Source organism: Paroedura picta, chromosome 7 (genome assembly GCF_049243985.1).
Source record: "Paroedura picta isolate Pp20150507F chromosome 7, Ppicta_v3.0, whole genome shotgun sequence".
Classification (NCBI taxonomy): Eukaryota; Metazoa; Chordata; class Lepidosauria; order Squamata; family Gekkonidae; genus Paroedura; species Paroedura picta.
In genome coordinates, this window is record NC_135375.1 from 35,039,380 (window position 1) to 35,327,737 (window position 288,358).

The following is a 288,358-nucleotide window of genomic DNA, read 5'->3' on the forward strand; positions in this document are numbered from 1 at the left end:
AAGAAAGATCAACAATAACTCCCGTGACCACACAGACCCAGCTCTTCATGACCCAGCCTGACATAACAGGCCTTTCTACCCAGTTTGTTGAGGTTAGACTTCCTTCTCCCAATCTACCAGGGTTCCTTTCCTTCTCAGCATCAAATTATTAATTTCTTAAAAAACAACAGCATACAGGCAGGCAGCAGCAGGGGGAGCTGGAAGTAAATTTTCTTGGATGGAGGATAGATTTGAAGAGCAGCAGGCAAACAGGGAGTGCCCACTGCAGGGCAGGCATCAGGAAGAGAGAGGAAGCCAAAGGCTCACGCCCTCTCTCTCTCTCTCTCAGGACTGGAAGGCCTCACACGTACTGACTATCGCTTGCAGTCAGTGAAAAAGCACCCAGAGTCCATCTTCCTCCTCCCCCTTAAGGACCACTGTGCTCTCTTTGTGCTCCTCTTTGGAAAATGCTGTCTGACTAGTAGAGGTGAAACCTATAAAGGCAGAGGCTGCCAGAACAAAAGGAACTAGAACAAAACAGAATTGTAGATTTTGACATTTTAGGCTGTTTATATGGTTCCCCCCATGTTCATATTAATTATTATAATTATAAAACACTCAATTTTCTTGTAATAATTCTTTGTAATGAATAATGGGGGTGGGGGGGCTGCCATGTAGTTTTTCCTGTTTCTTGAAGGGGGGGGGATTGGCCTACTCCTCCCCGCCATCCCTGCTCCCAGACTCCCCACGGTCTCTGCAAAGGAAGCCAGAGGAGCCTGCTCACAGGCTGGTCATCAGTTCCACTGCAGAGTGATTGTGGCATGAACATATGTGTTGTTACACATTGCAATGGACTCACAAGTGGCCTGCTTTATTTAACGCAATCACAGCGCCCGGTTTTCAGCATATACATTCAGGGAGGGAGAGCTTAAACTCACATTCCCATGGTGGTACAAGCGCATATCTGTGAATGGAGAGGGAAGGAGAGCTCTTAGGGTGGCGGCTTTGAAGTTTGAGCTGAAACACGGCTCTGACACCTCTTTCCTGACAACTCATTTGAACAGGCTTGTGTCTGATGGCTTATTTATAATTTCATCAGAACAGCATTTCCCTGGACAGAGTATGTTTTTGCTCAGGCTTGCTCCTTCCTTGCCCCAACAGCACTGCAAAACAATTTATCAGGAAGATGTCTCGTAGGAAATTAGACGAGCCGTTTGACTTTCGGGGAAGGAAATGATGAGTTACAGCTCTCTTTCCCCACGAATTGCCCCAAGCTTCGACTGAGCTAAAGTTTGCCATAACTTTCATGAAAATGACTTGGGTTTTCCAACCATTTAAACCCTGTTTTAAATCCCCATAGATCAAGCTCTGCCGAAACAGTTAGTTATAGAATTATCAGTACAACAATATGCACAGGGAAGGTTGCGTGATGGAAAACAAAAGGCCTGAACCGCAAGGTCTGCCGGTATAGTTCTATGAGGTTTGATTCGCATTGAATCACAGAAACCGAGAACTGGAAGGATGAAAAACTACACCTTTGCTACGTGTTGTGAAGACTTCATTGCAGTACAAACAATGGCATTCTACCCTGTAACCAAGGGTATGTTGTAGCCTTGTAGCTACAGTAGCATCTTGTTGGAACCGCAGGTCAAGTCTTCAGATAGGTTTGTGCTGGTGTGGCAGGCTCTGTGAGGGCCAAAAAACCTCTGGGTGAGGAATCTCCAGTTCCACCCCTATGACGCATAGTAATTCTGCCTGCCCTTCGTGTGCTGCACCTGGCCAGGATGTCCATCGTGCCCAGATGTCACAAGTTGTCATGTTGCTCTGGCACAACCACCCTGCCACTCTCAGTTGTCTTCACATCAGCTGATAAAATGGGGACCTCCAACGACAGCAAAACAATTTAGATGGTGTATTTAGCTCCTCAGTAGTCAAACAGTACAAACTGGCTCCAATTATTGTGGGGCCTCAGCCTAGGAATCCCTTTACCTATTTTGACCTGAGACAGGCTTATGAGGCTTGTAAGATAAAGGGATATCTGGATTAGATCCCTGCACAGATATAATAATAATAGTAATAATAATAATAATAATAACAACAACAACAACAACAACAACAACAACAACAACAATAATATCCTACCCTTCCAACACTCAGGGAAGGTAACAACATTAAAACAAACACAAAAGTTAATTATTTAAAAAATGGGAGATGCTTTAGAGAAAAAAGGAGAGGATCAAGGGAGCACTGTCCAAATGGCAACTTGTGGCACTGCTGTGCAAAGATGAGTGTGTTGTGTTGTGCTTGGAGAAGGTGGAAGAGTATTCTCAGTTGTCCCTAAAGGAAGGGGAAGAAACCCAAAGGAAAGATTTTCTTGTGCATGGTCTGGTTTTCTTGTGCATGCATTAAGACTTTATTAAGACTGTGTGTTCAGGACACTGGAAACCATTACTAGGGATGTGAGCTCATACACATGTCATCTGGATATGTACTCCCCAAATGCCTTATGGGTATTTCAGAGGTATACTTGGAATTTCTAAAGTCCTGACAAATAGGGCCTCCCCAAAACCGAGAAATATTCAGATATATCCAGGAACATTTGTAGCCAGGCTATTTTTCATGTGTTTCTCCTGAAGTTTACATGACTCCTGGAAAATGGGAGGGAGGTGAGGAGGGAGGCAGCTCTCCCAGGTGATAGGAGCAGACTTTAGGGGGAGAATAAGCTGTCTGCCCAGTCGAAATAGTTCTTCCATCACTCCCTCGTCCTCTGAGAGGCAGGCTGATAGAACACGGCTAGATCATCTGGAGCATTGCTTGTTCCGGCCAGTGCCTTGGAAGGCTGCCTGCCTGGGAAGAATATCTTCTTCTGTACCTGCCCATTGGGCAACTTTAGGACTGTTTTTAAAAAATCTCACAGAAAATATATTTTAAAGTTTTTCTGTGGGTTTTGTTCTGGTGGGTTGTAGTTGGGGGGGGGAGCTTTTTCTTCCTTCTGTGTCCCCCCCCCCAATATTCTGATATCTGTTTCCTGCTGTTTTTAAAAGGGTTGGACTCTCATGCTTAGCTTTTTAACTGCTTTTGAATTTTCTCTGTTTCTAAAGCATTTTTAAAAGTTTATTGTTTTAAACTTTATCTTTGACCATTTAGCCCTGGTTTTATAGCTGTAATTAAGATCTTTCCGTGTTTTGGGGAGGGGTGGTCTCATGGAGTTTTTGGGAGTATTCCTGTTAGCTTTTTAAATTGTAATTGTTTCAGTAGGTAGTGAAGAACATTTCTGGTTAGGCTTGAATCACAGTTAAATCTACATGAGATTTTAGATATTAAAACAACAACAACATTGGTTTGGCTGGGATTCTCTGGTTTGTTGATGTTTCTGTTGGCATTGCTATGTTGGCCTCTGTTCTGCCTGGGATTTTTCTGGTTTGACACTGGTTCTGTTGGGCTTGTTGGTTCTGTTTACATTTGGAGGCTTTGGGGCAGTGGTTGCTGTTGCATGTTTCACTATTGGCTCCTTTGAATCCCCCCCCAAAAAAAGGAAAAAAATGAGATAAGTAGCATGAAGGTTATGGCCCTGATCCAATTCTTCTTGGCTTTGTTATGTTACCCTCAGACTGTCCGTTCATGGAACTGAGAAGTACAAGTATGGAAAACAGGAAATGTTCCTTCTTTGTGTAGGTCAGTGTCCCTGCTCTGCTATAGAAGCTTACAGGGTGAGTTCTTGGAGGAGAACCTTGGATGCATCACCTTGGATGCATCACTTCTCTCCTCAAAGAATAACTAGAAAGGTAATAGGCAAGTACCTCCAGGAAGACACTTGAATGGGAAGATCTCATACTTGCTGGGATATCATTTGCAGGCCAAGGGAAGGAAAGGAATGCTCCATGGTAAGAAAAGCATGACTCAGGGCCATTCTGCACAACTTTAATGTAGCAGAAGGCTTGCAAATTGTAAACGCTATTAATTTGCAGTTCCGCAAGACGTCACACACAATCTGCCACACTCCTGAAACAGTCCCGCAAAAAGCGATTCGTTGTAGCGCTTAAAGGGAAATTGGGAAAAGTTGATGCACCCTCCGAAAAGTGCTACACTCTTGCAAACAATCTGCAACGCTAGCGAAAAAGACCTGTGCGTTCCCATTGTTGAGGTTCCAACAAAGTCCCTCCCCCTGGCTCTCTCCTCTGAACTTCTGGCAAAGCGATCGCCATTTTTTTTTTCTCAGAGTGAGCAGAAAGCAATTAACCAGTGAGCATTCACCCAGTGAGGCTTCTCCGGCTGCAGAAGTGCTTTAAAGCTCCCCTAAGTCCCCAAGCACAACACGGCCCCATTTGCCAGTTCCCTTAATTTTCGGCCAAAAATCGCGCCCGTTCAGGGGGGGGGATTTTTCTTTTCCCTCGTGGGAGCGTGGTAATGATGGATCACCAGCTCACACGCAGCTGCCAGCTAGATGGGTCTCTCCGTTGCAACGAATCAAGGCATATTCGTTGCAACGTATGTGTTTTTTTTAAAAAACTGTTCTTGAGGGGAAAGGGGCTTTCCCGGGGCATGATAACAACCGCCCATTGGCTGTACATTTGATTGACGGCCAGGGGTGGGACAAAGCACAGAAAAAATCGCTTCCTGTCTAGCGATTTTTGCGAGACCGGAAACCTGTGGGAAACGAATGAAACGCTACTGGATTCCACTAAAAAAGCAGGTATGCGTAATGCCGAGATTGAACTTTTAAAAATAGCGTTTCCGCTTTGTGGGACCAATTGGCAACATTGGTCCTTGTGCAGAAATACCCTAATTCTTTTGAGTCATGCTTTTGCAGAACTCAGAGTGTGCTGGTCTGTTGTACTCGGTAATTCATCAGATCTGCACTGTGAAAAGGACACCCCAAAAAGCAGAGCCCTGCTGGATCGGAAAACTGGTCTATCTAGTCCAGCATCTTTTTTTACAAAGCAGCTAACCTCTGGATGGCCAACAACAGGGCATAGAGGCTGAGGTCTTCGTCTGATAAGAAGAGTCCTGCTAGATCCCCTTACAGCAGCTTGGGGGCTGATGTTGAGAGATTCTGACTTTATGGGTGCAAGATGGGGGTGCAATTACAACCAGAAAGCTGAAATTGTCTTTAAGCATGGTGCTCTATTTTTGAATTTTGATTAGTGTCCATGTAGATGAGGGAATAGAAGGGACTGAAGACATGAAGCTGCATTAAGTTGAACCAGACCCTTGGCTCATCAAGCTGAGAACTACCTACTCAGAATAGAAGAGTGGTTTTTCAGTGTCTCAAGGACTGTTTCTGCAGTTGTTATTTACTGGTGCGTTCTCTCCTTATTGACTTCTGGATGCTGACCCTGATTTTGCACATGGCAGTTCTACATTTGTGGGTTTCTCTGGCACCATCCAGGAGTATGTTCACGGCTTGCATTTTACACTTCAGTTGGGAGAGTCATCATTTCTTGCTCCTGCCTCACCTCCCTCCCCTTAAAAAAAAAATCCAAGTATGCACAATAATGTCATCCTCATCACCATCATCCCTCCCCCTCCCTTCCTCCCCATCTCACAGGAAAGGTGATCAAGTGCTCCCCTTTTACATATGCTGTGTGGCTCATCCCATCCTCACCTCCCAGCTTTCTCAAGAGCAATGCAAATTCAAAGACAGCTAGGGGGAAATGGTGCCTGTTTGCACCTTTGTTTTATGTATGCCATTTTAGTCAATTACCTTCCCCCTTCCTCCCTTGAATACAGTGCATGTTATTTTTTTTAAAGAACACCCTCAGTGATTACATTAGAATGCTCCTGCACTGTAACACAAAAACAGCTCCATTTTGTGCCAGGGGAGGCTGCTAGTTGAAAGTAACAATGTTCCTAGTCTCCCTGCATGAAACTGATCAAGGCTTCGTTTCCCTGTGTAAAATTGTCAAAGAGTGTTCTGTTGAATGTTCAATCTTGTTGGAGGGGGAGACAGGTAGGTGGTGTGTATGTTGTGTTTGTGCTACTTTGGAACTGTGTTGTAACACAATCATGTTCAATTTTTAAAAAATACAGCAGGGAGAGAGGAGGTCAGGCAGAGACACAGCATGGGTCAGATCTCAAATGTCATCATTTTGAGGTGGGAAACAGTGGAGGAAGCCAATGCAACTTTTGAGCTTCCACTTTAGGTTAATGCAAATTCCCTCCCAGGGGAGGTGGGGAAATCATGTTTTCTCAACATTCAAAAAATGTGTAGCAAGCAAGAAGAGCATTCAGTGTTGCACCTGAATCATGAGATTTTATTGTGACAGTAATGAAATTCTGTGGAGCTTTATGTGCTGCTGTGAAGTTTTTTGTGACTGCCGATATGGTCAGGCACAGGTCATTCACATTCCCTGACCTGTTCCTTAAATGAAAATGCTGGGGGTTGACCTGGAATCTGCTGAATGTCAAGCAGAAGTTACACCACTGAGCCACAGGGACACTGCAAATTAGCATTCTTGACAACATGGGTTCTGTCCAACAGGAACCATTTTTAGTCTTCCATGAAAAATGTTTGCAGGGGTTTTCTGTGCTAGGTTTTTGCTCCAAGTTGTCTTCTTAACTGCATTGTTTTTCACCCTTGTGCACACATTGGATAATGCAATTCCAATGCATTTTAGAATCAGATTTCCCTGTTTCACACAGGAAAATCTAGCTGCAAATGCACACTATCCAATGAGTGTGGAATGGTTCATGTGCAGAATTGTTTACCGCCCACTGCCTTCCTGGTTCCCCTCCCCCAAGTTCCCCCCATTTTTTCCAGGCCACCACAGAAGTTTTTGGGGGAGAGGGGGGAGCCCCAAGGCTCCCAAGGAAAACTTGGAGACCATGGACCAGCAAATGATACTTTGCATGGGGGTGGGGGTGGGGGAGAATGCAGTGAAAAAAATAGCTGGATCACAAACCCAGAATGGAAAAGCCATTTGCTCTCAATATTTACTTAATGCTAGGTGGGAGAGGCACAGAATTGTGAACAAGATGAGCTCCTTAATGCAAGGCAATGAGGGGGGGGGGAATCTCTTGAAGATGGACAAACTTTTCTACCTCCACAGACCTTGTTAAAACACAGAGGCACGCTTCTGTAAGGCCCAGGACTGAGACTTGCAACAAGAAAGATAAAAGGGGAGTGGGGGAAAGGACTTTTTGATATTCGGTTTCCTTCTGGAAATCAAAACAAGACATTAAGCAATGGGGGGTTTCTGCACTGGGTTGACTTCGAACAGCTGCTTGCCAGTTTTTCTAGTGCTGGGAAGAAAAGCCGATCGCTGCCTTGGGTCTGAGCAGCTTTTCAGAAGCAATCCAAGTCAAACTTCCAGGCGATGACTTCATTCAAAGCTGGTTTACATCACAAAGAGAAACTCCGTTTATTTATTTGTAATAACTTCAGGATTTTTTATGGACCCGCAAGAGGATGTAATTTAAGGAAACATCAGCAAACTTTCCCAAATACTGGGGTTTCTAAATGAACTGTGCCAACAAAAACCTTGTCAATGGAAAACGCCAGTGATTAAGTATCAAAAATGGCGACAAGAGGCTTTTGCAAGGGCCACTGCAGTGAAGGGCTCTAAAAAAGGTATCCCCATGCACAATAAACATGCCTTTATATGGACAAAAGGCAAGGCCAGGTAAATGGCTGTGTCTCTGGTTCTAGATGTGCACTTTGGACATTTCCAGCCTGCTTAGATAAACAACTTTGTAGTCTACTGCTTAATGGTTTGTTTCCTTTGCTAGCTGGTACTTCCCTCAGCAGTGTGAAGGAATACACACACATATACACACACACACACCCTTAAAGAATCCTTTACAATTCAATCAGTGGCCTTAATTGTTATGTTTTTTTAGTTTAGGAACAAGCTCAGTACCGGCTCTTTAAATGACGATGGGCACCAGAGAATTGTAGCAGCAAGCCTCTTTCAACAGGTATTTTACCTATTCAGTGTTATTTTGCCTGTGGTTAAGCTTTCCTTTCTGTCACATTCATAAATATATTGACAAGCCCTCGGAACTGAGCTCTCTAGGCAAGAGAAGGAAGCTTCTGGGTCTGCTGCTGTGGCTTGAGCATAAAAGTACTTTCAAGCAGAACAGAACTGATCTCAGCTTGGTGTTCCAAACATATTTTAAATTTGGGATGAGCCAGGCATATTTTTCTCTCGGAAAGCCTCAGGCCAGACTTGTGGATTTCAGACTTTTTGCGAGGCTTTGATGTGACATTTCACTGGCCAACATCCTCGGATGTACCCGTGAGCCAATGTTAGAATGCACTTCCTTCCCAAGGCCGTCTCCTGCTGGTCTGAGATCGAGTGTACAACTTTCCCACCAGTATCAGTAAGGAAACGGCCTCGCTTGGATTCCCTGGCCGAATTGTTTTCCCAACCAAGCCTGGGCTTTGGCTTAAGGAGGCCAGGGCCTTCCTGATTCTTCCAAGCCCCCCCTCCCCCAGCAACTCAGAGAACACACTGCCCAGTGTCTGTAAGCCTTCTGCTTCTTGTTTGACATCCCTTATTTACAAAGTAAGCAGAATGTTCCTTTTAACACACATCATGCTAACTTTATTAATGAAGAAAACAATCCCAGGGGGTCAACCCAGGAGACCCTTGGAACCTGCCAGCAAAAACTCTTCAAACACTCAACGCGTCAGATCCTCCAAAATGATATTTCACACAATGAAGTAAAAATAATATTTTCCTTTCAGCCTTTCCAGCCGCTTTTGTGGACAGCAGACAGAAATTATTTTCTTACTCTGCTCCCAGAGCAGAGATCTGTATGGAGCTGCGTTTATTTGTTTAACATGATGATTTCATCCTAAACGTCTCGACAGCAAATAGTTGGGGGTTTAATAAAGGCTCTTTGAAAGGAGGGTTTGAGCGGTTATTTGTAGAAGGAAAATGCAAAGTATGCAGCTCTCAGGAGGAGAGCCCAAAATGGCTGTTGTGATTGGGGGGGGGGGCGAGTGTGAGGAGGACCCTGATCAGTGCTGGGCCTGCCAAGAGAAAGCAGGAATTCCTGGGGTGCTATTTCCTCCCACCGATCAAACTGATCCGCTGCATCAGATCGTGGCAACGGGAAGAGGGCTGACCTTTGCGTTAACAAGTGACTGATAGTCTCTCCCCACCCTGGAGAAAAAGCCGCAAAAGAAGACAAAAGGCCCTTTATTTGGGCTCCACTGCCACATTGTGAGAGCGATCAACATAGCTTGCACCTGACTAGCAGCAGGCTGGCAGTAGTCAATGAGATTACACTTATTGGTCCTTTATTTACCAAAGATCCTTTTGGTGCCAGTTCATCCGTAGGCAGCCTTCCAAATGACATGTGCACCTGTTTCATTTGTGTACTACTACTAATTTCTCCACAGTCCTCGTTGGAGCAAAATGGCCATAAAGAGCTCTGGTTTGGAAATACCTGGAGAAGGGCGGGGTTTGGGGAGAGAAGGTACCTCAGCCAGCTATTATGCCACAGCCCTCGAGGTAGCCATTTTCTCCTAGTGAAGCGATCTCTGTGATCTGGAGATCACTTCACTTCACTGAAGTGATCCCTGTGATCTGGAGATCATCATAATCCCAGGAGATAGCCAAGCCACCACCTGGAGATTGTCAACCCTACATAAAAATTAAGAAACAGTATCCTTGATTTACAGCCCCACTGACTGAAAATAACCTTCATACCCAACACAAAGGGCAGGCCTAAGAGTTCTGCACACAAATGTATGGCAGTTTTATTGGTAAATACAGACAAATGGGACAGTATGTAGTGTCTACAATCAAAGACAGAAAAAAACCTATCCTTTATACTTTTCTTTATTCTGTACTATCTTGAATATATTGTTAGTAGCCTAGGGATAGGTTTTTTCTTTCTCTGATTGCAGCTTTATTGGTGGCAGTAGCCTGCCTGGCAATGCAGAGCATGCTGACAGAATGGACAGAGGCCCATCTTTCCTCGTTCCTGTTAGAGTACTTGGGCAGTGTTCTCTTGATCAGCAGAGTGCTCTGGGCTTAGCCACAGAGGCAGCTCCAGTGTGACTGCAGGGAAGCAAAAGCAACAAGCAAATCAGCAAGCTGCGAGGGCTTCTTCAGTCTAGTAGAATCACTTTGCTATAGAACGACATCTGGGATAGTGCAGGAGAGAGATCTATTTTAACTAACTGGGATGGATGCAGGTGTAGGAATCATGCCTGCCTCCACAATGCCAAAGATGGAGAGACATCAAGACACTTTCTTACCAAGGGCCACTGCTTGTGTTTTCCTCCCCCTCCTCCCCTCCCCATCTATGGGACATGCCCTGGTTTGCCAGCTGGTTTGCCAAGTGCCAGCAATTTCTTGCTCTCCTCCACTGATTAAAAAAAACCAGCATAATGGTGTTTGTTGAAAACATATAAAACCAAAATTTTCCCACTAAATGTTGACCCTTCATATTATTATTGTTGTTGTTGTTTAGATCTTTAGCCCACCACTCTCTAAAGACTTTGGGGTTACAATATAAAATCACCATAAAACATATAAAACCCCCTCTAGTCCCATAATAATGCCAACAGGACATTAAAAATAAGCAACCTGAAGCAAAATTGGCAGCATAACCCCCCTGCCCCCATTTCCTGCTGCCATCCACCCCTGGGCGGAGTACAGTAGATGTCACACACAGCCTGAGGAGGGGCCTCGTTGTTCCTGGTGGAAGAGTTTTATTTAGTCCTGCAGAATGCTGGTATTAATATTGTTATATTACTATTATTATAATACTTATAGACTGTCCTCTCCAAGTATAGAATGGCAGGCCATGACTGCATGGTGCCCCAGTGTTCATGGGCATGCATTTCAGGCACACTCTGTGTCCAGACACTTAACTCTGAAAAAGCCTGAAAGGGAGTTGAACACTGAAGAGTGAAAATTTTAGCAAATCACACCAAAAGGCAAAAATTAGATTTGGAATATGCATAAGTGATACATGAGAAGCAAGTACAAAAATAAAGAAAAAAAACAAATAGGACTAGTCACTGTTTTCTACCACTCACAAATACAGAACAAAGGAGGAGAATCAGTTTAATTCTGAGCATGAAAACTTTTTTGCCTTGGTGCTTCTCAGTAGGGACCCAGAGGGATGGAGGCAGGCTGATGACCTTCCATTGAGGCATTGAGGCACTCTAGGCACCGAGGCCAACTCACCGTGGCAACCGGCCTTCCTGCTCACTGCTCAGTGCTGAAGAAAACCGTTGTTTTAAAAAGTTTATATAGAGAGAGATTGTTTTTGTAGATGTCCTCTGCTACATGAGAATTTTCTTCTTTTTGTGATTATACATTTGTAGAGTAAATATCTAAACAGTACAAACAGAATACTATTTTTCCACGTGCATGGAGACATGTACACTTATGTTGTTGTTGTTAGTAGAGAAGTTGTGTTCGACCCATCGCGACCCCATGGACAATGATCCTCCAGGCCTTCCTGTCCTCTACCATTCCCCGGAGTCCATTTAAGTTTGCACCGACTGCTTTGGTGACTCCATCTAGCCACCTCATTCTCTGTTGTCCCCTTCTTCTTTTGCCCTCAATCGCTCCCAGCATTAGGCTCTTCTCCAGGGAGTCCTTCCTTCTCATGAGGTGGCCAAAGTATTTGAGTTTCATCTTCAGGATCTGGCCTTCTAAAGAGCAGTCAGGGCTGATCTCCTCTAGGACTGCACATATTTAAATATGTATATATGTATATTTCATGTTTGGTTTCATATAAAATAATTTCATATGAATTATTTCACAATATAAAATGTGTTTCACAGACACACACACAAACAAACACATATACAGTTATAAAGAACCCTGATATTTGTTTTGTAAGATGCACAAAGTTAACAAAAAATGAAATATTTTCTTTCAAGGGTTTTTGAAAGCAAGCACTTAAAAATAAAAAGTAAATTACTGTATTGCAGAAGAAAACCTCGAGGAAAATTCTTTGTTTTAATTATTATTTGTAGATGGTCAAACAAATACATCCAATCAATTGCACACTCGTGCAATAATTTCTTCTGGAAATTAAATATGGATCTATGTGCATGGACAGCTTGCTAAGACTGAAAGTAAACCCACCAGCATGTTTCTACTTCTGAAGCTTATAGAGGGTCCTTTAATTCTATGTCTTTAATATTGGCTTCAAATAGATGGCCGACTTGAGTAACAGCTTCAGAACAAGAAAATCCACCTTCAGCCTCAGGGAAGAAAGCAGGAGACAAATAGAATGAGGAGGTAAAGAGCAAGAGCAATATAGTGGGCCTGGGAGAGAGCAGGAACAATTCTGACTGATTCAACTGGCTGAATAACTTGCAGCAATTATTGAGCAAATGATCATTTATTCCATACATCAAAAAAATAAATTATTTGCAAATCTATAGGAATATCTTCAACCCTCACTATGCTTTATGCATATTTATCATAGATATTTTTATTTATTTTATTTATTTATATTTGCATTTATTATTTGCCATTCCCTGGCCCTGTCGGCTCATGGTGATTTACAATAAAATCCATAAAACCACAAAAAACAACAGTATTGTTGGCAAAATCTAATCAATGTCGTTGCCCACCAGTCTATCCACAACCAATGACAATGCTCCACCACCACCTTTGGGAGAGCTCACCCACGGCCAGATCTCCAGCACCATGTGATGTGTGTCTTCATTGCACTTAGTTGTGTGCCTCCAGATGTTCTTCTTGTAGCACTGCTCACAGTGGACCACACAGCTACCGTTCACTCCACAGCATTGCCAGGCTGTTGCCGTGTCCCACAAGCTGCTGTCTGGCTTCCCATCACGCTCCCACCAGGCCCACCAGACCCTTGCCTAGCCTGAACAGAGGAAAACACCCGTAAGTCTGGATAATGGGGGTATTTGTTTTTGTTTGTTTGTGTTTAACTTTAATGCTAATACACGGAGGAAGCCAGGCATCCCTCACAAAAATATATGGTATCTCAGTTATTGCTGTGGGGAAATTGCTCAGAGAATGGCATTGGCCATTCACAAATGCTAATGTTTGCACATTTCCTATGAAAAAGTCCTATATTCTGGACTGCCACCTACTGGCACATTTTCTATTGCTGTAAGCAACCTGGACGGGGGGGGGGGGGATCCATTTGTGTCTGGGCTTCTACTGCAGATATCTGCAGCTGAGGTAAATTACCGCTTACATTGTCTTGTTTAAGTATCGATACCAGGGGTGAAGAGGAAGGCCAGCTGTTAATCTGAAATGAAAATACCTACGAGTCCTTCCAGTGCAGGATTATATGGATGGAGGGCTTCATCTGCATTGTATTTGTGAGACATGATGTGTACAGTTTGGTCTATGAGTGGTAATTTCCCCCCTAAATCATATACATCTCAGATTTGTTAACTTTGTCTTAAGTAGCATATTCATTCATTCATTCATCCATTATTTGATTTATTACCTGCTGCGCTCATAAAACTTCTCTCAGCAGGTTACAGAATAAACACCCCCATCACATAAAAACATTAAAAACATTAACATTACAAATAGTAACTCTAGAAAAAACAAACTCATCCTACCTCCCCCCTTCCCCTCCCCCCCCTCAGTCAGCCTCCACTCTTTCAATGCCTCAGGGCTCTGTCCAGGAAGGGGCCCAGTGGATCTTCCGTGCCCTGGCCTGACAGAAGAGCTCCGTTTTACGGGCCCTGCAGAACCATGAAAGCTAGCTGTGAGGATACAAACAAAGATGATGAGAATGATGTAAGCCCTTTTGGGCCCTCGCTGTGAAGAAAGGCAGGGTATAAAGGAAGAAACTGAATACATATATAAATAATGTGGGGTGGATATTCTGGACTATACTTGTGAAGTTGTCTTATGCGTTTGACCTTCCAGAGACTGAACCTGGACCCTGTGGTATGCAGAAGATGTGCTCTACCACTGAGCCACCGCCAGTAGTACTTAGGATAGGAGTTCTCAAACTGGTATGGATCCCAAAGCCAATCCCGATTCTCTTGCAAATATAGAAGTTGGGTTTTTTGGGGGGAGGGGTCTAACAATTGGGGAAAAGAGGCACTGGAAGGATTAACAGCTCTTTTTAGCATTGATTGGCTTGATAATTTAGCATTATTATTACCTACTTGCCCAATGACACCCCAAAGCAACTTATTGCCTCCTCCTGTTCTCCAACTGATCTTCACAAGGTTGGTTAGGCTGAGAAAGCATGACTAGCCCAAGGTCACACAGCAAGCTTGCATGGCAGAGTGGGGATTTGAACCTGCATCTCACCAATCCTAGCCCAGTGCTTCAACCACTACACCAGGGAGGACTTGCTTCTGCAGAATGTGTGAAAAGAGCATGGAGTACAGCCTGTTGCTCAGTAATGGTATATTTTAAAAATGACAAATTTGTGCAGCGTTCCTGCATTTTCTGTTGCAGGGGGGCTATAAAGAGTGGTTCTTTTGATTATTTCAGTTCTCAAACTGTCTCAGACCAGAAACCTCTTGCTCCCTTCATTTCGGGCACATTCCTCAGCACCCATTCGTGGAAGCCAGGTCTACTTCCCAAGAAGCAGCCACCGCAAGGAGTCTGCTTGAAATGGTGCCCAGCTGTTTCATGTGGCGGCCATTTCAGTCGGCAGCCCCAGTGCTATGCAGCATGTGTTTTCAAGGAGCCTCAACTTTGGGCATGGCAGGCCTGGCTTCCAATCATGCCGATAAAGTTACAGCCCCACAGTGAGAAAAATTGCTTTGCTGATAGTTCAAGGGGAAAGGGACCATCAGAACCCAGTGAGCCAAAGTATGTTTCAGGAACCACAAAAAACAAACCTATAAAGTGAAACAATTAAGTACATGGAGCATTGAATAGGAACCAGGTTATACGATGGCTTGTATCAGGGCATTTTTAATGTGGTATAATCAACCTGATTGTAAAAAATCTTTGGACCAAACACTGCACTGAATGAAAACACTGTATATTAACTGAGACTTTTAAAGAACCAATAGTTGTTCTATGTACTACCTGTCAATGACTGATACATGATCACTTGGTGAGCTAATCTTCATGGGCCTCTCTGATTCTCATTGTAGATTTGCCAGACCGCACTGACTTACTGTTTGTTCTATACATGTAGGATGAGTCCCCTTAATCAAGAAATGGACACATGCTAGCCTGGATCTCCCAAGGTAGGTCAGCGATCTGCTTCTGATCCCCTTGGCAACAGGCATTCCTGGCTCTAGACTCACAATAGCTAAAGGCCATTTCGCCAATGGGGTGACCGACATACTCTTTTACCTCTCTGGTTGTAGGATTGACCTTAGGGGCTTTGCAGAATATTTAACTGATGGCATACAATTTTGAGTATGCACTACTCAAAAATTGTGTTTATGCAGTCCCAATAAGGACTGAAATGTAATGTAGTTTTCTGTTGCTGAGAGTTAAAGGATTTTGGCTGTATGGTTCTGGGAATAATTAGCCTCTCGCAGACTCACTCTATAGCTCACGAGAACTTTTCCTGGGAAAACACACGACAATTTGTCATAACCCTTATATTATAATAATATGAAATAACACCACCTTAAAGAACATCAGTCAATTTAGAAGAGTGGCTGGTATCTTTTTGACTTTTTCATACTCTTAGCTGTGTAGACCCCTCTGTAGAACTGCATAGCTATGTCAAAAAAAAAAAAACCCACAGAACAATAAATACTTGCAGCATAATCCAATAACTCTATTTACAATAATTGACTCTTTTAATTAGACACAGAGAGCGGCAGTGAAGTAATGGTTTCAGGAGCATGGAAGCTGTTAAAGGCTGAAAATGGTTTCCAGAGCATTAAAAAAATGTACATTTTGCTGAAGAACATAATGTGACAATCTAATTAAAGGGTTACATTTCCCTCAACGAGAAAAGCATGGGTGCAAGCTGCAACCTCACACAGCCCTGCTCTTACTTCTCCACTTCTTACTTTCACAAAATAGCTTTAAAAAATAGGACTCCCTTCATGCTGTGTGTGTGCATGCATGTGTGGACTCATGTGCTTTGTCTTCAAAATGCTATCAGTACCCTAAGATATAGTGAGGAATTAACAGTTTAAATCCCTAAGCATGTACAGCAAAAATAAAAATATTAATTTCATAGATGCATTGATTTGAATATAATGCCCCCTACAAGTACTTCTGTGCTTCCCCCGGGTTCTTGCCCCCCCCCTGCCGGTGTTCTTCCTTTATAGGTGTAAATAAATCAAAAGGCACATAAATGTAAGTGTCCAGTGATCTATCTTCCAAAGGGAACCAGCCCAGCTAAGTGCTACCCCTGGGACTTCTCACTGCTCAGAAAAGTGGAGTGGGCATCCCAGGATGCCAGAAATGCTGGACCTTCAGTAAGGCTTTTGATAAGGTTCAGCGTGATATTCTTATTGGCAAGTTGGTAAAACGCAATAGGGATCCTAATATTGTTAGGTGGATCAAGAACTGGCTGACAGATTATACCCAAGGGGTGCTTGTAAATGGTTTGTCATCTTCTTGGAGAGGAGTGGAGTGCCTCAGGGATCTCTCCTGGGCCCTGTGTTGTTTAACATATTCATAAATGATTTGCAGATGATACTAACCTGGGAGGGGTAGCAAGAGCACCAGAAGACAGAATCAGGATACAGGATGAACTTGACAGGCTGGAAAACTAAAATGGGCTAAAATGAATAAAATGAATTTTAATAGTGAAAAATGTAAAGGTCTGTATTTAGGTAGGAAAAATCAAATGCATCACTATAGGATGGGTGAGACTTGTCTTGGTAGTAGGAGGTGTTAAAAGGATCAGGGAATCATAGTAGACCAAACACTGAACATGAGTCAGCAGTGTGACTTGGGAGCTAAAAAGGCAAACGGAATTTTGGGCTGTATTAAAGAATAGTGTCCAGATCAAGGAAGGTGATGTTACCACTTTGCTCCATTCTGGTTGGACCTCACTTGGAGTCCTGTGTTCAGTTTCGGGCAGCACAACTGAAGAAAGATGTAGAGAAACTGGAGCGTTTCCAGAGGAGGGCCACGAAGATGGTGAGGGGTTTGGAGAATGAGTTGTATGAGGAAAGGTTGAGGGAACTTGTCTGTTTAGCCTGGAGAGAAGGTGACTAAGAGGTGATACCTACCTACTCCTGACCCTATAAGAGAAGCTTACAAGGTAATGTTATTTACTTCCATGACATGGAAACATCAGCCGCACATTTCCACAAATTAAGCCGGGGACAGGATATTTTTCTCCAGTCCTGATAGCAACACACACACAAATCCAACTACACTTTAAGCCTTTTATTCCACTGATTTCCACTGGAAGAGTTTTTAAAAATGTTTCAGGTTGCCGTTTTAAAGACACTTTTGTAGGAACGAGCTGTATTAACTACGATAACATTTATTGTGTTTAGCCAAAGGCCATTACAAAACAATTTAAAACATAATTTAAAACAATTTTAAAAAATACGGATAAAACAATATTACTCCAATATTGCATACATAAAATTGTAGATGAGGGCTACTGAGTTACAATTTAAAAGAAACACAGTGTATCAAGGTGGGGACACCTTAAGGAGCTGTATTAAATAATATGGGATTTAATTCTGAGTAGACTTAATTAATTAAGATTATTCCCTCAGTCATCCAGTGTCCATTTATGGCCATTGCTTCGCTGTAGTTCAGGAAAAAACATACATGTCCTTGCAGACAAGTTTGTCATACATGAGATCCAGGCATACTCACAGACAAATCTTGTTAAGGCTACACACTTCTCTAAGATTTTTAAGGATTTGGTTAGTCAAAATTTGGGTAAAAATTGGGCATATCAAATTGTTTGTAACAAAACTGAGTTGGTTGAGACAGGATAGAAGTCCAAATAAAAAAACAAACAAATAAGTCTCTGGACTATCAGTTACAAATTCGACTTGCATGTTGTATTGACCCCAGCATTTTAAAACTTGAATCTGAAAATAATCTAAGGTCCTAATAAGAGCAATGAATCTCACATTCCCTCAAGTGTCCTTATAGAGCAATCCTGTGCAGAGTTACTCCGGTCTAACCCTGTTTATTCTAGTGGGTTTAGACTGTAGAAACTCTGCATAGGATTGTACTGTAAGACGCGTAATTATACACCTAATTCTAAACACATTGTGCAGGATTCAAAGCTTTCCTTTGGTGGGTGAGGAGTCTTGCTCTTTGAGAATACAGTGGAAAGGATTCATGGGAGCCATCCTGTTTACTTCTAAATATCTTCCACTCATTCCAGTGGAACCTACTTCAAAGTAAAATGCACTTAGAATTGCAGCCCTGAAAATAACTTTTATTGAAACCAAAAGGGCTTCCATCTAAGCAAATGTGTTTGGAATAAGTGTGACAAGGATAAAATGATAGCAACATGAATGTTCCTATGCCTGACGACGTGGGGGTGGTCACATCTTTGAGGCAAAATGGAGACATTGGTGTTTATTATCCGTACTCTTTACATAAAACAAAATAAGTTGGAAAGTGAGACGGTCAAAGGGGAACATGAACTTAATCCAGCCAAAAGCAAACCTAAGATCATTCAGCAAATGCTTTGTCATTCTTTTTTTCCCAGAGACGACGTAATCCTCCATTCTCTGTCACCACTTTGGACCGACTCCTTCCTCCCCACCCCTCTCCAGGAAGAGAGAGTTGACGTGAGACCCGTAATAAACATATACTACCCCCTGGCTCCAGTGAGCACCATGTCTGTTTATGCCAGGGTTGAATCTAGCTCCCACAGGGTTTGTAAAAAAAATATTTCCACTCCAATACTGTAATATTCTGCTTCATTTAAATCAATTAGTCTGTTCATTGGCTTCAATGGAATTAAACGATTTTTTTTAATCTACAGAGGAGCAGACTGGCCCCACAACAAGGCCTCTTGGCTCAGCAGAACAGGGCAAGGTTCTAATTTTTCTTTCTTTTTGCTGAGGATTTTCAACATGTAGATCCACATTTGTGCTCTTCACCCCATTAACAGGTTACTTACTAGTTCTAGTAAATCATGATCATCTTCTCCTTCCAGGGCACTTCTCAAATGCATATTATTTCTTTTATTATCTATATATTTACTACTTTCCCAAGTGTGTCACCTACCTAAATCTGCACATCAGGGGAACATGTATACTAAACAGATTTCTTTGCAAACTTGGGGGACTCCCTACGTTTTTGGAAAAATATGACATTTTAAAAATAGGATGTTAATTCCCCCCCCCAAAAAAATAGTAGTGTTCACAAGTGCAGAAAAGACACCTACCTGAGTCAGTGCTGCCACAATCAAAGGCCACATTCCATATTACACTGAGGCAACCCTATACCAGGAGGCAGGGAGGCTGGGCTGTTAAACCCACTGCTTTGGCAAGGCCCCTCCTTCCCCCCTGGTGGAGGCGCCTGGTAGCTGCCCTACTGTATTCCGTGGACCAGCCAGCCAAGCCAATAGGAGCTCACCATAGGCATGCAGGACCAGAGCTCTATGCAGCAACAGCAGCAGATGGAGCTGTTTCAGTTCAAAGCACTTTTCATGGGATCAGGAAGTGTCTTTTGGATGGCTACAGAATGCACCTCAGGGGCATCCCCTGGCAAATGGAGCTCCCATGGGAGTTGAAGCACAGACCCTGCTGGGGCCCTACTGGCATGGCTGTGGCCAAAATCGTGTCTATGCAGTTTGCTATTGTTGTGCATAATTCCCTTTAAGCATCTAGGCAGGAGTTGACCAGTGCAGTCCCTGCCACTCTGCTCAGTCGCCAGCCTCATTCTTGCTCCTGGTGGATCCCATCCCTGGACAGCCTTTGGATCAGTGGGTTCACCTTACTCAGATGCATGCTGTGCTAGGGACAGCTCAGCCTGCCTCCCCGTGGGCCCTGGAAGCAGCTCATAAAAGCATAGTACCAAAACCGGCAGAGAGATTGGGCAACCTCATAGCATGGGACAAAGTTCTACCACTCTGCTTCAGCTTCGAGGGTTTTGTTGCTGTGCTCCCCCACTGAGCTGCACCTGTCTGTGCCACGGTCTCCTCCTGAGACCACCAGGCTAGTGGTGACATCAGAGCAGCAGGAGAGTGCCAAATGCCTGCAGGCAAGCCTGGCTAGTTGGTTGGTTGTGGGATTTATATTCCATCCATCCTATCTTTGGAAATTCAGGGCAGATTAAAGGTAAAGGTAAAGGTATCCCCTGTGCAAGCACCGAGTCATGTCTGACCCTTGGGGTGACGCCCTCTAGCGTTTTCATGGCAGACTCAATACGGGGTGGTTTGCCAGTGCCTTCCCCAGTCATTACCGTTTACCCCCCAGCAGCAAGCTGGGTACTCATTTTACCGACCTCGGAAGGATGGAAGGCTGAGTCAACCTTGAGCCGGCTGCTGGGATCGAACTCCCAGCCTCATGGGCAAAGCTTTCAGACGGCTGCCAGTCATATAAAATACATATGAGCTTCAAAATTACAAAGTAAGCTTTAAGTTAAACATTAAACCACCAAATTGTTATATATTAAAATGCTAAAATTGTCCATAATATCTTAACCCTCACATGGGGTGTGCGGGGGGGCCCTCCGTCAAGGTTTCAGCCTGGTGGGGTCGGGCAGGAAGCCAGAGGTTCAGATGTTGCTTCTGGCCTCTGCCTTGCAAGCCCTACGGACCTGTTGGGGGCTCCTGCAGGGCTCTGATTCCACTCGGCAGGGCTGGGGCTGGGGCCAGGACGGATCTCCTTGGCGCTGGGGACCCTGATCAAATTTTGCTTATTGGGCCTCAGTGTCCTATGGGGGACACTGTGAACTTACCCTTGGGATCCAGTGGCTGGGGTGCTGGTCTTGGGTTGGGGGTGTCGGTTCAAGTGTGGTCTCTGTCTCTTTTTGTCTTTCATTCCCCCTGGCTTGGAGCATGAATAGTTGCCTATGGGCAGTACTTTTGATGCCAACCAGGGGATGGAGTGGATATCCTGGCCCCTGCATGTGTCCCCTTCCCTTATTGGTGGTGGGGGGGGCCACGGACGGACCACTTGGGCCTCTTGCCTCTGTTGGCATTGCACTTTTGCTGGTCTTTCCTCCTTGTCTGCTGGGGGGGCTTGAGGGGAAGGGGCCAGAGCAGTGGGCAGTGATTGGCTACACTGTGGTGTGCCTCCCACAGGGGCATCATCCGCTGCTGTTGTTTGATTTGTGGACGTTGCTGGGGCTGCCGTGGCCTCTGGCGTGCTTGCTATGCTGCCTGTGCCAAGGGTGCAGGTTGTTATTTCCCCCTGCCTGAAAGCACCGTCATCCCAAATGCAATTTTAAAAAATGCTCATGTGTAGCTTGACCTTTCTGAACATTTGAATTGGCTCAAAGTTTTGGCTGCATGAGGAAGGAAAGACTGGGAGAGGCCCTTTCGTCCTTCATTTTTTGCAGGGTTACTGTGGCTGCTCATCTCTTGAGGCTCTTAAATGTTTGTAACGAAAATAAGCCCTTGCAGTTACAATAGTTATTTTATGGGAGTAGTTATTTTTCTCTGTGGGCCTCCTGTTAGGGAACTATGTGGGGCCCCTTAAGTTTGGAAACTTCTGCTCACATTTTATACTATACTAAAGGTTTGTCTGTCTAGCTATGGTTTCCCTGGGCTTACAAGTTTGCACAAATCCATGTTTAAGGATTTAAAGAATCTTTATTCAAACGCACCATCCTCCCTTAGCATGTCCTGGTCTTCGGGCCGTGAAGACAGCAAGCGGTACCATCTACCCAAAGAGAGGTTGCTTTTCTTGCCCCAACTTCTGTTAGTGGGGGGAAAAGGCGTCTGGAGAGCCACAAGCTACATTTAGCTGTTGTTAGTATGACCTTATACTCTGTCAAGAGATTCCTTTATAAAGTTGAAGTTGGTCCTAATATATGAAAAAGCTGTAAGGCGAAACGCATCAGGACTTGTGTGAAATTATAAAGAATAAAGAATTACTGAAGACAGAAGACTCTATATAAGTCAATTTTGGGGTCCATTCCGCACGACTTCTATGTTGCAAAAGGCTTGCAAATTGTAAACGCTACTAATTTGCAGTTACACACGACGTCGCACACAATCTGACACACTCCTGAAACAGTCCCGCAAAAAGCAATTCATTGTAGCGCTTAAATAATAATAATAATAATAATAATAATAATAATAATAATAATAATAATAATAATAATAATAATAATAATAATAATAATAATAGGAGGAGGAGGGGGAGGGGTTGGTTCTTATATGCCGCTTTTCTCTACACAAAGGAGTCTCAAAGTAGCTTACAATCTCCTTCCCTTTCCTCTCGCCACAACAGACACCCTGTGAGGTGGGTGGGCTGAGAGATCCCTGATATTACTGCTTGGTGAGAACAGCTTTATCAGTGCTGTGGCAACCCCAAGATCACCCAACTGGCTGTATGTGGGGGAGGAGCAGGGAATCAAACCCAGCTCTCCAGATTAGAAGTCTGTGCTCCTAACTACACCACCATCGCCACCATCACCACCAACGACAATAAAAATATATGGTATTTGGGTTCAGGTTAAGATGGTTTGCCTCCCTGAAGCATGGGTTCTTGCTGTATTGGTTAATATCTCAGTGCCATGTGGTTGGTCTTGTTATGCTTCAAAGATGTTTATGCTGGTTTCAGCTGGGAACACACTGGTGTCTGTAACTTAAAAAAAAATCTCTTCCAAGGAATTGGGATGGAGTTGCCAGGCATGTACCTCCCTCGCAAAGGAGCTCCCTTCTAGCTTTCTGAAAAGAAGGGAAGGGTCTCCTCATTCCAGAAGCAATTCTGGAATGAGTTTTTGAGGAGGGGGAATTGGGGAGTAAGATGAGTTGGTGAAGGGAGGAAGAGGGCTTGCCTCCCTTGCCTGTGAGCTCTGCTTTCAGTAGAAAACCAACCACACTTTTCCTCTTTATGGAAATGGCTGGATTTGTCACAAAAGGCCCCTCAGTCAGGAGCTACCAGGGAGCATGAGGGGCTTCGCATCCATGGAATTTGCATGTGCCCCCCAAGGTAGGGGGATCATTAAGCAGTGGCTTATCAGTGGTTCAAATAGAGGGAGAAGAGAAGAAGGCAGCTTTAAAATAAATTGAATGTATAAAAATCACAGATAAAGAAAGCCAGGAGAATAACTTGACTTAAGAAGTAAGGCTGACTGTTGAAGACCTCACTTGGTAAATGCTCTCTCAAAGAGGCAAGGGAAGAATCTGGTCAGGAATTTCCCAATCTCAGTGAAATGGTGGAGATAACCTCCTGGGGGGTGGGACCTCCTTCTAGCTGGTGACACCAAAACCACCTGCAGTGGACACTGACTCTATTTTGTTGGCTGCAGGTGTGTGTTCCCTTCTTACCCTTTTTTTAATCTGGACATGTATGGGGCTGTAATGTTTCCCTCCCCAGGATCTAGCCACAACCATCCCTGGAGGGAGTTTGCTTTGCAGTGGGGGACCCAGCCTTCCCTGTAGAGATGCCCTGCCTACTGTCCCTCTCAAGAGCTTTCCCTTTGGCTGCTGTCTCTGTCAGTTTGGTCAAAACAAAAAAGAGGGGAGTGTACAACAGAAAGTCTACATCAAAAAAGGAAACTGGAATATCTGGGATCCCATGTACACTATAAACCAAGGCACCATGATTTTACAAAGCCATTCCTTTCTATTGTTTATCATTCAAAATATTTCTACAAACAAGATTTATATACAGAAATTAAATGTGCATTGCAAGGTGAATCACCAAAGTCCCTTAATTTCAATGGTTCTCCAAAAATTGTTTTGATTACAGCGGATGAGCGATTGTGAGTATCCTGCATAGCGCAGGGGGTTGGACTAGATCAGGGGCAGGTTGGACTAGATCAGCAAACACTGGCAGGGGCTCATGGGAATTGTAGTCCATGAACATCTGGAGGACCACAGGTTGACTACCCATGGACTAGATGACCCAGGAGGTCCCTTCCAACTCTATGATTCTATGATTGAAGAAGTCAAGAAAGGCTGTTGTTGAAGAAGGTGGCTGTTGAGGATTATTGAGGATGGTGGCACATCCCGTTTCCACTCAACAGGAGGAGCAAACCTCCCTGAATCCCATTCAAAATGCCACTCTGGTTCCTAATGATAACATATATGAATGGTTACATGCCTTTTCCTAAACAAAACACACATGTATATATCCATCTATTATAAAAACACACATGTATATATCAACTATAAAAACTCTTAGTTATCCAATTCACCAACTGGCGGAATAAACTTCCCTTTTTACAGTGAAAAACTACCCAAGGCTCATATAACAAAGAAAAAGATAACTTGCCCTCTCTTTGCCCCTGTGTATTTATCATTCGTGCATGGGTGGTTCTCCCTCCTCTACTGCATCCTCAGGACCACCCTACGGGGTAGGTCAGGCAGAGAGAGACAGAGAGAGTGGGCTTCATGGCTGGGTGCAGAGGTGAACCCTGACTGCTACCCTGCACTGCCCCTTCCCTTGCAAAGTCCAGCAGGTGGTCACATTGCAGTGCTGAACCTGGGGCCTTCTTCCCATCCACAGCCCCTGATCTACCTTCTCTGGGCTTGCCCGACGGCAGTTTGCAGCACCTGAGCTCTAGGACTGATGTGAGCAAAGATTCCAAGCATCCACACTGCCCAAAGGGCACTTAGAGAAATTCAAGATCCACCAGAATTAATCAAGCTAAGGCAGAAGTCGAGTCGACATGGAGAAGAGTTGCGGGGGGGGGGGGCAACGGGCGCCAGACGAAGCTTCGCAGCTCACGTTGCAGCCTCGGATCTTGGCCCTAGGCAGAGTTCTGACTTCCCAGAGCCCGGCCCGGGCTGCAGGGGACGTCGGGGGGGGGGGGCGGGGGTCCTCTGCTCAGGTCTGCCCGGTCCCTGCCCGCAACCACTCCCGGGGGGCCTGGGCTCGGGCCATTCCATCAGGCGGGACCGGGGACAGGCTGGCCGCGAATAGTAGTCAGGAAAGGCACTCTGCACGCGCCCGTTGTGTTATTTGGTCTGATCCTGGGCGCAAATCCGCCCCGGAGCCTCTCTTAACGCGGCTTCAGGCAGGGCCGAGGCTGGATTTCTCCCTCTGCGCGCCCTGGAAGTCAGCCGCCCCCGCCCACCCGAACCCAGGGAGGGAGGCAGGGAGGGAGCTGGGGCAGCCTCCCTTGGGCGCCTGGATCGCGCGCCGCTTGGCCGGGGCCTCCGGTGGGCAGTCGGGCGCGGGAAAGCAGGAGCGGGAGCCGGGCTCTGCGGGCAGCCGCTTTGCGGGCCTGGCCCTCGGGAGACGCCGCCGCCTCCGCCCGCTCTGCGCGGAAGGCGCTGCGGGCGGTGGCGGAAGAGGCCCCGCTCCTTGGCAGGGAAGGCGCGTCTCTCCGCCGGAGCCCCGCAGGCCGACTTCCCCGGGCCCCTTGGGCCTGCGCACCGGAGAGTAGCGGCGGCAGAGGGGCGGTCTGCGCCCTCCGTCCTCAGCAGGCGCTGGGCCAGTCTTCCTCCGCGCCCCTCGCCTTAAGGTCCCCGGCCCTGGGCCGCCCCGTCCCACCCGCCCCTTCCTTCCGGCGCCCCTCGCTTCGGGGTGCTGCGCCAGACCCCCCACAACAGCGAAGCCGGTGGCCGGGAGCACCAGGGAAGCCGCGGGTGCCCCGTCCAGGCTGGGGGGCCACCTCCCACCCGGGGCCTGAGCAGAGGGAGTTTCTGTGGGGCCACGCGGAGAGTATGTGGGGGTGGGGGCAGCCCCTGCGGCCTTTGGCGTCGGTGGCCACGGGCTCCGGCCCACTGGAGCAGGCGGCGGGCGGCGGGGGTGGCTCGAGGGGCCCTGGCCTTCGTGGGGCCGAACCCCGGCCCGGGGGAGTCTGCCTGATGCGGCTCGCTCGGAGTTCAGGCCCAGGCTTTCCCCGCCAGAGGACGCGAGGGGGGGGGGGGTCAGGGGAACCGTCTGTCTGCCTGTCGGTCTGCATCAGCCAGGAGCAGAGTCCAGCAGCACCTGCCAGACGAGCCTCATTGGGGGCCATGGAGGAGCCGTCGGAGCCCCTCACGGATCCTTTCTTCAGCGGCGGGAGCGGGAATGCCGCGGTCCTTTCCACGGGCGAGGAGGGCTGCCCGGTGCTGGAGGACAACAGCTGGGAAATGGGGCACCTGACAGCCCTCCCCCCTGGCCCATCCCCTCTCACAGGCTCCCTCAAGACTCAGGAAGGCTCCTCCGCAGCCCGGCGACAGGCCGTGGCCTTTCCGCACACACAGGATAATGCACTTTCAATGTGCTTTGGCGGCTGGATTTTCCTGTGCAGAACAGGAAAATCTACTTCTAAAGTGCATTGAAAGTGCATTATCTATTATGTGCAGAATAGGCCCGGGAGTCTCCGGTCATTCTGTGCCAGCGCTGTGCTTTTTCGCACTGAGCCCAGCCCTCCGGCCTTGTGGGCCGCCCTTCACCGGTCTGCAGACTCGCCGGTCTCCGGGGATGTTGTGGAAGGTTCGTTGGCTTCCTGGGTCGCCTCGGTGGCCGTGGCCAGCTGCCTGGAGCTCCGGAGAGACCGAGAGGCGGCCCACAAGAGAGGCCTGGCCGGGCGGTCCCTGCCCTGAGGACGCGGCCACTTAAGCGTCCTGGGTGAGAAGCAATTTTGACTGTGGTGAAAACCCATGAGAAAAAAACCCTCACGTGCGTTGGAGAGCACGGAGGCGCCGCCTGCCTGCGCGGGCCAAGGCCGGGCCGGGAGCGGGTCGCGGGATTCCCGTGCCGGGGGCGATCCCTTGCCGTGGGTGGCGTTGGCCGGCGCTTGGGGTCGAGGGCGGCGCGGCTAATGGGGCGCAGGCCCGGCGAGCTCTGTTTACATAGGCGCTGGCTTCACACGAGTCGGCCGGGCCTTTGCTGTCTGCGGTGGTTCTCTGATCCCGCTGACCCCGGCCATGTGGTTTCACTTTTTCGTCTGATCTCAATTCCAGGACCAGCGGGGAATAAAATACAAATTGAATAGTAACCATTCACAGACCGCTCTTCGCCCACGCCTCTTAAGCCCTCTTTGTCTTGCCGGCAATTGAGAGATAAATGGCTCCTTTTGCTTGCCCCCGCCTGCCTTCTAGGTGCGGGGGGGGGAGAGAAGAAAGCCCGGCACCCCCGAGGGACCCACGCCCACCCCCCTCGCGCTCCTCGCAGCGCAAGGAAGCGAGAACAGAGACCCCGCCGGTTGGATGCCGCAGCGTTGCCCCGGGGCGCCAGGCCAGGCGAGAGGGGGCTCTGCTCTGCCCCGGGGGCCACCGCTTCGGAGGCGGCGCTCACACGGCTCCTTTCTGCCGGGAGGGGGAGGGGAGGGGAGGGGAGGGGGGGTGGAGCGGCGACCTGGCAGCGGGGAAATCGGCCCCGTTTCCTCGCGCGCGGCAGATGCGCGCCTGTCGGGGGAGCAGCAAGCCGCCTTCGGGGCGCTCGGGGCGGCCGGGCAACAGGAAGGAGGCCTCGAGGGCTCCCGCCTCCCGCCCCCGCTCGCCTCCTGCTGCTCCCGGGGCCCATAACTAGCCCGGCGGGAGAGACGCGGGGCGGCCGGTCTGGTCCGGAGGAGCCGAGGCCAGGCGGAGGCCGACGGGCCCGCGGGGAAGGAGTCACGCTTGGCGGGCCTTCGAGGTGCCGCTCTCGGCGGCTTCATTCCCGCCTCCTCCCAGGCACGGGGTGCCGCTGCGGCTGCTCAGTCCCCGGGTGACGTCCGAGGGGCCCTGATCCTGGCCAGCCTCCCCCGGCCCGGCTCTGCTGACGGGCGGGGACTGCGCCCGAGAGGGCGGCCGGGGGAAAGGGCCGAGCTTTCGTCTCCTGGCCAGCCGCGAGATTTCACATGGACTACAATTCCCATGAGCCCCTGCCAGCGCATGGGAATTGCAGTCCATGGACAGCTGGAGAGCCCCAGTGTGGCCACCCCTGCCTAAACAGTGCGCTTTCCAGGCCCTTTGCGGCTGGATTTTACTGCGCGGGAGGGCAAAACCCCCTTGCAAAGGGCGGCGGAAGCGGGGCCTGGTGGAGCGCTTTTCCCTGCTCCTGGGAATGTGCCCTGCGGGAGTCAGCCGGCTTCTTTGGGGCCATTTACGCACTGGAGATTTCATCCCGGGCTGCAGGCTGGAGTTTTAGTTGTGGCAGGTTGCCCCACCTCTTCCTGCACCCACACGGGGGAGCATTTGGCCTAGTGCACCTCATCCACCCCCAATTTGTGCTCGTTCATGGGAGCTGGGGCAGTGACGTTCCCAGTGCGTAAACGGTATGGCCCGAGATTTGGAAACGCGGCCAGTGCCAAAGCTTCAGCGAGGCTTCCCTTTGGGGGAGGGGCCTGCTTCCTCCGCCCCTCCAGAGAGACGCACGAAGGGTTTGTTGTCCCCTTCTGGGACGCAATACAGACGCGCTCAAGCCCAGAGTTAGGCTCGCCTAAAGCGCACCTTTGGGTCGCACCAAAGAGGCTGAGGCCCCTCCCAGCTTCGCTGGGGTCCCTTTCCCCTGGGTGTGATGGTCATGCCACGGGAATGGCCAGAGGGCGCCGTTGAACTGCAGAATCCCCCCTGGCTCTCTCGGGGACCCCTGCGGGCAAGCGCGTTTTTCTCTCCCATGCACTGGGAACTTCAGTGCCCCAGCTCCCATGCAGGAGCACAAATCAGGGGGGGATGAGGTGCACCGGGCCAAATACTTCCCTGTGTGGGTGCAGGAAGAGGTGGGGCAACCTGCCAGGACTGAAACTCCAGCCTGCAGCCTGGTATGAAACCTCCAGTGCATAAACGGCCCCAGAGATTCCCGGGGGTTTAGGGAAGGAAACCAGCCGCATCGGTCTGTAGAGTTGAATTCGTTTATAACATTTTCTAATTGCCATTTTAACCAAATGTATCCAGAATTTTCCCCATGAAAGGCCCCTTCTCATTCAATCTTTTGATACTCTCATTCAATCCTCGGGCGCTGGCACCGGCACACCAACACGCATCCAGGCCCCTTTGCAACTGGAGTCGACCGTGTGAAACGGCAAAATCCAAATGAAAACGGTCCCCCAAGCGGAGCCCGGGCGGTAGCAGATCTTGGTCTGCCATGCGTGGCTGGGCCTTCTCTCAGGAGCTTCCCGTGAGGACACCTTTCTGCTCACCTCCCTAACAGGAGCTCTCCCTCTCCCCGGATCCCAGGCGACTTCGGAAGCCTCCCAGCTGCCAGAGGGCAGCGTGGCATGGTCGTGGTTAAAGAGCGACGGCCTCCAATCCGGAGAGCCAGGTTTGATTCCCCATTCCTCCACCTGCAGCCAGCAGAGTGACCTTGGACCAGTCACAGGTCTGTTCTCACAGAGCAGTTCTCTCTGGGCTCTCCGTTGTGGGAAGTGGAAGAGAATTGTAAGCCAAGACCAACCTGTCGCATGAAAGGTGTACATACAGATTTGCGTTTGGTAAAGACCACAGCTTTTATTAACCTCTAACACACAGGAGAGAAGGCAAACAAACACCTGGGGTGGATCCAATGGCCCGCTCCCCTCCCAACTAGCCACCTGATGGCTACATAATATGGGAGGAGAAAACCCCTCCGGCAGGCCCACGCCTCTTGAGCTCCCCCTACCCCTCAGGCCTGCCGGACCACCGGGAAGGTGAACCCTAGGAGAAGCCCACAGGTGGCAGCCTCCGTTGGGGTCCTTCCCGTTCACCTTCTCACATGCGGCAGCTGCCTCCCCATCCCGGAAGATGCTGCTGCTTGGGCACCTGCACAGTCTTCTTGTAAGGAGGCTCCGGTGAGTAGGCAAAGCCAGCCCTAAAGTGCTAAAGCCCGCCACAGAGCGGAGGTCGGTCTCACAATCACCCTCTACTTTTGCTTCTCTTCCCCCCCCCCCCAAGGTGTCCAAAGCCCGCCTTTCCTGCCACAGGTAAATATGGCCAGGTGCTCCTGACAAAACCTGCCCACAAGCCGAATTCAGGCCAATGGCCTTTGGAGCCCCCTCCCCCGCCCACTGGGGAGGAAGTCCCTCCTTGGCAGCATCTGATTCCCCGCCTGCCGTCCATGAAGCCAGGGCGCCGTCGGGGCTTCGTCGGGCTGCAACGCATTGGTCCCCCAACGGTCTCCAGAGGGAAACCCGGGCCAGGCGGGTCTATGGCAAAGCGCCTGGAAGCCCACGTGGTGGAAAGGCGGGGCAGGGGGCTTTCCGACGGCGTGCTCCGGCCTCCTCTTCCAACCCAGAACCCAGAGGGATGAGGAAGGCGTGGTCGTGGCCATCCAAAAGATCTCTGCCCCGCCTCTCCACCACCTGGGCGCCTTCCCGCTCCGGTTCGGACAACCCTGACGATCAGGATGCCCTACAGTTTTAACCCCCTAAGCAGGCAGGGTCCGAGTCGGGATGAAGACAGACAGCCCTGCCCGACGGCCCCTTGTCCCGGAGCCCAGATCGACACACGTGGTGGCCTGGAAAGCCAAAGACCCCGGGCGGAACGCGGGCGGCGGTCTCCGTAGCAGCGATTTGGCCCGGCCCGGCCTCCTGCTTCATTCCCGCCTCTAAGAGGACTTACGCCCCCCCCCCAAAAAAAAACACCCATCCCAGTCGGCTTCCTTCCCAGTCGGCTCCAGCCTTCGAGGGACGTCTTGGGCAGGGGAAGGGAGAACCGCGGGGGGAACGAGCCCCTCCATCGGCCGGCCAGCCAGCAGCTCCGCCGAAGCGTCCCGTCTGGCCGCGGTGGGGAGGGGCAGGGGCTCTCCGTGGACGGGGCCGGGTTCGGAGGGGCTCCCGCGGACGGAGGGGGCGGGAGGGGGGCCAGGCCTACCTGAGCCGGCGGCTCACCTGCTTCCCATTAAGGGGGCCGGCCCGCCTGCCTGCCTGCCTGCCTGCCGCGCGGTGCGGCGCTCCTCGGCCTTGCGCCGGCCTCTTATAAACTTCCCGTCGTTTATTCAGCCTGGTTTCCATTGCGGCCGTTTGGCAGGGGCAGCCGCTCTGTTTGGTTTATTAACCCGCAGGGTTACTCTAACTAAATATTTGGGCGGAATACTTCGGGCTCGGATTGCAACGTTTGCTAACCAAATTACCCCCCGTTTGCTGAAGCCGAACAGGCAGCGCTCTGTGGGTTGGCCGGCGCGGGCCGGGGAGCAGGCGGGCGGGAGGGGCGTTCAGGGGTGACCCCCCTCGGCCCCGGGAACGGACCCCGCGGGAGGACAGCGGGCCTAGCGCCGCCTCCGCAGGGGTCCTCGGGGGCAACGCTCTGCGGGAGAGGGAGGGGGGGGCCTTCAGCGCCTGGGAGGCAGCCCGGGGCAGGGAGCAGCGCCGCCCTTCCCCCACTGAGCACGTCCCCACCAGCCCCCCAAGCTCCAAGAAGGGCGGGCCGGAGGCCGCGGCGCCCTTCCTCTCCCCCTCGCGGCCATCTAGACGATCCCTCCCGAGCGCTTCGGAGGCAGCCAGAGGCGGCCTGGGCGCTCCGGCCAGCGTTCCTCTCGGGGGGACGCCCCTTGCTTGGGGGGGGCGTGTTCTCCTGACTGGTTTCAGCCCCGAGCCCCCCGTCTCTGCACTATAGCAAGGGGGAGGGCGTGGGGGGGCACAATGTGGTGCTTGGGCGGCCCTCGAAGGCGGAGCGGAGAGCAACGCCGAGCCGGGCGAGAAGGGCGTCCACCGGGACCGCGCCGCGGGGGGCGGGGGGTGGGAGGGATTCCTTCCGTTCAGACGGCGGGTGCCCCTTCGGTGGCCGGGCCTTAAACCGGAGCGCCTCCGAGGAGCTCTGCGCCTTCTCTCGAGCGAGTCCCTGGCGAAGCCGCCGCCGATGGGCTGGAGGCGCCGGCTCTTGTTGGCCCAAGGCCGCCACCCGCTCAAGCCTCCCGCACTGGAAGCCTGCTGGCGACGGCTCCCCGCGGCCGGCCCTGCCTTCGCGAGCCCCTCCGCCGGACGGAGCCGGCCCCAGGCCCTGAAGCGCCCTGCTTCCGCCGGGAAACCTGGGTGGTCGCCACCGGGGCTCGCCCCCTCCATCTAAGCCCATCTGTGTGTGTGGGGGGGGGGGTCTAGGGACGAACAGAATCCCGGGCAGCCCCCGAGCTCTGAGGGGCGCCGCAGGGCCTGAGCCCACCCTTCAGGGACAAGGAGGGGAGGGGCCACTCCCACCCGTGGACCGGGGCTCTGGCTGTGGGGGTGGGGGTGGGGGTGGGGGTGGGGTGGGGGTTAAATTCAAGAGGGAAGCAGAAAACCAGAAAAACAATAAGCCTTACAGTTCTTAGCAATCTGGGATGAGGAGGAAGGAATGGCTTTGTTCTGCTTTGAGACAGCATCTGCAGAGCAACCAGGGCCTGGGGTGGACTTTCAGCCCTGAGAGGCAGAAAGGAGGCCTTCAAGGGGTCGGGCTGGGGGAATGCAGGGCTGCGCGAGGGATGTCTGGTGGACAGGAATGTCCATGGGCTGGGCTCAGTTCCAGGGAGGCGTGCAGAAGTCTGTCCATGCAGGAGATCATGAAGGCAGATGATTAGGCTTGAATTCCATCTCCTGACATCTCACCCTGTGCCTCCTGCATTTCTCTTGGGCCATGCTGTACTTCTGGTGTTGTCATGGGAGGGGGGAGGTGGGCTGTCCAAAACAGACCTTGTGCAGCTACTTAGCAATCCCCGTTGCGCAAGACATGCTAGCAGAAACCAAATGTCATTGGGCTTTCAGAACGGCCATGTGAAAAGCAGCTTCAAACCAGGTTTTGGAATCAGCTGCTGGCCATGTGGGCAGGCTGATTTACGATTTCATTTCAACCTTCCTGCTTTTTACAATCCGTATGTGATTTGGGTCTCCATCCACTGGATTCTCTGGGCTGGAATGGCTCTAACAGGCTAGCTGAGCCAGCCAAGCCTGCAGTGTGCACATTCCTGGAGTCACGCTGTTTGTACTCCGTGCGGTTCTGGTTGGTCTAATTCAGACTTTATAGGAAACGAACACACCTCTGGCAGTCTGTGTCCCTCCCGCCCAGCCCACTCCAGAGACCCCAACCCTTTCACTCATGTCCTCTTCTGTCTTGGAGGTTTTTCAACATTATGTGCCCTACTTAGAAGGTTTGAAAAATAAAACAAAATACAGCAACTTTACAGCAAGCGTTCACATTTCATTAAGCATTTGCTTCCCCCCCCCCTCCAATCCACTTTGCAAGGAGATACAGGCTACTAGTAAAACTGGCACAGCAACACTGGGGGATTTCTGCAACCTTTAAAAATAGTGAAAGTAGCCATATTAAGTAGTCGTTATATTCCACCCCCTCCATATGACGTCGCCAACATTCAGCGTGTGAGCAGTAACCATCTGGCTACATCCTCCATTTTAAAGCTCCCATTGGTGAATCCCAAAAGTGGATACAGCAATATATGTAGCACCACCTAATGTCATGGCCTTGCATCTGCCTCCTTCTCCCTTCTCCCAGTGATGGGATTTTTTTTAGTGAACTGCCTGGAGTAATTAATAGGCATACAAGCGTGCAGGCAAAGCCAAAAAAATTCCCCAGAGTTGTTGCACAAAGCATGCCTCTCTAAGCTTCCCCCTCCCAAAGTCAGAATGAGTTTCATTTTTAAAAGAAGCAAGAAGCAAGCATAAGGGGTGGCAATAAAGGAGCACTATGCATAGGCATTTCAATGTAGAATTATTGAATTAAAAATTAGAGAGCATTGTGGGACCTTTAAAGCATGGAGAAAGGGGATTGGCTGTCTGGCTTGATTGACAAGTGGAAGAGAGTCACATATAAACCCCATTGCTCACTTCTGCCATTTGAAGCAGGCATGTGGAGGGGGAGAAGCACAAAATGGTGGCAGAGAAGAGCAAGACATCAAAAAGGTGTGGAGGGAGGCATGGTTATATTTAGCATTAAGCCACTCAGCTGGCGTAATGCTATTTTTACCAATGTGCAGAAATGCACTGAGATTTCTGCCACTACATAATATTGAATTAAACTAGAAGAAAACAAAATCCAACTTTATCATGACATCTGGAGTTTCTCCTAATTAATTGGGGGAAACAAGAGGTTCCTTTGTGGCATGCAAATAGCAAAGCTCAGATAACCCATTCATAATGGCACAGAAGATTATTTAAAATGTTTATATTTATTTCTGCTTGCGGACAATTGGAGCAAAACTGGACCATCTGTGAGGCCTTCTACAAAAGGAATGGGGGGGGAGCAAGGCTGTCTCCCCCAACATTCCTCAGGTTATGAGAGGAAAAGAAGTCCCGGGGTGAAATGCTGTTAGGCAATTCCTAACTGGGGGGGGGGGCTATACATTTTATATATGTGAGTTTTAATGAAACATTATTGAAAAGAATATAGTTTCAGAGGAGAGCTGTATTGGTAGAATACAGAGATTGGTAGAATAGCTAGAGATTAGTCCAGTGGGGGTCTCTAAGGTAACACTGGACTCAAAGTGTTAAAGAAAGCTCATTGTCTGGCAGAAACTTTATTTCCAAAAGCACAAACAAAGCAGAGCTGAAGATCTCTTGCTGTCCCCTGTGTGTCAGAAGGGATGACCTCTGCTTTCATGGGGTCATGCATATGGCATCCAATAGTCTCTGATGAATCTTGCAGCCAACCCAGTCCTTGTCCACTCAGAACTAACGCTCACTAGATAGACTGCAGAAATACCCAACTGGGATGTGATCTACAGCATCCCATTTCCCATGGTGGCCCACCTGGTGTCCCCCAGAAGGTCTAGTACGCCCAGCAAGGACCAATGTTTCTCCCGGCAAGCAGCAGCCGGCTTCTCTGAACAGGACTGCATTACTTTGCCAAAGTGACTAGAGTTTGGCCCGTAGGTTGATAGCTAGCGATTCACCCTTCCTCAATAATGTCCTCCTAAGAACGTCCCCTAAGAGCTCCCAACTGAGTAGGACACAGTACTGACTCCCGAGGGGTGGAGGCCAGGGTCCTGCATCCAGTTAGAGTGTTGGTCATGACTGGTGGTGGTGGGCCTCTACAAGCAACCGGATTCCGGCTGTTGCCAATCAAGGCTAAATTAGTTGCATAAAGTAGACTTTCCTTGATGTCTAACTGAGAAAAATCTCAGAACTGCAAGTGATGCCACATTTAATAATTTCAGCAGAAAATGAAAAGGGAAGAAAGAACCCAAGCTTGTTCCTTCCCTCCTGCAGCCCCCCCCCCCATCCCCTGTGCTTGTCCACTCCAGCTGCTAAGTCCTCCAGCTTTTTCCTTGGCATTGTCTGGGATGCAGCTGGGCAATTTTCCACAAGGCTTAAAAAACAGATCATGAAATATATTTAAATTCCAAAGCAAACAGTACAAAGCTACTAGGCTGACTGTATCATTCGTTTGTTCGTTTGTTCGTTCGTTTGTTCACTCATACATACTTACATACATATGTACATGCATACACAGATAAGACCTTTATTGGCATTATACAAGGAAGTCCAATTGATTGATAATAATACCTAAAACTGATAAAATTCCAGTTAAAACGTTAACTCTGGTGAGTAAATGGAACACTGTAAAAAACTGGCTACTGTCTCAAGACCATATCAAAAAGAAGACTATGAAGTTTCATTGAATCAGGAGGATCCATGTTCTTGACTAACAAATTATCCATGTAAAATTTACATTGGGGCTCATAAAAAGCGCAGGGAAAGACTCACTATCACCGGCACTGTGTTTTCAAGGGGTATCCCTCGGAAGCTACCTTCCAGAGTGTAGTCTGCACGGGGCTTTTTACCCACTGCCAGCTTGAATAAATCCCTGCGGTCTACACTGAATTCAATTTCCACTTTGATTCTGGGTGCTTTAAATTTTCCCTCTGCAACATGCATGATTGATCTGGAGTGATCCTACCATTCCCCTGTAATATCCATAAGTGGATATAACCCTTGATATTTCAAAAATTGGCATCAGCAAATGTGTAGATCTCTGCTTTTAGTGAATTATGTAACTTCCTGCCTCCTGCCTCCAATGCTGTAGCAAAGCAGTCTTTCCTGATTGGCCAGGGTGTCAGTTCAGAGACTTCCTGGTTCTGGGTTGCAAAGCTTGTCTTAAAGTGACTGCGCTCCAGAAGCCCTATCTTCTCTCAGCAGAGATTTGCCTCTTGGGTTTATTCCCCCCCCCCCGCTGTCTCCAATCCTCTCTCCTCCCCTTCCCGTTAAAGAAAAGAAAGAGACCCCTGCTGTGCTTGGCTCCCCTTCCCGCTCTGAGCTTTCCCAATTGAGTGCAAAACACTTTCTGTTTCAATTGGGGGGGGGGGGACTGGGAAGGCCCCAGTTCAAATCAATCTGAATTCGGCAGGATCCCCAACAGAGAAAATGAAGTAAATACAGTATCAGCCCAGGACTGCTGATGGCATTACACTGAGGGCCATTTCGCACGGCTTCAAAGTAGCACAATGGTTGCTATTTGGAAACGCTACTAATTTGCCATAACCCACGACGTCGTAGACAATCTGCAACAATCCTGAAACCAATCAGCAAAAAGCGCTTCGTTGTGGCGCTTTCAGGGGAATCCAGAAAAGTGGATTCACCCTCCGGATAGCGATACACTCCTGCAACCAATCTGCAACAGTAGCGCTAAAGACCTGTGCGTTACCATTGTTGCTGGTTCTTCAAAGTCCCTCCCCCTGGCTCTCTCCTCCAAACTTCCGGCGAAGCGATCGCCATTTTTTTTTCTCCGAGCGAGCGGGGATAAACGCACCGGCGAGCCTCTTTCTGTTTAGAGGCTTCCCTGGCTTCAGTCCTTCACCTTTAGTCACTAAGCACAAACCACTGAAAAGCCCGTTTGCTGAAATAAAGTCCCTTTATTTTTTACAAATAAATTCAGCCGAAAATCGGGACCGTGAGAGGGGGGGGGGGGGGTTTATCACTCGAGGCAGCGTGCAAACGATCATACAATCAAACAACAGCTCACATTAGGCAGCTGGATGGGTCTCTCCGTAGCAACGAATCTACCTAGATTCGTTGCTATGGGTCGTTTTTTTTTTTAAAAAAACCTTTCTTAAAGGGAAAGGGGCTGTTTGGGAGCATGCTAACGGCTGCCCATTGGCTGCTTGACGGCCAGGGGCGGGACGAGCTTGGCAATAGCGCTTCCTTTCTAGCGATTTCTGCCGAGACCGGAAGCCTGTGGGAAACGCTAAAAAACGCAACTGATTCCACTACAAAGGCAGGTATGCATAACGACGAATTCCACTATTTTAAATGGCGATTTTTCATTCCGCAAACAATTTGCAACAAAGATCCCTGTGCGAAAAGGCCCTGAGTTTTGCCTGTGAGATGGCTGTGTGCAGATTTGGACTAATTAAAATGCCAATATATGGGGTCATTTGGCCCAGATGGGGGAGGACACCGAAGGGCAAGGAAAAGCATATATTATAAGCATCAACAAATTATTTTTGGTATTCTAGCTCAAATATTTATTTTTTTTAAATGCAGGAGAAGATCTCCCTCTGTGGCTGAGACAGTAAAAGGTCGTAATGAAGTCTGAGTCCTTTGAGTTTGAATCCAACTAGAAATTTCAGATTCTTTCAGCATATAGGGCTGACTGTGTCACTCAAGTCTACATTTGTTCCAGAACACATTTCTACAACTGATAAGTGAAGGCACCTCTGTGGCACTGCTTGGTGGTCCCCAGAATAGGGACCGCTCCTGCCAATGTTGTCATACAGAGCTCACAGAGCAAGCCCTTTGCCGTAGTTCAGAAAGAGCCCAGAGAACAGTGAAAGAGCTAAGCTTACCTTGACCTGAAGAAATGCAAACCACATTAAACTGGGCTGTCACTTGGGAAGTCTCTCTTTACCAGCAATGGCTACCCTATGGTCATTCTCTCCCAGACAGCCACCTCAGGAATGAAGGTATATACTCAGCATTAAGACATGTTTGCTTCATGCAATGTGTGATCCAATAACCAGGAGCCGTGAAATCATTGTGTGGCACTGTTAGCCATGTCTTGGAGGCTGTATGGGCATTCTTGCACGATAAACAGAGAGAGGACATCCCTTGGAGACTTTACTGGTTGCAATTGGATTGGCCAAGGCTGCAATCCTCAGAATACTTGCTTGGGAGTAGCCGTCATTGGATAAAATGAGAGTGACTTCTGAGTAAACGTGCTTAGGCTTGCTCTTGAGAGTCTGTTGACCAAAAGTATACTTTGTGTTCTCTGTTGGGGAGCAGTAATATTTAGCACCACCAAGTCTGCAGAGAAGTCCAAAATTATCCTCACTCTCCAGCCCCCCTGAAATCTGGGGAAATGGAAGAGTTGCAGTGCTGGTGTTAGCCATGTGGCTTGAGCTTCTTGCCTCCTTCCCAGGTGATTTCAGTCCAATCTGAACTGTACTTTCACTCAGTTCCTTCTGCATCCTGATTCTGGCTGGCCTTTCCTGGAAACTAAACCTCCCTGCTTCAATATATCCGGGAAAGAGTGCCGGCCCACAAGAGCCGATGCTCCGAATCAAACTTTAAAGGTGCCTCTGAACTCTTACATCATCCATCCCCTAGTGACACTTCCAATTACAAACATTCCCTCTCTGAACTGCTAAGCAAAGCTGGCCTTCAGCTTGTCCATCTAGCCAAGCCATGAAACCTTGTCTGCCGATCAGTCTAGGGGGTTTCTTTTTAAGAGAGTTTTACCAACCTCATCTGAAATTGTAGCAGTAAATGGGTGGGGGGGGGGAGGACCTGGGGAAACAATCAGTGCCTGGACTCTAATGTGAAGGGTTGGGAACTTCCCTTCATCCCCTGAATTGTGCTTCAGGGACTTGCTTGCTTTGCACGAGGCTGTTGTCCCACGCTCTGTGACTGTTGCCTTGTGGCCACCTAGACCGAGGCGCCATTTGTGCGATGGCATTTCCTCGGCAGAAGGAAAGCCCGAAGGAGCAGAAGGTTTTCTCCAGGCATATGGATTCTCCCTCCTTCCCACTTTCGTGTCATTGGCTCACTTAATTAAAATTGCAGTAATAAGGGTGGCTGAACAGTTTAGCTGATTGGTAATAGGATATATAGCCTTTCACCTCCAGGTCACTGGTTTGATTGCAGCACAAGTGGGTAGTGACTAAACAATTATTACCATCCAATTGCTTTTCAGTGACCTCTATGAAATCAGTTGGAGATGTTCAGTTCTCTTCCTCACTGGGAAGGTGTCTGCACTGGAAAAGCTCCTCCTGCAATTGGCACTAATTGGCACCTTGGCTGGCAGACGGAGCGGAGGACACGGCATGGCTTACACCTTCCCCGAGTGGCCTCCTCTTTGGAAGGGTGGAGGGACACAGCAGGAGGGAGGGAACCACAGCTTGCAGAGGAGAAAACAGTGGCCAGCGGTCATCATGAGGAAACGTTTACAATTATTTTTAAAAGCCAGCCAAAATAACTCTACACTTGCCAAATAAGTCACTGGTAACGGAATTATTGGTGCTTCCTGTACTGTTTCCCCACCCCCTCCCAAAAATCCCAAACTTTGCCAATTAAATTAATTTCATTCTTACCCACAGATTGTTGATATTTCCTTGGTAAAATGGAAAACTCATCCTTTAAAGTCGAAATCCTGTGATTTTTGCAGGAGTGTTGCAGATTTGTACGACATCGTGCATAACATTAAAAAAATAGTGTCACACAATAGTAAGACTTCAGCAACATTAACACCGTGCGGAATGGCTCTGTATATTGATACAGCTAGGAATTTCTGGGAGGAGTAGTAGAAAGGAATCTGCATTGAGAAACCAAGAATCATATAAAACGCTCACACAACCAGTCTGTGCCTGTGTGGGCAATGGTAGGTAAGGGTTTTTTGAAACAGATGCAAGAGAGGAAACAGCAAGAGGGAGTGCCAGGCTGCCCCATGCCCAGTTTCACGCAGTGCAGGTTTGCTGGGAATGTCTGGGTTGGTAACTCAACTGAAATGTGATGCTGCCCACCTGTGACCCTCCAGCTGGGAAAGGAGTTCTCTCTTTTTCACATCGCCAGTGTTTCTGGGGAACTGGCCCTTAAACTGATATGCTTGTTAAAATTAGTTTCCAAAAAATACACAGAGCTGAGAGGGGAGCCAGTCCGGGTTCTGTTTTTTCAACTTTTCATGCTCTGCGTAAATTTAATCCAAAATTTTCCATAATGAAAAGATTTCCTTTATTAGCCCAAGTTTTGGATCTGTTTCCATTTCAGCTTTGGGGTTTCAAATATTTATTTTCCACCCATCAGTTTGGCTTTTCAGACATCCCTTTTTATTAGCTATTGTTCTAATTTGCTAGCTTTCCCCTCTCTTGTGCTTCCCTTTTTAAAGCTCTTCCATGTGAATTTGAGGGATTCTTTCTAGTTTAATTGCAAACATTTCCTTCTTCCCAATGTTTTGGCAAGAGGTTTAAAAATGCTGGAAGTTTTGGAGGGTGAAGCCAGTGGCTGCCACATCACTGACATGCCTCTTTGGCACGCTGGCTGCTTTCCCTTTTAGTTGCCCTGATGATTATTTTTCTCCTTCCCTTGGTTTCATGGTGCCATTTCAAGTCATGTGCCTCGTGGCCTTCTGGAAAGGTTGTCTAAGGTTTTGTTTTGATTCCGTGGATATTGGCTGGGTCTTCTTCTGAACATTTCCTCCCAATTCTCGAATAATCTTTGTCTATCCCCCCCCAGAACAACCTGCCTGCTCTTTAAGAACAAGGTTTGAATAATCTACTCGTGGATGACTACCAGTTTAATTCAGCTGGTGTCCAGAGCTCCTAGTTGTTTCCATCAACTATGGAAGCAGAAAAACAAACAGCAGGAAGGCTAGTTTGCAAATTTCCATGTGCTGTTATTGTTGGGTTTTGCTTCTCAGCCTTCCTCTGAGGAGGCCAGAGCAGTACTGGGGGCAGCAGTCCTTGTTATGCCTTCCTGAGAGTAAGCCCTGCTAAATTCCTCCTCAGATGTGCCCAGGCCCCTGACTCAGCACGGTGGCTCTGCATGCAGCCTCTGCACGCAGCTAGCTGGGTGTCTCTGGGACAGTTGAAGTTCTCTTAGGGCTGTCCTTACAGAGCAGTTTGCATAGAGCTCTCTCAGCCCCACCTACCCCACAGGGTGTCTGTTGTGGGGCAAGGAAGGGAAAAGTGGTTGTAAGCCGCTTAGGGTAGTAAAAAGTGGGGTATAAAAACCAGTTCTCTTCTATGATTTTGAGTAGAGGGTCAGTGGGGTGGGGGGGGGTCTGTGCTTAGAGGCCAGAATCTTTGTGCCACCCTAGTTTGAGTCATGGTGCTTTGATGTCAACCCAAAACAGCAAGTGAGAGAACAGAGGCACCCCCTCGAGGGCAGGCAGCAGAAGTGCTGTGGCGTGAACCAATGAGCACCCTACATTCAGATCAGGTTAAGCAACAGGTTGATCAGCTGAAGCTTCAGCTGGGTTTGCCGACCTCCAGAGCAGCCATGCATGATGAGAATGAAGGGCACCTGTGCTGATCACACACAGGCCCTTCTGTTTGGCTGCAAAAAAGGTGGTTGCCTGGCTTATTTAATGGTAACTGTTCCCTCCCTCCCTCCAATGTCTCAGAAATAGGCTTGAGTACAAACTTAGGTAAAATGAGGCAGACGATGAAAACTAATTGGCTTGTTAACCCTAACTGAGATGCATCCTGAATGCAATATGCCCACTTCCTTCTCTTTCAATAGTATGCCAAGAAGTTCTTGTAACTGGGCAGGTGTGATTCATACCAGAATTTATACACACTATTACACATTAAGTCTATACAGACTGTGGTGAACAGTTCTGGGGAATCACAAGACTAAGTTTCAAGTATGTTGGCCGATTTTTTAAAAAGGGGATGTGGTACCAGGCAACTGGATCTCCCCCCCCCCCCCGTGGATCCACATAGTTACCTAGGATCTGGCAAAATATCTGAGCAGTCCTTACGATATCCTTGTCGGCTCCTAGGCACACCCCCACACTACACCAGCTCTTGAGAAGCTGTTCTTTTATTTGGAACAATTTAATTAAGTGCTAAGAATCTGTCATTCGGGATTGATGTAGATGGATTCTCCACTGATGGTTCTCAGCTTTTAAAATATCAGATTCTTTGCCTGGCATGTTTCCAGAAGACTCCCCCTCAGGCATGCCATACAGTCCCTCTCTTTTTCTTCCAATGATACCTCTATGGATTGACAAACTGGGGAGTAAGTCAGGCATTATTAGCCAGTCTGTACGGCTTGTCTCACACTCCTCCTGCGGTTGATTTAGAGCGTCTGGGCCTTTTGCTCTATAATATAAATTACTCAGGGGGAAGGTTGATGCACCTCTCTGCACCTCGTCTGAGAACCGGAAAGCTTCAAAACCTTGGTCGGGAGGTTCCAGAATGGAGCCTTCCTTGTATCTTTCCAAAGCATTAGAGGGAGGCCTGAAATCCTTCTCAGACATTCCAAGAAGGTGAACAGAAATAGCGTGGGGCAGGATCATGGGAGAAACTTCTATCCTTAATACAGGCACATTCAGTCTTTCGGGCCCATTTGGGTACACGTGATTGTATGCAGGACTCTCCCAGTCTTGCAAAGCCACAGGTGAGTGCACCTGTTGCCCTTCCACACAGAAGAAAGGAGAGGACTGAGCCTTTACAGCAGGGGTGGTCAAACTGTGGCCCTCCAGATGTCCATGGACTACAATTCCCATGAGCCCCTGCCAACGAATGCTAGGGGAGGGCCACCCCTAGTCTAAAGGCTAGAGCCACAGGGCAATCTTCTCAGTTGCTGAAGTCACTTAGAAGCGAAATGCATTGTGCCGCTGTCCCTCTAGGCCTGCATCCAAAGACGGACAGGAGGTCTGGTTTCCCTTTCTAGGTGCAGGTCCTTCCACAAAGCAGCAAGGCCATGGCTTTATAAGGGGACTCCCGCAACCCACCTGAGGGCCTCAGCCCATGGACTGAAGGTCACTGCACTACTGGATTGCCTCTACCGGTCATAAAGCGCCCCCTCCCCCCGTCTGTATGGTACTTAAGAGAAGAGGACAGGTCACTGCTCCATGGAAATAACACCACAATCCTCTCCAGTTGTAGCTGTGCCCTGCAGCAGCCGAAATGGGGCAGAAGCAGGAGCACCAGGAGACCTGAAGCAGCATCTGCCCTGGGTCCTTGTCGCTACAGGATGAATAGCACAGAAGACTTAATTGGTGACATGGCCCTTACGCCAGATGCTGAGCTGCTGCCAAAGGAACATTTGAACACATCTAATGCTGTACATGATGGGTCCGTATCCCCAATGAAGTACTGGCTTGGTGTAGTGGTTTAAGTGTGGTGGCATCTAATCTGGAGAACTGGGGTTGATTCCCCACTCCTCCACATGACCATGGCCTGGTCACAGTCCTGTTAGAGCTGCTCTTGCAGAGCAGTTCTGTCAGAATTCTCTCAGCCTCACCTATATCACAGGGAATCTGTTGTGAGGAGAGGTAGGGATGATGATTGTAAGCTGCTTTGAACCTCCTTCAGGTAGTGAAAAGCGAGGAAGAAAAAACAACTCTTCTTCTACCATATATAGAAAGAATTTGGGATTCTTCTCCCCCATTTACATTGAGCTCCTACAAGATTATTTTGCTTTCACTTGGTATACAAGGTGAATATAAAACTATGGTGACCAGAATGCTCATTCCTATTGCAAATGTCTCTGCTTTCTTTTCTATGTTAGCATATGAGAGAGCCAGCTTGGTATAGTGGTTAGGAGTGTGGACTTCCAGTCTGGTGAGCCATGTATGATTCCTGCTTCCCCACAAGCAACCAGCTAGGTGACCTTGGGCTCCTCACAGCTCTGATAAAGCTGTTCTGACTTAGCAGTAATTTCAGGACTCTCTCAGCCTCACCCACCTCACAGGGTGTCTGTTGTGGGCAGATGAAAGGGAAGGAGAATGTAAGCCACTCTGAGACTCCTTCAGGTAGAGAAAAGCAGCATATAAGAACCAACTCTTCTTCTTCTTCTTCTTCTTCTTCTTCTTCTTCATCATCATCATCATCATCATAAGAACAGGCTTAGACTGTACCAGCGTTCTTTTTCCACCTCTGAAGTGCCCACATTGGTAGACACCAATTAAACAAACTGATCCACCGTGGGAGTGTAGAAACCAATAATGACAGTTTATAAATCTGAGCCATACAGCGCCTTCTTAAACCCATTTACTTCAGTGGACTCAGAAAAGCATCGTTCTGTTAGCCTTGCCCTAAAAGGCATCTCCTGTGTAAATCCATAACAATGACATTGGCAGATATTTCATTACAGGTATTTCTCTTATTTTACAAATACATATTCCATTGTTATTTCAGTTTCTCCCAAGCACTGTATCAGAAATATAAGACATGACATGTGTTTTGTTAACTAACAAGATACCTGAAATGTCAGCAGGCAGAATGCAGAGTTCTAACCCTTAGAAGGACACATGAAGGTGCCCTACAGAGAGTCAGAGATCACCTATCATTGCGTGCTCTGACTGGCAGCAGCTCCCCAGGGGCTGAGGAAGAGGTTTTTCACATCACTTCTTACCTAATTCATTGGACTGCAGATGCTGGGGTCTGAACTTGGGACCTTTGGCAAGCAAAGCAGATGCTTTACAACTGATTCTCCTCCCGGGAGTCCTTGGGCATCTGGTAGTGATTTTGGATCGTAAGGGATATAAAGAAATGGTAGATCTGGATAATGAACCTTCTATTGGATATACAGGAAAAGATCCCAAGAAGCACAAAGCTAGTTCCATGAACCCGTATAAGCTTTAGATTTGCTTTCTGTGCCCCCTTTAAAATGGAAGAAAGATTTTGTGGTATGGTATGTAGACAACTATTTTGAACAACGTTCCATGTGCTGGAACAAGTTCCTTGCATGAACAATGGTAGGATGCCCACCAGGCAAGGCAGCAGGGTTTCCCCCCTGCCAGAGAGCTATACTAGAAGAGTGGTGATTTTTACTGACTTTTGCTGCCCATTGTTTCTATCCTCCTCGTTCTCCTCCCCAGCTGCTACCTCGGGGGCTGCCCTGCCATCCTGCCACCGGCTCACCTTTGGTGCTCTCCAGCGGCTGCTATTGCTGGACCTCCCCCTTGGCGTGGCACTGTGCAGCTGCTGCTGGCAGGGCCCCCCAGCAGATGGCAGGAAGTCAGGGGCACTGGCAGGAGGCAGCATCCCTCAGCAAAAGACTACCCCCCCGGGTCTCAGTAAAATTGTCAACCATCGACCGGTCCCCGATGATAAAAAGGTTGGGGGCCACTGCTTTAGACAACCAGAAATTGTTCTGGGCTTCAGAAAGGTCACTACTGCTTATCATAGTTGCCACCTCTAGGTTTGGATTTTAAGGTGGAGGCTGGGAGGATGAGCTTTAAAAAGGGGAGGGACCTTAGCTGGGGATAATGCCATATACCTTCCAAAGCAGCCATATTCTTCAGGAGCAGTGGAATAAACATTTATTTAAATAAATAAACCACAGTCAAACTATCTATGTAGTCTGGAAATTAGCTATAATTCCAGAAAATGTCCATCTCCCACCTGGAGGCTGGCAGCCCATGTCTATCACAAGGGTAAGGAATATTGTTTTATTGTATTGTATTTTACTTTTGCATGGTAGGAAATGCACCATGGCAGTATTTGGAACCTTAGTGAGATGGCTCTTTATACTGGAATCTCGTTGGGAGGAAGGTGAGATTCAGGACTTCGATATAGACACTAGTTTGATCAAATGTATTTGCTTTATGTGATTGTAATATGGAGGTTTGCAGCAATAATGGGCCCACAAATCTTTATTACTCTGCTGTGTGAGAGCCCCAAATAGCTCTTCAGATCCAGGTCTAAACTGTGAACAAGCTGATTTAAGACAAAGGAACCTGCCTCTTAATGCCTTCTGGAACTAAAGACCAAATCCCTTAATTTTATTTTGACCTGTTCATACTCAGAGAAGTGGGTGGAAAACGTTTGTTGCTGCTCTCCTCTAATAAATTATTTCAGACCTCGATGACTATTCACACACTGTTCAGGAAACTTTGCTAGTTGTTTGTTTGTTTTTATATAGATACATCCTGCTGAGAGCTGTCGCTAACTGGAAATTCCTTGTAGAGTCTATTTCGGAGTGTTTGGGGGGCATAAAATTGGGTTTTGCATGTTCAGTGCAGGTACACATTGATGTAATATAAAATTTGGCCTTACAAACGAGAGATGGGGATGGCGGTGGAATCCCCTGATATCCACAGATCACCTTGGGCAGGGATGATTAACTAGGGACTGGAGGAGGCAGCAGATAAACTGCATCCTCAGCACATAAATCAACTTTCCTTTTCAGCTCAGGAGCAGAATTTTGATAAAGCGCACCTGGAAGTTCTCATGGGGGTTCCCTCCAGCATTGGTACAAAGAAGGTTTATGCTGTCTGCCTTTTATTTCTTTTCTACACTTGTTAAAGTAGACCAGTGAATGACAAATGTTGCCAGATTCTTAGAGTATAACCTCCCACTGTAAAACCGGTTCAGCTTGAAGGTCTTAAAATAATGATCGTTTACCATGTGTTGGGTATAACTTGAGGTTACAAAATGTGTCTTTGATTAAGCGTACAAATATATTCCACGACACACTGCATGGGAGTTGTTCCACTGAAGAAAAACAGCTTCACTTCGGTTACTGCTGTTACAGCAGAGTGGGGCTTTCCCTTTGGGCTCGATCAGACAGCAGATCAGGGGTGGGCTTCCCGTGTGGTCTTTTCTGAACAGAAGGTGCTCCTTCTCAAAGCAGGAAGGCTTTTCCCACCAGAGAGGTGTAATGAGGTCAGTCAGAAGGCCTGGAAAGACTGACGTCACTGTAAAAGGCTTCTGCTGCAATGTGTGGAGGGTCTAATATGTGGAAAATGAGACTGTCTGTGCCCTTTATATTCTTGATGTCTCTGAAAACAATGGGCTGTAGCTAACTGACCACAAATGGAATTCTGCTTGCAGAAAAGAACTTTCCACGTCCCCACTGCAAGCTCACTGGACTCCCCCAAACACTGTCCTCTGGGGCTGAGAAGGCCCCCAGTAAAAGCACTGGACACACTGTGGGGAGAGGGGGAAATTGATGATAATGAACCCCTCCACCAGAGAAGGCCACTGCTGGAGTCAACACATTGGCTCTCAAGTAAATATGTTTAATTGATTCCTATCTAGCTAATTAATGTTTTTAAATAACTTTGCATATTGCCAGACTTTCAGCAAAAACATTTTCAAGAAGATCCCTGTATTTCATATTAATTTTCTTATCTGGAAATCAATGTTGATTTCAATAAAATGTGCATCTCAATAAGTTTGTTTTAGACTGCAGCCTTAATTCAAATTAGGAGCTTGTTTGATTAGCTGTATCCCATATTCTAATTGGCAGCATCTGTCTGTGATCTCACTCAGTCCTACTATCTGAAAGTCTCTGGGCAATGCTACATGGGACATTTAGTTCTGTGACATTTTGAAATACCTCTCTTTAAAAAATTATTTTCCTAGTGTGGCCTCTGGGCTTCCATTGTAAAACGTGTGTGTGTCTGTGTCTCTCTGTGTGTACGCCTTCCATCAGTGTAACTGGCTCCATTGTCATTTGCTTCCTTCTTACCCAGAACTCTCACTCAATCTTGAAGAGGCCTTGGTGTAATGACTGGCCAGGTGCAGAAGCAGAGCTGCAGCATCTTTATCAGGCCAACAAGTGAACAGAGCCAGAGCAGTTTTCATTTCAAACCTATAGGTCAGAAGTCCAGAGATCAGCCAAAATGCAGGCCCAGTCCGAAAGGCCAGAATTGCAAGGCATGGGAGTACCAGCATCTGAATGCATTTGCTTCTACACTTCCCGTGGCTATCAAGCTGCTACCAACCACCTGCATGGCTTTAATCCTGTAAGGACTTGGCATCACTTTCAGCCAACAGCTGCCGTCAAGCTGTGAGGTGAGTGTTTTCCCTTCTAATCTGGAGTTCTGCTCTCAACCTATGCCTATGCTTCTCTGTTAGCACAGGTGAACCCAGGGAGCTGAGAGTGGGTGGATGTTCTTCATCAGAGCTGGAGGGGGGAGAGGTGATTCTGTGCAAACTCTCAGTTGTACATTTTGGCTTGCCTGCATCTCCTCTCCCACCTATCAGATACTGCTGCCCCTGGGTTAACCCTACTGACCCTTTCCTCCTCTCTATTGCTGCAGCCTGACTGACCCATGACACATGGTGACTAAAGGGAACTTCCATATTCAGAGGGCCTTAGCTTCTATGTCCTTGTGAGGATGCTGGACTAAATGCACCTCTGGTCTGATCCAGAAAGACTGCTCTTATATTTAAAAGAACCTAAGAACCTAAATTGGGGGACTGGGGAGTTTTAGCAAAGTTGGGAGCCTCACTTATGGTACAGCAAGTTTGTGTCAATTACTCATAACCAGGGCACGAGGAAGCTCTAGAGCAGCGGTCCCCAACCTTCTAGTAGTCGGGGACCGCCTCCAAGGGTTGGAGAGAGCCGGCAGCCCGGCCGCCGCCGCCGCTGCTCGCAAACGCGCACGTACAGTTGTCACGCATGCGCGTTTTCGCCACTAGGTGGCGCTAACGTGCATGCGCAGAGCTGCTGCGTGTGCGCGTTTTCACCAGCAGGGGGCGCAAACACGCGCGCGGCAGCTCCACGCATGCGCGTTTGCATCGCTGGCGTGCCGGTGGCTGTGCCTGCTTCTTCCCCCCTTCTCGCTGCGGGGGGGGGGAGGCGCGGCTACTGGCAGCCCAGTAACATGGCCTTTGCGGCCCGGTACCAGGCCACGGACCGGGGGTTGAGGACCCCTGCTCTAGAGCAGGGGTAGTCAAACTGCGGCCCTCCAGATGTCCATGGACTACAATTCCCAGGAGCCCCTGCCAGAGGCTGAGACAAAAGGCCTTTTTGTCAGTCTACTCCTCAGAGCCTTCCACCTGCTGGGCTCACTGGAATTCCTGCCACTTTCAGAGGTCCCCAGTTTAATATCAAAGTAGATCTCCAGTGGAAGAGAATTCTGTCAGGAAACAGTGTGGTGGTGGTGGTGGAAAATGAGCCAAACTGTTCCCACACCCGTCTCTGACACAATTCCCCAACCCCTCCCACCTTCTAAGCTTAAATACACATCAGGTGATCTGATAACAGATCCCTAACATAAGACATGGTTTGGCCTTTAGTCTCATGGCCTCAGATCTTAATCTCTAGCATACAGCTGACTGGCAACCAGCTAAACTACAACATTTGGATTTAAGTCTTAAATCCGGATAGTCCCATTGAACTGCTTTCTGGGTTGTGGGCCACCAGCAAGAAAGAGCAATTCAGCAAGGTTTGCTTATTGTGATCCAGTTTCATATGTATTTCTGCACCATTGGCCAGCTGAGCTATCCTTCCCTGGTTATTCAGAATAACAATATTGCAATCTGCTGGAAAGAACAGGATGGATCCAATTCAGATTCAGAGTTCTTCTGGGGAAAAGACCCGGACATCATGACAACTGTCGTGGTAGCAAGAAGAGACAAAAGGAAAAAGTGTTTCCTACAAGATATCCAGGAACTGAGAGGAGGTAATAGAGCTTGTGTGCTCCAGCAACCAGCAGCTGAGGTGATCCCATGTTGATAGGACTCAGGCAACTCAAGAGCTGACAGGCTATATAAAAATTACGTGTTGGGTGCATTAGTATACTGTGTGTAATGGCCCAGGCAACATCAGAGGTCATTCGCGGAGCATGGAAACAGGCTCATGGAACACTGAACATTTAGGTCTTCATTTTTAAGACAGTTCTGAAGGCACAAAGGGCACTGCTCAGTGTACAGAATATGTGCGGCCAAAGGTTGGCATGGAGCGAAAAGAAAGTGTTACAATGAAATCCACCCAGAAAACACTAATTTCTGTTGTCTACACATGGTCTAATCAGGGAGGACTTAAGATCAGCGTATGCCGATTTTGAGGGCATGCAATTGCTACACCTAATTGCTGTTTTTTTCTGAAAACATAGCCCCATGCGGTTTCAAATCAAGCTAAAGTAGGGGAAAATGTTTTTTTTTGGGGGGGGGGAGTGAAACTATTAGCCTTCCCATCTGAAAAGAGCTCCATGGCTTACATTATGATGAAATGCAGAGCATGATTTCATTTCTTTAAAAGCCTCCTAGCATTTGAGGCTATCTGAGGATAACTCACATCTCATCATGTGATGTTAAAGGAGCTGACATGCGAGATGCCCTCATCACACCACAGCAAAAGCTTAAGGGCAAACCCACTCTTAGGAGGGGGAGAAAAGACGAGGGCCTCCACTGAGGCAAAGTGGAACTGGGCCTCTCTGTAGATCGCGCCCCTCCCCCACCATGGACCCAGCGTGTTTCTTTAGCAATGAAGCATGCAGGTAGGAAGTTTCCGGCAGTATCAGCAGCTGGTGCATAGAGGATTAAGAAAGATTTCTATGTGAATTTCAGCTAAAACCTGCCCCAAAAAATGACTCTTCTAGAAGAGCACAGATGTAGGGTGCATCTTGCCTGGCTTTTCCAAAACAAAACGATGGGCTGACAGGCAGCTGCGTCATGAGGCAATGCAAGACTGTCACCTCAGCGGTCAGAGTGAGAGACAGACCTGAGCCAGGGGCCCTGACCTCTTCTTGCATGGAATGGAGTAGAAGAAGAAGAAAAGGAAGAGTTGGTACTTATATGCCACTTTTCTCTACCCAAAGGAGTCTCAAAGCAGCTTACAGTCACCTTCCCATTCCTCTCCCCACAACAGACACCCTGTGAGGTGGGTGAGGCTGAGACAGCCCTGATATTACTGCTCGGTCAGAACAGCTTTATCAGTGCTGAGGTGAGCCCAAGGTCACCCAGCTGGCTGCATGTGAGGGGTGGGGAATCAAACCCAGCTCACCGGATTAGAAGGCCTTGCTCCTAACCACTACACCAAGATGGCTCTCTAGCTTTCTAGTGGGTTTTACACAGAAGTTCCAATGGATTGGGTCCCATACTAATTACTCGGGCAGGCATGGGGTTTTCATGGAGATTTGCCACCCAAATGTCTTAGGGCAAGGGGTATGAATCCTGATTCTTATAAGTTTCTGGATTGTGCATTCTCACCATTCTAAACATCTAGATCAGGGGTAGTCAAACTGGCAGGGGCTCATGGGAATTGTAGTCCATGGACATCTGGGGGTCCACAGACTACCCCTGATCTAGATAAAGACTTGCTCTTCTAGGTTTATTTACATATTTCCTTTGCAGGAACCAAGATTGACACTTCTACGTAAAGATGCAATGTTTACATTGAGCCCAAGAGGAAGCCAGTAAAAATAGTTGGCGAGCTGTGCAGATTCATAACTGTACACACACACCAGACTCATACCAAGGTAGTGCTATCACCTTTGCCAAATGCAGACTTACTCTGAGCTCTTTCACAGTTTGCAAAACTCATTGGTATGTTGCTTGTATCCTGCACAGTATCCTGTTAATGCTGCCATTTTCCCTCTGATACCAGGATCCTTCTGACAGTACAAAAGGCTCTTCCACATCTGAACAATGGGAGAGGCTTTTCTGCCAGTGGACAAGCCTGGAGTGTGGGGGGAAGGGCACGAGAGAAAAACGGAGGCATTAGTGGAATGGAACTGTAGGATCCAGCCAATGGCAGCATCGTTTCCCAGGAAGAATTTGCTGGGGACAAAATGAGAAGCCACCATGCAAGAATTTGTACTAGTTAAAGCAAACAGACAGTCAGCAATGGGAACCTCAGTACCCTGGTCGATGTTACTGTTCTGGAAATGGTTACCATGCGGATATCACACAGGCAGTGAAATGCAGTAAAATAGTTTTCATTGTGGCAATTAAAATACAAATTTCAAAAGAGTTTTTAATTTAAACATGGTTGCTCTTCTGGCAAAAGCAATCCATCTGCTTCCCTCTGACTCTGCTTTTCTCTCCCCCCTCCCCCCTCCCCGAAAAAAAGAAAGAAAAGAACTCCATTAGATTTTGCAGCTCAATAGGTTTTTGTAGCTTCACCAACAGGGCCACTTCGTGAAATGTGCATCTTGACTGATTCTTTGCATTTCTTTACAGATTACAAAACATGCATATATTTAATATTAAACACAAATACTAAAAAGGCAGGAAATAACTTTGCAGCGCTGGTCTGGACAGATATTGTGAACATCTGTGAGGCTGACCATAAAAAAGAAGAGACTTTAATTATTGATGTTTGCCCCAGTGGGTGATTTCAATACATTCCAGATGGAAAAGCTCCATGGAGTGGGATGAGGGCTTCTTTTGAAGACACTTTCTAACCCAATCAATAAGAGAATCAAATAAAACTCCAGTAAAACTATCACCATCCTTTTGATTACAAGGCTGATGTGCAAATTACCAGTGGTGTCTCTCTCCCTAGCTGAGTTTCTCCACGCTGGATAGGACATGACAGAATATGAGCGGGCAGTGACTAATAAAATTCCCAGGCTGTCGATTGTCAATCTGACAGAGGACAAAACTGATTCATCTGCTATCGGAAGGGCTCAGTCGTAACGGATGAGTATTTGCATGTAGTATTTGCATGTAGATTTTAATTTTTCCAGTTAAAATGATAACAGGTTTGGGAGAAGGACGGCATCTGGCAATATACAACACTGGGCTTGGAGAACAAACAGACTGCAGGATCATGAAAAGTCAATGACGTTCTGGTTTCATGTCTGTGCTGTTAGCTGGAGCATCTCAGATTCAGCATCTCACCTTGGCCACGAACAAACTCAGTGGCCTCACTACCCAGCCTCTTTCCCCAGCCTCACTACCCCTCTTTTGCAGGGATTACAGAAGTGAACTGTATGAAGCACCTGGAACACTTGAAGGAAATAGCATGACAATTATTCTTGCTTCTTGAGTTTATTTTTATCCCGCCTTCCTTCCCAATGGGAATCCAGAGCTGCTTCCATCCTCCTCCTCTTCTCCATTTTATCCTCACAACGACCCTATGAAGTAAGTTGAGAGGGGTGACTGACCAAAGACCACTCAGTAAGCTTCTATGGCAGAGCAGGGATTCAAACCTGAGTTTCCCAGACTCCAGTAAGCAAGCAGATGGAAAAGGTAGGGACGATGCTGGAAGGAAAGTGGAGTCCATAGATTAGATTGATTGATTTAAATATGGCTCCAAGCCAGCTACAAAACTCACACAATTTACACAACCATAATCATGGCAGAAGTAGAGTCAGTAGATTAATGCCGTTATTTTTCTTCTATCAAACCAGTTGATAGATACTCTTTGCATTAGAGAGGGTTTAGGTTTAGATTTTTATTATGGCCATTGTCCAGCATATCATTAGATACGTTTGCTTTTCTGTTGATCAAGACTGATTTGACCTGAAATAAGGACAGGAAGGAAGCAGGTAAATCAATTGGCTCACCACAACTCAACCCCAGCTAATCTATGACACTGCAGCAAATGCTTACTTTTCCAGCTGCAGGTTCCTATCGCTGTGTTTGTTCTCAACAACAATACTGTTATGACAGAACCAGCAATGAACCTGAAGGGAGTTTGCAGAGCAGTTGTCCTATTCCAAACTTCACCCCTCCTCAAACTGATTCTCGTTAGGCCACCCAGATGCAATCTGGCAGCCTGTGAAACAGGAAGCCCCCCAACCCCACAGGCTTGCTGGCAACCTCAAATGCAAAACACATTTGCGCAAAACATTGTCCCCAGCTATCGGGATTCATCTCAGGCCTCTCTGACATCTTCCGTCTGTGTCATCTGGTGGAATCAGTTCGGTTGCTGTGGAATCAGCAGAGATCTCCTACACAGGGTGGTCTTGTGCCTGAATGAAGTAACCAAGGCACAACACAACACAAACACACAAAATGGGCCTCTCCGTTTTCTCAGCTCCTTATAGTCATACTTTTGGGTACTACTAGATGGCTGTTGTAAAAAGATTTAACTTCCCATCTAGGAACAGAGAAGGTTATATGGTCAGGATGAAGGACAGCTTTATTTGATGATTAGAAAAGCCAGGCTGTAAGGTACTGGTGCTAATCTTCAAGATCTGGACCCAGCATATTGGAGGGAGCACTTGGCTGGCTATGTTCCCAGGGGGTTCTACGATCATCCAGTTTCAACAAATTGGTGATCCCTGAACCAAAAGAAGTATGTCTGGCCTCAACCAGGGTGTGGGCCTTTTTAGCCCTGACTTTGACCTGGTGGAATGAGCTCCTGGAAGCGCTGCGGGCCCCTCAAGAGCTGGCTCAGTTGCAAAAGGTCTGCAAGATGGAGCTCTTCCACCAGGCATTGGGTTGGGACCAGTGAACATCATGATGACTTGAGACAAAACACCAACTGGCTCCCCCTATATGAATACCCGCCCCGCCCCCCCCCGCCCTGAAACTGAAAATTGAGCACAGTAATGTATGTTGGTGAATCAGTTCGTATGATGGATTTTAAAGGTTTTAATGGTTTGAAGTTTTATAATTTAAATGTTAATTTATAGATAAATAGCTATGTGTTGTTTTTTTTTAATGATGGAAGCCATCCCAAAACAGCCTTCTGGGAGGGGCAGGGTACAAATCCCAATATAAATAAAATATAAATAAATAAACCTCTGTTGAAATGCAATCTCTTCCTCTCCACAGGAAGTTTAGATGCCAGATGTGGCACTGCAAGGAACTGTCTGAACCATTGCAGAAACTCTTTCTGCAGGTCAATCAGTCAGTGACATCATTAATCCACAGTTGGACAACAAAGGGACTCCTCCAGGGGAGATCAACACCACCTCCATCATGTCCCTCTAGATCAGCAACTGCTTCAGTTCTACACCTGCAAGGTTAGATCTGTAGCAGAAACAAGCAGTAAAGATAGTTATGGAGGGAAGGATTAAAGTTCCATTTACTTTTGGAACTCCTTTTTTAATTTTAATTTTTTTAAAAAAAAAGAGAAATATGATAGAGAGACTTAGCCTCCTGTCCAAGAGTGGTCCTGGATGATATAAATGAGGAAAGGACAGCATTGATGGAGAATACGTTCCAATAAGTAGCCTGGCAAAGCTGAATCCAATGGGAGCATCACAAACTAGAGGCAACTAGCTGTTGCTATTTTCAGACAGAGGGCAAATCCGCACAACCGCTAATGTTGCTAAATATAAGCACTATCGTAAAGCGCTACAATTAATACCTGCAGACTTTGATAACGCGCACAGCCATTTCTAGCGGGGGGACTCTCCCATTAGCACTGTTTTCGTTATCTGCAAGTTTCCGGTCTTGCCTGAATCGCTACAAATGAGACATAATTTGTGGCATTTCTGTCGGCCTCTGGCCATCAATCAAACTGAAGAGCCAATGAAATCGATATCCTAGTGCCACCAAAAACCCCTTTTCCCTTTAATTTTTTAAAAACCAAAAATACAAGTGGCAATGAATATGTGTTTACTCATTGCTCCATAGAGAGCCGTCTTTCGGTTTCTCTTCCCAAAACATTCCTTTATCGGACAAAACATCCCACGCTTGCATGTATTTGTTGATACTTGCGTGTGAGAGCGTGTAGTATAACATACTCTACCTGTATAGTATAATGTTCAAAATAGTCATCCTTCATACTCATCTGTAGTAGATTTAAGGCCAGGATATCAATTTTAATGTGTAAATGTTTTAACCAGATCTATGCAACTAACTTCCATCTCCCGTCCTCCCAATGATTCTGTTGGAAGCGGCTTCTGCAACCTCTCAGGGTTTTCAAGAGTTGTTTGCCATGCATATTGTGGGGATGCAGCAGTGCCACAAAGTAGCACACCTCTTTAAGTACTCCAAAATGAGTTCCGGGAGTTGTGTTCCTTGTATTTGCAGACACCATTCAAGCCTCATCACGTGTTTCGCTCTTGTTTGGATTATTGTTCAGGGCGGTTTACATACAACATCACAGGGGGGATACATCAACATACAACATAGTCGAATACAACAATAACAATCTAACAGTGGTTATAAACAACACAACTTCAGTGATCCCAACAACAACAATATAACAATACAACAGGATGGAAACTTAGCCAAAACCCCTAGAGAGGTCAGACTGGTTCAGGCCATGGAGGGGATATCTGAGGGGGACCTGTGGTCGGTCTCAACCTTCTCAATCCTCTTTAGCTCAATGGTCTCAATCTTTAAACAAACACAGATAGCATCAGGCTGTATAGCATCTCAAAAGGGTTTACAGCTGCCTTCCCTTTCCTCTCCCGACAACAGACACCCAGTGGTGTAGGTGAGGCTGAGAGAGCTTTGATATTACTGCTCTGTCAGAACAGCTTTATCAGTGCTGTGGCAAGCCCATGGTCGCCCAGCTGGCTACATGTGGGGGAGCGTGAAATCAAACCCAGCTCGCCAGATTAGAAGCCACCTCTCTTAGCCACTACACCAAGCTGGTTGGTGTACAGCTTGGTACTTCATAACAAGCCAAAGTAGACCATCTAATAAAAATCCAAAGCCCTCTTCATTGTCCCAGCTTCTCCAGATGGACCCCCATTGTCTTCCCCGAAGCCCAAGAGTTCCAGCTGTTACAAGCTATCCTGCATAAGAAAGTCTTGTGGCATTTCTCGAAGCTGTTTGGTGTTCTGTTTGAGTAGATTCTCCGTTGTAAGCCAGCCACTGAAGGGGCCAAATGTTTGCAGTGCATGCAATATTCATGCACACCTTCTGGGTCACTGTTATATATTAAACATTAATGTATTAGATATTGGGTGCTGTGGGGGCTGCCCCTGTTTCTGTTGCTGTTTTGGCTGAGAAGCATATTTGAGCCTGGCTCTTTGTCTTCCGTCTAGAGTCACAGGGAGGTCTGGGAAGCATCAGGAGGAGGGAACTCAGGGAGATAAATGTAAACATCAGTAGCTCATCAGCTGCAGCAGACCACAGTCCCACAGCGAGCATCCGCTTCAGTTCTGGAAACCTCTTGGTCCCACTGGTTTCGTTAGCACTTGCGAGCAATCAGCTGGTTTTGAGTTCCAGACATAAATCAATCCAGATGCTTAAATTAGAGCTAATTTGGGTTGGGCTCCTCTCATTACAGAACAGGGAACTCTTTAGAGCTTGGCTACAGTTAGTTAGCCAGTGAGCAAGTGAGAAGAGAGAGCTCAGGTCGAGGGATTCCCGCAATCAGCTTATCCGGTGGATCTCCAAATTGACTAAGCCAGGTATCCGGTGTTTGGCTTCGGGCTTAGCCAACCGAGCCAATCTTGCTGAAGCTTCTGTGTGGGATAGAAATTCTTCCCAAATTTCCGGTCTATGTCTTATTCCTGCCAGCACCTGGCTCCTGTAATGCCTCACCTCTCTACCAGCTGCTCAGTTAGGAGGAGTGAGTTTCTTCTGACCTGAGAAACACCTGCCTAATTACTTCCCCACCTGGCCCTGATCCTGGCCTTGTGTCCATCCTGCTATGGATCACATCTAGATCCTCTGCCATTCTCAGTAATCAAGTTACCCACAGCATGGTGCTGATGGCAAAGTACACAGCAGGTAAATATCAGAAGGCTATTGCAGATTCCTCTGTTGAGCAGCTCTGTCAGAGAGGCTGGAGCAGATGCATCTACAGCGTAGGGCTTGGCTAAAGAAAATGGAGTGTTTGATGCAGCTGGAGGATGGGTGGCTGGAAGCACATAGATACGCTTGTTGATCTGTTGGGTTTCTGGTATAACATGGTACTTACATGACTCTCGTGTATCTGTACTGTGGTGTCCAGGAGGTTTATTTCTTGTGTACAGAATGGCGAGGAAGGAAGGCCAGAATGATACCCAGGGGCACCTTGCTACAAGACAAGCGAAATCTGTCTCTGTCTGTCAGTCATATGGAGATCCTACGATTGTCTGGCAGGCAGCCAACAGGTGTTCAAAGGTGGTTTGCCATTGCCTGCCTCCACGTCATGACCCCAGTGTTCCTTGGAGGTCTCCCATCCAAATACGAGCCAGGGCTGACTCTGCCCAAAGCCCAAAGCAAATGACCGCAGAGCACCACTGGTGGTCACCTACAGCTCAAGTCGTTCAACACATTATTAATGACCTGGAACCCGTGCTGGAACACAGGAACTGGAGCGGGGGGGGGGGGGCACCTTTTCCTGCTTACAGACAGCATTTTAGCCTAACACCACTTCTCACCTGCAATGATAAACTACTTAACAGTAACTTAAACTGCAACAAAGATGGCAACTTTGCTCTCATATAGATCTGTTATAAGCCATTATGTGAGGGGGAGTTACGGGGTTTTCACAGCCGTAGAGCAGCAGAAACTTCCAGGAAATGTTGAGTCTGAGGACTATCCCTAGGATAACAAACCACTGAGGAAGAGAACAACCTTGAAACCGGGCCATTGAAAAAGAAAACAAAAAGTGTTTATCCAGAACCCGTTTTGGTTCATGTTTGCAGACTAGAGATATGAATATCTACAACATAAACTGGAATAAGGATAACCAAAAAGACTGCATTTTTGTACCAGCCAATTGGTTGATTTTTCCCCCGTTTGGATTACTCATATAGATCTGAGTAGCAGCATCAGTGGGCCCAGCAGCATCAGATGCACCATCTCAGGTTCATGCTTATCTTTTAGTGTGATTTATGCCCTCATATGTCAGCAATGCTACTCTACCCCCTACACTGGACAAAGAGGCCAGTCCCTTTGACAAAGAATTAATTTCTGATAGCAGAAATCACAGCATTCAAAAAACAATGGGAGAACATTTGGACTTTCCAGGACGTTCAGTCATTGACCTAAAAATAGTAATTCTCTTACAAAGGAATTTAAAAGCAAGACTAGAAAGAGAGACTGCAGAATTGCAACTGATAATGAAACACAAGACAATGCATCCTCCTGGCCTTAATAGAGACCTAGGTTTGCTGTCTCATAACCAATGCTGATTTCTCATGCCTACTACTTCTCTGCATATCATATCTAATCCAATCATGCCTCAGTTTGCCACTAATCTGCTATTTCATTCAGTGTTTGAAATCTACTTTCAAATTGTAAGGACAGGTGGACTCACAATCTAGCTTTATGCAAAGAAGTGAGCAGTGACTCACAAAAGGTCATCCCCTGCCACAAATTTTGTTAGTCTGTAAGGTTCTCCTGGACGCCTGCTCTTTTCTACAGTTGCTCATCTTGATCCATCTCCAAATATGAGTGTCAGCAAAGTCCAGGCCCAGCTCTGCCACTGAGCCAGCTTGGGGTAGTGGTTAAGAGCAGCAGTATCTAATCTGGAGAACCAGATTTGATTCCTGACTCCTTCTCCACACAGGGCTCATTTATCTAGGCTCGGTACTTCCAGGGGCTCCACAAGGTGCCTTCCCCTCCATGGAACAGGGCTGTAGCCTCTCTCCTCCCACTTTTCCCTCTTTCAGGACACTCAGAGTACCACCCCCTCCCACAGGCTGGCTGCTCCTGCGCAATTGTACTCTGCTAGGGCCCCATAAATCATTAAACTGGCCTTGGTACTAGGGGCTCCACAAATCTTTAAAGCATTCTTGCCTCCACATGCACCCTGCTTTTTTCTACCCAAAGGAGCCTCGAAGCATGTTAAAATCACCTACCCTTCCTCTCCCCACAACAGGCACCTTATGAGGTAGGTGGGTCAGAGAGCTCTGAGAGAATTGTGACTGGCTCAAGGTCATTCTTGGGAAGGAAGTGGAATTCAGAGAGAGAAGAGGTACAAGTGAGAACCAAGGTGGGGTGGTCATTGGAGAACTTGGCTTGAATCCTGCTCAGTCTTCGAAGCTTGCTTGGTGACCTTGGTCCAATCTCTCTTTCTCAGCCTTACAGGACTTCCGGTTGGATAAAATGAAAGCGGGGAGAATAATGTAAGCTGCTTTGGATACCCAAGATGAAAAAGTGGGATATAAAAGATTACATAAAGGGGGAAGACCTCCTTAGTTGATGCAATGAAATGAGTAATTCCTCCGATGTCACCACCTCCAGCTTTTGGGCCATGTTCCTCCATTGTTTCCAGAACTGAGCTGGGTGGGTGACCATCGGTGGAAGGGGCTGAAGGACAAGGTGCATCTTGCCACCCCACCGGCAATTATATCGGCCACTGAATGGGAGAAAAGGCAGGGTCAGAGCCAGAGGGCCTGTCCCAATTCAATGGCGCTTTGATTTAACAGCTCCAAGGCCTTTGAAAACATTTTGCCAAGAAAAGTTTGCCATCAACCCGTATAATCTCTTATCAGAGGCCATTGAAAGTCTGGGCTCCGGGGTTAATTCTCCCATCGCAAAGCGTTTGAATCAGCCCCTAAACTCACATTGAGATGAAAGCCTTCGGGCCTCCCCCCTCAGCCGGCTTGTCCCACAAAACCCACTGAGATCAACCGACTGGGGAGGATTAGGGCATGTTCATCTGCTGGCTCTCCAGCAGGACGGGCCAGCTCAAAAGAAAAACAATAATTAGGGATAATTGCTTGTGTCCAAACACAGGCATTAAAGCCCCTTTCCCCCCTTGGTACTTTGTGAGCCGGAATGAAAGAGACACCCCCTGTTTTGACAGCTGGGCAGGCGAACAGAATGGGTGACAGATGAAGTGAGATGTCTTCGGAATTGGGAGGAGGAGGAGGTGGAGGCGAGGGAGGCTCCCCGGCAGCCGGAGGCTTCTCCCCATCCAGGCCTGTGACTGAAGGAGGGTCTCGCCCGCCTGGCCACCGTCCGGCCCCAGACAACAGGCTCCCGGCGTGGACATTCTCAGCCACCCAGAAAGAACCTTTGTCTGGTGCAAGCAGCCATTGCTCTGAGGCAAGCCCTCGAGGGCAGGACCTGGGCACTGAGTCTTAAAGGGTGGCCTTTGCTTTGGGGATTTCTTGTCTGCTTGGTTAATACAATTGGGGTGCTGAAAACCACCAAGTTTTTGTGATTTGCTGGTGGCTGTTTTTTTTCCACATCAGCACAAAAGGTACCAATTGTTGCTTTGGCTGAAACAAAGCAACAAGTGCCCCGTGGAAAAACTGGTGCCAGGGGCGAGAGACAGTGGTCTGGATTCTGACCCCCTTTTTGGTCTTTGTAAATGGGGGTGGTTAAGAGAGGGAAGGCAGGAATGGTCACCCAGGAAGGAGGGAACCCCAGAAAAGGTGGAAATTCTACACAGGTGGAGGAACCAGATATCAGTGGACCAAATATGGGGATTTTGTACTTAGGCAATGGAACAAGTTCCTTTGCAATGCTACTAATTTTGGGGAAATGATGGAAAGTAGGAAAGCGGTTTCAAGCATTTTCAGAAGGAAGAAGGGGAAACCAGAAGAAAAAATTAAGCCAAGAAAAGAAAAAAGTTTTTTTTTTTAAATTAACCAAACCAAGAAATATAAATCTTGGTTTAAAAAGAGGAACCAAGGAAAGGCCATTTTTAAGATGGTAAAAAAGAATGGCATTCCTTTGCTAAATTAAGAAAAACACAAATGAGAACTTTTAGAGCTTAAATGTAGAGGAGGAGGAGGAAGAAGAAGAAGAAGAAGAAGAAGAAGAAGATGTGCAGCAAAGGGGGGAGGGAATTCCGCACGACTTTAATATAGCACTAGTCTTACATTTTGTTTTCGCCACTAAAACTGCGTTACGCATGATGTTGTGAGCAATCTGCAACACTCCTACAACACTAGCACCAAAATCGCTTAATTGTAGTGATTTTCGGGGAATCAGGAAAAGTGGATTCATCCCCAGAAAATCGCTACACTCTTGCCAACAACCTGCAACACTTGCGAAAAAGACATTTCCGTTCTCAATGTAGCGGTTGCAACAAAGTCCCTCTCCCTGGCTCTCTCCTCCGAACTTCCGGCGAAGCAATCGCCATTTTTTTTCCCTCTCGGAGCGGGGAAAGCAACGACCCAGCAAGGCTTGATTCATCCAGCAAGGCTTCTCCGGCTACAGTCCCCCCACAGAAGTGCTTTAAAGCTCCCCTAAGTCCCCAAGCACAACACAGCCCCCTGTTCGCCAGTTCCCTTTAATTTCGGCTCAAAATCGTGCCCGTGCGGGGGGGGGGATATTTTTTTCCACTCAGGGGAGCGTGGTAACGATGAATCGCCAGCTCACACACCAGCTAGATGGGTCTCTCCATTGCAACGAATCAACGCATATTCGTTGCAACTGTGTGGTTTTTTTTTTTAACTGTGCTTAAAAGAAAAGGGGCTTTTCGGGAGCATGATAACAACTGCCCATTGGCTGTTCCGTTTGATTGATGGCCAGGGGCGGGAACAAGCACAGAAAAAAATTGCTTCCTTTCTAACGATTCCTGTGAGACCGGAAACCTGTGGGGAACGAATGAAATGCTACTGGATTCCACTACAAATGAAGGTATGCGGAATGCCAAGATTCTGCTATTTAAAATAGCGTTTCCGCTTTGTGAAAGCAATTGGCAACATTGGTCCTTGTGCGGAATGGCCCTAGGTTCTCCCTAGGGCATATTGTCCATTTTTGGGATAAAAATCCCAGACCTGGTCTGGCTGTGTTTGTTGGCACTGTCCCCAGAAGGGATTCCCAACTGGGGATCTATGACAACCTGGAGGTCCATGAGAGCTCCCCAGGGGCCCCGTGGCCTTCTCTGTAAGTTCAGCTGGTCACTGACATAGTTAGATGTCACTGGTGCCCCAGGCCCTAAATGGTTTGCCACTGTTTGACCGCCTGCTTGACGCTGGAAGTCTTTCATGTGTCCCTGCTCCCCAGTGTGCAGGCGCCGACATGGTTCCATTACTGCATGAGCACCCTCCGCCTTGTTATCTTTTTTTCAGAGAAAAGGAGGAGGAGCTAGTGGTGGCACACGAGACCAGGGTGTAAACTGCACGGAGCTTTTATTCCAATTCCAGGTTGATTCAGTCCCTGCCGTCAATCAAACGGGCGATTTAAATTTTCCTTCTGCAACAAGCATGATTGATCCGGCATTATCCTACCATTATCGTGCAATATCTTAGAGTACTTTTAAGCCTCAATATTTTAAGAATCAGATTGAGAAAGCAGGCTGTTTTGAATCTGGGCTCTGCTCTGTGGTAGAGATTCCCTGATTGGCCAAAGCTGCTCATGTGACAAGCTTGCCTTAAAGGAGAAGCCCCTAATTTCTCTCAACTTCTGTCGCTCTTAGATTTTTTTCTCCCTTTTCTGCCTTCTTCGATCTTCTCCCCCCCCCTCCAAGAAAAGAAAGAGGCTCCCGCTCTGATTGGCTCCTCTGCCCCCCCTACTGAACTACCCTAACCATGTGCAGAACACTTTTCTGTTTCAATGGAGAGGGGGGAAGAGGAAAACCCAAGTTCAAATTGATCTGAATTCAACAGGATTGATAATGGAATAAACAAAGTAATTGCAGAATCAACACCCCCTCCCCCATCTTTCAGTGGCTATCTGTGCAGGGAGGAGGAAGAGGAAGAGGAAGGTGGCAGCTAGAGTAGCCCAGGTTGTGGGCAAGCATTTGGGTGGCTATGTGACCCTACCTTTATTCTGCAATATTTAGGAGTGGAAATAACCCTCAATATTTTCAGAATTGGATTGAGAAAGCATGAGAAACCATGTGGATCTCCAGCTGCTCCGCATTTGTTGCCGAAGCTCCATGGTAGAGAAGCCCTGATTGCCCAGGGCTAACACCATGGTAGAGAAGCCATGATTGGCCAAGGCTTTTTTAAAAGAGGGAAGCCCTAATTTTCTCTCAACTTAAGCTCTAGAAGCCCTAACTTCTGTGGGTAGAGATTTGCCTCGTGTGTGGTTTTTTTTTTGCTCCCTCCTCTGCTCTCCCCCCCACTTCAAGAAAAGAAAGAGGCTCCTGTCGCACTTGGCTCCCCCTCCCCTTCTGAGCCTCCCCAATCACGTGCAGAACACTTTTGTTTCAATGGGGGGGGGGAGGAAGACCGAGTTCAAATCAATCTGGATTCAGTAGGATCCACATTGGAATAAACAAAGTAAGTGCAGAATCAGCTCTGGATTCATAGTTTGTCCATTGGTTAGGCTTGCCATATTGTCTGGAATTTCTGCACTGATTCTTTGGGCTTGTTGGTTCTGTCTGCTTTCAGAAGCTTTTGGCTGGTGGTCGCTTTGCTTGCTGGTGAGTGTTTGGCGACTTTGTGTCTGGAGTGAAAGCCTGCAGTCACCCCCCCCCCCCCCATGCAGGAAACAATGGAGGATGGCTGGGGAACCTTGTTCAGGGACACATAGAATTGGTCCTCTTGGTGAAAGTCACTTGAAACTTGCCTGTCCAATTGGTGCCATTTGCTTACAGGGAAAGAGAAACAAACAGCCCACCAGCCCTCTGGAAATATTCCCCATGGGGAATATTGAAGCCAAATATTATCTGAATCCTGGAAGGAGTGGAGGGACAGTTCCAAATACTGAACTAGCATTTGGAACCTGGAAACTTGGGATCACTGATGTTTTTCAGCTCACAGACCTGAAACATGCTGATTGTTTGCAAGGTGCACATTCCACCCGGAGACTATGTCTGCAAAGTATGTGCTCTGCCTGTGCTCCAGGCCAGATGCCTCTTGATTCTGCTGCATGTACATGGGGAGTGCTTCTCATTCCATGCCAGTGCCCCTGTTCCCTGTTCCTTCTCCAAAAAAGCCACCTGGCACCCCAGAGGATGCAGCTGGAAGGATCTGAGGCGGTGATTCCAACACAGGAAGCAGACTTGCCCTGTGCCCCAAAGCAGAGTCACCCTCTATGAAGGCCCTAATGGCCCTGCCAGACAACCAAGGGCAGAACTGTGACATATGGCCGCTCCCCGCCCAGGGCCTTCCCACTTAGGAGCACTCAACAGATTTTCTGCTGTTTAAGGCTTGCATTCGAATGGATGGCTGGGATGCGGGAATGCCGGACACGGCACCCCCAGAGCATGTCTGGATTGGCCATCATCACAATGGGGTCCAGCTGGCATCCCTGGAACAGCCCCAATGGAAGTGGCAGTCCAAGCTGCACTTCAGTCCCAGGCCCCCAGCCTCCCTTCTCCTCGGCAGGCCTAGGCGAGTGGGGGAAGTGGCAATGTGTCCAGGACCCCTTTCCACCATGGCCCCTGGAGGGGAACAGGGAGCCCCCCTCCCCTCCCTGAGTCACCAGGCCATAGGGAGCTCCAACTTGCAGAGGGGCTGCAGGGAGGGGGTGGCTTGGGAGTCCTTCTCGGAGCCTCTCTGCACTGCTGGGGGGGGAATGAGGGGCCCTGCACCCCTTTGGCAAACCTCACCTGTGAAGAATGATGAAGAATTGGTACAGGAGGCAGGCCTAATGCTGTTTGCCTAGGTCTGGCTGGACACCAAAGCAGCCACACACTCTGCAGGAGGATATTATCCACATGTGCACTGATGCACTTCCCCAGCTTTCTTTACTCAGCCACAAAACTCAGGAGATTAGTGTGAGGCTGCTCCACCAGCAAGCCTCCCATATTGGCAGCCAGCAATAGCAAGGGACATTTTTACAGCCGTTGATTCCTTTGCAGTTTTCCCTGGGGACTCCGCTCCCCTGGGATCATCTATGGTTGTGGTGTTCACATGCTGAGCAGCCATGTGGGACTCCCAAGGCTCCTGCCTGGCTGTGGGTTTGTGTTGCAGGTCCCCAGTCTCCTTCTGTGGGACCAAGAGGCCTACCAGTGAGAAAACTCTCTGATCTGCCAAAACAATGGGACTTTGTTGCAACCTCCCAATTGCGCGGGGAGTCAGAAGCTAGGGCAACCCATATGCAGCCAATCACGCCGATGATCTATTACTTGTCTATTCATTAACTTAAAATGCCACATAAGAATTTGTAATCCACAGTAACTCATCACACAGGAATGATTAAATGGACTACCGACTAATGTAAAACAGCCCGCTTTCCAGAATCTATCGGCTGCCAAATATTTTTTAAAAGGGTGGGGAGAGATGGGGCAGAGGGGAGGAGAAAGGAAAGAAAGGATTTGTGATCTAACGTGATATAAATTACAGGAGCTGTAAATCTTGATTATATCAGCGGTGGTTGGCAGATTATTGGGTTTAAATGGGAGGAAGATGAAATTAACTCTCTGGAGGGAGGTCAGGATTTGTGGGTGTTTCAAATGGGGATGATTTGCAAAAGGGGCTCCAGCGGCTTTTGAAATGCTCTGCTGTGGAATATCCTTGATGGCAGCCGTGGCTGTTGGGCATGACCCTGAAATCCCACTCAAAGGACTTCAGGGAGAAGAGGCAGGCAGGCAAGGAGGGAGGGAGGGAGGGAGGAGAGAGGAGGGCCAATTTCCACATTAGGCTCCTGGGTGTTTCCAAAGATGGGGACAGGTGAAAAGCAAAGGCAATATACTTTTTGGCTGCAACCATGGTGGTGAAGCCCAATCTTGTCTGTGGCCTCCTACAACACAAACAGAAGGGGTGTGGGTCTGAAGCAGCAGGACAAAGTTTGAATCCAGGGGCATCTTTAAGACTGAGAAAGTTCTATTCAAGGAATAGGATTTTGTGCGCATGCACATGTCTTCAAATAACATTTTCATTGTATCTGATGAAGTGTGCATTGACATGAAAGTTTCTACCTTGAATAAAAATGTGTTGGTCTTAAAGGTGCCCCTGGACTCAAACTTTGTCCAGAAGCCAAAAAAGGATGACTCCTCTCCACTAGCAGCCCAGATGAGGGGAAGCCCTGGGAGCTGTTGCTGAAATTATCAGGCCAAGCAGTGATCCAGGAGGGGAAAATGGCAGTTCAGCCTGGCTGGGCTTTCTCCTAGAATAGGAGGGAGCCCAGGTGCCACCCCGAATGCTAGTCTTCCAGCCGGGCACCAGTACCTGCAGGAGGGGAGCCCCTCCGTTAGTTGTTGGTGCTTCTCATGTCCTGAAGCTTAAAGCACAAGCACGGAAAACACCCATGGACCTAAGTCCTGGTTAGTGTCAGCTGAAACCAAGCATGGCTTCTTCCAGGTAGGACACTTGCAGCCGTTGCAATGAGGCTGCACCCGGGTCGAGAAAGCGGGCAGGATTAATAAAAGGTTTTTTGTTTTTTTTTAAGCCCTATTGCCGGCCCTGCAGAGGATCTGGAAGGCCACCATGGGAGGCAGGATGCTGCACTAGATGGCCCATCCCTCTGACCCAGCCAGGGCTCTTCTCAGGTTCTAAAGGTGTAAAAGGTCTTTTTAAAGCCACCCCCCTCCCTAATGGGACATGCAGCTTGGGAGACGCTCGCCGGGGAACTCGCCTGCCCTTCCCGAGGAGCCTCTCTCTCTCTCTCTCCTGCCCCCTGGTGGCCATTAGGAGACATGCGCCAGATTGCGGGGCCGGAGGAAGCCCGGGGAGGGGAGGGGGCGTCACGAGGGTCGGGGGCCGCGCAAAGGCGAGCGCCCTGCCCGTAGCGGCTCCTCCTCCCGCCTCTCCCGCGGCCTTCGGGTGTGCGGAGGGGCCTGTCCGCAGCCGAGCGCCGTTCCTCAGCATCACGCTCCTCCTCCAGCCCGCGCCTCCGGTGAAGCCGTGTGCGCAGGGAGTCCAGCCGCACAAATGCCCTCCCTGCAGACCGAAAGCAAGCCCCGCAGGGAGAGACGCTCCGTCCCCTCGCTTTCCTCGCCCCGCCCGGTTTCCTGCGGGCAGGGAACTGGTAGCGCGGCGTGCGGGAAGGGGGGGGGCTGCTGCGCTTCCTGTCGAGGATGGCCACTGTGGCCAGGTGCTTTAGGGGCGGCGTTGTCCATGTCAGCCCTCCGTGGGGAGAGGCAAGGGATCAGCTTGCTTGTTCCCGGCCTATTTCACTTCCCACTCCGCCCCTGGAAGCACACAGGGGGGAAGAGCACGGCACTGAGGAAGGCTCTCTTCCCAGCTTCACGTTTTGCTTCTGCTCTAGCCTCACAAGGTGGCGAATCCCTCCTCCCCCGCCCCCGCCCCCGCCCCCGCCCACGCCCAGGGTTGCCAGAAAAAGGTCCTGTCTCTTTAAGAGAGTCTGAAGGGCAATTTTTTTTAACCAGGTGATGCAGTTTTCCTTCAGTCCATAACAAAACTTCAGCTGCCCATTTCCACACTTCTGTTAAAGGGGCAGGACATTTTTCTCCAGGCCTGTTGGAAACTCTGCATCAGGGGTAGTCAAACTGCGGCCCTCCAGATGTCCGTGGACTACAATTCCCAGGAGCCCCTGCCAGCGAACGCTGGCAGGGGCTCCTGGGAATTGTAGTCCACGGACATCTGGAGGGCCGCAGTTTGACTACCCCTGCATCATCACCCTTAGTTCTCCACCTGCAGCATGGGAGTACTAACACTGGCCTACCTTATGGGGCTATTTTAAGCACTGCAGAAAGACAATGTGTCTGAGGAGGAATGCTAGTTACTGCGTTTTGCCTTTTAGAAAGCGTAGTTAAGCTCCTCAATATGCCAGGATTGAGAAAGAAGTCAGGAGTAGGCATACCGAGCTCTGGATTTCCATAAATCAGATCACTTTCTGGGGTTGCCAACCTCCCGGTAGGTGCTGAGAATCTCCTGGAATTAGAACTGGTTTCTAGACTACATGTATTATCTGTTATTTATTCCACTTATCCTGGAGAAAATGGTTGCTTTGGAAGGTGGGCAGAATGGCATTATGCCCAACCAAGGCCCCTCCCCTCCCTGAACCTCACTTGCCCAGTGTTTCTGAACCTGGGGTTGGCAGCCCTACTAAATTCTCACATTCTCCGTGTTCTGGGAGTTGCAGTTCCCCGTCTGGAATGCCCTGCCAGTGTCCAGGCTGTCCTCTGTAGCCTCTTACTGGGCATGCTTGTCTCCCTCCATTTGCAAGATCCTCCAGGTGAGTCAACAGCACCTCCCAGCCACAGACGCCAGGTACACATTCTAGGCTTTTTATAAGAAGTGAAGGGAACATGATGGTCATCTTGTCACAGGTGGCTACACAGCTTTGTGTCCTGTTATTTTATCTGGTCAGACAGGTGGCGCAGGATGTGGAGCACTGCAGATGATGGAGACATTTAGAGCTGAGCAAGGGCGCACAGGCATCAAAAGGCCGTGACTACTCTCTCACCAAGTGTCTGAAAAATTATTGTCAATGCCCGGCCTGCTCAACTTGACGTCCTTCGCACTAATCTATCTCTTGGAGGTGTCTTGAGGCCAGGATTTTTCCTCGTAAACGCTGGTGAAAGGAAGAGATACAGTTGACACTATCACATGCCTGTGGTGGGTGAGGGGTGTCACTGAGAGTACTCCGATGTATTGGGTTTGCTTAAGGCCTTGTGTGCTTTTTTCCTTTTCAAAAAGTGTCAGCTTTTTTCTTGCCAGCTGTTGTCCTTGGGGTGTATTTATTGTGAGCATTACAATGGAATGGTCTGTTTCCCCTCCTCCTGCTGATACATGTTTGTGTTGGTTTGGTCCCCTGGGGTGGAGCCTCTGCTCTTGAGTTTTGTTTGCTTGTCACAATCCTAGGCAGCAGGAGCTCCCTTGTTCTGAAAGCGGAAGTTCCCATCCCTCTGCCCCCTTGTTAACACATGGATTTTGTTTAGAACACAGCTGTCCCTGGTCTGAGAACCTAAGAGCAGGCACTGGAGTGACCCCCCTGCTCCCAGTTGGCAGGCAAAAGGGAATGTCACTGTCCTGTTTGTTTCGCATTATCAGATGAAGTGGAAAACATATTCCTAAGATCCCATGTTTATCTTAGCCTGTAATCTTTTCGAGCAGATGGTAATCCTAGTGATTTCACATTCCCTGAGTCCAGCCACTTCACAGTTTCGTTCCAAAAACCTTTTGCCCATCATTCATGATCTTGCGATATCTGGAACCTTTTGGTGTGGACTTTCATGTAAGACCAGGCTGGCAAAGACACACCAAATAATCTTCAGGTCCAACCGATGGTCCTGGGCCAAGGGTGATGGGAGAATCAGCCTTAACAGAAGGAGGGAATAGCCAGAAGATCAACATGGCCTAGGGGGAGGAAGTCACATGACAGGCCCTGTTTTGTTTACTTCTGCTTGTTTCTCAAACAATAACATTCCGTGAGCAAAATCCTATTAGAAAACGCTACCAGGTAGTTGGTCGAAGAAAATATTATGCTAATTGCTAAATATTGGGCCATGTGTGTTATCCTCCCACAACAGAACTATTGAGCTGACTTACATAAATGGTTTTACAAATATCAATTAGATAGCATGTCTCACTAACCGCACACTACTTGAACCTTTTCTTTAAAAAATGTCAAATGATCAGCAAAACTTTTCAAGGCAACAGTCTTATAAAGACTCCCTTCTAAACCAGGCAGAGGCAGTCCGTGAACAGTTTACAGGCACACGTACAATACCAGCATTGGAAGAGAAGACATGTTCAGTTGTAGATAACTTCATGTTATCCATTCCACACTCTCTGGATAATGCACTTTCAATGCACTTTAGAAGTAGACTTTCCTGTTTCACACTGGAAAATCCAGTGGCAAAAGTGCATTATCCAATGAGAGCAGAATGGGCTCAGCTGACGTGACTGAGAGATTTCTTGGTATCTCAGGGATCAAGGTGCGTGCCCCTGAACCAGGCCTATCACTTGTCTCCTGTGGTGCTTTTCCACTGATGGGAGTGCCCTTCCTTGGGAGGAGGAGGGCTAGGCCATTTTTGAGCATTGATTCTCCCCCCCTCCAGACCACCCACTTTGTCCCCCATGCTGTTTATGGGGAGGGAGGAATCAATGAGCTGCAGCATGAAGGGGAGGCAGGAAAGGCCCACCCCACAGCCTTTCACCGCTTGCTACTTGTTGGATCGGAGCCATTGTCCTTTGGCATTCCAGGCAACTGGAAGCGCCTTTGGTTCTAGCAGAGTGCAATGACCTGTGTTTGATTTCTAAAATGGGATTAGGGCTTGACAGAATTCACCCCCTTGTATCTGAATGCCCCAGTCCCAGCTGTTTGAAGGGCTCTGTGGCTGGGCTGAGGGAAGGAGACGTGCTCTCCCTTGTCAGAGACATTTCCCTTTGTTTGCTAACTTCTTATTTTCCACAGGTGCTGAAGGTTGCAGGACTGAGCCCAGATAACAGGAACTGTTGTTGTTATTCTTTCCCCTGCCCTGGTGTAGCCTCGTACGAGATTAAATAGTCAAGAGTATTCACTCACATAAGGAAACAAGAAGAGTCTTCCTGGATCAGATAATGGGTCACCTAGTCCAATGGCCTACTTCCCATAGTGGTCAACCAGACACCCGAAAAGACCCATGTCAAGAGCATACATAGAGCACCTCCCATGTTGTGGTCTTTGGCAAGAACCTCTGAACTGGATTTTGCCACTGTAGTTAACAGCTGTTGATGAACCTGTCCATGTGATATTATCCATGAGAGCACAGTCTCTTCCATTCCCAGAACAATTTTCATCCACAGGCCAGAAAAGTTTGGTAAGTAGGAAGGGATGCCTAGATGCTTGAAAAAGATGGGCATGATCTCAAAATGTCTGGCATGGAAAGAATGCTTCACTTTTGGCAAAAGGATCCAGCAAATGGGTGGGGCCATGGTGGGCAAGAAAGCACTCGGAGTCCAAAGTCTCGGGATACAAGGAGATGTTTCTCTATCATGATGTTGGTTTGTACTCGTTCATGGATATCTCATGAAACTAAGCACAGTCCTTATGGAGGGTTAAGTAGACTTAAAAAAAAATATTACGATGGCAGTGGAAACAGTTTTTCATAAGGTGGAGGTGAGAAATCACAGTAAATATCTTCTTCCAAAGCCTCTTCAGGTTCTTTGAAGCTGTCAGTTGACCTGGAAATGTGAAGATGGTGAGAGACACATTTTATAAGTGCTATAGACCTGAAGTGGAGGAAACAAACAAAGCTTGAACTTAACAAAAGGAAGGAAGGTAGAAGATTTATGCAATCTGAAGAGAAACAAAAGGAGATATTTTTAGAAACCTCTTTGGTGGCTTCACAATGTTAAGTATCATGTACAGCTTCCAAAAACTATGTTTGTCACAGATCACCAGTGAGCACATGTATTTGGATATTGAAACCAGATCCACAATGCCCAACTGCAAAAGAGCACATGCCCAGCTGTCCATTGTCCAGAATGGCCACAGTGGAGCGTGAAAACCATCACTTCATTTTCCACCTTGTTCAAGATGGGGGAGGTATCTGCCAGTGTTGCTCTCCAGAACTGCCTAGGGCTTATTCACTGTGCAATGCCTTTTTGATTCTGCATTCCACTTGGTATGAGATAAGCAAGGGATTCTGGATACTCCCAAGCAAAGTATTGCCAAAAGCATTTTGGATAGCCTCCCCATTTCCTGCCACTCCATGTGTTTCAGGTGTCACAGGGTGGGTGGGAGAAAGAGGAATGATGCTCTTGGGGTGACTTCAGTATTTTGGAGCCAGTGAACATTAATGGTCGGAGGGGGGGAGCACTACTGGAGCCTGTTCCTGTTGATTCTCAGGAGAGCAAGAGACCATAACTGTGTACAAAGGGAATAGCTGCACTAGGAATCGTGAATGAAACTCTGTTCAGAGGCAGGATACCATCAAGAGCATCCATCAACACTTTGGTAATTTACTCTTGACCTTTACAAAGGCCTAAGGATGCTGGCCTCCAGGCTCTGGAGACCCCTTGGAATTCCAGCTCCCATCCAGACTACAGAGACTGGGGGGGAGGTGAATGGATGCTTTAGAGCAGGGGTAGTCAACCTGTGGTCCTCCAGATGTTCATGGACTACAATTCCGGTGAGCCCCTGCCAGCAAACGCTGGCAGGGGCTCATGGGAATTGTAGTCTATGGACATCTAGAGTAGCGATCCCCAACTTGTGGGCCGCGGACCACATGTGGTCCTTTGACTAATTGGAGGTGGGCCCCGAAGGACGCCTTCTCTCCCCCCCCGGCCCTTTACTTCATCCCCCCCCCCAGCCATTTACAACACACTTCATTGTTGTGGTGTGTCTTTTATCTTATTTTGAAGGGATGTTTAAACATTACCATAGCGATCAGAGAGCATTAGGGCAGTGGTTGAGAGTAGAGGAGTAAACTACCCCCCCCCACCGGGCCTCAGTAAAAGGCGTTGAGTGGTCCCCAGTGAGTGGTCCCCGGCGTTGTGGTCCCCGGTGATAAAAAGGTTGGGGACCACTGATCTAGAGGACCACAGGTTAACTACCCCTGCTTTAGAGGATAGACTTTATGGGATCATACTCCAGAGGGCTCCCTGTCCTCTCCAGGCTCAATCCCCAAATCTACAGGAGTTTCCCAATTTGGCTGCCCCCTCCTCAACTCTTGCCGGTGATCAAAGGGGACCTGGCACCCCCACCCACAACATCGGTCGCACACAATGGCTATACATTTTGGAAACCTACACTCCACCCCAGTTTTAGCTTGCAAAGATGCAAAATTAATGGGCGAGGTTGTGGTGAGCTGAGAAATTTAACAACATTTTGTGGATTTAATTAATTGGGACAAAGTTTCCTGTGAAACAGTTGGGGCCACTGCAGTCTCTAGGCAACAATCACATTTAAAAACAGCAATTCTGTCTGAGCAAGAAGCAAGAGTTTCTTACTGTTCACTTCTGGTGTCCACTGCAAGATAAGCAGAGTGGTCCTCCCCATCTGCAGAAAAAGCAAGGTTATCCAGGGGGTAGGCAGTAGAATACTGGGGAGGTCTGGGGTCAGGAATGATCGGTCCAGAAGCTGGAGAAAGTCCATGCCGGCTGCAAACTTGGTGAAAACTTGCTGAATTAATACCAAAACTTTCCTGGGCTGGATAAGAAGGGATATATTGTACCACTGTAGCCCCATGGAATGTTATTGGCTGGCTAATTCCGGTGAAAACAAAACGAACCTGATCCATGCCTGATGGGCACCCCTCTCTTTCACTGGAAGGTTTACAGGTGAGCATTCTGAATTTGCACACTGCAATCAGCAAGAAAGTCACACCCACGGAAAGCAGAATCGGCCCTAGCATCTGAGTCCATTCAAAATGAGAAGTGCCTTTGTATTTCGCCCATCCCATCACCATGAAAATAATTCCTACCATCCCCAAAAAGACAGCAGAGAAGAGTAAAGTGGCACCAGCTTTGTCACCATCGGACACCAGAGCTGCAGAGCTGTTTGGCTGACGTCGCGTGACAGAGAAGACATTGATGGAGTTTTCAGTGGGATTGCGGTTCCTCTCCATCACTGCAGACCAGCCCTAGATAGCCTCAGGTGAAAAGGAGGACCAGGGACCAGGGAGTGCGTGTCAAGTCGAAGGTCCGCTAGAGTTATATAAAAACTTTGTGCCTAAAGAAGAGTGGACAGAGAAATCACGTGGAGCTTGGCCTAGAATAAAGTTCTGAGAAGTGAACCGTGAAGAGGCTCCATCCAAGGGCTAGAGTTCAATTCTGCCCCCATGTCAGAAAGTATTGTTTCTGGATTGCTGGATTTCCTGTGGTTGATAAGTTACAGAATGGACCCAGTGGACAGCAGCCTGGTCAGAAATCAAGTGTAGTGTGCATTCTGTAATCCCAGGGTCCCTGTGCTTTTATTTATTTATTTATTTTTAAATCTCTTCCCTTCCTTCAAGAGGCTCAGGGTAACGTTGCTCTCTTGTTCTCTGTTTTCCTCCTCAGCATTTTATGCCACACAATAACAATGTGCAGTAGCTTAGCCTGAGAGGGAATGTCAGGCCTAAGGTCACCCCAAGAGCTACATAGCTGGGGGTGGAGGTGGGTTTTGAACCTGGGCCTCCCAGATCAAAGTCTGATGACCTGATCCTTACACCAGGCTGGGCCCTCACTGTAGCTGGAGAGAAAGACCTCAGTGCAACAAACAGGATTGAAGGTCAAAATCCTCAGATTTATACCCAGCTTGAACAGCCAAGTTTATTTGTAAATCTAACTTCATTTATATCCTGCTATTCTCCCCAATGGGGGCCCAAGGCAGCTGAAATCATCCCCCTCTTCCCCTTTTTATCCTCACAGCAACCTTGTGAGGCAGGTTAAGTGAACAATAGGTTAATAGACCAAGATCACCCAGCAAGCTTCCATAACAGAGTTGGGATTTGAATCTGGGTCTCCCAGATAGTTGCCTGACACTCTAACAACTATACCACAGTGGAGCCCTCTTGTTTCCTTCTGCTTTGGTCCAGCCCCTGATGTAGAGCCTAGGAGAAAAGTCAGAACTGGGGCAAGAAAATAAAGAGCCACACCAGTCACTAAATATGGAAAAACAAGGCCAACGGTACAAATTAGGTAAAATTATTTTATTACTCAGTGTTTTAAAACTCCTAAAAAAAATTCCCGTATTCTGCCTAAAAAGGCTTCTTTGGGGGTATCTGCAATGTGTAATACAATAATATTAGAGTTTATACAATTATGGTTAAAATCACACAGTTTATATTAAAAGTTAGAAACTCCATCCTAAAATACACTGAACCGCTAGACTTAAGTTTAATTCAGATACAGATTAATTTTTTTTTAATTTCTGGGTTGCAGCTGGCTGAGTGTTGACTATCCTTATCTGCATTGTTTGTTTTGCAAGGAGCTCTCTCATATACAATCTCAAGGCTACAATAAGCTCTAGCAGCTCCATGTATTTCAGGTGGGGTTTTAAACTTTTACTATAATACATGCTGTTGTGATTTTAACCAGAACTGTATAAACTCAGTAATGTTATTGTATGAGCCTCTTGTGGCACAGGGTGGTAATGCAGTGGTATGCTGTCTGAAGCTTTGACCATGAGGCTGGGAGTTCGATCCCAGCAGCCAGCTCAAGGTTGACTTAGCCTTCCATCCTTCTGAGGTTGGTAAAATGAGTACCCAGCTTGCTAGGGGGTAAAACGGTAATGACTGGGGAAGGGAATGGCAAATCACCCTGTATTGAGTCTGCCAAGAAAATGCTAGAGGGCGTCACCCCAAGGGTCAGACATGAAGAAGAAGAAGAAGAGTTGGTTCTTATATGCCGCTTTTCCCTACCCGAAGGAGGCTCAAAGCGGCTTACAGTCACCTTCCCATTCCTCCCCCCACAACAGACACCCTGTGGGGTGGGTGAGGCTGAGAGAGCCCTGATGTCACTGCCCGGTCAGAACAGTTTTATCAGTGCCATGGCGAGCCCAAGGTCACCCAGCTGGTTGCATGTGGGGAGTGCAGAATCGAACCCGGCATGCCAGATTAGAAGTCCGCACTCCTAACCACTACACCAAACTGGCTCTCGCCTTTGTACTCGGTGCTTGCACAGGGGATACCTTTACCTAATGTTATTACTGTATTACACATTGCACATTCCCCTGAAGAAAGCATTAGGAATTTTGGAGGGTAGATTTAAAAAACCGAGTAAAAAATAATTTTACCTAATAGACACCATCAGCCTTGGCTTTGTCTTTCCATGATTACTCTCTGGGGAGCACCTCTCATCACAGCTGCCTTCCCCCTTTGGCTCTGGTTTAGAACCCCATGTTTAGGGAGCTGATGTCAGATGGGTGCCCTAACCTGGACAGCCCAGGCAAGCTAAGCAGAGCTGATCTTGGCCAGTATCTGGATGGAGTTCCTCCCAGGAAGACTAGGGTCACAACATGGGGGCCTCCCAACCTCACTTGCCTGGCTGCCAGACAGTCCCAGGAACACCTGGCTACACTACGCACGTGCCATACAATAAACAATAATGATCAGATGGGCCCAGGAACAGGCTTCTCTTCACTGTTTGCCCTGTGAACCCTGCAGGGGCCCCCAAAAGCGAACCTTTGTAAATGGCCAAAGTTTCTTATTGTAGAACACTGATTTCCCTGATGCTCAGATGGAGGATTGATTTCACTTGTTTTATTGCTCAGTTTTAAAGACTGATAGGACAGTTTTAAAAGAACATCCATCCATCCAATCTATTAATGGGTGACTGAAAACAAGAAGACTGAACAGGAATGCGACTTGAAAAAGGTGAGCAGAGAGCATATCTCCAGATGACAATGCTTCTTTGCTGCTTTGTTTCCAACATAAAGCATTGCAAAGATAACATAGAGCCCTGTCAAACAAACCAACCAACTCAAGTCCAGCAAATCCTTGTAGGGCAGGCAGCCTGTTCAAAACAGCCTCTTTCACCCTCTGGTAAATCCTGCCTCGCTGATGAGTAAATAACAGGCTGCAGGAAGATCGCCCACTCTCAGAAGAGGCCAAGTGAAAAATAGATGGGTCTGGTTGGTAGAAGCCCTGGACTATGATTTACACCAAGTGTGATTCCCGTGGAATCAATCATTGCCACAGTCACAAGGGCTACAGCTTTAGCCCTCATCAGCTCTTAGAAGAGCTCTTAGCTGCGGACTAAAACTAAATCACGGGGATTACGACTTACATAATGATCATAAATGCTCAGAATCAGACGGTGCAGCCTTTGTCAGTAGACGTGCAAGAGAGGCTGCTTCCAGAGGGGGGTGCAGCATCCTGCAGCTTCCCCTCAACTTCAGAGAAGTAAAGAAGTAAGGAGTACCAGGAGTGGATTGTGTGTGTGTGTGCGTGCGTGTGTGTGTGCATGGGGGGAATGGCAGACAGATATCATGTGGGTATTCCTCTTTTCTGCTGTAGAAAAATCCCTGTTTGGAAGCAGTCAGAATTTGCTTTCTATACTAAACCATGTGGCCAGTATTTATACCTAGGCAACTCATCCAACATGAACGGTTCAGACTATACTATAGCAGTCAAAATATCTTTAGGTTCATCTTCTATTTGGCTTTTTGTTGGAGCTCAAAGAGCAGACAGCACATAATATAGCACAGGTCTCACATTCTACATGAAATCCTGGTGTTGGAGACACAAATAAAAATAGGCCTCAGAGCTTCAGTATAATCCTATCATATCTGTAGCTCGTATGGTTGACTTGGGGGCAAGGGTCCATCTAGTCCCTGTTTCCAACACTGGCCGGTCAGATGCTTCACAAATGGGACAAGGCAACAGCCCACGGTCAACAGCCCCTTTGATGGAGTCGTCATATCACAGAAGTTGTATTTAGCTGCCAGGATTAATTGTTATTGATAGGCCTAGCCTGAGAATGTGTATTATCCTATTTAAAACTATTTCACGGTCATCACATCTCGCTGAAGTGAATTCCAGAAATTTATTATACATTGTATGAAGTATTTGCCTGCCCTGACCCTACTGGCAATCAATTTCACTGTGAAATTGCTTTTTGGTGTTATGAGGGGCAGGAGAATCTTTAAAGGTGACCTTTGATAAAAGAACCAGATGCTGTCATTGTGTACACAATTCCTTGCCCCCACAAACAGCAACCAGTAAATGGAAGCAGGGAAAGGAGAGTGAGATGATGTCACATTGCATGCTTGTGCTTTTTATAATCAGAGATCCACAGGGGTTGCTAACAACTCCTGCACTTCTCCCACAACTCATATTATGCTTTTATTGCTGTATATTGATACCTGCTATTTGTTGCACCAGCTAGAGCTGGGGTAGTCAAACTGCAGCCCTCCAGATGTCCATGGACTACAATTCCCATGAATTCGCTGGCAGGGGTTCATGGGAATTGTAGTCCATGGACCTCTGGAGGGCTGCAGTTTGACTGTCCCTGAGCTAGAGAATGCAGACACCACAACACCTGGATTTTGTACCACAATTTTTAATAAACTTAATTCTCACAATTACAATGTCATATCGGTAAGTGGGTGAGAGTACGCCCAAACACCAATAAAATCAACAACATCTCAGGTTTCCAGTGTCTTTAAAATTTGTCAACAACCGTCACAGAAAAATAAATAAATACAAAGCCAATGGAATTTCTCCTCTGTGATCAGTGAGTGATCTAGAACGTTGTCCAAACAGTGCATGGTTTCAGTTGATAATTTTGCTTGGGGTATTTGGATCACACACAAAATGCAGGGTTGTCAGCTACAGGGACAGTAAGGCTGGCTGGTCTTCCTCTTCTTTTCCCACAGTGAAGCTGAATCATCAGAGAGTTTTGTTGGTTATAACTCTTGGTTTAGCCAAGTTTCTATTGCAGCACCCTCTGCTGTTTCACTTTTGTGGCTATTCTCTTTGAGTCAAGGTTCCTCCTTCCATCTTATTTTCACTACGTCCTGATTGTCCTTCCCCCTCCCATTGTTAATAGCCACTCCTTCCACTTTGGTTCAGATCTGTGATCAGCTGATGATACGTGGATGACAATGGATCAATGGAGTGGTGCACAGTGACAAGCAGAGTATAAGGAAGGGAAGCTGCCTCTAAATTGGCTAAAGATTTCTGCCATCACTCTCTGAGATGAGTGATTGTGAAGCTTCCCTTGCTTTCACAGAGCCTTTCAGTGGTGGACACTTTGCTTCAGATGATGGAGGAAGGCATACAGATGAAATTTTAGCTCGTAATTTGTTCAAGGGAAGACTCAGAAGAGGACAAAGACATATAAGACAGAGAGGGAGAAGAAGACAAAATACACTCGTTATTTACAGCTGCTTCTTTTGCCTTGCATTTCTGAGATGGGTCAGAGTCAAGATAGAGAATGGAGAAAGTTTCAGAAGGTGAATCACTTCCTGATAATGTATGCAGCAGTTCGTTCTCTCGGCAAGTCACTGAGCCTGATATATCTGTGTTCTGTGTTCTGCAACATAATAATCAAGAGTGGGTATAAGCATATTTAACCACCAAAGGGGGTAAAATTAAAGCCTGCATAGACACAAATCAGTTCCAGATCTCTTATTCTAAAAGCCGGAGGCCAAGGCTACTTTGCACAGGATAAACATGCTACAGTGATGAAGAATAAAGGGGTACAATTGCCTCTCTTCCTGGAAACTTGCAGGGGGGAGTGTCACAAGGTACTGTGGGGGGGAAAGAAACAGGGAAAATCAGAGTTTCATAGGTATTTTATAAGATACAAAGCCTACTTGACCCGCAGGACACGGACAACTACCACCCCTGTCTGGCATCTAGTGTTTCTGGGGAAGGTGGTTGAGCAGGCAGCTGTGGATCAACTACAAGCATACCTGAATGAAACAACAGTTCTAGACCTGTTCCCATCCAGTTTCTGACAAGCTATGGGGTGGAAATGGCCTTAGTCACCCTTGCAAATGACCACCAGAGGCAGCTGGACCGTGCTGTTACACCTCATGGCAGCATTTGACTTACTCAGTCATGAGCTGTCAGCTCACAAGCCTCGTTGATGTGAGGATATGGGGATTAGCCTCACAATGGTTGGTCTCCTTCCTATAAGGTTGAGAACAAAGGATAGCAAGCAGGGAGGAGCAATTGTGTCACACGTTGTCAGATTCTGCCATTACTTGAAGAATTTCCAATAGCCCTTATACAAAACACTGGAAAGGACAAAGGCAAAAAGGAAAAGTGTTCTTACTGGTGAACGAAAGTGCTGTGGTATGGCGGAGGATTTTCTCCTAAATGCAAGTCACTTGTCACAAGGCTAGGAGTTATTGTTTGCAGGGAACAGTCAGCAAAATAAGGTGGTGGAGGAGGTGGGAACACCATGACAGTATCACCTATGAAAGAAGAAGACACGGAGCGTTATCTGAATTGATATGCAAGACACCCCTCCTTGTAAGCCATCCTATCTGTAGGGATGAGCCAGCCCCACATTTCTAAGCTCTTACCCTGCAGAATCGTTACTGGCCTATGGTAGGAAAAAGACTGGTGTCTGTTAACACATATTAGCATGCAGAATATTGCTGACAATAAACACAGCCATTAAAGAATTGCATCCCCTTTGATGCCCATTGCAGTCTATGGAAGTAATCTTTGTATACAGGTAGGATGCTTCTATGAAACTGCAAATAAAGTTCATATTTGAACTGACCAGATTCTCTTACCAAACTAAGCTCTGCTGGTTGTTCATGTGATTCTAAAAATACAGCTATGACTTCATTAGTCAATGTACTGCTGTAAGAAAACAGGCACACACAATTTGTAACTCACAAGCTGAATGTCACTCATCAGCCACCGGAGGTTCAATAAAAGTCCACTTTTTCTCCATTTGCTGAAGAATACAAACAGCCTGTGGGGTGGGCGGGGCAGAGGTTTGTCAAGCACCTGCTAGATGCAACATACTGCTCATGTGTGGTATTCATTGTCTAAGCTCCTCTGATTTGGGAGATAGTATCAGGTTTGTTTATATAAGAACTGATTGTGCCGTAAACATTTCTGAGTAATCTTAAAACAACTGGTTACCTCTTCACCTAACAGCATTGTTACGGGGAGGGATGAGATCAAACATTTTGACACATTTTTAGCACAGAAAATGTATGTATGTATGTATGTATGTATGTATGTATGTATGTATGTATGTATGTATGTATGTATTTAATTTATTAATTTATTAATTGTCACTCCCAGCCCGCTGGCTCAAGGCAGTTTATGTCAAATGAGTAAAATGAATCAATTTAAATAACCCAGTCACCCCTCAACCGACCCCCTTCTCTCAGAGCACTCAGTAAAATGCAGACTATATTCCTTTTTATCTCCTTCAATTTCTTGTGAAGTTATTGTGCGTGCATTGTTTAAACATTCACACAGAAATTCACAGTGAATTGTGTGTCATGGCAAATATGAAGGATGCAAGCTGTTTTATACTTTACTACTCCATGCATGGAACCAGTCATTTTTTGCTCTAACATATCAATCACCCACTTTCCTTCTTTAGCTTCCAAAATATTTTTTCAAGTTTTGTGTTAAAAGGTTTGTCATTTTTACTATTGCCTTCATAAAAGTTTTCCTTTAATGTTCAGCCACGTTTAATGACTTTATGGCTTTTATAACATAGGAAGTGTGTCCTGCAGACCCTGTTCAAAACTTAGAATGTGGCATTTCTTCCTTTTAAAACCTTCTAGTCAAGTATTAGTGTGAGCTTATCTTCCCCATGCTGTGACAGTGTCAACTCTGATAAATCCTGAATTTCTCCCTTTAAGAACCTGATTAAAGATGGTATGCCAGTGACTGCAGGGCAACTTTTTTCTCAAATAGTCATTTTCTGTCTGATCAGTCACATAATTGTTTAGCACACGTGCAGACAACTTTGACTTCAAATAAGTATTTTCTCTCCACTCCACATCCTCCTATCAACGCCCCCCCCAGACACAGCACGCAAACATGTGAAGACTGCAAGTGTATAATAATATTTGCATTCATCTAGTGTGCCATCACTGAAGGAAGGTCAATAATACTTTTCTAAGGATTAACATGGAGATAACATGAATGAAATATTTTGTACATAACACTATGAGATATTGCTGTTATCTTACATAAAATGTCTGAGGAAGAGTGCTTGCACTCGAAAGCTCACGTCTTGAATAAATTTTTGTTGGTCTTAAAGGTGCTACTGGACTCTGACTTTGTTATTTTGTTATAAAATTTATCCCTACCTTAATGTCAACAAGGCTCTTTTATACCAGAAATTATTATAGGAATATAGTTCAAAAGCAGCAATTTATACCTCCACTTCCAGATTTTGGAGTTTCTGGGCCCAGGAGTTCCCCCTTACTATTCCCCCAACCTAAGATGTTGTTGTTGCCTTTTCCCACAAGCCACCCCACCCCCCATGCAGTGGATCATCTCCAAGGTTGTTCCACCTGCCGTTAAGAACTGCCATCTAGAGCTGCCTGTAGGTGAAGCCACCTAAATCATCCGCTTACCTACTGTAACTTGAAAGGACTCAGGGCTCAGGTGCTCCTCTTCATGTACAGAAGACTCTTGAATGAGATTTAAATTTTGTTTCTTTTTGATGTGAGCTATCACAAAGAAGCACAACCCAATAAGCACAATCAAAGGACCCATGGTTTGAACTGAGAGAAACCCGCAGTCTTGGAATTCGATATCAGACGTATTGCTCTGGTTAAATGGTTGGTAGTGCCATCCGGGGCTGCATCCTGGAATCCAAATGCCCAGGACACTAATAAGCATTCCGCTGGTTAGAAATAAAAAGCCAAAGACAAGAAACTGGGCAAACTGGCAGTTCCCTCGGCAAAAGACAAAGCCGTACACCTGGTCATCTTGTAACTGCACCTCTCGGAGATAGCCTTTCGCCTTTGACTGTGCCAGAATGATACACACGAGGCCAACCACAGCAAGCAGCGGCCCAATGATTTTAAGGGCTGCTTTACAGTCCCCAAAAGCGCCACTTGGACACGTCTGTAAAACAAACATTGAAAGCAGGAATCCAGAACATAACAGGGAAATGCCAAAAACAAAAAGGAAAGAGATCAGTTTCCTGGGATGTCTGCTACTTCCCTCCACACCATGCATGGAACCAGGAACAGGATACATCTCTCTTTCAAACCCCTCTTCAAGTCCAGGAGAATTTTTTTTCCCCAAAGGCAATCAGAATGACATTTCCACGGGCCTGAGAATGAAAAACAAAAAGAGGGGTGCAATTAAATTACAGGGCACAAACAGAAAGCATACGAAGGAATTCTATCTCCAGTTTATACCTGCTGGGTAAATAAAGTCATTCCTTTGTCCACTTATGCCAGTGGAGGTGAAAGATGTATAGAATTCTGGATAGGGTATATCCTCAGTTTTGAAGGAGCCAGTGTTTATAGGAGATGATCAGTTTGGTAATAAATAATCATCGGTTTCAGGTGTTTTTTTCCCCCTTTTAAAATGACTACCATTTTAAAAAATGCCAATTTAATGAGATGCGGAGAAGCATCTTTGTGCCATGGGAAATAAATCCATACCTGTATTCTCTGCAAGCGGAGAAACCTGCCTCTGTACTCAAAGGTCCCATGTTGGCAGGGCAAATTAAATCTGTGCCAATGAAACTATAATAGGAAAAGGAAATTTACTTCAGTAGAGTGTTACAACTAAACTCTGAAAATAAGTTGCAAAGTAACTAGCTAATCTATAAATGGCAAAACTTTGTGGCTACTGAAATTTCACTGTGAAAATCTAAGTTTGCCCACTCAGCTATGTGGCTCCAGGCGGGACTTTCTGTCAATCACTCTGATTGCATTCAGATGTCACTTTTTAACTAACATTAATCTGACATGTGCATGAATCCGGTTTACTGCTGAGTTTGCTTTCATGCCTTAGTTCTCTCCATGTGCAGAAAATTCTGGGTACAAATTAACTCTGGTTACTTGTAATGTATGGTTATAGATGCACAGATTAAATGGAGTTTGTGTTCCTCCCATAAACAGGGATTGTTAAAATGCCATCCTAAGAACATTTTCCCACAGAATAAAACTGAGTAGTATTTGAAGGAGATTTGATTCAAATTGCTCTCCAAGTATGGATTACACTTTAGAATCCTGGTTTGTTGAACAACAGCTCACTTTGATTATACATGAACCTGAATTTATACCTCGCAGATAGCTGGAATTAGTCTCTAATAAGGAAATAAAACAGGCTTGTGCATGTGCTTTTGGTGTTGTTTAAAAGTGCTCCTGAGTGTCCTTATTTCTGTGTTATTCTGATGATAAAATGCAATAGTCTCATGTATGCTGCCCTGACAATCATGGGATACAAATTTACAAATAGAACAATAAGAGGGGGGGAACCCACTGTATACAGGAAGGGGGAAGGGTTTACACCTTGCAGGAATGAACAGCAGTGTCCACAACCTGATCTCTTACAATTATTCAATGGTTAAACTGTAAACCCTTCAGTTTGTAAAGAAATTCTGCAAAGTCTCACTATAAAGGCGAGATAAATATCTGCAGGTTATCAAACAAAAGTCCAGTGGCACCTTAAAAATGATCAAATCTTATTCCAGCATAACCTTTTTTGCATCAGAGCTCACATCATTAGATGACTGGTGTGTATGTCCACAGGAGATATATCTCTAGGCAAAATTACAAGCAAGAGAAAAGTGGCAGTGGAAGGGTGGGGTGCATACAAAGGACGGCTAGTATAATGATCAATAAAAGAGAAAAGGCCTCATTTTGACATTCTATGATTATCTTTAGATCAACCACAGTATATCCTGGAAGATTGAAATGCTCGTCTCCTTGCTTTCTGTAGTGATTAAAAGCCATCTTGGTGTAGTGGTTATGAATGGCGGCCTCTAATCTGGAGAACCAGGTTTGATTCCCCACTCATCTACATGCAGCTAGCTGGGTGACCTTGGGCCAGTCACAAGTCTCTCAGAGCTCTCTCAGCCTCACCTACCTCAGAGGCTGTCCATTTTGGGGAGAAGAAGGGGAGGTGATTGTAAGACGCTATGAGTAGTAAAAAGTGGGGTACAAAACCTTATTCTTCTTCTGGATATTGTGATTTAAGTGTTCAAAGTATGTCCACTTAATCTTTTGTCTAGGATTTGTCAAATGGGGGAGCAGAACAGCACTGCTGACACATCATAGCATATGTGGCACAGCCACTGGATGCACATGAGAATGGACCTGAGATGGCACACCTCTAACAGTATTTCCCAGAGTGAACATGAGTGTAAACATGATGGTGTCCGAAAATAATTGTGTGTGAAAGGAAGGCAGCAGTGAGCTAGACAGCTCTGCTGCTTTCCTCAAAAATATGCAGTTAATATGCCATGATTTTTCACAGTGATGGGGGAAGGGGTAATGGGGAATGGCAGCAACAATTTGTCCTATTTGGATTGCATAGATAATCCATTTCAGAAATGAGAAATGTCAGATCATCAGGCTATTTCAATATTATAATAAGTGCTTTGGGCAGAACTGCAGGAAAGGGTACCACAGCTATCAATTCCAAGCATCTGCCCATTCTGACGTAAGTCAGTAGCATTTTGAATCACAAAGAAAGAGAGCTTGTTGGGAGGAGCATGGGCTGTCCAACAAAAATTCATTCTACCACAAGAGAGACATTTTAGACTGGTATGGTGTGGGAAAAGGTAATGAGGCCATGCTGCCTAATCCAAGGTAAGTTAAAAGAACAGGCCTCTTCCAGCATGAGAAAAAGGGAAGTGATACTCATGGTACTAGGAAGGGATGCCTGCCCTGAAGCCATCTTCCAATCTGAAAACAGGGGGAGAGGCTTTTAGCTTAAAGGGTCTGAAGTCTAATTTGACACTGCATATTCCAAAGGTTACTATAACCCATCCTTTTCCCGCTCAAGAACCCCTGAAACAATCTTTGGGCTTCTAAAACTCCCAGAAGTGGTGCAGTTGTGCAGAATACGGTTGGGAAGCAGAGCTGTGTACATGCCCACATGGGGCCCCTTCCTTTCCTACCTCCTCTGGGGCCATCATGGGACATTTTGGGAGGGGGCGGGCAGGTCAACATGACCATACACGGTCATATCACTCACACCCATTTTGAAAAGTCTTCTAGGGTTGTCAAGAAACCCCAGGGTTTCACGAAACCCTGGTTGAGAAAGCCTGCTGTAACCAATAGCCAAAAAAGAGAGAGAGAAAACATCAAAGTGTGTCCCTTCACAGATAGGAAGCTTGTGTCTGGTAAAAGTGAGGAGATCTGGGGCCCCCTCCAGGAAATTATTAATCTGTCCCTGACATCAGCAATGTTCCCAGACAGACTGCCAGAGGCTATGGTGAGGCCTTTACTGGGGGGAAAAAAAAGAGCTGGAAACCACCGACCTGGCCAGTTACCACCCAATTTCACATCTACTTTATTTAATTAACTAGGGGCAAAGCCCGTTGTCTCCAAGAATACAACGGGCGCTAGACCTTGGCAGTGGGAAGAGGAAGGGGAGGAGTTGTCCAGTCTGTAAGGGCATGGGGTTGTCATGTGTGTTGTGTGGGAGGTTGTGGTGGCATGGTGGCAAATGAGGCCATGGGTGTGGAGATATGGGTGTCAAGAACCTGTGGTGTGGAATGTTCGTTGATTGTGGGAGAGGACTGACCTTTGGGAATTGTGGCATAATGGTTACAGATGAGCTTTCCAGAGCCATGTCCTCAGATATGTGAAGGGAAAATCAGACTGGAGACTCTTCTTAGGGGAAGATTACATGGCAACCAATTCCCCCCAGTTCTGTGTCATTTCCCTTCATGTGTGAATTAGGCCACATTCACCGAAATCCCCCTCTGCCCTAATACACACAGGGTAGTCACAGTACACAGGTGTCCACCCTGTTCCTTCTGTATCCCCTATTTTCACTGTTGGTAAAATGTTATGTGCCCACATGCTTCTTTCATGGTTGCTCCTTAGAAGAACGGATTTTGTACCCTATTGCTGACTACCCAAAGGAGTCTCAAAGTGGTTTACAAACACCTTTTCCATTTGTCTCTCCACAATAGTCAACCTGTGAGGTATGTAGGGTTGTGAGAGATCTGAGAGAACTGGGAATGGGCCGCAGTGACCCAGCAGGCCTCAGGTGTCTCAAAGCATTTTCCAATCGTCTTCCCTTCCTCTCCCTCTCACTATTTACAGTTTCAGGCTGTAAGTATTTATTTAGATCTTCCTGCACTTTCCAGACTCACAGGACTGATGCTGGTCTGCCTGTCTGCGCCCCAGAATACAAACAGTTGCTGGTAAGGGCTGGCCATAGCCCATAGCCCAGGAGGGACACTCCTGCACCACTCCCTACCAACTGCAGGCAAAAATGGCTCATTTGAAGGCTGGACTCTGAAGCATTGTACGATTTTGAAGTCCCACCTCCAAACCTCCAGGAATATTTCCAACCTTGGGGTAGCTAACCGCCAGGTGGAGCCTGGAGAGCTCCTGGAATTACAGCTCAGCTGCAGAATATAAAGATCAGCTCCCCAGGCAGAAAGGGCTACTTTGGACAGTGTTGTGGTAGAGAAGAAACATTTAAGGCTTCCCACACAGGTTGTTGTTGAATTGAAAGACTTGAGGCCTACTGCACAGGGTTGTTGTGCAGATGAAACAGGAGACAAAAGAGCCAGCTTCCTCTGCAGAATAAGGCTGTGCAGTGGCCTCAAATCTGCAGAGAGTTGCAAAGAAGAAAGACACATGGCTTGGCTGTGTCTAACTCCCGGCCAGAGCAGTATTTTAAGTGAGAAGGGGCTTTTCTGTAGCCTCCCTGTCAGGCAACTGTTTGGCAGAAGGGGAAAGTCCCCCCCCCTCAAAAGGAAGGCCCCTAAGGCTGCCCTGCGTTGCTCTTGGAAAGGCCTCCTCCCCTCAGTCAGGGGCTGTCAGGGGCTCCTTCGCAGCAGGCCTGGAGGGGGGGGGGAGCACTCTGCAGCCTCCTGCCAGCTCTGCCAGGGTTCTGAGGCAATTTGCAGTTGGACATGACAGTTAGGACAGCCTTGGGGCGAAAAGGGCTGGCACAGCCTCTGTTCTCATCCCCCTTGGCAACCCTGCTGACCTCCTCTCCCTTTGGTGGTCAGGAGCAGACTGGCAGCCAGACTGGGATGGGTGAATGGAATTTTGGTCTGTCCTGGTGAGGGGCCAATAGGAAGGCACTTTGCGCGCCTCCCCATTGGCTGCTTGGCCCTGGATGGACACTCGGAGGGCCCAATCAGGAGCCGCTTCGCGGCTCCTGATTGGGCCCTCTGAGTTTTTATCCTGGACAGGGCCCGCCCTAACTCCTCCCCAGGTGGCCTTACTCTTTTATTTAATAGGACCCTGTCCTATTTAAAGATGCAAATTTTAATTTGTATACTACCCCTCTTGGACTGGCTTAACCTTGGCGGCAAACAACAAAATGAACTTACAGACATTTCAAGCAATAAAACTACATAATAAATCAACATAAAATTAGATTGCATTTAACATTTTTAAATTGCTGCCTGCTGCTGGCCTATTGATGTTAAGGAACAGGAGGCAACGAAATTGGGGAGGTGACAGGGGGGCAAGGTTTCTGGTGGCAGGACAGCTCCAGGGTTTCTTGAAGGAAATTTCAGCACCTGACCCTTTTCAGTCCAGTTTCCCACCTGGCCATGGGGTGGAGATGGCTCTGGTAGCCCTGATGGACAATCTCTGGAGAAAGCTGAATCTAGGCAGGTCAGCGCTTCTGCTCTTATTAGATCTGACAATGGAGTTCAACATGGTCAGCCACAAACTTTTGACCCACCGCCTAGCCGACATAGGGGTTAGAGACACAGCTTTGAAATGACGAGTCCTTTTTCCATAGTAAGAGACACAGGGTAGCAGTAGGAAGAATCATGTCCCAGTGTATGGCCCTTAACTGTGGGGTCCTACAAGGCGCCATACTGTCCCCAATGCTATTTAATACCTATATGTGCCCCCTTGCCTAGCTGATCCGGATCTTCAGGCTGGGTTGTCATCAGTACGCTGATGACACCCAAATAATTTAGTTAATGGACATCACCTGTCAACACCTCTGATAATCTGGTCAGATGCCTGGAGGCTGTGGCAGACTGGCTCAAGTGGTGTCAGCTAAAGTTGAATCCAGCCTAGATGGAGGTCCTCTGGCTGGGCTGGCATACAAAGAGACAGTTCCTAATATTTGATGGTGTACAGTTAACACCAGTGCCTTCCATCAAGAGTTTGAGTGTAATTGTGAATCCCTCCCTATCAAAGAAGGCCCAAACCACACAGACAGCCTGCCTGGCATTTTCCCAACTGCACCAGGTGTGGCAACTTGTCCCTTATCTTTCAGAGCTGGACCTAGCCAGAATTATAGTTGGAGACATTAGTTTGTTAACAATGTTTTTAATTTTTGTATGATGTTTTCTAGTGCTGTTACCTGCCCTGAACAACATGGAATTTGATTATTGCATGTGTGAACTTTTTCTGTTTATTTGGTTGGGATACGTTGGACTTACAAGCTATAAAGCACCAGGGCCGAGCTGGCATGGATCGCTTGCCTGCTCACATAACAGGTATAGATATTCTATATGTAGCATAGTCTACACAAGAGAAGAATTCTGTTTGCGTTCTCGTTGTCCAAAACTCAAACCACCATTTTCTGTAGATGTAATGCCGAACTGTAGTGGGGGACTCCCTGTGCAGCAACAATCCATAAATGAACAAACACTCCAGTATAGCCTCATTTAGAATTAGATCCAAAAGACATGTATTAATGGATCTGAGCACCCCATTGGTGCTGAACCACATTTCTGGAGTCCCACTTACCTGTGACTGTTGAACCACACTTGCTCCCTTTTCAACTCCTGCCCAGCCATTACAGTCACCCTTTGAGGCCCTGCCTCAGGTGTCCCTGCCTTCTGAGATTCGGTGAGTGACATTAACACAATGTATCTCTTACATATGGAATGTATCCCCTGTACCTGAGATGTCTTATTCCTCACACAAGAGGGTATATTAGAACCATGTTGCTTACCTTTTATCTCTCAAAGAGGTACATTTGTAATTACGGTCAACCAAATGAGCCACATGATCTACTTGATGCCCTGCACACCACACACACACACACATACGCAACACACACACACAACAGCATTAGATATAATTATTAATATTAAATGTAAAACCTTTAAAATGACCAGAGTAGGTGTGTACATGTAGAGTTGTGTCGTTGTCCCCCACAGTTGAACCTTTGCCTACTTTTGTGCATCTGGAGCAAGGGGAAGGTTTTCCCTTTCTACCTTCCTCTTCTTATACCAGAACAGGGCACAACTGGTTGGGCCACTGCTGAGATACCTGGAGCAGAGCCAGTTGGTTGTGGAGAAGAGAGAGCAAAATCACCCCCCCACACACACACTGTGGCCAGTCAGTTGTCACTGTTCTGGTTTTACTCTCTTCTGTGCAGCCAGTTTGCTCTCCTCCTGGCAGCTATGTAAGTGCTGGCCTGAGAGTACCAAGGCTGTTGAGAACAATGGGGGGGGAGGTTTGCTAGAGAGGATGGGCCCTTTATTTCTATCCATGACACAAGACCCACACGTCAGGAGGCACACATGTCCGCTCAGCTGTAGCCATTTCAAAGTGCAACCTCCTGAACCGATTATGCACGCGGCGACCCCAGCGCCGCTTCTGGTTGCACCCTGGTCACCCGGAAGCTGCGCTTTCTTCCACGTTTCGCTAACGCGGCTTTTTCAGCGGCATGCACCAAATTTGCGGCCGGTTGCAGCCGGCACCGTGTGTTATCGGTGATTTTAGTTGCCGCCATTCCACCCCGAATGTGCGCTATCCCCCCCCCGTGCATAATGGGCCCTGCTGAACACAAGCCCGCCCCCCCCCCAATGTCCACTTTCCTGGAACTTGAGGCAAGTGCTACATTGCAGAATGTGCCACAGTGGGCATGCCAAAGAGTCACATGTGACCCTCAAGATGTTATCACTGCATTAGAAAATGAAACGAGATGTTCTTACGTTTGTAAAACCTTTTATATAAGCAGCATGAGAGCTGTTATAGAATCTGTTTTTATATTGCACCAACTCTGGGCCAAGCATTTGTAGACTGCTGCTAGTTAAGGTTGCCATTTGCTCCTTGTGATTATTCTTCTATGGCTTCTTGGATCTAATGCAGTTGTAATAGTGCTGCCTCTTCTACTGTTCCAAGCTAGATAAATTTTTAAAATGCATTTTCCTTCTATAAAGAGACTCGACAACAGCCAAAGGCTTTGGCTGGTTCTGTAGATTAATTAGCCTAACACTTAAACCAGATCCAAAATCTCTTACTTCCATCTCATCAGTAGCTGAAATATTTAAATTCATAACGATTATAAAGTCCTTATCTTAGAGCAAGAAAAATATACTGTAGAGGCTTGTACCATTTTTCTTTCAACATCTTTCTTCCTTCACACAGTATGTTGGTGATTTACAGTTCAAAATTGGAAACAGAATAATACATTCAATGAACATGATAGAATTTAATAAGATCAAGACAACTAGAAACAATTTGAAATTATTTGAAATCCGCTTTGCAAAGTTGACTAAAATAAAAAAGGAAACTTGTTATTACTTTTTAACCATGGTCACCTTTTTCTCATCAATTTTATTGCAATGTAATTCAGCAGACATATAACAGAAGTGAAACATACTTTCTTAATTCTCTGCCTACCACAAAAGAAGAACACTATGTTGCAGCTCTCTTACAAGATATTTTATTTCAGTTCTATTGAAACATTATCAGAAGATCTGCAGTTTGGCTTTTGATCAAGCTTTTGCCATCAGCAAACAAATCCATTAAGCTTACAGTAAAACAGTATTGGAATGCATACTGTGCATGATAGCCTGATTTAAGGATCTGGCATTTACAGACAGATCTGGAATAAAACTTTATTGGTCTTAAAGGTGCCACTGGACTCAACCTCTGTTTCATACTTAGTTGTAGGAGATTGCAGTGAAGCGAGAACGTTAGGCCGCAAAATATTTCAGTGAATACAGCTGCATATCAGCACCTACTGTAGAGCTAAAATGCAGTCTCCTTCCAATGCATGAACTCAGACACCAACTATCTGCACCAAAAAATCACCAATCCAGCTAATGTTACTTGCGACTAAATTTCATCCAAGAAGCCAACCATCATTATCTCCAACAGGATATTTTTGTCATATTTTGTCAGAAGTCATTACTACATGAGTTCAGTGTCGTTTACTTTAATGGAAGCATGATATGGTCTGCGCTGCAGCATTCAGCACAAATAATTTCAACTATATCAGGACCCCCGGTACGAAATATTAGGAATCTGCAGACTAAAACTGAAAAAACACAGGTCTTGGAACTTGGAGTCATAGCCGAAAAAGAAAATCTGGAAAATGGCAAGGATATGTTTATGTGTGGGATTGTTATCGGTGGAGTTTTGAGTTAGGAAGATATTTTTCAATTTTTTTAAACTTCATAACAGAGCTGAAGGTTTAGAATTATGTCCTATGTAATTGACAAAAATACAACCACTCCAGACAATTCAGATTTTCTTTGAAATTCCATAGGAGGAAGAATCCCTCCTACAAACAGCCAATAAAAGTGACACACATGAATAAGTAATTCAGACTCCACCTACAAAAGAAGTAGGACACATTCTAGAAGCAGTGTTAGTATAATGAAGCAAAATTCAATTGGAATCCAATATCACTTTAACAATTAACAAATTTTATTCCACCATAACCTTTCACTTCATTTTATGCTAGAATAAATTGTGTTAGCCTTTAAAGTCCTACTAGACTCCTGTTCAGCACAGCATCTAGAAATTATTCAGCATTTGTAGAAATCAACATAATTTTACATCATTAAAGTCTAAACAAAGCAGTTTTCGGTGTTATTTGAAGCTCAGCTGCCCAAATGCATAAGAAACTATTTCATATAGGGTAATATTCAAAGGACAGCGATGAAATTACAAATCCAGCCTTAGCAAATCACTTTACAAGAAAAGATGTGGTGAATAGCACTGCTTCTTTAATGTCTGAAACCACTCCTAGTTGCTCTGGTAGTAAAAATAGGTACAGTCACTTTACAGTAAGCAAACAAAGGATTTTTTAAAATGAGCAGACCATGGCCAAGGAAAATGTCCCTGCCAAATAACAGTTTAACCCATTCCCATTTCAGATGTCATAAATTAAAATATATTTTCTGTATACTTGCATCGCTCTCCAATTAATTAATATTCTAAGCATTTTAAAACTTGTTGCATGCCCAAGTTAAAACTGCAACATTCAGTCCCTGTTACATCCAAGTCCAGTTGGCAGGTCACCGACTTGACAGAGAAAGTTGGTGCATATAGCAGCCTATATACACCAAGGTCACACCAACCTGCAGCTTCTTGTAGTGACAGGATTAACATTTCACCTCTAAATTGGGAATTAGATTTAACTTTAATTTCCACAGACCCTGAAAAAGTCCATGTTGCATGGACTTGTTTGTGATGTTCCATATTGGCTGTACAACCTATTTTGAATGAGCACCTCATTCCGCATGGTGGTAAGTCTTAAGTCTCTAAAGTAGCTACTTCGGCTGACCCAAGTGACAGGCACATGCAAAACCAAAGGCATTATAGGGTATTTCCCATTCATGTTTATCAGTCCCCAGTAGAGCATCTGCTTGACATGCAGAAGGTCCCAGGTTCAATGCCTGCTGGTGTTTCCAGTTAAAAAGACCAGGCAGTAGGTGATGTGAAAGACATCTACCTGAGACCCTGGGGAGTTGCTGCCAGTCAGAGTAGGCAATATTGACTTGGATGGATTGATGGTCTGATTCATTATAAGGCAGCTACATGTGTATTCATGACTAGACAATTCGAGGTGAGCTTGCATTATGAAAATCAAGCAGGACAAAGATGCTCTGTTATAATAAGGGGGAGAGAAGCAGCAAATCAGCCACAGAGTGGGGGGGGGGCGGCTCTTCTATCTCTTCCCCTTCTGAGGAAAAAAAAGAGTCTTGTAGCACCGTAAAGGTCAATGGCCAAGAAAGCTTGCTAGACTCCAGTTCTGTGTCGCCCACAAACGCTCATGCAACAATAAGCATTGGTCTCCGAACAGGAATTTTGCCCCTCAGAGATTAACAAAAACATATCCTTGCGTCTGATGGTGGGAGCTGGTCCACAACAGCTGGCGCTTTAACGTGCCACAAAACTCTCTTTGGCCCTTTGCTGCCATAGCTCTACCGCCACGCCGGATTTTTTCTCCCTCCCCTGAGAAGAGCGCCAGGCGCGGGAGCCCCACCGGGGAGAATGGGCACGGGAAGGCTTCTTCTGGCTCAGGCGCGGCGCGACGCCATTCCCGCCTCGGGCTCAAAGCACTGCGGCGGCGGCGGCGGCGGCAAAACCCGCCAGAGGACCGTGGCCGCGCTGCCCTGCCTTCGCCTTTCCCGGGCCATCCTCCCCGCCTCAAGCGAGAGGGCTCGCGCCGGGGCCGCGACAACACGAAAGGCGCGTGGCCAATACCTCCAAGGAGAGCTGCAGGATGGGCGCCGCCGCCGCCGCCTTCTCTCGGAAGCGCTGCGTCGGAGGGCGATGGCCGCCTCTCTTCAACCGGCGGGGCTGGCTCGGGTCGCTGGCTTCGGGCCGCCCTCAGTGACCTTGAGCGAGAGGAGCCCGGGGAGCCGGAGAGCTGCCTCCCCGCCGCGCAGCCATTGCTAGCCGCCTGGCCGCCATGGGTCGCTCACGGAGCAGGGCAAGCGCGCCTCTGCGCTGGAGCCCCCGCACCGCCAAGCGGCGAGCGCGCCTCCATCCGCTCCTGCAGGGGCGGGTGGGAGCCGCCGCCGCCGAAGGCCTGAGGGACGAGACGGCCGGGCCCAGGCAGCCGCGAGGGAGAGGGCGCCGCTTCCGCGAGGGCGAGCCCCGAGGATGTTTCCTGGAAGCCGCGGCGCTTCGCGGCCGCACCTTGGCAGGGCCGTCGGCAGGAAAAGACTCCAGCGATTCTCCAAGGTCGTCGCGTCAGCGTTCCCGTTTGCTTCCTGGTGGCAGAGCAACATAAACAGCGCGCCTTGAGTTGCTGGATCAGCTCGCCAAGTCCAATTTGTTCAGCCAGTTGTTGTCCTGGTCGCCTAATTGTTTATGCATCACTGTAACTCCTAGATTCTTTTTCTCCCCCTCTTTTCGTGTCTAAATTGTTTTGATTTAAGAAAGACTCAGTGTAGTTCAAATGAGTAGCCGTGTTGGTCTGAAGTAGTACAATAAAGTCAGAGTCCAGTAGCACCTTTAAGACCAACAAAGATTTATTCAGGGCGTGAGCTTTCGAGTGCAAGCACCCTTCGTCAGACCAAGAAGCTCTTTAGGATGCTTTGGGCTGATCCTGCGTTGAGCAGGGGGTTGGACTAGATGGCCTGTATGGCCCCTTCCAACTCTGATTCTGTGATTCTGTGAAAGCTCACGCCCTGAATAAATCTTTGTTGGTCTTAAAGGTGCTACTTGACTCTGATTTCAATATAGTTTCGTTTGAGTGGCCCACATTTGCCAGACTTTAGAAATGTGCTTCTTGGAGATGGCTTGATGCTTAGTCTAGACAGGCAGTTTTGGCTGCCGCTAAGAACTCAAGGATCTGGGCTCCTTCCCCGGCCCAGTGAGCTTCATGGCAGAATGTGGTTTTAAACTGGGTTTGCAAGATCCTCTAACACTGCATCACACAGGCACTCTCATATCACTTGGCAAATGTCAGAGGAGAGTTGTGTTGCCCTCCTCAGAAGAGTTTCAAAGGGAGCCTGTAGCAAGACCCAGCCAAGCTGGGATTCATACATAGAATTTCATCACCTGAAAAGTTATGGTGGGTTTGGCATAAATGTGTCAGATCATGCTGTCAGATTATGAACAACTGAGCCGATAAATCACGAGATACTGAAATGTGGTCTTCAATACTAGATCTGCACTTTCTTAGAAGGATTTTTAAAAACACACCTATTGATACTTGAGAGCAGTGTAGCAGTGTCACACCAATGTTTTGTTGCTTACAACTGGAACATTCACAGCCAACTATGACAGTTTCATACTGAATCCATTTAAATCAAAAATAAAGTTCCTTTATTACCAAGTACTGCTCATACTGTTTAATTTCTGTTAACAACAACCAGTGAAGTTATTCCCAGTTCCTATCAATGTGAATTATCTTTCCAAATCTGTTATCAGCAGATTTGATTAACAGTCACAATTCTATATTGAATATAATAGCTCTCAGAATAGGTGGATATATTTTAGCATAGGTGGTTCCTATATCAACCTGATGATAGTGTAGGCTAACCCAATCTTGTCAGATCTCAGAAGTTAAGCACAGTTCACCTTGGTCAGTACCGAACATTAAGAAAGCCTGGAGTTGCTATGCAGAGGTCAGCAATGGCAAACCACTTCTGAATGTCTCTTTCCTTGAAACCCCCATGGGATCGCCATAAGGCAGCAGTGACTTGATTACAAAAATAAATAAACAAACAAACAAATAAACCAACCACTCTGCTGTCAGTCCATATCTTCAGTCCATTTTTTTGCTTAGTAAAGAGTATAGGCTGTTAGAAGACCTATTATTCAGGTACCCTTGTATTCCAGACTTATCATACTCGTTATTTTGTGTGTGTGTGTGTGTGTATGTATATGTATGTGTGTGTGTTTGTGTATGTATGTGTGTGTGTTTGTGTATGTATGTGTATGTATGTGTATGTGTGTGTGTATATATATATATATGTTGTTGTTATGTGCGAAGTCGTGTCCGACCCATCGCGACCCCATGGACAATGATCCTCCAGGCCTTCCTGTCCTCTACCATTCCCCGGAGTCCATTTAAGTTTGCACCTACTGCTTCAGTGACTCCATCCAGCCACCTCATTCTCTGTCGTCCCCTTCTTCTTTTGCCCTCGATCGCTCCCAGCATTAGGCTCTTCTCCAGGGAGTCCTTCCTTCTCATGAGGTGGCCAAAGTATTTGAGTTTCATCTTCAGGATCTGGCCTTCTAAGGAGCAGTCAGGGTTGATCTCCTCTAGGACTGACCGGTTTGTTCGCCTTGCAGTCCAAGGGACTCGCAAGAGTCTTCTCCAGCACCAGAGTTCAAAAGCCTCAATTCTTTGACGCTCGGCCTTCCTTATGGTCCAACTTTCGCAGCCATACATTGCAACTGGGAATACCATAGCCTTGACTAAACGCACTTTTGTTGGCAGGGTGATGTCTCTGCTTTTTAGGATGCTGTCTAGATTTGCCATAGCTTTCCTCCCCAGGAGCAAGCGTCTTTTAATTTCTTTGCTGCAGTCTCCATCTGCAGTGATCTTGGAGCCCAGGAAAATAAAATCTGTCACTATCTCCATTTCTTCCCCATCTATTTGCCAGGAATTGAGAGGGCCGGATGCCATGATCTTTGTTTTCTTGATATTTATCTTTATATTTATTTATTTATTTATTTATTTATTTATTTATTTATTTGCAGAAAACTAGATCTGATGTTTCTGGCATAGCTTCAGGACTCAGGGATCACATGCATCAAATCAGTACCATGAACAAGTTACCAATGTTACCAATATGATATTATGGAGAAATATGCTGTATCAGCATCCCAGCAAGGCCTGCAAAGGGTAGAAAGACATCCAGCCTTTCCGAATTCTAAACAACACATCCAAGCATTCTAAACAACACATCCAATAATAAATCCAAGCATCCATGGACACAAGCCTTCAGGTGGTCTACAGAGCACAGACTAGGAAATGTCTCTTTAGGTCTCTAGGACAGCAACATAGGAATGGCGTCATGAACTTGCTGAACTAAAAGCACATCAAACTACCTGTCAATCATTGTCTTCTCTTGATCCATCACAGTCATGTCTTCTTCAGGATGAATAAAAAGAAAATGTCATGATAGAAATGTTAATGTAAAAAGTCCCTGGAGGATTCCCTGACCTCTTGAGGACCAATACAACATCCAGGCCCAAGCTGCTTGAACATAACAATTTGGTAATTGAACTGAGACACTTTTTACAGTTGGGATATACAGAAACAGTAATCTAAGTTATGACATCATTCAGGAGGTTCCCAGTAGAAAGCCTTTGCTTGTTGAGAGGAAGAAGAAAGAAAATTATTTAAGTTAAAGCCAATGATGTGAGTTTTCCGGAAAAAGATAAATTGGAAATTTTTGATAACATTTTTGAATGCCTTATGTAAAACATCAGATCTAGCATATTAATTTTTAAATAAAATTTCAAGTGTCCCATTGCAACAGTTATTAGATTAGGGGGATAATCACATATGGTTTAAATTTCATATTCAAACAAATCCAAAGCTGTACATTGTTTTACATTGTTTAAATTTAAAGAGGGCATATTTTATTTATTTATTATTTGATTTCTATTCCGCCTCTCACAAAGTCTCAAGGTGGCTGACAAAATAATGGTTTATAATAAACCTGAAAGTGGCATAAAATAGGTAAAAAGTAAAACAAGTAACAATCCATACAGCTCCTTAAAAAAGCAACAGTCAACCCCACTCCATTGGTCCCATCATGGGCAAATCGGCAACTTGGGTGAAAGATGAAAAATTCTTACCCCAGAAATAGGGAGGACAATATTTCATCTGTACATAAACGTGAATATAGGCATAGTGTGTGCATGTAGGGGACGGCCCAGTAATGACTGCTGTATGCAGTAGGTGCGTACTGGCCTCAACCAAAGGCTTGGCAAAAGACTTCCATTTTACAGGCCCTGCAAAACTGCTGGAGTTCAGGTGCTGATCTCACTTGGGAGCTTGTTCCACCAGGTTGGGGCCAGGGCCAAGGCCAGGGCCAAAAAAGCCCAGGCCCTGGTTGAGGCCAGGAAAGCTTTGGGGCCAGGGAACACCAGCCTGTTTGCATTGGCTGAGCATAATGCTCATGGTGTGTGCGTGTACTCAGATAAGCAGTCCCAAATTATTATGCATGATATGCTATGAATGTGGTTTTCCTTTCGTCTCTACCAACATAATTAACTCTCTTCCATGAATGCTACTGAGGCACCTCAGTTTGTCACTTTACAGAACATTGCTGGTATTACTCGTTAGCTCCACATTATAGTACCCTTCCACATAAAAACAGAACAGTGGGATATAAATTTTGTAAATATAAATAACAATTTTAGCTTTATTTTTTACTTGAACTGAGCAGTATATTAGGTGAATTTTAATTTGTTTAGATTATTATATGAATGTATGGGTTTTATCTCTCCACAACTATTTACAAGCCAGTAAAAATGCATATACGGTTACTGTCTCACATAGTTTCCAAGTATAATCGCTTGAAAATATTAATTACAACTTTGGAACTACCAATCTTACCTAATATAGTATTGGAAATGGCAACCATTTGATGATAGTGACTTTATAAAACAAAGAATGTTTAGAAATGGGGAATTTACCACGCAAAAGCATTGGAAAATTTCTCTCCCTTTCTCTGCCTAAAGTTTCAGTCCATTGTAAGTTCTTTCTCCAGCTTGATAGGGAACAGAAGCTACATGTCAGCAACTCTGCAGACAATTAGCAGACCTAGCAACAGTAATGCAGCTAGTTGTTGCCATGATCATTCTGTTTCCATTTTATTGGCTTCAGTATCTACTTCTTTGATATACAAGAGGAACAGCCATAGCTGGCATATAATAAAAGGCACTGTGTGTCACAGATCCTCCAACCATAGGCTAGGAACCAGCAGTACCCCCAAGCTATAAACCTTATCGTTCAGGGGAAATGCAACCCTACCCAAGACTGGGTGATTCCTCAGCCTTTGAGGTCTATTATCAAACAACAACATCTAAATCATCTCTAGATTAAGCTTCAGTTTATTAATTGCGTTCTGCACGCATTTATTCAAGACCTCCATAGACCTGTCAAACTCAGCTATTATACAAAAGACAGCAAAAAAATAATTGGTACCATGTGAAGAAAAGCTTTTATTGAATGTTTTGAAAGCATAAACAATACACAGAAATGTTAACAAGCTGTAGGAATGCCACTGGAAATCCCAAAATCCAAACGGGGAACCGGTAAATCCTGTGTTTTGCTCGTGAATGCTTCCTCAGTCAACTCCGACCAAAACTTTGCTGCTCAAGTGCCTAGAAGCCTCTAGATAATATTCACATCCCAATGCATTTCTATTGTAGATAAAGTTTATCTCAGTTGTAGTAAGGCTTTTGATAAGGTTCCACATGATATTCTTGTTGACAAGCTGGTAAAATGTGGTATGGATCTTAATACTGTTAGGTGGATTCATAACTGGTTGACAGACCATACTGAAAGGGTGCTTGTTAATGGTTCATCATTTTCTTGGAGTGATGAGTGGAGTGCCTCAGGGATCTGTCCTGGGCCCTGTGTTGTTCAACATAATCAGACATTATTTGGATGAAGTAATAGAGGGGGTTCTTATTAAATTTGCAGATGATACTAAACTGAGAGGGGCAGCAAACAGTAGAAGACAGAAGGATACAGGGTGATCTTGACAGGCTGGAAAACTAGGCTTATATGAGTAAAATGAATTTCAATAGTGAAAAATGTAAAGTTCTACACTTAGGTAGGAAAAATGGAATACATCATTATAGGATGGGGTAAACCTGTCTTGGCAGTAGTATGTGCAAACAGGATCTCGGGGTCTTAGTAGACCATACACTGAACATGAGTCAGCAAAGTGACTCAGAAGCTAAAAAGGCCAATGGGAATTTGGGCTGTATCAAAAGCAATATTGTGTAAGGTGATGGTATCCCTTTACTGTACTCTGGTTAGACCTCATTTAGAATACTCTGCTTAGTTTTGGGCACCACAATTGAAGAAGGACAATGAAAATGGTGAGGGGTTTGGAGACCAAGACCTATGAGAAAGGTTGAGAGAGTTTGGTCTATTTAGCCTGGAGAGAAGACAACTAAGAGGTGAAACGATAACAATTTTCAAGTACTTGAAGGGCTGTCACATAGAGGATGGAACAGAGTTGTTTTCTGTTGCCCCAGAGGGTTGGACCAGAACCAGTGGGAAGAAATTAATTCAAAAGAATTTTCAGCTTACCATCTGTACACCGCCCGTGGCGCCGCGGGCGCCATGGACTAAATAAAACAGTAAGGGGTTCTGGGGCGGGATGCGTCCGGGATGAGGAAGGGTCCGGATTGGACCCTTCCTCATGACAGACAATCAGAGGGAGCAATCGGCAGGCGCGAAGCACCTGCCGATTGCTCCCTCTGATTCCCAGCCCCAGCAATTGCGAACCGCGCGCAGCGCGGCTCGCAGTTGCTCCCGGCCTGATGCGGCGAGAGGCGCGAAGCGCCTCTCACCGCGTCAGGCCGCTTCCTGAGGAGCCCCCGCAACAACAAGGAGATAGCCGCCTTCCAGTCCCAGCAACTGCGAGCCGCGCGCAGCGCGGCTCGCAGTTGCTCCACACCTGATGCGACGAGAGGCGCGAAGCGCCTCTCGCCGCATCAGGCCGCTTCCTGAGAGAGCCCCTGCCACAACAAGGAGATAGCCGACGATGCAACGAGAGGCGCAAAGCGCCTCTCGCCGCGTCAGCCCGTCGCCTCAGGGAGCCCCCGGCACAACAAGAAGATGGCCGCCGCTCAGAAGACGCCGCTCTGGAGCTGCCTGCCTCCGCTCTAAGGAGCCCTTGGCAGTCGCGCGGAGCGCGGCTGCCGGGGACTCCCTGCCCGGCACAACAAGAGAAGATGCCGCCCTGGAGCCGCCTGCCTCCGCTCTAAGGAGCCCTTGGCAGTCGCGCGGAGCGCCGCTGCCGGAGACTCCCTGCCCCGCACAACAAAGAAAATGGCCGTCGCTGCCTCGCCCAACAAGAAGATGGCCGCCGCCGATGCTGCCCGAGGAAACCAGCCGCCGCGTCAGCCAGCCAACAAGGGAGTCCCCGGCAGCCGCGCTCAGCGCGGCTGGCGGGGGCTCCCTGCCTGTCGACCTGCCCGGCTGCCTGGGACTCCCTACAGAGCCGCAGCCCAACATGCCATTAGGAACATTCCCGCCACCGAGCCGCCGCTGCACACGCCGCCAGACCGCCTGGGGGCCGCCGCCCGAAGCAACGGCCTCCCTCCTCCACTACTTACTGCCCCGCCGCCGAAAAAAGGACGTCCCGCCGCTGCTGCTGCCGACCGCCCTCGACAATGCCTCCGCTTTCAGGTACTCTTTCTTTCTAAACGCTGCCCTCGCCTTTCCCCCCCCTCTACCCCCGCTTTCTAGAGCCCATTGTATTTTGGGTACAATGGGCTTAATTACTAGTCTAGAATAAGATACTGACTGTTTGAGCAGTTCCTCTGTGGAACAGGCTCCCTTGGGAGGTGGTGGGCTCTCCTCTGGAAGTTTTTAAGCAAAGGCTAGATAGCCATCTGACAGTAATGCTGATTCTATTAACTTAGGCAGCTTGTAAGTGGGTGGGCAGAAGGGATTTTGGCTTTTGTGGCTTGTGGCTCTTTCTTTCATGCCCAGGGAAATGCTGATTGCCACTTTAAGGTCAGAAGACAAATTTCCTCCAGACCTAACTAACCAGGGATTCTGTGGGTTTTTTGGGGGGGAGGCATTATCTGGGGGGCATTATCTGGACATGGAATTGGGGTCACTGTGGATGGGCAGGTAGTTCCTGCATTCTGCAGGAGGTTGGACGAGATGACCATGGAGATCAATTATAACTCTATAACTTATAGTTTTGCTGCAGAGTGACAACTCTTCAAACTATAAAAGACTGTAAGGAAGATACCAGGTATTAGGCATACATAGAGCTAGGTACCATCAGCATACTGGTGGCACCTGATTTGAGATTCCGAGATTATCTGTTCCAGCAGTTTCATGTTATTCAGCAGCAGTAGGGCTAAAATACCACCCTGTGGGATTGCACAGCATAAATGCCACAGGGTGCTATAGCACCACCTTCTGGAACTGACAGGCAAAGCAGGAGTAGATCACCAAGCCAGGGTGCCCCCTTCTTTCCTATCTAGTCAGCTTCTGATCCAGGGGAATCAACGGTGACACAATCTCTTAGTGAAGATAGGTCAGTCTATAGGCACCATATATTAGAATTAAAGTTATACCCATGGGGAATTTGCAAGGACACTGAGGGGAAGGTATAACTTCATTTCCCCTTTACTCCTACTCCTTGTATTCCTTTTCTCAATGTTGTTTTGCTCCTGCTAGTCCCCATATCCTATTCCCATTTCTCTGCTTCCTTCTTCCTACTCACCAATCCCTCCCCAAAGTTTCTTTATTATTTACCTTTGTTTTCATTTGGAATCACAGAATTATCTTACGTCATTCTCATCTCCCACACTTTATCATAATATCCCTGTGAGGTAAATTAGGCCAAGAGAGAATGACTGGCTCAAGGTCACCCACTATTCCCTCTTTCCCTTCCCTGAAAGTTGCCATAGCCTTTCCTTATCATTCACCAACCAACCTAATTTTATCTTACCCTGCTTATCAGCTTTCTTTCCTTCCCCCACCCCTGGCAGCTTCAACATGGCAAAACAATGGGCCAGCTATGTGGCATCAGGTGTGCATAGTTGTGTGGTAGGCTCTCTCATATCCTATTTCTTCTCCTGCCAGTACTCACACCAAAGTCCAGTGATATTCCATGGCTGACTGGAGATTCAAGGTCCCAGTCAGAAACTAACCACTACGTTACACTGGCTTTTGTGCAGCAGCTGCTATTGAGCAGGAACAAGCAGCCAGACCTAGGTGATCTGTCCTCCCTTCAAATGCCAAAACAGTCTTGAAAATAGGGCCCAGTCTCTTTCCCCTGTCTTTTATTCACAGAAACTGATACCTGAAAGCTATGGTTGCCTAGCAACAGTTCTGAATGTCTTTTAAAGCTGCAGATGTACCATTTGGGGTTTTTTAAGCCTCACCTGTGTATTTTTTTAGATTTCATATTTTTCTGCAGACCTGGGGCTTTTTCATGTTTGTAGAAAGATCCATCTTACCTGTTTACTGTCCAAGTCACGAGATTTAAGTATGCAAAATGTGCCAGTTTTGCTAATAGAATATACAAGTGGGAACCCACAAGGACTTGTAGAAAACATCTAATTTCCTCCTTCCCCAATATCTTCCTCCCTGAAAGTCCTAGTCTCTCCTGTTTTCTTGCTTCTTTCTTCCTTTCCCACCAGTCAACCCACATTTATCTGCCACATCTTCAGCTGTCTCCTGCAAGATCGTAGAAAGATTTGTCTTACCTATTCACAGTTCCAGTCACTAGATTTAAGTATCCTGAGACTTAGCCAACTCGGCTATTAGTATATAAGTGATGAGAGTACGATTGATCTTTCAAGGGTTATGTTTCAGATGGGAATGTACTAAAGTTTTAGGGTGCCTCCCACTGGTGGACATGGGGAAGGACTCACACATGCTACAAGATTTTGTCCATGTCTCAGATCAGTAGGTCCATGTTTCCATTCTGTGAAAAAAAACCTGCTACTTGCAACTTAAAAGGTTGCCTTTTATGCACAATCCTCTCTTCCTTCCAACTTGTCACTTGAATGTATATCTCTAAAGCATCTGTCAATTGTATTTGTACAAAACCCATAGTTCTGAGGAAAGAATAATTCCTGGAGCAGATAAGTGGAAGTTCAGAATTTATGAATAAATCTGCAGAATTATAATCTTTCAGTCTGTTTGGAAGGGCCTACGTGATTTCTTTTTCCCATTTGTGGTTGGGTGAACTAATTCCCATCATTTATTGAGTCTAACTTTTAGGAGACAAATGGAAAACCAGCAATGATGTCAAGTATTCCAAAGCTTCTAATGCCTTCTCCCCCTCTTATAATGAAGTGGGGAGAAGGATATACCAGGTGCTAGCTGAGAGGTGGAGGACAGAAATAAAAGGAATCTATTTTAAGACACTATCTTATCAGAACCTTTAAAAAAAACTTTTTAAAGATGTCTTTATTTAGAGTCGTACTTATAACCGGCTCTGAAACCGATTTTTTTTTCAGCAATGGGGATCACATCATGAAAAAGGCTGCATAAACATAAGAATGTGGGTGGGTACAGAGTGCATGGCATCTTGCAAATCTTCCCTTCCCTGCAAGCAATTTCTTTTACATAAACGGAGACTAGAGTGAGAAGAAGGAGCAAAGAAGAGTTGGCATTGCACCATATCTTCAATTAGTTTTTCTAAAAGGTAGGGCAAGGGAGCTATATACTTATGCCATAAGGCCTGATTCAAACCTTTTCCCTCCCAAGTGCTGCAAGTACTTGAGCTTTTCTTTTAACAAAAGTAGAAGGCATCACATAGCCTACTTGCCTCAAAAACCTTCGCACAAAACAGAACAGTGTGTTCAGTTGTGTCTGCTAGAATATTTAATTCTTAGCAAAGTACATTTAGAAGCTTTACTAAAATTCAAGTTGATTACTTCAAGTTGACTACTTCATTTTCCTTGTTCATAAAACATATCACATGTGTGAAATCCATCGGATGGAATATTCTGTTTGAGAATATCTCCAATAATATGTAAGCAGCAGAACTCAGTTTGTAAGTTATATATTACACGTTTATTATGGGGTGCAATTTTTTACATTTTGTGAAAGTTCAGATGTATTTACAGTTTTTGTAAAATAGATTTATAGTACTCTAATTTACAGTTCATAGAAACCACAGACCCTTTAGAGTTGTTTACAAATTCTCTCACAAGAGGCAGCTATAAAGATTATCACTTTATAAACAAGCAAGATCCAGCTTGCTACATTTAATTCTCCTCAAATATTTGTATTTTTACAAAGTTTTTAGATTTCTTTACAAAAATTCTATATAAACTCATATGGCTTCAAAATTGTAACCTGCACCCATTGCTAATAAATGTTTGAGAATACTTGGTAAGAAGTCTAGATTAAAAGTGCTAGCTTTTAACTTTGTAGAAATACATGATTAAAAATGGAGAGTAAAATAGATAAAATTTCAATAATGAAGAGTTAAACTGCCCCCAAATATTTGACTGCAAAAGCAGATTATTAATAAGATTCCAGTAAGAGATTGAACCATTTGAAATGCCATTTGAAATGCCAATTATTTAAAAGCTCTAGTAATAATCACTTAGCAGAGACTAACATTTTAGAATATAAAGATCTAATATGTATTGTTCCAAGGAAATCTAGTTCCAAGGAAATCTAGAACAATCTTAAAATATAATGTAATCCAACAAAATAATTTGACCATAATCTATTGCTAAAGAAGAAATTCCTTTGAATCAGTAAAATGTACGCACCTGTTATTGGCTGTAACCTTTATAGTGTGTTTCACCATAATTTAAATGGCTACAGGCATCATATATTAAGCTGCCCAACAAATTCATTAGTGGTTTCACAAAATATATATTGCTTTTAAAATATACTTTTCATAGACAAAATTCAGAATTGTAATTTAATTTTCAGCTGTTGGTTATAGACTTTAAGTACCCAACAATTTTTGATTTCAGCATTTAATTACGTCTTAACAGCATAGTACATAAACTCTAAAAATAATAATTGACATTAAAAATTATCCCAATGGATCACTTCAATCGTTTAGAGCCACTATTTTCTACTGTATTTAAAAATGGGGGAAAGCGATCAGATCCAAAGGTCTAAACATTTACTTTCTTAATATTGTTGAAATTTGAGACAAATAGCAATTCTTGCCCATCTTAAACCTTTAAGGAAAGTGACTCCTCCACAGATACATTTACATTCACATCACATTTCTGAAAGCACTTGAATCTTTGACTCTCTAGTGAAAGGGAAATGCTACAAATGTTCTTTTATAAATTAGTTTATTAAAGTATTTAATGCACCTTCAGAATTTTAGTCATCTTTGGCGACAGTGAAGTTAAAATTTTGAGTATATAGATGTTTTTCTGTGAATGTATGAAAATTAGGCTATTCCCTTTGTAGTGGTTGCATGTATTGCAATTAACCCAAAAGGAAGTAATCTAATATTAGTTGTTCTATAACTATTGTACATTTCCCTTCATATCCCTGCATAGGGAATTATATAAAGTTATTACACACAAAAACCAACCATGTGTTCTATAAGGAAGATCTAGACACTGAAAAAAGAAATGAGAGGCACATTTAACAACATCTTGACAGGCACATTTTTTTTAAAGGCACAAATGTTACATATTCCATATAAAAATAAATTAATCTACAGCATTAATTCAAAAATTACAACTCCCATAAATTTAACTAATGGCAGAAGTAAATATCTCTGCTATCCATGTTTAAAACATTGCACTTTACAATTTTAAAACAATCTTTAATAAAACAATGTATACTTAATATATAGTATGTAGAAATCAATTTTTTGTATACATCTCTCAAAGATATGGCACATGACTATACAACAGTAAAACAATAACGACTTTGCCACTATATGTATGGAATGGCAATAAAGAGAACTGAAAAAATTATAGTTAACTATGTAATATTTAAGAAAGCTACAATATTGTGTAGTTTATGGTGTCAGAGTACCACATACTCTAAATACCACAAAGATTGCTATTTTGGCTCTTGGGCTACATCTGTACTAAACTTCTTGTTCCTCCATATTGCAGTAGATCTTTTACAGATAGTGTTGGAGTTTGCTTCAGTGCTACTACAAAACAAACAATATTTTTAAAAAAAATTTAAATGACTTACTTTTAAAAAGTGCATTTTTGTTGTGTAATAAACTGCTAAAAACAGTCAACATTTTCCAAAAATGTGTATGGTACAATAGTGTTGGAAAGGTAATATGAATGAAGTATTGATTGAAAACTCATCTGTCCTCTCCGCCCCTGTGTTGATCAGCAATCTGCCATATATCGTCCTGAAAAACACAAGCATTTCAGTTACTACATTATCAGTAAAGTGAGACCCAAACAGATACAGATGCCTAACAAATATTACTCTTCTATTTCAATACAAGAATAATTAAGAATAGGTGCACCAAACATCTTATGCTTTTATCCCAAAATGTCACATTAGTGCATATCTCTGATGGTTGATCCACAACTTATGTAACAGATGCTATAGTGAACACAGTAAAATGCTAAGAGGTGATGAATGTCTAAATCTATGAATGACAAGCACCATCATGTCTGGTCCAAACAGAACTTCTCAGAAGGCATCTACTACAGATTCTAGCATTTACATAACAGACTAGTATATTTAGAGTGATGAGGCAAACACTGGAGAGACACATAATATGCATGCCTGACTGCCATTGGCCCCACCCTGATTGCATCTCACAGATATTTAAAAACAATGACATTTTGTAATCTATTATTCTAACAAATGATAACAGACTAACACATTCAGCCCACCATTGTAAACTTTGTTTCTTACCAGTAGCAAATCTCTTCTTTACTAAAGAAAGTCGATAGCCAGTGCCTAATAGTTCAATGTCTACTCCTGAAAGAGTGCTTCCTTCACTGATAAATTGCACTGCAAGTGTTGTGGGCTTACTGGGTCCTTCTGAAAGGTCAAATTTGGCCCTGAGAGAACCAGAACCTAACCCAGGGAAGAAAAAGAAAGAATATATCCTATTGAGAACAGTAAGCAATTTGGACAACTAATCACCTAGCAATATAGATTGAAGAAGCATATTTCAGTATAGCAAAATGCAATGGTCTACACAGAAAAGCAAACAGTATAGACCAGGGGTAGTCAAACTGCGGCCCTCCAGATGTCCATGGACTACAATTCCCAGGAGCCCCTGCCAGCGAATGCTGGCAGGGGCTCCTGGGAATTGTAGTCCATGGACATCTGGAGGGCCGCAGTTTGACTACCCCTGGTATAGACATTGCTTACAAGAAACATATGTTTCCTATAACTATGCAAAGAACATTCAAATTACTGGATGTGTTAAAAAGGTTTAGCTGAAAGATAATATGAAGCAAAGAAATGATGCAAAATTTGATAATTTGATCAAAGAAATGATGCAAAATGGATACAATGCAGAGACCTCCTTTTCTTATCAAGTACCAGTGTTCTGAATTAAACCTAGCAACAAACTGTAAACCAATGCAGTGCTTGCAGCACGGGGGGGGGGGTATTCCTTCCAGTGTGTCCCAGCTTCTCTGTATTTTATTTCATACCTCATTCATTCATTTTTCTCTGATCACAGCAGGTAACTTAAACATCACACAAAGTTGCTGAGACACTGTATAGATTTTATAAGAACAGAAAATACAGTACAAATATGGAAAACACTTTTGTTTGAAAATGGTTTGTGGCTTGCAGCCTTTAGACAGAATAAACCTCAAACCTTGTGATGAGCTCCAATGAATTACAGAATTTTTCCACCTGCATGAAGAGAGAAGCTGAACATGGAGGGAGGGGATAGGCCTTTTTGTTCTTATACCAGGTGTTTGGCCTTCCCACTGAAGAAGTTTGCTTGGAGCCAGCCAGCAATATTGTAAAGTCTCTCTTGGCAAGAAGCCTGTGTGTCTTTCTAGTTTCCTGTCTGCCTTCATGGTATCTCCCCAGCTGCTATGATGGTGATTTTACTCTTTTACACAGCCAGTTTGCTTACTGTCCAGGTGCTGGAATGAAAGCATAGAGGCAGCAGAGAAAGAAGAAGGGAATGTGCCCTTTCCTGCCATTCTTGGCATGTGATTTACCCATCCACTAGACTTGGGGTGGCCAAACTGTAGCTCTCTAGATGCCCATGGACTAAAAGTCCTATGAATCCCTGCCAGCATGTGCTGACAGGAGTTCATGGGAATTGTAGTCGATAGACATCTTGCGAAACCATACTTTTGCCACCCCTGCTCTAGACCCACTGATGCTGTCTGTTTCAAGGCAGGAAGGAACTATCAAACTCAAGCCCTGCTGGGCAACAGCTTACCTACCTTCATAACAAATGGTTTTGAGAAGAGCCACAGATGGCTCAAGAAACACTGAGTATGACCAGATTAAGATAGTAACTGCATGCAAATTTGAAGTTACGCTTTCGCATACTAGTGTTCAAGGACTTCTATCACACGTTTCCTGTACAACACCAACTACAAAATGACCACTTCCACCAAGAAAAATCTTATTGTTTTAAAATGTTAAGGAATAAATTATGAAAAGAAAACATACATTCTAAGAATGCTAAGAGTTTGCTCAGTTTGAAATTAAGACCAGCAATTAACAGATTTTTCTGATACATTAATATGAAAGCCATGTGAAAACCAAAGTCTTACCTCCATTTTCTGATTTTTCTGAAACAGCAGATATTTTCCAAAAAGCTTTCATCTGTTCTGCATTCCTGCAAGAAAAAGTTGGTTACTTAATCTGAGGTAACTGCAGATCTAAATAAAGTGCTACAATAAATATCCTGGAATTCTTCACGTAAAGAGCCTCTACAATTACTAGAAAGCTAAATAGCTACATAAAATGTATTGGGAGACAGAAAATCATTTTTAATACAAAAGAGACTCAAGAATGTTGGAGCAGATAAGAAGGTAAATTAGCCTATTCATAATAGCTCCATTTGCATGTGAAGACACAAGCTAATAATCTAATACAGAGAATACAAGAACCCCAAACTATTATTAAGGCTGAAAATTCCCACTGGAATGTTTAATGACAAAAAAGGCTGCCAGACCAGTGATCCACCCAGACAACAGATAAGCAATTTGAGGCATGGGGACACATTCAGACTCCCAGCGTTCCCCCAGCATGGTTTTCCAATGCTTCAGTCATTGTGCATCTCTGCTGTTTACTTCCACATACGTACAAAATGACTGTATCGGCCCATCACTGTAAACAGAGAATCTATCAGACTTCCTCCCTAATACATTTCTGTTCATGCATAGGGATATGCAACTAACGGTACAATTCCATGCAGAGTTCTACCACTCTAAGCTCACTGATTTCAAGAGGCTGAGACTCAACTAGCTCTATAACCATACTGTATAATGACCATAAAGGGACATATCCTGTCAGGCCTGTTATAATTCGTGCTGGACAGGAGGAAATTAAAACTACATGTGCAAATTTCAGCTCCAAATTATATGAGACTTGGCTGTTTTCATATGATTAATACACCCATTTTCTAATAATGCAGAGAGAGTATGATCATCCAATTTTAACACCAAAGGGGGATGTGGGTGAGAAGATAAGATCCACATCTTCACCTGCAGCCTCTCTACTGCAAGACAGAATTGTACCTCACAAAACAACAATGCACCCTCTACAAAACCACCAATCTGCCCAACAGAATTGGTTTCCATTTATGGTTTTAGTAATATAATTTATTTTAATATATAATTTAAAACATTCCACAGCTGTTTTTCAATGTAAACTAATTACTGTGTATGCCTTGTTGGTTACCTGCCTTGAGCCTACTGGGAAGGGCGGGCTATAAAAATAAAGTTGTTGTTTTCATTATTATTATATGGCCCATCAGACAGAATTCCATTAAAACATGCCTCTTTTTAAAATTAGCATTTAACCAGATTGATAGAGGAGATTGACTTAAAAATGTTTCAATATTGACTGTGCACTGTACCTTCTTTAAAAAAAAATAACATCTCCTTGTAAACAATGCTGGAAGAATAAGGAAATTATGCAGTCCCTTATCAGAAACTTTGCAGTCTAAGTATCTTGAAAAACCCACTGGTTTACAAGAGTATTTATATCTTCAAAAACCTATTGACAGGGCTGCTGGATGGGTAGCTGCTGAGGCCCCCAGCCTGGCAGTGGGACCACTATCTACCAGAGATGCTGGGCTAATCTAATGCCTGACAGCAGCAGAGGAAGTACAGCACAATGCAACCACCTGCTGTGCTGACTTTTCTAGACACTATTCCTATTAAGAAATGGGAGATCCCTTTGCCGCATCATGGAGGAAGCAGCATTGTAGGAAAAGAGCCCCAATTTCCTCCACAACCCTTTGAGACCTTCTAGCTAAATGCAGTGCAAAAGAGCGGCACTCTGCTCCCTCCACTGTAGCCATGATTGGAGATGGGGAGGGGCCTATGGGCAACTGGTCTCCAAGGGCTATTATAGACTTGCACATGGCCCTGGATAACTTAGAAGAAATACCAAGACTAATTTAAGGTATCAGCGCTATTTTTTTTAAAGCATCTGCTTTTTAGAAACACCATACATCACCATCTCCAGCATGCTGGAATGAATTTCATGCAGTGAAAGCAAATGCAGATCAACTTACCATTTTGCTGGTGGAAGTGACTGCATGTTTGTTACACCTCCATCAACTGGGACCATGACCTGTATATTAGATAGAATACTTGGCATTGCCATAGATGCTGGGTTGTATTTGTAATCAACTCTTACATCAGTAGTGTTGGCATCACACTTCCAATATGTGGCAAGATTCAGAGGTGTAGACTGGATGCCATTTGAAGATACCTTTGAAAATAATCAAACAATGACTTTAATGCTACTCTAGAAACACCATGGAAATTCTGTAGCTCAGGGCCAAAACCCATCTATGACTGGGTCTCAACATTGCCTTTAAAATAAAATGTAGGAACATGGGGTGGGGCTTAACTCTGCTTCTGTGAACTTTGGTAGGGAAAAATGATAGGAATACAAGTTCCCCAGTGCTGTGGGTGTGATTCAAGCCCCTCACATTATGCAGCTATTTTTAAATGTGAAAAACCCCTCATAACCTATCTAATGTGCTTGCCTCTTCCTTTCCCCAAAAGAGATCGCCTGTACTTGAGTTAATCTTGCAAAATAAAAGCAATTCAGCTTTTTTCACTACAGTCCTCAGCAAGAAAAGAATAATTTATTAAATGCATTATCATCCAGTATACTTCATGGCAGACTGAGGATCTCAAGCAGAGTTGTTAGTAAGGCTATTTAAATTTCCACCTTGTATATGGGATTGTGCAACATCCTCAGTCAAGAGGCTTTTAATTCAAAATATCTAGGAATTTACCGTACCACAGCAAAATGTCTGTGCAGTCCATATGAAAGTACCATGAAGAATCCTCAGATGAAAAAACAAGTTAAAGTCATATACTAGCTTAGATGCAAGGCACCCTGAATGTCTACAAAAGTTACTGTTTCCAGTCTACCACTTCCCAGTCAGTGTCCTGTTCTTCCCCGAATAGTGTTCATTATAGCTGGGAAGAAATCAGAAAGATATGGTAGGTAGTGCTGAGGCCTGCAGTATAAAAACAGTACTGAAGGGGATATTCTTACTCTCACAAGAGCTCATGAAAGAAGGGGAGACCATTCCCACCATTTCCCCTTATGGCACATCCTGCACCATTCTCCAGATTTTCAGGTGATAAAAGAAGGGACTGCAAAAACAAAACGAAAAATCCTTTCTGCAAACTCTTGTTCTATTATAGAGGTTTTGGTTTAAGCCATTATGATGAATTCCTAGAATAGATTCAAAATATCTGTGATGGTCTGCATTGCACATTTTGTGTGCAGTGCTGTCTGTTTTTCTTCGCTTTCCCCTATTATTCTACCCAACAAAAAGCCAACTGAGTGTTATAGCCAGGAGGCAGCTGAGGTATAACAATTTCAGATATAAATATTACAAATCAAGAACCAGAAGTTTCAATAAATGTCCTAATGCATTAACCAAAGAAAGAGTCAGTGGCGACAGTGAAGACACCTGATAATAATCTAAATATACTAAAAATCCCTCTATAGCTCCTGCAAGCAAAACAGTACATAAAGTTACCTGATATTTCAGAACATCTACATTGTAATAAGAGGCAGAGGGATTCTGTTCTGATAATTTCTTGAGGTAGACTGTGACAGCTTGCATGTTCATCCAAAAATCCCTTGTATTGGAATCACTTTGTGATGCATCACTGTTGAGCAAATTAAGAGTGAAAACACAGGCTTTACATTGTTTTATATTTTGGAGGTGTTTGCAAAACAAATTAAATCCAAAGCACTTGTGCACATGAATGCATGAGAACTGCTACAGAATCTACTTTTAACAACTGTTGTATAAGCTGTCATTTCAGGAATAGTATTACTGACTAGGGCTGGACATGAACCAGCTTAAACCCCTGCTTTCTCCTCCCTGAGAAAGCTGCCCAAACAGCTGAACAATCAGAGCAGCTTGACCAGAAACAGCAGGCCTGTAGGGGCAGCCTGCTCCCATGGCAGAGCTGTTTTAGGCTCTTATCCGCTGGACCTATACCATGGCTCAGCTGTTCAAAGGGGATTTCTTGGGAAGCCAGTCCCTGGAGTTAACTGCCCAAATCAGATCCTTTGATCAGCTGAGCTGTAGGTGGAGGCTGCCACCACAGCTCAGCTATTTCCAATCTAAATAGTTGAGCCACAGAGTCAGCCTGTTCCCATGGATCAGCTCTTTAGAGTCTGAAACAAATGAGCTGCAGGAGCAGGCTGCCCCACAGCTCGGCTATTTCAGGCATAAACCTCACTAACCCAGTTCAGTTCATATGCAAGTCAACTGGGTTTGTGGGACTCATGATTCCCCCATGAACTGAACCACTTTTTTGTTATTTGAGCCCATCGTTGCTACTATTTCCCTTTCAAATGCAGTTCTTTGAATCCAGGCCACTGACAACTTGATATGTATTTAAGTCCTAAATTTAAAAACATCATAGCAAAATAGCAAGATCATAGCAAAATTCAGTTTGAGAGCTTGCATAGCACAGTGGTTAGGAGTTGAGCTATACATAGCAAATTAAAATATCAGCTCTACCATGAACCCACTAGGTGCCCCACCTCGTTCTGCCTCAATCCTCCACATGCAATTTGGGAATACTAATGAGCTCTCTGGCTTGCTGTAAAGACTACAAACATATACAAAGAGCAGAATATTCAAAGATTTTATGAACTGCTATTTTGCCAAATGCTCTCAAGTCAAACAAGGCTAATCTATATTAGTATAGAACATAAAGTATTTTGCTGCAATACATTATGTCTCCACTATACTCTTATTGTACATTATACCTTGGCTAATGTACAATGTCACTAGAAGCTATTTCTTATGTAATTTGGAGACTAAGGGCAAGTAAATGTAATTTACTTCAGAGATACAGTGTGTTCCCTTTTAAACTGCGGAGACAAACACATGTTGCTCAGTGAAAGAGGCATCTGGCACAGTAGTCATAACCATTTATATCAGTAGCTATTAGACAGCAGTGTGTGTCGCATATGAGTAGGTGCTTATAGTGAGCATATTCTGCAGGAAGCAGAAAAATCAACGTGCAACTTAATGGTTGAGTTCAAAACAATATGTAATGGAGAAGTAGGGGTTAAAGAACTGTCCAAACAATATGTAAACTTGCTGCAGGTTTCAAGCTATCCAGTCCAGATTTCTTAATTTAAAACACTTACATCCTGCCTCATCTCCAGACTCAGATGAAAGTCTCAACCATAGTTGAAGCTACTGGCACACAAGGGGCAATCCCCCTCCCCTTTCATAGGCCATAGACACTTGAAAGAGGTTTATACTAACAATGACTGTTATAAATCAGTCACTAACCAAGGACCTTTTCCCTTAAGCACTTAAACAGGCGGTCATTCACTTAGTACTTAAAAAAACATCTCTAGATAAAGATGATGTTGCTAGTGAAAGGCCATTCTCTAATCACAGAATGATTCAGGAAGATGTTTCAGCAGAAGGACTGGGACTATGAACTATACTAATAACATGCATTATATGTTGCTTCATATTCTTACCTTGCTCTCACTGCATCATATTTCTACTTATGTAATAGCATTTCATACACTGTTTGTTAGATATCTCATCTTAATGATTGCACTGATTTACATTAAGTAATCTGACCTGAGTTTCAGGGAGAAGGATGAACTACAAATACAAATAAATGCATATTTTCTAGTGCAACTCTACTGGAAATGTGCAATTTTCATATAAGCAAGATGATAATTGAAACAAAAGCACTGAAAAACAAGCAAATATACAGTGCAGGTTAACAAAGCATCTTCAAAGTGTGAACAGGGCTATAGAGATTTTTATGTAAGATACTATTATAACAAAATACATTGACATATTGTTTGCTATTATATTAAAAAAATACAAAACCTGTATACAAGTTGTGCATTTGGAAGAATCTGCTCTAGTTTGCTTGTATTTTTTACCCTGAAGCAGAGCACAGCTGGAGACGGATTGCTGGTGAAGACTTTAATAATCCCACTTGGGAATGACACTGTCATATCACCAGTTATCTTCACAATACATCTAAAGATAGATATGAAAACAAATATTTCTTTTACAACCTATTAGGCATGCTGTATGTGGAACAATACAAGACTGATGTTAGAACACATTTCAACTAGTATCGGGTGGTGTGTTATTAAACCTGTTGATTTATGACACGGTTTTTAAATTAGGCAAGACTGCAACAAAAATGTGCCTTTGAAATTAAGTGGTCAACAAAGTTCTGTTGGAATTCTTTATCACAAGACAAGAATTTTCAACAAGTGAGGCTGAAAGGCTTATAAACTGGCATTGCAGAGCTTTTGCAGATACAAGCAAAACAGTTCACCAATAACACATGATGAACATTAACATATCAAATTCAAATTCAAAAACCTTTAATGGCATATAAAACATCATAAGAACAAGGGTAATTCATAATTATAATTAATTGATAAAAATTACATAGTCTAGATAAACAATAAAAGAAAAGAAAATTAACATATCAGTACTGTGTCCCCCCCTTCCCCCAAACATGCCACACATTTCTTAGGTTCCTTTCCCCCATCCCAAGTAACAAAGCAAATGGTTTTTAAATGCAAAAGAAAAAAAAATCAAAATTGTCAATATCAAACTAACTTTGTAGGATCTGCTCCTTTAAAGTAGGCATTAACAGACTCAGTAAGAGCTACTGCAACAGGTAAGGTATCCTGGTTTCCAAGGCTGACAGGGCTAGGCCCCCGTGAAATACCTGCAACACACACAACGTAAGCGGTTAATTTCTGATAGTTTACTTGGACCCAAAAGTGTAAATCAAGTAACAATATAGATACAAAATCTTGGAGCTAAATTCCAATTTCATAAATGAAAAGTCAGTTGCTTCTGTTTCACCTGTGCTGGTTTTAGAAACTGCTGATATGTTAACTGCAGAGGAGAGGACACGCAGTAATGGGTTTAAACTACAAGTACAACAATATAGGCTAGATATCAGGGGAAAAATTTTCACAGTCAGAGTAGTTCAGCAGTGGAATAGACTGCCTAAGGAGGTGGTGAACTCCCCCTCACTGGCAGTCTTCAAGCAAAGGTTGGATACACACTTTTCTTGGATGCTTTAGGATGCTTTGGGCTGATCCTGCATTGAGCAGGAGGTTGGACTAGACGGCCTGTATGGCCCCTTCCAACTCTATGATTCTATGATTCTATGAAATCAATTAAGCCTGCCCATAAGCAGATTCTGAAAAGAACATAAAAGCTCCAATCTATACTAGAGATCTCTGTCTTAGATACATAAAATAATCTCTTACATCTATGAATAGCCCATCATTGATTTAAATATCACAGAAGCTTTGTTAAATAATCACTGGATGACCAGTCATTGGTCTATTTCAGGGAATGGGTATGAACCAGCGTCTACTACATGAGAATGTTTCCTTATTTTTTCTTTGGACACAATTTCACCAGGACGACTTAAAACATCATGGGGGCTTATCCTGTTGTTTATAAATATATCACACTGTACGCAGCTATGTGAACATCAAACGGGCCCTTTAATCCTTGTTTATATTGGGACGTTGGAACGCAATATACTGATTATGTGTAGTTACTGTACAGGAGACTGCCACTGAAGAAGTGGTGTCCTTCAAAACGGTGGTTAAAACCTAGGACTGTGTTCTGGCACATTTCCTACCAGCCTGCTTTAAAGAATACACATTGGAGAACATTATTAGAATTCACAGATTTCATTGAACACTGTGGTCAATTCTCTGCTCTGCTCTAACTTTGTGGGATTGGCAGCTTCTCTTTCTTCGCACCTCAAAGGGTACGAAAACATATCCCAGCATAAGCTTTCATGAGCATATCCAATGTAAATATATTTATACTTAAAGCAACAGAAAGGTGAGAGTGGGAAAATGCTATAGATAGAGTCTGATTTGAATCAACTGTTTAAAATCACTGATGCCTCATTCCTCTTTTCTGTAGTTGGTAAAATAATAATTCCTAGGTAGTTTCACAATCATGCAAATGCAAGGCCTATCATACCAGAAGTTTTGCTGATTGTAACAGTACTATTGTATATACATTTTGTAATCAAGTGATGTGACATTTTGAAAATGGCTCTAGTTTCACATTCTAATTATATGTGATGCAAGCAAAAAATAATCTCTCTGACAGGGCAAGCTTATAGATAGTATTTCTAATTTTCAAAAGCTATACAAATATTTGGGGCTACTATGGGGTTAACAACAAGTCTCTTACCAACTGTGGGTGTATTTGCTGCACTTAATGATGCAGAAGAAGATATTGAGGAGGAACTCTCTGCACGTGCTAGTGGAGCTGGAGGAGGTGGGCTGGAGTTGGAGGTCAAAGGAGGACTGAAAGGCCTTGGCTTAAAATAAAATTCAGAAGAATTACTACATGCAGTCAAATGGATAAGGAAAATGAAAATCAATACAAATAAGGCTGAATGCACCTACAATTTCATTAATTCCACTGAGTTTTCCTGTGGGCAACTTTGGTCTGGAAGCTGGTCTTGGAGGAGGCACTAAGGCACCCAGAGAAAGAGGAGTTGTTGGCCTTGCTAGAAGGAAACAATAAATGTCAGCATATTGTTATAAAAGAAGCAATTGTGAACATTTCAATAATATTCTGGCACAGGAGCTATTTTAATCTAAAAATAATTTAAGAGTAATTTTTCAAAGAAAACAAATCGCTGCACTGTAATGTTAAATATCAACAGTGTTGTAAACAACCTTTGTGCCGTGTGATAGGGTAACAATAATACTATTATTATGAAAGGCAGCCCTAGAAATGACACTGTTCTAATGCTTAGAATGTGTTAGTGATTCCTTATGCAGTTTATAAATAGGAAAGTCACTTTTCTTAGTTACGCTCATAATATGCAGATAGCCTGAATTGATATGAAAGGCACTGTGGTTGTCGGAGAAGGCCCACAGGGCCCAAGTAGCATCCAAAGACTCTAGACAGCCTGACCAGAAGACAATATGGCTGAACTGTTAGGGGTGAAGAAACACCATTAGAGTGACTGAACCTGCATTGGCAAGCTGCACATATAGGAGGCAGAGAGCTGTCTGGGGTGGGAGGGGCACAGACAATAACCATAGCTGCCTGGGAAATCGCATGTGGCTGGAAGAGTAGAGAAAAAGCTGCAAAGAGCAAAGCAGTCCTCAGCGACAGGGTGTGAAGATGGCAGGAAAAACCTCAGAAGAGCAAGAGGAAACTGCACTAGCTGTCAAGGGTGATGACACTCACTAGGACCAATTATGCATGGAGCTAGAAATCTGGGATGGTGGCAGCAGGGTAGCCCTGATTATGCACCCTGATGCCTCCATCCCAGCCCTGGCCCAGCACAGTGCTCCAGAAGACCCGCGACAAGGGAACGTGGAATCTTCCGTGTTCCCTTGGATGCCGAGGGTGCCAGCAGGGGCTGGGTCGGGCCAGCCTCCTTCCATCAACCTATGGTGTCCCTAGAGGGACACTGCATGCCCCTGTTGGCTCCGTGGAGCCATGGAGCCAACAGGGGAGTCCCCCCACCCCCACCTTGGTGGGTGAGCGACATGCCACCCCCCACCATTGTGCGGTGGGGGCCCCATTCCCCTACTCCCCCCCACTCACCTCCTCATCTTTGCCGGGGCATCCTGCCCCGGCACAATGCCCAGCAGCAGCCCAATGTGGCTGCTGCCATGCATAATGGGTCTAGGAGAAGGAAAGGCACAGGTAACGGCTCTGGGAACGGAGGTTAAGAGGAAACATAGGTGAGAATACCCTGCAAAGGGAGCACCGCATTGTGGAAAGGCCAAAGAGGACTCCCTGGGGACAGGAATCCAGGTTTAAAGGGCAAGCTTCCAGTCTGAGGTCACTATACATACGTCACAGGGAGGTAAACAACTGAATAATTCATCATAAATGCATATTAGGCACTCTGTACAATCAGTTCCAACTTAAATAGACTAACTCATAAGTTAAATGTTTTCTACTGACTCAGACTAGCCCCATACATTGATATGATTGATCTTGGCTACCTGGATACATGCCACAGTAACATAAAGAGTAAATGGATGAACATTGATTTCCCTACAAAATCCGTTTGGAGACTCCAACTGATCCAGAATGCCAAGGCTTGGCTATTAACAGGAGTTGGACAGAGAATGCTCCCATAATGCAGACACTCCTTCGACTGCCCATTTGTTAGCATGATCAACTTAAGTCATTGGCTATCACACACAAAGTCCTTCATGGTTTCGGTCCCTGTTAGTGAGACCACCTCTTCCCCATGACCCATTGGCTTATAACAGCAGGAGCTTCTAATTTTCTAATATCTATGCATGAAAAAGAAACAGACCCCTTTCCACCAAATATTACTATGCTAAATTCCAGAATATTTACTTACATATATTCTTCTATAAATACAGGAAAACTGAGACCCAGTACACTGTGCATGACTGGCATTCCAAGGCTGATTAACCACATGTATAATTAATTTTTTAAAGAAAAAATCAAATATTTATTTTATTTATTATCACAATGTTCCATGGAGCACAACCGTTAAAAACAATTGAAAAAAGAAGTCCCAGCAATTATAAAATGCAAGTTGGATATTGATGGAATAATTGGAGAGGGTTTCCACTAATGGAGTACAGTGCTGGGGTGTGTTTGTGTGATGGAATGAGCTCCCAGAGGAGACCAGGGCCCTGATGGAGCTAAAACAGTTTCACATGGCCTGCAAAAGGGAGCTCATCCACCAGGCATTTGGTTGAGACCAGGAGACCAGCAACATCTACAGGGCCCCTGCTCCCTCTCTCCCAGAAATCCACCCATGCGTTCTGCTCTGGACCTGTTTGCGTTGTTATACTCTGTTACCTCTGTTATAGTTTAATGTTACTGTTATTGTGAAAAGCTGAGTTCCATGTACTGTTTTCTCAGGGGAGGGCGGTATATAAATACAATAAGTAAATAAATAAAAAAAAATACATTTGTTTGGCTGATTTTCCCTTTTCACCACAGTCCTTACAACACTGCCCTCATGTTGTTCCTGTGGGCTCTCATTCCTCAGGATGAGTCCATTGGCATCTCTTAAGATCAACAAAGTTTTGATCAAGGTATATGTTTTTTGTGCATGTACACTTATCTGTATCTGATGAAGTGTGCATGCACATCAAAACTTATCCCCTGAATAAAATTTTGTTGGTCTTAACCAGACCAACATGGCTACCTGAATTTATCTTATAATCTTTTGTTTCTAGAAAAGAACTCATGTTATGGGCCAAAAAACAGTATAATTGGCCTGGCTTTAGAACCACCAAGAGAACTGTAACAGACTCCTCTCCTCCCCACTGGATCCCTCCTTCTTCCATCTGATTCCTTCGCAGAATAGGACAAATAACCTTTGCTTTTCCTCTTGATCTATTTCCCACCCCTTGTTTTTCAAGCCCCATATGCAACTTTAGCTCAAAGAGTACCTCCTGCTACAATTTGGAGTAACTCTGCTGACTGTTTGGTTGCTGTAGAAGCTATATTAATTAAGATAAAGAATGTGTCTGTGTTTACTATTATTAATTACATTTTTATACTGCCCTCCCAAAATGGCTCAGTACTGCCAATATTTGCTTAGGGCTATTCCCCACATACATACACACTGTTGTACCAACTCCCTGAATAAGCTCTGTATTTCTTTTAAATCAGGTCTCCTGTTATCCTGTCATTATTATTATTTAAAAGATTTCTTTTAAAACATAAGACATTCACAAATTATTTTCCAGTAGCAGTAATTTTTACCTGATGAGGATGAAGACATAGTTGAGGTCAGGGACGATGAGTCACCAGAGTTTCTAAGGAGTGGGTCCCACGCCCAGAGGTCACTGGTCCCCTTTCTATTTTAAAAGTTCATCAGAAAATGAAGTAAGCCACACATTTACAACTGCATGTTATGGATTCAACTAGGTAGCTGTGTGGGTCTGATGCAGTAGATCAAATTTTGAGTTCAATGGTACCTTTAAGACCAACATTTAAAAAATAAAGCTTTGTTGGTTTTAAAAGTGCTATTGGATTCAAAATTTGTTCTGCATGTTTTCAGAGCTCTCGTAACAGATGTGGTTCAATATGTATATTTTCAGACAGAATACTTATGTAAATTATTGTAATCAAAGTAAAAGCAAAAACCTGCAAGTCTTTCAAACACTAAATAACAATTAAGAAAAGGAATGAGGCAGAGGTGATTAACTTTTAAAGTTAATAACCTCTGAACCTATACAGAATCAGCATTGGAACATTCTAGAGTTTGAGCCTAGAATTAGTTCTGAAATCTCCTTTTGTTAGAGATTTATGCCTTTCTGCACATGCTGAAGGATGTAGTCAGGGGGATACCTCAATGAGGTATCAGGCCATGGCATTCAGTCAGAAGGCCCAGGTGTGGAAGATATCACAAGTCTTGGCCTGTATAATTTGTTGCAAGTACCAACAATTCAGGGACTGTTAAATGTTCCAGTCATTCTTTCTCACGCTGCCCAGTTCAGGAATATGGACAACAGCCAGAGAGACATCTTCATAAGTAAATTCTTCGCAGAGATCTACATCCAAGTTCTTTTTTACTATTATATGACAAACAATCTAACTGATCATTTACACAATAATAGCCACACTTATAGCTAGGTCATAATAGAAATTTAAAGTATAAGTTTCAGATTTAGCTTTTCTTTTAATATACAGTTTCATGAGAACAGCATTCTTGAAACAGAAGCCAAGTACTGCTAATAATAACCTTGGTCCTTAATGATAATTTTTATTTTATTTTTTATTTTTTTGCCTGTATGGCCCTGGACAACTTGCACTGATGTTTAAGCACAGGCATTTTTGCATATGGTTGGCAATATGAATCTTTGGGCTTTGGAAAGTAACACAAAGCAGTTTAAAATTCATATTTTGATTAAATACAAGATGATCAAGTTTTCTAAATACCAGCTGCAATTTAGTGCAGAGATATACACACTAGATTTAGATTACAGGTGGTATATACATATAAATGATCTTAGTACAAAATAGTTCTGAGAATACTCAAACTAAAATAAACACAAAAAAGGGGAGAACACTCAGCAATTAATTGAAGATGAATCAACTGAGCTTCAAGGAATTAATTTAAATGCTTTGGGTTACCCAAACCCAGGCCTGAGCACTGACACCAGGAACTTGCAAAGGGATCAGCAGCCTGGAATAAAAACTACAATCAATATATGTCCATCACCTTCACATAAAAACAAATATAAAGAATTAAACTTACTCATTAGATGGAACAGAAAGTTTCAATTTTGTTAATTCTTCACCTAATCAAAAAGATATAACAATTGACAGCCATGATATTTACCAAAACCAACATACTTAAAGGCAACTCCAAATGGTAAACTGCTAATAGATGTAAGTTCTGTCAAGGTAAAATGGACAAGCACATAAATCGTTTTGGTTTTGCCATATTTTGCCATTTTAGTATGTAGGATCGCTTTCCCCCATTCCCTCCCTTACTCAGTTGTCATGCCAAAATAGCCCCAAAATAGCCCCCCCCCCATCCTTGCTTCTAAGCTAAAAGAACCAACCAGGACCGGCCTGAACTGGACCAGTTCATTTCAGGGGGTTGAGTCTAGATTTGGGCATTCGGTTTGGAAACACCCTGAACCGAAACAGAATTTTCCAGTTCGAGCCCATCCTGATCTCCTTACCCACACAACCTATTTTCCCTTGTCCCCTAATGGACTGTACAGCAGCAAAATAAAAAATTGGCTTAGCTTGGGGGAGCACCATGTATATCTCTGCTTCTGCTGACCAAGGACCTAAAAGTACCTTTTTCATTCTATGAAAGGCCCCCGCCCTGGGTTTGAGTAGTACATCGCTGGACCTCCTTCCCCACCCCTCTAGTAGTGGGGGGTGGGATTTGGTTTGCTGCCATATTGGGTTTCTTTGATGTCTTTTAATGGGTGTTTTAATGGGGATTTTATAAGACACTGTAACTCGCCACGAGCGGTTAGGGGAATAAATTGAAATAATGAAAATGAAAATAGTACATCCTCTAGGCTAGGACCAAAAATAAGTCCTGCCTACTTAGTTTCAAACCTAGCATCTCATCTGCTGAATCAGGAGTCTCCTCCATGCATTGAGTCAAAGATAAAGAATATTACCTAAGCTTTGAAATCTATTTTTAGTTGCCAGCTGAGGAATTAAAAAAAAATCTCCTACTCTGTTTACAGTATAAGCTTGCTAAATCTGTGAAATAACATGCTCTTTTTGGTCTACTGAATTAAAGGGTGCTTGAAACAAAAATGCAAAAATGAGAAGGGGAAAATAAGATAAAATGTATTTTAAAATGCTAATGAACTAAAATATAGTTACAAGGTCAAAAAGTATAAATATCTGGGAAATATACAATAACAACTCTATGCCTAAAATTTCAAACGCATAACATATATAATTCTCAGAAAACTAGCCTTTCACCAGTCCCTAGTCCAGGCTTTCTCAATCTGGGTTTTGTGATGGCCCCAGAAGGGTTTTGCTGATTAGTGCAAGTTAATTCATTTTGTATATTTAAAAAAACTTTTAAAAATTTGCATGATATGACCATGTGCGGTAATGTCAATCCACCCACCCCCTTCCAATATGGCCAATCATGTACCTGAAGACGGTGGGAAGGGGAAGGGCCAAAACCTATAAATCCTTGCTAGCAAAGACTAGTCACATATGTTGGCGACTAGAGTCCAGAGAGGCAAATACTCTCATTTTTACTTAATTGCAGGGAAGAGATGATGGAGTGGCATAGGCCTATTCCAGTCCTGTTCCTGGCACAGTGGTGTAAGCTGCTGGGCTGTTTCTGGTATGGGGGGAGGGGTAAGAGACAGAATGGCACACGTCTGCTCTGGCCGTGTTTGAAGAATGTTTCAGGTGGTTCTGAATGGTAAAAAGGTTGAGGAAGGCTGCCCTGGTCTAACTAGCACAGGCAGGGAGGGAGGAGATGATGAGCGCAGAAGATATGAGCAGTATTATCAGCACTACTACTCGGTTACTAAAAAACAACCATAATACTAACAAAATCAACTCTAATGTAAGATAACAAAGAAAAGCCAAAGACTTTAAAAATAGCTTGTGAAGATCATAAATATAATATATAAATAAAACCAGAGCATGGAGCATAGTGTACATACTTCATTTAAGTGTCACTTAAAAATGGTTACAATTATTCGGGCAAATAATTAAAATAAATTGAAACAATGTTTAAAACAAATTAAAACAAAACCAAAGAAAAGCCTTCAAATTAGAAATAAAATGAAAGCCCCACACATAAAAGCTAAATGATAATAGGCTCAACCCGCAAGCTGCTCCAACTCCACCAAAACAAGGGATGGAGAGGAGATTGTGAAACTAAGTCTATAAAACAAAAAGAGGCAGAAGAGTAGGATGAAAACCAAAATAAAATAAGGCTAAATTAGAGAACAAAACACAAGCAAAATACTAAAATAAAATAAAACATGAGTTCCATTATAATAGTATATAATGGCAGTTTATTAAATTGATAATAGATTTCTAAATTTTGGATAAATGCCAGAAAATAGGCAGTTTTTGCAATTATGTGGAAAGACCAGCACCCTTTGCTATACCATTTTAAAAAATTTCACACACAGGAAACTTGGTTTTGAATGCTTAGAGTTCACATTAAATGCTTCATTTCACTTATAGGACTCATGATTGTTCACATACCCTTTAACAAGCAGTAAGCATAAATTTCATGTCAGTATAAGAAATACCCAAGGTCAAAGAATTCATACTTACTAGATGAGTTTCGGTTCATTTGTGCCTGAATGAAAAGATAACAGTAAACAGGGCTCAGCAAATTACTATTTGCATTTTACACTGGAAACAGATTTTAAATGAATGCCAGATACTGGGATTAGCATAAAAATGAATGTATAGAGATACTAGGGGCCAAGCCCGTTGCATTCAGGAATACAATGGGCACTAGACTGGGGGGGGGGGTAGAATTCTATAGATGGCCTCTCCCTCCCCCCAGGAAAGGCTGCAGATTGGAGGCCCCCGGGAAGGGATCTCACCGCCAGGGGCAGCTCTCATGCAACAAGGATCTGCACCCTCTGAGTCTTGGAGGGGAATGGAAGGAAGAGGGGGTGAGGGACAGAAGGCAATTGGCTGGCTGCTGGACAGACAGGCAAATTGGTTGGAGGAGGCACTCAGGGGCAGGACAGCCTCCCTGAGTGGGTGTTAAGCACTGAGTGGCACTTAAACTATATATTATGTGGAACAGATAATAGAATCATAGAATCATAGAGTTGGAAGGTACCTCATGGGTCATCTAGTCCAACCCCCTGCATTATGCAGGACACTCACATCCCTATCGCTCATCTACTGTAACCTGCCACCCCCTTGAGCCTTCACATAATTAGCCTCTCCGTTAGATGGATATCTAGCCTCTGTTTAAAAATTTCCAAAGATGGAGAACCCACCATCTCCCGAGGAAGCCTGTTCCACTGAGAAACCGCTCTGTCAGGAACTTCTTCTTGATGTTTAGACAGAATTTCTTTTGAATTAATTTCATCCCATTGATTCTGGTCCGTCCCTCTGGGGCAAGAGAGAACAACTCTGCTCCTTCCTCTATATGGCACCCTTTTAAATACTTGAAGATGGTTATCAGATCCCCTCTGGGTTAGATCTTCGGGAATTTAGTTTGGAAATGAAGACTGTGTCCTGCATCATTCTACTGTATCCTTCTACTGGTGGTTGCTTGCAACTGCTATGGAATGGCCTATGTGACTTGCCAGTTGGATCTACCATCCTTCTTTGGTTTTCCTCCACTCTATGACAAACCATTGTTTGTAGCAGCTTGCACAAATAGGAGACAAACCAACCACCTGAAGTAATTTGCCATGTACAGCACATATGAGTGCAGGAGACCAAACAGTGAGAAGCTACCATAAAAAGACCTGTACTGAACTGACAAGAAAATAGACTCCTGATGAAAGAGAGATAGGGAGCGAAAATAAAGGTGAATTAGCTTCTCCTGTAAAACTGAGAGAGGACTGATTCATATCAACATTTAGCAAGTGTGGTGCAACTATTGTGGATTTAAATCAGATTTTATGATTGGCTGATATGTGTTTTAATGCTCTTGATTTCACCAGTTGTGACAAAAACCTGGGTCCTTATCTAAAGCAATAACAGTATCTCAACCCTTTTCATTTTAGCTTACATTTTAAAATATAAATGGTGATGGAGTAGGGATGGAAAAAAGAAACCAAGAAGCAAAACATCAAAGAGAAAGAATGAAAAAGGAGCAATATGGTAAAAAGGTCTCTTCCCAGCCCCCCAATTGAGATGTACTGTTGGAAACTGGGATTAAAATTAGTTTAAAATCATGGAAATTCAGCTACATCTTGGAAAGCTGAGATTCCTTCTGCTTTTATATATCCCAAGACAGAAAGCATATTTCATAGAATCATAGAGTTGGAAGGGGCCATACAGGCCATCTAGTCCAACCCCCTGCTCAACGCAGGATCAGCCCTAACCATCCTAAAGCATCCAAGAAAAGTGTGTATCCAGCCTTTGCTTGAAGACTGCCAGTGAGGGGGAGTTCACCACCTCCTTAGTCAGCCTATTCCACTGCTGAACTACTCTGACTGTGAAGTTTTTTCCCCTGATATCTAGCCTATATCGTTGTACTTGAAGTTTAAACCCATTACTGCGTGTCCTCTCTGCAGCCAACAGAAAAGGCATCCTGCCCTCCTCCAAGTGACAACCTTTCAAATACTTAAAGAGGGCTATCATGTCCCCTCTCAACCTCCTTTTCTACAGGCTGAACATTCCCAAGTCCCTCAACCTATCTTCATAGGGCTTGGTCCCTTGGCCCCAGATCATCTTCGTCGCTCTGTACCCTTTCAATTTTATCTACGTCCTTCTTGAAGTGAGGCCTCCAGAAGGACATTTCAGTGTAGCTAGGAATGCGCTTCATGTGTGAATGCCAAGACAAGAAGAGGTTTACTATAGGCCAAAATTACAACTACTTCATGGAACCAGATAAACATTGCCAAGTTTAATGTGTCATATTTAGAAAAGCTGCACATCACTATGGTCATCTGTCCACAGTACTAAGTCCTTATTGAGGTAATATTATCAGTTAAATATACTAAGTTTAATACTTACAGGACTGTGTCTCTGATGTCAACAAAGGCAAGGAGAGGGAGAGAAAAGACAATTATTTAGGTTTCTGTATATTTATTACTGGGGTTGTTTGGGGGTTTTTTTTGACGTATTAAGCTACAATTTGAAATATAACAATTCTAAGCATAGCCTTAAAGCAGGTATTCTCAGAATGACATTCCCCATGTCTGGTAAATCTCCCATACCACAGCACTTACATCATCATCTATAGACCACTGGTCTTACTAATGGAAATATATAAATAATCAAGGTATCTGTTTAACACGAGAGCAGCTGAAATTTGATAAACAAGCAACTCAATACCCTTCAATTACTAACAACTCTGTATGATGGACATTTTAAGCCCTTATCTCGTGAAAATCTTTAAAGGTAATCTTCCTCACAAAATGAACTATTACTCCAGCAGAGAGAAAGCCAAGGGACAGAGTGGAATAGTGAAATCTGGTTTCTCGGATTTTAGCTTTCCCTTCCAAATAGCCTGAAGCCATAGGAGAGGTTCCCAGCAACAGTCATGTACTTGTCCAAATCAAGTTGTAACTTCCACTGAAGTTATATGATGGTAAAAAAACTGTTGTTTTTTTTTTTGCGGGAGGGTTGTTTGTAACTTCTCAGATAACATTTTAAATAGTTGAAATCCAGCAAAGCCCGTCAGTTTTCATAATGGCACAGGAAAGGACTATGTCAAACAAATGTTCTGGTATGTCACACAATATTATTTATTTTTTAAAAAGTGATAATTTAGCATTCAAATTGGCATAATTAATAAATTAGAAGATCCCCATCTGAAGACAATTTCATAGAATCTCATGTCCATTAGTACAGGAACACCGAGTAGGAGGCTGCATAGTACTAATATGTAAAACATTATGTTCAGAAACCAGAGGATTGGTTTTGGAACAGAACATCTTTTGCCAACTATGCAGTTGATTTGTTATTTCTCTCAGAAGAAAGATAACTTTACTGAATTATTGTATCCTTAACATGTACTGTGACAAGGATAATTATGGAAGCTTTCATTCTGCTCAAAAAAGCCTGATATCCAAAAATATCCTCTTCATTCAATTAAGCTCATTAAAATTCAGTTCACATAGGAACTCAACATTTCATGGAAGAGGTGATTTCTTGTTGAATGTATCCAAAATGGATTCCGATGCTTACAGTGTAATAATTAGGATTCTTTCTGATTTGTTATGCTAAAGTGTACTGATTACTCACAGATATTGCTGGTGAAAGTGTGATGTTTCCTATTGATTCTTTTAGTTCATCCAATGAAGGCATCGTATAATGAGAACTACTGCTTGGCTGTACAGGTTTAATTTCCACGTGGAACTTCCCTCGTTCATTATCTTCAGAGTCAGAATCACTTGATGAATAGAAGTGGTTCTCTTTGGTATGTTATCCCCAGTTAAGGTAAAACTATATTTATCTGTTACCAAATAATATCACTGCTCTGTGCAGACACAAACATACAACCATTACAAAGCATAACAATCAAAAGGATATTCTGACTAGTTTCTGGTTTAATGCTATATCCTTCTTCATCTACATCCGGAATGTTCTAGGGAAAAAAGTAATATATTGGAACAATTTGCTCTGAAAATATTGTTCAGTAGATATAATAATTTATTATAATAATTTACTTATAAATTCAGCAAAATTTCGGAGCAGTTTTATTAATTATTCTTGTACTTTGCAAGAATTATAAACATTCATCTTTAAAACTTCTGTTCAACATATGGACAGCCAAGACAGACTTAAAACATTTTTCTAAACTTAGTATGGAGTCAAGAACTAAAGTAAACTGTTACTGATTAGTATCCACATTGTTACTGGAGTGAGAGATATTAGCTGGGATCCAGCGATGTGGAAGCAGAACTATAAATGGATATAGTACAATTTCACTTGCATAAAATCTTATGTAATATCTAGCATTTTTAGTATGCTCTGGTTGCACAAAATCTTGAGTCAAGTGGAAATATAAGTAGGAATACAGTGAAACTGACATAGCGCAAGCAGCTTCTGCAGTCTTTCTCTTGATTTGCACTTACACAACTCTAGCACAAGCAGAAATTTTATACTGCATCCAATCCACTATCTGGCAAACATGATATGGTATGCAATGCGTGTCCTTTATCAGAGAAACAATATTTTATTAGAACGCTTTAAAAACAAAGAGTTTTTAATCAAGCATATGATTCCTCTTATTGTCTGTAGAATAGAAGAAGAAGAAGAAGAAGAAGAAGAAGAAGAAGAAGAAGAAGAAGAAGAAGAAGAAGAAGAAGTTGGTTCTTATATGATGCTTTTCTTTCCAGTTTTCACAACTTCAATACTAGACTATTTTACTGCCCTTGCTGTTCTGATGTTGCATCTGGGACAGATGATGGTGGCCCAACAGTCAATCACTGCAGCCTATTGCACCATTATTTATTTACTTATTTATAGTCTGTCTTTCTCACTGAGACTCAAGTGGATTATACAGTATTAGTCAATACAGTCAACAGGATGGGACATCCGATAAGCAATATAATAGGGTCACAATTGCAGACATCTAAAATAAAACTGAAACAAAGCAAAAGTATTTGCATAACGTGTTAAATTATACAGAAATTAGGATAGTACATACAGCAAGAAGTACAGTTCAGATGAATCCTATGAACATGGAAATGCACAGTGTACAAGATCTCTGCCTTACCAACCATTATTAACATGGTATGGCCAGGATTTACTTCCAATTTGTTCACTTTCAGCCATTTAACCACAACAAACAGGCAGTGATTCGGGACCCCTATTACATCACCAGAAGATCCGGTGAGTGTAGTCAGCATATAGATGACAGCCAGTTCCAAATTACAACTGATTTGTCCTAAAAGTTTTACATAGAAGTTGAATAAGCATGGGGACTGCATCCTCATAATAGGTCTCATGTTGATGATAACTGGAGTACCCGTCTAAGCTTGTATCCATATGTACCCCTCCAAACTTGTATCCATATGACAAAGAAACAATGATGGTCCAAACCTATGAATCACTATTCTGAAGTAAATTCCACTGAATTCAGTTGTGTTTATTTCCAAACAAGCATAACTTGGAGTGATGTCAAAAGATGTTTACTGTGGATCTATGACTTATTGGATTGTCTGCAGAAGGTTCACTAACTGTAAACAGTTTTCAATGCAGTGCAACACCCACCTCTGTTGTGGATTAAAATGCATGGAATTAAGACGGTTATGAACGATGTTAGCTCTCTAAAGATTAAAAAAACACTTGGGAATTAGCTGCATACACAGAGAGGGCTACTCAGGAAATATAAATGGTTGTGCCTGAATATGCACGGTTAGAGAAACAGCAAAATGTAGAATTCTACATCATTTCTACAGTGAGATAATACTTCATTTTCTTATTATACAAAGTGTTTTCGCAGTGTTCAAATTATAGAAGACCTCCTCTCTACCTCTTGCAGTAGTACCAGAGGGGGCCAGTTTTACAAGCCTCCAAGGGATTACTGGTTTAGGCTGATCTATATAAGAGGGTCCCAAGACTCCTGGCCTAGATCTTTCTAATTCTGTAGCTATGCACTTGGCTGAGGAAGACAATTTGTGTTCCTTTGTTTACTTTTACTCAACCATAATTTGATCTAGTCAGGTTCTCTCTTTAGCAAGCTGGTTAGCTGTTGTCATCCCCTCTGCTACTTGATTGGGTCAAATATCACATTCAATTAAACAGCATTTGCTGATAGATCCCAGTTGCCTTACATACACACCAATTAAACAAACTATTGATCCAAGTAGAAAGTGCATTGATAAATGCTTTAAAATTTCCCTTATAACTGGAGTAATGCCAGAACACAAAGAAACAATGCTTCTAAAGTGTGTGGTGTCTAATCTTGAACACCAGCAGGTAAATGACCAGAAGAGAATTATGATAGTAATTCAAATGGCCACAAGGAACAACATAAATGACAATTGGTTTCTTTGTTTTTACCCTGGAAACCATAGTGGGGTGGGACAAATCTTCTACCCTAGAAGATATAGCTCATCTGCCTTTGATCCATTTCTATCTGATTTCAGGTTTTGTTATGGAAGTGAGACAGCTTTAATTGCTTCAGTGGACAATCTCCAACCACAAGCCTCTGCTACTGTTATTGGGTATGTCAGCAGCATTTGATATAGTTGGCCTTCCCGATTCAGTCAAGAACTCTGGATATTTTAAACTAAGCTTTTTTTACCCGAGAAATAGGTTGAAGGAACAGCAAAAAGTGCTTCCTATCCATTACAGCTTCACCTTCTTGGACCAAGTGAATCTGGTCATGCTGATCCAAGTCAATAGTAACCCTGATACAAGAATATTGTAACATAGTCTTCATTGAGCTGTCCTTGAAGACAATTCATAGATTTCAACTGATGAAAAATGCAGCAGACTGCTTACTAGCTTGGGGAGATAGCTACTTGCCACATTTTTATTTTGAGATTTCTGCATTGGTTGCTAGTTTGTTTCTGTGTTGAATGCTAACTACTGCCTAAGAAACTTCATGGTTTCATGGACTTGCAAAGCTGAATCTCCTAGGGTCCTCAGAGGCACATCTTGGAGGGCCCATATTCAGCTTGAGCTGAGGCAGCTGAATGGGTTGCTGGTTGTGGCCTGGATCAAGTTCAAGGTTTTGGTATTAAACTTCAAGGCCACCTGTGGTCAGCACCCCAATTTCCTGAGGCACGGCTTGCCTGCTTATGCCCCCCACAGAGCTCTTCTCTCTGTGGGTGCAAGCTTACTGGAAAATTCTGGCCTGAGGGAGGTTCAGCTGGCCTCGACCCGGGCCAGGGTTTTTTTGATCCTGGCTCCAACTGGATGGAATGAGCTCTTGGGAAAGCTGAGCACCCTGACAGAGCTTCTACAGTTCCACAGGGCCTGTAAGCTGGAGCTCTTCCATCAGGTCTTTGGTTAAGGCCAGGGCAGTTAAGATCACAGCTCCCCCTGGGCGTGTAAAGATCTATGCCATTCCTATAAACCCCAAGGTGATATGTGTCTCCTGGGAGCAGGGTTAGGAGGGAATTTGAGTCCATCACCTCTATCTTGTTTTGATTTTTGTCTATACAAGGATTCTATTGGGAATTATTTTATTGTTAGCCACCTTCTGGGAGCAGTGGGGTACAAATTAAATTATAAATAAAATAAAACTATGCAAGAACTCTACTCCTTGGAGCAATTGATTCTTTCTTCTTGTAGGGGTACTCAGGATGATCACTGATCACTCTAGTGTTATCTACTCTGGCTGCTACTATTTTATGGAACAGACTTCTCAAAGGAATACTTTGGCTTTGTTGAAATTTCACAAAATGTTATTCAGGGCTTTTGGCACTGCCATTCCATTTTTAATTATGTATGTCAACCAGTTCATGAATTTTATTTTATTATCTGCTGAGTTCTGCTTTAGAGAAAGGTAGTCTTAAGTGTCCTCTAAATAAACAAACGTGAGTTTTGGTTTCATAACTCAACCTGATTCTAAAAGAATCAGCATCACACAATCCAGTACCATAGCTCTGCTTGTAGAAAACCAAGAAGCTTTAGCTATGCTTGACCTCAAGATGACCTTGTTGATAGAACGTTTTATCTTAACAGGACTTGACAACAAAGTAACTGGAACAAATATAAATAGCTGGAGGCCATGTGCATTTCTATATTATATTCCAACCAAACTTCTGATGTTAGACTGCTGAAGTTGTATATGCTATTTTGTAATCCGTACACAAGTTGAATGCAAATATTGTCAAACATTTACTTTTGATTTCTTCTGGCACAACTTGAGAACAGGTTTTTAAAAAGCTGTGGCTAGTGATATTGTAAAAGCAGCTAGTAACCATGATTTTTATGTGAATATAAAATAAAATGTTGTAGAATGATAGTATTTTGTGGTAATTTAAAATCAATATTTTAAAACTACATATTTGTGTGCTTATTTATTTATTGACTTTTATCCGGCTCTTTCTAAAGAAAACTAAGGGCGGATCACAGTGTCAGTAAAATACAAAAATTCTAAAAATATACCAAAAGAATTAAAATTAAATACAGTTAAAATGTTTTAAATCCTCATATAGATAAAATAAACTTTCTTTTAGCAATTCTGACCAATAGAAATATGATTCCTGAACATGCCAGACCCACATGGGCAACCAGCCATTGAGATGAGGGCACTGTAAGAAGAAGCTGGCAAAATTACCCTGCCTCTTCTGCCATGTAGCTCTTCAAAGTGGCAGGTCCATATTGGTTCCATGACTCCTGTAATGGAGGAGGAACTCTAGCATAATGTCTCTGCTTGTTTCAGATTTCTGTAATCTTATCCATAGCACTCAAGCCTGAATTCTCCCAAAGAGCTAAAATGACTAAATGGAGGCTATCATACTTTGGTCACATTATGAGGAAGACAGGAGTCACTGAAAAAGAAAATAACACTATGACAAATTGAAGGCAGTAGTAAAAAAGAGGTGGTTTGACATGGAGAAAGTCTGCAAGACCTGAGCATTGTTGTCAATGACAGGACATTTTATTATTCTTTAAATTTAAAAATTATTTTTAAAAACAATAATATTAAAAGGACACACAAGAAAACTTAGACTGGACAACCTCACTGTCTCAGTGAGAAAGGCAGACTATAACCATAGTAAAATAAAATAAATAATAATCTACTTCTGCCAACACATTTTGTTGGTGGTTGGCTGGATCTAAGCCACCATTTTCAAGACCAATATGCCATGCATGATGAGGGACCCTCAGGTACATTCCTGCCTCTGACCCATTCAGTTTGGGTTCTCTTCATGCCTTCCTTCTAAAATGCTCATAAGAGCAAACGTGACATGACAAAACTCAGCCCTTGTTCTTTCTATTCTGCTAAAAATTTAAACTTGATAAATGAAGTAGAACAGTTGGATAAAAACTGGTTAAACAGGACACAGAGAGAAAGAATAAATGGACAGTTTGCAAGGCAGCAAAGCAAGCAGTAGGGGCTCCATGTGGACTGGTATTGGGACCAGTACTATTCAACTTGTTGATAACTGATGTGGAATGGAGGGGATGGGATCAATATAGTGGAAAGGTTTGTGAATGATACCATATTATCCAGGATGGTGAACAGATCCAAGAGGATCTATCAAAACTGGGTGACTTGTCAATAATATGACAAATGAAGCTCAATATCAGTAATGCACAGTGAAGAAAAATCATAGCTTTAAATATATGTTAGTGAGGTCTGAATCAGCAGTGACTGAGAAAGGAAGACTATTAAAAAACTATTTTAAAACCCCATCAAGAGTGAGCAGCTGTAGTTAAAAAGGCAAACCCAATGCTATGATTATTAGAAAAGGGACTGATAAAATGGCCAATATCATAATGGTGTTGTATATATCTATATATGCAGCCTCATTTAGAACACAGTTCTCATTACTGTATCTCAAAAGACATGGCACAGCTGGGAAAAAGTCCATAAGTGCACAACCAACATTATAAAAATCCTGGAATATCTTCCACAAAGGAAAGAGTCTGAGATTTTTTGGTTCAGAGAAAGACAACTGGGGGCAGCGGACTTATACAAGTCTATAAAATTATGCTTGGTGTAGAGAACATGGATAGTGAACTTCTTCTGTCTCTCCTGCAATACCTGAATTCAAGTGACCCAATGAATTAACAAGCAACAGAAATCAGGACACACAAAATGAAATGCAGTACTTCACTGAACAAGTAATTGAATTGTAGAATTCACTGCAAGTGGGTATAATGATGGCCAGTGGCACAGATTAATTTATGAATGATTGGCTCATCAAGGGCTATAAAGGCAGGATATGGTGAACCTCTGAATATTTGCTACTTTGTGAAGCAATTTACAAGGCTAGATGGACCACTGGTCTGATACAGTATATCTTATTTCATATAAATAAATACTTAAATATTTTGAATAATAATATTTAGCAACAAAGGACTAACTAAATACACAGACTGTTACACCATCCTAATGATGGTGCATACATTGAATATGCAAATGTGACAGTGTTGTGCTAGGTACATCTTAAATTTTCACTCCTGAAAACAAAATATTTAGTTATTTATTCATTTAGTCATTTATTCGTCATTCATTCATTCATTCATTCATTCATTCATTCATTCATTCATTCATTCATTCCTCGCATCTCCCCGGAGTCCCGAGGCGAGTTACAGACATATAAAACAACAATAAAATCATACCATAAAACATATAAAACATATCATACATAAATCTCCAAACAATAGAACAAGATATGGTAAAAACTTAGTTCATATCTACTCTACCTCTTGGTAACCCACTTGAGGGGGAGGGAGGACAGAGGGTGCCAGATGGAGTATGCTACTGCCGCTGTAAGGGGGGCCAGATCTTCCATGCGGCCCAGCCTCACCCAACAGCCTAGCAAAAGAGCTCCATTTTGCAGGTCCTGCAGAACGCTGAGAGCTCCTGCAAGGCCCGCAGCTCCTCCAGGAGCTCATTCCACCAGGTCAGGGCCAGGACCGAAAAGGCCCTGGTCCTGGTTGAGGCCAGACGCACTTCTCTGGGGCTGGGGATGACCAATAAATTTGTACCCGCAGAGCGTAAGGCCCTGTGGGGGGACATAGGGCGATAGGCGGTCCCTCAGATACGCTGGGCCCAGACCACGTAGGGACTTAAAGGTAAAAACCTTGAACCAGATCCAGAAAATAACAGGCAATAAAATAGTAAAATGTCTGCTAATGTCAGGATGTGAGTCTGTTAATTATTAAAACATTCCATGCACAAATAATGTTCCTGTAGAAGTGGGTCATCTACCTATTTAGAAAAATTGCAATACAGAGTCATCTAAGATCTAGTTAGTCAGGATAAAATACGGACACATTTGGAAGCAGGTACTCCCATGTACTTAGTAAGACAGAATGTGCATGGGTTGGTTTTCCAGATGCATATACAATAGGGGCTCCCAGCCCTGTTGTGCTTATGGGAACCAGGAGATTATCATACTACCTTAGACACGTTCTCAGTCAATTAGAGGTCACTCGCCCACTTTTCCATCTCTGCAACGTCCTATTTGATATATAAGAACTTAAGAAGAGTCCTCTTGGATCAGACCAATGGTCCATCACAAGGGCAACAATTTTCTGATTACAGGTGGAAGACAGCAAGCAAGAAACCTTTACAGTGGTGATAGCCCCCTCTTTGTAGTATACACTTCCTAGAAAGGACTGATAAGATCACACAACAAGAAAGTTGGGAACGCAGCTTAGGAAGCATCCAAATGAAACTGTCATTGCAGACTGATTCTGTCAATGTATTTTTATTACTGTTGCTGCATGTTTGTTTTTGAAACTGAATTGTTAATTGTTTGTGAGAAGAGTACTTTTGACACCTTCTAAGATGCAGGTTTTTAGAAGCACAACATGCTCCTATAACTACACAATTTCAAAGAAAAAGTGTCTCACTGTACTTTCACCTTTCAAATATGTACAAAACCCCCTATCAAATTAAACAACACAATTAAACAAAATTACAAATTAGAAATGCAACTCTTATCCATACTCTGAAGGTATGGAGAGGTCCTCAGTCTAGTTGAGCCTCTGAGCTCTTTTAGCATCGTGAGAGCAAGGACTTTTAATTGGGGTTTTTATGGGGATTTTATTGTGTTTTAACTATTTATGTTGTAAACCGCCCTGAGACCTATTGGGAGAAGGGCGGTCTAAAAATTAAATAATAATAATAATAATAATAATAATAATAATAATAATAATAATAATAATAATAATAATAATAATAATAATAATAATAATAATAATAATAATAATAACAACAACCACCCTACATGGGATATTGGGCCCAACCACCAAATGCTAAGAAGCTACAAGTCAAATAATCTTATGCTTTGAAGTCATTTCTGGGTTTTCCTGCTCCAATGAGGTAGTTGAAAGCCAAGACTAGCTTCTCACTTTGGGGAAAAGATGCTTTGAAGCAGCAGCCAATAGCTATCAGAAAATCCATCAGCACAATACCCATGAGTGCTATCATTGGGATCTCTGATTTATGCCTTTACGTTGAAAACTGCAAAGTGAAGACTATATTCTAAACCAGAGGTTCAAGAAGCCACATATGACATCGAAAATGCTGCAGAAAGAAAGATCACATTTACACATGAAGTATGACAGCCATTCTATAAGAGAAAATGGATACGTATCTTTGTGCGGCTTGAATTTATTTCATTAATAATTAAACCGTGAGCACCAAAACAAGAAAGTCAAAATGAACACTGCAAGTTAACCTCAATTATGTTTCTCTTCACTGATTTATTTTTGAAATTGTCAAAAGCCATTACTTAGATGAACAGCCTGATCATTCTTGTGATAAATGTATAAGCTCCTTCGGCATATATTTACACAAAAATGAACATTTAATTTGCTCAGACTTCTTAAAAAGTTAGCCTCCAGCATGTATCCATGGTATAATAGTTAAAACGAATATTCACAGTTTATACTTGTTTGTATGAGACAGTCTTATTTTACAAGACTGCATGAACACAGTCAACTGGACCTAAAAATTCTTCGTAAGATTGGATGTCTCACTAACAGGGTGAAACCATCTCTGCCTGCAAGGAAATTTTTCAGAGTTTTTTGGAAACCTATTCTTCAGCTTCAACTGCAGGGAGTTCTACCTTTGTCATCTTGAATTACATATTTTTTAAACGACCATAGGAAGTAGGGAATGAAATTAATGAAAAAGGATCACTGTACAAATTTTGTCAGAAAACAAAGTTCCCAAAAGGTATTAGCTATATCAAAGCAAGACTACTTACAATTGAATCTGCATCTGGACATTCTCTGTTAAAAAAAATAGTAAGTGTTATAATGTATAAACACAGAATGTATATACTAAAAGCCATAATCTTTTTTGGTTGCTACTGAATATATTAAACATAACTGCTTTGTAACTCCTTTAAATCACTATATAGGACTGTATATATTAATGCTGGCAATTTATTTTTTATTCCAGCCAGAATTCTTCACTAAAACAACCCAAGTTCTGAACTATGTAAAATACAAATTCATTAATTCATATTAACAGTTTGAGACTTGCATTTACGCATTGTGAAAATTCCTGTCAATTGCCTTATAACTTTTCTAAAGCAGATGAATTGTAGGCTTTTATCTTATTATGCTACAATTATTTTTTTTAAATAGGTTCTAGAGTACTCAAATCAATATGGGCCCTGAGACAGCTCAAACAAAAAAGTTTTCTATGTAATTTTGTTTTACTCATTTAAGAGTTATACAAAACCAGGCACAGACCAGTTTAAAAATCAATTCAGAACATTAACAAAGTACTAAAAATCAGACAAGCAGCATCAAAATCTTATAAAACATTTATAATTGAGCAGACCAGTAAAACAGTAAGAGCTGTTTAATAACTATTAAGTACCTTATTCAGTATTAGGGGTTCTAACCTCCAGGTAGGATGTGGAGATTCACAAGCATTAGAGTTTATCTCAGACATTAGTCCCCCTGGAGAAAATGGATGCTCTGGAGGATGGATTCTATGGCTTTGAGGTCCCTGTCCTCCCCAGACTACATCCGCAAATCTTCAGGACTCTCCCAACCTGGATCAGGTAACCTTACTTTCCAATCCCTTCCAGTACCTAGAGGGGACTGGGGGAGGGACAACCCTAGTCAGTATTCAGCCACTATTTAGAGGCATTAAGGGTGAAAACACATTTTTAAAAACTTACCACAGTATCCACCTGGAAGAAAGTGCTTTCTTCTGGTGAACCACTGGGTAAGCTACTGTCCTGAATGAGAGAGGGGTCTTCCAGTCTCCCAGACCAGCCCTGCTGTTTATACAGGTCACAGACATTTTCTGAAGCTTCACTGAGAATCAGCTTCTAGGTTCATTTTGTTTTTTTAATATGTTTTTCTATTAATGTATTATTTAGCTTCCCCCTTCGTTTCCTAAATTCTGATTTTTGAGAGAGATCACAGTAAAGATGGCAAGTAAGACTGAATCTTCCTCAACCAACAAGGAAAACAGTATCCTTAAAGAGACCACTGACAGCACTGACCACTGCTAGGCAAGAAGCAAAGAATCAGGAGGAGAGGCAGCAAAAAATCCACCTCAAACAAGGTCTGGGGGGAAAATGACACAGCATATATACTTTGGGTAGAAGTGGAAAGAAAGGAAAAAATTGATTTAATATATGAATCAGAAAAATAACTTCACCTTCATCAAGGATCAATAATCTACTGTAAAGATTTCAAATTTAGAAAATTGATATTCAGTAAGCTTCCAGCAGAAAACTTCCCAGAACAGTCAGTTTTTAAAGGTTTTATGGAAATATAGGTAGAAGGGAGAAGGGAGAAGGGATACAGCAGGAGAGAGGCTGTTCCATAGGCACAGGGTAGCCACTGTCATACACTAGTTTTTGATCAAGACAAGCAATACTGCCCTTGAAGAAGGAATGGTCAAGAGTCTGGTGAGCTGACCTAAGCATACATAAGGAGGTGGGTCCCAGACCATTAGACAAGAGGTCCCAGACCGTTAAAGGGGTCTCAAATGATAACCAGCTCCTTAAACTGGACTTCGAAGCAAATGGATAGCCACCTGTTTTGACATCAGTAGTGTAAGCAAAACTTCTGAGTTGCATTCAAGTACAGTCTCACATAGAACAAGTTAAAGTAATGCAGCCTATGAGCTAAGGAATCATGATTCAGTATGGTCAGATCAGTTGAGCCAATTCCTTGAGCCAGGAAACAGATTCTGCATGCTATCAGAAACTCTGCTTCCTATTCAACAAAGAAAGACAGGGGGTCATGCCTGTAATTTCTATCCTTTTCCAATCATTAATAAAATGAAATGGCTTACAGAGACTTACAAATGGTAGATCTTAAAAACAAATGGCTTACAAATGGTAGATCTTAAAAATAAACAATTAGAATTGTTATACACGTATAAGAATATATTTGTAATCTTTAAACCGTCCGTGGCGCCGCGAGCGCCACGGACTAAATAAATGGTTAAGGGGTTCTAAGGCGGGATGTGTCCGTGATGAGGAAGGGTCCGGATTGGACCCTTCCTCAGGACAGACAATCGGAGGGACCAATCGGCAGGCACGCAGCGCCTGCCGATTGGTCCCTCCGATTCCCAGCCCCAGCAACTGCGAGCCGCGCACAGCGCGGCTCACAGTTGCTCCCTTTGCCGCCGGCCTGAAACGTCGGAGGCGCAAAGCGAGAGCCCGGCAGCCTGACGCCTCCCGCCGCCGCGTGAGGGAGCCCCCGGCAGTCGCGCGGAGCGCAGCTGCCGGGGACTCCCTGCCCGCCAAATGACCGCCGCCCGGGGGAGGCCCCGCTGCCCGACGGACCTCCGACGATCCGGTAAGTGCCTAGAGCCCGCTGTATTACTCATACAGCGGGCTTGATTACTAGTATGACATAATTTACTCATAAAAACTAATAACAAGACCTAAAAGCCAGACTGAAATGGGTCAAAGACCTTCAGATAAGACTGGAGTTGCTCTGCTACCACCTGCTCAATCACCTTGCCTAAAAACAGAAACTGTGACATAGACCTCTAACTGGCCGGGTCATCTTTTGCCAAGAAAGCATTAAAAAAATTTTTTTTAAGATCTTGAGTCTCTGCGAGAAATGCAGACTATATATGCAGTTGTTATATGCAGTACATAAATAAATTACTATTGCCTCCTTAAGGGTTTAGGAAATTTCCTGCTACTAAACAATATAATCAATGCTGACCAAAGAAATCCAGATTTTATCTTGGAAGATTTAAGCATCTGGAAGGAAAACAATTTGTTTTAGACATGGTGGGGCTTTCACAATCCAAAGAATCCTGTCCACCTCAGTAAAGAGTAATTCCAAGGGAAGCAGTTCCAAGGGAATGCTTATGACACTTCAAGCACTTTATCTTCCTTAAATCTGGTGCCCAAATTAGATTACGATTAGCAAAGAATCAAGATAAGCATAACAACAAATCAACCAAACACATTTTCCTCCAGCAGTTCAGATCTAGATGTCAACAGATTCAAACTCTGCTTCTAGCATATTATTGCTTTTGAAAAGTTTAAAAATGGTTTACTAAAAGTTCAAAAAAGTTAAGAAACCACTTACACTGATTCCGTATCTTTTTCCTTTTTTATAATCCCTGGTAATCCAAAAGTCTTTCTTCTTCTTTGCTTTATACCTGTAAAAAAAGTACATTATTAGAACAAGATATTTAATCCAGTTATGAATTTCCAGTACATAGCTTACAGGTCCTCAGTACATAAGTTCTGTACACATACAAAGGCCTGTCCATCTACCACCACCTATAAACAGTAATACAGATGGAAACAAATCTAGGTATTCTTTAAGGAAACTGCCAATTTCCACATCAAATTGGACCATTAATGTTTTCTAGACCAAGTTTCCATTTACCACCCTTATTCATTACAATTATCTGTCTAAGCTTTCTACCATGTCATGTGGTGGGGTAGAAAATGAAGAATAGAAAAAACTATATGTTGCTGTATATTGATGACACCTTGCCTCGTGTCTCCTTATAATTTCTCTCATTATTTGAGTAAACATTAAAAAGTATTGGAAGCTGGCATGAACTTTAAGATTTATCCTCATTTTCTGGATCCTGAAAAGTAAAAACTTTTCCACTGAACTCAGCCTAATGATAATATTAAAAGCTGAAGCAGGAAAAAAAAATCAACGGTGCCTTAGTTCCTTTATTTGTGTGATCAGCCAAGTTTGTGTCCCTAAACCAAGCATGGAGGTGGAATGGCAAGGATTGAGATATTTAGTTTCACCTAGAAACTCTTTCTGAATCAGTGAGATCAGTAAAATGTTTATAATAGAAGTGCCAATGTACCTGTGAAGCTGAACAAATAAAGAAAGCCAACAGGAAAGCAATTATGTTTTAATTAACAGTTTTAAAATTATCACTTAAATGACTATATTAAATTAAATTACTGCATGAGAGCCTGTGCAGTGGTTAGAGTATCAGACTAGGATTTGGGAGACCAAGACATATTATTTATTTTTCAATTTATTAACCACCATTCCCAGACTGGCTCATGGCAGGTTACAATACTTAGGCTATTTCCACAAGGAGGGGTAAAAGACAAGTGGCTTCTCCAACCCCCAGCCCAGTTATGTGGTTATGCCACAACTCAGATGTATTTTTAATTGAAATCAACACTGCCGCATTGCTATAGAGAAATGCCAGAACAATAAAGCATCCCCTCCCCCTTTTTGAATTCATGTTATTTTAAAGCTTATTTCTGTCTAGGGGATTTCTGAGCCCCCGAACATGATAACTGGAGCCCAAAAAGACATTTTGTGCTAATGGTTGGCTTTAAAACTAGGTGCTCAGACCCCTGTGTGATTGGAAGAAGGCAGCCCAATCACCCCCCTCCCTTCCCAGCTCATCCTCCACCTCCAGAAAACAGAAAAGGGGCTGCGTTTTGCCTGCCGGATCCCAAAAAGACCAGGGACACCTTAAAGATTTTATTTCACCTTTGACAATGTAAGTCACACTGCAATGACTGCACCATTAAAAAATATATATATCTTCAGAGAAGGAAATGGAGAGGAGAGGGCAGGCATGAAGGTGGGACAAAACTGTTGAGACTATCGCACGTTTCCCCCCCATACAGTCTTATCCCTGGTTGCTCACCGGTAGTTTGTGTGATTTAGGGTGGTAAATCCAGTTTTCTGGATTCCTGAAATTGTGAGTTTAAAATGGCCAAATCACGATCCAGATATTGGTCAGCCTTGGGATGTTGGTGACATTATGTGGAGGGGGCTCTATATGTTGCCAAGATGTGAAGATTGTCCGGGAACATTTTCCTAGTGTGGAAATTACCTTAAAACCCCCATAAAGACCAGGGTGGCAGGGACATGGCAGCAGGACTAATCCCTGCATATGCACGACATCACCGCTATCCTGGCCCCTTCCTGGTCCTAGCCTGAATCAGGGCCTCAGATGGCCAGTGGCAAGGGAACGCGGATTCTTCTGCGTTTCCTGTTTTGCCACGGCTGCCAGCAGAGGTCCAGCCAGGGTAGGCCTGTGTGTAAGGGAAGATCCTGGCCTATCCCATCATCCTGAGGTGAGATCCCCATGCCCCCTTGCCCCCCAGAGGCATGGTGGACATTTCCCACCCTGGAGTTGTGCATGCATATGCAGTACTCTGGGGCAGTCTGTGTGTGCCAGGGGATTTCATGCCCCATGCATAGTTGGGAAGCAGCAGGGCATGTTCCCCCACTGCTAGGAACCATTGGTGGCCCAGTGCAGCCACCGCCTTACATAATTAGTCAATAAGGCACATAAAAATCCCAGTCCCATTAAAGCCCCCTGGCAGCATTTTGCCTAAACCCACAACCCCCCACTTCCCATAGCTCCATGCACCCCTTCTATCCATCCCATACCTCTGGGAAAGAAAATATGGGAGTCAGCACGTTGTCCCAGCTCAGGCATGGTGGAGTAATTGTGCATGACACTTTGGTCCCCACTGGGAAAAGGCGAGGTATAAATGAAGTAAATACAAATAAATGTTTAAAAAATCTTGGGACAGGAGAAAAATTACTAAGCAAACAAATTTGCCTATCACTTCTGGGATGGGGAATGCATACATATACAAAACAAACCCCAGGCATTCTTCTCCTTCTGTTAGAAGCACATCTAAGATCATTAAATCTGAACTTGAAGAATACAAGTCACCTAACATTTTTAGAAATTAACATTACAGCTATCATTTAAAAATCAAGGTAGAAATAATGAGATGTATATTTTATGCATTCCTATAATATAAAAGAAACTCACCTTCAACTGCACTGGCTGTATTGCACTCTTCAAATTCAATAAGTCCTTTAAAAACATGAAAAACAAGGCAATTATTTATTTCAAGTATTCTTGAGTACTTATGATTAGGTCTAGAGCATTAAATTAATGTTAAAATAAAAAGTTAAATTAACCAACTGAAAATATTTAAATTATAAATGTGCCCATTAATAAAACATTTCCCCCAAAATGTGTATTTTTATTATACTCACAGAAAACATGGATGGCAATTATCTTAAAGGCATGAATACACTCACTACATTGCCCCTGGTAAGCATCTCTCTCAATCTGGCAAGAGAAGGTCAACATGCAAACCCCCTGACCTTCTCCTGGCTGAGTAGGGCAGGGTCTCATCTATGAGACTGCACTGAACTTTCAGAGCCATTAGGAAAAGATCTACGCACTCAGCACTTCCTTCTATGCCCCTAAAAATTCATGCATTATCAAGGGCAAGACTGTGTCCCTCCCCTTGGATGGGGTAAGGGCAGGGTTGGTAACAAGTGCAAGTTTTGGATAGCTACAAAAGTCAGTCACAATAGATGGACTCATGGTTTTCTAAATATGCTGTGCAGCCAGCATTACCTAAAGAAAGCATGCTTCTTTTTCAGAATTGCTTATTCACATACAACATTTCTTATGTTTGATATCCTAAGTAAATGAATCGCTTTCTTTAACTTGAATTAAAAAATAATTAAGAAATACAATATACTATACAAAATTAAAATAGAAGCACAACTGTATCAAATAAATAACTATTACTTTCATTTTGAACAAAAACATATTTACCATAACATATTCTTCTGTGGGGAATGATACCATCACAAGCAATAGGCTGTTTATATACTTAATTGCATCTAAAGATTAAGGAGCAGATGTCTGTGTATCTCCTTCACCTCCTACTGTCTTCAACCATACCACTTAGGTTTGCCAAGCTCCAGGTGGGGACTAGAGATCTCCTGAACTACAAATGATTTTCAGAAAACAGAGACTGGTTCTCTTCCAGAAAACAGCTGTTTTGGAGCGTGGAATCTATGGCATCATATCCTGCTGAGGTCCTTTCACTCTCCAGGATCTAACCTCAAATCTCCAAGAATTTATTGTGGAGCTGGCAATTCTACTACTCAAAAACATTTCTGCTGAGAGCTGAGGAAACTCTCCTGCACCTTGAAATGAAAATACATGGAAATCATGTACCTCTGCTTGCACAGATGCCTTATACTTACACTAAAGACCATTTGGATTAGCTCCTTAGAAATCTTTATAATACCATAGGTTGAGTCAATATTACCTGCAGATTGGGAACAGAGGCTGAAAGATATTGTCTTCCTTAATATCACTCAATATACACAATTTAAGTGAAGTCAGGGACTTTCTGGCATACAGCTCACTTTCTTGGCCTCTATGCTACTCTAGCTAAGTACAGCCTGACAAAAAGAACTTTTCAAGTGCTTGACTTCAACAGTCCCCTCACACCTGCACCTAAGGGCCAAACAGGATGTTGGGGGGGAGGATACAAGATACCTGGTGCTATTTCCAATATGGCTTGAGCCCTTGCAGCACTTTTAAAGTGGCCATAGTCTTTAAAATTGCACTGACAGCCTTGGGTTCGACCTATGGCCGCCATAACATCTAACTTTAATTTGGACTAGTCTAAGAACAGGTCTGTCATTGTATAAGAGAGTCAGTAGCACCAACTGAAATATGCAAGCAGTAAAACAAGCTTAAGACAGTTTATACATAGAAAGCTTTATCTTATAATAACTTCTAATTTTAGAAAACAGAAGCAGTAATCAGCTTCAACTTTTGTAAAATCTATTGACATTTATGCACAGTAATTACAAGATTAATAGAACTACAGATGATTAATTTATTTTGTTCCAATATGATACTTGGCTATAATATCACAGTACAGAATACTCACACAGCTTGATATACGAACTGAATGCGCCTGGAGTTTTAACTGCTTGTATTTCAAAAATGTTTGCAGTAAAATATGAACGTTCGTATTATAAAGAACCATGGTTGTAATTGAATAATATTTGTTTGTATTTTATATTTAATGAATGAATGAATATCTACAATTAACTTGTTTAATTTGTTTGCCCTTTTATGATATTACTATCAAGCAGTCAACTGAAGTAAATATACAAGTGGTAGTACCCATGTTAGACTACTGTAGCAAAAATAGGAGTCTTGTGGTAGCCACTACAAAATTTCAGCTTTTGTTAAATTTTGTTATAATATAAGCTTTTGTTATAATATAATCTCTTTGAGCTTTCTGTGCCTTAATATAAGCTATTTAGTTGTGTCCCAGGTTACAATTGGCAATGTGCGAAGTTCTTCCTGTCAATAACTTCTTTTTTTGATATACCCAGGTCCTTGTAGAGGGATGAAAGTACAGGAGGGATGTGACTTACCAATCAAATGAGTTATGTGTGGGAAGGTTTAAAAACCAATTTTGAATTGTGTAGGTTAGTATCCGTTCCTCTTAAATAAAACAATAAGGCCACTGGAGGCCGTACCTGTCCGGGATCAAGGCCAACAGCAATTGGCCCCTTACCCAGACTGACAACCATTCCAGCCAGTCAGTCGAGTGAGGGAACAATCACCGACTGCTTGAAAAATGTCACCGCCCGCCCAAGAGAACACACGCCCGGGGTCTCGTCCGAGGAAGGCTGACAAACGGTGAGCCATGGCACCCGGCCACTGAGTGAACCCCACCACGGACTTGCTCCGCCCCCCAGCGAGCCACCGCCGCCACTCCAGCCGGCCCCGCTGCTGTGGGGACCAAGGACGGGCCATGCACACGCTCACCTTCGGACCACCCCACATGACGCAGTGAGGGCCGTCTGCATGCTCACGACGAGACAGACCTGGGTCCCGCGGTGGGGGGGGGTCTGGGAACAGAAGCCAGCACCTAGGAGGGGCCAGGGGGAGAAAGCTTTGTCGTGGGGAGAGGCCCACCCTGCTCCTTTCCCCGCGCCAAAGACGGAGCCTTGGGGGGGAAGGGTGCCGCGGGCGGCAGGGTGCCAGGGACCGCCAGAAGGGCTCCAAGGGGGCCTGCCACAGGAAACCACATGTACAATAGGCTTTAAATCTAGTATGCATATACTCCAGCATGCCTAACTAAGAACTAGATACATTGAGTCTCAATTAGTAAGCAGCATAGACTTTTACTGTTAGGAAAATAAAAAATGAAAATGAACAGCAATTATGTCTACTAGTCTAATATATGATGCATAGGGATTATTGTTACAAATGTGTCTCTGCAGATAGATTGCATTATCTTTGCATGTGATACAATGCAGGACTTCTAGCAGATGAAATATAAAAGAAATAAAACAGGAAAAAACTAAACATAAGAACTCTGTGCTACCACATTTTACAGAAAATAAACATCCCTCCAACCTTCTGACTGGGATAGAAAGACAGATCTCCATTCCTACTAGTATCTGATAAAGGGACAGTTGAGTCTTGAAGTTTATACTCCCAAAATCCTGTTGGTCTCTAAGAAGCTACTGGAATAGGTTCTAATTGCCAAACAAGTCTGACACAACTTTTCAGAAGACAATTCAGCGCAATGAGAAATGACATTATGTTGAAGAAACCCTACCAAATACAGCAATTCACTCAATTCTATTTTGAGTCAACTTCAGGTTTTGACTCTTTCAGATAAATACTTTTAAGTGATGTAACAGCTTTGTAATTAATTCTCTTTCAAGAGGGATGACAGATTTTTTAAAATTCAGTCACCAGTCACTTACTTAATCGGTGAAATGGCACTAATGGCCTTAAGCATCTCTTGAACAGTTACAGAAGAGTGTCATGATCAGTCAACTAGTGGGTGCTCTGAGGAAGAGATAGGCCATTCTTGGCAAATATGCTTATGTAACTGAAATAACTTTTTCTTAAAGACAATGGAAATAGAAAGAAAAGCATACACACTGAAAATTCATTCTGCATTGTAAAATAATTGTTAAAAGGAAACGTACTTTCAAAATAAATATTAAACACAAAACATCTTATGAATACAGCAGGGAAAGAGAATTCTATTACAGCAAAATCAATAAACTACATGGAATTTTTACAAATGTAGCTAAAATTCACATTGGTACTACAGCTAGTAGTAGTTACAAATATTATAGCAGACAGTATGCTTGGTTTTAGAGGAAAACAAAAGGGGTTTCCTGCCTCCGGCATTAAATCACGCATGAAAGGAGGACAATTTTTTCAAAACTGCATATGCCTCACATGCTGCTTTAAAATGGCAAAGCTTTGCGTGTCTGGCTCAGTGCCAGTTGACAGCTCAGCTGGATATCAATGCACATTCTGACCCCCCTTGCAGCGTGTCACTTCTGAATTGTTTCCGCAGTAGAAAGTTTATTCAACCTCTCTCTCAAATGCAGTGGACCGACCATCAATCTGCTATTTAATCATAGCAAGACAGGTTATTTTTCTGACAGCACTAAAGCCAGAGAGCAATTCCTAATGAACAGCTTGATACAAGTGGAATTTCAACTGTTTTAGCCTCAATTAATTCTGCTGTCAAAACAAATGATTGCTCTTAGTGCTTAGATGTTGAGCTGGATCACAAAGGTCAATTTTGTGTGTACAAACATACAAGCAATCTTTTTCTTACTAGCATCTGGTGCCATTTCATGTTTAGCATCAACAAAAAATGTTAAATTGAAAAACTGGAAAAAAATGCACTGCTAATCTTTAATATTCTTTAACAGGAATATTTACCCTGACTGATAAATGATAGATGAAAACAAAAGCTGCTAGATTATTGCCACATTGAGGCATGTCTGTATCTCTGCGGAACAAATTTACTAAGACTTTAAAGACTGGAATGGGAACATTCCATTTGTACATATTTACCATGACTGTTAACTGGATATCAGAAAATCAAATTCAGTCCAATTGGTTTATTTCCCCATTGGCACTGTACTACCTGAGTCACAGGAAATAAATACAAATTATGCCAAGTGTTCAAAACCCGTGTTCCATTGTAAATCTCCTTTCAGAATTTATAAAAGCTTATACCATTTGTACATTAAAAAAATTATGCTATTGTCAGTACCATGCCATTTGGCTCTGCATATCTAAAGGGCCATCTCCACTCATAGTGCCCAACACAGAACTTGAGAGTTTCTGGACAACCTTGAATTTTAAACTTTGGAGCTGCTATGCTATGGTTGGTCAAAATATAGGTTTCTGTAATTAGATCACTTTTTAAATATAAGGGACTCAAAGATTACTTATTTTATGCTTTACATTATACTATGATTACGCATCAGTAGATCACAAGCACTTCTTGCGCTATTCTTTAGATATATGGACTACATTAAAGCAGAAAAGTGCTAATACATTTCAGAAAAAGGAAGGATAGGCTACTCTTTCTCTCCAAGGGACAAACCCCTCAAAATTGCTGCAAACACAGTCTTCACTGTCTTATTTCTAATAAATAGACAAGTCAGTATCTCATAGCAATGCATACCCTATCTTTGGTTGTTTTTATAAGCATTTATTCTATTTTCATTAACTTACAGTATATACTCACATATAAGCTGACCCGTATATAAGCCGAGGCACCTAAATGTACCACAAAACCTGGGCAAACTTATTGACTCGCATATAAGCCGAGGCTGGGAAATGTAGCAGTTACTGGTAAATTTACATTAATTGAGGCACCAGTAGGCTTAATGTTTTTGAATATTTATTTCAAAGAAAAACAGTAAACTAGCTCCATCAGTACAAAAGAGGGCCAACAAACCAGAGCAGAACAACAGTACCCGAAGTTGGCAACCTCCTACAACAAGTACAACAGCTACCAAACTGGGAGAATGGACTTCACTAACTACAGCTACAGTGCCCCTCCCCCCAGAACAAAGCACTGAAATAAAGAACTGTAAAACTCAACACTGAAAGAATTGTAAAAATCAACTTTTAAAAGAAACACAACCTCAAGAAGAAAAGGCAAACAATGCTGCTCCCGGCAGGGGCGCAAATGCACACATGCGTGAAACTGCCGCAAATGCATGTTTATGGCCCTACCGGGTGCAAACACACATGCACAGCGGGTCCATGCATGCGTGTTTGCGCTGCCGGCATGCCGGCAGCCGCACTTCCCTCTCCCCCCCTCCCGCAGAAAGAAGCTTGCTGAGATGCAAGCTAATTGGCCGCTTTGGCGGCCGATTTGCTTGCGGCCTGGTGAGCTTCTCGCTCCGGGGGGGAGAGGGAGCTACGGCCTGATGCCGAGGCCTTTGCGGCCTGGCAATGGGCTGCGGCCCAGTGGTTGGGGACCACTGGTTTAAGGTATTTATTTTATTTATGCACATGCTGACTCTAAAATCTAAGACCTGAAACTCTTAGGAATTAGCAATTAGTTGTGACATTTTACAACGTTTTTAAAAAATCCTGAGAAAATCTCTCAAATATGTTATAATTTAGAGAACTGATAGTTATAATAGAGGTGAGATGCTAGAAAGGTCCTGAACATGGTCATTTTATGGATCATTTTTTTCGGTTACTTCAATGAATATCAACAGGATCTTAGGATCTGTGAAAGTCACTACTTTTTCTCTGAATCTTTGTCCATCCTGGATTTAGAAATCACGTTAATGAATCTCCAATGTTAAATCAAATTGATCACTGACTCTGGGCAATTTTTCTTGGTCATTAAAACAGTCATCTATCCATTGCTTAAAAATATATATTGCTAGAAAAATGATGCAGCAATGTTTATTATATGTATAACCTTGGCTTTTAATCCTTTGTAACCACCTTTGTAATCCACTTTCTGCATTAAGTTATGATTTAGACATATTTCTGCTTGCATTGCTTTCATCCTAGTCCTATTGCATTATTTATTGAAAATTTATATAAATAAAAGAGAGAAATCAGCCAATGCAAAGAGTGAGAAAGGCAGGTTATAAATGAAGTAAAATATTTAAAAAATGGCACAGAGCACAGAAAGGGAGTGCAAAAGCACGTTACCATTCATTTTGAGAATTAAAATTAAATGGTTGAAAGCAGATCCAGAGGACTTTTTAGATTTCTTTTACAGATAATGCTATGAATTTTTCATTACTCACCTGTATAACACAAATGCATCTCCTACATTTCTTTTTTAGAAAGCCTGAGACATCCTGGCAGACACAAATTAGATCACAGCCAGAGCTTGGGAAAGGCACTGATTCATGCTCTCCACACCTTTTTTCCTCAAAGAACTCCCACCCACAACACACACACATACACATTGCTATTTGCTGTGTAGGAGACAGTCTGAGACACAGAATTTACAGATGTTTTTTACATGTTACTGTAGTATGTTTTATATGTTCCTGTAGTATGAAGCAGTTTTTTTTTCATTGATTGGGTTTTTGTTAGGGAAACCAGCACAGAAGAAAAAGGATAAACCTTTCTCATCTGGCATCATGGTCCTGATACAAATCTACTCCAGTGACTTTTATTAAAAAATAAAGCAAACAAAATTGCTCACAGCTCATTTTTTTTACTTATTTCACGTCCATGGTTGTAGACAGCAGTAAGCCTTGCCATTAGGGAAACAGCAACACAATAGGCAAGAATAGTACCCAATCTGCACAGCACCAGAATACCGAGAGGCAAGCAACTGCAAGTAAAAGTTTAGACATCTTGGATTAAAGGTTAACCACCTAGATTAACCTAATGTTTATGCTGGCAACCAACCACCTGTCAATTTTGATGTACCATTTGAAGCACAACAAAGTTCAATGTGATATTAACCATGTACTTGTGATATTAACCATGTACAAGCTCTACTTGTCTTGGAGAGTCCAACCTGTACTTGTAGAACACTTTCAATTCATAAACAATGTCATCTAGAAATAACATGCAACTTAATTGTTTTTACATTTTTATGAAAACTGACGCACACTAATATTGCACATGTAATGCCAAAGATACATCCATTGGCATCCCATTCTCCCCTAAACTGCTAATACTGAGTATAATAATTGACCTAAACATATTAATGAAAAAATAGGACATAAAATTATTTTGTCTTTCAAACATATTTGATTATGAAAAAGTTGCACACAAGGAAATGCAAAAATCAACCTTAAGAAGCCACCGTAAGGAAGGTTTATCATGCTACATGAAAAGGATTTGACCTATACAAATGGTTTTACTTACATGGATCAATACATCCTAAATGCCGATTTCAACACTAAAGAAAGAATGTACTAGAAATGATTAATTGTACTGAGTGTTACCAGTAAATCAATTACAATAACATTCATGCTCCTTATTGATAGTTGAGGCTAAAGATATATAATCAAATACTCCTGACATCAAGGGAATTCCCAAAATAGTTTTAATTATTTTGAATTTCTTACCAGGTCGTTCTTTGCCTGTGCCTTTTGACTCAGCAAATTTTTGTATCAAACTTTCAACAGATGTGTTTGCCATGTTATTTATAAATTCTTCATGAACCTTTGAGAGAGAGAGAGAGTGCTATTAATAAGGCTCAGCTTCAGTAGTTGATATGCCTAACATTTACTGCATTCCATGACACGGTCTTATAAGCTAACTGGCATCAGGTCAAGAGCCAAACAACCATGACACCAGCTCTGTGAGCACATGAGAGTTTTATATCTGTTTGTCAAACAATAGTTTCTATAATGCTTGGCTTTCACAACAGAATTTCAAGAGCAGTTTTGGTATGACATGGGCATCAGCTCTTCAATGACTCAAATAAATCTAGTTTGCTATGAGTCCTGGATATAGAATCTAAACCACAATTCTAGATATGAAAAATCAAGTTCCATTTGGTTATATTTTACAATCCATAGTTGTAGACTATATTAATACAGTTCACAGGCCTGTAGTAGAGGTGAGCAGATGATGTCTCTAATAAAAACATCCCAATTAAACATCAGTGTGAAAACGTAGAAGGCTATACCACAGTTGTATTATGATCGCTTTCTCTCCAACTGGTGAGCCAAAAACCAGCATCCATATTATTGAGACAATTACTTGGTCAACTAGCATACTTCTTATGATAATGGAAACAAAAGTTTGATAGGTCTTATTTTCTAGTAAATATGTTTTGATTCAAAGTGTAAAATATTTTGTCCAGGGTAACAACACTGACCAATGACCCAAACAATTCATTGTAGCATGTAGCACATGAGCATGCTAGAAAGTGATAAGGATTTTTTGACATAGTCATCTGCTTGGCAATTCAATGCCATATCTGACTGTTTGGTCCCATTATAAATTGGGTCAAAATACTGAATCTGGACCTAATTGATTATCCATTCAATTTACTCAGCATCGGCTAACAAACATTCCTTGTTACCAGGTGCCTCTCACTTTTCAGATGAATCCTTGTGAGGAAGGAAGAAGAGATGCTAAGGCAGAGGCCTGTTTCATGTTGTATTCTGAAAATGTTGAGCAGAGGAACTGCTATGGTTTTTTCAATGCTATTCTGTATCTGTGGATGCCTATCACTTGGGATCGCAGCCTCCTTCCCTTCAATGAGCACTTCCTGCTTTTACAGTTTCCCTATGCCCCAGTCACAAGAGTTGGTTCAGGCAGTGTGTGTGTGTGTGTGTTTGTGGGGGGGGGGGTGTCAGTAAATTCAATGGGCCCAAAAATAAATGCCTTCTTCCGGATCCAAAGTGAGTCAAGCCTAGCTAAGCTGAAACTGATTCGGAACTATTATAAAATTTAACCAGCATTCTGGTTTTGAGATTATTCACACTTCAGCACCTAAAATACTTTGAGAACTAGGTGCTTGTTGCTTACTCATATGCACTTAACAGAAAGCATCCACCGCTTTTATTTTTTTTATTATTCTAGAAATACATAGTTAAATTACCTTTATTTCTAGATCCTGAAACACTAGAGGCACAATGTAAATTGCTCTACAGTCCCCCACTTCTACAGTGCCTCACAGCTGCAGATTTACAGCAAACATTGATAAATGCAGAACTTTGCCTGAAATGAGCACTCTCCTGGGATAAGCCCATGGAACAGACTCAAGTAAAATTCCTGGTGGACCTGCTTAGGCTTTCTCCATTGTTGTTATTGTTAGGTGGGAAGTCGCGTCCGACCCATCGCAACCCCACGGACAATAATCCTCCAGGCCTTCCTGTCCTCTACCATTTCCCGGAGTCCATTTAAGTTCGCACCGACTGCTTCAGTGACTCCATCCAGCCACCTCATTCTCTGTCGTCCAAGGCTTTCTCCATAAGTCTATACAAATCCACAGGTTGACTGATTAAAAAACACAACCAGAAACTCACCTCACCAATTTGTAAGTGAGCTTCTCTTACAGTATTTGAAAAAGATTCTATAATCTCCTTCATGTGGGAGAGATGCATTTCTTCAATATCTTGGAACTTCTGCATCACAAATAATAATTTAGTTTAGTACAATGAGAGGAACAGATTTTGTAAAGCAACAGATGTTAAAACACAAATATGCTGACCAACTTGCCTCCCCACCCCTGCTTTTCTCCCAAAGGAGCACACTTTCCAATTTTGGATTATGGAAAGTATACTTTAATAAGGATGAGGCATTTAAAATATCGATTATAAAACATAACCTTATAAATAATCTTTACCTGTGGTCTTAAAATGCCTGCCAAAACTGAAAATCTATAGGGCTTATATTCATCAGAATTTTCCATAAGCAGAAGGATTTTGAAGTACTGTGGGTAGTCCCACAGACTACCTACTAGAGATTTCATATTTCCCTCACAACACTTATTACATTTTAAACAGATACTTTCCTATAATTTTACAAAATTCACAACCAATTTTTTAAAGCAGGTCAAATGGTAATCCTCCCTAAAAATAGTAATATTTGAATAACTTAACAATTTCACCAAAAGTGTCACTGAAAGCCAATATGCAAAAAAAAAAAATTAAGTCTGTTTCAGATTCACCTGTCTCACATCTGTAAAAGAAGATCAAGATCTGTATCCTAGAAAACAACATTTTGCTGTCAGCAAAATTAAGAATTTATCTGTTAATTTTGGATAAATTTGATTTATCAATATTGTGATCAATCTACCAATACTGTCATAAATCAAGCAACATATGGTGGTGTGATAGCCTTTGATCACTTCCACAGACAGTTTTATTTCTCCCATGTTTGTGTGAATAACAACTGAATTTCAAGGGGATTGATTGGCTGTTTTGGCAAAGAATTATCATTGGCTGTATTTGGATGTGTGACACTAATGTAAACTATATATATTCCCAAGGTCATGTAAGGAGTTCTTAGTCTGAGGAAGAGCGCTTATACTCGAAAGCTCATACCCTGAATAAATCTTTGTTGGTCTTAAAGGTGCTACTCAACGCTGATTCTATTGTGCTACTTCAGACCAACACAGCTACCCATTTGAATCTTTTGTCATAAATTAAGAAGAGTATAAATCATGTTCTTATAGAATACACATTTTTCTTCAAAACTAAGCTTATCATCTATTATCAAATGTTGTAAGGTTGATTTTTCCCTATCAAACTCATTGCGAGACATGTATAAAAGAAGAATTGATAGTAAACTTGAAAGGAGAGTAACAATAAAAATGCAGTGTTTGACAGATTATATAGCTATTTATTAAAACACACATTTACCTGTGCAGTTTCAGTCATTTTCTGTTCAAAATCAGATTTTGCTACAGCATATTTTTCTACATACAACTTGTATGTATCAGTAGCCTTCTTGGATTTTACTGCTGCCTTCAAGAAATAATTACAAAAAGAAGAAGAAAAAGATATGGCAAAGCAATTATTTTTGCATTCACTGTTACTCTTGTCTTCAATGCTTTGCTCTGAAAAAAAAAATACTGACTCTTGCCACATGAGGGCTCACGCAAACAACATAACCATAAAATAGTGTGACAAATCCCATTGGATGATTTTGCTATAGTCAAACTTGTGTTATGAAGATAGCCTAGGTAAGCCAATTGCAACAATGAAGGCAATATAAAACATCGAAACACAACTACTAACGTACCTAAAATGTACTAATGTACCTAAAAATGTACTCTGAAATTATTTTATTTACTTCACATATACCCTAGCATTCTTCTTATTATTGAACCAAGTCAGCTTACATGAGAGACCGCCTTCCTGCCTATACCCCCAAAAGAGTCTTATGCTCTGCCACCTCCAACTGGCTGCGGATCCCTGGCCCCAGAGAAGCGCGTCGGACCTCAAAGGGCCAGAGCCTTCTCGGTCCTGGCCCTCACCTGGTGGAACGAGCTCCCTGAGGAGATCAGAGCCCTGCCCGAACTTCCACAGTTCCTGCAAGAGGGAGCTCTTCCACCAGGCATTTGCTTGAGGCCGACCGACTCAGAACACCTGCTGGTCCCCCCAGATGCCTGCCCATGACTCTCCCGAAGCTACTGTTAATTGTTATTATAATTGTGGTTTTGTAATCTTTTGATGTTTTTTAAAGTTGTTTTGAGGTTATGTAATGTTCCATGTAAGTTATAATGTTCTGTGTAAACCGCCCAGAGCTGCAAAGAAATGGGCGGTATAGAAATCTAAAATAAATAAAATAAATAATTGTTCCCCATTCCATTTTATCCTCATAACAGTCCTGTGAGGTAGTTTAGGCTGAGAGTGCGTGATTGGCCCAAGGTAACCCAATGAGCTTGTATGGCAGAGTTGGGATTTGAAATCAGGTCTCCCATTTCCTGGTCTGACATTCTAACCACTCCATCACACCAGTGACAGAGATAAGAGGCCAGAGGTCTTTTACTAATCAGCATGGCACAATCAATCTTGATCAACATTGTCTTAAATCTGGAAGAGTATAAATAATGTGTTTGTGGAATACACCTTTTTCTTCAAAATGAAGTTTGTCATCTCAAACACATCTTTGTATAGTTTTCATTATCATTATGCTTAAGGAAGATTTAGAAGATTCTTGTACTCCTATAATTTCATCTGAATCAACAGGGAAAGGCGGGCTATAAAAATAAAAATATTATTATTACAGAATGTGAAAAACAAGCACATTCTTTGATGGAATTAGAAGTGCAGCAGTCCAGAACAGACTCTTTATAATGCTATAGGATAATAATCTACTGCAATAATCATTGTAGGTATTATCCCACTTTCAGTGATTCATTTTTGTAATTACACTTACTACATTGTCTATAGTATACCTTGTTTTCAGCAATGTGTTGCCCACATGATCATTTTATTCTGTACCACTACACTGTTCACTGTACATTGCATTTAGAAGAAGAGCTGGGTTTTTTATGCCGCTTTTCTCTACCCGAAGGAGGCTCAAGTCGCCTTCCCTTTCCTCTCCCTACAACAGACAACCTGTGAGGTAGGTGCGGCTGAGAGAGCCCTGATATTCCTGCTTGGCCAGAGCAATTTTCTCAGTGCTGTGGCGAGCCCAAGGTCAACTAGCTGGCTGCATGTAGGGGAGTGCAGAATTGAACCTGGCATGCCAAATTAGAAGTCCGCACTCCTAACCACTACACCAAACTGGCTCTTATGGAATACACATTTGTAACCCGTCTTGAGTCTCAATGGAAAAGGCAGGCTATAAATAAATACAATAAATAAATTAAAATACTACTTAGCATCGAGGGTGCTCTTAAACTTCTTAAATTTTGCAATGATTTCTACAGCCAAATTTTGGCATGATCCTATCAAAATTAAAATGTTTAAAGTAGTAAAAATGCAATGCTGGTTTCAAATCTTGTCAGTAACATCAATTTCATACTGTATACCCTTCTGAATATAGATGGTGATATTTTTCAGTTGTCCAAGACACATTATACAGCCCATTTTTCCCCGGGGTAGGTGAGATACCATATATTCTTGAAGTAGACGGGTCTTTCACATCACCTACTGCCTGGTAGTTTAAATCTGGATATACAGGGGATTGAAGCTGGGACCTTCTGAATGCAAAGAACAGGATTTTCCCCTGCCTCCCGTCCCCATGTCCCTCAATTCCTTTTGGTGCCCTAACTGCCTTTATTCCCTTCACCCTCTCCTACACCTTTCCTTCCCTCCCTCACTGTCCTACTGGCTCTGTCTCCTCATTTTCCTGCTGCCTCAGTCGCCACTACCAGCTTGTTTTGCTCCCCCACAATTTTCTCCTTGCTTCTCTGTTGCTTGAAATCCTTGTACCACTGGCAGTTCCTGCTTGCATGGCATGCTCATCCACACTACTGCAAGCTCCCTTTCCCACTTGCTCCTAGCCCCGCATTACTTTCTTCTCCCCATTTACCCACCAGTTTCTGCTGCTAGGGTTGCTTAAAAACCCTCTGAATTGCAGCCTAGATCTTACAATATCACTTCGACCCATTATGCACGGGGGTTTTAGCGCACATTCGGGGTGGAATGGCGGCGACTAAAATCACCAATAACGCACGGAGCCAGCTGCAACCGGCTGCAGCTTCGGTGCATGCCGCCGAAAAAGCCACGTCAGTGAAACGCGGAAGAAAGCGCAGCTTCCGGGTGACCGGGGCGCAACCAGAAGCGGCGCCCGGATCGCCACGTGCATAATCAGTTACTCTGGGTTTTGCCGCCGTCACGCCCCGCCCCGTGCATAACCGGTGTGCGTCGCGTCTTCCCCCTCCGCGTTTTCCATGTGACCCGAAATCTCCGTTTCGGCGGCCGTGCATAATGGGCCTTCATGAAACCTCATTTTTATACATCACACTAATTTTGGTGATTTTAAGAAGTTTGCTCACTTTTCTCCCCACAAGTTTCTGATTTTTCCCCTGGCAATCCTAGAAGCTATCCCAGGTTTGTAGAAAAATCCTGCCTATCTGAACGTTGACTCCACTGCACTCTAGGGCCATTGTTCAGAATGAGATATAATGATCTTGCTATTAAATTCAATCACTTCTGTTTCACACAAGATGTATATTGACCATCACTGCTTTATATTTAAAAATTCAAACAAACATTGCATAAAATTTTTCAAATTCTGTGATCAGGAAATAACAAAATTAATCTACATTTGAAATAAAACTTTACAAAAGGTACCTTGTCTATTTCTCTCTGTGTTGCCCCTTCTTTTTTTAAACGTTCTTGCTCCACGCATTTTGAATTGTAGTTTTCCTTTGCTTTCTGGAGCGCCTGGGTTATACTTTGAATACTCTGCACAGCTTCCAAAGTTCCTGAAACTTCTTCTTTTGTCTGTTAAATAGTACAATGTGTCAGTCTACCGGTAGCATGTTTTTATTTAATGTCTTAATAAAAATATACCTAACCTTTTTATGTGCTTTTATCTGTTCATCTCCATACTTCTGTACTTCTTTTATTAGTTCTTGCAATTTCCGAACAAGTTCTAAATGACAGCTTGCTAATTTTTCACTTGATGACTTGAAAACATCCCAGACAGGGGCAAATGACCTAGATAAAAGAAAAGGTAAGCAGTTAAATGTTGAAATAACAACCTAAAACCAGAATAATATGTTGAATGGCTTTTAATTAGATGCAGCTCTAAGAATATTTTGGACAGCCCTACCAACTTACCTTAGAAGCAAAAATTAAGTTTCTTTCTACCCTGTTAGCATGTAGAACCAACAGAAATAAGTCTCAGTAAATTTGATTATATCTTCTCAGTCAGAAAAACAAACAAGCATTATTCTTCATGAGCTACACATAGAGCACACAGAAGGAAAAAAAATCATGCCTCAGATTCTAACTAGAGTGGCTCATAAGAACAGTGAAATATAAAGCTCTGAGAACTCCCAAATGCTTCTTAGTTTATAGAATGGAAAGACATATATTCTAATCTAGGAATTTCAAATCTAGATTCTGGAGAATAGAAATGCAGACTTAGCTCACCTACCAGCATGAGCTGTTGGCCCTTAATATCAGAGGATGGAAATTGGCATGCACAGATAAGCACTTTCAAGTTCAATGCCCACATGCTTAAAGCACAGCATTTTAATAGTACATTTCAAATTTTCAAAATGTTTCATATCTATGAATTTTGTAGTATTTCTACCAGTGATCCTTGCAATAATTCTCACGACAGCCTTGTGAAGTCAGACCATTTCTCAATTTCATATTGGCCCCCCAAGATTGCTTGTTTGAGAGGGTCAGTATATAAAATAAATAAATATTAAGGGATTAAAGATGAGAGAGTAGCATTTCGGTTAAGAGAGTAAATTTGCTACTGTAAATCTGCATGAGGAATTGCTTGGTTTGGAGCTCAAATTCACTTGATGCACCATTTTTAAGTGTACATGAAAGAATATGAAAGATTCTGGACAGCAGTGGTATATTATTTCAATGGCTTCAAGTTAAAAATACAGTACCATTTAAAACATGCTGGTCAGCCTTTTTAAACCTTTTCATATTTTAACAACCAGATTTTTAAAATGTACACATGTAATTTGTAGTTTAAAATACATTTAATTTACTAGTTTATCTCCTAAAATCATTCACTTGGAAGTCCACTCTAATGTCAATGAAAGTACTAGTTTAAGTGCAAATACACTGTTTAAGGTATTTTTAAACAAGCACTTTCCTAAGGCTATAACGTAAAACAGCTACTTAAGTATATCAGTACAAGACTGAAAATGTAACTGGAAAAATTATCTGCAGAGTATGAAAATCTCTTTCTTGCATGCAGTAGAGAGGTGACAATATTATATGATAACAGCATGATGTAGATTAATTGCATGCTACTATTATTCAACAGCCGTATAAAATATATCATGCTTCAACAAATGTTTGCAGACTATACCAATTTTCTTTAATATATCCATGCAATTTCATAGAGAGTTCAAACAATATGGATAGTAGAGACAAAAGAGGTGAAGAAAAAAAGATGCAGAGTCATGCCAATACAAAAGCCTCATATATAATTCTGAACATGGCTCTATAATACAGATTTTTTAAACGTGCATAAAGGGACCACGTTCAAACTAAGACTTTTTCTACATACTTAGGAAGACCCCTAAAATTGTCAGAGTAATCCCGAAGCTTATTAAAAATAATTGGAAGATGATCCCCTACTTGAGAAGACTGAGATCTCACAAAATTAGGGGAAGGCCTCGGCCTCTGTTGCTGGTTGTCCAGAAGAACTGGTTGGCCACTATGTGAGATAGCATGCTGGACTAGATGGGCCATCAATCTGCTTCAGAAGGGCTCTTATGATCACAGCTGACACTGTGGGATTACTTAGCACCCAAGGCAGTTGAGCCTAGCCCTAGTAACCTCCAGCTTCATGGAAAGCAACAGGAACAAGTACAGGAAGACAATGTGGTGAGCATGGGTAAGAGAGACAAAGCTGGGAAGGCAGTATGGGGAAACTGGAGGCTGGAACGGGGGGAAAGCTAGAAAGAGTGGAGGCAGTGCCCCATGGGATTCCTCCTATGTTTTTTGCAGGTCTCCAGTTTTTGTGTATGTCCTTGACCAGATGGGAGACAGCAGGGGCAGTCTTAGAGCACAATGCCTGTCCTGGATGTTTTGTGCTCCAGGCTTCTCACTACTCCTATCAGCCCAATGATGGAAAGAGAAAATGGAGGGAGAAGTACATCCCAGCCCCATTCCCATCAGCCGGCCAACAGCAACTGTAAGACACCTGAAGAACAAAAGGCCCTAAATGACCTTGGGTTTGGCACAGTTATCTAGAGCACTCTCAGCCCCACCTACCTAACAGTGTGTATGTTGTGGAAAAAAGGAAGGGAATGCAATTTTAAGCCAATTTGAGACTCCTTTGGGTAGTGAAAACTAACTCTTCTTCTTCCAATCTTGCCTCCCCACAATTGATCATGAGGTGGATAGTCCACCAACCTTTTCCTCCTTTTCCCATCATTCTGCTCCTGCCACTTGCTCTTGCTGAACCTGCATCTTTATTCCCCCTGCAGATGTCATTAACTTTCTCCCCCTTTTTATCCCAGCATCTGCTTCTTCCTATCACCTCTTTCCTTCCTCATACCGATGTAGCCTCTCATTAGTGCCTTCCCTTCTACTGCTTCTCTGCACCCCTCTCCTCCTCTCAGGTTGCCATTTAATGCTGTAGCATTATATCTTGGGGGCTCCCAGGCAAACAAGATCTCGTGACAAAGTTTCCCAATATCCCAACTTCAATATTAAAAAAAGAAACATTTCTGATTTTCTGCTAATCTTGAGGCTGTCCCAGGTTTGTAGAAAATTACCCTTCCCTGGTATGCATTTTCATATTCACCTTATATGGCCGTGCTCAGAATTAGATTTCTAAGCCTTCAGATAACACTATTTATAAGTTTTCGAATCATCTTACCTTGCACTATATACATTCACAGGACCATTATTCTATGATTCAAAGGAAGATAGAAAGGACTCTTCCGACATCTTAAATAATTAAGTTCAATGCTTCACCAAATCTTTCCTCAGTTTTGCTTTTACAGAGTAACTCACCCAATTTGTGAATAGTTGCTTGCTGATTTGGCTAGTTTTGTCATTGACCTTGAATATGCCTCCTCTATTGTAGCCCTGTTAATAACAGAAGACAACACTAATGTTAAACAATCCAGATACATAAATCAATATAGGCCTTAGAGCACATTAAAAGTTCCACTGTATTAACTGCAAATAAAAAGCAGATGCTATTTTAAGGAAGTCGATCTGATATTCTCTATTTGAGCCTAAGATATTATAAAATGTTTAAAGCACTAATATACCGTATTTGCTGGCATAGAAGACGACTGGACGTATAAGACGACCCCCCCAACATTTCCACTCAAAATATAGAGTTTGTTATATTACATTACAGTACTGTGGGCCACTATGGGCAGCTATGTCTATCCCAACTGAAGTGCACCCGGCGTATAGGACGACCCCCCCCCACTTGGAGGCATGTTCTTCAGGGGGGAAAAGTAGCCTTATACGCCAGCAAATACTGTATTTATTCAGACGCATGTGCCCAAATAAAAGTTGCAGAAGTCACTAAAATTCTAGCGTGGTGTAACGAACAATGTGATATACACAAAAAGCCCAATCTGTACTGAGTTGTAAGCAAAACAAATTTTACACCAGAACTTGAAATGCGGAGTATTATGGGAATTAGCAGAGTTGCTCCACCTCTAAGTGCATCACAAAATAAAAAATGCTGGGTGAGGTCATCCTGAGCCTTCGGGGAGGGCAGTATATAAATCTAAATAAATAAATAATCTGGAGATCTGGGCTTGGCTGTCAGCAATATGTGGATGAAACTCAGCTCTATTCACACTTCATGCTAGTCCCAGGGGGGCTGCAGAAATCCCAAACTGGTGCCTGGAGGCAGTTTTTGAGTGGATGTTAGCTAATAAACTAAGGCTTAACCTTGAAAAGACAAAGGTTACTGGTGGGCAGAAGGCCTTACCCAGGAGTTAAGGTGACATCTGTTCTGGATGGGTTACATTCCCCTTAAAGCAACAGGTCCACAGCCTAGGGGTGCTCCAGACCAAAGTCAAATCCTGGACAAGCAGATGGCAGCTGTGGATAAGAGTGCCTTTTAAAAGCTTCAATTGGTTAGCTAGCTGTGCCCCTTTCTGGGCAGTGGTGCACACCCTGGTTACATGTGGATTAGATTAGTGTAATGCTCTCTTTCAGAGGCAACCACTGAAAAGTGTTCAGAAACTTCAGTTGTTGAAGAATGCTGCAGCTAGGATGCTGGTGCTGACCTTCAAAGCCTCATAAGATTTGGGATCATCAATGTTAACTGAAGGATTGCCTCATCCCTTACAAACCTGCCTGACCATTAGGGTCCTCTTCAGAGGCCCTTCTTCAGGTGCCCCCACCTGAAGACAGATGAATCTTCCTAGGAAGAGAGTTCCCAGGGAAATTCATCTGTCCTTTTCTGTTATCATCTTCTGCCAGTGTGTGAAGATGTCTTTGTTTCATTTGGCATTTTCTCAACATCTCTCTTTCCTAACCAATGTTTTCTTTCTTTTTTGTACGTACTTTAACCTTGTTTTAATGTTTTTTTTAAGTTTAAAATGTTTGAAAAGAGAATTGATTTTACTGTCAGTTGCAGGACTGTTTTGGAATGGCACGTGTAGGGTGTGAAAGACTGAAATGAATGCTGCATTAACTTGCAGGGAGGAAACCATGTCACAGCCATGGTGATGCTGCAAATACCAGTAATGCACAAGCTATTCCACCAGAACAAAGTTGCAGAAAGTGGATAGTTTTACTGTACAGGAAGCAATAGTGGACAAATTGATCAAGGATTGTCAAATATACAAGAACTGACCAGGACCTGAGTTCCACTGAAATCATTTTAACACTGGAGTCTCTGCGCCAGGCTGTAGGCTGGAGTGTGAGCCGGGGCAGGTTTCCCCATTTCTTCCACCTCCCACATGGGGGAGCATTTGGTCTGGTGCACCTTGCCTGTCCTGAATTTGTGCTCCCACATGGGAGCCGGAGCAGGTAAGTTCATAGTTCGGAAATAGTCTGAGAATCCCTGGTGAGCTAGGCATGGTATTGGAAACATCACTATAGATCTATCTCAAACTTGGGAAAGGCAAGCTGGTACTCCAGAACAGTGGAGGATAATGCCCCACACTAACTGAAAAAAACAGGTAACCCATGGTTGGCAGAGCCAATATAAAGTGATCAGTTTGTAGTCCCAGCATTTTTGATCAGGCTGAAGAGAAAAAGGAACTGGAAGATATATAGCAAAGCCCTCAATCACTGATGAACTTAATACGTGTTTCCAGAAATCACAGTTTCTCATTATTCTGTTGTGTAAGACATAGGACTTCATTTACAGGGCAGCAGCAGCCATATTTGCAAGAGAATGACCCCAAAGTATAAAGATAAGAGAAGCTGCACTGTTCGGTAATTCTTCCAGACTGCTATCATGCTGTGGTTTCTATGCACTAGTATGTCAACCAAGATAGATGGATGACCATGTTCAGGATTCTACTACTCCCTTTTGTATATACAAAATCAGGTTGTCAGTAGCTGCCAGTACTATCGTATCCTCCTAAAGCAGAAGAATATTGTGCAGGATTTTATGAACTACACTAAACTTGAAGGCATTGATGTGGGCTTTGGGCTTCTATTAGGACCAAACCACAGTAATGGCACAGGTCACACAAGATGCTCCCATTTCCTTTTCTATTTTATTTTTTTGCTGAAGTCACAGCTGACTTATGGAGATCCTGTGTAGTTTTCAAAGCAAGAGAGGTTCAGAAGTAGATTGCCATTGCCTGCCTTTGCATCATGTCTCTGATATTTCTTGGAGGTCTCCCACCTAAATACTAATCTGGGCTGACCATACTCAGCTTTTATGATCTGCCAAGATTGGATTAGCTTGGGTCACCCAGGTCAGGCAGGGCCAGTTTATCCATACAGCACATATAGCACGTGCGATGGGCCCCGCACAGTGCCTCCCCCCACATGGATCATGGCCATGGCCTCTCTCTTCCCCCATTTTCCCTCTTTAAGGACACTTGGAGTGGCACCCCATTCCATTGTGGGGGGGGCTCTGCCCTCTCTCTGGCTGCTCCTGCCATAACTGCACTCTGCACAAGGCAGCGGAACTGCGCTTCCAAAGCCTCGCACCCAGAAACAGCCTGGCCGCCAAAGCAAGAACTCCTGCAGAGCCCACCCCTGCAGACCGCTATCACACTGCCATGGCAGCTCCTTGCCCCAACCGAGACCACCCCAACAAGGTCATCCTCTCTCCACACCGCCGCCCTAGGAGCGCCCAATGACCCATGTGGAGCGCCCAACTTCCCCCACCTCTTCCGCACCACCGGACACATGCCTGCAGTTTGTGCCACCACTCCCTACCGCCACCCTGACCTCTTTGGCCCGGTGCTGGAGACTCCACCCCCCCACCGCCAAAGAAGAGATTGCCACATGTCAACCAGTAGGGGACATGTGGGGGAGCCGGGGACACAGCTGGGGGTGCCCCACAGCCTCCCTCTTCCTGGCCTGCCATCGCTTTCCCCCCCCCCCCATGGCAGTGCTGCCCACGCTGGTAACCGCGCCCCACTGGGGACTTATCCCCTGTGGGGGCGAGCCCATCTGCCGGGAACCCCAGTCATCCCCCCCCCACGGGACAGCTTGACGAGTCCACCGCTAGAATTGCCAGCTGCCTTCACAATGGCACCAGGGACAGGGGGGCCACCCAGGGGAGGCAGGGGTCCCCACGAGCCTCCCTATCCGACCGTCCGTCCACACGGCCTCCCTATCCCCAGCACCCACTTTCCATCTCTAAATTCTCACTGCCACCGCAGAGGGACATGGCCGCCCCGGGGACTCTTCCAGGACAGCTACAGGGCACTGCCGCTGACTCCAACCCTCCCTCCACCCTTTGAGGGCCCACCACAACCTCTCCTGCCCTTCCCTGCCCAGCCCTGGATGAGGCTTCTTTCCTCTAGGGCCCGTTGTATTCATGGATACAACAGGTTTATATGCTAGTAAATTAAATAAATGAACAAACATGAATTCATTATTATCCTCATGAATAAGATGTGTTGGATTGGATGGAGGTGGGACTTCCTCAGTTGATGTATAAACCAAGGCTACTATGACTGTTAAATGCTGCACACTGCCCAACAGCTGTTTCTGAAAGCTTATCATAAGAAGCTAGCTGTTGATAATATGGGGAAATATCTATGCCATGTTTTTTCCCTTGTTGCTGCAGAAAGGCTGAAAAAGCGGCTTAGGAATTTTCAGTGCTGAGACTAAAAAAGATGTGGAAATACGCATCCTTGAGATCAATGGATACATGCTAGGCTCTCACATTTAAAAGGAAAGGATGTTGGAAAGTATTACACAATGATTCAGGAATATGAATGCCTTCTCTGCCATTTTTGATTTTATGATGTAGCAAAGTAGAACTCTAGGTTTTTTTGCAAGGGTGACACTAACTTTACCTAACACAGAACTAACATATAGTGGCTTGCAAAAGTATTCAACCCTCTCCATGTTTGTCCTGTTTTGTTGTATTACAACCTGGAAGTAATTGGGGGGGGATAGCATTATTTTATTCTCACAACATGCCGACGACTTTCAAATTGCAAAATCTTTTTTTATTGTGACACAAACAGTATTCAAGACAAGAAAAACAGAATTCATGACTGTGTATAAGCATTCATCTCCCTTGCTATGATATCCCTAAATAAGATCTAACCACTTAACTACCAAAGTCACATAATTAGTTAATTAGCATCCCCCAGTATGCAATCCAAGTGGCACATGACCTGCCACAGGTTATCTGTATAAACAGACCTGTTCTGAAGATCCCTCTGCAGCACCACTAAACAAGTAAGATGGACAACAAGGAGCATGGACAACAAGGAGCACTCCAAACAGGTCAGAGACAAAATTGTGGAGAAGTATAGATGAGGAATAGTTGATAAACAAACATCCCATGAAGGACCATTAAATCCATTATAACAAAATGGAAAGAATATAGCACCACTCCAAACCTGCCAAAAGAAGGCCACCCTCTACAACTCACAATCTGGGCAAGCAGAGTATTAATCAGAGATACAATAAAGACATCAAGGATAACAATGAAGGTGCTGAAAAGACCCACAGTGGAGATGGGAGTATCTGAACATAGGGCCACTTTAAACCATATACTCCACAGATGGGGGCTTTATGAGAGAGTGGCCAGAAAAAAAGCCATTGCTTAAAGAATAAGGTGATGCATTTGGAGTTTGCCCAGCTACAAGTGGTGGACTCTCCAAATACATGGGAAAAGGATCTCTAGTCAGATGAGACATTGAACTTTTTGGCCAGCATGGGAAACACCACATGGGGCACAAACCCAACACTTCCCATCACCCCAAGAACACCATTCCCACAGTGAAGCATGGCGGTGGCAGCATCATGCTGTGGGGATGTTTTTCATCAGCAGAACAGAAGAACTGGTCAGGATTGAAGGAAAGGTGAAGGATAGGGCAATTCTTGGGGGAAACCTATTTCAGTCTGCCAGAGATTTGAGACTGGGAAAAGGGTTCACGTTCCAGCAGGACAATGACCCTAAATATCCAGCTAAAGCTACACTGGAAAGGTTTATAGGGAAGAACATAGTGTCCTGAAATGGCCCAGTCAAAGCTCAGGCCTCAGTCCAACTGAGTATCTGAGGCATGAAGATTGTTGTACCCATGTAACTTGAAGGAGTTGGAGGAGTTTTGCTTGAGGAATGGGCAAAAATCCCAGTGGCTACATGTGCTCAGCTAACAGAGGCATACTCAAGAGACGTGCAGCTGTAACTGTAGCAAAAAGTGGTTCTACAAAGTATTGACTTTGGGGAATGAATACTTACGCACTGTCATGATTTCTGTTTTCCTTGTACCGAGTACTGTTTGTGTCACACAAAAAGATATTGCACCTTCAAAGTGGTTGGCATGTTGTGAGAAACAAATCTCAATGTTGCTTCAGGGGGGTGAACAATTTTGCAGCCACAGAAGAGATATCTGAAAGGAAGGGCTACCTTTAAGGAGATTTATGAAATTCCATACCATATGACATGTTGTTCCTGTGTGGCTAGTTGGATGCATGGTAAACTAATTGCTCCCAAGAGCATGAAGTGCAGATTCTAGTCTGCCCTGTTTTGTAGCTGAGCCAGGAGATGAGATCTCTCCCTTAATGCACCTGTGGCTCCTGTTTGTAAAATAGGTGCTTTTCAATAGTGAGTTGTTGCAGGGCTGACAGGTATGCTTGATGTTACTATACAGCTGTGTGTACCTTGGTTGTTTCCTAGTGTCTGGAATCAAAAGCAATGAACTGCATTACAGAATAGGAAAAAGAATGAGAGATGAAGTACTTGATTCTAATCATTTCCTTGTGTAATAAAAAGAACAAATATTCCACTGCATTTGGCTTCTTGACAGATTTGTATTCTCTAAATTAGTAATCCCCAACCTTTCTATCACTGAGGACCGGTCAACACTTGACAATTTGACTGAGGCCCGGGGGGGTTAGTCTTTTGCCGAAGGACATCACTGCCGCCTGAGCCCCTGCTCCACTTGCTTTCCTGCCGGCACCCCGACTTCCCGCTGCCCAATGGGGGGCGCTGCCAGCAGCAACTGTGTAGCGCCACGTTGAGGGGAGCCACAGCCATAGCCGCCGCTGAAAGCACCAAAGGTGAGGCGGCAGCAGAGTGGCAGGGCAGCCCCGGAGGCAGCAGCCGGGGAGGAGGACGAGGAGGAGCCGCCGCCTGGTACTGACTGATCCTCGGACCGGTACTGGTCCCCGGACCGGGGGTTGGGGACCACTGCTCTAAAGGATGTCATAATGGCAATATATCTATAAACTCTAGTTTAGCCATGATTTCTTTGCCATATACTTTCACGCCAGGATAATTTTTTAATTTTCGAGAATTTAAACAATTATTCAAAGTACAGGAAAGAGTAGGTTATGCAACAAATTCAAACCAACATGAATGCTGGCTTCCAGCATCTGAATGCAGATTTCACATTTTTTTTTAAACTATGCACCTCCTTGATTCAACAGAAAGGTGCATATTTCTGTCACAGGAATAGTTATGATATTGCATAGCCAACAAGATAATCCTTGCACTGTTATACAAAGTTAAAATGCCATACACTTGGGTGATGCTTTTCCCTCCCTAAGTGATGAAGACCAACAATAAATCTAACACTTTCATAAATAATACCAGAGAGCATGCTGTGATGGAAAGAATTTCTAACACTTCTGGTATTTTAGTAATCATTACTAGTCTAGACTTGCCTACAAAATCCTTTACAAGATTTTGTCCTCCTTCAAATTCCTCTTTGTAACTATGGAAGCAAATAGCTTGGTCTGGATAAGTACATCTTTATCTAAAAAAAATCTCCAAATAGTTAAATTAATGTTCATAATAATATATTTAAGCACAAACAATATGCCAAAATAAATATTTGTATATGTCTACAAAAGTTGTAAAAGTTGAAAGTGCTGTAAAAGTTGAAAGCGCTGCTTTAGCCCAGTTGATGCCCTGCAGAGAAGCCATATATACTAGTTACAACTATATAGGGAGAGTCAACAAAGTCTGCGACTACATATATCATATTATCCAGTAAAATATAAACAGGTCAGGAACTTTAATCAAGGAGAACAAGGATTTACCACTGGCAAAATAATAAGGTATCGTAAGTGAGAAAGGTGAAGGATTCATCATCTTCATTTGGAACCTACCCAGTATTTATAATGAACACCAGTTTCATTCATGTAGAAAAGTAGGTAACTGACAACAGAGTGGTCAACATTAGAAACAACACTAGAAACAGAGTGGTACCAAAAGCTGGCCAGTATGTGTCAACCAGCAAAAAGGGTGAGACAAGCATATTAATACAGCTGACAAATATAGATGGAATGCAATATGGCTGCTCATGTTATGAAAACTGGGTTGACTGACCAAGAATCAAGATTTCCATTTAGAGCTGCTTTCTTGCCTCAGCACCCAACTCTGTAAGTTGCTGCATTCCACACTAAACACGCTATACTTCTGTGAGCTGTGTCAAAGAATATGACCACCTTTTGATCTGATGCACCCACTCTAAAATTAGAAACCAGCAAACAGAAATTTTTGTTCTTAAATATTTTATCTTATATCTGTCTACTAGAGGATTTCATGGAGTCTTGAAAATTTAAGGATAACTGTGTTGAAGGTTCTCTACTTCAGGTGAGTATTTTTAAACTTCCTATAGTTAAAACAAAAAGATTAAGCTTTTAAAGTCCTTTTAAAAATTAACTGAATTTTATCTAACTTGCTTTAATATATTTTTTATGTTAATGTTAACAAAAAAACATGTTACATGGTTATGCAGAACCAAGGTTTGCAGCGCAAGTAACTGCTAGAGTGATGGCTAATACTAGGCGTGTGGATTTGGGTTTACCTGAGCCAAAAATATATCCAAAAATCATTTCGCCGGTATATTTTGGGTACATTTCTACTTCTCAAATACATCCAGGATTTTTTGGGAGAATTGGGGAAGGGGGGAGAATCTTTGAAAATATCCGAGATATATTCAGGGATTAACAGCAAAACTGGCTACCCAACAGAACCTACCAGTCCAACAGACCTAAACCGAAAAATGCTGAGGGGGAAAAAAACTGCAAGGGGGGGGGGGGAAGCAAATGACCTGGTAAATCTAATAGTCATGATAATCATTCTAAAATGAACTTTATACTGGTAAACATAATATGTTTCACAAACAATTAAAAAAGAAACACTTCCAAGGATATTTCACTTGTAATACATCTTTTAAACGAAAACCACCATGTTTCACTAACAGTCAAAGTATAATGCAGTAATACAGTAATATCTATGGAGCATGAAGTGAACATTAGAAGATGAAAATTTGGGGATATAATCAGCAATAATGAGTTAATGAAAATGCTCACCTTTCTCTTATAAAATCTGATAGTTCTTTTGTAGACACATGTCCATGTTTCATATTATGATATAGGACATCAAAACCACTGTTCTTCTCCCCCTAAGAATAAAACCCAAAACAACAAAGTTAGAAACCACAAAATCAGGGCACAATGATAGCCCATACATGCACTGATTAAGAGACAAATTCCTTAAGCCTGTTTTATTTACAGTACCTAGTTGTTTTCAGGACTTCAACCTTCATTCCCTTTACTTCCTTATTTGCTAGTTTTTCCAAGTCAGCATATTTATGTTTTTAACTGAACTCTGACATTTTCCACTACAAGTACCTCAATGTGAATGTCTCTTCCCAAAATAGTATACATTCCTTCAGCATGGGAGCCAGTTTTCTCATGTTTCTGCACATTGTTAAAACCATGTTCAGTGATGAAATTATAATTCAGTAGAATCGCAAAAATTAATTACAATTATTCACTAAAAAATGTTGCATCGCATCTATGAAATGTGGTTTGTTTGGAAAGTCAGAAGAAGAATACAATCTGACACAGAACTATTTGCCCCTAATATTTAAATTACACCAGCTTCAAACAGTTTCTAGAAACCCCACAAAGAAGAGCTCTTCCCTATACAATATGAACAAGCAAAGTGCTTCACTTCTAATATTTTGCAAACTCATCTCTCCCACAATGCTTCTGGCCCTAGAAAATAATTAGTGTTTCTTTGCAGTCTATCTGAATGAGTTTAAGGAAGTATGCTATTACTCACCTATTCAACTTTATTTCTTAAGAAAACAAAAATGGTATTACCATAACAGGCATTTCTATACAGAATATTTACTAAGAATGCAACTAAAAGATCTAAACAGTTCTCAATGCCTAAACAAAAACACTTATCTATGTCCAATATGATCTGGGCTTAGGCTACTCCAGAATATTCCAGATAAATTACTGCAAAACTGAATAGCCTATTCTTTGCCAAGTGCTGCAATTGCTGCTAAGCTGCCACCAAGCGATTACTGAAATGTTTAGCAATACAGAACACCCTCCTCCCAAGTTAGATAAAATAACCAGCTACACATCTGCTTGTGCAGCAGTATCCAACAGGACTGTATTCAGCAGATGGCTCAGGTCTGACAGATCCAGCTATTCATCTGATAAGATGCTATGACCCTCTGACAACACAGCAAACACATATCAATGAACAGACTGGAATTTACTGGACGAATACACATCCAGCGTTGACTGATATACAAGATGGATTCTTCAACTCCAGTAACTGCAAAAGGAACAACACAGCTTCAAGCATGCACAAATGCCTATGAAGAGAATGCAAAAGCAGTGGATGTCAGCAAAGTATTCAGTTCTTCCTGACTTGGTTTCATACATAATCAGAGTAAACAAGGTCTAGGCATGATTGAAATGTCTCTGTGGTCATGGATTGACATATAGGGAAAGGAACAACATGCTGAGGAACCTAACCACACTAGACTCTACTACAACAATCCTCTTCAAGCAGTTTTATGATCTCTACCATTTGCTCAGTTTATCTATCAGGCTTGAGGGTTTAGATCCAGTGGTGATGGTTAGATCAAGTTGCAACCAGTAAAATATTGGCACTCTTATAAGACGAAGGCACCACCACTGTGAATAACAATAGTGCCTAATCCAAATAATGGACAAAGATCAACACGAAGTCAGAGCTCAAGAAAAGAAGGTGGGAAAGTGTTTCACATCAAACTCGCAGATAAAGAAATCATGCAGATGATTGCCCAGGAGATCACATTCAGCAAGATGGCAGAGATTCTAATAGTTTGTGTTGCCTGCATTAGTTTGGTTTTTGTGTGTATCTGTTTTAAGTGAAGCCTCTGCAGAGCAACAGAGGAACTTGGGCAACCCTATGCCTTCCGCAGGGCAATTCAGCACAGGGTCAGTAAGGGTGTAAAGGTAAAGGTATCCCCTGTGCAAGCACCGAGTCATGTCTGACCCTTGGGGTGACGCCCTCTAGTATTTTCATGGCAGACTCAATATGGGGTGGTTTGCCAGTGCCTTCCCCAGTCATTACCGTTTATCCCCCAGCAAGCTGGGTACTCATTTTACCGACCTCGGAAGGATGGAAGGCTGAGTTGACCTTGAGCCGGCTGCTGGGATTGAACTCCCAGCCTCATGGGCAGAGCTTTCAGACTGCATGTCTGCTGCCTTACTACAGTAAGGGTGTAAACAATAGCAAATATTTTAGTCCCACAGTAGACTTCTATTATGGTCTTGCTATACTGCTGGTTTCTGTGAAAGGATAGCCTTCTAGTCTCTCTTCCAAGATTCTGACTTGTACCAAATCCCTCTATATGGCTCAAGGAAACCATTTTAGACAATGAAAAAATCAGTAATGAGGCAGGAGGCTGGATGGCGGGGGGGGGGAGGCTGGATGGGAGAGCCTGTGATAATGGAGCATTTCCCACCCTCGGCTTATATGTGAGTCAATAAGTTTGTCCAGATTTTGTGGTAAAGTTAGATGCCTCGGCTTATATGCGGGTATATTCAGTACTTCAAAAATACGCATATACATGAGACAAGCTATTTTGGGGAAATACTGATAATGGCCCAGGATTTAAAAGGCTTGTTTTAGGTTGCCAGAATTGTTTCGTTTTAAAAAGGATTACTTAATGAATATATGATTCTTCAATAAATGGTTTTTATACAACCAGCATCAACAGTATAGTTCAGGCTGGTATTTTTTGTTGGTTCAATCTATTATAATCAGCCTTCTACCTTGACACACAAAGAGCTGGGCTAATTCTGTACTTATCGTATATACTTGCATATAAGCCGAGTTTTTCAACCCTTTTTTAAAGGTGAAAAAGTCCCCCTCGGCTTATATGCAGGTACCAAAAAAAAAGCTGCCAGAAAAGAAAAGAGGGCAGGGGTGGGAGACAAGTATACTTAACTGAAGTATTCAGGAAGAAGAAGAAGTGCAGCAAGCCCGGGAGGGACAGTGGGAGGGGAGGGAAGAACAGTCTCCGCCTCCCCCCCTCACTGCCTTAACGAGGCTAGCACAAGGCTAGCATGTGTTGCTGCTGCAGGAAGCTCTGAAGGGAGAGCAGAGGGAGAGCAGAGAGCAGAGGGAGAGCAGAGAGCAGAAGGAGGAAATTCCCCTAGACGAACAGAGCACCCAGCTAAGAAGGAAATTGAATAAGAAGGACTGGATATAAAAAGGCAAGAGGGAAAGAGGGATGAGGAGGGGAAAGAGGGAGGAGCATGGGGCGAAAAGGAAAAAGATCCTACCCAAAAAGGAAGGGGAGGGGGGAAAGCCACTTTCCAAATACCAGCCTTGGCTTATATGTGAGTCAATAAGGTTTTCCAGCATTTTATGGTGAAATTAGGTGCCTCGGAATATATGCGGGTCGGCTTATATGCAAATATATATGGTACTTTGTTTTTCCCATTGTGGATCCAGCTGAATTCTGATCGATTTGAACTCAGGTCTTCCTCTATTCCCCCCCCAGCCTCCGCCAAAATTTAGAATGGGAAGGGGAGCTAAGTGTAGCAGGAGTCTCTTTTTTTTCTTTTCTTGAATGGGGGGGGAATTGGAGGCAGCAGATGAGGGGGGAATAAATCCATGAGTTAAATCTCTGCTGAGAGAAGTTAGGGCTTCTGGAGTACAGTCACTTTAAGACAAGCCTTGTAACCAGGAAGTCTCTGAACTGACACCCTGGCCAATCAGGGAAGACTGCTTTGCTATGAGGCATGAAGAAGGGAGTTAATTTGCAAAAGCAAATATCTGCACACTTACTGATGCCAGTTTTCCAAATATTGAGGGTTATATACATTTCTGTATATCGCGGGGGAAAGGTAGGGTCACTCCGGATCAATCATGCATGTTGCAGAGGGAAAATTTATAGTGACCAAAATCAAAATGGAAATCAAATTCAGTGCAGACGGGAGGGATTTATTCAAACTGGGAATGGGTAAAAAGCTCTGTGTAGACTACACCCTGGTCTCCCACAAATATTCCTATTTCAGCACAGTATCAGAAATCCAGGGGAAAATATACAGTGCAACACGGATCTTTGCCAGAAAGGGGTTCATTGTGTTATGTAAGATGTGTGGCCCATTACTCCCATATCTGTTATGTAAACAAATTGTGATGTGGTCTGTGAACATTATATATATCACAGAAGCATAACTAAATCTTTTTTAACTAAATGCAACTGAGATCCACTGGCAAACCTCCAGTGCATGGAAACATTAAAACCCAGAACATCCTTGGAACAGGCTGTGTTACAAGTTTTAAACAAGTAAAATGTTTAAACTTATAAAGATATGAGTCAAAAGCAACAAAAATCAAACACTAAAATGGAAATGAAAGTAGCAGTGCAAGCAATATAAGTCTAGAGTATTACACAATCAGTACATAACAGGAAACATATTACAGGAATTCCTTGTTCTGCAACCTACCCTAACACATGTTTATTGTCTGTAGAAAAGATAGTAGGGATCATTTGGCTTTCCCAGCCAGAAAATCTGAATTTTGAAATGTGTAGTAGCACATTAACATTAGATATGTAAGAAACAAGGATTTCTGTGTCAAAAATAGCACTCTTTAAATGGTAAACAAACCAGTTAATGACAAAGTAGCTTCTACAGAAGCATTAGCTACTTTGTTAAATTTGTTCAGGATTACAGGACAAAACAGAATTTAAATGCTAAATATTTTACTACATTTCTACTACAAGCATAAAGTCTGGGGTGAAAAAATAGTAGATAGTGGTTCAAATATAGACCAACTAAATTTGACTGCAAACTCAGTCAGCACACATATACACATTGGACACTAAGTGTCCTGACCCAGGCAGTGAATGTGGCTAAGAGTGCCTGTTGTGCTTTTTCCAAGAGACGTCTGATCATGGCTATACATACATTGGTGATACGTATTCTGCTGTTGCTCTCCTTCCAAAGGCCCCAACAACCAGAAAAATGCTATAAAACTCGGAAGAAGAGTGCACAGATTTTAAAAAGCAGCATTATAGGAAGTGCTATGAGTCTCTTGTGGCGCAGAGTGGTAAGCAGCAGAAATTTTGTCTGAAGCGATGTCCATGAGGTTGGGAGTTCGATCCCAGCAGCCGGCTCAAGGTTGAGTCAGCCTTCCGAGGTCACTAAATGAGTACCTAGCTTGCTGGGGGGTAAATGGTAATAACTGGGGAAGGCACTGGCAAGGCCACCCCCTATTGAGTCTGCCAAGAAAACGCTGGAGGGCATCACCCCAAAGGTCAGACATTACTCGGTGCTTGCACAGGGGATACCTTTACCTTTACGGACATTTTAAGCAGCACACCACAGAGTTTCAGAACTGCAATGAAGGGGTAGAAAACAGAAGAAAACAGTTTCTCTCAAAAGTGGCTCAACCATGCTTTGCTAACCCTATGCAAGCGGGTTTGTATGAACAGGTAAATGAATTCCCTCTAGCTGCCTGTTACTAAAATGGGTCTGTCTAAAATGAAAGGAAAAATCCATTAGCAACCAGCTACTAAAACAGCATACAAAGGTAGCTTGAAAATGGCCAGTATGTTTAAGTAATATTTTAATGTGAATGGTGATAGATATGTTCAACATTGCCTTTGACAAGAATGGACTGTGTTTGCCCTCACATTCACTCTGTAATGTAAGTCATCAATGTTCTTTTTTTTTTTTTAATGGTAGAGAATCAATCCTGCAAAAGAAGCTAGCCAAAGGCTACACCATGATCCATGACAAATGATGAGATTTGAATGTGGTCTGCACAATCCAAGACTCATGGGCCCAAAGCAGTTCTCTTGTACTGGTTAATTTACCACAAGCAATGAAAGTTGTTCTTATGCAGGCAATTCAATAGCTAGGTTTTTCAAAGGCAAATAAACCACCTTTGGAATAGGAGAGCTTTTTCAATTATTATTTGCTTTATTAGACTTCATGAGAGCTGCTGCTAGACAATACCACACTTTGAAAGTTATTACTCAGAGACTAAAAGCAATGATGAACAAAACAAGGGTGAGCAAGCATCATCTAAAAGATGGATGCTATGGGTCAATATAAAATGATCCTGAAAATGCTACACAGTTTGTGTTGAATGGCGCTACACTCAAGATCTGGCCCAGGCAGTGAATGTGCCTAACAGTGCCTGTTGTATCTTTTCCAAGAGATGCCTGATCATGGCTATACATACATCAGTGATATAGTCTAAAATATTGTAACGTGCTTTCAATGGAGTTACCACGTACCGTATATACTCGCATATAAGTCAACCAGCATATAAACTGAGGCACCTAATTTAACCACAAGATCTAGGCAAACTTATTGACATGCATATAAAGCCGAGGGGGGAAATGCTCAATCATCACAGGCTCCCCCATCCAGCCTCCCCCCAAAAAATATACAGAAAAGTCAAGAGGATGAATAGCTGCTAGTTTTTGTACCCCGATTTTCACCCACAGAAACCAAAATAATAGTTTGGAAGAAGTGATTAAGAAGTGAAAACAAAAGGGGAAAAAAAGATCAGAGTCCCTCAGTCAAACTGTTGATGTCCTACAAGCTGCCAAATCAACGATTGGCTGGCTGGAGCAGGCTTTTATTTCAATTACTGTATAAACCCGTGTATAAGATGAGGAGGGCTTTTTCAGTGTGTACAACAAAAGGTAATAACACATTTTTGGAATTTTGACACGTTTCTTGATTTTCTACTCTATGTCATGAGTGAACATACAGGGATACTATTCTCTTACAAAAGTTGCTACCTTTTTTTCTTATCCAGAAAACTAAAGCACTGCACGTGGGAAAAGACAGTGGTATTAAAAAAACCCACAGATGCCAAATCAGGCTAGCCCCATGGGATTAATAACATTCCTATTTCCCCTGTGAAAGACAGTCCCAAAATTGTAGTAGAGAGGGGAGTATGCTTCTGCACATGGAGCTGCCCTTGAGAAGCGTTCAGAAACTTCAACTGGTACAGAATGTTGCAGGCTGTGGACTGGAGTGGATCTTGACCAGGCTGAACATATTTTCTTAATCCAGATAGGGGACACTGGGGTGGCAAACATGTGACGAGGGTTAGATATTATTATTATTATTATTATTATTATTATTATTATTATTATTATTATTATTATTATATTTATATTTATATTTATACCCCCGCCTCCCCCCGAAGGCTCGAGGCGGCTTACATAACCCCGTCTCCTAAAACCATAAAATGACAATAAAAACCGATAATTTACAGTAATGGCAACAACGATGACGTAATCTACTCATTTGCTCTCCGCATCCTCAACTACAGGAGGGGGGTGACGCTCTCTACCGTCAGTTTGTGAGGGGGGGGGCTGATCTGTATTCTGTATTCATGAAAGTAAAATGATTTTTTTTAAGTTTTATAAACAGACTGAGTTTTTTCTTCAGTGACAGAACCCATACAAAATTTCAGGTAGACATAGGCCAGAAAAACTCAGCTGGGGAAAGGGTTCTTAACCAATTTTAAAAACCCGCTTTCTTAAAGTAGCCCCTAAAAGGAAATTCTAAAATAGTATTTCTTCCCTCTTTATTGGGCCCATTACATACCTGCATGAAGCTGCTAATTTATCAACTGGCAATCCAGTACAACATTATGGATCTACAGTGTTGTACCTGGCTTTTAGTGAGCTCTACTTTTGAAACACCATGGGAGAAAATTAGCCAGGTTCTGTAAACACGTTGCTCACAGGCAAACAGAAAGGCCATGTCGATTCTGGCCAGAGGGCCTGTTGAGTATTCAAATTTATGACACCCTGTTACAACAGCCTAACTGGACTCTGGTGGGCCACGATGATTCTAACAACCCCAAAGGATTTCACCTTGCTTTGTGATCACATTGCCAGAAGGCAGAGTGAAAGGCCTTGGTCATTCCATACAGAAAACCACAATGGAACATATGACTTAACTCTCCAAGAGTATGTATTCATTACAGCTGTAGACCTGGACTTAGGTGGGCTTCATTTTCAAACCACTCCAGAAGGATAACCCCATGCTGGCAGATTGTAGTCACCTTGCCAGTGGGAAGAGTGAGAGGGGATGGCTCTGAGTCTACAGTTAGAGCCCATGACCAGTATGAGCACAGGAAGTGTTACTTGGCCAGCTCCATCCAGCAAGCTCAGTGAAAGGAGTAGCACTCATCATCATCCTTTGCAGTCACCAGCGGTGTGAGTAAGAGGGGGACAATAACAAACGGAATGACCTGCCAGACATATGAAGTTCCAGAATCAGGGGAGAAACAGAAGAACCTCCCAAACAGACCTTTGGGCATGCCTGACCTCAATAGCAGAGAGTGAGTGAGAGGTGTTGGCTGGGTGGGACAATGAGGATGATCTCACCTGTAGTGACACCAAAATGAGCTCCAAAGGAAAAAGTCGGCAATCAGCCACCAATCACCCAATAGCAGGACAAGTGATAGATAATGTTATGGATTCTACTTGACTCCAAACTCCCCACCTCCTAGAAGGGAAGCCCAGAGAGTCTGGGTTGCACTTGGTCACCAGGTGCTGTCTCTCAGTCAGCAGGCAGGAAAGGAAGGATGCAGCCTTTGCCTTTTACAAAGAGGGAAAGAAAGGGAGGGGGGATAGAAAGAACACCCAAACTCCAGGACAAGGCTCTGGGGAAAGAGTCTGGCCACATGGCAATGGCAATCACCATGATAGCAGGGATAATTGGACCCTTTCCCACAGTGTTCCACCATATGAGCAAAGCCCAGAAAAATACAAATGTAATACATATATAGCAATTTAACAATTAAAATTATAAAACTTATACTAAAACCACCAGCTTGGTGTAGTTAAGAGCCACAATATCCTATCAGGAGAGCCAGATTTGATTCCTCATTCATCGACATGCAGCCAGCTAGATGACTGTGGGCTAGTCACAGTCTTATTAGAGCTGTTCTCACAGAACACTTCAGTCATAGCTCTCTCAGTCCCACCTACTTCACAGGGTGTCTGTTATTGGGAGGGGAAGGGAAAGCTATTGCAAACCGCCAGTAAAGGGAATGCATGCTCATCCTACAGTTATATAGATCTGAGTCCCATTGCAATTAATGGCAATTCTGTTATTGGGAAGCAGCAGTGCATGTCAAGTTTTGGAAAGTCTGTATTTGTGCTTCTAAAGCTGAAAAACACCATCCCCACAGCTCTCTAGCATTTCCATGTCGGAGTTTCTGGGTGGGTTTTGTTTTCCGAACTGCCCTGAGCCACTTAGAGATTTCTTTGGAGACCATGCACATGTTCAATGTTACCTCCTGAGCCCCAATCTAGCCAGAATTTGGGACAAGTTGGCCCATGCCAGTTTGTCTCTAACAATTTTTTGGGACAGAATGCCAGGATATTCTGTCTATGCTACTTCATTCCTATTTGAACAGATATAATCTACCTTAAAGCAATTAATACCATCATTGTATCAACAGTTCTTTGTGTCATGAAAGCCAGCTTGTTGTAGTGGTTAGGAGTGCAAACTTCTAATCTGGTGAGAGGGGGTTGATTCCGCGCTCCCCAACATGCAACCAGCTTGGTAACCTTCGGCTCACCACAGCACTGATAAAGCTGTTCTGACCGATCAGGGCTCTCTCAACCTCACCTACCTCACAGGGTGTCTGTTGTGGGAAGAGGAAAGGGAAGGCAAATGTAAGCTGCTTTGAGACTCCTTCAAGTAGCGAAAAGAAGCATATAAGAACCTCCACCTCCTCTTCATTTAAATCCATTGCTTCAGATACTGCTTCCTTATTAAGGAAGCCCTGAAGCAAACTTGCACAATTATATTAACCAGAACCGATGAATTTGTATTGCACAAGAAAACTTCATACCTAATACTGTACAACTTTAAGTATAATAAAATCAGAGTCCAGTAGCACCTTTAAGACCAACAAAGATTTAATCAAGGCATGAGCTTTCGAGTGCAAGCACCCTTCGTCAGACAATGATCTTCTTACATGACAGGAAATATATAGCAAAAATCAGTTCTGTTACATCTGTGTCACAACCAGATACAGCCAATGATAATCCTTTGTCAAAACAGCCAATGAATCCCCTAGAATTCAGTGTACTTTACAAAGAGAAACCAAAGTGTTGCTGGTAGAGAGATCAAAGGCTATCACCTCTCCATATGTTGCTTACTCCATACAACTGTGAGACATTCCTCCCAGGGAATTGCTGGTCACTTCCCAAGGACAGGGAGTCAAACTCAAAATTCCATTACAATGCCATATCTTACAGTCATATTATCACAAATAAAATACATAGTGAAGAATATGGATACACAAGTTGAACAAGGTTAGCATGAATAAAAAAAGCCTTTGTCTCTATTGAGTCCTGGGCATGTCATAGTATAGAGTTTTGTAATAACAGTCACATAATCCCAATTAAAATAAATTGTAAAATAAAAAGTACACTGAATTCTAGGGGGTTAATTGGCTGTTTTGACAAAGGATTATCATTGGTTGTATCTGGTTGTGACACAGATGTAACAGAACTGATTTTTGCTATATATTTCCTGTCATGTAAGAAGATCATTGTCTGACGAAGGGTGCTTGCACTCAAAAGCTCACGCCTTGATTAAATCTTTGTTGGTCTTAAAGGTGCTACCGGACTCTGATTTTATTCTGCTACTTCAGACCAACACTGCTATTCATTTGAATCTAACTTTAAGTATAGTACTTTGAAACTTTTAAATATTATGAATCTTGTAGATCTAGAGCTAAAGCAAATTTACCTGCCACTTTATAAATAAACCTTCTAATAGAAATATGCATTCATTGTTACAAATCTGGGCACAGAAGAACATACAAATATAAAACTCTCACTGTTAGAAAACAGGAATGAATGTGAATGCTAGCAGGAAGCAGGCTGATCTTCTTTGGCATCTTATGAAGATTATTCTTGGAAACACTAAAGTACTACTAAATTGGGAATTTAGCCAATGAAGTACTGAGCTTTCAAACAGTAAAGAAAAAGCAACTGGGAAATGGTATTCTGATGACAACTAAATAATAATACACTGAATCTGGTTTACAATGACTCTCTACTAACTGCATCAACTAAAATTAGCCTCACGTTTTGTTTAAAGGAGGACTATGTTTTTCTTTCAGCTTTTTAAGAACTTGTGCGTTCAGCCTGATGTCAGAGACATCTGATGAACCACGGGCTCTTGTATTTGCAGTGGTATGGTTTACACATACTTCTTCATCCTAGAAATCTTAGAATTCCCAGAATGCTAAAGATGCAACCTGATACTAACCATACCATGCACCTTCTGAATTCAGCAGAGCAATAGGGATACAAAATCAATATGGTCCAAGTGTCAGTAGTGACATTCAGCTATGGAATATTTCTACATATCCATGGTCCTGTAAGTCACCACTCCGATGCGAACTAAACACAGATACAATTGCATGTTAAATCTTTTCTTGGGCTGCTAACCTCCTATAAGACAGAATCACATTTAATACTCTCCACATGGTAAAAAAAAATCTCCCAAATGCATACCAAACTTCTTCCCCAACATGTTAAGACTTTGCAACTTCCCCATCTGAAATTTGAAATGGTACAGCTCAGCAGCAGACCCATCACATGAGCCTGATCATGCAGTTTGGATCTCAGCCATGACAGGTCAAAGACCTCAGATACAACTTTCATATTGTATCACGTCACCTGAAGCAGAATGCTTTTGAGAGGAGTTGGTTCAGTAGCAAGTTGCTTCAAACCACCAAGTTATGAGAAATTATGCAATGCACATTTGTAATTTATATTCCATAATTCTTCCCAATGGGGACCCAAAGTACTCATGTAATTCTCCTTTCCTACATTTGACCATTATTATAACATCCCTGTGAAGTGGGTTAGTCTATGAGTGTTTGTTGGGCCTAAGTGCACCCAGTAAGTTCCCATGGCACAGCAGGGTTTTCAGACCTGGGTAATCCAGATCCTACTCTGATGCCTGAACCGCTACATTATGATAGCTTCAAAATGGGATATTTTATTAAAACATTCATACCCTGCCTTTACTTGTGGATCAAGGCAGTTACTTCTGCCCTTGATTGTAAATCCAATTAAACTTGACTTGGGAATTTCTTCCAATCATTATGGTACTGCTGATATCCTTTAATGACAGGAACAGCAGTATTTTACAAAATACTGGCAGAATATTCTAAGGATCACTCTAAAATTCTTCTTCCATAATTCTGAACAGCTACTCAATTCTATATCGCTTACTCTATCCCAAAAAACAGCAATTTCCCAACAACGGTAAGGAAAAATTTAAATAGTTTTAACTAAGGCACTGCTTCTGGGAATCTCATGGATATATAATATCTGCAGTATAATTATCCAAAATATTTAATACCTACAAAAGCTGTAATCACTACCATAATGTGCCACATGATAATATTTTGCTTGGTTTTATCAAGAGCAGCATTAATCACATGTCTTGCATCAATGCTCAAACATCTGAAGACAGCTAGTTCGGAATGTCTAGAGACATTGCAGTGTAACATGACAGGGCTTACATTGATTGGCTGTCAGCAGTTAACTCTATTAACTGCTTTATTACCTTGTGAACATTTTGTTGGACCGCTGCTGTTACCCAGAAAAGCAAATTCAATTCGACAGATCTTGCACAAGAAATCCTAGATACTATATTCAACATAAATATTATTTATTTATTGCCCCACCTTTCTTTCCTGCTCCCAAGCTGCTTCCATCACTCTCCTCTCCTCCATTTTATCCTCACAACAACCCTTTGAGGTAGGTTAGGCTGAGTGTGTGACTGGCCAGCAAACCTCCACGGTTTTCCCAGATCCTCAGCCCACACTTCAACCACTACAACAAGCTGATTCTCATATGTAACAGTTTAAAAGTAACTATGACACCATTTTTGTTAGAAGCCTATCTGTGTACTTAAAACGAACAAGCAGAAGAAACAGTAGCAGCTTATTTCTTCTTTTGAATTTGGGCATGAGGAAGAATTGAGCAGCAACATACTATCTTGCATGTAAACAATATAATTCCTTGACAGGAACACTTTTTAACATCCTGATGGGGCTTACCAAATGTTTTCGTCCGATTTACCCACTAACACACTACAATGATTTCTAGATCATAAAACTAACTTGCTTCATAACCCTTCACCAAATCTGGGTTGAATAACTGCTCTAGGTACCTACTATACATCCCTGCTTTGTTTGCTTATGTTTAGAAACAAACTGTAAAGGCAGATTCAGGCGTGTAGCCGAGTTGGCCTGAAGTAGCAAAACAAAATTTCAGTCCAATGGCTTTATTCTAGGTGTGAGCCTGCCTGTGCACATAAAAGCTAACACCTAAAATAAAACAATTTTAGAATCCAGTGGCAAGGTGCGCAAATTTCGTTCAGAAACAAACTTCTCAATAAGACATCTCAGAAGCTACCAATAAACCCCCCAGATTTTAAGACCGGGACCCCTCCCGCGGGAGCACTTCGGGATCCGGAAGGTGCTCGGAGAACCATCGCTGGATGGTTTCGCAAGGGGGAAAAAGGAAGCTCCCGCAGGGCGCAGCTCCAGTTTCGGGTCTTTTGTCATCGAGAGATCCAGAGAGGAGAAAAGTAAACATCCCCGTCCTTCGGCCACTACGCGGGGCCGCGCGCCAGGAGAGCGGCGCTTTCAACCCCGCCGACCCCGGCCATTCAAGCGGCGGCGGCGGCAGCGAAGGGGAGGAGGAGGAAGGCGGAGCAGGTGCTGGGGTCCTTCGCACCCGGGCCGGAGGAGCGGCGCCCTCCACGGGGAACCGCGGAAGTACTTGGGACGACGATCCGCTCCCCAAACGCCCCAAGCCGGAGGCGCAGAGCGGCCGCCCGCTACCTCCCCCCCCCTCCCGCGCGCCCTCCCAACCGCCACAACGGCAGGCCCGAGCCTTGCCCCGCAGGCGGCGCGGAAGCCGGGGAAGGACTGCGGTGCTCTCTCTCTCTCCCTCCCCCCCCTCGCCGCGCCTGACGCAGAGCAGCCCCCCAAGGAGGGGGGACCGAAGGGGCGCCACTCCCTACCCAGAAACTCTCCACGAAGTACGCCATGACCATCGCGCCGCTTCGGCCCGGCTCCGACCGCCTCAGCCACCGGGGGCCTCCCAAGGAGGAAACAGCCGCCCAGCGCCGCCCTTCCCCTGACGGCAGGGCGACTCCTCCGCCCGCCGGACTCGCCACAGAGCCAGAGGGAGCACTGCGCACGCGCACGGGGCGCCGCCGTCCGGCACGCAGGCACTGACTGGAGCTCGGCATAGGACGTCCCCCGAACGGTCGCCGTCGCCCGGCGAGGCGAGTGCGCAAGCGCGACGAGGCGGAGGCTGCGAATGGAGGGAGAGCGGCGAAGGAGGCCCGGAGAGGCCCCGGGGAGCCTCCTGGGCGGTTGGAGGCGCCGAGTCCCACCGCCCAGGACTGATCTCTCCCGCCATCTCGTTCCCCTCGTCCTTTTAATCCTTACAGCGGCGACGGCGGAGTTAGAGGGAGAAAGAATGGTGGGCCCGAACTTCGTTGGAGATTAAACCACAGTCCAATATTCTGCCTTTGAATCTCTGGCTACTGTTATATATTCTATTCTACGTCCTGTATTTTTGCATGTTTTTTTTTTCATGGGGAGGGGGCGCTCATTCACAGCGAAACTCATAATGCCTGAAGAAGTGTGCTTGCACACCTTGCATAAAGCTTTGGCTATCATAATAGAAATGAGACAGTTTGGACAAAATGTTAAAGAACAAATCCAAAGTGCAGAGTACAGTGGTTTGGCCTTGTCTGCAGAATGAACACCAGCAGGCTGCCTCATACACTCTTCTGGTGAGAATGACCAACTGAATGGAAGATCCAACAACTGGCGCCAAAGAAAACATGGCTTAAACAGATCAAGGAAAACCTTAGAAACCGGTGATTAACTATCCACATGGCCAGAACTACAGCCACCAATTGCCAAGAGTGGAAACATATTATAAACAAGGCAAAAAATCCAGCGGTTCCTACAGCAGTATATTGGCTGATAGGATAACCTGCTCCACCAATCGCCAGCTAAAGGATAAAAAGACGAAGCCACTGAACTCAAAATTTGTTCTGCTGCTTCAGACCACCTGAATCTATAGAAACTCTTACTTTAGTCTGCAAATCCATGTGGTCCTTTTTCAGACCAACTAAAGTAATACAACAAAAAAAACTATATTTTCACCACCCAGAGCCATTTGGTAGGGCAGTATAAAAATCTTTAAACAGCCCCGTGGCGCAGAGCGCCACGGACTGAATAAAGCAGTAAGGGCACTGTGGGAGGAGTTAGGGCGGGCCCTGTCCGGGATAAAAACTCGGAGGGGCCCCTCCGAGTGTCCATTCCGCCCCAAGCAGGCAATGGGGAGCTGCACGAAGTGCGGCTCCCCATTTCTTGCTTCACCTGCACAGACAGCCACGGGTGAGCGGTGGGCCGCGCCACCTTCTCCCGGCCGGCCGCTCCGCCGGCCGGGAGAAGGCTCGATAGAGCCTCGGGTGGGGGGTGGCCCCGCTCCCACGCAATCTAGCGCCCATTTCATTCCTGAGTGAAATGGGCTTTAGATCTAGTCTTAATAAATAAAAACATTGTGAGTTCACCAGAACTTTCAATCAAGTTGGATTTTAAAATAAGGGGTGTGTTTGGTGGGGTGGACATGTATATAAAACATCTAGCAACTAAGTGTTCTGGAGCATTAAAAGCTTACATACTGTGTTGTATTACTGTAGTTAGTCTTAACAAAAGATATAGCATGTTTTTATTTCTGAATGGTCCTGTGATTTTATGCTCCTATCTGTTTTTTTTACTAAATTGCCAACCTGCTGCTGATGTTCTTTGAGCCATCTGTAGAGTCACACATGAGAGTTCAGTACCTTCTCAGAAACAATTGGGGGAACAATAGAACATTTAGAGCATTAGCCAAGAAATTAGTACTCATTCCCCCTCTCTTCAAGAAGAGACTTCACCATCTACCTGTGTCCATGTGGTGGTGGGAGGGCCACTTCATACCATCACATAAATTATCTCACAGTGTCTTAATACAACATTGGTCATGGTGGAAGGTGGTATAAAGCCACAGCTGACTTAGGGTTTTCAAGGCCAGAGACATTCAGAGGTGGTTTGCCATTGCCTGCCTCTACGTTAGAATTCTGGTATTCCTTGGAGATTTCCCATCCATTTTCTAATTTACAAAATATGAGGTCGGGCTAGCCTGGGCTGTCTCGGTCAGTGAGAATGCAACATTAGCCACTTTCCACACCAAGTGGACAGTATGGATACTTTAAAGTAAACACTTCTGTGTAAAGCCAGAGTGTCAAATATTACCTCCTCTCATATATGCATATCCAGTGCTTATTTTATTGCATGTATCATTCACCTTTCTAAAGACATATAGTATCTGCAAAGATAGATGGCATTAACCTGGTTGTAACTTTACACAGGCTGGGAAGGGATTAATTTTTTTAAAAAATGGTATTAGTACAGTAGTACCGAGCACCTTTCAGATTAGCACATTCATAACTGCTTCTGTAATCTTATTTCTCCAGTGTGAAAAGTTGTTATGGAAACAGCATATAACACCTGTGAGTCCCAGCATAGCAAAGGAAAAGATTGACCTGGCTGCAGAAGAATGCTATTCTTCTGTGACAGAGGTTCAAAACCATATATCAAAAATAGGTAATGCTCTTTCCAGCTCTTCCTGAGAGTTAAGGAAGAAGGAAGGGCAAACTGCAGCCACGCAGTTTCAAAAGTGAAATGGAACTGAATCTAAAATCTCATTGATTTAAACCTAAAACAGCATTGAACACATAAACCATAGCCAGTGTAAACTAGCTGGAGATTCAGATATCCAGAAAAGTACATTTAATGTAAATTTCCAATGCACTTTCAGATTCATCCTCTGGGATTTTTTTTAAGAAGAGCTGGGGGGGGGGGTATTCCACTTTTTACTATCCAATGGCGTCTCAAAGCAACTCACCTTTCCTCTCCCCACAACAGATACCCTGTAAAGTGAGTGAGGCTGAGAGAGCTCTGAGAACCATGAGTCGGCTCGAGGTGACCCACCTGGCTGCCTATGGGGGAGCAGGGAATCAAACTCAGTTCTCCATTTTAGAGGTCACCATTCTTAACCACTGTACAAAGACCGACACATGGAACTTGTCCTAGTGAAACAATATCCAGTGGGTTCCCACCTTTCAGCAGAAACAAAAATGAATCTTGGAGCACCTTAAACACAGGGTAGAAAAACAAGAGTGCCTACAGTTAATGCATTAAGATGGGTAGTCATGGTAGTCTGTAGCAGCAGAAAAGAGCAAGAGTCCAGTAGCTTAAAGACTAACAAAATTATGACAGGTTATGAGATTTTTGTAAATCACTGCTCACTTCTTCAGATATAGCTTTCTCATACCCTGACACGAATGTAAATGTTGTTATTCTTTAAAGTGATTTTTGCTCTCTTGCGTCAACATTAGGTTGTTATGGCCCTTCTAAGTACTGTCCACAATTATTTGCTCACTCACATGCTATGTATGTGTATTTATTGAAGGAGAAAAGGTGGACTGGAGTAGGCAACCTTTTTGGCCAGAATGCCAAAGTACATGAAGATGGTTTGCAAAAAAAGAGAAACAAGCTTTGCACTTAGCCAGGCACACTGGGTACAAGCTGAGACCCAGCAGCACAAACAGCTCTTCAAGGGTCATCTTAGTCCTTCAGGCAAGGCAGAATGGTCTAGTACAGCACATGTGTCAGGACCATGGCTTACTCCAGAGGACAGGAACATCAGGCAGTGCTGACCTTCTTTGAGAAGATTGGGCAGGGCAGCCAACTCTTTAAAGAAGTTCAGGGAAAGGAGCCAGTCAGCTCACTAAACCATGGTGAGTATCCATTGGCTCGGGGGTTTGTTACTCCCCAGGTCAGGGCTGGGGAGAGAGGACTAACTGAGTCCATGGTTGGTCCTCCCTTGGCCTTCCAGTAGGTGGGACTAGGTACTTGGTAGAGCAGAGTGGGGGAACTGGGTGAAAGGAACCCTGCCCCCATTACTCTATTCTGAAGCCCAACGAAAAGCAATCCTGGAAAGTGAGACCACTCTGCACCCAGCTCCAGTGGACCCTGACAGAGGATTCAAGATAAGCACAGATGACAGTACTGAATGACACTGGAGGAATACTATGTAGCATTTAACTATCCTTACTGTGAGAGTCCTATGTGGGAATATTCACCATGCTAAATAAATGGAAACCGCGTGGCCATTAAAGAGTCATTACCATGGACCCCTTCAGTAACAGACCACACAGAAAAAGAAAGTTCAATAGAATGTTAAAAATTTAGCTTTTAAAATAAAGCCTGAAGAGTTTGAGGAAACTGAAAGCACCGTTTATTCACCAGTGTTTTGGAAAGGGCATTCCCGATAATAAAGCAGTGGTGCTCATTTCTAGCAGCAATGAAATGGCTGGGTGGCTTCTTCTAGGTTTAATATATCGTTCTCAGCCAGGCTGAAAGTCTTGTCTGCCAAGCTGCATTCTTTACATACTGTCTTATTAAGAACAGGCATACTGGGCTGTGCCTTGCATGTTACCTTTCGGCTATTGTAGGGCTTGCACAGATGATATTGTCAGAGATGTGGAAAAGCTATTATCCTCATAATGCACCCTTTAGCATTTTAATTTTGTCTTACAAAGTAAACAAGCTTCCCTCCCTTATAACAGCAGTCTGTGGAAGCAAGAGGAGGAAGTTCTCTCCTCCCCACCTTCTTATAAGTCTGCTTGGACTATTGATGTCCCACAAGTATTGCACATGCAATGGGGAAGCAATAATTTCTCTTTCTTTCTCCCTTCAGCTCCTCACCATCAGTGAAATTTGTTTGGAGTTCTCCCTGTTGCCCACACACCTCAAAGCTCCAGCTTGTTGCACTTATATTCCAGTCTCCTCCCTCTGGGTTTCCTTTCTCAATATATCCCCGGCTTAAACCCTCCCCTCTGCCCCAAGTATATGACACATAAATGAAGAACACTTGTATATCATTCCATAACATCAAAACATTTTATTTTGGATCATTCCTGCATTCTACTTTCTTTGGCTGCTGATCCTCCTCTTACAATCCGAAAATCATCTGGCTAGACAAACTGTGGCAGAAACCAGCAGAGCCATGTTTTGTGTAGTTAAACTAGAATTCAGGAGCACCTATTATCTTGCCCAAGGGGTACTACACATACAGCTCTAATCCCAGCAAGGGAGTGATATTTGAGAAATAGCACCCCCTTCCATTGTGCGGTTGCTCCCCACAGAAGTAGTTCCTATCTGTATATTAAAAGGGCTAAATTTGGCTTGAAATTGAGAATCCCATAGCATTTATGCCATACTATTCCTCAGGGTTCCTTACTCCCAGTGTTACTTAGTATTTGTAGGAAACCAGATGGTGCCATTGGGAATCAGTGTCAATGCCAAGCTACATTTTCATCTGAGTAAGGGTGGTGATGGATGTGTTGTAAGGTCGCCCCATTCAGCCATGGCCTAGACAAGGCAAAAGTTTTTGTCGGCAGATGTTTTGGATTACCTGGGACATTTCATTCTGTTATAGACTTGCACTTATGGAGAAGGTAAGTAGCTTGAGGGTGTTTTTAAATCCAGCCATTCCTTGAGGTGTGCAGGTCACATGAGCACCTTTCATCAGTTTTGGTTGGTACATTGACTGTAACCTCTCTTGACCAGGAATACCTTCAGTGCATTTACCCACTCAGCAAAGGTCATCTTAGTTTCCAGCAATGTCTTTTGGTAACAAGAAAAGACTCCCTCATTTGTACAAGTTTTTGCTCCCTTTCTGGCACTGTGCTCAAGGCAGTTCATACAAGTGGAGAAAGGAGAGGAAAACCAGAACAGATGTGTCACTACTTACATAATTACAGAATGACTATATTAAACAATAGAGTTCTGGGAAAGCAGGGGTAGATGGAGTAGTTTTAACTGCTGCTCATTAGGTTGATTGCTAACTTCTGTTAGCAACTTGGTTAAATTATAAAATATTTGTTCTGTGCTTTAAATAAAGACCAACTGCTAGCATATCTAGAGGAAGCTTCAGCCTTGGACCCATTCCAGTTTGGCTTCTGGCCTTGCCATGGGGTGGGGATAAGTTGCTGGTTGCTCTGATGGATGACCTCTGACAACAGCTGGAAAAAGGATTGGTGCTGCTTGTGATGTTGTTTCTCATGGCAGCACTCAACATTGTTGACCATGAGCGTTTGGCCCACTACCTTGCCAACATGGAATATGTGGGACAGCTTTACAGTGGCTGATCTGCTTTGGGGTCGCAGACAGAGCGTCGCAGTTGGGGATAATCAGTCATACCACTGCCAACTCCCTTGTGGAGTATCACAGGGTGTAGTTCTCTCCCCAACTTTACTCAACATCTTCATGACCCCCAACAGCCAGCTCATCCAGAGATTCAGGCTGGGGTACCATCAATATGATGATGACACCCAGCTCTACCTCCTGATGGATAGCCACCCAGATTCACTCCCAGTGTCATTCACCAGATGCTTGGAAGCAGTGACAGGACGGATCAAGCAGTTGCATGAAATGCAACCCTTTAAACACAGAGGTCCTGTGGCTAGGCAGGAAAGGACCAGGTGAGGCAATGCAGCTGCCGTGCCTGGGTGATATATAGCGTACAGCTGCACACACCACCAGGAATCTGAGTGAGATTTTCAATGCTTCTATCACCATGGAGGCACAGATCATGAGAAGCATGACTAGCATTTTTCTATGTTCACCAAGCCAACAAGCACCTACTTGGCTTCGGGGCACCTAGCCACGGTGATCTACAAAAGGTTCACCTCTGGATTGGACTACTGTAACTTGTTCTAAGTGGGCGTACCCTTATCCCTCACCTGGAAACTTCAATTGGTCAAGAGCACAGCAGCCTCACAGGAACACTTTGGAAGGCCCATATCTTGCCTGTGCTTTGGCAACTGCACTGGCTCCCTGTTGAATTATGCATCAGTTTTAAGGTATTGGTACTTACCTTTATGACCATTCAAGGTCTGGCAACCTCTCTGCCTATATGCCCTGAAGAGTGCTCCACTTGGCAAATACCAACCAGTTGGTGGTCCCTGGCCACAAAGAAATACATCTGGCCTCAGCCAAGGTCACGACATTTTCAGTCCTGGCCCCTACTTGGTGGAATAGGCTCCCGGACACCTGGGTCCTGGCTGAGCTAGCTCAGTTCCACAGGGCCTACAAGATGGAGCTCTTCTGCTAAGGTTTTGGTTGGGGCCAGTGAGTCTACATCTCATGCCTCCCCCTACAAAAACTATACCAAACCTCCTCACCTCCCCTTCAAGTCACAGCACACGAACATTTCATGTTGGATAAACACTAACTTATAATTCCATTGCTAGTTTTCCACTCACATGGGCCAAATGTGTTAAGCTGAACTCTTTCATAAAAATGTGTTTAAATGGCCTCTCTCTAGATCAGGGTTCCCCAACTATTTTTAGAAAGTAGGTGGGGCTTTTGCCCAGGACACCTTCCGACACTGGAGACCTATTGGATGGTACAGATTTTTAAGAAGTTGCTTCAGCAGCAGCTGCCACCATAGCTCTTCATTGTGTGATTAAGCAAGCCATGTGTATGCAAGAAAATATTTCAAAACAATATGTTCATTTTAAAAGGCATCCTGTCAAATAGAGCTTCTGACTGAAATGTTGAACGGTTACTGCCAGAGTTCTGGATAACATGAGTAGCTAACATTTTGTGGTTGGCTCTGCCTCCTGTGGCAGCCATTTTGTGGTTGTACCCACTATCAAGTGTCAGAATTCCAAGACTGCCTGCAGGCTCAAAAAGGCTGAAAACTCCTTCTTTAGATCAGGCGGATTTCATCTTTGCTGCTACACAAACAGAAGAACAATAAAGCAAATCATCTTGAAAACCTGGAAATCAAGCTGGTGTGTTTTGGAAGTCCTCTATTTCAGTGTGTACTTCACTAAAATCAAACCAAAGCTGTTGAATGAAGTCTTCCTCTTTCCATTAAGAATCAGAGTGCAGCAGCTATATTTAAACAAATTTTATTAACATAGTCAAGCAGTGATTAACATTCACATCTATTGTCACATCATACAAATGTAAATACAAAATTACTACATTACAATATATATTCTCTGCATGATCCAAAATATTTGGTGGCCCCAGAAAACTCTTTAGAATTCAGCAGCTTATCAAAAATCAAATAATATTCTATTTAAAATGAAGTTGTGGTTGCACAGAGGCAGACAAAAATCAATTTCATACAGTTTCAGAAAGATATGTTCGAAGGGAATATTCTAACATTTACAGAAAACACATCCAAGTTAAAGCTTTCAAGCAACTCATACAACCTAAGTTGTCAGCAGAAAGTTCTGTCCATTTTGCTGCTTCAACTATTGTTAGTGCATCCAATTCTAACAGTTAATACTAGGGCAGATAAGAGTTTGCAAGGAGATGAATTCCTGACAAAATCCTCGGGGGGGGGAGTGCTCTTTGAGATTTAGAAGGGGGGGCCTTAAAATCTTCCCAGGTATTTCTAGTTTTGCTGCATATCCAAAAGGAGACCCCTATTCTTAAATAGATTTTCATGTAAGAAGAAAACACAACACATTACAACATCAGTGCAGAAACTGATTTGCAAATGTAACCGTCTGGTTTAAAAGTGCATTTCTCCACCAAAACAAATAGTTGAATGTTGACTTTAATAGAACTGTTCTAGTTTCCCTGCCTCTTTCTCTCACTCACAAACAGACCACAATTTCAGCTCAATCACTTACTGAAAGAAAACTACGAAGTATGCCCTTATTAACGTTTCATTCAGGAAAGCCTAACACTCAGTTGCTCTGACAAAACAGAAATGAGCAAATACCAGCTGTGGATATCATTTTGGACCAAAGAGTGCAGTGCTGAGTAGTTCTCCATTAGAAGGTATAGATTTATCAATCTTTTCACCTCTAGATGAAATTTTTGAAGTAATTCAATACTTTTTACAGTACATAATAAATTCATACGCAAATAGCAAAGTATCTTAATATATTACTGCTTGGTGTTCAGTAGCTTACAGCAGCATCGAGTCTGATCATTAATATTTACTGCTTAACACTAAATTAAGAAGTGTTAAGACTCTAGCTACTTACTCTAAAAGGTCTACATATCTATACATGAAAATATATCAGAAGTATTTACGCTGAGTCAGTCTTCTTTAAAATCAGGAACAAAACTTTGTACTGCATAATATAAAGCACTCTTTATGGTGGTTTTAGGTGCTATTATGCACAGATGCATTCTTCTCTTAAGAAGAATGTTTATCTATCTTTGTTAATACATTCAATATGAATTAAATAGGTGACTTATATTGAAGCAAAGTCATGGCTGTGTTAATTTAGATATGAGTTTAAGACATTAGGCAGTTCCTATATGAAAGACAAACTGGTACACTTAAGACATATTAGAAGCTTCTATCTGAACAAAAAGGGTACAAGAGTATTTACCTGAGATAAAACTAGTATGAATAGTACTTATCCAAACAGCAACAAGCAAACAGCAAGTTTCAATTTTGGAAATCCTCCTACAAGTAGTATAAATCTAATCATACAGTATTTATGTAGTTTAAGTAATTAAATACCAATGCAAAAGAAAAACACAGAACTATCACAGTGTGTATCAATAGTGTTTTACAAAATTAAAACTGCTTTATGTTTTAAAAAATTCTATTGGCTATGTATTTTCAACACATTCATTCTTTTTATGCATGTTGTCATGACTGCACCTTCTTAAGTGGCAAAAAAACCAAGGCTACAGATCTACCAAAGTGTACTTAACTTGGGAGCAATCCCCATTGAAATGAACTGTAGTTGCTTCCAAGTATTTTTAGGATCAAGATGCAAAACACTGGAATCTAGATAGTATTATAACTAATACCTATATACCTATTTAGAAAATAAAGCTAGGTAAAAAGTTTACAAAACTGATCCAGTTCCCTTACATTTCACTTTTAAAGAAACTAAACAAAGAATATAAAGGAGACTTTCCCCCTTAATAGTCAAAAAACTGTGCTACTAGAAAACCATATCATATCAGACAAGTTTAATCTGCAAAAAGAGATGCATTTAAACGTTTTAAAATATACTTTCTGTTACCAACTTAGGTTGATCAGCAGCTTTATTCACTGTTAGAATCCTTCAACTGTAGGGGGGCCTCGGACAAGAAAACAAAGGCATATACAAAAACAGTAAACACTGACCTCCTGAGGTTTCTACAACAAAAAATATTCAAGTAGAAAATCTACATCACTTAGCAGCGGCTATTTCTGTAGTTTAGCACACTAAGCACTTTTATTTACTGTGTAAGGAGCAGATTTAATAAGCCGTGCTTGTAGCATGCCAAGAGGCAGAGAACACTGGAATGTAACAAAGACAAACACACAAACCTACTGGTATCAACATTCAGTCAACATTCAAAAACTGTCAAGACTACACAAAGAGAATTAAGATGCTTTTATATATATCCCATGATGCAATTATATTTGATTTGTAACTGTTAGTGTTGTATTAGAATTGTTTGCCTCAAATTATAACCCAGATGGTTTCTGCAAATGTACAATACTTTATACAGTGTGAATGATTGTTTGCTCTGAAGCATGAACTCACTAACAAGCATCAGTTGTAATATTGCTTTCTTGTTACTTTTCTGCCTGATCAGTTTAGTCACAGTAGAGCAGTCACATCCCTCTATATTAATCCCAGTAATAAAATTATATATTTAACAAGCGGCTATTGCATACTAACCTTTAAACATTATTTGCAACTCAACAGTTCAACTTCGTTAGGGCCAAAACAAATAAAAAGGGTTTTATGATTTATAACTCAATGTTCTCTTGCATTAATGCCCTGTCTACACACAGAATAATTTAAATTAAACCCTCGTCTAAGGCAATTTATATCCTCAATAAATTTTTATGTTATTGGGAATTTATATCTAGGCCTTTGATTTGAAAAGCTGCAAAAGGAGAAGCTGTAACTTTTGAAATAGCAAACTGATTTGAAAGTAGATCACATGCAGTTTTGTTCAAATAGATTATGTAGTAGTAGTGATTTCAATTTTATAGACTTTTAAACAGAACATGTATCATTTCCAAGCATGTTTAAACCACTCAAATTTGCAAAGCAAAAAAAACAAAAAAAAGGGAATGTATAAGACTTGTGCATGCTTCCATGCATTAAACAAAAACTTGAAGTCATAGTTCATAAATTTCACACTCACACAGCTTGAACTTCAGTGCAATGGCTAAATCAAACAACCTAAAAAAAACCCCCAAGTCATGCAAAGTCAGTCCTTACAAAAATTGTTATCCAGTATTTGTTTCTGCAATGCAAAGATGAGAATCTAAAACATAAGGCGGCTGTTATGGCTTTTTAAAATTTTTGCACAGATTAATTTTGCAGCACTTAAGAGAAAATGGAAAGGTGTGGCTTCACCTCTGACCAGCAGAGTTAGTACTCTCCATTTTCCTTTATCATCATGGGATACTCTTTAGGCAATCTAAATTAATCACAACTTGCACTTTTATAGTAACACAAGATCAAGTGTACCAGTTAAGAGTTTCACATTCACAGTACATAAGAAAATACACATGGAAAGAAAAGTAAAGGATTAACTTAACAAGGATTTATTCACAGGAATACAAGTGAGTAGAAGGAAAACAGAAAAGCTAAACAAATGAAATGAAGAGGATCCAAACCATCTTTCACTCTGTAGCTATTAACTTGCACCCTTGTGCGCACTCTAGAACACCAAGGGCCACCAACATGCGCCGATAATAGTGTCAATACCCTGCTTTACATCCATTCACTTACGTATTTTAAGATCATGCTTTTTTGGGGTGGGGGAATTGTAGTCTGACAATATGTTGGGTGGGAATAAACACTGAAATGTAGCAATCATGTCATTAATTTTCTACAATTGTCTTTACGTGCCAACTAACATTTATGTAGCCTTTAACAGGTCTTACCATGTAACTTTTTTTTTAGAAGTTCTGATAAAAATCACTAGTATAACCATGCAGAAAGCACATCACACTGACAGCACAGAGGCAATACTTTGCACAGCTATATCAGCTTTCCACATTGTGCAGGTTACACAATACAATATCAATCTTATTCCTAACAGATCCTAAAAAGATATTTCAAGGCCTAATTGTAACTACAAGTATTTTATATCTATATCCTTATTCTTAATTAAAATAAAATCCACAGAATCTTAAAGGAATCTTTAAATGCAGGGCTATGCTGAATTGGTAAACTGTAACACAAAACTGGCGCAACGTAAGTAATGTATACCACTCTCACTCTTTGATGCAAGCATGCTACTTTCCCACTAAAAATACGCTCGATCACTATGATCCAAAAACGCATGCCTGAACCTTAAACTGCACATTAAGAATTATGCCTTACTCTAGAAATTAAATCTAATGAAGTACAACCATCAAATTATATTGACTACCTTTAAAGTTTCAATGTAAAATTAAAAAAAAAATTGCCTTTCTTCTGAAATGCCCCTCCCCCCACCCCCAAAATGAAAAGGAGTGACTCATTTGGCATCTTGCAGGTCGCTTCATTTTGTTCAAGTTAACCTTTATTACTTTATTATGGGGTTATTTTAATTTGTACACTGCAAGTGCTTGCTCCTAATACAGGTAACAAGCTTCATTTAACTGTACTAACTTCATTTGTTTAGTTCTTCATTAACATGCAATACCTAGCTACATCTAGGAATCCCTTCAAGATGAAACAATGCAGAAACCCCTTCTTATGACACCTTTTACTTTTGGTAATCCTCATTCTTCGGTTTCTTCTATTGTGTGAACACAATATATTTCCTCTTTACATACCCCCTATAGTTCAATTTTATAGTTTAAATTTTGGTACAGTTCCCCATAATATTGCAGAATGTGCTGTTTTGTGAATTTTTTTGCGCTTCTTCACATCCAGTGCAGAGTTGTAACAGGAGACAGATTTCCACCCACAAAAGCTCCAGATGTTAAAACATTTCCCAACATCGGCTTAATACAGTGACGGCAACACCTCCCTCCCGCCCCTCCCAGTAGGCTTGGGATAGTACTGTATTCCCTACTGGTTTACCCTTCCCCCCAGTAAAGGGTAACATTTTTTTCCCTGGGTGCAGAGGCTCCCTCCCAGTCTTCCAGACTGAAAGACCTGTAACAAAGAAAAGATGTAAATTAAATGTTCAGAATAAACACTATCAGTTATATACTGCACAATGATAATTCTGTTCCCCTGCATGTACTGGAGGAGATATTCATACCAGCAAAGACATTTTCAGAACAAAGTTCTCGCATTTGCCACAAACATTCTTATCCTCCTGTTTTCTAGGATCCACTAAATGGCTTGCATCTAGAAGAGCAAATGTTCTGCTCACACTCTTTCGTTTGCAATGGAGCCTCTTACGTTCCTCCAAAGACTGGCCAGGATGTTCTATAGAAGGGGTATAATGCAGGGACTACAGTACAGTGGGTAGTTGATGGAAACCAGGATATGATGTCTTGTGTATGTTTGGGACTCAGACAATAAAGTCAAAGCAGTTAACAAACATAATAAAAATAGCAACATCAACAGTAGGATGTAGCATATAGACAACCAACTATCTACTAAATTAAATGCTCTCTCATTTAATTAATTTTATTTTTAAAGTAAACCTCAATAATGACATTAGGTGAATCTCCTTTAGAAAGGAATTTCAAATTTAGTTGATACCACAGAGAAGGCACTTTGCTCACATGAGGGGGCACAAAGATACAAAATAGAATGCAGTCTATGGCACACAGAATCAAATGGGTACAGATTTCCCTCTCTGCCAAGCACTCCCACAGATCATACTTCCCCTCCTTCCATTCCAAACTAAAACTTGTCTTAGAAAGGAATATGGTATCTAAATGGTCATCCTTATTGATATATGGAGGGTGTTCTCTATGTGGCATTACTCTGCTTCAACAGAGCCTGAAAGGGGGAAGAAAGGTTGTAGGACATTAGTCTTCAGGCTTTCCCATCCTGAGGCCTACCTTTCATCTCTGTGCAGCAGTAAAGAAACACTAAACTGCAAGCACATGGCAAAAATCACAAGACAGGAGGGCTGTGATCTCATAGGTGTCAAAAGGCCAGGTCTCAAGGTAACAGAATTAGAATGCAAGCCAAGACATACCACAATGAAAAGTCAAGACCATGAAGGGCTCCCTGAGGGGCCTTGGGCAACAATCCTACTCTTGACTGATGTGAAAGGATCTATAGCAATGCTCACAGTTTGAAGGCAGGGTCATAATATGTGTCTATTTTGTAGCACCTGGCTAACAATTAGAGATGAACATGAAGATCTGTTTGTGTTCTTAGCAATACAGTACTGGTATAAAAGCCAGCAGAGGTTGCTGCACCTGTGGTGAAATGTGCCAGATCCAGAAGGGGACTGGACATGCACAGACTTGTAGGTATTTTTTTTTTCAGGTTTGGGAATACTATGTATCAGCAGACCTGGCCACCTACTGCCATCATTTTCAGTAGGCAGCAGACCTGGCATCTAGAGACAGACATTACATCTATCCCCAATGATTCAAAAAGAAGCCAAAATAAGCTGGAAATATATTCCAGGCATTTCAAGAATTCTGAAATTTTGGGAGTACCTTTTGACGTTTCAGATACACCTGGGCCAAAACGGGGGGGGGGGGGGGAGAGATTGTATGTGTGTGTGTGGGGGGGGTATAATTTCAGGTTGAAAATAGCCAAATGTATGCCTTCAGTTCTAAGTATTGTTCTATTGGAAGACCCAGCTCCATTCAAAATAACAATGCCTAAAACACTCTCATTGCAGAGGTTATGACCACCAGAAATAAAATCTCTACAATCAGTAGGAAGTATTCCAGACATATATTATTCAGGTCCCTGGAAAGCAAGCAGTGAACTACATGGGGATTCTTAAATTCTACCCCTCTTTCTCAAAGAAAACTTTTGATATGTGTATAGGGGAAGAAGGAATCTCATGTACCTTGACCTGAAAATGTAAAATGTTCACATGCAAATTTCCTTCTCCTCAAATTAGTATGTTTCTTATAAGTCAACAAGAAACACTTGTACTTTCTCACACCATTCCAAGGATAATCACATTTATAGAAGAAGAGTTGATTTTTATATTCCACTTTTAACTACTAGGAGTCTCAAAGCGGCTTACAATCGCCTTCCCTCCCCTGCCCCCAATGACACCTGTGAGGTCAGTGGGACTGAGAATGCCTTGACAAGACTGCTCTGTGAGAACAGCTTGGACAGGACTGTTACTAGCCCTAAGGTCGCCTAGCTGACTGCATGTGGAGGAGTGGGGAATCAAACCTGGCTTGCCAGATTAGAAGCTGCTGCTCTTAGCCACTGCACCATCTGCTGTATACAATTTTGAAACTACAACCCTTGTCCAATATTTTATTTAAAAAGAAAAAAAAATTCTGCGGAAAAATAAAAGCACTGCAAAGTTCCCATCCTACAGCTCTGCTTATAACACCTCAATATGAAATGACTGCAAACCCAGCTGATTCCATGTCATTAGGAAAGCCTGCAGTTTCCTTGTTCACCCAGCAGCTGAGCTTATCATATTGTAATCTGCTAGAAAGGGTACTTGCACACACACACACCTGCACATGCACCCCAGACCCCATCACAAAGAGGAGCACAACTCTATTAAGCAACTATAATGAGGTAATTAAAAAAAACTAAGATGAGCGTTAATTCATTTTGTCATTTGTAAAACCAATAACCTTTTCTATAAAGGTCTGGTTCAAGAAAAGTAAAAAAATGGATTTAAGCCACAACTTGTGGATTGAATCCCCACAGAGAAAGCAGGCAAATCAAATAGCCGCTGAATTAAGTGGTTTGTTCGCCTTTATGAAATGAGGGGAGAGAACTCACTCACTTGATAGAGTATGTTAACTGCAACTGTAATCAATTTTATTTATTTATGTTATTTATAGTCCATCCTCCTCACAAGGACTACTGGTCGACTGCACATAGTGAGTCAGTGCAATCAACAAAACGGAACATTCAATAAAAATCTATTAGGATTGCAGAAGTCTGGAACCGACCAGAAATAACTGAAGCATAGCATAAGTATTAAGCAGTGCCAAAATTATATAATAGGGTCCTATTTACAGTAAGCTATACATTGCAGGATAGGCCACAATCAGTTATCTGGCTAAGCTGGTAATCATTTTGTACCCTGTCCAGAAAAGCCCTCTAGAATAATTCCACTTTGCATAGTTTGGGAAAACAAGGAGTCTGGGAGCCTTCCTGGCCATTCCATAAGGGAGCCACAACAGAGAACACAGGTATGGGCAGCTGCTGCTTTAACCCATTTTCAGGTTGGCACTCACAGAAGTCCCTGTCATGGTGGAGCACAGGGAGAGAGAAATAAGAGGGAACATAAATAAGAGGGACCAAGGCCATGAAGGCTTTGTCTGTGATAGCCAACACCTTAAACTGAGCCCAGTTAAGCTGAGCCACTGGAATGCCTACAGAATGGGAGTAACATACATGCTCCATTAGGTAGTGACAGTGAAAGAAAGTGCTGTCCCGTTGCAGTCGATTTACGGCAACCCTGCAGAGTTCAACAGTAGTTGACCCTTGCCTACCTCTCCATGATGACTCTGGATTTCTTGGATTGTCTCCCATACAAATACTACAAGACCAATCCTGCTTAGCTTCCAAGATCAAGATCGAGCTATACTGGGCTACGCAGGTCAGGGCATTCTTCATCTAGCTTTCAATAACAGCAAAGCCGTGACAATCTGCACCAGTTAGAGTTTCCAAATTGTTTTTCAGGGGAAGCCCATGTACAGTGGGTTATCGTCTAGTTTCAGTGTTAATGTATCATATGTAACCAGGTGGCCAGGTCAGTTGTATCAAGGGAAGGGGCCAGGTTATAAACTAGGCTGAGTTGATAGAAAGCATTTTTTTTGCAGCTACTAGTTGGACCAGAATAATATCAGTGCTTTTAACGGAGTCAGCAAGGGTCAGTTGATCTCCATCAAATGGGGAGAACAATAGCCTTCAAGACCTCCACCTTCCCAACCAGTATTATCTCTGTCTTTTCAGGGTTTAGTTTCAATTTGTTAACTTCTAACCAGATAATTCCAGCAGCCAGGCAACTATTTAGGATCCCTACCACACCACGAAAAAGTCTGAATAAGAATATGTAGAGTTGAGTATCCTCAGCATATTGATAACACACAACCCTCAAACTGTTAATGATTTGACCTAAGAGCTTTACACAGACTGAAAAGCATGTGGGATAGAACTGCATGCTGTGGAATTAATATACAGAAAGATATTTGTCCTTTGAAAGAGTAATGGCTACTCTGAAATATTCTGTAGTCTACAGAAAGAGGCAGGGAGGTTTCGAGAGTTTATTTTATTTATTTATTTACATTTATTTACTTACCCCTAACTGTGGTACTGCAGCTTGAATACATGAGGTTAAACTCCATAGTAAGCTGCAAGGCGCTCTTTTAAGGGTACAGGAAACTGGTCAGAGAAACGCCTCCAATTTTCATCTCCAACTTGATTTTTAAATCCATGAAGGATCTGCATGTGAACAAAAAGTTCTTCAGAGACACTGAATTTCTAAATTAACACAGGAATAATCTCTTTTAACAGAGGACTACATTACAGAAATTTAGGGCTCTATCCAAAGAGGTACTGTCCGCTCACAGAAAGGCAATTAAAAATGAGCACCAGGAAATCCAAAGAGCTTTTTTATAGTTGGCACAAAAAAAAAATTCTCCAAGAGCTTAAACACAAGTACTCAGCATCACTGTATGAATTCTCGTGCAAGGGTGCTATTTTCCATATGTTTTTGGCTTTGTTTCATGTCAATAATATTAAATAGGTTAATTTGGTTCCATTCACAATACTGAAGTGAAATTTCTTCCACTTTTTAAAAGCCATGAAAATATTTTTAAAAGCATAACAAATATGAACTGTTGCAATGCAAAGCAGAAAGCAAGTTGAAACACCTGATTTATGACTAGTGATCACTTTTAGCAATAAAGTAGAGGTGATCAGACTGTACAAGTTAGTTTAAGAAGTCCATTCACATATGAAGGTAATCATCAGAGCGGATTCATCACAGATTATGGTTACTCAACTTGAGATTCTTTTAAGGCAATCTTCACAATACCAGAACACCCCATACTAGCTTTTTAAGAAAGGTCTACCTCACTTTTTCTATGGGTCTGACATTAAAATAAAACTTGAAAAACAGCACATTACCTTACAGAACATGTCTCTCAGATCGTCTTTTGGATTAATCCATGATGCAACAGCATCACAAAAAAATATAAAGTCCTGTAAGTATTCACAAAATGAAAAGCAAATTATAAATCAGTATTACAAATGACTTGGCATAGTAGCTTGTGTAAGAGAAACAAAGGAATCACATTCTAGATCTACAGGGTCTTTTCATTTTACAGTTGTGCTTTCTAATATTTTTGAACAAAAAGCATAATGCACACAAGAGCAGGAGTAACAGCAGGTCTCTCAAGTGTTAGTCAATGATGTTGAATGGTCCCCACCCCCTTGATGCCCCACCTACTAGTCAATACCCATTTCTGCACAAGACTTTTGTTAGCCAACCATGCTTGGACAGGGTTTGATTTTAATGAACTTTTTAGTTCCTGGAAGTCTCAAGCTGTCCATATAGTTGAGTAATCTTATAGGAGGAATATCATTACTTTCCTGCCAGCACAGATTTGCCTACTGACTTCAACACAGGCAGATTACTCAGGCAGATTCACTCAAGCAAGTAGGCAGTTTCTTTAAATAAGTTCTCTGTAGGCATTACTAGAAGACAAGCAGGGCTCTAGCTCAAAATGGTAGTCGGGTTGCTTCAAGAAATAATGTCACAAGAAATGTACATGAACTTCTACTGGAATCAAAAATGTCTGAAGTAAATTTTTTTAAATTGAATTTTATTTCAATGTGGCATCCTCATTGTGCGTGTACCCTAATTTAGATCCACTAGCTTCCATGAAAGAGCCTCTTGTGGCGCAGAGTGGTAATGCAGCAGACACACAGTCTGAACGTTCTGCCCATGAGGCTGGGAGTTCAATCCCAGCAGCCGGCTCAAGGTTGACTCAGCCTTCCATCCTTCTGAGGTTGGTAAAATGAGAACCCAGCTTGCTGGGGGGTAAAAGGTAATGACTAGGGAAGACACTGACAAACCATCCCGTATTGAGTCTGCCATGAAAATGCTAGAGGGCGTTACCCCAAGGGTCAGACATGACCCGGTGCTTGCACTTTTACCTTGCCCAGCTTGCACAGGGGATACCTTTACCTTTACCTTTTAGCTTCCATGAAATCCACTTATATACATTTTTGGTGGTAACTGAATAAAAATAAGTCCTGTGGCAACTTAAGGCTAATAAAATAGCATCTAAAGTCTGTTCTGACTCATTAACACTTATGCTAGAATAACCTGTTACATCTTTAAATGCCACTTGGCTCCTGTTTTATTCTGCTGCTTCAGACCAACACAGCAATCCTTCTAGAATTATGCATAATTGAATACTAGGGATAGGCATGAAACAGTTCACATGTCAAAATGCAGCACAAACTTGTCTTGGTTTGGAGTCGGTCTCATCCCTGAAAAGTTTCCAGACTTCTGTATGGTTTGGGTTTAAATAGCTGCAGGCCATTTTACTGATTGATTTTGCTTTTTCTGCTTCCAAAATGGACCACCCTGCCATTAGGCAGAAATGGCTGCAAGCCATTTCACTGGTTGGTTTCACTTCCCTCGAGTTGGAAGCTGCCAGCCATTTAAACCTAACAGAAGGGTGGATCTGCCCATCCGCTGTTAGGTTTAAATGGTTCTGAGCCATTAAACCTGTCTGTTTCAAAACCAGGGAAGCAAAACAGATGGGTTAAACGGCAGCAAGCTGAAAAAAGGGAGATCCAAATTGGCTGGCTTGGAGGCATTTTTGTTGTTTGTGGCCATCCAGAACCTGAATGTTTAGGCTTGTGCCCATTCCTATTGAATATAAATGTTCTGGTAGTGCTGTCATGGATTTGAAATAATACATGCTCAAGACTAAGCCACTGACTTAAGTATTTTGCAATAATCAATCTATAGTATATATTTTTTAAAGATCAGGCCTCCTGGTTTCCCATCACTTAGGTCATTGGTAAAGGTAAAGGTAAAGGTATCCCCTGTGCAAGCACCGAGTCATGTCTGACCCTTGGGGTGACGCCCTCTAGCGTTTTCTTGGCAGACTCAATACGGGGTGGTTTGCCAGTGCCTTCCCCAGTCATTACCGTTTACCCCCCAGCAAGCTGGGTACTCATTTTACCGACCTCGGAAGGATGGAAGGCTGAGTCAACCTCGAGCCGGCTGCTGGGATTGAACTCCCAACCTCATGGGCAGACAGATTCAGACAGCATATCGCTGCCTTACCACTCTGCGCCACAAGAGGCTCTTAGGTCATTGGTACGGGCTAGATTTAGAAGGGCTAGAGCATTTGATTATACTGCCATTTGATTGTTATTTAGGATAGGGGTTTTTATGGGGTTTTATACTGTAATTTTATTGTTTTATCTGTAAACCACCACGAGATGGATTTTGCTGAGAGTGGCGGTATAGAAATTGAAATATAAATAAATAAATAAAATAGTAGGACACAACATCCTGTGATATGAATGTGGTAATTTCCTACTTGGAGAAATGAAAAGGAAGTTAATTTTTAACTTAGGTTATTTCCCTTTAGAACCAACATAGCTTACTTGGACTACTCCACTAGGATTGACAGTGATCATGGTACAAATCCCACGGAATGCTGAATCTTTCTCTTCGTTGTCCCTTATGTTTCGGAGAGAAGTGCACCTAGTAAAACAGAGAAACAAGTATTAATTTTGGCTCTGCTTCAAAATTAAGTTTCTACAGTATTTGATGGAATAAGTGTCACACAAAAAAGAAGCTTAAAGACTACATAACAGACACTTCAATTGTTTTATATTCCTTATAACCCATAATCCTTTTAAACCCAATTTGAAAGGTAAACATTTTGTAGCTATCAGGTCAGTATCATATTCTTTCTAATAATCCCATACTGTAACATGGCTGATACAAAGTGTGACTTATATTCCACTAAATACCACTACAAATAAAATATACTTGGGTCTTCTGCTACTGAAAGCAGCATATATTGCTCCAGTAAACAAAATATGTCAAGTTCCATTAAAAGAACATTTTCCACTATTTTTTACAGCAGCAAGCAAGCTATTTGATACATTACAAATCTATAAACATGTATTCCAGACAGCAAGTCAAATCACCAAATGAGTTTGAAATAATGTAATGTGGTACTTAACTTTTTACACTCTATGCATGCACATCATCATTCTGGTGGATTTTAAAATGCTTTTTAATATTCAAGCTTTAACACATCAAGCATGTGACAATCTTATCCCATGCATCAATTAGTTGTTAGCCACAACATGAAATATATATACATGACGGTACCGCTAAAAAACTCACAAACCTGATAGGACAAGATTAGTCACATGGTTGGCAATGATTAAGAATAGTGATTTTTTTGTAACCAACTGAAAAGTATATCTAGAAGTGAGATAGAGAGAGGAAAGAAAGAAAGAAAGTGAAGAAAAATGAATAAAAAAAAGATTGAATAATACACACCAGGGTCTTATAAACTGCTGTAGCATGGGGGCCACCTCTTGAGGACAAACGTAACCAAGACGACCAATTGTTATTGCTAAGGTAACGCAATCACGGTTATACACCACCAAACGCCAACCAAGACATGAGCAAATGAGGGGGGAAGGAGAAAAATAAAGAAAAAACAACAAATAACTCAGAAACAGAAACCAACAGAACCTGTGTATGATAATAAACATAAGATTTCACCAGTGCTGTTCATTACCACCGCCTAAAAATAAGGGGCAGCAACATATGGCATTCTATTTGGAGAGGGGAGAGGGAGTAAAAGGAAAAAGGAATTAAGTGAATGAGAGAACACCAAAAGGTACTTCAGCATTTTAATCATGTCAATCTATGACAAAACCATAGATTCAAAGACATTCTGGACATTCTTGTAATAGTAGATTAAACTCTGTTATACAGTATTTATGTTCAGCTTCAAGTATGTATTTTAAAATTCAAGCGTCACAACCTGAAATTTCAAAGGATTTTTTAAAAAGATAAACATTGCAAAATATAATTTACCTGCTGTGAAATACAAATGTTTATTTAAACTCTTTGAAGGTAAGGGAGAAAATAGGAAACTGGACTATGACCCTGTAGCTTTTAATAACAAACAACAGAAATGCAAAAGTTTGTTAACAATATATCAATTATTTTGACAGATCTCTAAGGCATAAATATTAGGGGGCATGCTCTGTCTGAATGCAAGAATTATTTTAACAAGTATTATTTAGTGTGTGATGTTGCATAATAAGTGGTCATGTTTGAACTTTAAACGGTGTTCTCTCAACTCACAGAGAAATTCTTCAGAAAAAGGGAGAGTGTGGGGATGTTTAAGGATTATTTGAAGCAAACTACATGAATACTAAAATCCAGCAGATTCATATGAAGCAGAGAAGCCTATGCTTAAGAGACATTATGCAACACTCCAAAACAGGCATTTGTGAACAATCTCATGAAAACATGCAATAAAGCAGATGATGCTCTTTCCACTATAAGATTTGGTGTGGGATATAAAAATGTAAAATGAATGTTTTTTAACTCTGTAAAACTAAAGGATCTGATATTAGTATAAACATGCATACAATTTAATTTTGCCTAATTGAACTTCACTGCAATCCCCCCCAATACAAATGTTTATGAAAATAGAGAATTAAGTTGCCTGCTTTTGGCAGGTGTTCTTAGGTGGTGCAAATCTTGGCCAATAATGTGTTCTTAGGTGGTGCAAATCTTGGCCAAGAACCAAATAGGAAAAACTTTAAAATGCTGAATTCTCAGTATATACAAATTTAGCAATTACAAATATAACTGATCCCAAAGTACACTTTAATATCCCACAACAAACCTGAAGTACAACACATTCAACATTTATTTGTAGAATCAAACTCTCCAAGTATTTATATACACTCTTTAAAAATAATGGGGGAGGGTTCTTAAGTTTTAACTTTTTCCTGTATGCACTAAAAACCATTAAAAAGTTTTAGTTCCTGATTTTGTTGAGATCTCTTTAAACTGCTCCAACAAATGCATGGGTTTGCAAACTCTTTGTGAATAGTGTGATATTTATAATTTATTTACCAAGCTACCGTGTAGCTTCTCTAAAAGCTCACCTTCCATATAGAAGTAAAATGTAATTCTGATGTTTTTGCATTTTCCTCTACTTAACTAACATGCAATGAGTGTATTTCGCCAATCCCACCTCTTACCCAATGCCAAATTATTTATGGCTAAGTTACAGAATATCATTATAACCTATGCTCATGAACTTGGTATCACTTGTATCAGATTACAGTGCAGACAGATTGCTAATGATGGCATTTTCTCCCTAGAATATGGAAGATGTTCTATAAAACAGAACATAATTTTTTACAAATGCTGGACAAATCCCAAACTCCATTTTAAAGGCTCTTTCAATAAGAAACCAATTTGCAATTATGAAAGGCCCCCTTTGAGAATTTTATATACTCTATGTTTGGCTATAAGAGCCTTTTGTGGCACAGAGTGGTAAGGCAGCAGACATGCAGTCTGAAAGCTCTGCCCATGAGGCTGGGAGTTCGATTCCAGCAGCCAGCTCAAGGTTGACTCAGCCTTCCATCCTTCTGAGGTCGGTAAAATGAGTACCCAGCTTGCTGGGGGGTAAATGGTAATGACTGGGGAAGACACTGACAAACCATCCCGTATTGAGTCTGCCATGAAATCGCTAGAGGGCGTTACCCCAAGGGTCAGACATGACCCGGTGCTTGCACCTTTACCTTTTACCTTATATTTGGCTAACTTGAGGACAGTACTCAAAATCAGATGATTTATGAAAAAAGGAACTATCCCTTTACATTAATTTTGTTGTCCAATTAGATTAGCTAATTTTAGAGAATACAACAAAGGACTTCAAATTCTACATATCTCTTAAGTACATGTCAAACGTTTTTTTAAATTATTTAACTTTTTTAGTAGATAAACTCACAGTTCCCAGTTGTAATGCAATGCTTAATTTATAAAATGGTGCACAGAATCCACCCTAAAACCTCTTTACTAAAACAGTTAAATGCAAGACGGAAGCTTGTAAAAACATTGAGCTGCTTTTGCTTTAAAAGAATTCTGATGCACTTTCCCTAAAACTCTGAGTAATCTGGTTTAAAAGCAGACAACTGTATAACTTGATTCACTGCAAACAGTTCAGTTGTAGGGTACCTGTATTTTCTAACAAAGTCTTTGGTGTGTTGGGTCTGTTAATGATTTCTACAAGCTGGTGCAAGACCATAGGAATATAAAGCTGCATCTCTATACCTAGAAAGAGATAACACACAAACAGTCCATTAAAAAATAAATGAAGACATGCATCCCTAATGGGCACATCAACACACTCTAATACTAGACTTTTATAACTGGCAACAAGACAGAAAAGCAGTCTATACAATGCAGAACTCAAATGATCCCTTAAAAATGCAAACCTTACCCATCTGAATAGAAATTTCTCCAATTGCCCAGGTGGCATTGTTACACACAGAAATGAACTCGGGATTCAGGTTGGTTCCCAAAATTGGCATGAAATCCGCTATAGGAAAAAACACAAAGCAGACCACACAATTAAAATTCTCCCATACCAGAAGTTCACACATAGATATGCTCCTGCAACTATGCAAAGGCTTTTTGCTTTGTTTTTTACACTAGGAATAGACTTTATACCATAAAAAAGCTCACAATTTACAGCAGAAGCAAGATATTTAGGGAATCTCTGCATCCACCAAGGAAAGCTGTTTTGTGCAACAAAGAACTGAGCTGGCAGATGAAAATTAAAATTACAGGAGTTTGTCATCACTGTCAAGTTGTCTGAAGACAAGTGGTCTCTTGTTAATCACTCTATCCTTGAAAGGTTGAATAGCCCAGAGCCACATTGCCTGAACTATCACAATTCAAACCAACAGAACTGCTCTTTATCCTAAGGATCTGAGAAGGATTTCAAGCTCACGCAAGCCAGTTTCTCCAGCACTTTGAACTACTTAGACCTGGACTGCAAGAGGGGAGAGGGATAGTGGGATCAAAAATCCAGCTCAGCCCCAGCTCCATTCTTCAGGGGAAATAAGAGAATGGTGAAAAGTAAATATCTGCTGCAGAGGCTTGTAACATTTTCATAAGGGGGGGGTAAACTTTAGCTAATACAACTACTTTATGTATGAAAAAAATCAGTGAGCTTAAGAGATAAGTTACAATTCTGATGTGATTAGTTGACCTCAGTTGCAAGCAGGGAAAGACAAAAGTAGGCAATAGCCAATCATGAAAACTTCTTATCATTCAGACAGACAGCACACCTTCTGGTTCATTAGCAAGGTTACCACAGCAAACTATTCTTCTGTTGAATCCCCAGAAACTTGATAGTAAAAGAACAAATCTCTCATATAAAGGCAAACACTGAAAAACTAAAGCAGGTGTGACAGAAAATGTCCTTCGTACAAATCTCACCTGTGCCATGTATGCACTAGGTGGCCTTTGGCAATCTTTCAACACCATCCACCATATGGGAGAAATAATATTTGCCCCATCTTACAACACAGTCTAAGGATAACAAGATAATGTTCATGAAGCACCATAAATGTGTTATTATTTCCATGCACCCTAGCAGATAATACTCTCACAGAGGGTACATGATATAGTCTGTTCTATACCTGGTAACAAAAACAATGTTTTTTACAGTAACATACCAATGCAAGGCTTCACATGTTGAAAGCAAGCTTTCGTCAGATCACCTAGCAATGCAAAAGAACTCTGTCGCACCTCAGGCATTTTATCCTACAACAGAAAAATGAAAGCCAATTGATTTTCCCTTATAAGATTTTGAAAGTGGAAAAAGAAAAAAAAAGTCATCATCTTACCTGCATGCACTGGTACATTAATGTCAGGATATTGCTCCGAGCCACTAGCTGCTCAATATTGCCTCCAAGTCCTTCTGCTAAACCACTAAGCAAATCTAGAGCCACAATCATGAAGTCTTTATCTGGAGCCTCATACTGATCTGGTTGAGCATTGTGCAACTGGAATAAAAATAACACATAAGATGAGTACTTATGCCACACACAACACTGGGCCATGGCTCAGTGATAGAGCATCTGCTTGGCCCGCAGAAGGTCCAAGGTTAAGTACCCAGCATCTCCAATTAAAGCATCTGGCAGCATCTGCCTAAGACCCTGGAGAGCCTCTGCCAGTCTGGGAAGACAATAGTGATTCCGATGGACCAAAGGTCTGATTCAGAATCACAAAGAGATCACAAAGAACCAGTCCACATAGATCCAGTCCACCCCCCATTTTCTTGGGAACTTAAAAATCACACACTCCTGACAGGTGCTCATCCAATTTCCTCTTTAAAAATTCCAACAAAGGAGACTCTACCACCCTCTGAGGCAGCATATTCCCTCAACGAACAGCCCTCACGGCTAGAAAATTCTTTCTAATATTTAAGTGGCACCTCCTTTACTGTAATTTGAACCCATTGCTCCTAGTCCTTGTCTCTAAAGCTGTAAACAAGTCAGCCCCCTCTTCAACATGTCTAACTTTTTATGTACGCACATAGTAGTTAACATGTCTGCCTTTTACATAGTTAAGCACTTATCACCCCTTGCCCTTTCTCTTCTCCAAGTTACACACCAGCTCTTTCAACCTCTCCTCATAAAGCATGGTTCTCTGAGGTATTAGCTACCCCCACACAGTTTAGTGACATGTACAAATGTGATCAGCATAAGGCAGCTTCATGTGTGTTCATTTTCTGGTATTTAAGCCAAGATGACTGGTTGAAGAACATTATTTTCTGTAACTCACTCTTCACTGGCCTACCCTTGTCCTTGACCTGGAAGCTGCAGCTGGTGCAGAATGCAGCTGCTAGGGTCCTCACTGGTTCACCTTGGAGGATACATATCCTGCCAGTGCTGACGCAGCTGCACTGGTTGCCAGTTTTGGTCTGGATCAAGTTCAAGGACTTGGTTCTGACATTTAAGGCCATTCGCCGCTTGGGCCCAGCCTATCTGAGGGACCACTTGTCTCTTATGCCCCATGCAGGGCCCTTTGCTCTGCATGTACTGAGCTGTTGGTGGTCCCTGGCCCCAGGCCAGGCCAGGCCCTATTTGGTTTTGGCCCTGACCTGGTGGAATGAGCTCCTGGGAGGGCCTACAAAATGGAACTCTTCTGCCAGGTCTATGGTTGAGGCCAGGCCAGCAAGATCAATGCCCTCCCCCCCTCAAGCTCTACTATACAACATTTAGTGCACCCTTGTTAAATGATGGTGTGAAGGAGGAGAGACCTGGCCATCTTGGTACTTTGGGAGTTATGCAGGTTAGGGAATTTATATTTTTATGTAACTCACCTTGAGTCTTCGGAGGAAGGCCGGCTATACATTTATTATTACTATTATTACTATTACTAATATTATTATTATTTTCATTTATGAACACTGAAAAATTAGGGCTAATTACATCAAAGATTAAAGAACAACAACAGCAACAAGTACCATGGCTTGTGCAAGAGTCTTCTGTACCAGGTTTACACAGCGCTGGTACACAGGTTCACAGTATGGAAGGAAGCCAGATTGCAAGGCAGTGGCAACCGAAGATAGGCACTGAAATAGAGAAGATAGTGAAACTGATACCTCTTTTGCTCTAATTAAACATTAGACTGAAAAGTGAACATGGATGCACATTACTAGGTCCTTGAATGAAGCATTCATTTTGACATGCTAAAGGCTTTTCTACCATATGTTTACCAAAAAAAGAAAGAAACAAACAAAGATCCACAAGATAGAAAATTAAATCCTGGAGTTTTCCCATTCCAGAAAGACTGCAGATAATAACTCACAGTTTCTTCAGGAAAAATTAGCTATGTCTGGAAAAACTACAACCCACTGGACTAAAACGTTATTTGTATTAGATGCTTTCTACCAAAATTGTTCTAATATCATTACTGAGTAGCATTCTTGGGCTGGGACACATGGCTTCCCAATGAGTGGTAATAAGCTTGACAATGTGGTAACTCAATCAGAGTGATGAGCTAGTATATGAAGACCCAGCTAAGAATCAAACTGCAGGGAAGATTCCTTCAGTCCAATTGAGAAATCAGTTCTACTGAGTTCCATGGGTCTGAAGAGGATTACAGTCTTAACCGCTGCATATGCTGTTGCAGGTAACTGCAACAATGAAGCACAATAGACATTACAAAGGACTAGAGCATCCTTTCTCAACTTTTTTACTGTTGAGAAACACCTGAAACATTCTTTGGAAGTCAAGAACCTCCAGCAGTAGCTCAATCATGCAGAATATGTTTGGAAAGCATAGCCCCTCCAGGCCCATCATTGGCTTTTTTGGAAAGGGGAGACAGGCTGACATGTCTGTATATGGCTATTTCGCCTGATAAATGTTTAACAAATAAAAAAAATATTAAAAATTAATTAACTCCCCCCACTTGAGAAAGCCTGAACTAGAGTATTCTCACTAAGAAGGGAAATAAAGAAAAAAGAACATTTACCTCTAACAAAGGGAAAAGATCCTTATCTTCATCCTTCAACATGTTCCATTTCTGGATTAGTGGAGGCATAAGCATTTGAATATATTCCTATAAATGGTGAAGAAAAGTTGTGCAATTACTTGAGAACTCCAAATTTAATAAATTGTAATTTCCTCCCTACCAGTTCATTCACTAGATTTATCCCAGTTCTTCTGGACACATTGGAGAGTTTCCAGAAATGTAAATCCTGATGACACCGATACTCAAGACTCCAAAATAGTTTACCATGTTAGCTGATAAACAATATGGGCATGCTAATATGAATCTCTAACTAAATCTAAACATAACTATATCTAAATATATTAAACACACATATTATTGTTGCTGTTCTTGTTGAATTTATAGCTTGCCACTCCCAGGCTAGCTGGCTTGTGGCAGGTTACCCCACAATAAAATCCCAAATAAACATTATAAACATTATCCCTTTCCCACTCAACGGACTTCCAGCATCTTGTGCCTTGGGGGATAGATAAGGGAGTAGCCTGATATTCTGACTGTTTTGGGGAGGGGCTCCAAATCTTGACTGTCCTGTTCTCAACCAAAGACCCAGCAGAAGAGCTCCATCTTGCAGGCCCTGCAGAACTGAGGGAATTCTGACAGGATCCTCAGCTCTCAGAAAGGCACCAGTAAAGCAGTTTACAAATTCCTGACTGCAGTTTGTAAATGCCATTAAAATCATTTATGGCCACAAATATTTAAATGCAGTTAAGATTATGATGAAATATGCGTATTTTAACCAGTTTTATTGTATGATCCTCCTCTTTCCCATTCTTCCTCTGCATGACCAGGAGTGGGACTGACCTAGCTTTTACAGGAAGAATTACTTGGCACAGGTGGGCAAACAGAGCAGATTCCAGAGCAATGATAGTGTTCTGCCTTGTCAACAGAAGCAGTTCACAGCTGGGTAAATCAACACACACATACAGGCAAGCTTGAAATAAATATCTTAACATTGCCTTGCATGGCAGTGATGTATTATGAGTGTGCAAAGGGACACCAATTTTGAAAAATAAATAAAATTGTCATCTCTTGTATATGAAATGTAGATTTGCCCTTGAGATTTGGAACCACTATTCAGGTATTCAAATTACTTATTTTGCAAATCATCATTCACAATGGACAGGGCCTTTTCAGTGGCTATCCCTCTCTACTATCTCCCTCTTCCTTACACTTGGTGCCATCACCGACTATCTTCCAGCACTAGGGCAAGACTTAAATTTCAGCTGGCTTTAATCAATAGTTACGTATTTGTTGTGCTGCTTTCTATTCATACTATACATTAAAAGTTGCACATCCGTATTAGTATCACTTTTGTACTTTGTGTTGCGATTAACTTTTTATGCTGGTTTGGTTGATTTTAATTTGGAGCTGCATTGTTATATCAGCTGTTCTGTTACATTATACAGCTTTTGAAATCCCCGAGTCCTTTTGCAGAGAGGCAGTATACAGAAATCTTAAACAAACAAACTCACTTCAGTCTCAAAGGAAGTAAGCAACCTGTGGTTATCAACTTCTTTGTCCACTAACATAGACAAGATCCAAAGAGCTACTTCCGTCTTCTACCAGACACCTGCACTAGTCCCAGCAGAGCTACTGACTTTGTTCTTTGAACAGTTATGCTCCAGACCACAACACTGTTTCCTTAAGCTTCAACAACCATCTGCCTCACACCATAGCCACTCAAAAGAAGTTTGGGAGACAGGGAGCTGCTGTCTGGGCAAACAAAACTAGTTTCAGAGTTGTTGGGATTCTGCGCAGTTTACAGAAGCCTTGTGTAGTATGCTAGTGTGCACTAACTGAAAGCCTCTGCTTCAATCCTTCCTTCTGCCAGGAACTTCCTAGGTTGCCTTAGGCAAAGCATAATTCCATGCTAGCCTCAGCCTCCCCCCCATCCACCCCCAACATAGCAGGGACCTACTTTATGCAATATAAATCCTGGAAGAGGCAATGGTTTGGAATGAAATAACTGCAAATGGAGCAGTCCACAAAAGAGGTCTTTGCCAATTCTTCCCTACCACTTAGCCTTCCAGTATTATCCTAAAGGCAGCAACTAAGAGTTAGGCGATACTGTCAGAAGCTGCTATCCTCTCAAATAAGCTTGGGAAATGCACAGGGGCTGCAAGCAAGGAGGAGGAAGTCAGCAATTACACTTTTCACAACTCTACTCCCAATTCTTTAGATCCAAGTCAAGTAAACGTCGATATGAAATTAATGTTCCTTGGTTTTAGTTACACAGTATTTTAAAGGTGAAGACTGCAGCGACAACCTCACAAAAAAAATCCTCATATGAACACAAGCCAAACAAAATTCAAGGAGTAGAAGATCTGGCAAGAATCAGCAAGCAACCATGACATTTGGGGTGAATGTCCTGAAACTAAGCTACAGTGAAATGGCTTTCTCTGCACTAAAAGAAACAAAATCTTACATTTTTGTTTGCTGGAGAAGAGTGAGCAAAAGCAGTACTTACTGGTTTGTTTAGATGATGGCCTACAGAATCTGCTAAAGTTCCTATGGCATCATAAAGAATGAGCAGATTCTTATGCTGGTATTTACTAAAAGCAAAGACCAGAGTATCAAGTATATAAGCAAGATAAGGAACAAGTTCTGTACAAGCCTCCTCTTCTAGAGTAGCAAAGGCACTGAAAATAAAAATATAAATATTCAATCTACAGATGGAAAGAATACACCCATTTTCCTGTAGACAAGCAATCAAATCCTTTAAAAAACTAAGCTTATTCAAGAACTCCTATCAAGCAGAGTTTTCACTCCATAAAATTTATATTTTTATGGCTCTGACTTACCTGCAGGCAGCTTCTTGTACTCTCTTGTTGCTATCAAGGATACGTTTTAGCAACTCAGTCATTAATGGCTTCAAGTACGTGTCTGGGGGTTGACTGACTACCCAGTGTGCATAGCGGCTAAGAGTCCAGCAAGTAATGGAGCGCACAAGAGCCTTTTTATCAGAGAGGCACTGAATAAGGTGAGGGATTAGCTCAGGAAGATATGGAATCATACCCTGCATGCAACCTGCAAAAAGATGGTATTAATTTAAAATGCCTTGCTGAACCACAACTCCACACACAGACAAAACAGCAAAGCGAGGATGACATTAAACGAACCATAATAATATGTTCTGGAGAAGACTCTTGCGAGTCCCTTGGACCGCAAGGAGAACAAACTGGTCAGTCCTAGAGGAGATCAGCCCTGACTGCTCCTTAGAAGCCCAGATCCTGAAGATGAAACTCAAATACTTTGGCCACCTCATGAGAATGAAGGACTCCCTGGAGAAGAGCCTAATGCTGGGAGCGATTGAGGGCAAAATAAGAAGAGGACAACAGAGAATGAGGTGGCTGAATGGAGTCACTGAAGCAGTAGGGGCAAACTTAAATGGACTCCGGGGAATGGTAGAGGACAGGAAGGCCTGGAGCATCATTGTCCATGGGGTCGCGATGGGTTGGACACGACTTTGCACCTAACAACAACAAATAATATGTTTGTGAATAGAAAAAAGGGGGCACCACTCAGTACTCGTTCCATATATATAGAAAATCCACTGTGGTATTTGGTACAAAACCAACATACAATGTAATTTTTAATTTGCCCCAGCTGAAGACAGAAAATGCAAATTTTGGTTGTCACAGTAATTCTCGGGACCAATTCAAACATAATTTTTATTTCATCCCTGTACAGAAAAAAAAGTGCCTGGGGTAAAGCCAATGATGAACTTCGGTTAATGTTTTCTGAGTGGAAGAAAAAGCAATGATTGGTTAGATCCTAAAACAATGCAAGGAATGTTTTTGCTCCATGACTGCACCCTTAACCTGTTTCTTCCTTCTAAATCTTCCTCCAATGCTACAACAAACCTGGTTGCATAGAAGTACATCTCTCCCCTCCATTCTTCCTGCCGCGCTGGCAGTGGGGGGTGGGGACACGATTGCTGTTGTTAGGTGCAAAGTTGTGTCTGACGCATCGTGACCCCATGGACAATGATCCTCCAGGCCTTCCTGTCCTCTACCATTCCCCATAGTCCATTTAATTTTGCCCCTACTGCTTCAGTGACTCCATCCAGCCACCTCATTCTCTGTCGTCCCCTTCTTTTTTTGCCCTCGATCGCTCCCAGCATTAGGCTCTTCTCCAGGGAGTCCTTCCTTCTCATGAGGTGGCCAAAGTATTTGAGTTTCATCTTCAGGATCTGGGCTTCTAAGGAGCAGTCAGGGCTGATCTCCTCCAGGACTGACCGGTTTGTTCGCCTTGCAGTCCAAGGGACTCGCAAGAGTCTTCTCCAGCACCAGAGTTCAAAAGCCTCAATACTTTGACGCTCGGCCTTCCTTATGGTCCAACTTTCAGAACCATACATTGCAACTGGGAAGACCATAGCCTGGACTAGACACACTTTTGTTGGCAGGGTGATGTCTCTGCTTTTTAGGATGCTGTCTAGATTTGCCATAGTTTTTCTCCCCAGGAGCAAGCGTCTTTTAATTTCTTTGCTGCAGTCCCCATCTGCAGTGATCTTGGAGCCCAGGAAAAAAAACCTGTCACTACCTCCATTTCTTCCCCAGTATTACACATGCAAAAACTTCTTGGCTTGAAAACAAGAACACATTTTATGAATTAAACTAGAAGGGTAACGGCAGCTACCACCAATGTAAACAAGTATACTTGCGATTATAAAACTCTAGCCTTGTAACCTAAACTTTGGCTTACCTTCTGCAATTGCTCCTAGAACTAGGATGCCTGATTCTTTGACCACCCATTCTGGATGAAAAAGCAATTCTTTCAAAAGGGGCAAAATGTGTGGCAGCAAGTCATCACGGAATACATTGGCAAGTACATCAAGGGCAGCAGCAGAACACTTCCCTAAAAGAAGAAGAAAAAAAACCAATATGCATATGAAAGACCCATTTTAATTAGATAAATAGGTAACAATTCAATGGGATAGCCCAGAAGGGTTCTCATAAGAACAGGTTGCTTACCTTCTACCTAGTGTTTGAGTGCTCATTTTGTGCTATCAGACTCATGGGCTCTCAACCCTGGGCACAAGATCGTTAGCAGCTTAAAGAAATAAGCTAAAAAACTGTCTTCGATGAAAGATGGATGTGAATTCTCTAAGCCATGAGGTCGAATCATAGAACCACAGAGTTGGAAGGGACCTCTAGTCCAATCCCCTACATCATGTACACTCACAGTGACCCCAATTTCATGCCCTCCCACCAAAAATCTCCAGAATACAGCCTGGCTCGGAGTAAATTCACCTACCATTGTGTTGATCAACAATTCCCTAAGTATGCAAGTGAGGGCCCCAAGAGACAAACACTGACACATCCTTTCCTGCCCACCCACTCACAATCTGCCTAAATTCATAAAATCAGCATTTATGTCAGATGACTATCTAGCCTCTGCTATAGCTATTCCACATTTGGATAGAAACCTTGCTTCTGAAAAGCGGAAAATGAACGAACTGCGCCCTCCCAAGGTATGAAATGGGTACAAACCAAATCTGCCTCAGCTCAAGTGTAGTGAGAAAGCTACCATTTACTTCTTTCTTAACATTGCAAAGCACCTTGGGTAGTGGGGGAAACATATACAGAAGCTGGTCCGGCCACTCTCTAATTAAGGTATCATCCTGGACTAATGATAAGTCTCTGTCTACTGCAACAAGGTACAAATTTAGAATCAGTTACTAAAGAAACTGTGTTGATTAAGAGTGAACATGGGTGGGATAGGCCACAGACTGAGGATCCTTTTTTGTGTGTGTGCAGTTGGCTACAGCCTACCTTGTGATTTTGCAAGAGAGAAATCCTTCACAATGTTTCTACTGTAGTGAGTGAAGAAGAGCTGGGGAGGAAGGAACTTCTCTGCCTGTCAGGATGGGTAGAGCAAGCACCAACAAACCTTTTCTAGTCTCTCTTTCAAAAGTTTGCAAATACTCTGTACAGGCTCAAGATCCCATAAGCATAAAGCACACTAGGGATGTGCATTTGGATCTCCCAAAACTGAAACTGTACCTGGAAAAACCTTATCAGTTTAAAACAGGCTGCAGGAGAAGCTGTACCAGCCAGGATTTGCGCCCCGGGGTAACTATCTCCCCTGGCTAACTTTTCCTGCAGTGCAATTTCAACTGGGCTGAAGAAGCTTTTTTCTTCCTGGGTCTATAGGACATGAAGAAACTCAGAATTTACAAAAAAAAAATTCCAGATCTCATTTTTTGGAAATGCCATAATCTTTCAGGTCCAATAGATAAAGGTCTAATGATGACTAAGAACTCATCATTGCATTTTACCTATTTTATACCTTCAGTGACTTATGTTGCTGAAATAACTTTCGTACTGGTTTAAAGGTAAAACCTCCGAAGAAATATTCAATTTGTGAACAATCTGAAGAAGAATTACAATACAGAAACCATAAAAAACAAGAGAAGAGCCCTACTGGTTCATCTAGTCAGCATCACATGGCAGGATTTGAAAAGATTTTTAAAAACAATGGTCAGATAAGGGGAACTTAAGGTATCATGGGTGAGGAACTTCCACCACTCCCCCCCATCATATTTTGTCCCCTATGCTGGGTACCCCAGTGTGGTGTCCCTGGTCTCCAGAGCAACCACAGACGGCTTTCCTGGCGCTTCCCAAGTGTTTTTAGGAAGTGAGAGGAACCGTGGGGGGCTTTTGCTTAACACTTCTTCCAACCAGCTAATCAGATTTTAAAAATCCCAACAATGCAGCAGCTGCCACAAGGGTCCTTACTACATGAATTAAGGTAAACTGTACACATGCAAGAAAATATTTTTAATCAATATTTTCATTTTAAAGGGCACCTTATTAACTAGAGCATCTACCAGAAGTCCTGAGGTGATCATACAAATTAATAATACCTCTTGACATTACGTGGCTGGCTATCTCCTGTGATAGCTGTTTTGTGTTCAGAATCCCAAATGGCCACAAGCTAAAAAAAAAAGTCCAATAACTGTTAGGAACTAAATTTCAGTGGCCCAAGTGGACTACAGTTGTAAAGGAAAATAAGGAGATGTTTCTCTGCAATCTCCACTTCGCTGGTGGATGTCATGTGATATAAATTCCTACCTGCAGAACAATGGCTGAAAAAGATTTCAAAAAGGCAGGGGGGAAAACGTCTACCTTGATAGAATATTCCTCTATTTTGACTTACTTAAATTCCAGTCAGAAATTGTATCATCATCATCAAGTTCATCATCGTCGTCGTCATCCTCCTCAATACCGTCTTCTTCATGCTGTTGAGCTACTGTCCGTGACCGGTGAAATCGGGGTCTTATATCCTGTTCACTGTCTGGGATGGCTTCATCTTCTTCAACATCTCCCTGTTATCAAAAGCCAAACAGCAGAATCTAGAGACACACTCAATCCTCAAGAATTTCCCTCCTCTTTTCAGAAACCATATCATTGTTTCACAGTATTTACATTTTTAAAATGCTGAACTGACCCTTGGGTTCTTTTACATGTTCTACAGCAGGGGTGGTCAAACCTGTGGTCCTCCAGATGTTCATGAACTACAATTCCCATGAGCCCCTGCCAGCATTTGCTGGCAGGGGCTCATGGGATTTGTAGTCCATGAACATCTGGAGGGCCACAGGTTGACTATCCCTGTTCTAGAGCTTTGGAAACAGAATGGATTAGAAATATATGTTTAAACCTAGTGATAATTAGTAGGAGTGGGCATGAACTGAACAAGAAAGCTAAATTCATAATTAATTTTGCCCTGTTTAGGGTCCGCCATCACTCAACTTTCAGAGCAGTTTATGATTGGAGCAGACATCAGGGGTTTAAGGGGGCCCCTCCCGCCAAGCTACAAAACAGCTGAGCAGCAGGGAGGCAGTCCATGCTGCTCAACTATTTCAAAGGGACTATTTAGTCCCTTTAAAGTTTAAAGGGAGTACAGGACTGCAGTCTAGCATCCAGCTTTTAAAAAACTGCAGACAACAGCCCAAAACAGCACAGCAAGATGCTCCCGCCTCCAACCTGTTTTTTGCAAAACCTGTAAAAGGGGTTCAACAAGATTTGCAGGGCCATGAACCAGTTCAGTTTGTGAATGAGCCTCCCAGTTTGGTTCATGGTTCAACCATAAACCAAACTGTATTTTCCCAAATTGTGCCCATTCCTAATAAGTAATGGTAATGCTTGGACTTCAGCTTTGGTTTACAAAGCTGAACTAGAAGAAGAGGAGGGGGCAAAATGGACACATGTTAATAGATTTTATTTATACTTATAATGGAATTCTAATTTTTAAGATAGTAGTGAACCACAAAAGGACATTACCTCTGTTGGAACTATTATGCAACTTGTACTGGTATTAAACAATTTTTAATATTATAATGTAGTGATTTCAAATACAAAGGAGGACACATCACGATCATTAAAGACAAACTGGCATCTGTACCATGAATGTTCTACTTCACAGCAAAGAATCATGAAGAACTTAAAAGTGAAAATGATGCAAACCAATGAACTTTACAGCAGGCTACTCCTATCATTTTGCTCAGCCAAATTTGAAGCCTACTGTCAATGAAACAGCTCTAACTCCAACACAAAGCCTCTCCTGCAAAAAGGAAGTCTTCAAGCTTGGCTGAGTGGAGAACTAGGATAAAATGTGTTATTATGAACAAATTGACGTATGTAACGTTTGGGGCATGTATTAGTAAGAAACAGTATTAGAAAAATGACTTCTAAAGTACTTAATCTAACCATCAATATGTAGGTGGGGCGAAAAATGATACTTACTTTGAGCAGAATTATATCTATTTCTGAGTATTTCATGCCATTCACTAAAACAGGTATCAACCTATGAAGAAAAGACTTCTATTAATTGTTGAGTACCAATTAGACGAGCCAAAATCTTATTGCCAGTTTCTGTTTAAGTACACCTGTGACATTTTAGTCACAAAAAGAGTGAAGAGGCATGCAAACATTGGGCTAATTCACAAGGCACCAATGGTCCTGCTAATGGAACTCACGCAAGATTTCTAAAGCCTATGCAAACTGAACATAAACAATGTAATTGCTAGATCTGGATGAAAGCATGCTAACTTATATTAATACAAGCAATCATACACTTTCCTTGACACAGCCTTAACAGCTGGCTGATCCCCCAAAATTAAGCTTAAAAATAGCCACTTGCCTATTACTTATATTACCACAGTTTTAAGAAAGCATTTCAGCTTTTCTTCCCTTTTTCCTTTAAAGTTTAAACCACTCACTTCAAACCAATTCATGAGTCAAAATTAAGGCCAAACCCGGCTTGGTTTGTAGCCCCTTCCCGAACATTTCCCAGACTTTTGTCCGGTTTGGCTGTTTAGTTATTCAAACCACCTATTTTGGTCCTCACCCCACTTCCAAGCAGGGGAAGCAAAATGAACTGCTGAAATGGCTCACAGCCCACCCTGCTGTTAGGTTTAAATGGCTGACAAGCCACTTCAGTGTACCAGCTCAGCAGGTCCACTTGTCAGCCATTAGGGTTAAATGGCTAAAAGCTAAAAGCCATTTAAACCATCAATTTTGCTCTCCCTTTGCTTCTAAGCAGGGGGGAAGCGAAAAGGATCTCTGAAATGGCTTGTCGTCTTTGTGCTAATTGGTTTTACTTCCCCCTGCTTAGAAGTGGGGGGAGCAAAATTGATGGCTGAAATGGCTGCAAGTCACTAAAGTCTAACGGTGGGTGGCTTGCAGCACTTCAACCCATCCATTTCATACCCCTATCCCGCTTTGAAGCTGTGGGAAGGAAAACAGATGCGTTAAACGACTTCCAACTTTTTAACAGTATCTGGGAGATCTCCTTTTCTTTCTAGTGACTGCGGGTTCAGGTCAGACACCTCTGTGATTGGCTGGTTCAGGACATTTTTGTTTGTTTTGGGGTTCAGTTCAGCACCGCCCAAACCAGAATGTTTGGCTTCATGTCCTTCTCTACTATTCGCTTATGTCTCTGACATTTGTAAAAAGGAAGATAGTGGACTGTTAGACAAGGCAACACACTTTTGACATCTACAACAGACACAAAGTCTCATCAGCCCTTCAGAGATTCTACCTTCCATGGATGAGCCAGTGACAGCACACTTTGGCTGGGCTCAAGCAGAAAAATATATCTGTACAAACTGTGACACATTCAAAGTGTACTAATTATCAATTAAATGACTTCCTAAAACACAAAAACATTATGACAAGGTTTCACTTATATAAAGGGAAATCTATAGAATGACTTTTTAAAAGGCACTGAGCGCAATGTTATTGATTTGTCAATGGAATCACTTACTTGGTAAGATGCCGACACAGCACATCTTTACAAATGGGCTGCTCAGCCAAAGTCAGCCAAAACTCACAAGCCTCCAAAGCCACATTTTCATCTTGGTCCTGTGTCCTTTGTAGCATGTACTGCACAGAGCACCAATAAAAATAAAAATGTGTGTGTTACTCATACAAATAAAATCATTAATACAAGTTAATACAGCAACTCATGCAAAGTAGTTAATACCGAAATTCACATATCATGGGGGAGGGTCATAATACTCTAATTTTTGTACTACTTCTCTGCTTCTGATATTGAAATTATGAACTAAGAATGACCACCAATTAGTTTCTTCTGCCATATATTGTCTCTTTAAAACAATATTTTGATTTCACAGCAACTGAACAGTATTGTCATGAACTACTTTACAATATTCTGCTTCCCCTTATTGCTAAACTGCCCAGGACTGAGGATGCTGGCCTCAAAATATTAAACACTGAAACAGGATGACCCTTGTCAACTTTACTGTATAGAATTGCTGTGGGTTGGACTATATAATTTTGGATTATTCGATGTGTCATGTTAACACATGCTTTGTTTCAGTTCTGTTTTTAGACTTCTGGCTGGTTCTACAAGCCACTGTTTATTGATTGTCCTATCTTGTTGGTTTTATTTACTCACTTGTGTGTAATCCACCCTGAGTTCCAGTGAGGAATGCAGACTATAAGTTCGCCTGGCCTCGACTAGGGCCAGGGCCTTTTTGTTCTTTTCGCCAACCTGGTGGAATGAGTTCCCGGAAGAGCTGCGGGCCCTGTGGGAAGTACCAGCATTCCGCAGGGCCTGTAAGACAGAGCTCTTCCACCAGGTCTATGGTTGAGGCTGGGGCATGGAAGAGCATGGCACCCCCTGGAAAATACTGCCACTATCTGCAGATCATAGCACTAGTGGCTGTCAGCAAATGTAAGCCTTTTGGTGTGCCATGATGCAGTCATTCTGTTTAGGGAGAGGGATGAGATTTTCTTTTTTACTGTCAAGCTTGTTGTAATGTAAGGGGTTTTTAATGGGATATTGTGTTTTTATGTGGGGTTTTAACAATGTGACCCGCCATGAGACGGCTTGCCGTGGGTGGCGGGATATAAATTGAATGAATGAATAAATAAATAAATAAATATTTTCAAACTTCAGAAGTGACATCAAGTTATCTAGGAAGCAGGATACATTGACAAAACTTTTCTTCCTACCTTCTACAGCCCCATATTCTGCATATATCTTAATTTCATTTAAGGTAATAATCTTCTGTTGTTTCTTTTCCTGCCCAATTACATTCATACATTTTTTTGTAATCTGCAATATGAACTCAGATGCTGCTGGGGAAACTAAAATTAGCATATCAATCAAAGCTGACAAGATAATATTGTCTTCCTTATCTTGTATTTTCTCTCTGGTATCCTTGCTGCTGTTTGATACTGCCAAAGGTTGAAAACTGGTAGCATGTTTAATTCAACTCAATTTAAAAAAATTATTTCTGTTACTTCAGCACGCACGCACACACAAGATTAATAAAAATATACTTTGTTAGCACAAGGATTAGGGCTGGCTCATACAAGTGAATCTGTCCCTTATTTTTCTCCATGGGATTCCTTGTGGATCTAAGCAGCACTGATGTGATGGCAAAAAAATGGGTGCTGATCATTATGAAATGCAGCTGTCCACTGTTTAATTTACAACTGAAGTTTCTCCACATGTTCCCATATACTGGAAACTGGGCACAGAGAAAGCAGGAAGACAGCTCTCACATATGGGAACTAGCCATTCGTCTTCTAACTCAGTGGTCCCAAACCTTTTTATCACCGGGGACCGGTCAATGCTTGACAATTTTATTGAGGCCCGGGGGAGGGGGTAGTCTTTTGCCAAGGGACGTCGCCGCTGCCTGAGCCCCTGCTCCACTTGGCTTCCCACCGCCGCCACTGACTTCCCACTGCCACCTGGGGGGCGCTGCCAGCAGCAGCTGTGCAGTCCCACGTCGAGGGGAAGCCCAAGCCATGGCGGCCACTGGAGAGCACCAAAGGTGAGCTAGCGGCAGAGTGCCAGGGCAGCCCCCGAGGCAGCAGCTGGGGAGGAGGATGAGGAAGAGCCGCGGCCCGGTACCGACTGATCTACAGACCGGTACCGGTCCCCAGACTGGGGGTTGGAGACCACTATTCTAACTGATGCTGTTTTCCCCCCCTTTTAAAGCCTTCTAAAATAATTGAAGTATGCAGTCAAGGTATTCAAGAATTCACACTTTATGTAAATGAGGGACAAGGAAGCAATAATACATAGGAATAAAAACGCCATTTAAAAAAAAACTCTTAGGAATGCATTTTAACTAGCCATAGGGAATATAGTTTTCCTTAATGTTTCATATTAACAGGTACAAGAAAGAATATTTAGGAAAGTGTGGATCCTTGCCATATAACAAAACAATATATCATGATTTGGAAGACTCTCTGAATTTTATCCTAATCATATCTTTACCTCACAATCCGTAAATGCACAAAAGAAGCCTGATTCTGTATGTTCACTTTTAAGCAAATCGTAAAAAGTTACCTCCACAATACTAATCATATGGGGAAGCAAGCGGTCCATTCGAACTTCAAGCAGCATCACCAGAGCGCGACAAACATTTTTACGTACTTCAGGTTCCTCATCCCCAGCCAGTGCAAACAGGTTCTGTTAAAGGGAAACCATATAGTGCATTTTTATCCCACCTTTCATCAAATGACCGCAAGGTAGCAAAACATCATCTTTCCTGCCTCCATTTGGTTCTCATCCTGAGGAAGATCACTGTATGACTGGGCCCAAAATTAACCAGCAAGCTTGCAAAGCAGAATGGGGATGTGAACCTGGATTTTCCAGGTTCATTACACCACAATAGCTATTGTAACTCAAGTATTGTTGTCTTTATAAAAATACCACTATTCAGTGTCCCATATCTATCAGGTCAAAATTTGATTATTTCAGCATATACAGTGCACATGATTTGGAAGGATACCAGTGAACCGTTTTTTGGGTTTTTTTTTAAGCCTATCTAAGAGCAGGCTAATGTCTGCAGGCTTTGAAATTAAAGCTTCAAACAAAACCCTTCCATATGCTTCCACAGCATTATGGTTAACATAATGAATAATACCCCCTTCAAGGATCGCTGCCTTGTTGTGGCAAGGGGGCTTGCGTAGTTCAGTGAAGCTATGAGCTATGCCGTGCAGGGCCACCCAAGACGGACAGGTCATAGCTGAGAGCTCTGACAAAAGGTGATCCACTGGAGAAGGCAATGGCAAACCACTCCAGTATCTTTGCCATGAAAACTCTATGGACAGTTCCAATAGGCATAACGATATGACGCTGGAAGATGAGCCCCTCAGGTCGGAAGGTGTCCAATATGCTACTGGGGATGAGCAGACGGCTAGTACGAGTAGCGCCAGAATGAATGAAGCGGCTGGGCCAAAGCCGAAAGGACGCTCAGTTGTGGAAGTAACTGGTGGCGAAAAGACAGTCCGATGCTGTAAAGATTTTTATTCCATAGGAACCTGGAACGTCAGATCCATGAATCAAGGCAAGCTGGACGTGGTTAAACAAGAAATGAGAAGACTGAACATCGACATTTTAGGAATCAGTGAACTAAAATGGACAGGAATGGGTGAATTTAATTCAGATGACCATCAGGTATACTACTGTGGACAAGAATCTCGCAGAAGAAATGGAGTAGCATTCATAATCAATAAGAGAGTAGGAAAAGCAGTCTTGGGATACAATCCCCAAAATGACAGAATGATCTCAGTTCGAATCCAAGGCAAACCATTCAACATCACAGTGATCCAGGTCTACGCCCCAACCACTGCTGCTGAAGAGGATGAAGTTGATCAGTTCTATGAAGCCCTACAACACCTTCTAGAAGCAACGCCCAAAAATGATGTGCTTATCATCATGGGGGATTGGAATGCTAAAGTAGGAAGCCAAAAGATAACCGGGATAACAGGCAAGTTTGGCCTTGGAGTACAAAATGAAGCAGGGCACAGGCTGGTAGAATTTTGTCAAGAGAATACAATGGTCATAGCAAACACTCTTTTCCAGCAACCCAAGAGACGACTCTACACATGGACATCACCAGACGGTCAACACAGAAATCAGATTGACTATGTGCTCTGCAGCCAAAGATGGAAAAGTTCTATCCAGTCAATAAAAACAAGACCAGGAGCTGATTGTGGTTCAGATCATGAGCTTCTTGTTGCAAAATTTAGGCTTAAATTGAAGAAAGTAGGGAAAAGCACTAGGCCACTCAGGTATGAACTAAATCATATCCCTGACGAATACACAGTGGAGGTGACAAATAGATTTAAGGAATTAGATCTGATAGACAGAGTGCCTGAAGAACTATGGACGGAGGTTCGCAACATTGTACAAGAGGTAGCAACTAAAACCATCCCAAAGAAAAAGAAATGCAAGAAATCAAAATGGCTGTCTGAGGAAGCTTTACAAATAGCTAAGGAGAGAAGGGAAGTGAAAGGCAAGGGAGAAAGAGAAAGATACACCCAATTGAATGCAGAATTCCAGAGAAAAGCTAGAAGAGATAAGAATGCCTTCTTAAATGAACAGTGCAAACAAATAGAAGAAAACAATAGAATGGGGAGGACCAGAGATCTTTTCAAGAAAATTGGAGATATGAAGAGAACGTTTCATGCAAAGATGGGTATGATAAGGGACCAAAATGGTAGGGACCTCACAGAAGCAGAAGAGATCAAACAAAGGTGGCAAAATTATACAGAAGAACTATACAAGAGCGAGCTTAACATCCCTGATGACCACAATGGGGTAGTTACTGACCTGGAGCCAGACATCCTGGAATGTGAAGTCAAATGGGCCTTAGGAAGTCTGAGCAACAATAAAGCTAGTGGTAGTGACAGCATTCCAGTTGAACTATTCAAAATCTTAAAGGACGATGCAGTAAAAGTGCTACACTCAATATGCCAGCAAATTTGGAAAACTCAACAATGGCCACAGGATTGGAAAAGGTCAGTTTACATTCCAATCCCAAAGAAGGGCAATGCCAAAGAATGTTCAAACTACCGCACCATCACACTAATTTCTCATGCTAGCAAAGTTATGCTCAAAATCCTACAAGCTAGGATCCAGCAATATGTGGATCGAGAACTTCCAGAAGTACAGGCAGGATTTCGAAGAGGCAGAGGAACTAGAGATCAAATTGCCAACATACGCTGGATCACGGAGAAAGCTAGGGAGTACCAGAAGAACGTCTACTTCTGCTTCATTGACTATGCTAAAGCCTTTGATTGTGTGGAGCACAACAAATTGTGGCAAGTTCTTAAAGAGATGGGAATACCAGAGCATCTTATTTGTCTCTTGAGAAATTTATATGCAGGTTAAGAAGCAACAGTGAGAACTGAACATGGAATCACTGACTGGTTCAAAATTGAGAAAGGAGTTCGGCAAGGCTGTATACTGTCGCCTTGCCTATTTAACTTGTATGCAGAGCACATCATGAGAAATGCGGGATTAGAGGAGTCACAAATTGGGATCAAGATTGCAGGGAGAAATATCAACAACCTCAGATATGCAGATGATACCACTCTAATGGCAGAAAGTGAAGAGGAACTAAAGAGCCTGTTGATGCGGGTGAAGGAGGAGAGTGCCAAAGTTGGCTTGAAACTCAACATCAAGAAAACAAAGATCATGGCATCCGGCCCTCTCAATTCCTGGCAAATAGAAGGGGAAGAAATGGAGATAGTGACAGATTTTATTTTCCTGGGCTCCAAGATCACTGCAGATGGGGACTGCAGCAAAGAAATTAAAAGACGCTTGCTCCTGGGGAGGAAAGCTATGGCAAATCTAGACAGCATCCTAAAAAGCAGAGACATCACCCTGCCAACAAAAGTGCGTTTAGTCAAGGCTATGGTCTTCCCAGTTGCAATGTATGGCTGCGAAAGTTGGACCATAAGGAAGGCCGAGCGTCAAAGAATTGAGGCTTTTGAACTCTGGTGCTGGAGAAGACTCTTGCGAGTCCCTTGGACTGCAAGGCGAACAAACCAGTCAGTCCTAGAGGAGATCAGCCCTGACTGCTCTTTAGAAGGCCAGATCCTGAAGATGAAACTCAAATATTTTGGCCACCTCATGAGAAGGAAGGACTCCCTGGAGAAGAGCCTAATGCTGGGAGAGATCGAGGGCAAAAGAAGAAGGGGACGACAGAGAATGAGGTGGATGGATGGAGTCACTGAAGCAGTAGGTGCAAACTTAAATGGACTCCGGGGAATGGTAGAGGACAGGAAGGCCTGGAGGATCATTGTCCATGGGGTCGCGATGGGTCGGACACGACTTCGCACATAACAACAACAAATGAATAATAACAACAACTACTACTCTATTTTTATAGCCCACTCTTCCCATTTGGCTCAGGGTGAGTAAAAGCAATAAACTACCCAAAACAACACATTTAGGCGCTGGATTAATTGGAACTTGAAACTGGAGACTCTTTAGATGAATACAGTCAGCTTCTCTAGCTGGAGTTATAGAGTTATAGAGACAGCACAAAGGTTCCTACATTAGATGTTTTCTGGATCTTCCGAATTGCTGGCTCAGTTTTAAAGTTCATTGTTAATGACTACTGGAGTTCTATGAGCATCAGTTCAAATTTTAATATTTGATTGATGCTGATTGGACTTATAGGCTGTCCCTTTCTTACGAAGTCTTGGGGTGGCTTACAACGAACAGAAAATTCAATACATATAAGCACCGAAACAAAACCATAGATATATAAAAATTATGTTAAAACTGTTCCAGCTTACATCAAATATATATGATGATGATGATGATATACAGGAGGACCATGTTGATATTTCTGTATACTCTATTGGCCTCAAACGCATGCCCGGTGGAACAGTGCTGTTTTGACCAGACGTTTCTGGAAGGCCCCTGATCTCTGCTGGCAGCTTATTCTACCAGGACAGAGCCAGGGGCAAAAAGGCCTTGGCTCTTGTTGACATCAAGCAAGCTTCTTTGGGGCCAGGGACGACAAGCAAATTAAAAGTTGCCGATCATACATTCAGAGAGGTACCCTCAGGTACACAGAACCCAGACTGCGTATGGCCTTAGAGATTAATGCCAACACCTTGAAGTTGATCTGAAATTCAACAGGTAGCCACGGCAGATGACAGACAGCAGGTTGTATATGGGTCTCCACAGGGTCCCTATGAGGATCTGGGCAACAGCATTCTACACTTCTGAATCAAGGTCAAGGGAAGATCTTTGTACAGCAAGTTACAGAAATCTAGCCTGCAGGTGACTGTAGCATGGATCATTATGGCTAGTTGTTTTGAAGCCAGATAGGGCTTTAGTAGCTTTGTCTAGTGTAGATGGAAAATGCCTGCTCAGCTACCTTTGTGGTACCTCCTTGAAAACAGAGGTGTCAAAGGTCACTCCCATATTCCTGATGGTATGTGCATTTGTCAGCTGCGCGCTGTCAAGACAGGGAATGTGTGCTTCCTCTTCTGGGCCCGTCCTCCAGCCAGAGGACCTCCATCTTCAGATAGCTTCAGGTGGCTTTGCTTAAGCCAGTGGTCCACAACCTTCTTCAGGCTGCGGCCCAGTGGTTGGGGACCACTGGCTTAAGCCATTTCTTCACAGCCTCCAGACACTCAGCCAACAATTTGGGTGGGGTATTTGGCTGATCACTCATTAACAGATACAGCAGGGTGGCATCAACATCCTAGAGATACCCAAGCCCATGTCTCAGGACCAACTGGGTTGGAAGGCACATAAACATGGTAAAAAGTATCAGGGAGAATTTTCCCTGCGGAACTCCACAATGGAGCTGACAATAATTTTAATGATTTTTGCACATACATTGCCCTGCCTGCTTTATAGACTATTATTTCAGTAGGGTACATACCCTTCATTACATTAGCACAGTACATTAGTATTTCGCTTCTTATTGATACCAACATTTTGCAGCACCAATAAAAGGAAATGCTTTGAAAGACAAGGTAAGAAGTTTCTTCAAGGACAATTCTATATCTGGTTCTGATAACATGCAGTCTCTTTTGAAAGTGTCTGGGATCAACACACATTACACTAGGCTAGAGGCGCTGGCACTCTCATTCATCAAAGAAATCCATCCTGAACTTGCACAATTGTCACACTGCACACAGGGAGTAAATATCTACAAGTGCCATGAGCCACATGCCGAGCAACAGCAGCAAATACCATGAGCTATTTAACAAAGCACCTGAGGTCCTGATGGGTGAGGCAGTCTTCCAAAAAATGGTAAGGAAGAATTTGTCCTATTCCACATTCTTGCCATAATCAAGGTTGTTTTGGTTTAGACAGCAGATGAACAGTATTCTCACCCTTAATTAGTGCAATGTTTCTGTTCACTAATAGGGCTGACAGGTAGCCTTTCTGCTATAATATTGCCTTAGTCATAATTGTGCCCATCTTTGTGCTGGGACTCATTCCACACAATGGCAAATTGAGCAATAATGGATCCTCAGTAAGCAGTGGGAAGGTGGCCAACAAGGGCACTACCAACCTGAATGAAAGGATCAAGATGTTTCTTTGAAGATAGGAGAAGTGGGATTACCATTGTGCCATCCAGCATGTGAGCCAGACCTCAAAAAACACTGTGAAATGAAGCACTATGCTGAGCTATGATTTCATATTTTCTGAATCTACAGCTCCCTCATTTCCATTCTTCTACTCCCGTGGGGTAGGTGGGTGGGGTCGGCTGTCATACAAATAGCAAGCCTTTCAAACCAATTTAGCGCACAGCCTTTAAAAGGACAAAAATACTCATTTATCAGAAACATTTAATTCCACAAACCCTTACAAACATTAATCATTAAACATTGAAAAGAGAGTCACCTACCTCAATAAATGCATCAATGTGCATCATAAGGGCTTGAGTCTTACTGATGATAAATTGGTTGACACAAGCAACTGCATGGGACCTGCAAGGAATTTTTAAAGGAAAACTGAATCATGCACTGGAAGTCAAAACACAGAGAATATATTTACCACATCTAAAAGTTTCAAATTTGCCCAAATGATTTCAAACACTTTCTTTCCCAAGCACAGTTCACATTAAGTATCTGAGAGTTGAGAACAGCTTCTTGAGCATTATTCATCAGACGACCTGTACTTCACCTTTCTACTAATACTCACACCCAAAGCAGCTTTTTTTGCTGTTCAGTCACATATGACTTATGATACCCACACGGTTTCCAAGTCAAGAATTCCACAGGTGGTTTGGCATTGTTTGCCTTTGCATTACAACCCTACCATTCCTTGGTGACTCTCATCCAAATACTGACTAGGGTTGGCTTAAACTAAAACAACAAACAAAAATCAAAACAAGAAGGCTGGGGCAGCACCAATCCCAAACGGCTGCCCTTTCTCTGTACTACTGGAGAGACCAGAGATGAGAAAAGAAAATGCAACAAAAGTCCTTCTCCTACAGTAAGGTGGTCCTGCTAAAGCAAGTTCTTTAGATACAACTTCCCCATCCAATATAGTTGCCAAGCAACCTCAGCCACACAAGCCACAGCAGATTAGAAAACAGGGCCCAGGCCAATGGTGCAGAATCGGGTAAAAATATATTAAATTCCTTAAATCTCCCTATGTATTAAAATCTGGGTCCTAAAATCCAGGTCACATACACAACTAACAGCTTATTCTGTTTTGAGTGTAAAGAACAGAGATAAGGCTGTTCAGTAACCAACAGGTTGTAGCTCAAAATTAAAGAAATCTTTCTTTGTGTTGTTACCAACCTGTTTGTTGTCTTGCAGTAGTTCTTCAAAGAGAGTAAACTGAAAGAGCTTTACTATATGAGGTAATTTCTGCCTTTTAAAAAATATAGGCTGATGCAATTCTAAAAACATATATTACTATTTAGGTGTGAGTGCCTAGAGTCTAACACTCCAGTCTCATTCTTTTTTCAATAGTGCAGCCCCCCAAAACAAAATCAGAGGGACCATGATTGTTTTCATTAAAGCGTTTAGCCAATGGGACACTTGTTCGTTTCAATGTTAAATTGCTCACGTGTTCTGCTATGCGTGTTCTTAAGTTTCTGGTTGTTTTGCCAACATAAAGTTTCTTTTACAGCGGCAGTGGATTACATATATAACTTGTGTAGAGCTGCATGTTGTAAAATCCTTTGGTGTGTGTTTTTTCTTATCTAAAGGGCAGATAAAGTATTTTATATTTGTTGTTGTTAGGTGCGAAGTCGTGTCCGACCCATTGCAATCCCCTGGACAATGATCCTCCAGGCCTTCCTATCCTCTACCATTCCCCGGAGTCCATTTAAGTTTGCACCGACTGCTTCAGTGACTCCATCCAGCCACTTCATTATCTGTCGTCTCCTTCTTCTTTTGCCCTCAATCCCTCCCAGCATTAGGCTCTTTTATATATGTTACCTAAAAATAAATACTATTTCTACAGGCAAAATGTCCTTGAGGAGGACTAGTAACAGGTAGAATTAACATGTTATTATGAACTAGACGTTTACTCAGATTCTTGTTTCTCCTAAAAGTAACCATAGGGGATTTTTATCCCATAAAGGAATATTCTCTAGCAAATACCTATTTTTTTCAGAGTCTTTTTTAGACCATAGTTATATTTATAGGAAAGACTGCATATAATTCAATAAGCAGTTTTCTCCGTGTTCATGAGTAATTTCTTCCTATCTGACACCAAGCCTTTTTGATAAGCAGACTGGAATATGTGAATTGCATAACCCCTACTAGTTAAATTGTGCTTAAGAGTGGAAGCTTCAATTTTGAAGTCATGGATATTAGAGCAATTTCTTCCAAGTCATAAGAATTGGCTGAATGTTAAACCATTTTTTATATGAGGGAGAAGTGACAAGGGTCTTCTCCCCAGCCCTCAAATTCGGCTGAAATACAATGACAAGATCAAAGCTATTAATGAACTGACCTCTACACCAATGGTCTTGAACATTTCCAGACATGACCTGCTAACCATGACACTTTAATAAATGGGGTCAAGACCAAGACTGTGAGACTAAGAGATCTGGAAATACAAGACAAGCACCAATAGATGTATTACTGATGAGTAAGCCAGATGGAGAAACCATCTCTCTTTGTTGAGTGGCTTTGCCCCATCATCGTTATGCTCCTTTGAATGCCCATGCAAAGAGAAACAGGAGAAGAGGTACCCTATACATGTGCACAAGCAAGCATGGACTTCCCATAAAACAGCAACAAATGTGAAGGTATATAGGAACTCAGAAACTATGGTCTGAAGACCACTGCACTATCACCACACAGGAGCTCTCATTGGCCCATTATGCACGGCCGCCGAAACGGCGATTTCGGGTCACATGGAAAACGCGGAGGGGGAAGATGTGACGCACACCGGTTATGCACGGGGCGGGGCGCGACGGCGGCAAAACCCAGAGTAACCGATTATGCACGCGGCGATCCGGGCGCCGCTTCTGGTTGCGCCCTGGTCACCCGGAAGCTGCGCTTTCTTCCGCGTTTCGCTAATGCGGCTTTTTCGGCCGCATGCACCGAAGCTGCAGCCGGTTGCAGCCGGCACCATGCGTTATCAGTGATTTTAGTTGCCGACATTCCACCCCGAATGTGCGCTAAAACCCCCGTGCATAATGGGTCATTATGGGGCACTAAAATCAAGAAGGCCAAAACACCATCCAAGAGGTTATCTATTAATCAGCTGAGGGTAACCTGAAAAGACAACTACTCTTGCAAATAAGTCTAAAAAGTTACTAGCCAGTCTTCCTACCCTCAACTATTATCTGCAGCCTATCACATATTTCTAGAAGATAAAAAACAACAACAAAAAAGGATCATATAGGAAGGTCCTGGAAACAAGACAGTATCATTCAGCAAAGACCCTGAAAAGCGGTTAGCTGGCAGTAGCACTCGGGTCAACATTTAAAATGTTTCTCCATAATTTTTTTGCTAACCAATCTATATTTGGGGAGGCGGGGAAGAAAAACTTTCATTCTCAGTTACCTTATTTTGGGGCTGCTGTGCTTGAAGAACTGTAAAAATTTAGGAATCATGATATTGAGAGGTCGCTCTAATATATCACTATCTAAGATTTCTGCAGAATCTTCACAAATCTTCTGAAGTGCTCCAAATGCACCCTGTAAGGTAAATCCACATTTCAGTATTTTATAGAAATATAGGAGAGATATTGCTATTCTGCAAATCCTTACCCTTCTAAGGGCAACTTCAGTACCTCACTGCAGTTTAAATGCTGAAAACAGGGGATAATATTCCACAGACCACAACACAATGATTTATTGAGCTGATCTTGCTGAGAGAGAAGGGCTTTTTGTAACCAGTAGAAGTAGGGCAGTCTGTCAACAGGAACTGCTCCTAGTAGCAGACACAGCCTTTGAAGTTATGATACCTGTCTGCCACTAGGAAGTTATCCAATTCAAGGTATCTCCACCACTACTTGTGAAGAGAAATGCTACACTACAAAAGCATTTGCCACAATGCTTCTACTTCTGCAGCCATCTGCTGTAGAGAAAAAAGGCACAACTTTTTTTAAGTGTCATGTATGCACTTTTAAAATCAGAGACCAATTAATATCTTCAGTGTTATTTATTCTAATCTTAAAACTACATAACATTTGCTGTTTTATTACATACTTGCTGTCAAGCTGAAGAGACTATTTAAACATTGCAATTACCAGAGTTGCTCCACTCCAACGAAAACCTCCTTTTAAATTGTGCTAGTGAATACTAAATGAATTATGTACTTCTCTTTTAACATTCACTGTTAGATGATTATGCAATGCCTGCTTAATTAGATGTTAAATATCAAGCACTATCCAAACATCCTGCTTAAATTTGCCCAAGATCCCCTAGAAATGTTACATCACTAAAGGAGAACTAATAAATTTGCATTTACAAATTCTATGCTCTTATACTTGGATGTTAGAATAGATTACAAGAATAAATGTGGGACTACAATGGCATGAGAAACTGCATAGAAATACTTGATATTCAGGAAAATGGTATTTGGATTCCAGGGTGTCATCTTACTCAAATGTTTCCAATATTTCCCCCTTGTTTCACAGGACTCTTACAATCAACAAACTAACATCTGGCTCATTCTTACAATCAAGAACATTCCACTTTTCAGAAAATATCAGATCCCTCCTAGTAAAAATAGGCCAACAGTTTTAGTACAATTTAAACCTATCAAATGCAGAGAAAGTTCTAGATGGATAATAAACCTTACCTCACAGGTATTGTAGTCCTCAGAATCCAGCAGGCTACAAAGCTTTGGTAAAAGTTCAGGCCAATTTTGCAATTCTCCTTTTGAGGCAATAGTTGTAATCAGGATACCTAGGATCCACAAATTAGTTTTTGGTTATAATGGAATACAAGCATAAGAAAGTTTTATCAGTAGCAAGCTGGAAAAAAACATTGTTTATGTGTATCTTTTATTTGTTATGCTAGATCAAGCCTTTAAGTGAGAACACTCAGTTAATCTTGCTTAACACTGGCCAAGATAGCTGCTCCATTTTCAATACTAGCACCACAGCTTGTTTCATCCTGAACCGGGCTAAGCATCATCTACTTTGCAGTACTGTAGATAGTACCAATTGCTATACATGTAGCTCTTCCATTTTCAAGTTACCTGGCAGTGCTATTGACAAATCTATCCTGGATTCCAGCAGCCATTACAACAGCAATTAAAAATCCCTGGGGGATCATGATTGCTCATGTCTAGCAGTCAAGTGCAAGCCAAATCACAACATTGCACAAGGTGAGAGGATTACCCTTTTTAATACTAAAAGAAGGAAATACATTTTAAAAAGTGGTCCACACTAAACTGACCTTTGGATTTGTTCTCCAGCACTGATGCAAAAAAGCATTTCTTATGTTCATACTCTGGAACTGACTATTCCCTCCAGGATAATTACCAAGCTATTCCTTTTTGGAACAATTAACAACCAAGTTCTCTGAATAACAGATCTCTCAATTGCCTCCAAAAGAAGAGAAACAAGCCAACCATTTAAGACTGAAGACATTTTAAATGCTTGTTAAAAGGATATTTATGCAAATGTGTGTGTTCTAATAGGTTAATGTGAACTGGAAAAATTGACTAAATTCCCCAGAAAACACAAACGATGAACACGTAAATGATGAACACACTGTAACCTTGGTGAAGGTCCCAGGTTTGACCCCTGCAATCTCCAGTGAATAGAAGCCAGTAGTAGGCAATGTGAAAGACCTCACCATGAGATCCTGGAGAACCACTGCATGTCTAAGCATTCTTGATAGACCAATGCTCTAATTCAAGATAATGCAGTTTAATACGTTCAGCCTCACCACCAAGACACTGTGTTTTTACAATCCTGATCAGGATAATTATGTGTTGTATGGTTTCAATCCCTGTAACTGTGCCTATATAATTCATGTTAATGTACCTATAAAATAAGCTGTGCATGACCAAAATTATCAGGCCTTAGGGAAAACACGCAAAGAACAGAAGAGTAATATGCAATGTTTGCTATAATATGCTGAAGAAAACTGTATTTAATAATTTCTATATTCTCCATTGTTTTGTTGCTAATGATCTCTTTTATATCACTATTCAATACAATACATTGGCAGTTTCCAGTTTATTCAACAAGGGTTTCTGGTACATTATTGACATGATGCTGTCTTCTAACTAAATGCAAGGATAGTTCCCTTTCCTCCAATTAATATAATTCAGATTATCTGTTCAATTTAAAATTTATGGTAAGGCCATGGAGGAGCAGCGTGTCTCATGGCTTAAGTGCATTTAACACCCACTCAGGGTGGCTGTCCTGGCCCAAGTGCCTCCTTCTCCAACCTGCTTGCCTGTCCGTCCAGCAGCCAGCCAATCACCTTCCGTCCCCCACCCTGACCACTTCCTCCTTCCACTTCCATCTGAAGCTCGAAGGCTGCAGATCCCTGCCATGTGAGTTCCATAACAGCTGCCTGCAGCCTTTCCAGGTCCTGGGGGGGGGGGGGCTATCTGCAGAGTTCTTTAACGCCACCCCCCTAATCTAGCACACACTGTATTCCTGAATGCAACGGGTTTGGCCCCTAGTAATCACACAAAGACATCATTTAAATGCAAGGTCAATAGTATGGAATCTATATTTTTGACAAGAGTTTGCAATATGTTTGATATCTCAAATCAACTGGATTTTTTTTCTTTTTTATGAATTTTATCGATTTCAGTTTTTATAAAAATCAGTTAACAGTTCTTCAGCTACACATAACACACATTTATAAACATACAGAGAAGAGAAGGCATAGCTAAGTTTTATAATGCAGTAGCTGCATTTCTGGAGATGGCCATACTATAGAAAAACATTGTAGCAATGTAATTGCTCCCATCAAAAATAATGACATAGAAGTAGGTAAACATTCCAAACATCAATCCAGTTAGGATATTTACTTTATCTATTAAATTAACTCCATTTATCAGTGAATTATTATAAAGTATCACAGAGCAAGAAAATAAGAAAAGCCTAAGATGAAATCAGTAAGGCAGATGACAAAAGTGTTAATGGCCAAGTACTAACGCAGAGCAGAATGTGTTAGAAAAGGAAGTTTTGTGTTTTGATTTTAATTTGCAACCAAAATTTGCATCTTCAATCCAAACCAAACTTTTAATGTAATATCCAGGTCAAGACAGAAGAAGAAGAGTTGGTTCTTCTATGCCGCTTTTCTCTACCTGAAGGAGTCTCAAAACGGCTTACAGTTGCCTTCCCTTTCCTCTCCTCACAACAAACACCCAATGAGGTGGGGTGAGGCTGGGAGAGCCCTGATATTACTGCTCTTGGTGTAGGAGGGCAGCTTGCTTTGACTGGCAGAGAAGGGGCTGAAGTTGCAATAATGCAAAAAGAGGAGAGGGCTTGGGCAAATGTCCACCTCTTGCGCTACATATTTCAGTCACTGTTAACTGTACATTTGTGTCAGATTACATTGCGGTATCTCTGAAGTGCAAAAGAGACAAAGAGAAAATAGTTTCCAGCCGGCCCATGACCCAGGATGGAGCCAACAAAGTCTACATTTGTGTCAGAATTTCCTGGTAGCACAACACAAGGTACACAGAACACAGATTTCCCCTGCCCCCACATTGATAGGTTTTCCAAACTGCACTCTATACAGAGAATTACAGCAATTATTTCAATATTTTTCCATCACATTCTAACCAATTCATTTTACAACCTTACATTTTAGCAGAGCTTATGGTAACATACAAAAGAGCCACTTGTGGTGCAGAGTAGTAAGGCAGCAGACATGCAGTCTGAAGCTCTGACCATGAGGCTGGGAGTTCAATCCCAGCAGCCGGCTCAAGGTTGACTCAGCCTTCCATACTTCTGAGGTCGGTAAAATTAGTACCCAGCTTGCTGGGGGGTAAACGGTAATGACTGGGGAAGGCACTGGCAAGCCACTCCGTATTGAGTCTGCCATGAAAACGCTAGAGGACGTCACACCAAGGGTCAGACATGACCTAGTGCTTGCACAGGGAATACCTTTACCTTGTGCACAGGGGGATACCTTTACCTATTTTCACACTTAAAAAACAAATACAACCGGCTTCTACGTTACTCTTCATAGTTCCATAAAGAATATATTTTTGCATTACACATCCATACAGCTCAAGAAAAAAATCAGGGCTATGAAGTTTTGTACATTTACTTGGGAAAAAATTCAGTGAAGCCAGTGAGCTTGCTTCCGATTAAAGATCAAGACGTAATTAACAGGATCAACGTTTTAGTATGAATAGCTTTTCTTAAACTATCTATAGAACACTGATGCTTATAACTGTGCTTTGATTGTTTTACTGTATAACTGTGCTTTGATTGTTTTACTGTATAGGTTAATGAAAGAAAACACTTTCATTTGCAAAATATGGCTGTACAATGTATAATTTTCCACCTGTACAGCAAAGCAATACAGCAAATATCAATATTTGTTCTCTGTATTCAAAATGTACTTGATTTTTCAAAGAGCATTACATTTAAGGTATACCAGAGTTATTTATTTAATACAGGTAGGGTAATGAACTTCAGGAGAATTCTGCCATATTAAAGCCACTGAATTGTTTCAGAAATTAGCCAACTATGCACCTTGAAATTAATGGATGTAATAGATGTTAAGTAATGGATCCCTTGAAGTAAGGGAACAATTGATAGTTCATAATTTTGTGAAACATTACATTAACACCACTATACCTAAATGCTATGACCATGTTTTAATTATAAGGCCTTGCCAAAAGTTATCATTTTCTGTTCATTGGCAATGTTTTGGATAATTGTGGATAAAATGGAATAAAGAACAATGTAAGTTATTTGGGGTTCCAGTTATAGAGAAAGACAGCATATAAATAACTACTGTTTAGCTCAACACCACATATTCAAACACAATCAGAAAAATACAATATCTACTGACAAAATCAATTAAAATCCACATAACTATTGAAACTATTTTTATGCTACTCCAATTTTTAGTCAATTTTTAGTCAAATTTAAATGTCAATTTAAAACACATCACAAATAGTATTGCAAGTTCTTACTTAACTTCCATAAAACAAAGCATTCTTTTATATTCCATAAACATGGGCAGTGTTGATACTCATAAAACTAGCTCACAGCAAGGGAAGAAGAAGAAGAGTTGGTTCTTATATGCCACTTTCCCCTACCCGAAGGAGGCTCAAATCGCCTTAGAGTTGCCTTCCCATTCCTCTCCCCACAACAGACACCCTGTGGGGTGGGTGAGGCTGAGAGCCCTGATATCACTGCTTGGTCAGAACAGTTTTATCAGTGCTGTGGCGAACCCAAGGTCACCCAGCTGGTTGCATATGGGGGAGCGCAGAATCGAACCTGACATGCCAGATTAGAAGTCCACACTCCTAACCACTACACCAAACTGGCTTTCACCAAACTGGAAGCCACTGGTCTACCAAGATCAATATCATCTCATCTTACAACAGCTTTCCAGGGTCTCTGGCAGACCTCATATACTGCCTGTTCCCTGAAATGTAATTGCCAAAGACTAAACCAAGGGCCTTCTCCATGCAAAGCAGATGCCCTACCATTGAGCCATGTCCCCTTCTCTGAACTTGCCATGAAATAAATTATTTTAAATGTGAGCAACTCACCGACCGTGGCTCTGATTAATGGGGAGGAGTCGCCAATATTGTTTAAGCACTCGCTCTTAATGAAGTCAGTAACTCCATTTGGAAAGCTGTGAAAATGAGCTTTAACATTATTCTTCAAGATGAGGCCACTCAGCGACCGCGTGGGTTCATCTGCAATAGTTAGATAAAACATGTCAAATATTTTACTAAAACTGTCAAGCATTAATCTACAGAAGCTCTGAACACCACCAAAATAATGAGTTATAGGCATATTTGATTCAGTGGTTAAAATTACCCGTTAAAAATACTAAACATGGTAAGACAGGTAGCCCTCACATGAAAAAGGTATTAACTTGCAGTCTACACCCGGTGCTATGAATTAATCACTCTCATGCCTTGAAAGGACCACCTCTTACAGGCCATACTAACAGTCTTGCGTTAGCATTGCCTACCACCAGAAATTCAATTTCTGATTGAGTCCATTACGGCTAAATAGAAGTAATGATATTAACAGTAATGCCTTAAAAACGATGCCTCACAGATTTGTCAAACACAAGTGCTGTGTTGCACAGATAAGTGGCATATTATCTGCACTGGGTATTGGAGCCTGGAGAAATTTTTGCACATGTATCAATGTTTAGAGCTTACAATGAATCAAAAGATTAAAATAAGGTTTCAAAACAAAGATGTAAGACTGCCTTAGAATAAAAATAGAAGGTCCCCGCCCATACGAATTAGAACTGTTCAGGGCAGACAGGAATTTTTAATGTGCTAAACCCATTTTATTTTCTTGAAGTGTTAAGCTGCAGTATTTGTTTCTAATAGGGGAAAGGAAGATATTTAAGGTTTTATCAAACCTGGATTACAAACCCCTCTGCTCTTCTCCATGCCCCGAAGCTCACCCTGGTGCTCAGCCAAGCCAGGCCCTCTGCCACCCACAAAGTTAAAACAAAAATACTCACTTCGCTTTTTCAGCCACCACCAACACAGGTCGACTCAAAGTGAGAGAAGCCTCAACTGGCAAATATTTGAATGGCTGGGACCCCTCACCTTCCCATAAGGGGGAAATCTTAAATTTTTAAATTTAAAATATAATAAAAAATAAATCCCCCCCCCCACATCATGCAGTGCGCTAGTAGCCCAGTGCTTGAGAATCTCTAGTGTAGGCAGTATAAACATTGTAAAAAAAAAACTTAGAAAACTCTCTTCACACTCTCTTCACACATGCACAAGAGAAACATCTTTACATGAAGGTATTCACCAAGGAGAACTAATAAAAACACAAATACAATGCAATTTATACCTTACTGAAAAGACAAGATGAGTGCCTGTGTTATACAGATTTAATCTTCAATTCAAGCCAATTTCAATATTCTTTTTTAGAGTTGTATAAATGTCACTTTCATTGCATCACTTCCAGACTACATTCTGAAACCCTGCTCTAAAATGTATTCAATTGATGATGCACACTATAAAAAAATACTTCCATTAGAAAAATTATCTAAATAACTAGATACTGAAATCAATAGACTTAAACTGGAGTTACTTTGGACTATTATTGGCATATAAATTAAAGGGCAAGCACAAAACACAAACCACAGGTATACTCCCTGCATAGAAAACAAATCCTACCACATAAATTGCTGTCTTTTGATTATCTAATTGCCACATACAGTTGGAATCCAGGGATTCGTATAATTCAGCAGGAAGTGCATGGTTATTGATCAAACCTGTGACCTTTAAAAATTCTAAGAAAGGATCCATGCATCAAAGGCAAGATTTCGTTATTAAAGACACACTGTGCAACACCAGGCTATGTAACTGTTAAATTATAGTAAACCAGGGGACTGAAATGGCATAAATTATTAAAATTGTTGCCAGTACTTATTTGCACATAGAAAGCAAAAACTGAATGACAAACTGTATTGATGCTGGCGGAGCCACCAGATTCCAATCTATGCCCTATGCTTCATTGTGAAAGAAGGCCTAAGTTTACCATCGGTTCCAGTTCAGACATGTTTAACTAAAAAATGGGGATATGTTCTAGGAACAAAGTTTACCTCTTTAAGAACATCCAATTCACCACTAATATGCATGCATTTGCCAGTTTCATGAGAGCCTTGGAATATGCCATCCTTTAATACAGTGTCCCCAACCCCCGGTCCAGAGACCGGGACCGGTCCATGGATCAATTGGAACTGGACCGCAGCTCCTCCTCCTCTTCCTTCCTGGCTGCTGCCTCGGGGGCTGCCCTGCCACTCTGCCACCAGCTCACCTTTGGTGTTCTCCGGTGGCCGCCATGGCTGGGGCTCCCCCTCGGCGTGGCACTGCACATCTGCTGCTGGCAGCGCCCCCCAGCGGGCGGCGGGAAGTCAGTAGTGCTAGTGGGAAGGCTAGTGGAGCAGGGGCTCAGGCAGCTACGTCCCTCAGCAAAAGACTACCCCCCCCCCCCGGGCCTCAGTAAAATTGTCAAGCGTTGACCGGTCCCCAGTGATAAAAAGGTTGGGGACCACTGCTGTAATAAACCAGTTTTGTGCAATTGGACTTGGAAGACAGATTATGTTGGGTTTGCACAGAACTGTCTTGAAGACCTCCATTGAAAAACACAACTTATATAATCCAATCTAATGGATTGGTATAGTCTACAATCAAATTTTTGTCAACAAAAAACTTAGAAACCTTGAACAGTACGTGCCCATCATATTTAACTTAATTGATATATAAAAATGAGTGACTCACCTTCAGATTTTAGTTTTGTAAGAACAAAAATCAGGTAGTTGTTGAAGTCTGGATACTGATTGAGTTGTTCCAGTTTCTCAGGTAGAACATTCAGTTAAGGACAACATATTGTACAGCTGTGAAAAACTACAAGTTCTCATGCATACAGTTAGACCTAGATGCAATTATTTAAAAGATCTGAAGCCTAGCTACTTACACACCTTGTTAGGACCACAGAGGTGGAAGGTACATCCAGGATCATCTAGTCTAGCCCCCTGCACAATGAAGGAATTCACAACTACCTGCCTACCTACAGTGACTCCAATTTCATACCCAAATGATCCCCCCCCTGGATTCTGGAAATCTCCAGAATCCAGCCTGGCCTGGAGGAAATTCACCTACTATCCCACAATGGCAATTAGCAATTCCCTGGAAATGCAAGGAAGGGCCACAAGAGACAAACACTGGCACATCCCTTCCTGCCCACCCACTCACAATCTGCCTAAATTCATGAAATCAGAATTATGTACTCATTAACCAACTGCTAATAGCCAGTAGCATTTTCACTGCAACAGTCATAATTGGCATGATCTGAAATACAGCATCACATCATCTGAGAGATATGCATAGTTCTGCGTGTCTTTGGCTTTGAAGGGTCTCTCATACTCCACTGCTCTGTAGGTCTCTACTGGATTTACATGCAAATCCCATCTTCTCCACTATCCAGGAAGGGGACATTCATGGAACAGTCATCTTTATCATTTGTATTAAGAGTCAAAGCAAATGGAAACCAATCAATGAGGCAGGTTACTTATCTTTTTATTCAGGGTTCAATCTAGATTTTTCCTGCACTTAAAAATTACTGCAAGTATCTTGAAAGATGAATCTAACCTAAGTGGGATTTTACCAATGTATAACGCTGAAATCCTATTCACATATAAATCTCTATCTATATAAAAATATAGATAAATAGGATTTAGATATATATTTATACCCTATGCACATTTACTTCTATGTGAAGTCTCATAGGCTTGCGTTCTGAGATTACAAAGTAAATCAAAAAGGAAGCAGGAAACTTTTAATGACTGATGTAAAAGGATTTAAGCAAAATGCCTTGGTAAACAAAAAAAGTAAAATAAAATAAATTAATAAGTTAAAACAAATTAGTATGTACACGTCTAGGAACGGCTCTTGTAATTTTTCTAAGGTTCCCATGACACAAGGAACAGAGAATGCACAATGTTGCTGCATGAGTACTTCCCAGTTTCTTGCATTTAAAGTAATCTCTGGTTGTTTTTCTGGGCTTTACCATTCTCATTTGCACAGAATATTGAACGACTCACTTGAGTTTGCCTTTGCCACTGCAACAAGCTGTCATACGACCACGTCCACTTATTTCCCCCTATAGTATGCTTACTGGATGCTTTCTAATATGTATCAGAGACAGGAACCTCTCTCTACAGCAGGGGCAATCACTGAAATCTTTCCTGGCTCCTACCTAGTGTTTTTAGAAAGTGGGCAGGGTCAGATGGGACTTTTGCCCAGCATGGCTTCTGATTGGCCACTGGAGATCTTACAGGCTGTACAGATCTTTAAAAAATACTGGTTTGGGCAGCAGCTGCTGCTCTGACACAAAGATCTTGATTGCTTTACTGAAGGTATGTGCATATGCAAGAAAACATTTTTAAGCAATATGTTTATTTTAAAGGGCATCCTGTTAAACAGAAATCTAACCTGAAATGTTAAGAATTATACCTAAGCTCACTTCCTGACATCATGCAATTGGCTCTACCTCCTGTAACAGCCATTTTGTGATTGCACCTACCTCCCCGTGCCAGAATTCAAAGACATCCACCAGCACAAAAATGTTGGGGACCTCTGTTCTAAATGCTAATGACAGGAAGAAGACAGAAAATGCATTTGCTTCAGCAATGGATGCTATAATAAATGTGAAGCTTCCCTTTGACTTGTTATGAAAGAATACAATATACATTTTTGTGCCTGTGGATGTAATTCATATTGAATTTTAACTCATGTAATCCCACTTTGGAAGCTACTATAACTTGCCTGTAACAAGCCCAGTAAGTGTGTGTGTGTGGGGGGGGGGGATTAGATAGGCTTTTGTGTCCTACTCAGATCTGTTTTAGCAAAAGGTAGGAAGCCCTGAAGACCAAACGTGCATCCCATCTGAACCCAGCAGACCAACAAGGGCCTTTCTACATTCAGTGAACAAAAAGTGAGCAGGGAAAGTAAAAATAGAGAATTATTTCAGCCATCTACAAGTATTTTGGAAAAAGAAACTGTTCCTCCACTCTATTTAGTAAAAAATATTATTTTTAAAAAAGGAGAAAATAATCCACGAAGTTAATAATAGAATAATGATAGAAAACAAGATCAGCATATAATTATTTCAGGTTTACTTTTCTGTTGTTGTTTAAAGAACTCAGAATCTTTTACAATACCAAAATAGTAAATTATGGTCCCAGGTACCTCACAAGACCCAGAAGTTTGCTACATTTCTACTATTAGCTTAATGTTCTCAATAAGCATAAGAATCTCAATAGGGAACAGCAGATAGTTGCCAAGAAAGGAACAAGCTCCTCACTGATCCCTTGTATTTATGTCATGACCTGGTCAGTATAAGAGTGCTAATTTAACTATATCCTATTCAGTCAGCCCAACAGAGCCCTGTGCCCCATCAGGTGTTGGTTCTCAACTGACAAGCAGCCTCCTACCTTTATTGCACCTGGCAAATATTTCTACACTTATGAAGACTTAGAATCCTATGCATTCGAAGCCCCCCAAGGCCTAGGGAGTAAACAAGGACAAATATATGTAACTCCAGCATGTCTCAGCCAAGCCATCCACCTTTTAAATTAAATATTTTGGTACCCCTTTTCCATAGCATTTGCCACTCCATTTTACAGCCAGTTTAGGCCTTACTTCCCAACTTCTATCTTGAGTTTACTGGAGATTCTAAGAAGTAATCTGCATTAGCCATACCAAAAGACTACCATCCTTTTTCCATACTAAAAGCTATGCTGCTTCTTTTTGAAGTATCTATTGCCTAACCTACAGGTAACCATTCAAACAGCTAAAAACCTTAGGCAGTACTGGCACTGTATCTGGGGAGAGCTTTTTATTCGTGCTTCTGGTTCACAGACCCACATTCCAGATTGGGAGGGAGACAAAGAACAGATTATGTTGGATCCTATTTTTTGAATTTCACAGCCACAAACACATGTTCATTGTAATATCATCAATGCAAGTATATAAACCTGAAAAAAACTAAATAGAGAAAGCACTTTTTAAGGCAGCTCTGAGAACCTGGGAGCATTACAACACATGTATCCAGGAGCCATTTTTCCCAGTAGCTTTCAAGGAGACCCCATAAGACAATAGGAGTACTTCACAATGCATCAAACAGACAAACTAAAAACAGAAAATTCACTCCTGTCTCTCCCCACCCCCTTATTCGTCCACCAACAACCACAAAACACAGCACTTGATTATCTGTTGCTTCATCTGTAAAATCGTAACCCAGCGACTAATTGCACCAAGAACGGCCGCACAACTACCCTCAGCCGCCGGCTCCTGCCTCTGCACATGTCTACTGAAGGCGGCCCGTCAGATTTCCACAAAAACGCCTCGCGGGGGGGGGGGTGTTCTTTCGGGGCGGGGGAGACGATGGCGTTTGATTCCGGCCAGCAGGGATCCACGAGAGGAAGGTGGAGCCCCGCGGCTCTTTCAGACTGGGCGCTGGCACAGGCCCAGCGATGGGGGGAGAGAGAGAGAGGGCGGCAGAGAGAACCTGGGAAAGTGGCCGATACCGGAGCTGCCAAGCCTTCAAAAAATAAGGGGGGGGGGACCCAGAGCTTGGCTCCAGGCGCGCAACAGGTGCGGGGACGGCTCGGGCGTCTGGGGGAGGGGCGCTACCGCCCCCGGGCTCCCTCCGCGGTTCAAAGCCCGCGCCACCGCCGGGAGGAGGCCGGGCCGGGCCTACACCGCCCCCGGCCACCCTAGGGAGGCGGCCCGCGGCCGCGCCACTACTCCCAGACAGACGCCGAGCCCGCCTCGCCCAGCGGCATCCTTCGCTGCCGCCTCAGGCTGCGCGCGACCCGGGGCGTGTGTGTGTGCGCGTGCGGGGCCTGTGCGAGCACACCGCTGGGGCTCCGGGTCAGCGAGGCCGCTGGGCCTCTCCGCGGCCGCCCTCCCGCCCGCCCGCCTCCGCCGCCTCCCTCTGTCCCTCTTCTCCCCGCCGGAGGATACTTGTTGCACGGCTCTCTGCGTGGTGGTGTCCGGGGACTGAGACTCCTTGAGCAGCTGCAGGATCTGCTGGAGCCCCTGCTCGTCGGGTTTCCACTCGTACTCCATCTTGGCGCTCTGCAAAGACAACAGGCGGCCGCCTCCGTTAGTAGACGCGGCAGCGGCGGCAGCAGCACTAGGCCTCAGCTGGGAGGGCAGCGCGCCGCCCGCCCGCCCGTCTGCCTCGGCCCACTTCCTCCCCACACGCGCCCCGCCGGCCGGCCTCCCCCCCCCCTCCGGGTTGCCCCCGGGCCCCACCGGCCCAGCCGCGCCACACGCAGACCTGCTGCTGCTCCTAGTCTCAGCCCCGGCTACCGCCTACTACGCGCTGCGCGGAGCCGACTGAGTCACCGAGGCGAATTTGCAATCTGGTTCGGAGAACCCGGCCGCCCCGCGTCCCCCCGGGTCCTAGCGCCTCGCAGCCTCGGCGGACGGACAAGCAGCAAACCCGGAGAGGAGAGTCTCTTCGACACTCCGGCTCCTCAAGGGACCGTCTGGCGAAGTAGCCCCACGCGACGCGCCTCGCTCCAAACAGCCAAGTGCCTGTGGCCTCTTCCCCATCACAGTTCGCCGAGTGGTCCCTTGTTCGGGTAGGGCGAAGTTTCTTCCCTGCACCCCAAATATGAGAACCCGCTTTCCTCTTTGTGCAAGAGAAAAACGGCACTGCCACCACTTTGTCCCAACCATGGGGGCTATTAAACCGTGGGTGTGTGTGTGTAGGGGGGATACTCTGACACCTAAAAAAGGTGAGCTAGTCCACCAGTGGTGTGATCCTATGCATTCGAAGCCCCAAGAGACTGCACACACAGTAACACTTGTTGCTATTGGGACCTAATCCTAATAACCTTCTTGGTGAGCATTTCAGCCCAGCAGCTGCTCACATTAAATTGCAGACACTTATATGTATTTGGAGGGGATATTTCTACATTTACTCTGTCAGATGATTGCAGATGGAAGCGAGAGTAAATGACCACAGGGTAAAGGCCCACAACAAAATTAGTCACATTTACTTTGAAAGATGTTCAGCAAAAATAAAATATTTTAAATGAAAGAATATGATAAATCTCCACCACAAAAAGGCCTCTGAAGTAGAGAGGGCTTTCATTTAAGATTAGGGCAAGCATTTCATCTCCTGCATCATAATCCATCCATGGGTATTGCACAATTCTAATAGCTGCACACTTTTCCATGCTCAGGATCTTGGTGGGAAGATACAGATTCCTTGGTGCACCAATCCCTCCCTCCTCAGCACCAACTATCCTGTACATAAGTCTCCAGGGATGTTTTAATGTTAAAGCTTTTCTCATATAGTCCACATCAGGAAACCAGAGATATGACAGCAGCACATGTTTTACCCTTTAAAACATTCTAGTGAGCCACTGCAGCAACAGATCAACTTACTCTAAGGTGATGTTGTGCAACACTCTGAACTTGAATATCCGTCATTACATCAGCACTACAGACAGACAATAACCAAACGGAATAATGTGTTCCGGAAGAATAAATTGGTTTAAATTGTAGGCAGCAGAACTTTCAAAACCATCTGATTGTAACAAAGTGAACCAAATGGAAAAACAAGGTTTTAAAAAATGCTTCAGCGAAAACAGTGTTACAATGCCATTTAATGTGAACCACATAAAATCACAGATCCTGTAAGAAGCAATTAGGATTTTGCTCTTTTTACAAAAGTTTGTGTGACAACAAAATATTTCCATATATTGCTCAGTGTCTGGCTCTGCTATGCTTGCCAGGTCCCTCCTGGTTGCTGGCAGGGGATGGGAAGTATGGTTGCCAGATCTAGGCAGGAAAACTGGAGATTTGAGGATGGAGACAGGGAGGCAAAGGGATCTCAGTAGAGTACAATGCCATAGAGACTGTCCTTCCAAGAATTCATTTTCTGTGGGGGAACTGATCTCTGTAGAAGAGAAAGAGTTGGTCCTTATATGCCACGCTTATTTACCAGAAGGAGTCTCAAGGCAGCTTACAATCGCTTCCCTTTCCTCTCCCCACAACAGACACCCTGTGACAGAGGTGAGGCCGAGAGAGCCCTGCTCAGTTAGAACAGCTTTATTAGTGCTATGGCGAGCCCAAGGTCACCCAGCTGGCTGCATGTGGGGGAGTGGGGAATCAAACCCAGATTGCCAGATTAGATGTTGGCATTCCTAACCTCTCAGGGGTAGTCAAACTGCGGCCCTCCAGATGTCCATGGACTACAATTCCCAGGAGCCCCCTGCCAGCATTCGCTGGCAGGGAGCTCCTGGGAATTGTAGTCCATGGACATCTGGAGGGCCGCAGTTTGACTATCCCTGCTCTATACCAAGCTGACTGGAGATCTGTAATTCCAGGGGATCCCCAGGTCCCACCTTGAGGTTGCAATTCCTAGGTTATGCTTGCTGACCACATTCCCCACAGTTTTCAAAAGCTTATAAACAATGTTCAGATCCTGCTACAGCAGCCAAGAGAGTTCTGGATGCTATTACATATAAAAATAACAATCACTCCATTCCACCTTTTAATATTTATTAATAAAACCGCCAACTTAATCTTGTGAGCAAATTCAACATGTTTATTCATTAATATATGTTGATGTGCAGATGGAACTACACTTGTAAAGTATTCCGAAGCACATCAGAAGAACTTAAGTCTGGATAATACAGAAAGCATCTCAAAGTAAAGAAACTCTGCCACTTTATGTATTTAATTTATATATCACCCCTCACTATCACATCTTAGGGCAGTTTTACACAAACTAGCAAATTACTATAGGCCAGGGTCTCCAATATGGGTGCTATGAAACCTTGCCTGACACCAGATGGGGCTTCTGCCCTGCAGAAAGGGCAGACTGACTGGGCAGAGTTTTTAAAAAATGTTGCTTTGGCAGCAGGTGCTACAACAGCACAAGTATCTTCACTGGGTGACTGAAAGTAAGATAAAGACAGCCATTCTATGGCTGGCTCCACCTCCTGAGTCAGCCATTTTGTCACTATGCAAAACCATGCTATGTCAGAATGTGAGAAAGTGACTACCCTGCTGGATCAGGGGAATGCTGTAGACATAGTTTATCTGGATTTCAGTAAAGCTTTTGAGAAGGTTCCACATGATATTCTTGTTGACAAGCTGGTAAAATGCGGTATGTATCCTAATTCTGTCAGGTGGATCAATAACTGGTTGACTGGTCGTACCCAAAGGGTTCTTGTTAATGGTTCAGCGTCTACTTGGAGAAGAGTAACAAGTGGAGTGCCCCTGGGATCTATCCTGGGGCCTGTGTTGTTCAACATATTTATAAATTATTTGGGTGAGGGATTAGAGGGGATACTTATTAAATTTGGAGATGATACTAAACTGGGAGGGGTAGCAAACACAACAGAAGACAGAATCAGAATTCAGGATGATCATGATAGGCTTGAGAACTGGTCTAAACTGAATAAAATGAATTTCAATAGGGACAAATGTAAAATTCTGCATTTAGATAGGAAAAACCATATACAACAATATAGGATGGGGGAGACTTGTCTTTATCACTGGTATGTGCGAGAACCATCTAGCAGTCTTAGTAGACCATACATTGAACATGCGTCAGCAGTGTGACTCAGTGGCTAAAAAGGCGAATGGGATTTGGGGCTGTATCAAACGGAGTATCGTGTCCAGATCACGGGATGATGGTACCGCTTTACTCAGTTCTGGTTCGGCCTCACTTGGCGTACTGTGTTCAGTTTTGGGCACCACAGTTGAAGAGGAATGTAAACAAACTGGAGGGTGTCCAGAGGAGGGCAACAAAGATGGTGAGGGGTTTTTGGAGACCAAGATGTATGAGGGAAGGTTGGGGGGGCTTGGTCTGTTTAGCATGGGGAGGCGACGACTGAGAGGGGATCTTATAGCCATCTTCAAGTATTTAAAAGGCTGCCATATAGAGGATGGAGCAGAGTTGTTCTCTCTTGCCCCGGAGAGATGGACCAGATCCAATGGGATGAAATTAATTCAAAAGAAATTCTGTGTAAACATCTGGGAGAAGTTCCTGATGGTTAGAGCGGTTTCTTAGTGGAACAGGCTTCCTCGGTGGGGGCTCCATCTTTGGAAATGTTTAGGCAGAGGCTGTATAGCCATCTGACAGAGAGGTTGATTCTGTGAAGATTCACGGGGCTGGCAGGTTACAGTGGATGAGCGATAGGGTTGTGAGTGTCCTGCATAGTGCAGGGGGTTGGACTAGATGTCCCAGGAAGTCCCTTCTGATTCTATGATTCTAATACCAAAGTTGCCAATAGGTTGGGGAACCTAGCTACAGGGAATGCAATTTTTAGCATTATCTTTCATACTAGAAATAAAGCCCATTTTATTTTTTAATAAAATGGGCGCTAGGAGCCGGTCTTCTCTCGGCCCTGGGAGCGGCCTCGCCATGGTGAGGCCGCTCCCGGGGCGAGAGAAGGCCGGCTGCCGCCCCCCACCCTTCCCGAAGCCCAAATCGGCATTCTCTCACACCCCCACCCTCCCTGAAGCCCAAATCGCCCCCACCCTCCCAAATCGCCCCCCACCCTCCCAACGCCCCCCCACCCTCCCAAATCGACGTTCTCTTGCCCCCAGGAGCGGCCTCGCCACTCCCGGGGGTGAGAGAAGGCCGGCTGCCGCCCCCCCACCCTCCCCGAAGCCCAAATCGGCGTTCTCTTGCCCCCGGGAGTGGCCTCGCCGTGGCGAGGCCGCTCCCAGGGGCGAGAGAAGGCCGGCTGCCGCCCCCCCACCCTGGCCGAAGACGGAAGTAGGCCGCGCGGCCCCCTCCCCACCGGTGGCTCTCCACCGCGGCGAGGCCACTCCAGCGGCCGGGAGAAGGCGGCGTGGCCCCCCAGAAGACTCACCGCATCGGCTAGCAGTCCAGTCTATGCGGTGATTCCCTGGCCGGGCGAAGCAGCCAATAGGGAGCTGCGCTTCGCGCGGCTCCCCATTGGCTGCTTGGGCCAGGATGGACACTTGGAGGGGCCGATCAGGAGCCGCTTCGCAGCTCCTGATTGGCCCCTCCGAGTTTTTATCTCGGACAGGGCCCGCCCTAACTACTCCCAGACAGCCCTTACTCTTTTGTTCAGTCAGCAGTGTGCCGCGCCGCGGGGCTATTTAAAGATATGATTGTATATTTAACATGATTTGAACAGACAATAGGGCTTAGCGCTTATAGCTAATTCAAGTTCATATCTTAGAACTAACATTTATCTAATAAATCAAGCAGCCCCATTATTTCTGCATATGGCAGAGTCAAATATGTATTTAAAAATCTACAAGAAAAAGATAATCTCTTCCTTCTCTCATTCTCAGTTACTACAACTGTGCCTGTTCTACACAGGAGGAAAATAAGATTTCATTTTGTCTGATGGTGGAGAGTGGGAAAGATTTCTTTCAACAGTGGAAATATGTAGTTCAAACAATGCACTGTATATTTCCAATGATAAAATGAAAATAACAAATGCCAAATTTCCAATAATTAATACATTACTAATGTGGTAAAGTAAAATAAGTCAGGATTAGCAGTACTGACAGAAAGGCTTCGTATTTTATTTAGAAACACATTTCCTAATTTATATTCTTTGCATGCTGACAAGCAGTTTTACTTTAATGAAATATTTGAATAACTTTGTTTTAATCAACTAGACTTTGCTTTCTGCTGCATGATGTGACTGAAGTACAAATGAAAACCAACTGATTTTTAAAATATACACCAGCCCTAGTAGAGGGACTACTTGTACTGGCTTTAGGGGTTATAGACAACCCCAGCCACCTTTTAAAAACATTTTTGTTTTGGTAACCTGCACAAAACAAGTGCTTAGTAAAGCAGCCATCAGAGTTCCTTCACCATGCCATGCCATGAGGGATGTCATGCCCAGACATTTTTAAAAACACAATTTGCAGTGGCATGATCAGTCAGGAATTGGTTGCATGCTAGCACACTCAAGACGGCCACTATATACATGCTTCTAGGTTCACAAAAGTACTAATTCCATAGGAAGGCCAAAAATATGTGAATTGGCCTCCATCCAATTGGAAGAAAACATAAGACTCAAAAATCTTCAGCAAAATGCACATGCCAGTTTCTTATGTTTAGAGTAACTTGATAACTGCAGCAATAGAAATGGGGCGGGGTGAACATCTCTTTCTTCTCCACTTTACTTTGACAGCAACATCACATCTGACATATTAGCCCCTCTAACAGCTAAGACTTCCTGTCAGCCATACACAAAGATAGGTCAGACTTATCAAATTGATTGGCACTTCTGTAGAGCTAAAAAACAGAAAATCATGAAATACTTTATTGTGTTCATAAAGTAGCCTCTCCTCTTCAAAATAAATAGTGCCTGAAGTACATTGAGAACATGTAAGTCTCTGAGGGTAAAAACTGTTTGCCAGAGCTACTTCTGCCCACTGGCTGGTCACTGACAAACATGTGTTTTATCTGCCCTTTTTATGTTGCTTTTCAGTCAGGCTATTTGACCAACTCTTGTCTTCTCTTAAGATCAGGATGGCTAGTAGGCAACCCTGTGGTAGAAAAAGAGGCCACGAGTGGGATCTGGATGGCAGGCAGCCCAGGAGGCTGTTCCATTCATTCTCCCACATTTAGGACCAGATAAAACTATAGCATTGGATAAAGGAATTCCTTTAGTGGGACTTCATATATTCATTTAAAAGCACACAACAATTATCCCTTGGGAAAAGTCCAGGGATTTCGTTCCTGTTGTCTCTGAAAATCATAAGTCATAAGCAGCATGACATTACAATGAGTTTTATCTGAAAAAAACTTCAGGTTAGGAGTGAGTGTAGGGCAATTCTGGATTAAGGTTTTGTGCGTAAAGGATTGGGAAGCTGCTTGTGATCTATAAATATGCTATGAGATAGAAGTATCAGTGGAAGAACTGCTTCAGCTTCCAGAGAAAACAGACAGGATTACACTGCATGTCACCGCCTAACGGAAGATAGCCAAAATGTAACAGAAGCACAATTCTACTTTGCAACAGAAATGTCACCTGTGAGATTCTGATTTCTTTTTATATACATTTGTGTCCCCCTTCAAAAACAGCCTGATATGAAATTGGCTCATGCTGCAGGGATAATTCAACTGCCTACTAATACAGCAAACCCTATTATTCCACAGATTGAATAAGAACCCAACAAGTGGGTTGTCCTGAAGCAACACTTTGGGACTGCAGTTAAAATATGAGCCTGTTAATAACAGGTGTTTGAATCAATCAAAAACATAATGGATATGCCTTCTCTGGTAAGGAGATGCATGTTAGATAAAAAAGCAGTAGTAGGCTGCTTTTTTATCTAACGAATAATTGAAAGCATTTAATTGGGGCAGTTTCAGGTGATTTACCTGAAGTACTTTCAAGCTAAACAGCCAAAGAACACCTGTTCTCATATCAACAACACACTGCATCAGTAACTCTCTTTGCACATAAGCCTGTAAAGCTGCTGAAATGTATGGAACTTGAAAAAGGAGAACACTGAACTGTTCATAGAGTTTGCGTGATATAGTGCTTATAGTGTCAGGTAGAACAAGAGAAACTCAGATTCAAATCCCTATGCTACTAAAATGCTCACTAAGACCGTTTATGCACTGGGAACTTCACTGCCCCAGCTTCCATGCAGGAACACAAATCGGGGGCGGATGAGGTGTACCGGGCCAAATGCTTCCCCATGTGAGTACAGGAAGAGGTGGGGCAACCTGCCACGACTAAAACTCCAGCCTGCAGCCTGGCATGAAACCTCCAGTGCATAAACAGTCTAACAAGTGAGTATAGTTCAATCTGATCTACAGCACAAGGTTGTTGTAAGAATAAAGGGGAGGGAGTAGCTTATATTTTATATAAAATATATATAAGCTCGCTAGTGATGGGAAAGATACTCTGTATCCATTTTTTTCTGCCTCCCAGAATCAAAGCTTCAACTTTCTGTACCTTCCTCTCCCCCCCCCCCAGGTTATTTAACCCTTGCTCCTAAACATGCTCTCTGATGTCTAAGAATTAAAATCCCATCCCTAGTTTCTTCAAATATCTTTCAGAGAATCTCAGGCTGTACTGCTAGACATACTTACCTAGGAGTAATTCCCAGTGAAGAGATTTCTGAATAAACATGCATGGGATTGTGATATATTGCATTTTTCACCTGCATCTGCATGGATATTTGCATATTATCTCATGCAGATGTTTCAGAAATTCCATGAAGTGACTACAAGCAGCACATACCTAAGCAAGCATATGCAAAAAGAAGTTCAACTTTCAATGGGACTGAAAAATTTTATGATTGCAGTTTATTGATGCGATCCTATGCGCAGTTAACTTAAAATGTCACATCGAATAAAGCGAGACTTCTCTCCGAGAAAACGATTCCATATAATATTGCATAGTGTTAGCCCAAAGAAACAGAATGCCAGAGACAAATTAATTTCTGTGTGAAATCTGTCTATGCAATACTAGCTGTTTTCTGAATTACAGGCTACTGCAAAATCCTATTAATAAACATTTTGTCAGAGTATTTGGTTAGCTGTATTTTTTATAGAAATAATGGCAAACTATCCAATGACAATCATGGCCTTTTGAGGAGAAAATAAAACCCTAGTTAAATAAGAAAAAGTGAAAGATTTTTCAACCCTGGTTTTATATGACTAGGGGCAAAACCCGTTGTCTCCAAGAATACAACGGGCGCTAGAGCTTGGCAGTGGGAAGAGGAAGGGGAGGAGTTGTCCAGTCTGTAAGGGCATGGGGTTGAATGTGTGTGTTGTGTGGGAGATTGTGATGGCATGGTGGCAAAGACACATGGCTTGGCTGTGTCTAACCTCCGGGCAGAGCAGTATTTTAAGTGAGAAGGGACTTTTCTGTGCCCCCCCCCCTCAGGCAACTGTTTGGCAGAAGGGGAAAGTCCCCCCCCTCAAAAGGAAGGCCCTCAGGTTCCCCTGCGTGGCTCTTGGAAAGGCCTCCTTTCCTCAGTCAGGGCCTGTCAGAGGCTCCTTTGCAGCAGGCCTGAAGGGGGGGGGAGCACTCTGCAGCCTCCTGCCAGCTCTGCCAGGGTTCTGAGGCATTTTACAGTTGGACATGACAGTTAGGACAGCCTTGGGGCAAAAAGGGCTGGCACAGCCTGTTTTCTCATCCCCCTTGGCAGCCCTGCTGACCTCCTCTCCCTGCGGTGGTCAGGAGCAGACTGGCAGCCAGACTGGGTGGGTGAATAGGGGCCAATAGGAAGGCGCTTAGCACGCCTCCCCATTGGCTGCTTGGCCCTGGATGGACATTCGGAGGGCCCAATCAGGAGCCGCTTCACAGCTTCTGATTGGGCCCTCTGAGTTTTTATCTTGGACAGGGCCCGCCCTAACTCCTCCCCAGGTGGCCTTACCCTTTTATTTAACCGCAGGAGCGGTTAAAGATTATCATGGTGTCAGGTGTGTCAGTAACATTTTAGGCAAATTCCATCGACCCAATCCAGGGATCAACGGTACACTGCTAGCAACTTGCAAGCCTACTACTGCTCACAGAAAACTCTCCCACACCCAGAAGCAAATGGCTGACACTCAGTTAATCACCCATTGAAGGATGGGCAAAAATGAATACCTAGAATCAGCCCTTCAGGTCTGAACAAGGCAATTAGTACTGTGAAAGCTGACTGGCAGCATGCCACAATCCCTTCACATCACAATCAGTTTTCTCCCAATTTAGCATGTATATATGTATATGTATATATGCCGTAAGAAAGAGAAAGGGGAACACACACATCAAATGGCGGAAGAAGAAGGGGTCATGTGAATCTTTTTCAAATGAAACATATTATTCTTTGTCTAAATAAATATCCAGCAGCTTTGGCTTTAATTAATACCTTTTTTTTTTGCTACCAAGAAAATCACCTGAGGCAATGCAGGATATGAATTAATAAACTATTTTATTATTGATAAACTGCTGAAGAAGTTTGAGATTAGGATATACGATCATGATTAGAACAATAGTAATGTTATCAGTTGGGGAAATCATTGTAAATTAACAGACTTTTCACATCTGATCTATGAAACTGCCATGGAATATTATTAAGAAGGAGGAGAGGAGATTAGCTGCAGTGTTGAAAGCACACGTGCATAAAGTCCACAAATAGATCTCATCCAAGACGACTATGGATGCTGTCCCAATATGCAGTTGTCCCTAAAAACACACAATAACAAGTGAAGGAAATGGCTTACTGCACATAGCAACATAAAGCACATGCCAATATTACAGGGGTTTCGAGATACAATAGCACCATCCCAAAACCCACCATCAAGTCCCAGACCAGCACATATCAAAGATACACTACCAGAAATGCAGCTATGCCAGTGCCTGGCCTTCTGGTATCATGCCTATGTATCTCCAGCAGCAGCACAGAACCAAGTGAAATCAGGGGCATGGTATGGCAGGTCATCATCGGCATCCTAATCCATTCTTGCTCTAGCCACGCCTCCACTGCTGGTACACCTTACCCCAGAAAGAACCCCAGTATAACTTTAAACATCCCCACAGAACACTCACACAGGTTGGGGGAAAAACAGCTCTCTTAGCACACAGGGAGGAGGGCATTGGCAATCCCACTGAAAGATCGTTTTGCACAGATCGTTCTGCTTGCTCCTTGGCTGTCTATTGAAATAATGCAACATGTTGCTTATTCTGCTTATGTCAGAACCCTTACAGCAGTCTCCCTTTGTGGACACCAATATCCACTGACAGCTTCCTTTTCTCTAGTGAGTGGTACAAGGACAATGCACTCCAGATGAATAAGCCTGAGAGATAGATCCCCTGTCCTCAGGCTGTAAATCAGAACTGCTTCCCTTGACCTATGTGCTTACTCTGTGTAATACCTTGGCAACCACTCTCCCAGCAGTTGTTAGTAGCATGTACAATGCAAGGTAAGGGCTTGCAGATATGCTGGCAACATGTCACCATGCTGTTAGCATTACTATGATTAGAAGAAAAGTTGGTTCTTATATGCCGCTTTTCTCTACGTGAAGGAGCATTGAAGTGGCTTACAGTTGGCTTCCCTTCCCTCTCCCCACAACTGACACCCTGTGAGGGAGGTGAGGCTGAGAGAGTCCTGATATTACTGCTCGGCCAGAACAATTTTATCAGTGCTGTGGTAAGCCCAAGGTCACCTAGTTGGCTGTATGTGGGAGAGTGCGGAATCAAACCTGCCTCGCCAGTTTAGAAATCTGCACTCCTAACCACTACACCAAGATGGCTTTCAGAAGTACAGAAAGGGTGATCTTTACATGCAATGCAACCTGTTATTAATCTGTATTAGAGGTTATAAATGTGGAGTATGCTGCATTATTAGTTCATTTACTAAGCCTCTATGAGGTATCAGAAGACTTTAAAAGGGGATTAGACAGATTAACGGAGGTGGAAAGGTCTACAAGGGGCTATTAGCATGATGAACAAATAGAACTTCTGTGTTCAGGGGCAGTGCAGACCTGAATGCCAGTTTAGCGGGGTAGTTTTTTGGGGTGGCTGTGGCCTACTGATGGGATTCCAAGAAGCATCTGGCTGGCTACTGTTCACAGTAACAGAAAGAAGCCCATTGTAAAGGGAAGCCCATTGTAACAAGAAAAGATTTTTCAGTTATGTGAGGAGCAAATGTAAAGTAAAGGAGGCAATAGGCCCACTGTTGGGTGCGGATGGACAAACTAACGGAGGATGCAGAGAAAGCAGAAAGGCTTAGTGCCTATTTTACATCTGTTTTTTCCCACAGGTCAAAGTGTTTAGGCACATCTAGAGATGGCCGTAGCCAAAGGATAGTGTCTGGGTGGCAGGTTAACACGGCTTGCAGTTGCTCCCGGCCTGACGCGGCGAAAGGCGCGAGGCGCGGAGCGCGGCGCCTCTTGCCGCGTCAGGCCGTCGGGCAGGGAGCCCCCGCCAGCCGCACTCCGCCCAAGGAAACCCAGAAAGGAGGGAAACCCGCGCCGAAGAAACCCACGCTGCGTCGGGCCGCCCGACGAAACCCACACAGACAGCCGCCACCCAACAGAGCGACCAGAGGCGAAGCGCCTCCCGCCGCGTTAGCCCGTCAACAAGGGAGTCCCTGCCAGCCAGGCGCACCGCGGCTGGCGGGGGCTCCCTTGCCTACCGCAAGGAGCCGCACCCAACATGTCCGCCGACATCATGGCGGCCCGGCCACAGTCCGCTGACATCATGTCCACCGACATCAGGAACCCGCCGACGAGCCACCGCCGCAAACACCGCAAGACCGCCTGGGAGCCGCCGCCCGAAGCCACGGCCTCCCTTCTCCACTACTTTCCCTGCCCGCCGCCGAAAAAAGGACGCTCCGCTGCTGCTGCTGCCGACCGCCCGCCTCTGCTTTCAGGTTTGCTTTCCGACCGCTGCCCTCTCCTGTCCCTCCCTCTACCCCTGCTTTCTAGCGCCCATTGTATTTTTGGTACAATGGGCTTTTTTCCTAGTATTTTATATAATACGAAATATTACTCATTAATACACTTGTATATGTTTGGATCATTTGTAGGCACCTTTCCAGTCACTATAGAGTCCACAATGGATCCCATTCAAAGTAAAATACCAGTCATCGGCTGAGCTGGCAACATCATCAACAACTGCAGCAACCCGTGCATTTAACTCCTCAGTTGTTGGATTGTCAGCTGTCTTGCTTTAGCCTCAGTCTTGCACCACTGAAGACCACTTACCAAATGCCCAGCACAGTTGACCCTCATTGGGACAGCTCTACTTGAGATTCTGCAGCCTGTCAATACAGCTTACAAAGGCATGAAAGACTTGTTGGAATAAAAAGGGCTGGCAACTTCATTCATCTGACTTGCTGTCCAGATAACTGATGCTGTTGAATAAACCTGTGGACAAGTGTCTCCGATTGTGGTTTGGTACATAAAGATCAGCTCCTGCCATCTACTCCTGACTGGCTGATTCTGTCTTTAGCATGGTACTCACCAGAGGAGAAGAGATGAGGGTGGTCTTCCAAAGCTTGCACAAATGTGCTCTCCAAGGGGGAAGGGAAGTGTACATGCAACCCAATTACCACTACCATCTATTAAGCCACTCAGTTTGCATGGCCAGAGGGAGGTCTGTGTAATGGAGCTTCATGCCCATTTTGCTATTGATCTGCCCATTGCTCGGTAAAAGGTGGACTTTGCCTTCTTGCCGGAATTGCAAATCCAGGACTCCTGTTTGCTACATAGGAAAACATCCCCAGAGAGCTATGAGAGAATTTACTGGGAAAACTGATGTCAAATGTGAAGTTGGGTATTCTCCTGTAGCTGCCATGGGGTCTGCCTCCCCCTTACCTGGTGCTTCTGAAATCAGAGGGCTTAGACAAGATTAACCCTGCATATATAACACTGCAACTGTTGTGTAAGAAGGCCTATTTTGCAGCATGCAAAGCATGCAAAGAGAAGACCTCATGAATTATAATGAATCTGGCAGGTTTAAGAGATGTTGTTAGAGAAATAACTTGAATGTCTTTATTTGAAACACATAGTAGCCAGGTAAATTTAGTACACCATGAGGTGAAAGAGGTTTCAGTATACAGTGAATAGTATACATTTACAACTGGCACATAAAGCCATCTTTATGGAAAGAGTTACTAGTTTCTAGTTCCAAAGAAATCAAGAACATAAATGATAGTAAAGTGGGAGTAAAATGGCTGTCTGAAAGACAGATGAGTCACAGCTGTTTATAACCTTAGCCACTGGTTTGTTGCCTTCTCTGCAACACTCAAGCAGAAATCTTATTCATGCACTTGATATGTTAAACTAGTAATCAAACCCGCTGCAGCTAAATGCAGCGGGCTCTAGGCACTTACTGTGGGTGGGTGTGTTTCCTCGTCGTCGGTGGCTGGCTTGGTCGTCGTCGGCGGGCTGGTCGGTGGCGTTCTTTCGGCGGCGGCAGCCTGACGCGGCGAGAGGCACTTTGCGCCTCTCGCCGCGCCAGGCCGCCAGGCAGGGAGCCCCTAGCAGCCACGCTTCGCGTGACTGCCGGGGGCTCCCTTGGGCGTCAGGCCGCTAGGCAGGGAACCCCCGGCAGCCGCGCTTCGCGCGACTGCCGGGAGCTCCCTCGGGCTGTGGCCTGACGCGGCGAGAGGCACTTCGCGCCTCTCGCCGCATCAGGCCGGAAGCAACTGCGAGCCGCGCTATGCGCGGCTCACAGTTGCTGGGGCTGGGAATCGGAGGGACCATTGGTCCCTCCGATTGTCTGTCGTGAGGAAGGGTCCAATCCGGACCCTTCCTCATCACGGACAAAGCCCACCTCAAGGCCCCTTAACCATTTATTTAGTCCGTGGCGCCCGCGGCGCCACGGGCGGTTTAAAGATGTGAAACTTGAATGTAAACTGACAGATTTTTTAATGGGCTTGCATAACATAGAAAGGATATAAAGCACACATACTGACCACTGGGAAACAAGCCAATATCGTAACTCTCATTTTATCAGTAATGTTGCATATACTAGCATTATATCTGAAACTATTTCTTATTGTCAGTTTGAAACACTTATAAACCAGAGATTGAGACAAATCGTAAATTGATTTAAGTAAGTGTTCTCTCAGGCCAAATGCTTTACTGGTATTGCTTGCAGACATGGAAAAGCCAGGTTTTGCTTGAAACCTATTCACCAGTCTTCTCTTTTTACAGGTGTAGTGATTTTTAACAATTTAATTAGGAGACTTGTAGTCTGACTAGAGGCAAAGCACATTGCACCCAGGAATACAACAGGTGCTAATACATATGCCTGCACTGCGACCTTCCTGGGTTCTGTCCCTCCCCACTCCCCACACAGTCTTGAGATCCAGCGTGGTCAAGTGGTTAAAGAGTAGCAGATTCTAATCTCAAAAGCTGGGTTTGATTCTTGAATCCTCCTCCATATGCAGCCAGCTGGGTTGCCAATGTCCAGGTGGGGGCCAGGAACCTTCAGAAAGATGAAAGAGAGACAGGATAAAAGAGAAAGAGACAGAGAAAAAGAAAGAGGGGGAGGGAAGGCAGGCATCAGTTCTCCTGGGAAAAAACAGCTGCTTTGAGGGGCACTGGTCCTCCTATCGACACCCCCATATACCTGTGTCTACACAGGCCACCACTGTACTCCCATCCAACCCCACGTCTTCCAAAGGCCAGGTCGGCCAGGCCATGGAGAGGTGAGATGCCACCTTCCTGCCCCCCCCCCCACATCTTCCAAATGCTGGGCAAGGAAGGCTGCAGGGGGGGGGTGTCACCTCCTTTACATCACTCCACATCTTCCAAGGGCCAGACTCAGTGGGGAAGGCTGCTGGATCCCCCAGTCCCTCTGAGGGAGGATGGAGGAAGCCAAGGCACTCTAATGCTCAACTGCAGGGCCATGGGGAGGCACTGTAAGCCCAGGTCCTGTTTAAAGTTGTTGCAGAAGACTGGGAGTCATCACAGAGCAAGGACTGAGAGGCTGAGTTGTGGACACAACCTGTGACCTACTTCTTCTGCTGATGCCTTTGGGCTGCCTGAAGGAACACCTGACTCACTGGACTCGCTGAGGAGTCCTCCCTAACAGGACCTGGGGTCCCACCTTGCCATGGCCCTGTAGTTGGCTACTGGAGCAATCTTTACTTTTCCACACCCTCTATCTTCTCAGATGGCATGGTGGGATCCAGCTGCCTTCCCTACCCAGCCTGGCCCTTGGGAGCTGTGGGGGGATGGGAAGGTGGCATCTCCCCCCTCCCCACAGCCTTCCCTACCTGGCCTGGTCCAGCCTTTGGGAGATGTGAGGCTGGTTGGGAAGAAGGGAGTCTCAGAGCATGCCTTGCTGCCAGTAAGTTGCCTTGGCCTCCTGGCCACTTTCAGCTTGGAGGACATGGGGGAGGGGAGCTGGAGTAGCCTCTGCATGTCTTCTGGTGGTGGGGGGCTATAGGAGGCCCAGAAACAGCCCCCTGCTGGCCCTCTGAGATCCAGCGTGCTGAGGAAAAGCCTCTGCCCTGGGAATGTTTACTGCAACATTCCTGCAATTTCTCTACTATATATACCTTTGGACTGGTTCCCCTATAATTAAAAAAATATGCACTCCATTTTTCCTTTTCCTTGTGCATTTCAGTTCCCTCCATGGCTCTGGTCCTACACAGATCAGCCATCTTTGTAGCAAATCATAGTTTCCTGTTATTTTTGAATTGGCATCTATTGTTCCCACTAGCCCACTACTGAGAGTAGAATTTGAATGCTGTAGCAACTATGGTTTACTGCAACAGAGGAAATCAGGGATGAAATCTGAGGACAAAAGTGTATGTGGACACACAACTCCCTCATGTACCATACTTCCAAATCATGGTTAAGCATTGCATGTGAACCAAATCACTGTGCAATGTCATAGCATATATTGTGTCAGAATTGCTTCCTCAAAAATCAAACTCCAATCTCCTCACTTTCAACTGCTGTCGTTCTGCTGAACACAGTATAAAGCTTCTGGAAGTAATGGTCAATCCCTAATTTGTGCACCATATTTTGGAAATATATAATCCAAAGCAATTGAAATGCTGAAAAACATTCTAATAGGATCTGAAAGAATCACTGCCTTTTTCTGCTTTGAGAGGACAACCTGATAGTTTTCTTTGATTTCATTCATTCATTCATTCATTCATTCATTCATTCATTCATTCATTCATTCATTCATTTTTATATACCGCCCTCCCCGGAGAATCAGAGCAGTTTACATAAAAAGAAATGGATTGCATGCCATTTCTTTGTTAGAAGAATAAAAATATCCATAAAAGTATTACAAAGTTTTAATGGATTTATTTTCCAGAATAAATCAACATGAATACCTTCAGGACAACAGGTGAATAGCAGGAAGAATAGCAGCAAGATATCTGTGCCACACTCCAGAAAAAAATAAACCAAAAGTACTTGTTAACACCTTCCACTCCTTTCTGTCTTAAAGAACTGTGGGAGGAGTGATGGTGCTAGAATAACAGTGTACATTTTCAGTAACTTGTCTACATCTTTCCAAATAAATGTCACTAATGAAACAATTGACAATTATGTCTTCCATTAAAAGACTTGCGCCATCAGATACGCAAGACTAAATATTTATTGTGAAACAATCTTACAGCACTACCGCTGCATTTTTCTGCACTGCAAAGCAGAACCTTAAATCTTACTTAATGAGAAATATCAAGTGAATAATGCAATTAGTCTGTTCAAAGCACTATCAAGCATTTCTGAATATTCCTAATGACACATAAAATCAAACTTCATCATATGACAACAAATCACTGAGCAGGCAAAGCAGAAAATAATGGCTAGTTCAACATGGATATACCTTGCTAGTTTCCAGACATAAAAGGAACTCCTGCACCTTTCTCTCACAGCACTAATACAGTAGCTGAGAGGCAGAATTTAGTCCTTCCCTGCCAGTTGATTTTCCTCTGGAAGTGCCTTCCCCAACCATTTCGAAAGCTTTTTCTGCAGCAGGACTCTATTCATACCTTTAAACTACACTCACTGAACAAGTGGAAGGAGCAAAATTTTGCCTACTGGTGCCCTGACCTCATTCAGCAAAAGGTGTGAATGGTCACACTCACAAATATGAGAGTTGAAGCACAATTCTGTGTGTGTATGCTCACTATGCACAACGGAGGGTCCTGTTTTTTCTCTCGGAGTCTATGGATGAAAAACTGTATATTGCTTGGGTTCAAGTGACATGATCTGGTGAAGGCACAAAGGACAGGAATACATGCAATCTTGCTTTTCTTCCATATGTTCCATCCACATCATAGAACAGAACTGACAGTGCACTCCCATGCAGAATTGCTCCAGGTTAGAGTTCTTAAATCCTGGAGACCTGGGAGTGGGGCCTGGGGAGGGTGAAGTTTGAGGACCTCAGAAGGGCATAACACCACAGATTCAACCTTCCCATAACAACCAATTTTTCCAGGGGAACTAGGGATGCCAACCTCCAGGTGGGGGCTGAAGATCACCTAGAATCACAACTGCTCTCCAGATGGCAGAGATCGGGTTTTTAAAAGAAAATGGCTGCTTTGGAGGGTGGACTCTATGGCATTATATCCTGCTGAGATTGCTTCCCTCCCCAGCCCTTGCTCTCCAGGTATTTTCCAACATGAATTGGCAGCCCTTCTCTAGGCTAAAACCAAACTGTGTAAAATAACTTTCTGTGTATTGCTCTGCAAGACAGTCCACAGGCAGACAGCCTACATATCTAAGTCCCAACTTCAACTCACATTAATCAGAGGCCTTTTTAAAGATGGAAAATAATTTCATCTGTCTTACTTGAGGTGTTTTATATTGCCTTTCCTTATAGCTCCATGGAGTACTACATGCATCAATGTCACTTAATACAATTGGGATTGCAACTGATACAAAATTTCTCCAGCATTCTCCAGGATTTGCATTACATATCTGTGATTAGGGGTCCTGACCTGAATGACCCAGGCTAGCCCAATCTCATCAGATCTCAGAAGCTAAGCAGCCCTGGGATGGGTAAGTACCAATGAATTCCAGGATCACTACACAGAGGAAGGCAATGGCAAAACTCCTCTGAATGTCTGTTGCCTAGAAATCTCCATAGGGTTGCATTAAATTAGATAGCGCTTTGCACACACATACCTATAACTAATGTACAAATGGTCAGTCATAGGGAACTATACTGCCTCAGGTGTTTCAACTTTAATATTGTTGTGATTTAAGTATGTTTCTGTTGATCAGCGTATGCTTGTCACGTCAAAGCTCAGTAAGATTTAAAAGTTGTACATTCCATTTATTTATTTATTTAGATTTATATACCGCCCTCCCCGAAGGCTCATTTACATGGGAATCATCCATAAGTCACAACAAGCCTTTTCTATGCACCTCTTACTATGACTACACTGTAATTATGTTCTGCATAAATGAACCTTTTGGGAATTTTGCAATGGAAAATTTTAAATCTACACTGAACAATTTTGAATTTTAAAAATTACATTTTAGAACCTCTACAGAAAAAGCAATTTCCAATATCTAAATTCTATTGGATTTATTTGCAAGAAAACATGCTTAGAACTCATGCTAGAACTGCCATGTTTAGAAAATCTAAATAGAAAAAAGAGGAAAACCTAAAAGAAAAAAATAGATAATTGTTTTCATTGGATTAAACCAATGATCGCAATAGCTTACTGTTAAAATAACACTTTTTATAGTCCACTGTACTGTAGAGAATATAGATTTAGGCAGGTAGCTGTGTTGGTCTGAAGCAGCAGAACAAAGTTTGAATCCAGTGGCACCTTTAAGACCAAAAGTTGTATTCAAGGTATAAGCTTTCATGTGGCTGCATACTTCCTCAGATCCAATGAAATGGAATTCACTGGGCCATACGTACAGGTGGAGGGTAAGCAGTAAATTAGCATACAATGAAGATGTTCAACAGATTCAAGGACCAAATAGGAATAACAAACTTAGTTTATATAGTTACCCTTTGTTAGGGTTTAACTCTGCGGGGAAAGAGTGCAGGAAATAAATATGTCAAAACTGGAGATTGATGGGCACATGTATCCTTATTTATAGGATGCTGAAATTAACTGAGGCCTGCCATTATGCTCCAAGCAAGCATGGAGGTGACTATGGTATCTCCTTATTTGAAGTGGGGTGATCAGCTGTGTAGAGTTATCTCTTGTTCCTACACCAGAGAAATATATTCCAAATCAACCACTTCAAATTAGATTACAATCTCCTATTCTAAACACCTAGAGAATACAATCAGTTCAGAGTTGGTTTCTGCAGGCAGAAACACTGAAATCACTGGACTAAGACGTGGGAAACAGGAGGACCTGTCAGGACTTCTGCTACATTATAGTATCTGTGAAAAAACTATCTGAACTCCAACCTGGAAACAGTGATTTCCATTAGGATGTAATTCCCCACAAGTTAGATGTAAGTTAATTTTGTTCTTATTGCTTTTAAACCCTACCTATAGTAGTTTTTCAATTCCTTTTGAATCCCTCCCAAAACTGCCTTGAAGAGAGAGCCCAGGGAACCAGGTTCAGTGGGGAGACGGAGGCAATCTGTGGTGCTGTCATGATGCACAAAGGCCATACAACAACTCCAAGACAGGTTGCCTCTCTTGTCCTTTTCCCAAGACAGAAAGCGAGTACGCTTAAAAGGAAATGCTGGGCAGTGACCACTACAGTCGGCTCCACGAAAATGAGAGTCCGAAAATAGCCCCCAGCATAAGGTGACCAGATTTGAACATTGGTAAAGTGGGTCACCATTGACCGAGGGGGGGGGGGGGTTGGAGCAACAAAAATATTCATAGAACACAAAAATAGTATTGTAATATATATATAATTTTATATATATATATTTTTTACTTGCAAAATAAGTACAATTTGCCAGGTGCCCCCAGATGTCCCTCCAAAAGTGGGACAATCTGGTCACTTTACCCCAGCAACACCGAGCCATAAAGTCGAGGAAACCGTCTCATGCCCTGGACCAGCCCAGCTGAATTTGAGAGACTTCGCTAGAAATCCCCGCCGGCCCCCTGGCTGGCAGCCATACCTGCGGTCATTGATAACCAAGGCGCCAATACAGTCACAAGCCGTGATGAAACAGCCGGGCGAGAATTGCCCCTTTCTGTCCCACAACGCCCACCCTCCCTTGCCAGAAGCCTCGAGGCTATTCACGCCTTCCTGTTAGAAACAAGGATCCATAACAGGTGCTCCCCGGGCCCGCGGCCCTCCACCCACACCGACCCGGAGTTAAGCGAGGAAACTGCCCCTCCCCCCATCATCCCCGCATCGGTGAGACTCCGTCCCCTGAAATGGCTGAACAAAGAGAGCCCCGCTTCTTCGCCACAATCCGTCCCATTGGTGGGGGGGCGGGACGAGGGCGGACCCAGCCTGCCTGGAAGGCCTAAGCCTGCTGGTAACCAAGGTAACGCCAGGCAGGTGGTGGTGCGGCCTTGTGGCTAGGACGGACACACAGGCGCGGGGGTGGGGTGGAGGCGTAGCGGTAAGGGGTCCGTCGCTTCCGGCCCATACCCCCTCTGCTTGAGACATGAATAATATTTTTGTCATCTGCACCCATAGGAAGGAAGCCCTTGATTTGAATACCATTTTAATCATCTGAACCCATAGGAAGGCCTTTCATTGTTTTCACTAGACCCCCCAGTGATTTCCCCCCCCCTTTTCAGTTTTCCAGCCTAGATAGCCTAGGCTAGCCCAGCCTTAGATCAGAGACTACAATTCATACCCACAGGCTCCTAGCTATTATATGAGGTGTAACACATGATCTATTGTCTTTCACCAAGCCTTAAAATAACTGTGTTTATTCTAGTCCTGCAGGCAGAGACCAACCTGTGAAGGATAAACTACAACTCACATGATGTGCTTCATATAAGGTATTCTTGAAGCTACAATACTTGTTCAGGGAATGGAAGAATAGCTTGACAAGGCCAACAGGTACCCAGAAATCACCTGTTACCAGATAGACCCAGGAGAGTAGTAACACTTTTCTTGTATAGCTATCAGCCGAAATTCTCCCATGCACCATCTTCAGTCACATGCCTTGTAAAGGTAAAGGTATCCCCTGTGCAAGCACCGAGTCATGTCTGACCCTTGGGGTGACGCCCTCCAGCGTTTTCATGGCAGACTCAATGCGGGGTGGTTTGCCAGTGCCTTCCCCAGTCATGACCGTTTACCCCCCAGCAAGCTGGGTACTCATTTTACCGACCTCGGAAGGATGGAAAGCTGAGTCAACCTTGAGCCGGCTGCTGGGATCGAACTCCCAACCTCATGGGCAAAGCTTTCAGACAGCTGCCTTACCACTCTGCGCCACAAGAGGCTCATCACATGCCTTGTATAGTACATGAAATATAAGAATTTAGGGCTGCCAAGTCTCAGCTGGGAAATTCCTGGAGGTTTTGTGGTGAAGGCTGGGGAGGGCAGGATTTGGGAAGGGGAGGGACCCTCAGTATGCTATGAGGCCATAGACCCCCCCCCCCAAAAAAAAACAGCAGTTTTCTCCAGGAGGACTGATCGCTGTAGTCTGGAGATCAGTTGTAATTCTGGAAGTTCTCCAGGCTGGCAGTCCTTTCCTTTGGATCAAAACTGAGATTACTGCCTGGCAAGCTCCCTATGCATGGTGGAGCTTTTTATTCATGCATCATTTTCTTTTTTCAATTAGCAGCCTTCCTCATAACTTGTCAAACCCTTATGAAGTCAGGGAGAGTTTTACAAGTTACTTGTTTCTAACACAGTTTTCATTACTCATAAGGTATGTGTATTTTAAGTAATGTTTTCATGTGTTGTTACCCACCCAGGTTATAAACAAAAACTCACAAAAATGAATGAATGCTTGTTTATACCGACTTACAAACTGAACTCCCCCCCCCCCTGCAATGTGGTCATCTAAAGGAAATACAAACCCAGAGATACACCAACAAGCCCTGCTGGGGCTGTCCTCTTGCCTTCTCAAGTAACATGAATTCAATAGGATTCTTTACTAGTTTGTGCTTTTGATAGTACTGTGGCACATTTACTCTTTGATTGATTTATAACAGTCAATGACTAGCAAAAATAAACACAATAAACATTAAGATTGAAAATACAATACTACAAATCTGTATACTAAGAATCCTAGTTACAGCATTGACATTTACAAGTGCAACATCCATTCTGTTTCTCCAATGAGCCTTGGAAAGATCTTGCTTTAGTACAATACTTGCAAGTTTCTCCATAGTCTGGTGTGATTTATCTATAAGAAGAACAATAAGATAGATACTATCTCTGTAACTGATTGACCTTTAGTATGTAGTAGTAGAACCAAATTTGATGTTTACTTTGGAATCTGATGAAGTGAACTTTCAGTCACAGAAGTATATACCTTGGAAAGTTTTGTTGGTCTTTAATGTGCTAATATACTCAACCTTTGGCAAATTGCAATGAAAACCTTTCTTTATATTCACTTCATGCATCAGACAAAGTATATTTTGGCCAATAAAATCTTTTTTTAAATTAGTTAGTTGTTAAGTTGTTTTTGCTGCAACAGGCTAACACAGATAACCTTCAGTTTGCGAAAAATTCATAGAGCATGTTTCATATTTTGCTTATTTCTGATGCAAGTGTTCCAAATTTTTTTTCTTGTGAATGTCCTTGCTTAATTTAGGATGTTTTGTGAGCTATAATCTTGCTCAACAGAAGAATTAAGTGTATCTTCATTGGTCAGACAAAACTACAGCACAGAGAAAAATGCTTAACAATCTGATTAAAAGGCAACAACATGCAATAGCTATACTATGTGACGTTTCTGTAAGATCATAAGAAGATTCATGCTGGATCATACCAAAGACTCATGTAGTCCAGCATTCTGTTCACACAACGGCCAGTGAACCAGTTACCTCTAGGAAGCCCACATATAGGAAGACTACAACAGCATCATCCTGCTTGTGCTCCCAGCAATTGACTTAAGGATATAGAAGGCTTAATTGTATACAAGATTGTATACAAGTAATACAGTAATTGTATATAGTAATTGTACATAGGATTCCCAAGATCAGTAATAATTTATACCATAATGTTTCTTGACTTTCTAAACTAATTTAACACTTGCATTGGGATAAAAAGCCATTGTCTTTATTTAGTGAGACAGTGTCAAATTTCCTAATGAATTCTCTTTTGGCAGATTCATGCTGGAGTCTCCCTCTGAATTTTTAAATGGAAAAATTTCAACTTTTAGGTCAGCAGCAAAGTGTCCTGATGGAAATGTTCTCCCACACGTTTCTTAAAGTTTCTACTTTGTACCATTTTGGTGTAGTGGTTAAGAGTGGCGGCTTCTAATCTGGTGAGCCGGGTTTGATTCCCCTCTCCTCCTCCACATGCAACCAGCTGGGTGACCTTAGGCTCACCACATCACTGATAAAGCTGTTCTAACCAAGCAGTAATATTAAGGCTGTATCAGCCTCACCTACCTCACAGGGTGTCTGTTGTGGGGAGAGAAAAGGGAAGATGATTGTAAACTGCTTTGAGACTCCTTCAGGTAGAGAAAAGCAGCAAATAAGCTCTTCTTCTTCTCCTTAAAGGATGGCCTATTTTCTCTGTGTAAACAGCATAATGGCATGGTTGACTGATGTCTAGGTATCTGATATCACTAGGTCCTGTAGTACTGTTGCCTGAGTGCACTACTGAGATTATGTCTCACGTGATGCTATTCTGCTGAATATGCTCCATGCACTGCTATTAAATTTGGCTATAAGTACCCACAGAGCAATAACATTAAAGGACAACACCAATTTAGAAGGTCTGAGGTCTGCAAACATCTGGGAAGTAATTAAAAGGTAAATTGGCCATGCTAAACTGACCTGTCTCATTAGTTGTACACGACAGTGCATTTTATCTTGGAAATTTGGAGAGTGTTCCATTGTTTGTGAGAAATGGAAATGTCTCTGTTACGGGTAGGGGGAGTTAAATAATGCCTTTCGTTGTTGTTGTTTTTACTATTGCCAATAGTGCTATCACAAATTACAAAAGTTAAAAGAACATTAAAAACAATAGCACAAGTGAAAAATTGTTTAATTGAATCATGAAGTAGAAGGCCAGTTGTGAAGAGAAAAGAAAGTAATTTATGAGGTGCTAATATAAAAGAACAGAAAGGCAATTGCAAGTAGAAGTGGAATCTTTGCAAAATAGGAATTACTTCAAGTAAACATGCAAAACGATCTTGCCAACGTGTATGTGCATTACTAGGATTTTATGGGAAATGTATATCTACATGATGTGTTACGTGGAACAGCAGTTTCAGATTATTGTGGAAAAGGAATCTTTCATCTAGAGAAAATAATCCTGTTCTAGTCTTCTGACCCCACTGCTGACTCTCTTACTGGGGAATTGCAGTACACTTAACATAATTCTTCAGAACTATCAAAATACCTGAACTGTGGCTAGAGTGCTCTTATCAGTGATAAATAGGAAGCAGAAGAAGGATAGATGAACTATTCCACGATGGGGAGGGGACAGGTACAGAGAGGCCCTGTAGCTAAGACTGGGAGTTTCTAGTAATAGTATGAAGTAAACATCCAGCCCAAAATTGGACTACTTTGCTCGGGTGCACAGGTGATAGGTGTTCAAGGATGATGCAAGGAACTGAAGCATAGGATAGCAGCAAAGGCAAGAGGAGGGGGTTTAGAACTTTCTTTCTTTCTTTCTTTCTTTCTTTCTTTCTTTCTTTCTTTCTTTCTTTCTTTCTTTCTTTCTTTCTTTCTTTCAATTTGATTCTATTAATTATGTGAGGATATGAGGATATGGAAGTTTATAATTGATTTATAATTTGATTTCTATGACCACCCCTCTCAGCATAGCCATCTCAGGGCGGTTTACAACAATTCGATATAACAATTAAATTAAATAAACAATAAAAACTGTAAAAACAATTTAAAGTTATAAGGCATAAATCCTTAAAAGATCAATCTGCACGTGCTTAATTCCCACTGCAACCCTCTTTCTACGACCCAAGAGAAAGTACAGTATTTGCTGGCGTATAAGACTACTTTTCCCCCCCTGAAAAACATGCCTCCAAGTGGGGGGGTCATCTTATACACTGGGTGCACTTCAGTTGGGATAGACATAGCTGCCCATAGTGGCCCATAGTACTGTATTTTGAGTGGAAATGTTGGGGGGTCGTCTTATATGCCCAGTTGTCTTATACACTGGCAAATACGGTAGTTCAGCCACTGCAGGGCTGTCTCCCGTATTCCAGTGTTGGCAAGGCGGTAATAAAGAAGCTGTCTAACATTTGTGCTGTGCTGGTAAGAGGAAGGTCCAGTTTGTTCAGTAGGTGAGATGGTATTGTTTTTCTGTTTGATGTATTGCTATATTTGCCCATAAAAATGCACCAGTATGAATACAAAAGCCAGCCTTTGGATAAACCCAGACTTGCAAATGTTTTTTGGCCCAGTTCTAGGAGAACTGTTAGAATAACCATATGTTTCTTTCCCCTTGTGTTTTTTTAAATGGAAAAGATTAGTCATCAAAAACATGAGTCTTCAGTAGGTACAAAAGTTTCTCATCATTAATATGTATGAAACATTGTGTCCAATTTCCAAACATTGCAGCAACTTTTATGCTTGTGTCGCGGCCTGACTGTCACCTTAGTCACTGGGTACCAAAGGGTTACCACACAATCCATTTATTGAAAAGAATTTCTGCACTCAACCAAACTATGCAGGAATGTAACAGTTGCTGCTTTGCTCTGTGTCAGCATGGTTTTCTAATGCAGTTCATTGCCTGTAAACCACCACCAGGGAGGCATTCCAAGAGTTCTGTGCTTGAGCACCTCTTGGCTGACATCCATAATTCAGCTGGCCTGAGCTCAGAAATAAATCATACGAATATGTATGCTGCTGGTGCTCTAAAATGATATCTGTTCTGTATGCTACTCACAGTCCTATTGAAAGCACGATGGAAGGAATTGATGAGGTTAACTACTCTAGTTCTCCGTCTTTAGTGTAAACTTAATCAAACAAAGCAATGAATGTGCCACAGGAATGAACATGCAGGAATGAACATGCATTTTTTCTTATATTAAAGGTTTTAATCAAGCATGAGCTTTAGTCTTATACAAAATTTCCTACATGGATGGTGTTATATTATTAATAAGCTGCAAGCATTTGTCTCCATAGGTACTGAATTAATAATAGATTGTTGGTAGAATATAGAGTATGGATAACTGCTAGAAGTGCCCTTTGTGCAGAAAAAGCAGGATATAAATTTGAGAAATAAGTAAAAAAGATAACATTTAGAATACATCTGAACAAGATTAGTCTGAGGAGACAAAGAATTGCCTGTTTTTTTCTTAGCAACAAACGAAACACTAAATTATACAATAGTATTTTTCTAATACAATGCACTAAACTTGGGCTTTTTCTGCACTGGGCTTTTTATCCCCTGTGATACCAAATAAAAAACCCTCATCTACACCTTATTCAGTTTCCATTTTGATATTTAGTACTTTAAAATTTCCCTCTGCAACATCTTTGATTGCTCCGCAGTGACACTACCTTTCCCCCGTGATATCCAGGAGTGAATATAACTTGCTACATCTGAGAAAAGCACTCTGAAAGCCCCAGTATTTCAAGTGTAGATGTCGGCATTTTGCTGGATTAATTTCCTTCCCTTTCTATGTGCCTCCAACACTGGCATAGCATGGTAGTCTGTCTCTGACTGGTCAGGGCATCAATTCAAAGACTGCAGGAAAACTGGTTCCCGGTTGCCATTCTCTTGCAAGATTTATTTTTGCTTTCATTTTTTACGTCGCTGTGCTCCAAAAGTCCACACTTCTATGTGATGAGATTTGCCTTTTGGATTGTTTCCCCTCCCCCCCTTCACTCAAGAAAAGAAAAATAAACAAGCAGCCTCATGCTGCATTCCCACCCCCACCCCACCCCACCCTGATTTGCCTTTAGAGGAGACAAAAGGCAGGAAATAAACCCCTCTCCAGCCTTGTGCTCCTTCAATGCCAACTGGAGCTTCACGCAACCACTGCATCCCTCCCCCATCTTAGGTTCCCCATTCAAGTGGGAAGGACAGAGCAGACAGACAATTAATCCAAACTTCAGCCTTGATCCCCAAAGTCTCCATTTATTTCCCAACCCAGAGCTAGCAATCCTATACCACCATCTTCCATTGAACTCTCCCCCCATCCCCAAATCTTGCTGTTTTGTCTCCACATAACTTGCTATAAGGACTTAATACTAGCTATAGAAACTCAGGCTGAAATGCAATAGGGTTGCCAGAAAATCTCTCTCACATTGGCACAGCCTGGGAGGGAGGAAAAACTCCAAGGCTTTGCCAGTGAGGGAGCTGGGAGGAGGGAATGAAATGCCTTCTCTCACTGGCATATTTCACAACCCTTAGTGCTGATTGGAGGGACATGACAAATGATTGTAGGGGCCATGTCCCTTTGTGCACCACCATGGCTATGGGCCTGCATGCCTGAAATATTCAGTTATTCAGAATTCTTTAGATAGATTATCGATAGTGATCACTATTCTTTTGAAGGAGTCATTACCTCACTTTCATTTCAGAAGTCCCAATAATAGATTCCAATTTATAAGGTTGCAACTTACCATTAAGAACAGGTTAAGCAAACCAGCCCTTTTGGCTTAGCTTCCTTGTGCTGCATGGATCATGTCAATTACAGTAATAACACTGTAAGTGTAATGTCTTTTTAGGCAGGCAACACCTCATCTTTCAATAAATATATTAGGCAAACAAGTACTCTTGAGAGAAAAAGCCATCTCCCAAAATAGAACTCTTTGGCTTTACCCCGTCAATGACAAAGAACTTTCAGTATTCCAGTCCTTTGCTCTGATTTCAGACTCTATGGGTCTCTGATGTATATACACAATGCTCTGCACAAACTGATACAACCCCATTCAGTGCTGGGGAAAGTCCCATATGCCATGTAATGCATGCAAACAGCCTCTCCGCCAAATCACTGTTGGCAGTGCAGTCTTCAACACGGTTACACAAACTTTTGTCAGGATAAATCAATATTCTGCACAGTGACTCAGATTATGCCTATTAGGTAAATCTGTATATGAGCATTTTGTTTTGCATACTATATTCTCCATCTGGTAAACATGGGCAGAGGCCAGATAACACAGGGTCCCAACGGCAGGCTTTCTATCAACACCATGAGACATTCTAGTCTGCCAACCACTCATTTTCAAGACTTTTTAAAATCCCCAAACCTAAGATTTTGCAAATGCTGAGTTCTGTGTCTGGCACCAAACACATTATTTGTACGGAATGCAGAATATTCAAGCTCTTGCAACTAGGTATGAAGAATTTACAGAGGTAATCTGATCTAATGTAATTGTAATATAACTGGAAGATGTATAACTATTAATCTTGGTAACTCCTTCATCGGTTTTTCCACAATCATTTCACCATATGAAGCCAAATCAAATTTATTCATGAGATCCCATATTATCCTGCTGTCTACCTCTGAGAAAAGCAATTACATTATTATATACTACAAATTATATATTATATATACTACAAAATTTCTATTTTTAAAAAAAAGATATACATAAGAACTTGCATTTAACAATACATATCTTGCTCTTTTGCATCACCTTAATGTTACAGACCACAAACTGCATTTGCCCGATAGGTAGCATATACAGAGTGGAGATTATTTGTTTCTTTTCATCTCAATTTCTATTGTTCAATATAGTCTAGTACTGGATTCCATTTTCTTCTGAATTCTAATGTTAATTTATGTATTAAATGTTTTAAGTTTTGCCATTGTCTCATATTCCATCAATTTATTTAACCAATCTGTAATATCTGGTAATTATTCTTTTTTCCATCTTGATACATAGAGAATCCTAACAGCCGTTACCATATATTTAACAAGTTCACTGTATATTTCAATGTTATTTGGTATCATATTTAATAACATACATTTTTGATCCAGTGCAAATTTAACTTTCAATATCTTTTGCATCTCATCATGAATCATAATCCTAATCTTTGTTCACTTTCTGGCACATTCACCAGATACGATAGAATGATGCATTTATATTCTTGCATTTCCAACAATTATCATTATAACTCTTAGTTATAGTGATAGCAATTCTATGGAGAAACACCACAATGATAAAGCACTCCCCCCTTTGGAATTTATGTTATTTTGGTCTCTATTTTCTGGTAGATTTGTGAGAGGCTGAACATGATGACTGGACCCCGAAGAGTGATTGTGTGTATACAGTAAGGCTTAAAAACAAAGAGCACAGATGCCTAGCTGATCAGGAGAGGGCTGTTTTATCACACACACACAAACACACCGGTTCATTCCCCACAGTCTGTTCGTTCCCCACAGTGTTTTGCCTGTTCAATCCCAAAAAGATTGTGGAAACTTAGGGGAACATTTTATTTTAACTTACGCAAAGTAGCTTTGCTCTCCCTTGGTGACTACTTTCTCTGTTAACTTGCTACATCAAAGAAAAAAGAGTAAAGGTGTTATGGAAGGAAAATTCAGGACCTGAAGGTAATCCTTTACTGGATCTTTACGGTTGCATTATGTCCTGTTAGTTATTAACACAATCCTTCATTCAAAACCAGATATGTTCTCATTTAGCATGAACATCTACCATACTCTTTCTTAATTTCTGTTTGTCCAGTGAAAGCCAACACCCCTCCAAAGAAATTTAAGCATTTATAATACCTTTTGGCATCAACATGAATAGATTTACAAATGGTAGGAATGTCAACTGTAGCAGACTCTGGGCTAGCCACTTCAAGGGGGGGAAATCACACTACCAATGGAGACAATTAGAGCATTTATCTGTACTCCCACTTATTGTGCCCAGTAAATTGCTTTTGTACTTCTGGAAGCATTCTAAGCATTGGAAAGTCTAAATGAGTTACCAAAGAAAAAGCAGTTCATTATATTGTTTAAAAGAAAAATGACTCACATATTCCTTTTGTGAAGCTTTACTTTTCTCGGGAATAAAGGAAGATCTATACAGAATGCATTTTGAATGACAGAAGGGGAACACACACACACATTCCCAGTTCTTTTATTTGGGGGGGGGGGATGAAGGCATTGAACAATAATTAAATGATATATCAAAATGCTGATCCAAAATAAACAAAACAATCTGTGACAGCCCCAAGATGACAAACATCAGTAGCTTAATACATCAAAATCTTGTTCAAATAAGCATGCTTTCCCTCTCTTTATAATGAACTTTAGTAATGTTGGCTTCTAGCAAGTTTTTTTAGAGAAGGAGGTTCCTTTAAGGAGGTTCTCCTTTGTGGAGAAAGCTCTGCTCTGAGTTGCCATTGATCTGAGACTGATGCTGTGCTTGTAAACAAGGCTGCCAGAAGATGGCAATATCCTTATCCATTGTTGTTCCTCTATATATTTATGAAACAGCCTAGGGGGTGGGACGTGTCCGGCTGTTCAAGTTGGAATAGGGCCAATGAGGGTGCAGCCAGCTTTGCCCTGATTGGCCCTGCCCCTGCAGTTCCCGCCCTCCATCCCTGGACTCTAGCCTCTTTGCTCTCAGACACCTCAGTGCCTAGAGCCAGCAGCAGGTAAGGGGAGAGGCCCCGGGCAAAGGATCGTGGTGGAGGGCCTCCTAACGAGGGCCTCTTGGCCTGCTAGGCTGGGCCGGCTGATGAGGACCTCCCGGCCTGCTAACTGTTAAGGACTGCTAAGGAGCTGACTAGCCGACTGCTAGCTGCCCAGCCCCCACTTGATCTGGCTGCGAGCTGCCGCCCAAGGCCACCTTAAGCTGCCTGGCCAGGGGAGGGGACCCTTTAAAGGTCCGTTCTTAGGAACGAGCTTTTAAGCTAGTAGTCATTATAATGTTTTGATAGTCATGACTCCCCCTCTTCAGGGTCTAGTGGCACCTTCAAACTCAACAAAGTTTAATTCCAGTTATCCTCCTTTTCATAATGTGTTAAAGTGGGACGTATTGTGGTAAGAAGGACAAACTTCCAGCATTCAAAATAATAAGAAATAGAGTAAAAAGAGAAAGTTCACATGTGGGCTCTGCCGATCTGCACAACAAGGGCTCAAACAGGGTTACAGAGTAAAGCTGAACGCACACATTCCTCTGCCCCTTTTCTAACACACCCCGACTGTTGTAATTCTAGGTTACCTCCCACTCTAGTGACCTCACAGTTCAAACTCACCTATCAGGTACTTATAATATCAGAGACAGTGGCTGGGATATATGATACTAGAGACCAATCATCAATCACGGACCTCCTAGTGGGCAGTCACTGGGGCTGGTCTGGGAATTTCAAACAAATCAAGCACACCCCAGGTGTGTGTGTGTGTTGTACTGATCTCTCCACACCCAGCATCCTGTCCACGCCCAGATGTCGTCAACCCTGTGTCTTGGCTGCTTGGATCCAAGAAAGGTGCAGTATATTGAACTTGTCCCCCTGTAGAACTTAGTATATGTATGGTTTTGCTTATGTGTGTGTTTTGAATGTGCCCTGATCTTTCCCCAAATAAATCCCTTGAGTGTAAGCTTAATTGTCTTCTTTGTTTAAGAAGGGTTTCTTCCAGGGAACAGACCCCATAAAAATTGGTAATAAAGATCCTGTGTTACCCTTCCTCTTGCTATATTCATGATTCCCCAGCAATTTGGGTAACAAGACCAGCTGCACCAGAGGGTGCATGTAGATGTTAAATAAGGCTGGAAACCCAGCTCCTCCTCCTCCTCTGCTTCTTCTGTCTTGATATCTGCCAGGGTTTCACGGCAAAGTAAAATGCAATAACCAAATGCATTATTCAGTATCAGAAACATACTAGGATGGTCAGCATGTTCTGTGAATTTTGTGACTGGTCTGTGGAATCTGGCTGCTGCCAAAGAGCGTTAAGCTTGTTTCTGGATCTCATCCAGTGAAAATCTGTGCTGCTGTCGCTATAAATCACTTGAGTGTTACAAAAGAACTGCTGTGAGCCTGGCTGCATGAACAACACAAAATGGACACATCTCCTCAGCAGGACCAGTTTTCCAGATGAGTAGGAATGAAGATGTGGATTCTAATCCTCAAGAAATTAATAGTTTTCCATTTAACGTGGAGTTCTTTACTGCCTAACCACCCTTTCTCCCCTTGTCTTGTGAAGTTTCTGCGCTTCCTATATTCACATACAAGTACTTTAAATCCAGATGGTTCCCTGAATCACACTGGAATTGCTTATTATTTGTAAACAGGAAACACAAGTCAATTAGTGATTCCTACTCCTTTGAGATTCATGACCAACAGATAATCTGTATATGCAAAGAGTGATCACTTTCACATTTTGTTTATTTAAAATGCAAATTGGGATTTATTAATGAGGTCACTGCCTTTCTGTTTTTTGGGAGAAACATAGCTCAGATTTAAATACTGATGTACGTCAAAACACGGTGGTGCCATCTTTTAATTGGCCTTGCTTTTATGTCATTGAAAACAGCCTTACATACAGAATTTCGGTAGATTCAATGAGTAGCCGTGTTGGTCTGAAGTAGCACAATAAAATCAGAGTTCAGTAGCACCTTTAAGACCAACAAAGATTTATTCAGGACGTGAACTTTTGAGTGCATGCACCCTTCGTCAGACTATGATCTTCTTACATGACAGGGAATATATATTAATTTTTGCTATATATTCCCTGTCATGTAAGAAGATCATAGTCTGATGAAGGGTGCTTGCACTCGAAAGCTCACGCCTTGAATAAATCTTTGTTGGTCTTAAAGGTGCTACTGGACTCTGATTTTAGACATTCAGTAGTTTAAAATTTACCTGGCATGGAAATATAGTGATGGGGGGAAAGGTTCAACTTTTTAAACATTTACATTCTTTACAGGTATTACTGGCAGTAGAACAAGATCAATAAAAAGATGGGAATCATAAGGACAAGTCAACCAGAAGTCCAGCGTTTCGTTCAAACATTCCTAAGAGCAGAGAATGGAGAAGATCCAGGAAGTCACCAAAGAAGAATATATTGCTTTTAAAGTCATTGGATTATCTGCCTTCCAGCTTCTTTATATAACTGATTGTAAATACTTCCTCCAGACAGTTATTCTGGTGGTTCAGTTTCAGAAAAATTTATTCTACATGGGATCAGTATCTGAGATATTTGATTCCTGATATTATCACAAAGAGTAAGGAACCATCTAGGAATACTAATATGATTACAAGCTTGGATTTTGATTACTGTGAATCAGTCGATCCTACAGGACAGAATAAATTAACATAAATACCTTGTTCATAAGTACCAGGAAATGGCTCCGCCCAAGTACCCTTGAGAGATCAGCAGAGGTGACCAGCCTATGAGAAAGGAGGGGTCAGATTGGTGTCTGTGAGGAGGAATTTAGATTCTGGAAGATACAAAGAAGCAGACAGACCATGGCAGTCGGCTACATTACCTTGGCAGTGCAGGAACTGTCTTTGGAGATCTCATTTAAAGTAGCAGCTCTGCTGCTCTGTTCAAGTGCCTCCAGCCAGATCTACTTCTGTATTTGTAAATAAGGCAAACACTGCAAAAATGAAAACTCTGTACTTTCAGAAGGAACCAGCTCAGGCAAGCACTACATCCTGGAACCTTCCGTTGCTTGTGGACATAGTGCATGAATCACCTGAATGAAAGAATTTGCAGAAACAATGTGGATATGGCAGGAATTAACAAGGGCTGTTCATTTTAATCCTGTCCGCTGACAGAGGACTCTTCATTAGCACTTGATAAATTCAGGCCAGTGTGATTGATTCACAAGAATGAAACAAGCTGAAAGCAATGCGTTTTCTTTTTAATTGTCGTTTTTGGTTGTCTAGTGATGTAGTGTAGTGATGCAGACACTAAACGCTGATCCTGAAGGCACCCTGGCATCTATTGCATCACACAGACAATAATATGGTAATAGCAAGCACCCTTAAAGTGCTTTATAGTGTTTAAAGCACTTACATAACCTTACTGTACTTTTTACAGCAAACTTGTAAAAAGTCTCCATTTTACTGTCCTCAAAATACAGGCTAGGCTGTCTAGTATGGTGTAATGATGAGAATATAAGAGTCGAATTGGAAGGTTCTGATTCATAGCTATTTTATAGAAGTGTCTTTTCACTTTTGGAATTCATTCATCAGCTTACTGAGTGATGCTCTGTTTCAATAAATGTGTGTCAGATTTGGTGTTCAGAGACTGAACTGCGAATCTGAACAATGGAATGTAACGCCCTGGATTCCGCCCAACTGGGTCACATGAGGAACATAGGAGCGTTCCAAACAGTCCGCATTGATGAGAGAAGAACTCAGCGGTTGCTCGCCTTTTAAGCCACTATCTGCTTGGATTGGCACAGTGAAGCACAGGCGGAAAATAAATTTATTCGTGATACTTCTCAGTGTCCATTCTTATTATTTCAAGCGTATGAATAAAAAAAAAATTAAATTGGAATTGTTTCCAAAAAGTGTTAAAGTATTTATATCTTGCAAAAATAATTGTAAGGGAGCCAAAACAGGGTCCGGACTAAGAATGTCTGTTCTCAAGGTAAGCACCTTTTCTTCAGTGGCTATTCCCTCTCCTTAGATTTGGTATTATCATGGTGACTACCTTGAAATAATAATGGACACTGAAACTTATCAGGAATAAATTTTTTTTCGCCTGTGCTTCACTTTCTTTTCTTGTTCTTCGTTGAGTTTTGTGGAAAGTGACTGCCACCATTTTTTGCTCCGTTGGATTGGCACAGTGGCATTATCATTCCCCCACTCCCTGACTTTTTTCTCCTGGATATATTTTCCCCATTGCATGCACGCACAACAAGTATCATATAAATCATATCATATCAGCGCCAGCTGGACCGGGGCGGGTCGGCCATTCTCGTGCTATTAGACCTGTCAGCCGCATTTGATGTGGTTGACCACGAGCTCTTGGTTCACCGCCTCGCTGATACTGGGATTGGAAGGGTGGCTCTTAAATGGCTATCCTCCTTTCTAGAGAACAGATCACAGAGGGTCGCTGTGGGGGAGGAGTTATCCGACTCCTTTGCACTCCCATGTGGGGTGCCACAGGGAGCGGTGCTCTCCCCCACGTTATTTAACATCTATATGCGTCCCCTGGCTCAGCTGGTACGGAGTTATGGGCTTGGGTGTCACCAGTACGCTGATGATACCCAGCTCTATCTCTTGATGGATGGCCGGCCAGATCTCCCCCCAGAAAAATTCGCCAGTTGTTTGGAAGCAGTGGCTGGATGGATCAGGAAGAGCCGCCTGAGACTCAACCCCTCTAAGACGGAGGTCCTTTGGCTAGGCCGAAGGGAGCAGGAACAGGAAGCGCGTCTTCCCTGCCTGGACGGGGTACAATTGTCATCTGTGCCCCAAGCCAGGAATTTGGGAGTGATTCTGGATGCCTCACTTTCCATGGAGGCCCAGGTCACTAAGGTAGCCCGGACGGCGTTTCTCCATCTACGCCAAGCTCGGCTACTAGCGCCCTACCTGCCCCCGGAACACCTGGCCACTGTGATCCATGCAACGGTTACTTCTAGATTAGACTTCTGTAACTCGCTCTACGCGGGCCTACCCTTGTCTCTAACCCGGAAGTTACAGCTGGTACAGAATGCAGCTGCACGGGTCCTCACTAAATCATCTTGGAGGTCCCATGTTCAGCCTCTGCTGAAGCAGCTGCACTGGTTGCCAGTTTGTTTCCGGATCAGGTTCAAGGTTTTGGTACTAACCTTTAAGACTATACGCGGCTTGGGTCCTGCATACTTGAGGGACCGCCTATCTCCTTATGCCCCCCGCAGGGCACTTCGCTCTGCGGGTAAGAATCTGCTGATGATCCCAGGACCCCGGGAGGCACGCCTGGCCTCGACAAGGGCCAGGGCCTTTTCGGTCCTGGCCCCTACCTGGTGGAATGAGCTCCCTGAAGAGCTGCGGGCCCTGTCGGAGCTCTCTGAGTTCCGCAGAGCCTGCAAAACGGAGCTCTTCCGCCAGGCGTTTGTCTAAGGCCGGGTGATGGCCCGGGGCTAAGATCGGACCCCTCTCCCCGGAGGGGGGAGACCAGTACTAAACTGACCTGGTTCCCCAGAGTGTTCCATCCTATGCCCAATTATCCTCCGTTCCCTTCTGCTCATCCAGTGGGCCTGTACGGGAATAGTTTTAATCGCCATCATTGTGACTTAGTCATTGTTTTAATGGGGTTTTAATGGGGTTTTAATGGGGAATTTTAATGGTTAATATATTGTATTTGTATTAAAATGTTGTGAACCGCCGCGAGCCGGTTTCCGAGAGCGGCGGTCATACAAATCAAATAAATAATAAAATAATAATAATAAAATAATATATCCCAGCCACTGTCACTAAGATATATATTAAAGGGGGGGGGGAATTCATGAATTTCCTCATGGAACCTTTAAAACGACTAGCCTGGGGAAACATTAAAGTACAACATTTGAATTTGAAACTCACCTACATGCTCAATATTAATAAAATGTTGTGGAGCACAAGGCATGGTCTACTGGAGAGGTTTTGACTAATTTTGACAGGTGCACCTATTAAGGATTGCATGCACATTTGACATACCTCGAGCCAGAGTGGGAATGCCCAAGGCTTTAATAACTGTCATAGCTTGTTGAAATGGGATTCAGAAAGGAGCTCAGACATCCAATCCCAGGCCACAAAACCTAAATGTAACTTTGAAACTCGATCCACCCAAATGTAATTCCCAGCACTGGAACTGTTCCAGGCAACTGGCCCTGACTGTGCTGCTCATCAATTACAGCATCAAGAGGGCACTGAAGTGAAATAGTATCCAATCAATGCTATATCTTTGCAACTCTGAATTTTTCATTTTACTCTTTAAAAGCATTTGGTAGAAAAATGTATTGTTTAAAAGGAAATCGCAGAGCTAATATCTATAATGTTCAAAAGCTTCTGGGTATCTCAAAAAGTGAACCCTAAATACAAAGACATTTAAATGTTACGTTTTCTGATTCATATATGCATCAGAGGGACATTTGGTCCACTCATTTCTGGCGACTGTGTTTTGTAGCTGTGATCAATCAGTTGACAGGAACAAGATTTTCTACAGGCTCTGTCCAACATAGCTTTTGTCTGTAAAGGTATAATCCCCAGAATAACCTTTTTGGGTGGTCAAAGGAGTCCGTTCTTCCCTTTTTTTCATCAATGGGAAAGTGGGTTGGATCCACTCCAATGCATTCTACTTCTGAATATACATGCTCCTCACTTTCAGGGCCAGTCTACCTGCAAACACCCTTGGTCAGCGTTGCCTGCACCTCACTATTATATTGCTCTGCAGTCACATTTCTGTGCTAGAAATGTACAAATGTGTGTCAGTTTCACCAAATGGTGACCAACAATAAATGCACACCTGCAGAAAACAGGAAATGTATTCTCCACCCAGATGCCATTCTTTCCAGGAGCTGCCAGGACTCCTCAGGTGACATCATTATGGACCCCCTGGGGTACTCAGCTGCTGCCTTTTCTCTCTTTCTAGAAATAATGCCTA

General features: G+C 43.1%; 4 protein-coding genes and 2 long non-coding RNA genes across 8 annotated transcripts; 2 read left to right on the forward strand and 4 right to left on the reverse strand.

The window, feature by feature from the left end:
* The first annotated feature begins 45,151 nt into the window (after window positions 1-45,151).
* LOC143841760 (uncharacterized) lies at window positions 45,152-51,545 on the forward strand. Its single transcript, XR_013232791.1, has 4 exons — window positions 45,152-45,303; window positions 46,703-46,880; window positions 47,347-47,668; window positions 51,210-51,545. It is a non-coding gene; the product is annotated as an uncharacterized LOC143841760 (long non-coding RNA).
* A 17,983-nt stretch (window positions 51,546-69,528) lies between these two features.
* On the reverse strand, window positions 69,529-73,797 carry TMEM174 (transmembrane protein 174). The gene is made up of 2 exons (XM_077347428.1): window positions 73,087-73,797; window positions 69,529-71,316 (listed from the first exon to the last, which is right to left on the reverse strand). Exons 1-2 carry the CDS (start codon window positions 73,701-73,703, stop codon window positions 71,214-71,216), a joined length of 720 nt encoding a protein of 239 aa, XP_077203543.1. The 5' UTR covers window positions 73,704-73,797; the 3' UTR covers window positions 69,529-71,213.
* Window positions 73,798-78,104: 4,307 nt separating this feature from the next.
* On the reverse strand, window positions 78,105-94,813 carry TMEM171 (transmembrane protein 171). Of its 2 annotated transcripts, XM_077347429.1 has the most exons (5): window positions 94,133-94,812; window positions 83,174-83,257; window positions 82,130-82,836; window positions 79,843-79,984; window positions 78,105-79,095 (listed from the first exon to the last, which is right to left on the reverse strand). In XM_077347429.1, the coding sequence occupies exons 3-5, from the start codon at window positions 82,758-82,760 to the stop codon at window positions 78,852-78,854; spliced, it is 1,017 nt and encodes a 338-aa protein (XP_077203544.1). In that variant the 5' UTR covers window positions 82,761-82,836; window positions 83,174-83,257; window positions 94,133-94,812; the 3' UTR covers window positions 78,105-78,851. The 2 variants fall into 2 exon arrangements, with proteins under 2 accessions (XP_077203544.1, XP_077203545.1); XM_077347430.1 differs by lacking the exon at window positions 83,174-83,257 and having other exon boundaries at window positions 94,133-94,813.
* Window positions 94,814-105,108: 10,295 nt separating this feature from the next.
* Window positions 105,109-186,417, reverse strand: FCHO2 (FCH and mu domain containing endocytic adaptor 2). Its single transcript, XM_077347431.1, has 26 exons — window positions 186,169-186,417; window positions 172,123-172,214; window positions 163,186-163,260; window positions 160,041-160,182; window positions 159,814-159,966; window positions 156,427-156,531; window positions 155,089-155,187; window positions 153,175-153,271; window positions 144,776-144,820; window positions 142,075-142,147; window positions 138,756-138,780; window positions 129,430-129,487; window positions 129,145-129,320; window positions 127,912-127,923; window positions 125,533-125,557; window positions 123,002-123,044; window positions 121,504-121,598; window positions 118,185-118,288; window positions 117,967-118,096; window positions 116,350-116,461; window positions 115,597-115,752; window positions 113,251-113,383; window positions 111,757-111,956; window positions 109,784-109,848; window positions 107,940-108,104; window positions 105,109-107,421 (listed from the first exon to the last, which is right to left on the reverse strand). Exons 1-26 carry the CDS (start codon window positions 186,397-186,399, stop codon window positions 107,399-107,401), a joined length of 2,634 nt encoding a protein of 877 aa, XP_077203546.1. The 5' UTR covers window positions 186,400-186,417; the 3' UTR covers window positions 105,109-107,398.
* Window positions 186,418-194,180: 7,763 nt separating this feature from the next.
* On the reverse strand, window positions 194,181-250,909 carry TNPO1 (transportin 1). Of its 2 annotated transcripts, XM_077347433.1 has the most exons (25): window positions 250,676-250,909; window positions 250,357-250,470; window positions 246,109-246,184; window positions 243,391-243,540; window positions 238,480-238,586; window positions 237,238-237,371; window positions 234,111-234,192; window positions 227,786-227,908; window positions 225,224-225,342; window positions 223,702-223,762; window positions 222,116-222,284; window positions 219,659-219,811; window positions 217,756-217,981; window positions 217,422-217,593; window positions 214,916-215,002; window positions 213,906-214,013; window positions 212,281-212,439; window positions 212,110-212,197; window positions 210,867-210,965; window positions 210,602-210,697; window positions 207,890-207,965; window positions 206,977-207,076; window positions 204,472-204,546; window positions 203,642-203,784; window positions 194,181-199,368 (listed from the first exon to the last, which is right to left on the reverse strand). In XM_077347433.1, the coding sequence occupies exons 2-24, from the start codon at window positions 250,459-250,461 to the stop codon at window positions 203,677-203,679; spliced, it is 2,673 nt and encodes an 890-aa protein (XP_077203548.1). In that variant the 5' UTR covers window positions 250,462-250,470; window positions 250,676-250,909; the 3' UTR covers window positions 194,181-199,368; window positions 203,642-203,676. The 2 variants fall into 2 exon arrangements, 1 of the variants encoding a protein (XP_077203548.1); XR_013233074.1 differs by lacking the exons at window positions 194,181-199,368; window positions 207,890-207,965.
* A 20,078-nt stretch (window positions 250,910-270,987) lies between these two features.
* LOC143841761 (uncharacterized) lies at window positions 270,988-284,765 on the forward strand. The gene is made up of 3 exons (XR_013232792.1): window positions 270,988-271,134; window positions 271,670-271,733; window positions 283,709-284,765. It is a non-coding gene; the product is annotated as an uncharacterized LOC143841761 (long non-coding RNA).
* The last annotated feature ends 3,593 nt before the right edge of the window (window positions 284,766-288,358 follow it).

Coding starts and splice junctions, on each gene's coding strand:
- FCHO2 (XM_077347431.1), bottom strand. CDS start 186,399: ATGCCGAGCTCCAGTCAGTGCCTGCGTGCCGGACGGCGGCGCCCCGTG. Junction 159,967..160,040: donor AGATAAAAGCACATAAAAAG/GTTAGGTATATT, acceptor ACTATTTAACAG/ACAAAAGAAGAAGTTTCAGG. Junction 108,105..109,783: donor AGAAAAATCAGAAAATGGAG/GTAAGACTTTGG, acceptor TCCCTGGGTTAG/GTTCTGGTTCTCTCAGGGCC.
- TNPO1 (XM_077347433.1), bottom strand. CDS start 250,461: ATGGAGTACGAGTGGAAACCCGACGAGCAGGGGCTCCAGCAGATCCTG. Junction 227,909..234,110: donor ACATTGATGCATTTATTGAG/GTAGGTGACTCT, acceptor TCCCTTTAACAG/AACCTGTTTGCACTGGCTGG. Junction 214,014..214,915: donor ATCTTTTCCCTTTGTTAGAG/GTAAATGTTCTT, acceptor TCTCTATTTCAG/TGCCTATCTTCGGTTGCCAC.
- TMEM171 (XM_077347430.1), bottom strand. CDS start 82,760: ATGTATCCTGTTCCTGGTTCCATGCATGGTGTGGAGGGAAGTAGCAGA. Junction 79,985..82,129: donor GTCCTTTCAAGTTACAGTAG/GTAAGCGGATGA, acceptor CTTCTTTCATAG/GTGATACTGTCATGGTGTTC. Junction 79,096..79,842: donor CACAGCACTTTCGTTCACCA/GTAAGAACACTT, acceptor ATTATGTTGCAG/AACACAGAACACAGATATAT.
- TMEM174 (XM_077347428.1), bottom strand. CDS start 73,703: ATGGAGAGGAACCGCAATCCCACTGAAAACTCCATCAATGTCTTCTCT. Junction 71,317..73,086: donor GTGGACACCAGAAGTGAACA/GTAAGAAACTCT, acceptor TCACATTTCCAG/GTCAACTGACAGCTTCAAAG.